Source organism: Hetaerina americana, unplaced genomic scaffold (genome assembly GCF_022747635.1).
Source record: "Hetaerina americana unplaced genomic scaffold, ioHetAmer1.1.p SCAF_113, whole genome shotgun sequence".
Lineage (NCBI taxonomy): Eukaryota > Metazoa > Arthropoda > Insecta > Odonata > Calopterygidae > Hetaerina > Hetaerina americana.
Genome location: NW_027286215.1, coordinates 351,044 through 639,401, shown reverse-complemented (window position 1 = coordinate 639,401; position 288,358 = coordinate 351,044). Strand labels below are relative to the sequence as shown.

Below are 288,358 nucleotides of genomic sequence, written 5' to 3'. Positions count from 1 at the left end.
CAAAAGAAGCATGGTGGAAGACGCAGTGCGAGGATATGGAAAGTCTGCAGAGGAAGGGTGTAATCATTGCACCGTACAGCAAAGTCAAATCTTCATCGAAAAGTAAGAAAGGGAGATCAACGATAGCAGTTAGAGATAAGGCGGGTAAGGTAATACTTGACGCAGGAAAGATCCAAGAGAGATGGAAGGAATATATAGAAGAACTGTACAGTAAAGACCTTAGACCAACAAAGTTAAACATAGAAAAGGAACATGACGTAGAGGAAGACAGCTTAGGTTCAGGCATACTAGACAATGAGATAGAAAGCGCATTAAGGGAGGTGAAACTAAATAAGGCCGTGGGGGTGGATAACATTCCCGCGGAACTTTTAAAATGCTTAGGAAAAGGTGGGAGGAAGAGGCTATATGGGCTGATCCGTAGTATTTATGAGGAAAGAATCTGGCCGGAAGACTTTGTGAGATCAGTTTTAGTTCCTATTTCGAAAAAGGTAAAGGGTACGTCATGTGGGGACTATAGGACAATTAATTTGATATCCCACGCAGCTAAAGTTGTTCTCAGGATAATAAGCAAAAGGATACAGAGTAGGGCAAATGAGTACTTAGGGGATGATCAGTTTGGGTTTAGGAAGGGGAGAGGTATGCGTGATGCCATTGCAGTAATGAGATTATTAATCGAGATGAATATAGAACACAAGCAGGAGATATTTGCCTGTTTCGTAGATTTCGGAAAAGCGTTCGACAGAGTGAATTGGGAAAAACTAATGAATATATTGTAGAAAATAGGAATATATTGGAGGGAAAGGAGGCTAATCCGCAACCTGTACATATCTCAGACTGCTCAGGTGCGGGTGGGAAACGGGGAGTCCCGCTGGGCAATGTTAGGAAGAGGTGTAAGGCAGGGTTGCCCATATCATCGTTGTTGTTCAACCTGTATGCAAAGGAGGAGATTAAAGAGGAGGCATGGGAAGAACTGGAGGTAGGAATGAAAGTGGGCGGGGAATTCGTAAATTCAGTTAGGTTTGCTGATGACCAAGCTTTAGTTTGTCAGTCATCCAAGGGGTTGCAAGCATTGCTGAGTGAATTGGAAATTCAATGCGACAGGTATGGGATGAGAATCAATATTAATAAAACAAAGGTTATGCGATTTTCTAGAAAGAAAAAGGCCAAACTTAACATTAAAATAGGAGGGCAAAAACTAGAGCAGGTAGAGCAGTTTACGTATCTCGGTAGTGTTTTGGACCAACACGGTCAAAGTAGTAGGGACGTAAGGAGAAGAATTGCGCTAGGCAAAGAGGCTTTCACAAAGAGAAGGGAGTTAATGAGAGGGACGTTGAGTAAGGATGTTAAGAAAAGACTCGTAAAAACTTTGATACGGAGCGTAGCTATGTACGGCGCGGAAACGTGGTCATTGAAGCAGGAGGATAGACGTAGACTTGAGGCTTTTGAAATGTGGGTGTGGAGAAGAATGGAGAAGGTGAAATGGACAGAGAAGAAAACAAACGAGGAAGTCCTAGGTATGGTGGGTGAAGAGAGGGGTTTGTTGGGAGAAATGCTGTGGAGGCAGGAAAAGTGGCTGAAGGGGGTATTAACCGGCAGCGGGATGTTGAAGACTGTAATTGAGGGGAGAATATTAGGCAAACGAGGAAAGGGAAGGAACAGGATAGGGATGTTGGACGGGAGGAAGGGAGGAAGAAAGTACTCAGAGCTGAAGAAGGAGCTGATGTAGAGTAGGATGTTTTGTTTTGCTAGGGGCCACAAATTATTTAATTAGTAATTACGTCCATCCAAAAACATACCTTAACCGGTAGATTACCTAATAATAATAATGAATAAATATTATATATGTATATATATATATATATTTATTCATTCACACATTGATATAGATATATAAGGAAAACGGATAGTAACACATAAAGGACGAATCTATTGTGTTCGTCTTTTATATGTGTTCCTATCCGTTTTCCTTTATATCTATATGTACACACACACACACACACACAAATTTTTCACTTGTCATCTGCCTGATTCCGCCTTCCCCAATTCTACTGTGTTTGTCCTGGATGTGCATTCCTACCTCTTTTTCTTATATCTGTTCCCATATAAATGAGTATTTGTTCGCCGCTTGGGGGGATTTCGTGTTTGAATGTATATATATATATATATATATATATATATATATATATATATATATATATATATATATATATATATATATATTATTTTTTAAATTCTTTTGGTTGCATACTTACGTTAAAAAACCAAAGCAGAATTTTGAACCGATTTTTTACCGCTCCCAACGATGTGGATATTCGTGACATCTCAAGACTTAAGGTTCACGGGGAAATAGTTTGAATGATGCAACGCTAAGAAAAACAACAGGTCATATCGTGCGGGCTCACATCCCAAATTAGCACAAATTATTTGTGCTAAATCGGAGCGTGTTCGTTGGAGCACAAATTATTTGTGCTCCAACGAACACATGTATCGAACAGAAAGCAAAAATAAAACTATTTGAGCGCAAATACATGTAGAACGCTATTTTCCACATGCAACATGTGACGGTTGCTTTTGAAGTTCTCCAATTCTAATCTAATGTCTTCTATCCGTTTTCCGTCACCTCACTTCCTACTCTTCATTGTTGTTTTAATCCCTTCATCCACTTCTGTCAGCTGTGAGGGAATCATAACCCCCTATAAACTCTTCTTACTCAAAAATTAGGTCACATGAAATATTTCCGCATTATATAGCATTTTACTAACAGACAAAGTGCCAGTTCTGTGAACTTATCTTGGTCGATCTACCATCTACAACGCTCTCTTTCAGTTCCTTTTCCAGTGATGTACGAGGTTTCTCAATAAATGCCAGTGCCCCGAACAAATCACACTGTCTGCATCTCAAACGGGAGGACCACGCATGGTCAGTCTATCCATTAGGCTACACTGGTCTTTTGCTGTTTATCTCAGCTCAAAATATTCAGTTGTGGACGAAATTAACTATGAAACATAGTCAATTACAAGAATGCATGAATTCCCGAGCACACTGGGCATTCAGGGAGAGAATATAATTTAATGACAAATGCTCGCTCCGGCAATTTCCAAATTTATAGTCCACGCATACGAAAAATGAATTATTGAGCGTTTTCTATAATACACTACGATAAATATCGTGTAAAATGAAACCGGGAGGTTTTTGGGAGGCAAGAGAAAATTCCTCGCCGCATTTATCTCGAATCAGATGGCAGAGAGGGGTTATATGTCAATATTGTCCGTTGCTGGGTGTGCACCAATGGTGCGTGCGACCACGACGTTTGCACAGGGACCGTTGAGCAACCACGCTGTCTACCTTTTCCTTCCAGAGATCGCCATATTATTCAGCCACGAGATAAACCTAGGGGCCTTGCTCCCCTTCTGACCCCGACCCCCTGCCCTAACCCTTTCCTCCGCCCCCCCCCCCCACTTATCTTCCCTCCCGCCCCATCCCTTGACGACCCACATCCGAAATACGCCCTGATTGATGGCGAGGACAGGTGTGTGAGAGGGGCGGGAGGGGTCGTCAAAGCGAGGGGCCGGGAGAGGGGGATGGCATTCCTTCCCCACCGACGGGAGAGGGGGCGGAGGGTTGCGGGAAGGGTTGTTGTAGTGTTGAGTGGGCGGGAATGAAAAAGGCTTTCATTTATTTCTCGTTCTTGTCTGTGTACGCAAGAGTACTCCAAAACGATGCTCATGCGACACGTGGCCATATTCTCGGGGACTTCAGAGGCTGAGAAAGAATCCTGCAGGCCGTGAAAGATATGCGAGGGTGGGCTGTAAACTAATGCACACATGGTTGTAGACCACAAACAAAATGACCTGCTGAAGAAGCACTCCTGGTGGCATGTGGAAGTAACATTCCCCCCCCTTAACACGCATGGGCAGGTTTGAGGACGTTGCATTTACCCAGTGTATTTCGAGAGGCGGAAGTATGGAGACGTGTTCCAGTCAACGCCAGTTAAACAGCGTGCTGTTATCGAATTTTTAACTGCTGAAAAAGTGATTCCTTCTGAGATTCATCGTCGTCGTTTAAAGGCTGTTTATTGTGACGATGCTGTCGATACGGTCTCCTGCAAATCGATGGGTAGTAAACTTTCGTGGTTGGAAAGCCTGGAAAAGCCATAATTGTTGATGAAACACGCAGCGGACGTCCGATCACTGCCACAGACCATAAACATCGCAAACTCGTCGAAGATTTGACTTGAAAGCATATCGCAAACCATATTGGAATATCCAAGGAAGAATTTTGTGGTGTTAAAGGCAGTCTGGCGCAAATAATCTTGCAACATGACGACGCTCGTCCACACTCCTCGCGCGCGACTGGAGAGGCTCTGCGAAACCTGAAATTTGAACCGATTCCACACCCTCCTAATTCCCCCGATTTTTTTCCTAAACTCAAGAGACACCTCAAGGGTAATCATTACACCTCAGATGGTGAGGTGAAGGCAGCCGTCAAGTCCTGGATTCGAGAAAAGTCGGAAGATTTTTTCATTGACGGAATGAAAAAACTTGTAACACATTGGGAGGAATGTGTTTGCCTTAGCAACGGTGACTATGTTGAAAAATAAGTATATAATTATATGAAACTTTAGAATTTTCCTCAAACGTACTTTTTGCTCGATCTTGCTATTTGTGTTTGCTGGCGCTGTACAAGCATGTGTGCATCACTTTTGAGCCTCCCATCGCACGAGTGCTAAATATGATGGCGAGCTCAGTTTTATCAAATGCCATGGCAATATAATATCAAGGGAAATGTTTAGATTCTCGAGTCGGGATTCAATCGGTAACCAAAGCATGTGACATGCGGACAACTTGCTAATGATGAATCCCAAGCAAAACTTAAGGGTAGTCCCATTTTATTGTGTGCAGATATGCTCCTTGGGAAGAAATATCTGGAATATTAACCCCATTTTATTCATACGGCTTCCATTCTATCACTCATATGCGTCAATTACATGCATTTTTAGGGGAGATTTCTGTTACCATGCATTCTGGAAGATTGGAAGGCAATGAACGCGTGCTTTAGATGCATCATGAAGAATTAAAGGAAGGTGGGAATCACTCCTTTGAAGTGAATAAATGAAGAAGGAAAACAATTAGCATACGAAGACATTTTTCAATCTTCGAGCTTCAACTCAGCCTGGCTAAAATGTATATAATATATGTGTAAAGGTGTACACACAATCCTGCATACAGGGTTCGTCCGGAAAATAAGTGCACTGACTCCCGGGCTGGGCGCGCTGCCCCAGGCGCGCCCAGCACCGCTCTGACGGGCTGCGATTGGAGGGGGGTATGTTGGCAAGCGACGCTGAAAAAGGCAGTCGGCTCTGAGCTGTGGTGTAGTGAGGAGCTCTGTTAACGCGAACCTCCACGCTCGACCCACGTCACGGAACGCGATGCCGAAGTTTTTGGAGCAGCGTTATTCCATCAAATTTGTGGTAAAGCTTGGGAAATCGTCCACCGAAACTGTCGGTATGATTAACCAGGCTTACGGGGAGTCAGCCATGTCTAGAAACATGATCTTTCGGTGGCACAAGATGTTCGTGGAGGGCAGAGAAGAGGTCGACGACGAGTCTTCGAAAGGTTCCCGATGATGCCTTCGCGGGAGCGTTCCAGGAATGGGAACGCCGCTGGAACAAGTGTATCGACTCACAAGGGTCCTATTTTGAGGAATATTAGCTTAAGATATGTAAAAGTGCAATAAATTTTTTTTCCTGAGCCCAGTACACTTATTTTCCGGACGAACCCTGTATGAAAAATATTATTAAAAGCATTTCGTTAAGGGTTAAAAGCATGGTAAAAAGATAGATTAGCAAAAGCGCGAACTCTATTGGTTGAATAATTTCATTGCAATTTATGTAGGTTCTTGCGTGGACGACTCTCAAACAGTGATGGTATTATATGCATATATTTAAGATGGTTTTCCGGATTGCTTGACTGCTGATGACTGAGATTATAACCAGAGAAGTCCGAATGCGATTATAAATTATTAATAAACGCTTGCATAACTTTTTGCCTTGAGCGATTACTTTGGGGGAGTGGGAACTGAGAGCCTGGGATGTTCAAACAGCGCCTCATACTCTCGGACGTCCGAGTAGACGCGCCGCTGGATTGCAGGGGTCTGAGGGAGGGAGGCGAATGGAAACCAAGGGGCTAGATATGTTCGGGGGGTGGGGGGGATAAGAGGATCCCCCCACTTTGGTCTCTCTTTTCAAGGGTAATTTGGTGAGATTTATCGGCGACGTTCCTCGGGCGTTGGGAATGCGTCGGGGCGTATGGGGCGTCGTTTTGCGGAGGGAGAGCGGCGAATAATAATTTTCTCTGGAATGCAGGAAGGAGGAAAATAATGTTTCATCAAGGGTGCATGGCAGCGGTGGGCCTTGTGCTTATGGGTTCGAGCGACGTTGACATTTTTCCAAGAGCACCCAAGTGCCTTTGGTTGAATCAAATCTGAGAGATGACACCTTCGGATACCTACGAATTTGATGATAGTTGATTCGGACAATATCTCTTCAAACTGCTGAATGCTGCTGCGTGATGACGTCTTCGTTGCAAATTTTACAATTTCATCTCGGAAATTAAGCTTCAAAAAATGGCACATTTCATTTGTCATAGCTAATATCTGCGAAAGTAAGGAAGTCTTTCAGCCTACACTTAATGCATCCTTACAAGGTGTGATCAAAAAAAGGCAGTCCTGATTTTATAACATGTTTATTTCGACGGATACAGCTTAATCGAACTTGTCACCTTCAAAGTCTTCACAGCCTTGGCTGACCTTTGCCCACGTTTCTTTCAGCTCTTGAACCCTGCCTGGTAAGCCACCTTGGGGATCCTCTCCAGGTCCGCCGTACAATTAATTTTAATGTCCGCAATAGAGTCGAATCGGCGCCCTTTCAAGGTTGATTTTAACTTTGAAACCAAAAAAAAGTCTGATGGAGCCATCAGTCAGCACCCACGGGACGAATTTTGATGCGACGCGCGTCATGCCCAAAATTGTCTGACAGGTTCCAAAACTAATATTCACTTCCTCGGCTATCTCCCTAAAAGTTAAACGACGATTTGCTCGCAATAAATCGTTCATCAATTTCACATGGTTTGGGTCTGTCGAAGTGGAAGGCCGATTCGCGAATCTTCATCTGTTGAGGTTCTGCCCGATTTAGAACGACTGTGCCACTCAAAACACTGACTTCGACTCATAGCTTAATTAACAAAGGCTTGCTGAACCATTCCGAATGTCTCCGTAGCATTTTTGCCAAGTTAGAAACAAAATTTCACGCACACACGCCGTTCCTCTAGTTCCTTCATTGCTGCCGTTGAACAAGCTAAGACACGTACGTCTAAGACAAAGCCTCGATGCTCACCAGACTACTGCATGGTGACTACTTAAACTGACGTTGTCAGTTTAAGTAGTCACCATGCAGTGGTCTGGTGGGCATCGAGGATTTGTCTTAGAAATGTTTTTTTAAGAACAGTAATAGTGCGGTGGCGACGCCGAGGGCGCTGTGGTCTCGCGATGAAGCGCATTTTCACCACTCCGGCTCAGTAAAGAAGCAACACTTTCGTTACTGGGCGACCCTCGCAAACTTCACCCAAGACCTCTCCATAGCCCCCAAGTGAGAGTTTGGTGCGCTGTGTCCTCCATAGGCATTATTGGGCCTTACCTTTTTTAATCTGGAGGTTCAACTGCCACTGTGATCTTTGTGCGCTATCGTGAGATGCTGGAGAACTTTTTACTCCCCAAAATGGAAGAGTATGGCGAGGAATGGGACACAGAAGCCTTTTGGTTTCAACAGGATGGCTCATACCGCCCGTCGTCCACGCCCAATCCCGCAAGAACAATTTCCCAACCCCTTGATCTCCTCACGGGGGGATGTTCCATTCTCCCCGGATTTGAGCCCATGTGATTGTTTTCTTTGGAGATATCTCAAAGCTGAGGTTTACAAAGTTCGACCAAGGACCTTGGAAGTTCTTAGGGAGGCAATTACAGAGATGTCATCGCTGGAATAATAACACGCAAGATATCCCGAGGAGAGTTTTCGAAATCGCCATCATGTGTGTGTATATATATATATACACACACACGAGGGTCATCCGGAAAGTAGTACCCGTTCGTGAAATAAAGACACAAAAGTAAATATTAACAAACATAAAAAATTTTATTTGAAAGAGGATACTTTAAACTACTTCTCAACATAATCTCCAAGCAAATTAAGGCATTTGTCATAACGTGTGACAAGTTTCTGTATTCCTGCTGCATAGTCCTTCGCCGCCAGCTCATTGAGATACGCGAGGGACCCATCTTGCACAAATTTTTGCATAATGCAGATGGTGTTTAACAATTTCATGAACAATTGTTCGAGAAACATTGGGAAAATGCTCACAGATGTCATCAATTGTGACGCGCCGATCGTTCCTCACGAATTCGTCAACTGAGCTCACCAGTTGGTCTGTAATGACAGACGGTCTCTCCGAACGCTCATCGTCGTGTGTGTTCCCCCTCCCCATGTTGAAGTTGCGACACCACCGCCGAACAGACGACTCGTCCATTACATTGTCTCCATACACCTCCTTTAATTGGCGATGAATATCACATGGGCGAACGTTTCTTGCATTGAGGAATTTAATCACTGCCCTCACTTCACAACTGGCGGCGTTCTCAATTTTTTTAAACATTGTAAACAATCACAGAAACAACACAGGCAATGCTAGCGTCACACAACTTGGCTCAAAGAAGGCAGACAAGCCACTGAAGCTATCTGACCTCGTCCAGCGGCTACTCGCGTCGTCAGCACTTCATGCGGCACGAACGGGTACTACTTTCCGGATGACCCTCGTATATATATAGATGCAGATTTTTAGAATATAGAAACAAAAAGAAAGGACACTCACAATATGTTATTTGACGTTTCGACAGAAGACCTTCCTTCTTAGTCTTCCTTCTGAAGACGGAAGCCGGACAGCCGAGCTGTCGAAACGTCAAATAACATATTGTGAGTGTCCTTTCTTTGTGTTTCTATATTCTGAAAATCTGCATCTGTGTTTTTATATATTTGTGCGTCGCCAAAGAGCGTTCCATTTCGAAGATATCCACCCCGTAGGTTTCCTTTTCACCAATGCCTCTGGGAGACCTGTGTACACCGAAATATGATATATTTTTCTTTATTTTTTCATATTTCTTTCCATATGAATGCATCTCTTGCTCATCCGACGCTCGCGGGATTCATTCGCCACTTTCACGTGTCGACCGGTGCATCCGAAAGTCAATTTCTTCTCTGCTGAGTTTCCCTTTGTTTTCACTCACCTGATGGACATCCTCATTAATCACCGCCCCGAAATCGGCAAGGTGGGCCTCTCCAATCATTTCTCTTTCACCTGCCGACCTATTCACCCCTTTCTATTCCTATTCCCTTCCAAACAAATGTAAACATGCTTCATTTGTTCCCACCTCAAATTCCTGGATGGCACTCATGCTGACCTCGGTCACACTGCAAAAAATCCATCCGGATATCGCTGCTGCTCACTGACGTTCGTCCAAACGAAAGGATCACGTTGCTCTCTCCTAATTCCCATGTTCAATTTTCCCTCCGTTATCAATTAAGCTCACCCCTTTGATCTCCCGCGAGACACAATGTTTACTCCCACAGCAGTTGGGGGGGACGCGATACACATGTATGTTTCCATAAATGCGTGCCCGTAAAACGATATCCCCGGCTGAAAGAACCTTGTTTGACAGGCGGGGATGACACATTAATCCTCCCGAGGAAGACCCGCGGGGGGAGAGGGGAGCGTAAATGTAAACACCGCCGCCAACTCTCACAGCATCCCCCGACCGGACATATTTCATCAAAGGACCAACAACCCCTTCGTCCTCTCTCCGTCCTTCCTCCCTCTCGGCACGGCGTCTCAATCCGGCGTGTTTACCCGAGCGCACCAATCAACCGCTCTTCTTTCCCGTGTTTTACGTTCCCTCTTCCCCCTTCTCAATGCTCCGAACGTGCATCACTCTTCCTCTCCCAGGCGCGGCCACCTCGACCCTCGCACCCGGTGGCACTTCATCGCGAGACGCAGCAACGGCGAGGTAGGCGACGGACGCGTCGGAAATAAACGGCGAGCCATGCGGCGCGAATCAATTCATATTGGATATTTTTATTATTTTTATATCCGTCAAACAATTTTGTCCTCGTTTACCCACATATTTATACGTCTTAACTCGTGAACATTCTTAATCTATCTGCTTATTTAGCTACATTTAATAAACGGTGTATTTTGCATCTTTTTTAAAGACATTATTCGACAAAATAAAATGGGTGTGTTGTAGGTTTCGGCGGAATGGGGCTACTTAATGGTCAGTCCTTTCGGAGCTACATTTTGTCCTGCCCGTGGTCACATGACCGGAGGTCAAAAATTGGGACCTGACGAGGAAGACTGGAAAGTTGGTGATGTTCGAGTCCGGAAAGCAAATAACCGAGACGGAAGGAGACGCAGGAGCCAATTTTACAATTCACGAAATACTTAACACAAAGAAGAAGGAACTATATAGTATATTAGGTATTCGCTAAACTTTTGAACACCCTTATTTTTCACGTAATAGTAGTCGGTTGGCAATCGGTGTAACCATTAAATTCGTGAGTTATCATAATCATTCTCTCCCTCCCTCTCAACTATGCTTCCTTGGAAATACGTATATCTCCCATAAATATTCTGCCTCTCAGATTCTTCAGATTTGGCCAATTGGTTCATATATTGGTTCATTGGTTCATTTGCGAGAATATGAAATGTTTGGCCATTGGCCAAACATTTCATATTATCGCAAATTTCTAGAGCTAATTACTGCTCTAGACCAATATCACTTCTGTGAGACGGACATGAATATTTTAATCAAGTTGTCCACGCATAGAATAGTGGTTGGAAAGAAATAATTTTCACGAGATAATACTGAGAGATGCTCAGACAATTCAGGGGCGAAATATTATATTGCAAGCTTCCTTTGAAATACGCCACTTGTCCCTTTGACTTGGGTTGCACAAGAGAAATGGCTCGCATGAGAGCGTTCCAATCTTTCCTGGCATTTGATCGAGGTTAGGTGTCACCGGGCGTTGTTGTTTTCGGGCGTTAAGTTAACGAGTGGACGTCGGCTCAAGGGGCGTCGGGAAATGCCGGATACAAATTGTCGGATTCCTGCGAGACATCTCCTCTCTCTCTCTGACCGTCACCCTCCTCCCTTCAGCCCTTGCCTCGGGCTCGCTGTTCGGGATCGGCTGTCACAGCCAGACCGGCGGAGACCGGCGCGACAGTATTTAGACTCGAGGCAATTGCAGCGGGTGGACCGAGGGGTAGTCTCTCTCTCTCCCTGGGTTGCCCCGGCTCCTCCCGGGCGGGAGGCCGGAGATCACTCCACGCGAGGATTTGAATGCATGTAAGCGCGGCCAACTCCTCCCCCCCTTCACCATCTTCCCTACGTATTTTTATACCTCGCGCTACCCTCTCCCTTTGGATCATATCTCTCGTGCTCTAGAATGTATATGGATAAAAAGTTACAACAAACAACTGCGCACGGAAACGAGAGATTTTCTGATTTATTTATTATCATTACCGAATCCGACGCACGATCAAGCTGAAAATTAGTGTAAAAAAGCTTTGAGGTATGAGTGATGCATATGAATACCGAGTCACTTAAACTGAGCAACTCGTACCGTGCAAAACGTTTCCATCTTCACATCCCCGCTAATTCGGTTGTATATTTACTCACTCCTCCATAAAAATAGCCGAACACAACACTAAAATTATACTTTATACTGAATTTTTTTCGAGCCTACGCCATCAACCTTGCTTAGTATTCACCAATCTTTTGAAAATTCTATCTACCAACTGAATTCGTGCTTCGGGCACTGCGCGGTGCACAATGAGAATTATTTGTCGTTCCGAATGTCGAAAGTGCAGGTTTAGATATTTCAAAGAAAGAGGCGCACCTCATGCTCACAAAGGGGACATCCCTTCACCTCTTGCACGGTTCTGCTTTTTTTTCTTTCAGTTAAATTCATGGACAGATTGCGGCGACAATAACGGGGCGACTTCGTAAATTAATTATTGAAATATGACTGTTTAATTTTTTGAGCATTATAAGTACTCCAAATAGTCAAATACTTGAAACATTATTTAAATAAAATATCAGAATTCAGCAATCGCTTCCAGTATTTCCCATGGGGCGGGTGAACGTGCGGACGGAAGAGAGAAAACCTGCCGTGTCGCCCGGGAGTGGTGATTCGGGGATGCGGCGTGGGGAATGCTGTCGCTGTAAATCATTCTCTTGGAGGGAGGACGTTTCTCATTTCGCTGCTTTTGAGATCCGCGAGGGCGTCGCGACCTGCCTCGTCATTCATCCTCTCCACTTGGACCTTGCGACATCCTCCAAGGTGGAAATCATCTCGCATATGAGTTCTCCCTGAAAAATCGGGATTACACGAGATGTCAGTTTAAAAAAAACTACCTGCGGCGTAGAAATGGTTAAAACCAGACCAAAACCATAATACAGAGACTATATGGCTGAAAGATGTGGTCCATCACAAAAACAGACGAGAGGAAAATAGAATGACATGGTTCTGGGGATTCAAGTGAAGATTAAATGACCGGGAAGGTGGAGAGAGTGGCCAGGAGAGGTGGATGCGAGGAGAGACTACGGCGCGATACTGGGAAGAAGCATAGATTGGGCGCACTTGGATTTGCTAGGAGTTTAAAATAACCCCACGAGATAGGAAGTCGGAAAATATTTATGGAGAAATAAAGTGAGATGCAGGGAAGATTAATTAGAAAGGGAATCACAAAAGGCTAGGGGTCGAAAGGCTAATGGGTGGATATACGTGACGCACCCAAAACGTGGAAAAGACATCGCGGAACTTGAGCTTCTCATTTGGGTTCAACATTGTTTCCTGGTATACCACAAAATATTTACGGCGAGTTTGATTCCTTTTAAAAGGGATTTTATCTCGCATCCAACCAGGAAGGGGTGTGACAAGGTTGGACTGTATCTAGTGGACCGGGAGAGGAGAGGACCTCAGCAAGTCGATATCACACTAAAAGTGGCGGATTTTTTACATGAAAAACCTGTCACTTTAATACTCCAGTATGAGAAATGATTGATATGCGTAGGTGAATATGTTCTAAGTGTTATTGGAAAAACTTTCCGTGATATTCATTTTTCGATTCAATGAATAGTTCTTCGGTCTCACATCCTTATTTTGAAGTGATCACTGCCACATAACTCTCCCAAAATTTCTAAACGAACGATAAAAAAAAAACAATTATCTTTCTGAATACAATATTTTCCAAATGCCCAAAAGTTCAAATATTTAGATGTGAGAACTAAACAAAAATAACGAAAATATGTGATGGTAGTATGCGTAGCTCGAGAGTTAATTAAGCTAGTAATCTACTTAAATTGCCACGACAGTGGTAAGAATTTTATAGACTTTGAAATTTTGACGAGAGTGCTTCACTTGTGGCGATATATCCCCAGTGGAAAATGGAGTGCAGCGAACAAATGAGTGAACGGAATTGGTCGAGGGAGAAGTTGGTCTACTCCCGACCTTAGCGCATGAATCATAACGCCCAAGACGAGCAAGGCCATCCATTCACGGATTTGGGTTATGAAGAGGAAGTGATCAAACGGAGTTGGAAATTTGGATTTTCTTATGCTACAATTACGCACTGTCAATATTGAAATAAGAACATCGTGGCCCTTTGGTCAAGAAATTTAAATAACGCGTCGACTCCACTCACACGGGTCAAAACATCTGCGGGGTTTAATAACGGAGGGATGTTTCACGCGATGGTCCGTTTTCTACCGACTACGTCGTCGCTACAAACTGACAGCAGCGCGGAGGAAATAAATCACCATAGTAATCAATCCGAGGGTTGGCCATAATACGTTAAGAGGTCACCTCGAACTATGACCTGCGGATTTGTGAATTTTACTTATATATTCGGGTTGGGAAGGGGAGATTCTATCCTTGTGCTCCTCGGAATGGAAAAACCGTCATCCACAGTCAATAACAGGCTACGGTAACATTTGGATATTTTGATGAGAAGGATCCAAACCAAGATAAATTATCCCCAGATAATAGAGCAGTGAGTGGGCGTCACAGACCCCTCGCTGGAACGCAAGTCCCTGCTTAGTACTCCAGGATAATTTGGATAATTGCTACATTTGGATGAAAATGGTGGCGCACTTCCCTTACCGTAACCCCGATGATGTACGCATTGATCTGAAACTATGTTGAACGCCGTTCATGGCTGTGGCCAATCTCTGGGCCGAAGCATCCCGTGCTCTTTAAAACATAGCATGAAAATGAAGCATAGCTCTTTAAAACACGTAGGTTAAAGAGTTTCCGATATTTGAAAAATAATTTAGGTCGATTTATTCATATCTCCCTCACACAACACGATTGGGGATATGGTCGACTTTGTTCAACTTCGCCTTTTTTCATTGGATTACGGACGGCTTCTTTGAGTGATTGGAATTAATCTTCCTTGAAAATTGCATTACAGAGCATGAGAAAAATACCCAACCTAGATACAACCTTGTCCGGTTGTTAGAGGCATTTCAGTTCGGTGCGAACGATGGACATTAAATTAAAGATGAATTACCCATAAATCATACATCCAGTTCGTAGCAATCCTCATTTGAAGCGTTACATCTCCATAATTACTTGCACACATTTAAAAATGTTCCCAATATCATATAACCCACTGTTTTTTTGTTACGCTTTCTAACGTACGGAACCAAATTTGGAGCACTTTTTGACGGCTAATGAAGGGAAAATTTTTAATTGCCAGTCTCTAAGAAACTACTGACCCCAGAAGAAAAGCGACTCTTGTTAAATCTGGCATCAAGAGCATTTAACTAGAATTTGCAGTGAATTCAAACAATATTTTGATAGATTAGAGGTGGAACGGGTAATCTTTGGATAAAGCTGTCTATCTTTATCACGAATTAAAGAGTGGTTGAATTAGCTATCAAAAAAGGGAACAGTACCGTTTAATAGAATCACACCGCTAAAGATTTGTCTTTTAAAAATACTAAATTACCATTAATTAGGTGAAAGTTCGATTGATTGCAGTTGAAGTATCAACTTTCAATGCAAACTCTAAGCTAACTCCGCTCTTTCTCTCGCGATCACAAACAGGCATGAAAGCATCCTTCGCCACTCGTCGATGCGATGGACCATCTTCCGCGCTGTGAACACCATGGCATGGGAATGGAGAAAAAAGCGACCAATCATGAGCCCTCTGGCTTAATTGCGGAATCGTGCGCATTTTCTTTCATTATTAATTCGTACCAAGTGCTCCATTAGTGGATGCCAGATGGTATGTTGCCACGGATCACTAACGAACGGGTGACCAACGAAATCCATTTTAACCCTATTCCAGTTGTTTTGCAGAAAACATTGGATGCATCGTAATATTCCCGTTGTTGTGGGTGACATTAACAGGTCAAACAAACTCCATTATTTTCCTCATCATTTCTGCTCTCGCCCGTGGCTCCCAAAATATATCCACTCTCACCCTCCCGCCCTCGTGCCCGCTTCCCTCGGAATCTCCCGCCTCAAACCCCACCACCGCACACCGATCCTAACATCCCCTGCACCCATATTCCTAAGTAATACATCGTTTCAATGTGAAAACATCGACTGAGGTTTTCTTTACAGCTCTTTTTAAAGAGTCCCGTTCGCAAGTCCAACTCCCGCTGCAAAATAATTTTCTTTTACGCGATGCTTCGAAAAATATTAGCAGTGTAAGCCCTTGAGCCACGCACATTTAACTCGGTTGATATTGAAGGCCAATTGGATAATAAACTCTAACGTGCTTACACAAAAGATTCACATTCCTTTTAGTTGAAATTACCGTTGTCGATACGATTTAATTGATATTTGCTCGCTGACCATCCCCCTGAGGTCACAAAACAATGATTAGAAATGTCAGTAGCAATCACTCACGGAGCCAAGGTTAAATTACAGACCGCATCCTTTGCGCGCATTGGGAGGATGTCTCACAATGGCGCGCATTGGGAGGAATCACAGTCAAATTAATATTTCTGAAACTTTGCTTGGAAATAAACTAATTTTAATCAAAGGTCTGAACGGGATTTCAGTTAATAGTCATAAGGGAATACGATGAAGTAAGGGTCTAATCAACTTCGCAATTGGATGGACAATATCTTAATTAGAAGAAAATCTATAGGGGTATCTAAATTTTTATAAAACTTTCAGAAATCCTAAGGATTATTCAGGCATTTGTTTTGAGGTTGAAATTCGTCAAGAATCAGAAGCGTTTGAAGTAGAATTAGCCAAAAATAGGTAAAAAAAGTAGGACACTGATGATGTGAAGGACTTTGCCATCCCTTACATTTTTAATCCAAGATTTATTGGTGGCCTTCCCTACACTCCCTACACTCCCTATTTCCCAACTCTAATTAACTCGCGGCTTTTTTCCTGACATTTCAATTTAATTGGTCCACGAAATTGCCCCAATAATATGACATCAAGAAAGGATTGGTGAAGGAGTTAAACGTGCTCAGGGCGTACGTGGTTCCCGATGTCCAGAAATGTGGACCTGTGAGGGCTATTTTGGTTTGGAGTGGCTGGGGACAGAAATTCCATCGGCGAGGAAGCCTGTGAAAGAGGGATGAATGGTGCGGTGGAAGCGAGATGAAGTCAAAGGGCAGAAGTCCTTGAGGGGAGAGTCGATAGAGCCAGTGAGACATGTTATTTCCTTCAGTCAGTACTTGAAATTGCCGTGCTTTCCCATGTGCTTTCCATTAGTGCTTTCGAAAACTTTTCCATAGTAACGCCCTCAGGCCATTTAAATTTTCGTGTTGATTCCAATACCAGAACAACGGATAAACATTAAAAAATAAACTAAGCGGCCTCGTAGTATGTATGTACAATGAAACAGTGTGCTTCTTATTTATTACACGTAGCAGACTGTGAAATTGTATTGGAGTAAAGTATTTTGATCCTACATAAATCAAAGGATAATTATTCCCTTTTATTATGATCGCCGGATATGCGATAATCCATAGGGTGCCAATTAAAACCTCAAAATGCCCGAGAAATCAATGCAAGAAATGGATATTAAAGAAGTTTTTGATTCCTGCCGCGTAGTTGCTCTTGATATTGCGTCTGGTTAGCTCCTCAAAGGTCGCTGCATTGTGAAAGAAATTGTTATAAAATTTATTTTATTTATTTATTTATTTATCGACTTAATTGGGCGAAGTTGAGACTATTAGTCCCTTCTTCCACCTAACCCCACATTACAGACATTTTATTGCAGACAATCACATACAACCAAGCCCTAGATGGAGGGAAATCCACCTAGGCGGGAATCGAACCCGCGACCTTTGTGTTGGTAGGCGAGGAGTGTTACCCCACCGCCACCGAGGCCGGCCAATAATGTCACACAAGCAGTAACGCTCAACAGTCACTCTACCAACATCAAAATGTTGTGAAAACCTAAAAAAGAATTTAACCAATTCGATTCAATGGACATTGAATATCCAGAATTATGGATACTGTTTCCTTTACCTTCATCAGCTTCAGTATTTCATTCCTATGACTGATTCACTGCTGCCATCCATTTTTCTCTATTCAGTGTTTATTCCATCAGCTCCTGATAGCTTTTCTGTTTTACCCACACCTCATTTCTTCTTCTTTACTCCAAATTAATTTGGAAAAAAACAAATAACTGGGATTGATTGGAAAAAACAAATAACTGGGATTGATTGATGGGAACAAGGATTGATTGACAAAGCATCGTTTTGACTGAGTGCTCACATCTACTGAGAGCGTGTTTGGAAATGTTAAAAATTGACAGCGGTGGGATTTGTACCCACGCCCTTTCGGACTAGTGCCTGGTACCAGCGCCTTAGACCGCTCGGCCACGCTGCCTTTAGTGACCTCAAATATTTTCCAATACACTGCTTAAAAGGGGAATTTCGCCAGAGATTTGATTGCAGTCATGCGGAGGAAAGGGGAGGACTGTGACACTTTTAGAAGATGGGCAAAAGAGAATAGCAATTATAATCACCTCGAGACTCGAGGCAAGATCGAGCAGCCATCATTGCGAATCAATAACCATACCGTTTAGCAAATGATTCACCCAAATACTATGGTTTTAAACTGCATTTTGTAAGCATTATAAATTTCTAAACAAAAATAATTTTCCGAAAGTTTTTCTTTTGCATGGCATTGCTTATTTTAAAAGCCCCCCCCCGCCCAATGCATCCCTCCCCATATATACGCCACCGCCTCCCCAAAGGTCGCCGTCGCCCCATGGATGCAATGGTAGTCTGTATTTTATTCATCCTTTCTAGATGTCACTCACTCTTTTGTTTGAGACTCCCTCTAAGACTCCACTCTCTACACCTCAAGCATATTCATTGAGGAAATACATCGCCTTGAAATCGAAACACAAGTTATTGGCACATTTGGTCAAACACATAGCCTAGGACTGCTAAGCAAAAAAAATTGTTATTTTCCAGCGATTACCTAGTACCTAGGACTCCTAGGAATAGAATACCTAGGATTGCACTTATTTCTCCTTGTCCGAAAGGCTGACTGAGACGCCAATTAGCGTAACGTAGCTTAACGTAGGTTAACGAGGAATGCGGGTGTTGTACGTAAACCCGCCGTTCGCCATGAATATTGAAGTTATCGCGTGAGATCTGCGTTGACCATCGGATCAACGAAGAAGCGCAGATTCCAACGGAGAGGAACTTAAAAATAAGGAAACACGAAATCCAATTAGATCGGATATAAGAATAGGGATATGCTGCTAAAAGTGGAGAAGGAAAGAAGAAAGGAGTTGGAGAGAGTGTGTCGATGGGCCGAATCAAGAGCCTGCAACTTCTGAAGCGCTGCTCTATGAAAGGCCAGAGTGCATATATTGGACGAAGGCGGCGGTGCGCAGCAGCGTGTCGCCCGTGCATAATGAACGAGAAGTGAATTGTGCACAGCTGCACAGACACGAATTAAAACGCAGGAAAATCAGTAGATTGGACAACATAAACAGAGAAATCGCTCGGAAGTCGAGCTCAAAATGAATCGTCTTTAAAAAACCATAGGCAGGTTTCAAAAAATGCATGGTTGCCGGAGAATTTCAGATGTGTATATTGTACGAGTAGTAGTATTTAGGGGAGGCGACCGACTGCTGAAGTCATTTGCGCCATAAGGGATGGACAGGACATGATGACAGGTGGAGAGAAACCCGGTGTCGGCATTAGCCTTCTCTTTACGAAAGGCGCCAAGGGGTCCGCAGCTTAACGTCCCATCCAACGGACGGCGTACTCACTCAAAGTGCTCTCCACAAAGCACCTCGATGAGGGATCGAGATACCTCCGGGATTTGAACCCGGGCCCTCTTTGAGGGAAGCCAGTACGTTAGCCCCCGCACCATCTCGACCCCTAATATAATAGTGGAGAAAGCAAGAGGGGAAAGATTGGAGATCCGCCGCCTCTTGAATTCTTTGGTACGTTCGTCCAAATATGCTGATAGAATGGCCGAGAATAAAAGAGAAATTCGAATGCAACCACTATGAAAGCCAACTCGGATTAAAAAAGAGCGGAGGTAAAAAGTAGGTAATACTTTTGAGGAAGGGAAAATAAAATAAACTTCGACAGGAAATATGCGGCATTCGTGGATTTGGATAAACCCTCCGATAACGTCCAAGCTAAAAATGTTGAAATTGCTCAAAAAATGTCCACCTGTCAACCTTACACGCCCAATGTGGCAAAATGCGAATGCAAGAAGATGCAAGAACAAAAATGAACCAAGAAGGCAAGAAGTTATAATGCAGGTTCTCCATGGCACTATTCGAAAAGTGTCTGAAAGAGAAGTAAATCGAAAAGCGCAATGAGTAACAAAGGAATGAATAGGAAGGATTAGAAATTGACTTTCTTTTGCAGACTCCGTCGAAGTTTCGGCACGAACGGCGGTACAACAGCCAGAGAATCAAAGAGATATGTATGTTTACCTGAACCTGACGGACTTGATATTTCAAGTATACAAAAACGAAATCAGTGAGAAGAATAAATGAACTTTTAACGTTTGCGGTTGCAAGAGACAATGAAGAGAGGCATTGGGCTCTGAGGAAATATCAGGATGAAGAGGTGGTTGCCGACTATCTTGTGAGGTTCGTAACATGAGATCAGAGAAGCTCCAAGAACATTGTGAACACTTTCGATTGGGGTTTTATCAAGTTTTACCCCCGTGAAGAGGCAGGTGCTGTTTTCTAAGAAAAGACATTACAAACTAGGAAAGGATACGTTAATTATTCGTGTCAAGCCCGGTTCTCTTTGGATAAGAAACATGGACTAATAGAAAACCATGCCAGAGAAGAATACGAGCCCTCGAAACGTTGACACTGGAGGGGGATGATGAGGTCAAATGGGCAAATAAATGGACGTACAAAGCAGATTGAGAGAGCAAAAGGTAAAAAGGCGCACCGGACGGGGGTGCGAATCATCCAATACCTCTTGTGATACAATCAATTTTAAAGGAATATTTTATAGGAAAAATAGAATGGAAGGGCTCACTGGAAAGATTGGAGAAGAGATGGGTAACCAAAGAGCGATTGTAAGATTGAGTACCGTCTCTAAATGTGTGAGATTACTATAATAAAATATATTTTCAATTTTAATCGTGAAAGATATTTTCAAATTTTCATTTGTTCATCTAACTGATATCATATTAAATGATTATCCCTTAGATATTTCCTACGCATAAAGAGCATGGTGTAAGGAAGCAAGGCTATTTTCACTGGGTAGGACAATATAGAATGTATAGTCATCAGGGTAATCGAAATGAAAGGCTAATTGCACAACAAACAACCTGCATTACTAGATCACCTACTCAACACTTTGAAACATGGATGGACATAGAAACCTCTTCCACCCAAAAAGACTCACTTGGTTTACACAGGAGCCCATGGACTTACGAAATTAGTTTCAGATTTACCAAAAATTTCGCAATGTTGGATTTTTACCGCACCGTCTCTGAATGTAAGCGGAGCATCGTCATTACCTCAACTCCAATTACTAACTACTCCCAACGTCCCTCGTGAATGCTTACGGATGCCAGTTTCGAAAAGAGATCGGGGCAGCCTCCTTGAAATGCTCCTTTGAAGAGGAGACTCTGAGAAACAAGGCTCGGGGAAAAATATCTTTCCTCTCTCCTCCTCGAGAAAGCAATGGGGCTGGAATCCTCCCAATGCAGCCCGGCCCAACTTATCAACGGAGAAGAAAAATGCGGAATGTTGAGGCGAGAGTCCTCGCTTGCTTTCCGAATAAATTCAGCTTATCCGGTTATTTGCCAGACTAATGAATCGGCCCGATTTATACATCTCCCGTCCTCCCCTTCCAACCTCTACAAACTCCCCTCCCCTCTCCCCCCCCCCCTCCTTCCGTTCGCTCCTCCCCTCCATTGCCACCGCGGCATGACGAGATACGGAAATAAAACTCGGGAGCAAAAATATACTCGGCGCTAAAGAATACATATTTACACGTATATAAAATAAAAAAACCTCCATCCATTTCTTCCTTCGTGCAATTGCTTTGGAGGTTCCCACATCCATTACACACTCTTGCTTCCCTAACCGGAAATCATCTTGAATTTTGTGAAGTTGTTCTTTAGGAAATATTAATGTGCATTGAAGAGATGAAGTTTACAAAAGTATGTCTTTCTTTGTACATTCAATGTTCATTTAATTAAAATCCAAATGACGTTTTTAATCATTATTGTCTTACCCTACGGATCTAATCTGTATTTTAAAGCCAATAAAAAGTCAGGTTGATGACGTGACTCTTGGATCAAAAAGAAAAATAAAAAAAAGGAATTTTTGGTGTTTTAAGCACCGCGTTGGCGAAAAATATGGCTGAAAAGCCATCGGCCGAATATATGTATGAGAGAATAAGGTACTAGAGTAAGACATTCGCATTCAACAACTGGTGCGCTGAAGAGAACTGAAATTGTACACATATCAGGATCGAAAGATATTCACTACATTGCTACAATTATCAAAGTGTAGAAATCATTCGCCTTGCTAGGGGTTCGAACCCGGATCCCCCAATGATCGGCCATGTGCTTTAGCCATTTGAGCCACCTAGGTGGACCGCTACCGAGAATCCGGGTTCGAATCCCGGTCAAGGCTAATGGTTTTTACACTTTGAAATTACTGCATTGAAATGCGCACATTAGCGGATGGCTCCGTTAAGAGTTGCGGTCGCGGCATCTCTCGCAGTTTCTTGGAATTTGAAATTTATGTTTTTCTCTTTTAAGATTTGATGGCAGTTTGGTGAGCGATAGTTCGTTCGCCTGCGAGCATTCCCGAGGATTGCACGGCCATTTGCATGTACATGGGACGAGGGGCGGCCGTGGAGAAAGTCAGGGAGATGGAGCGGAGGAAATAAATCACGAGTTTGATTTAAAGGGTCTCTTTATCGTCCGTCCGGCTCATTTGGGGCATCCTGCCGCAGAGGGCACCTGCTCACCCGTCCCCCTTCCCAATTACCACCCCCGACCGCCCCCAACGCCTCCCTCCACCCCATTCAACCCTCCCTCCCTTCCTTTCTTACACCATCCCCTGATTTCAACCGCACTGCTGCATGCTTCGGGATCGCTTTTCTGGCACTGACGCAACAAACTTCTCGAGAGGTGGGTATGCACAAGACACATGTATTTCGTTCGAACTAATTGTTCGTCCTTCGCTCCTCCGGGGGATGGAACGGGAGCACACAGAGCAGCCGAAACTAAGGCGATGATTCAGCGAGACAATACGAGGCGAACGATTTCAGCGAACACGTGGACAATGAGTGAGACTTTCAAGAGGAAATGATACCAACTCATAGAGCAGTGAAAATTAAAATAAAGAAATATATTGAATGCATAAGTTGTTGTGCAAGAGGACTTGAGTGACGACTGAGGGATAAGTGGCTGCAGGAATTCATGTCAGCAGGAGGGATTTTTCGAGTGAAATATTTGAAGACAATCAGAGGAAAATATGATTCAAGCGACGAATAAAAAAACTACATTGTTGATTCTTGGCCTCAATTCATGCCATGCATGATAATTGAGGATCGAAATAAACGAAGCCAATACTTGCATTGAAGTATTCTTTTACGTCTTCATGCTCATTCGTTATGAATGACTTCCCCTAGAATTGCAATATTTCGGTCTTACTGCAAAAATAAGAAACTAAAATCAGTTTGAGAAAGGAGTAGACAATAATTCAACAAAAGAATTACGTCGTCAATTTTGTGAAAATATAAGCGCAATGAATAGCGCGTGAAAATGAAATGACATAAGTTCTGAGCTAACTTCGCGGGAAACTATTTCGTAAAAAGAATTAAACGTAGATTCTCAGAACTTAATGAAAGAAGACGTTTTTCATTTCTACATGGATATTTTTTATTACGCCCATAAGTGTCGTTACTGCGCGACATATTCAACCTGAAGATGTTGTCACGAAACCTATGTCGTGATAAAAAAAAATTCCATGTGGAAAAGTTAAGTGTCTTCTTCCATCGTGAAGGATTCAACCATGTCACGCCTGAAACTGTCTTTTCTCAGAAATGTTTTACACAATATTTCTCCATGTTAATCGTATGGCGCAAGTAACATACTTACCAACAACCCTGTGGCATAATAAACGTCCTCGTATATAATTGGAAATAAAGAATCTTAGTTCCACATTCTCAAGTGCCCATGTTAAAACGGTGTGGAGTTCATATTTAAGTCATTATTATTAATAAGATTAGTCAAGGCCATGGTGGATCCACTATCTAAGCGTTGCCTCATTTTTAAGCTAAACCTAACACGGCTTTAAATACATGCTCTAAAACCGGGATTAGAATGAGCTAAACCTAACCCGGCATTAAATACATGCTCTAAAACCGGGATTAGAATGAGCCACTTATTAACTCTGCACACTTCCAACCTCCATTGCACATTCCCCTCCCTCCGCTTACTCTATTCGCCCAAAATGCCTCCCTCTATCACAGCCTTCAACACCCTTATTGACTCGATACACTCTCCAGCCACGTTTCTGGTCTTCTTTGAACCCCTCCCGATAACCTTCACCCCGCCATTATATGCCTATAACTTCCTTTCTTGTTTGTTCCATAAATTTCGCTCTTTTTCCTCCTTTACACCAGTGTCTCAAAATCCACGCCAATGACTAATATATATCTGCCAATTTGATGAAATTTCGTCCTAGTAGGTTCACACTGGACATATGAATGAGCCTTGAAGCTCCTATCCTGATAAAATGGAAGACAACATTTTTAAGGTGGCTTAAATATTGCACCTATTTAAATGCTGGAATACGTAATTACTAGTCATCTGGTATATTTAAAAAATAAAGAAGGCGTTTTTAACTATAATTACCAATTTGTTTTATCCAAAAAAAATGAATTTAGAGAAGATAATTTAATTTAAAAGAGTCATAGCGAAGGTCTTTCAAGTGTTCAGTAATTGCATGAGCGCCAGCTTAAAGAAATACGCCGTGTGAACATGCCCCGAGGAAAGGTATAGCGATGACCCTCGAGAGTCGATGGAGGAACGCAGAATGTGCGTGCGTGAAGACGTAATTAGTCATGGTGACCGACGATTATTTCTCAATGACAAGTTCAAGTTCACTGCTGAGGAAATCTGTGTTTTTGAAAGTAAACGCGTACGCACTCATTCACCGGATGCAGTCACCGTTGGATGGCGCCACCGGAGAGGCGCCCGCGATTGCAGCCTAGACGGGATTCTTCCGGCAAGAAACTAAAAGAGGAAAAGCAGAGAATGTCCCTGAGGTTAGTCGCGAAGTGGTCCAGCCGGAGGATCCGAACTGAGGCCTCAAAATCTTTTTTCCCGCTTTCGAACGTTTCCTCCTCCCGCGTTTGAATCGAGGATTGAACAAAGCAGTGACACCGGCGGACAACTGAGGAGGCAGACTAGAGGGAGGGAGGGGGGAAGTAATGATTGAGGAGAGAGGAAGAAGGGGGGAGAAGAAGATTGAGTTGCTTGGCCGGCGATGGGAGAGGGTGAGAGTGAGAAGGTTGAAAGAAGCAGCGACAGGGTGATGGAAGGAGACTTATTGGTCCAGGCCCGACCATCTCCGTGCGGAGGAGGGAGGGCGGGGGTGTTTTAACGGACGGTTTTGCCCGAGATTCCTTCGAACGATTCGAAAATAAAAGCCCGGCGAGAAAGACGGAGTAGCTGCGGGTGAGGTGGTGTTCCGGGAAGAAGAAAGTCGCGTGGGGGAGGGGGGAGAGGGTGTCCCGTCCCCGGCGCTGCCCCCTCGGCACAGCCCACGCCCTCCTCCGGTATTCTTCGGGTCCAGTCACTCACGGTTCGGGGTGAAGATGGGGAATTGTGAGGTTCGGTATTTTTAAAAATACCGCTTCTTCTTAAATCACCCCCATTACATAAACCAATAAGCCAGAGCGTGCCAAGAGACACGAGGGAAGGGGCGAGAGAACCACCACTTCGACACTCCTGTCTCGAAAACACCAGACCGCAGACGAGACGGAGATTGCCAAGTCTCCCGGACGGGCCCGCAGCCTCCCGGGAGTTGACAAACACATTCCGGAAAGACTCCCGAGTCGAGATTTTAGACTCGTAATGCAGTCTCTCCCCTCAACCCGGCATAACGATAGTCTGTCTCCCTGGGACATACGTTATCGGAAACCGAACCCATCGAGTCGATGAGTGTGGAGGCAGGAGTGCGGCTGGAGTGCTAAGGAACTCCTGGGTCATCAACTGATTGATTTTTTTAATTTTCACGCAAGCATGCTCATTCCGTTTGAATGGTCATTGATGCTTAATTTTTCTGAACGGCAAGCATCAACGGCTCACTCATAAGATAGTTTCCATTCGTAGACTGCTTTTGTGAATTCCCCAGGGAAAATACCGGTCATGAACTCTGCCCGACTATTCAGGAGTTAGCGATCGTATTGGTGGTCACTCGAGGATTGATTATCTGGGAAAGTTTGCGCGAGGCATTTATTTAGTAATGGTGGAGTGACGGATTCTTCCCGGGAATTCCTGGAAGTAGTCCTAAAATAAAAGAATATTCCACGAGGGAGAAGATGAACGCGTAATTGCAGCGCGGTCAACATATTTCTAATTCATATTTCGTTATTATAATGGTTCATGGCAAGCACACAGGGAAGAGCATTCTCGCACATGCCACGGCCCAATAATTCTTCTCAGGGTTCAAACCACCCGACTATTTTGGTACTTTTCCTTCCTTGATGCAACTGTCCTTCATCATAATCCATTATCATCTTGAGGAGGCCTTCTCCTCCGAGGAAGAGGACGGCGCGGGCCGCCGCGCGTCCTGTGCACCATCCCACCCGGCCCCACTGCATACATGCACACACATAGTCCCGGTTCCGGGGCGAAAGATCCACGATCTTAGAAACATTTACGATATCCTATTGAACCCTTTCCCTGCAGTAGATCATAGGTCACATCCCACCGCATTCCCTGGAAACTGATTGGCCAGAGAAGAGTCTGAACCAGTTGAATGGAACTAGTTTTAAAATAATGGTTTCTGCCTCTCAAAGGAATACATATGTATGACATGAAATGAGAATTTACCAATGAGAAACAGTTTTGGTTTCAAGTGTAATAGGCCACGGCGTGCAATGGGCGATGGCGACCTAGGTCACTGTCCATCCCTTTCATTCCCACGATGTTTGTCCAGAGGGTAACTTACGCGTCGGCCCAGCGTGGAGGTAGGGAGGTAGGGCCAGAGACACCATCCTTGTGTCAACTTGTCCCCTACACTCAGTCCACGCCTCCCGCTGTGGTAGTGGTGTGCAGACTGTGGTTCTTCTTCCACTTTGCTTTCTCTGCGAACAGTCAAAATGTGCGCTGCAATAGAATAAATCGTCAGTTGTGAACTGCGATCCGTGATTAGGCTTTCACTGGCAAAATACTAACATCAGCCAATTGAAATATTGATGGGCAACTTTGTGGAGTGTGTACGGAGACGGAATAATGAATGAATGAAGGCGGAGTGAGGCAGTGGTGCATTCTCGGTTTAAAAATGGCTCCAGCACCAATGCTAACGACGAGGACCACAGAGGACGGCCCAGCCTAGTGACAGATGAACTGACGGATGGATAATTCATGGACACCATAGACATAGTCCGTTAACTCTTAAACTAACAACTACCCCACTGAAGCACAACCCTACCACTCATCACTTAGTCGGCACATACTATAGTACAAATTTCCCGACGATGAATGCCGGCAGCTTTGAAGTTTATTGCCAGTAAAAGCCTTATCACAAAACGAATTTTACATCCGGTGGGATTTCCAATTGCATTGTTCAATTTGACTTGCCACTGTAAACAAACGACAAGTGTCGTGGAATTCCAAACATTGCATCTCGAGGCGTACTGCCAAAGTGTGTGTGTGTGTGGGTGGGTGGGTGTGTATATCTCAATAAAGCAAACATTCGGCTCCCTTCCACTGCTTTGCTCTCGTTAAACGCAAATGGAGGTTACTTTCAGGGCAGTCCTCGTATTTACTGTTAATCTTATTGGAGGAGTTGGAACCCCTCCTGGAGAGATATGAGCATCTGCAGCTCCACTGCGTTTCCCACTGGGAGGAAGGTGCGGCCCGCTGTGGGCCGCACTCCTCGCCTCTACGTGGTTTGCACTCTGGTTGCCCGGGGCGTTTCGGTGCTGGTCCTCAGACGCTTCGGCCGTATACGGGATTAATAACGAGGGCTCCAGGAGACCCTCTGATTACCTCTTTCGTGGGATCTTCGGGTCGGGCAATATCCCAAATTAGAGTCACAGGGGTATCGTTCACCTCTCGTCCAGGTTGCTCTGACTAGCCACGGACTAACACACACATATCATTATAAAACTCTGGGGTTCAGTTTTATCAGCGCCCGGGGCAAAAGCGTATCTGACAAGGACATAAAGGACATTTTCATTTATGAATGTAAATGCTTTTATAAACTTTGTTCCTGCAAAAGTATTGAGAACTAACTAGTCGTACTAATTTACAGGCCACAACGTACCCTGCAGTAAATGTTTATTTTATTTTATTTATATATACCCAGCAAGCCACCGCCAGTGTGTGTGGCAGGGGGTGAATACACACCAGAATAACTTTAACCGAAAGTAACTCTACCGCGGTCGGACAATGTCATTATTATCCCCTATCGTTCGTGGAAAATATGCCCATCCCAAATCTATCTGATCTACACTTTATCTGTATCTAATTTTATTAACATCGTCCCTCCTACCGTGGTACGATGGGGGTAATTATACATTTTCAACATCACTACTAAAGGGACCTCCTTCCAATATATGCCACAGATTCAATCTGCAATTAAACCTCCGCTCCATTAAGTGATTCCCAGCCTAGCTGCTCTGATATTTTGGATACACTAATAAGTTAATCATAGAAACGTTTTGCAAATCTAGCTCCTCGACGCTGCACGCGATCCGATTCGGTAATTAATTAAACTTTGTGAGGATCCCATATAGTGCTTGCAGAATATTCTAAATGAGGCCTAACCAACGACAGATAAAATTCTCTTTCAACTTTTCATCACATTTACCAATCACCCTTCTAAAAAATCCTAATTTTTTGTTAGCTGGCCCACATATACCCCGCATGTGTTTCACCCAGGAGAGATCGTGAGTGAGGGTAATGCCTAAGCATTTTATCGAGTTTACGCATTATATTTCGATGCTCCGAAATCAGTAGGCTTTCACAAGGAAGAGGGAGTTGATGACAGGTACGTTGAGTAAGGATGTTAAGAAAAGACTCGTAAAAACTTTGATATGGAGCGTAGCTATGTACGGCGCGGAAACGTGGTCATTGAAGGAGGAGGATAGACGTAGACTGGAGGCTTTTGAAATGTGGGTGTGGAGAAGAATGGAGAAGGTGAAATGGATAGAGAAGAAAACAAATGAGGAAGTACTTGGTATGGTGGGCGAAGAGAGGGGTTTGTCGGGAGAAAGCCTTCGGAGGCAGGAAAAGTGGATGAGGGGGGTGTTTACCGGCAGTGGGATGTTGAAGACTGTGATAGAGGGTAGATTGTCCGGCAATCGAGGAAAGGGAAGGAACAGGATAGGGATGTTGGACGAGATGAATGGAGGAAGAAAGTACTCAGAGATGAAGAGGGACCTGATATAGACTAGGTAGCTGAATTGTTTATTTTTCTTTTTAGGATGAATAAGAAATACTTAGTTTTTCCACACAAACTAAGTTTTCCACACAAACAGTTTGTGTGGAAAAACTAAGTATTTCTTATTCATTATGAATCGTTTCCACAAAGTGACGGCGGATACTATACAGTTTCTTTTTAGGAGTCAAAAATTATTTATTTGGTAGTTGTGTCCATCCGAAACCTATCTTAACCGGAAGATTACTTAATAATTTTTTTTCAAATCATTAACTGAACATGAATGAGATTTAACAAGATGAGAGAGTCTTATTTGGCAACACGTTAAGGTATAGCATACTATCGAAATCTCCCTTGCACATTTTGGCAAGGTAAAATGAAGAGTATGACGGAAGGTAAAGTGGATCCATTGGCAGTGTGATTAAACCAAAAATTAATTCTGGAGGCCGTGTTGCAGGGCGTTTGGTTACCGGCCGCAAGACCCCTCGTCCCATACTCGGGCGATGTCCTTAGAGAGCTCCTCCATCTCAATACTCAAAGGGTTCACTCCTTTGCTCGCAACAATAAGCCATTGCGGGAAATGAGCCGCCATTCCCCCCCGGGTGTGGGAACTCGAAATTCGGAAGTACGCGCCAGAGGGCGACGTTTGAGATTAAACCCCACGAATGAAAAAACTTCATTTTGATTACTGCAGTTATTGTAAATGGGAAAAGCCCACGACGAAAAAGCGCGGGAAAAGAACTCCCCTATTTAAATTAATTCAAATTAATGCATTTGGCTATCGAGTACTTCAAGAAATAATCAAAATATGATTAGTAACTCTAATTGTAGAAATTACTATGAACGAATGGACAAAATCCTGAAGTATCTTTTAAATAGATGAGGGAAATACCATTTTAGTGATGATAAAATATATTCTTGAGATAGTTGACGTAAGCGCCCCTATCATGGCTAGTTTTTAATAATACCAAGGCGCAGTCCTGGACGACCGTGGCGCCAGCGTCATCACCCAATATCCTTAACTCGCCTCTTTCTCTCATCTCGCAGCAATGACTCAGCAGAATCACTATCATTTACCCAACGTCTTCTCAAGGGGGATGATTTTTTCAGCTTCATCAATCATGAACGTAAACTATCACATAAGAAAATTGCATTGGAAAACGGACTTTCTGATTGCACGGCCCTCGACTCTATTGGATCTATAAATTCATTCAATGCCACAAAATAATCTCTTATCATAAACTGTCAACGCTGTGTTCCTCGAATTCAAGGAACATCCCCCTCACTATCAGCGTTTAGCATACGCCAAAATCTCCGTTTTTAATCGCCACTTGTTTAAGGAGAAAGGAGAGTCTAATCTTTTAATTTCGAACATTATAGCTGAAGAGTTTGATATGTTATAGTGATAGTGAAATATTTTCCGGGCTGATTATTTCTACAGGTAGTAGTAGTTTTGAGGGGAGGCGACCGACAGCTGAGGTCATTTGCGCCATAGGGTAAGGACAGGAAAGGATGAAGGGTGGAGAGAAACCCGGCGTCGGCATTAGCCTACTCTTTACGAAAGGCGCCAAGGGGTCCGCGGCTTAACGTCCCATCCGACGGACGGCGTACTCACTCTAGGTGCCCTCCACAAAGCCCCTCAAGTAGGGATCGAGATACCTCTGAAAAATATTCAACACCGCCGGGATTTGAACCCGCGCCCTCAGGGTGGGAAGCCAGTACGTTAGCCCCCGCACCATCTCGATCCCCTTATTTCTACAATTATATGGCGTTGGCACATGAGGGGGTGGTTGGGAAATCTTGGAATGACGGGGGATGAAGAGGGTCAGCGGAGAAAAGGAGGGAATTTCGTCAGGGAGGGGTCGGGAGGGGTCTAATGAAAGTGAAAAATCAAGGAGATGGAAGTGAAATGTTTTCCAAGAGTATCCGTGCCATCAATATGAAACATTTCCTTGCACAGACAGCGACTGCAGCTAACAATTCGTAAATGCATGAGCTGAAAGAGCGATGGCTCCAGAGAGATCGTGGCGAATTACTACGACGATAGACTAGATCTCGGGCTGAAACTCAGCGAAGCAGATTTCGGGAGCAATGGAAAGCGACAGCGATTCCTAAGATAACTCTCCAATGGAAGAGAATGAATAAAATGTCGAATTATAACAAAACATCTCTTCCCATGAACAATATTCCCTCGTGCATATCTGCTCTCCTCAGTGACACTTCTTCCTTTTGGTGACCAAGCGGGTCACTCACTTCGCGGTGGCACGAGCAATGCCACATGCGAAAACACAGCAGCGTAACTTTACGGCCGTAAGCCGGTGCCTTCCCCAACTCATATTTCTGCTAATTTCTCATGGTGATTCCGATGATGGAGCAAAGGGCTCCAATGCCACGAGACGCCTCCACCAAAGCGCGTAACGAACGAGGAGGGGAGAGGAGCTTTCGTCGCGAGTCCACCGAGTTCCCATCTTCCCTCCCGCTTCCCGTGTTTGCGCGCTGAGAGAGATACGGCGGTGACAAGAGGTATCCTGGTGGGGGGGAGAGAGAGAGGAGGAGGGAGAGGAGGCGTTTCGGACGCATTGCCGAGGAGGTTGGAGAGGAGAGGCTAACAAATGGAGCCGCTGATGTCGGTGACGGGGGTGAAGAAGGCTGGAATGGAAGAGGGCCTGTCGCCGTGGCATCCGCGGGCTTGGAGCGGTGGGAGGACGGGGGACCCTTTGCAACGGGTGGTCCTCAGTCTCTCGGGGAAAGGGGTAAGGAAATGAGAGCGAATGTACGGACGGGGGCAGAGGGGGACGAGGAATAATTCCCTCCCTCCCTTCGCGTGCGACTTCTCCCCATTTGCCTAAAATCACTTTAAACCCGATGGGGCGTCACGAGAAGAGAATGCTTTCGGGAAAAAGGTGAAAATTGGTTGAACGCAGGAAAAATTGAAAATTGTACTGATCGGGACACCCAGAGAGGTTATTACGCTCGCAAAAGTTGAGGTTCCGCGATCATGATTAATAATCATTCGTGCGTCTCTCTACTTTCACCACGTCGTTAATTTTTTCCATGAACTATGGGCTCACAGACTTCGCATCGCGTATTGCACGGCTACAGCTGAACGATAGCCTCAATTCGCACTTGACAATCGAATGTGTGTTGTTGATTTCTGGGTGCCAAAAAGAATGGGAAGTTTGTCCTGGTCTGCATGCCTACCCTTCATCACTCCGCGCATTTGTACGTCACAATAACACCGATTACTTCCTCCACGATAACTTTCATGCCATTAACGATCGATAGTATTGACTATGCTCACCGAGAGCTCGTGACGAAAATCTTGCTTCGATAGGTATCGAATGCAACGGCAACCACCGTCGCCATGTCTCCCAGTAAACACTGATATGCTCCTTCAACTATGAACTTCAAAGAATAAAATTCAACCGCGTGTTCTTTGGGGTCACAAAGTTAATTTGCGACAGGTTCTTTAAAAAGAAGGAGACCTTGATAAAATATCCAATTATTACCCAATTATTGGGTATTTTATTGTGGAATGAGATTTTCGGATTCCAAACGTTACTTGACCATTCCAAAAGTTATGACTGTAGTCAATTTATGATCTGCCAATTTTATGCCAGACAAATTAATGGCGATATGCCGAAGAACGACCCATGGAGCTGTATACCGACAGCAATAGATATATTTTCAGGTTTTTCTTTCTAAAGAAAGATAACTAATTAATTTTTAAGAGCTTTCAAGATTATTTTGTTGGTGAAAAAATTGGGATTTCCAAATTTAACCTAAATTCGTTCGTTTTCATTCCTCATCTCCTTTGCAACTGAATTGAACACCACATGCTCATAAGTTCGGATGACTTAAAACCTTTTCTTAAAACGCTCAATCACTGAATCCTAGTGACAAGGCACGGATCGCATGTGATCGATTGAAGAAGAAGGGAGTGTTTTGTCTCAAGCGAATGAATATCGCTCAATCAACAATACACACAGCATGGCTTGAACGTGAGTAAATAGGGGCCAAAAGCTAGAGGTTACAAGCAGTTTGAGATCTATTTTAACAACGAGCCAAGCGGATTTACAGGCTTACGTTTTGCTGAAGGAACGCGGGCTAAATATAGCATTGAAATCAGCCATTCTGAACTTCTATGTGCCCTTTTTACGAATATATCTGAATCATACGATCAATGCGAGTTGCCTGTGAATAACTTCATTTATTTTTAAAATGCTTTCATCAAAGATGTATTCTATTCGTCAGAGGCTAAACTTTTAAGTTGAAAACCAGAGTTATACTATATAGCATTCAAAACTTTACTAACCTGTTGTAAACTCGATACAGTTTTACATTAAATTGCCAGCGTTTTCTGGGCATCGATTTGATTGCGTATCATTACTCATGGGGATTTTGCAGTCCTTGATGAAACAGTTACTTGTGACCAAAGTTTTTCATGCAGTTTAACTTGAAGTTGCCCTGGTTAAATGGTCCGAAAATAATACTATATGCAATGATATCATCTAATCTGAAAGCATTGTAGTTCTCAATTTTTATTGCCCCCATACCTCCGTACAATGAAACTCCATATTTCGATGACGATGGGAATCCCATTTAGACCTTTAGGGCATTTATGCTCGCGATTGGAGGGCATTGATATCTTCCTCTTTTCATGGCCTATTGTGACGTTTTATCATAATTTGAGTAACTAGCCGCTCAAGCTACTTACGCGTTGCTATATTGCTTTTTGGTTAATCTCGTTGTGTATTGAAATGAAATGAAATGATTTACTTTGTAATTCCACACATATTCACACAAAAGTATGTGGAATTACAAAGTAAATTATTTCATTTAATTTCAGTATGTTACACAAATTCCCTAAAGTTCCGCCTGAGACAACAATTTTTTTAAAATCTCATTATGTATTTACTTCACCTCATGCATTCCCTATCACGTGGCAGTGCAATGGAATGTCAGAAAACCTGTCTTTGACGATGTATTTTTGGAGAGCCGGCGATTTATATTTGTTCTTGCATTAGAGGAAGACTTTGAGAATGGTTTGTGCATCAAGCTCTTTCCGATCACGATTCTTTTATAGAAAAATAAGCACATGAACCTTTATAATCCCAGGATGTATTCGGCTCTCTAGAGCACACTAGACAATCTTCCAAGAAATGCGTAGTCTTAATTATTTCTTCACTGGCAGATATGCTTGAATTTGAATACCATCTTAAATCTCTCATTCTGGCTAGCCCTTTTTGATTGATCTTTGGCGTTTACTGGATTTACAGTTTATTATATTTAACCATTCGTTAAGAATTTCTGTCATGGGCTCAAAAACACACATTATTTTCTTTGTAGTCATTCTCAATTTTTGAGCCTCGTGAGGTTGAATGTGGGGTGGAAATGATGCAGACTCGATGGCCATGGTGATGGCCAGGCGGCGTTTGCGGAAGCGTGTTAATCGCCCTGGAGGCCTCTTCCGTGAGGCTATCTATCTCTTGAGCTAGAAGAGAGAACCCACACTTTGATCTGAGGCTGAAGTACATAATAATTGAAATCAATATGGGAAAAACATCCTGACTTAACGGATTAAATAAAAATATCACCTGTTTCCATTTAAGTTAGCAAAGCAAAGGACGCATAAAAGATTGATTTTTCTTGAATTATTATTTTTACTTTGACTGACTTTTAGATTTAACTATTACCGGCAGCCGTTATTTCTCAGTTAGCTGTGTAACTGTTTGGGCGCAGAGGTGGAAGTTATGATAACTTCAACTAATGCCGCGAATGAATATTTTGGATTATACTGCGTATCAAAAGAATAAATGCAGATGATAATACTCCAGGAATGTAAAAACAATGCTCATTGGAGCTACAATCTGGGTAAAATCTGAAGTCACTCATTTGATAAAGTCGTGTTCTAGAAAATAAAAATAAGAAAATAATAATTTAAAAATCTAACACCAACTCTACAATACATAGCTTTTATTTTATATTTCATCAACTTACCATCGAACTAAAATGCATTTAGCTATCACATTCTCTATTAAGCTAATCAGATGTTTTAATGTAAGTCCATTTTTGTTCTTATTCACTCGCTAATTGTTAAATGGACTATTTCATAATCATATATAGAGCAGCTACTGATTGGTCAAGATGGGCTCAGTATCCAGACCATATAAATATACTTAAAAATGAATCGTAAAAAATTAAACAAAAGTTCAAAGCTAAAAAGCAAAGTTGCTGCATTATCGTGATGTGATTTGTCGCATCGCGTGCGTTTAATCTCTGCACCTGTTCACACATTTGGAACAGCGAAGCAGAGCATGTCCAAAACATTCTTCAATAAGAAATGTTTGTTGAATGGTAAAGACATAAGTGATCGCACATTAATAAACAATGATACTTGCGATGCGTCAAATCGGTTTAAGTCGCGCACAGGTACTTCCACCGGGTTGCAGAGTCATTCTTCAGACCTTGGCTTCGCTAGTGACGAAATTATTCTTCATGCGACACATGGCTGATTCCCATAGATACGAACCAAAATTATATAAGCACACTTACAGAAAAACAAATACCACCTGTCCATAAAGCCATCCCGAGAACCTTCTCTATCTTTTTCGAATGCTCAGCACTTATTCATTCACGGCCAGTGTCTTTAGCAGACCCTGCCACACTCCCACAGCCCCTGCGCGCACGCCTGTGGCGCATCCGTGCAGATGGGGACAACTCACCAGCGACGCGGTGACAGGGAACGTGGGCTTTTCCTGGATCATCTTCAAGGAGCCAACTTCCCCCACCCCCCTCCCGATTGCGCCCTTTCATCTCGGCGGGTTTTTTCGAGGATGGGGCGAAAGAGGGGCGGGAGGGGGGGGGGTTAGGGGCAAAGGGGGGTTAGGGGGGGGGTTAGGGGGGGGGAGTTAGGGGGGGAGGTTTCAGGAAGGAAGCGGCCACCCGACCCGAGGGTGGAGGGGGCGGCGCGGGGGACGCTTAAAAAACCGGGGCGGAGGGGAGGGGAGAAAAAAATTGAAGGCGACCTGGCGTTAATAGAATTTGAAAAGCTGTGTGGTTAAGACCGCTAAGAGGAGGGAGGGGGGTCCTTGGGAGCGGACGCTGAGAACACGTGTTTGTCTTTTCCTGCCGGGGCGGAGGGAAAGGCAAAGGGGGAAGGACGGACGCGTGATTTATTGCGCGCAAAGGACTCACCGAAAGCAGGCGAGTCCCTCCCAATCTGTGCGAACGAAAGAGCCCGCTCCGGGATCGGGACGGTGGGCGGGTGCCCTGGAAAGGTCCCCCGGGTCAACAAATCGTTCGAATTGATCCGGGAGACCCGGGTGGACCAGTGACTTGCGAAATGTCCAGCGGAAAGAAGTCCCATCGGCTCCGAAGCATCGCGACTCCTTTGGGTGGCGAATCCCTCAGCTCGAAAATCCACGCACGCTTCGTCAAACCGAAATTATTATCGTAATTCCAAATTATAGGATTAATAAATTCAGTCTATGGTTTGATTCGCTTTTCAATCAGATGGGCGTAGAGTATAAATGAAAGAAAACGAAGACCTTTCCTGCCTTGCTAACATTAGAAATTGATGATTTTGTGAAGATCCAGGTTATGTAAGAGCCTCAGTGCTAATAAGCCCGTCATCTATACGGCGGTATGAATTCGGCCGCTCTGAACGGTTCCTCGGCCCTGAGGTAAACACTGACATCGCCCAACTATTACTCTTAAAGCATAAACAAATGCTTGTATCGACATGTGGATTCGTTTTCTTATAAATAGGGAGTTGATGTCAACTTGCGTTGAGTATGTTGTAGGGACGGATAAAATCATTTCTAAACTTATAATATTGAATGATGATCATTAATTACAACTTCAGTGTGGAAAAAATATTTCGGCACTTATCCATACTGGTTGACTTTACGACATAGAGAAAGTACATTGCGAGAATTTTCCGTTGAAAATTAATGCTTAACTGTACTTGCCCAAATTTCTCGCGTGAAAAACGCCATTCCACGGTAAACTTCTTGAGAATTCGACGAATGTTCTCCTTTGGGTTCCGAAAAAATTCTGAAAATAAAAGAATAGAAACAGTATTAATCTATCAATATTTTACTAGAATCTTCCTTGAATAATCCGAGGACAATGACGTGTTCTCATCTCTTATTAGTATTAATTTTATACAATGTGTGGTTACTGCGAATCCAAGAAAACCAAATTGCCTTACGACTCCGAATCCCTTTCAGGTTCCATTCTTACGGATGAAACACTTGTCGTGTATGTCACGGTTTAGGAAAAGGACACATGAGACCCTGGAGAATATTTTGCTGAAGCCAAGAGGGAGACGAGAACGGGTTCCGCACCTGCCACGCCTGCGATGGATGTTATTAAGAGTGGCACAACCCAGTTCGTCGGAACAAAATTAGCCGGTGCAAATATCGCCATCGAGGAGAGGTTTCTTATGAACTTCTACTTCGTGCTCAAGATGGACAAACGTTGAATAAAGGATCGCGACAAGTACACATCCAGGCTAATGTACACGTCATCTTGGGAGGTCACATTTCAGGATGCTTGGATTCCCAAAATAAAAGTTTCTGTCTAGTGGAAAATGAAAACAAAAATATCTCTGAGGAGTTCTTTGAAAGAAGTGGTTGCTATGATCTAGAAGAGGGCTTAATAACATTGTAGGCCTTCCGGTGCTCCACCCTGTCTCAACTCTTTCACCTTCGCTCCGGAGCAAATCATATTTTTTTGGCATATACCTTGCAAGACACCTCCAGGGTGTGTGGCAGGGGGTGAATACACATCAGAATAATTTTCGAACAATGTTATTATGATCCCCTATCGTTCGTGGAAAATATGACATCCCAAATCTATCTGTTCTACACTTTATCTCTCTACTTTTATTGACATGATCTCTCCTACCGCAGTACGAAGGGGGTAATAATACATTTTCAGCATCACTGCTAAAGAGACATTTCAATTTATGCAAGAGCTTCAACCTGTAATTCAACCTTCGCTCCGTAAATGATTCCCAGCCAAGCTGCTCTAATATTTTGGATACGCTACCATGTTTATCATAACAACGTTTTACGAATCTAGCTCCTCTACGCTGCACGCGATCCAATTCGACAATCAATCCAACTTCGTGAGGATCCCATTGTATACTTGCAGTGCATTCTAAAAGAGGCCTAGCCAACGACAGATAACATTTCTCTTTGACCTTTTCATCACATTTACCCAGTACTCTTCCAATAAATCCTGATTTTTTTGTCAGCCTGTCCACATATTCTCCGTATGTATTTCACCCAGGAGAGATCGTGAGTGAGGGTAACGTCTAGGTATTTAATTGAGTCTACATTTTCCAATTCGGTATTCTCCCGGAGGAAAATACGCTTTCTTGAACTTCTTTGAAAGAATCGAACTTGTTTTAGTTTAATTCTAATTGCCAAGTTTCGCACCAGCGTTGTATAGCATTAAGGTTATCGGACAAAGGTGCTATCCCCAGGATCACGGTAAACCACTGAATCGTCGGTAAATAAACGTATCTCACCACTCACTACATAGTCAATGTCTTTTACGTAAAGAAGGAATAAAAGAGGCCCGATGACACTTCCCTGGGGAACACCTGAAGTAACTTCTACTGCATTTGAGCTAACTCCATCTATCACTACTCATTGAACCCGACCATTCAAAACGTCTTTAGTCCAACCCCGGATGTTTTTCTCTATGCCATATGTTTCTGCCAGCTTCTTGTAGCTTTGCGAGTAGTTTACTATGAGGTACTTTGTCGAACGCTTTCTTAAAATCTAGAAAAATCGCGTCCACTGGAACATTTCCCTCTCTCGAAATAAGAATATCATGAACAAAAAGCGCAAGTTGTATCTAGCAGGGTCTGCCTATTCGGACACCGCGCTGATTTTTCATTAATAACTTTTGATTAACGAGGTGTCTCACGATCGAATTAGCAACTACTCGTAAACGTTCAATAACCTTGAATGAAATGGGTGTTAGGGAAATAGGTCTGTAATTGCTCGGTTCCTCCTTGTCTCCATTTTTAAATATTGCTGTTACGTTAACCGTTTTTCAATCTCTGGGAAACTTGTGATCTACAAGCGGCTTCATAAATATTATTTCTAGATATGGCGCAATTTCCGAAGCTAGATTCTTAAATATACAAGCGGGTATTTCAACGGTTCAATATTTAATGGTAATTTAAACACGGCATCTGATTTTAATTCATTTTTAAATACGAGAAATGCCAGAAATCTCACAGTGGATAAAATCATTCATAGCACATTCGCCAGTCTGGCCAATGATTTCTACACTGTGACTTCTTTCGTGTCTACATCAAAGGGAGTTAAACAATAAATTGAGGCGGGCAACAAATAAAGCAAAAGAAGCATGGTGGAAGACGCTGTATGAGGATATGGAAAGTTTGCAGAGGAAGGGTGAAATAGGTGCGCTGTACAGTAAAGTTAAATCGTTATCGGGAAGTAAGAAAGGAAGATCTATAGTATACTAACAGTTAGAGATAAGGCGGGTAAGATAATATTTGACACTGGAAAGATCCAAGAGAGATGGAAGGAGTATATAGAAGAACTGTATGGTAAAGAACTTAGGCCAACAAGGTTAAACATAGAAAAGGAACGTGACGTAGAGGAAGATAGCTTAGGTCCCGGCATACTGGACGATGAGATAGAAGGGGTATTACGGGAGATGAATGCAAGTAAGGCCATGGGGGTGGAACAACAGAAAGATCACTCGCCAGTCGATAAATTGTCCCATTTGAGAGTGTCGCTTGTTCGAGGGTACTACGAGGCCGCCGATGGAGGCAAACAACAAAATAACATTTTTTAGACTGAAGCCAGCATTTTTTGATGTCTTAGATCTAGTATTTAAATAGTTTTCCGTCTGGTTTATTGAGATTCTTTTCATTTTAAAAACCGCCGAGTCGTATTAAATCCATGGGTGCAGCAGCCTCTGGCAACGAGGAAGATTCCGTGATGTGTACGAACTCGTTGCACATTTCATGTCGGACTATCATTAAACCCCCAACGTTGATTCGCAATTCATCGGTTTAGATACTGAACGATTTTCTTCTTTTTGCACTTAATTTTAGTAAATATATCTATAACCGTGCTACAGGTTGCAAATCATGCAATCGCAGGCTTCCCCTGTGGAAACTTTCCATTTTGAAAGATCAATCGGCAAAATTGGCACTTGCAATTTCGACTAAAATGTCAATACTATGACAAGGGTTAGTTACCTGAAGATGACTCAGGAAGCCGAAACCTCTGGACGTAACGATAACATTTTGGTGGAAATTAAAAGTGCATTGCTTATTCTTTTTCCCACATTCTAGTTTTTATCCAATTTATTTCCAATATCAGCGATGGTTAGGGTTAGCAGCGGAGGCATAGATTAGTATTCATTTTATTTGAAATACCATGTGAAGGAATCATAATTTGTACCAAAAAAATAAAGAGGCGCCAGGAATTCATTAATTTCCTCCTGAAGTGTAAAGGTTAAGGGGAGCGCACTTATCAGAACAAACACAAATTGTACATGCTTGGATTGCAAAAATATGAGAGGAAGAGGCAATGTTCTATAACCGGAGAGTTAAAATAATTTTCCCAGAGTACAAAAAGGGAGATACATCAAAATGGGACAATTATCAAGTGATTATCAATAGCTCTAATAGTACAAATTTTTACAATTAGAGATAGCTTGCGTAAAACCTCATGATGATATCTATGGCTACGTAATGTAGCCCTACATTTCAAACGAACATGTTACTCGCTTATTGGAAGGAAATTAAATCTAATATTACTTGATCAAATAATTCCACGCTTAATAATGAGATTACTCAAATGAACGACGGACGACGACGCTGTAGCAGCGGCTTTTATCCGAAAAAAACAATCGATACCTTAAAAATGTCGAAGGGCCCGAAGCAAGTAGATGGAGCGGCTCGTACCTTAATTGCCTTAGCTTTGGTTCAAGCACGCAATAAGGCAGATGAGCACCGGAAAGGAAGACAGATTAACCAAGGAAACAACGCAATCGGCTGCCTATGAAAACGATATCATTATTGTGAGCCGAAGAGTGGAATGGACACACTTCACGGCTATTCACGAATAAAAATGCTTGCTTTGGGCATGGATCTCGAGCGGAGAATTCCATTAAAACAAAACTACTCTCACAGAAAAGAGCCAAGAGAGTCTCACAGCTAATTAAAAAAAACCCTTTGACATCATTCGATCGATGTATGTACCTGAATTAACCGCAGATGGCGCAGAAGAAGATGAAGAAGAATAACCCTAGCCAACAAAGCCGCAGTGTCACTTGTTATTTGATCGAAAAGGGTCGGCCGTAAAAGCAACTGAAGGGTATACAAAACCCTCGAACCACCCTCCCTGGAGAAACTCGAGAAGGGTGTCAGAAATGACAATAATGTTTGGTCACCTCGAGAAGAAAGTACTGCCGGGACATTTAAGAAAAGATAATATCTGGAGAATCAGATTCAACAACGCACCGTGAGGTCTTTCAAAAGAACTTCCTCCATCCTAGCTCATCTGACTGCGACGACTGAGGTGGACTAGGCATGGGGCTAGATTGGAAGCCGCCAAAGAGGAGATTAGAGAAAGCCGAATGAATGGTAAAGGACCAGTAGGAAGATCGCGGAAGTGCAGGGAAGATGGAAAACAGGTTGGCGACTCCGGATGAGAGCGGCGACAGATAGGCGAGCGAAGAAGAGGAGACAACGGAAGGCGAAGGTGAAAACTGGTCTGCATTGCCGAGAGAGAGAGAGATCGGAAGGTGGGGATTGGGAAGGAGGAGTAAGGGCAATCTGGGCGCCTCGGGCGGGGGTGGAAATCGTGAAGAAGTTCGTGGAGTAAGACTATAATTACTTGTCTCGCTCTTATATATCACTCCAAGTATTGAGAGTTCGCGTTTTTAACAAGAAACTGTTATCCTCACCATCTCGCACAACCTTTTTTCACATAAAACTCAAAGAAAAGCGTCAAAGTGCAGTTTTCCTGGTATCCTGTTGTAACCCTAGAGTGATCTATAGCAACATTACATCTGACGCCATCATGAAAGAGCACCCGATACGGATAAATTGTGGAATGAAGTACGCGCAAATATACCAATTAGGCTGCAGGACCGGGTCTCGTAGCATGACGTAAATGTGAATGCCTTGAGCTTCACTCTTAAACCACTTTTTAGACTTGGCTTTCAGTATCAAGAGTAAGCTATCGCATTAAGGGCGAAGGGGAATGAAATCAAGGCGGCCGCGTACTCATCAAATGGGCCGAACACAACGGCACCGGACGAGGGGAGTCTGTTTTCCATATTTAGGACGCCCTGAGATGAAAAAATCCCAATGATGTAGCTTTCAGGGGTTAAATTGCATGGGAAAGAGCAGGGGGCATGAGGAAAGGGTGACGTGACCATAGGCGAGTTTCACAAGCTATTGGTGATTTGTTCGAGGTGACCCATCAAAATTGGCATTCAGTTTGATGAGTGCAGCCGGTGATGTAGGCTGAGTGAAATTCAATCGCACATCACCCTCCGTTCTTCAATAAATGATGCAATAATGTTTAATGAATAAAAACATTATGCCTGTGTAAGGCGGAAAATGGTTTCCATGATAGAATAGTCGAGAGTGAATGTTAAACGATGGCACGGAGAAAAGAGTATATGAAGACACGCTTAACTACTGCCATAATAATCCATAGTAGCATTAATTAGGGAAAGCGACCGACGGCTGAGATCATTTGCGCCTCTAGGGATGGACAGGAAAGGATGGAGGGTGGAGGGAAACCCGGCGTCGTCATTAGCATACTCTTAACAAAAGGCGCCAAGGTATCCGCATGACAACGTCCTATCCGACGGACGGTGCGACTCACTCCAATTGCCCTCCACAAAGTACCTCAAGGAGGGATACCACTGAAAAATATTCGACGCCGCCGGGATTTTAACTCAGACCCTCAGGGTGGGAAGCCAGTACGTTAGCCACCTTACCATCCCAATCCCCCAATAATGATTCATATGGTAACTTGCAACTTTTGGTATGCTTAGGAATATGTACGTTTCTAATTGGTATTGTGTACAATATTAATTAGAAAATTTGCTAGGCTTCGAATTTCAATGTGACAATGAGGGACAATAATCCTAATGCCGCTTTTCATTTTTTCTGGATGCCTCCATATGCTATTGGCGCTGGGGTGCAAAATCGGAATTAGCATTGTACACAACATACTAACCCAGAATTCCAGCGCGCCTACTCTTTTTTGGAATAAATGCGTCTCTTATGTACTTGAAATATTTAAAAAATACCTATCAGATGCAAAACTAATGGAGTCGGAGGGAGTTCAAACTAATTTCACCACTTTCGTGGCCCGTTAACTTGAGAGACATGGCAAACATTCGCATTAATTACGAAAAACTTCTACGTAGATCGATCATTAATATTTTTCAGCATAAACGATCCATGGCACGATCTCTTAAAATAGTACTCGAATGATACAGCTTCGGGGAATAGAGAGATCGGGTGTGTGTGTGAGAGAGAAAGAGAAAGAGAGAGAGAGAGAGAGAGTTCCTGGGTGGGCCGAGCAATGTAAAAAACTTTAAAAAATGAACGAGAGATCGGGGAAGAAAACAAGTGGCAGGAGAGGGGGGTTGGGTGGTTGGGGTGGAGGACAGGTCTTCTCCTTCTTCGTCGTGTTCTTACGTCTGCAGCGGATACGAGTGACTCGCGCGAAGACAAATGGCTTGATGGATAGCTGCCCCCCCCCCTCTCCCTCCACTCCCTTGACTTATTACACCAATATGTCTGCCCCGGAACAACTCTAAACATAGAACAATGGCGTATTGTCACTAAATATTCCGCCTCTTTGCCTCGATCGCCGTCGACAACTTCACGGGCCTCACAGAAGAGAACGAGAGGGAAGGGCTTTTAAAGAGCCCTCGCAGAGAAAGAGACTTCCCAGCCGGAATATTCTTAGAATACAAAGAGGCCCCCATCTTGGATTGCGAACGATGACGAACTTGCACGAAAAATGTTCGTCTCTGCAGAGATATGTTATTTTTCGTTCTCGGGAGTGGGAATGCCAGATGGGCAAAGCGAATCGATCATTACCTACGATGCGCGATGGACTGCTGAGATTCTCGGCTTAGATTCAGACTCGGGATACTCACTCACCATCGAGTTGTGATGCGGCTTTTTATCTTTAGGGATTTAATTCCTCGGCACCGTGGAGTACCGTCAACTTTGAATAATGATGAAATGATATTTATCCGAAGGCACACTAGAATGGGATCAATTGCCAGATGCGTCGCTTGAAGTGCGCCACGTGCCACGAAACAACGCGCGCTATCACTCCAGGTTCTTCAGAGGATTGATTGATGCAGCAATATTTGTCAAGCTGATCATGTCAAGCTGGAAAGGGTTCATAAAGCCCAGAAACACGATCCCTCGGCGCAGAAACACCATGTTGATTATTATTATTATTATTTGCTAGAATAGCGATTGAGGGAAGTTCTGGGTGAGGGTGCCCTGAACAATGAAATATTTATTTGCCACTCCTAACAAATCACAACCCGATCCAGAGCCATTTTGACGAACCAAGTCGAACATTTAACTAATTGAAAAGGTGATTAGTGATATCGAAGTGTCATGGGCATTTGTAGCGGGTGTACCTGACTCAAAAAATGACGGATAACCATTATCTTTTTACGTACCTCGATATTTTGTTCTTGGACCACGCCGATCCTAATTCGAGCGTTAGTTCCGACCAAGTTAATTTGACGATGGCACATTTTTTACGAGTACAATCGGCCGCATTAAAAAACGAGACCTGGTTATTTAATGTTACTCCGTTTGGAATAAAATGATTTACATGGAATTCATGTCTTCTTTATGCAAATTACTCCGTTCATTCAACATTTGCAACTACTTTCCTTTATTTCAATTTATTCATTGAATTTGGCGAGTGATACCAACCATCATCTCGACTGAGAGCGGTTAAACTTTAGTGAAAATGATTTCCCGAGTTCGCGCCTCTATGCTCGAAACGGAAAACTTCGAAATTATTTCCATCAGGGAGAAATGTAATCTAAATTTTATTATTTCAGCATGGCATTCATTTGCCAGAACTAATATTCACCATGCGAACGAAACTATATCTTTCAATTAAGGTATTCGATATTTTTGTTCAAAGCGATCAAAACACAAAATGGCTGCGGTTGAAAAATTCTTTCTTCGTCGGGAGAGGAGGAAATTAACGAATTCTAAAAATATCTAAACAGAAAGGGTATCAGCAAATGTACTCAACTTTAAGGGGATACGTTATTTGAAATACAATAACAGGATCTAAAAATCGAACTGACTTAGGTTTCGCTGCAACGAGCTCAGAAGCATCGCGTGAAATAGCACCGACTGTATTCCATTCATGATACGAGCAAAAAAATATGGCGATTTAAGAGCGAAAATAAACACAGCCTACCTCATTATTTCTGCAATATTGCATTAATTATATAATACCACAGATAATACCTTCATCATTGGGCAAAAATTGATTGTATCGTAAAATTAATGGATGGGAAACGAACAGCTTCTCAAGTCAGGATATATTGGTGTGGTTAATAATGCTAAAATTTAATTGAACTTACAATTGGAGGTGAATTTGACTGCATTATTATGCTAGCGACATATTTTTGCTCCGGTGTCTTGCTATTTCTCAGCTCAAGCAAAATTGATGCCACTCTTTTGGCAGATCGGTTCCCCAAAGAAAACAATGCCTTCCCTACGTCTAGAGGCGCAGTTTACCCCAGTTTAGCCCTCCCTGCGTCTGAATCTCATTGCCCGCCGTTTAAGGTGTAGCTGGAGGCAGTTTGAGCATTGTGTGCAATGTCCCGTGTCGCTTGAATGTCATCGTCGAGATCTTTCCGTATTGGCTTTACCGACATCCGCCCTCGCAGATTGCGGGAAGCCTACACTCAAAAGTTTTATCCGCTGCATTTCCGTAAACACAATTCAAAGCCAAGTAAAGCGAATCCGCCAAAAATAAACAGTTTGATGTAGAACCATATACACAGTTTTTTATACTAAAGGAGAAGTGTGTCCGGACCCCAACTCGGGCGGTTCTCGTAAAACCCGGGAGGATTTGTATAATATGATTCCTTTTCTAAGGATTTTACGACATTATGAAAAAAATCGGAGGGATGATATATTTCCTAAGAGGAGGAAAATTAGTTATCTATTCCCTTTCAACATCAAAAGACAGGAAACGACTGATAAAGGCTGTGAAAAAAACCAATTCCCCAAGTGGGTCGACGGGGACGCAGCTATTAAAATGGAGAGAAATAGAGAGAGGCTGCGAGACCCGAGGATTGCAAATGCCTTGCGCCCATGACACACCCCTGATAACGAACTTCGCCCCTCCTCGACCCCCGAAACGTGTCTCGACCCTGCAGCTGTAAAATGAATCACTCATTGCATTTGCCATGGTCGCGGCCCAGACGAAGAGAGGTGGAATACTTGAGGAAACATCTCCGATGATAACACTCGTTTCTACGTGTTCGGTACGACAAATTAGTTTTTTATTCTCGCTAAAAAATAGCAAATCACAAAACGACTGAAGCCAAAAATGTAGCTTCCGAGGACAGCACATAATTATGAACGCATTAATGAAATTCGTATATTTAAACTAAACAAGGATAAAACTATTCATTTTTTATTTTTTAGAGATATTTGAGGCCGATATTTTGTGCAATCCCAGAGTACTGCACGAGGAAGAATCAAAACATTAATTATTCCACAAGGAACGATTCCAGATAATACTACAGTGTAGCGAACCTAGGCGACAGCAATAAATACTATCCCGTGGAAACGCTAAGTGTTTTTACTCTTCCTCGTTCACAACATTCCCAAATTATCTTCTCTATTATACTCAAATTGAGTAGCTTCAGGCGTGATGTGGTGGAAGTCGAACATAATGTATAACTGATCGAAGCACTTTTCCACTAGATGACATTTTTTTTATTTTACGACCGGGTTTCGATGTATTACATGATGTAATTACATGATGTGACCTTATGATGATGTAATACATCGAAACCCGGACGTAAAATAAAAAAATGTTATCTAGTGGAAAACTGCTTCGATCAGTTATTCATTACCTCGATGCTATTCTATGAGGATGCCGTAAGAGTGGATGAGGATCAGATATTTCGAAATTAGGCACTCTCTCTCTCTCTCTCTCTCTCTCTCTCTCTCTCTCTCTCTCTCTCTCTCTCTCTCTCTCTCTCTCTCACGAGGCAGTCAATTTGAGTCGAGGCAATCCAACTGGATTTAATTTGGCTCACTACATTTGAGTATAGAGAAGGAACATGTTAATCAATATTCTATCCCATCGTCTTCGCCCGGTGGTTTCCTCTTATTTATTTAAAATTTTGTCTCGATTCCTTCTATCATACAGGTATTTTTTCGAGAAATTTTTACGTCTTTTCAGTCATATGAAAAATGGTAGACCATCGCTTCCAATACGATGCTCATACGTATGTCACGGTTAATCGTTGAGTTTCCCGCCGAATTATCATTTCTTGACATTGTAATGATACCGAGCCAAATGTAGCTCTATAAGTAATATTTGGAACAGCAAATACAGGCTGTATTAGCTTCACACAAATAATTCACAACTTTAATTTGAAACTTATTTTTCTCGATAAATTATCAACTTTAGGCATACTATTTGCTCACTACTTAAATGAATGAGTGTCCAGTGATGGGTACTTGATCGTCAACGCCATTGGCCAAAGGCTTGGGCTTCGTCAGAGAGTCCATGCGGTTACGGAGAGAATCAAAGCAAAGGGAGAGATAGGGGACGCCGAGAATGGGGCGAGTAATGGAGGAGTAAACGGGGGGGGGAGAAAGGGAGGGGGTGGTCGTGTTTGCACGGGGGTGAAGTCGCAGGGCGGAGAGGGGGGGTGGGGTATGGAGCGAGAGGGAGGGAGGGGTAGCCAATCACGGGAACGGCCACAACTTATGAGGAGGATCGCTCGGAGGGAAAGCGGAGGGCTTAAGGGGGGAGGGAGGGCTTACCGGCCGTCTCCTTCACCTCAAAGGGAGGGAAGGAAGCTGGACGCCCGAGTGAATTATGGGGACGCGAGAGGGAGGAGTGGGAGAGGGAGCCTCGGGAAGGGAAGAACGGGAAGAGGGGCTGGAAGTGGGAAAGGGGGACTGGGAACGTTGATTTCGGGAGTGGCGGGCTGTTGGGGAGAAGTAAAGGGAAGAGGGCTTTAAAAAAGGGGACATGCGGGAGATATGTGCGTGGGGGGAGGGAGATGCAACCCCCACCCCCCTTACCTCCCCTCCGCCCCCAAAACTAACGCTGTCGTTGTCTCGTCGGTGACTTGAAAGGGAAGGGGACGTGGAGGCGGAGGACTTTTCCCTCGGAGAGCAGTTGAGGAGAATAATCCCAATGCCGCCCCCTTCTGCCGTCGCGCCACCTCCTTCCCCCCTCCCTCCACTCCCCTCCCTCCCCTCCCACCGCCTCGAGGTGAACGAGTGTATCGCAGAAGCGATAAACACGTATTTCCGGAATCCTTCCAGTCGAGCACTTTACTTTCTCCGAACTTGTGACATCTCCATATAAAAAACTATTAACATTCAATTAATGAGTGGCATTTACATATTATTTCACTTTTAATGACATCAGCGTAATGAAATTAGTTCGCTAATTGCTAAGCAAATAATTTTGTCCACGAGGAATCACCATTATTTCTTCGTACTGGACAACTTCCTTAGCGATTGCCTCGATATAGTCATGCTTTTCATAATGCCCTCCTCCTCAGTAATACCACGGTCGTCTCTTCAACAAGGTTACATTCATAAGCTAAGAAAAAAAGGGCGAGATTACTTCTAGCCTGGTAGGCTGGTATGACCTCATTTGGCAGCGATCGAAAGTGGCTTGAGGGAAAGGGGAGAGAGTGCGAATCTCCCGTTGCCAATTCACCTCGCCGATTTTCCATTCCACAGTTTAGTGCAATTCGCAGACCTAGGAAGCCCTTCAACGAAAACCCTTAATCTAATAAATGCGTCCACAGTCCCAGAGGTATCTAATTACCGGGTCCCTAATGGTTCAAATGCCCTCTGGCGGCGCACCTCTCCTACACGCACAGATGACCAAGTATGATAGAACCACCGTTAGCGGAAACACTCTTTTTGTTGTCCCCTTTTCCACACTTCTTTATGCCGATCACACATTCCATCTTTTTTGAAAATTTCAAAGATTCTTATGGCATTCCACACTTACTCCACCACCCGTCACCGCGATCTCTCCATCCACTATCTTCGCCAACGATTTATTCTCTTTCTTGGCCAATTATAACAATTTGGCTTCTTCTCTTATCGCTTTGATTCCTCGAGTATTGTGCTTATCCACGTTTCAAAATGTTTCTTAGCTTCGCTCCTCCTTCACGCCCTTTTCTTCAAAGATCAGCCCTCAAAACCATACAACTCTGCCCTCCATATTTGAAGTGTTACCCAATATAATGTCAACTTGTTTCCCAAAAAGTGGAATTTATATTGAAAATCTAATGTAAACGACTATCCCAGAAAGGGAAGTCTTCCTTTTGATTTGATTTCGTCGTTTCGCATTCTTTCGTCGCATATATTTACTTTATTTTCACGCCCACATACTTTAAATTTTGACTCAGCTTTCCCACTTTTTGAAAACCTCTGCAATTTCATTTTCTTTTAATTTAACTGCATCCCTTTCTTCTCAGAATGATCCAGCACTGATAATTACAAATATCAAAATAATTTTACTGCCTAAATAAACCTTAATAACCGGCAAATATGTCTTAAATCCGTTCCACGCTCGCCTTCATTCCGACGGCAAGCGGAACACTTGATTCCAACTGTCAATAATATTTGTCCCGCACCACTTACGATGCGAAGATTACACAAATCATCAACCCATGCGTATGCAGAGCAAAAAGACGCTGCGCGTGTCGCCGTTAATATTGACTGTTCAAATACAAATAACAATTTGGGGAATTCCAAATATCCGTGCCATAGGCATCAAAATTTCGACGAACATTTTGGAGAGCTAAATGGTTCTCGTAATAAGCTTTTTGTTCTCAAATTATTTTTCTTCATTTATTTAGTCTTCGGCGAAGAATCAAAATTTTGAGTGTGATGTGAGATAGGTTGGGCGTAGCACTCGAAGGCGGAATGCGAAAACATGGGAATAATTGAAGGACGAGGCAAAATGGAGGTGAATAAAAATCCGATGCTCTTGTCATGCAACCCCACGACTATAATAAGCCCGAAAGCACGCCTTCACTTCCTCTTCCTGCCTCCCCCTCCATCAACAAATATCCCATTTCCCTTGCCTCCTCCCCCATTTGCGGCAACATCACTTCCCCCTCCCTTCCTCCCGCCCCGCAGGCCGGAAAAGAAAGAATACGACACGCCCAGACTCCCTCATCTTCCGCAGATGACACTTCTCCTCCCCCTCATCCTCCTCCATGGGATTCCACCCGCACTCTGTGAGAAGGAACGCCGAGCGTCTCCGAAATACCGCGTGGAGACGAAGGCCCTCCCATCCAACGACGCCCCCGCGACGACGCATCCCCTGGGAAGCAAACGACACGGGCGGCTACTTAGACCGCGATATTATTTGGTGAACGACTCGAGAACCGCAATTTGAAGAGGCCATTCCGGAAGGAGATTGGCGTGTACGCATACATATTTTTATTTTTAATTGTTTACTTCGAGTACCCTACAAGCCACCTCTAGGGTGTGTGGCAGGGGGCGAAAACACACCAGAATAATTGCAGTTAACTTAGTGGTTAATTAATTAACACCAGATGTAGATGTACATGTACACAAAGGTAACGTACACTGTTTAGGATCATCAGCAAAATGGTCGAGATTATAACAAAAGATAACGAACAAATAGGTAAAAGTCACTTCAGATTGCGAAAGGGGAGAGGAACTCTATGGATAATGAGAGAATATAGCAAAGATATTTTGTTTTCGCCGAGGCTGGCGGGGAACCGATTGCGTTGTTAGTGTCAACTGCAGATGATGGTGCGTTAGTTACGCCGTATTAGTCAGCATGAAGTGAACGCAGAAAATGATGAAAAAGGTAAAATTGAGCGCAAATCAAATAAATAAATGCTTGAAGTTCTAGGAAACAGAAGGAGATTTTGAAGAGAAAATCTAAGAAATCAGGAAGTAAAAAGGGGATAGAGGATATATGATGATGGAATCGGATGTTGAAGACATTAAACCATGCGAGGGACAAAACGAAGGTGGAAGGGCATTTCCCGGGAAAGGTAGACCAAGTACATTGCGCATGAAAGAATTTAGAAAATACGCCGATTTGGAGAATAAATAGAGCAACTTATTTGGTTTTATTAATCCTTGGAAGAGCTACGCTTCTTATAAAATCAGGGAATGTTGAACTTTTCAGATTCCATGTAAAAACCCATCATTTAACGACTTTCAATTATCAATTTAGAAATTCAGCTGAGGAACTTAGACTGGTGAAAATCAGTAAATGACGCCCATTCATCAGCTCTTCAAGCAAGTACGGAGGTGTTTAAATGTATTGAGCGATAAGATATAGCTTCAAACGATGGCTCCCTTAGGCATCGATCAACTGCCAGAAATCGCCGGAACGACTCTCTTGGTGCAGCCTGATACCAATGCCACCAATGTCCAATCCAGTGTGGACTAATATCACTCTTTGAAAGAAACTGATTTCTCCAGCCGAGGGCACTGATAGAAGATCAACCTTTTGTGCGAAGTGAAGTCAGAAAATGTGTCACATCCTGTTTTTTGGACAGCTGCAAATTGCAACAAGAGGTCAATGAAAGTTTAATAATCGAAAGAATATTTATTCAACTTTATGATTCTCAGTTATTCTGAACGATACTGCTGTAACATTATACACACTTGCTATATATTCTGAAAACATAGATTCGTGAATCAGAAAGTCTAAATGCATTATTGAAGCTTATTGCAACACTATACATATATCATGCTGGTGTAATTCCAATGCCCTGCGAATAATCAAGCGCCATTTAACTTTTAATAAGCAAATAGGGATTTCTCCCGCCGCGCAGTTCTCGGTCACGACGTAAGGAATAAGAAAATCATGGAATCGTGCAACGCGCCTCTATGCTGCCACAAAATGAAAACAAGAGTACCACGAACCTTTCCAAACCCCGAACAGCAGTAATTAGTCGTAAATTATAGCGAAAAATTTCCATCTGATGACTCCGTTTGAGGGTGCAGTCCAAATCGGGTAGAACGAGATGACCCAAGGATCCGAAGACAATCACTAGCCGTTAATCATTTATAAATGCAACAATATGCTGCGTACATCTTCGCATTGCTCCTCTCTCTCTCTCTCTCTCCCTCTCACACACACCCACACGTCCGTGGAAGCACGCTCCAATATTTCCACTTAATAGGAGGTGAAAAAAAAGCAATAATGGCAAGTTATGGATTCTGCTCAAATTCACGGTGAACATATTAAAAATATCCTTAAAATGGATTTTAATTGCTATTGCCAGGGATATGAAGAGAAATATGGAAGTAAGGATGAGCTATGGAGACTGGAAAGGTCCTACCAAAGGATATTAGTCCTTGTCGATGCGACGATTCATTCTCGGCTTTCAGTTGTTTTTTCCGAAAAGATTTGCTCGCTCCACGCGCAATGGTTTCTCAAGCACCATTATCCATTTAATAGTGCCATGGTTGTAAATAAATGCATATTTTATCTCCAATTCCTTTCCCTTGTTGCCTAGATTCGTTAGAAGCATGCCCATCATTAAAGGATTTGACCCTGGTTCACCCGCGTTCAGGCAATCCCTGCCAGGTCTCTCTCTCTCTCCCGCTTCCCCCATCCCTCCTCTCCGTTTGTCTCGCCCTCGCCATCCCTCCACTCCACGGAACAGAGCACCACGGCGCACGCACCCTCCGCTGCCATCTAACCTTCCTTCCCTGTGCGGTCGTGCACATTTCCCCCTCCCTCCCTAACACCGCCAACTGCCGCACCACCCCCTGTGGCACCCACGCCCTCTCCCCTTTGCACCAATCCGGTTCCCTTTGGTGTGCCGACGAGTGGGGAGGAGCGAGGGAGAGTTCCCTAAGACGGAGGGGTTACGTTTTTTTCCTTCCGGCCAAGGGAGCACATCTCCGCTCGCGAGCGGGGAAGGGACCCACCCACTTCCCCTCCCTCCTTTCTTTTTAACTCCTCCGCATTTCATTCACGGGGGAGGGACACAAATACGGGAAATTATAATCTCGCGTGTATTACGCATTTATATTTCAATGGGGAAACGAAATTCTTTGGAATTTTGGACCGTTTTCGTGACATTGAACCCAAAGAAAACTTTTAAATGGCGGGACATAAAGTTTTCTAGTGAGCCAATGGTGCTCTGTTGTCATGTCGCACCATCTGACCTCCATTAACCAATTCTAGGACAAAGAAGAAACTCATCATCCACTCGACTGCCATGACCGACTACACGTAGATGAAAAGTGGATAACTCAAAGGGGTTTCTGCGGAATGATGAATACGATAAATCTATTTATTCAAATAATTATTAGTGGAGACCGGATTCTTATGTTTACACCCGTCCCCAGTTGATAACCAATTAGATTTTGGATTACTATCGCCACCGGTCATGTGAAATGTAAATACTTTATTCAAGACCATTGGAATATCCCGTATTTTCGAATTACTGATATTCCGTAATGTGGAAAAAATTCGCTTTTTTCATGATCGGGATATTTCTTTTGTATTATAGAAATTTTTAAAAATTTCCCATGAAACTTGAATTATATATTTGAAATGGCATAGCTTTTCATCAAACGAATGAAGAAAATAAATAGCTACCTATCTTGCAAAACGCTCGTTTTGCACTCCAGATATCCTGAACATACTAAACCTTTGTGTAACGCAAAAAAGAAAGAGCGTTAAAAATTATCGGGTGAATTTCTTTTTCGTACAGGGCTGTGGATATCGATAGAGGAAGGAAGGAAGGAAGAAGTGTTTCACCGTGTGTGGTCTGCGTCCAGCATATTTGACGAAGTGCTCTAGGAAAACGCAGGTTTAGATACCCTGCCAGGAGCATTTTCAGGTCTCGCAAGGACAATACGAAAAGGGACCAAATGAAATTATGGAGAAAATTATCCTCCATCGAGTTTCATCTCACATTTAAGCGTCAAATACATCTGAACGCCCAGCTCGTCCGGAGGGGTTGAACGTTCCTTTTCTGCCCATCAAAACTTTCTCACGGATCGCAGAACAAATTTTGCCATGGAGAATATTAAAATTCCCATTCTGTCACGTCATGGCACTGATCACTGAGTGTAAGTTACAATTTAGGCTTCATTGAAAAAATGTGTTCTCAAAATTATCTGATTACACTTCATAAATTTGAGATGTCCTTTGTCGTCTTTCTTCCTACTTTAAAATAAAATCAGCGATAAAAATCAGGTACATTGCATAAAAATCCACACTCCAAATATTTTTAAGCCTCCTAAACGAAATAACACCGAAGAACTTGAAGAAACGAAGAACGATGTTGGAAGGAAATTTCTAGTGACGCATCCATGATGTCATCTCCTACAATTACTCGCCTATCCGAGGTTTCTTATGGCCCCTGTGGCCCTGGGATACCGATAAACCTTCGCGTGCCATCACCCCCCTCCCCCCTTCACAACCCCCACCCACAAGGGACGGTAAAATTGCACACGGCGAGTCTGTAACCCGTGATGTAACGGAGATCAGCAAGAGAACGCGTTCCCGTCCGTTCCCGTGCATTTAATGAACGCCTTTGGATCAGAAGCATTTCACCGAGTTACATAAGCATTTGGCATGTGCAAATAAGATAAGGTGGACTTGACGTTTTTACGCCATATTTAAAAAAATTTATATTTTTTCTATGGCATAGAGAAAAGCTGCTCGTTTGGTGAAAAATCGTTATGAATTTACAGAAATCGTCAAAATATTATCATAAATCCTGGATTGGGAGGCATTGTCACCATGGATATTGCATCCGAGACAAATAAAAGATAAATAGAGATCGTGCGAGTTTGGCGCTGACTCTGGTGGAACGATTGTACCACAAGCATTATATTTGTAAAAAAGACCACCAGTACTTCTGGAAAACTGACGGCCCGAGAGGGAACATTCCAAGAATCCTGTTTCCATCGCACGCATCGTAATTACAACAGCTTAAATCGTCTCGTGCGTAGCTTCGAATCATCCGTAAATAAAACAATGCCGCACGCCATTAATTTATCCCATGCAAACGGGATGTAGAATGCAACGCAGAAACGTGAGCGCATTGCGTAATGCATTTGACGCGGCGCCAATTACTGAGAGAGAGATCTACGGCGGCCGTCGTAAAAGGTTTTAAAACATTAGAAAAATATCAAATAGAGATATCTAATAGTTAATAAAATCATTAAACAGTGACTAAACTCCCAGTAAGTTGTCAACTAGGAAAAAATAATAATATTCTTGAGCAAGTGAACAAAGTTACTCGCTTTACTTGGAAGTGAAAAAAACGAATTATGATAATATACAATGCTATGAGCAACGAATTATGCTTCAGCAAAGGTGAAAGCCTAAATAGACAATGCCGACAGAGTCTCAGTCCCCCTAAATGGACGGTTGTATACGGAGAAATAAATATACAAAAGAAACAAGAGCTTGAATGCATAAATATCAATGCTTGTGGCATCGAAACTATATGACAAACAACAGACACAGATAGATAGCCTTAAAGAAACTATCGAACAGAAGGACATTGGGAAAACTCTAGGTGGAAGACAGCGAATCGGCAGTGCTAATAGAAGAGAGGGATGAACCATAATACTACCAATAAAAAATTGTGCGAAAATTTGAAGGGAGATGTGGAGTTATCTTGTAAACAAAATGGAAGATGATAAATAGAACAGTGACGATTTCTAAAAAACAGCACGAAAGGAAAAAGGGTGACCTAGGAAGAGATGGAAAGATTGCATGGGATGACTGTGATGGGGTAAAGAACGAGCCGAAAAACCCACAAGAAGAAAAAGCAGAAGCGAATGAATAATCGCCGATTACACAGATGGCTGTCAATCAAACTCTTCCTATCACATGCTGCGCAACACATGGATACACTCACAAATACTAATGCAAAAGTTCTTCAGAATATACCCGCACATATATTGTAAATATTTACATATTTCTCGTGGAATTCATTAGCCATCGTTTCTCCCTGCACAACCTTTGACCGCTGATTGAATTGACGGTGTTGTTCCAAATATTAACATTAGGGTAGTAGCGCGATCTGTCAAAATGGAATATTCTCTCTCTCCTTCCTTTCCAAGGGTCACTTAGGACCAAGGGGAATTAGCATTTTGGCTTTCCTGTCGTACAAATTCAGTCGAAACTAGTGGGAATATTTAGTGATTATTTTAATTTTATGTAAAAAAGATGGTTAAACTCTTTGTTTGCCCCGCTCTTGAGCACAAGAGTAACTGATTCATTGCAAAGCTGAGCACAGCGTTTTATTCGCCCCGCGACAATACGTGTATAGTGGTCTCGAGACTTCTCTCCCGTCGTTCATCTTCGCCCCTCGCCCAGAGGTTTCCTGGCACGCTCCCAGAAAGTTCCGCTGATTGTGTTTACTCTGTTTGATCGTAGTGCGTGCGCGTTGCCCTGTGAGGGAGAGGGAGGGGGAGGGAAACAAGAAAGACGCACTGGCGCGTTCGGTTATTCTTAGTAGGTGTGCTTCAGACTCGACGGAATTTTTCAATTAACAGGCAAATACCACCGGGTTGTGTTCCATATTCCTCACGATTAATAATCTCATTACTGCAATGGCATCACGCGTACCTCTCCCATTCCTAAACCCAAACTGATCATCTCCTAAGTAATCATTTGCCCTACTCTCAATCCTATTGTTTATGATCCTGAGAACAACTTTAGCTGCGTGGGATATCAAATTTATTGTCCTGTAGTCCCCAAATGATGTAGCCTTTACCTTTTGCGGAATAGGAACTAAAACTGATCTCAAAAAGTATTCCGGCCAGATTCCTTCCTCATAAATACTACGAATGAGCCCATACAGACTCTTCCTCCCACATTTTCCCAAATATTTCAATAGTTCTTCCTCTACGTCCTGTTCCTTTTTCATGTCTAACTTTGTTGGTCGAAGTTCTTTACTATACAGTTCTTCTATATACTCCTTCCATCTCTCTTGGATCTTTCCTGTGTCAACTATTACCTTACCCGCCTTATCTCTAACTGTTAGCATAGATCTAACTGTCTTACTTCCCGATAAAGATTTAACTTTGCTGTACAGCGCACCAATTTCACCCTTCCTCTGTAGACTTTCAATATCCTCGCACTGCGTCTTCCACCATGCTTCTTTTGCTTTAGTTGCGTGACCGCCTCAATTTAATGTTTATTTCTGTGTACTTCATTTATCCTATCTCTGTATTTACATTCTTCCATTTTCTCCGCTCATCCATCTTTATATCATCTCATCCGTGATGTTTTCCTAGTCCTTTTAGCGTTAACGGTTCCAATAGTGTCTTTTGCGCCTTTAGACACCCCTTTCTTGATACTTTCCCATTTTTCTTCGATAGTATTTGGCTCTTAACCATCCTCCATGATTTCCTCTACCACCTGTTTGTATTCCTTCCTTTTCAAACCATTTAATGCTTCTACATTCCATGTACTAACTCGCCGCCCCTGCCTTATCTTTTTTAAACGGACGCTACATATCATAACAACTAAATTGTGGTCAGAGTCCGCATCCGCTCCCGGGAAGCAGTGTGAATTTATCACACTGTTCCTAAACCGGTGTTTAACCAGGATATAATCTAGATGATTCCTTTCTGAGTCACCTGGCATTTTACATCTATACCTGCGTCATTTGTGGTATCTAAACCAAGTGTTAGTGATGACTAACCCCTGTCTCTTCAGAACTCAACTGCTTTCTCCCCGCGGTCATTCTTCGTGCCTTAACCGTATTCCCCCACCTCATCACAATCTCTTCCTTCGCCTACCGTCGCATTCCAATACCCCATCACTATCAAATGTTTCCCTGCAGGAACACACGTGATTATGTCCTTCAACTGATCGTATATCCTATCGACATCTTCCCCCATATGGTTGCTCGGTGGCATGTATACCTGAATAATAACCAAGTTCGTCGGTTCTGCTTTTATCTCTACTTGTAATAATCTTTCCGTCACCTGCTCTATGTTGACTATGCTTCTTCCTACCTCTTCATTTAATACTATGGCATCCCCTCGTTTGCTCTCGTCCCCGGTGCTGTATATTATTCTATACTGATCCCTCCAATAATCCCCGCTATGCTTCCATCTCACCTCGCATAGACTTAAAATATCTATATTTCCCCTTTGCATCTCTCGCTTAGCATTCTCTAATTTCCCGGTCCTCATCATTGTCCTAACATTCCATGTTACATATATATGTATATATATTATTGCTATTAACTAATCTACCGGTTAACTAAATTGATCGCACCCTGTGTGTCTATATATTATTATTATTATTATTATTATTAGGTAATCTACCGGTTAAGGTAGGTTTTTGGATGGACATTATTACTAATTCAACAATTTGTAACCCCCAGCAAAACACAACGTCCCACTCTCTACATCAGGTCCCTCTTCATCTCTGAGTACCTTCTTCCTCCCTTCAACCCGTCCAACATTCCTATCCTGTTCCTTCCCTTCCTCGTTTGCCTAATATTCTCCCCTTAATTACAGTCTTCAACATCCCACTGCTGGTCATTACCCCTTTCATCTACTTTTCCTGCTTCCATAGGATTTCTCCCAAGAAGACCCTCTCTTCGCCCACCATACCTAACACTTCGTCGTTTGTTTTCTTCTCTGTCTATTTCACCTTCTTCATTCTTATCTACACCCACATTTCAAATGTCTCCAGTCTACGTCTATCCTCCTGCTTCAATGACCACGTTTCCGCACCGTACACAGCTACGCTCCATATCAAAATTTTTACGAGTCTTTTCTTAATATCCTTACTCAAAGTCCCTCTCCTTGTAAAATCAACTCCCTCCTCCTTGTGAAAGCCTCTTTGCCCAGCGCAATTCTTCTCCTTACGTTCCTACTACTTTGACCGGATTGGTCCAAAACACTTCAGTCAATACGTAAACTGTTCTACCTGCTCTAGTTTTTGCCCTCCTATTTTAATGTTTAGCTTAACCTTTTTCTTTCTAGAAAATCGCATATCCTTTGTTTTATTAATATTGATTCTCATCCCATACGTGTCGCACTGCATTTCCAATTCACTAAGCAATGCTTGCAACCCCTTGGCTGACTGACAAACAAAAGCTTGTTCATTAGCAAACCTAACTGATTTTTAACCTAACTGAATTCCCCGCCTATTTTCATTATTACCTCCAGTTTTTCCCGTGCCTCTTTAATCATTTCCTGTTCATACAGGTTGAACAGCAACGGGGTAACCCTTCCTTACACCTCATCCTAACACTGCCCAACCGGACTCCCCGTTCTCCACTCGCACTTGAGAAGCCTGAGACATATACAGGTTGCGGATTAGCCTCCTGTCCCTTCAATCTATTCCTATTTCCTGCTAGAGCTAAGTACCATCGAAGAAAAATGGGAAAGTTTCAAGAAAGGGGTGTCTAAAGGTGCAAAAGACACCATTGGAACCGTTAACGCTAAAAGGACTAGGAAACCATGGATCACGGATGAGATGATTACAAAGATGGATGAGCGGAGAAAATGGAAGAATGTAAATACTGAGTTAGGCCAAAATGAAGTACAAAGAATTAAACATTAAACTGTGGCGGTCACGCAAATAAAGCAAAAGAAACATGGTGGAAGACGCAGTGCGAAGATATTGAAAGTCTGCAGAGGAAGGGTGAAATCGGTGCGCTGTCTACATCTACATCTACTCAATACCCCGCAAGCCGCCGCAAGGGCGTGTGGCGGGGGGTGCTAGGACACCACCCATAATTTAGAAAAGAAAAAGAAAAAAAAACCGCATGCAATAACGACAAAATCATATATAAAAAAAAACATGGCATACATTCATGCATGAACACTTACACCCCACACACATGCAAACACTCAAACTACCAACTAACATACACATGCACCTGAAAGTATACCTAACATCTCTATAGTGTTTAATTTTGTTCCGACTTGTAAATTCAACGTTTTTAATATTTCTAAAGTGACTTCGGTTTCTTGCTATTATGATTACTGATTGTTCGGGGAAAGAATGAGTATTTGTACCTATCTGTCTTGGAATCTATCTCCCTTAGTTTATCTTTGTGGTCTGATCTACCTAAGTAGTGTGGGGCCATTATAATTCCTTCAGTGTCATATTTAAACTCGTTTGTTCTGAACTTTTCTAAAAGTCTAAGCCTCGCTTGTTCTCTCCGCACTTCAAGTGGTTCCCAGCCTAAATCCCCTAAGAGACCTGTCACACTTGTGCTTTTATCATAACAATTTTTAACGAATCTAGCGGATTTTCTCTGGACTTTATCTAATTCTTTTTGCCAAATTTTCTCCCACGGATCCCAAATACTTGCGGCATATTCCAAATGAGGTCTAACTAGAGCAAAATAACACCTCTCTTTAACTTTTTCATTACATTTCCCCACCACCCGTTTTATGAAGCCAAGTTTCTTTAAAGCTGATCCGCATATTGTCCTGATATGTGCTCCCCATGAAAGGCGTGGTGTTAGAGCAACCCCCAAATATTTAACTTGATTTGCCGTAGTCAATACTGAACCCTCTATTTTGTAGTTTATATCCTGTTCCTCGCTTCCTTTATTCCAAAATTTCAAAACTGCACATTTATCTATATTAAGTGTTAATCCCCATTTATTGCACCATTCCGAGATATTGTCTAAGTCTCTAGAGAGTAGCTCGCGATCTAGTTGGCTCCTTATTTCCCTGTATATCACCGTGTCGTCAGCAAATAACCTCAGATTGCTACCAACGTGTGTGCTTAAGTCATTTATGTATATTAAGAACAGAAGAGGCCCTATTACACTTCCCTGGGGGACGCCCGAAGTTACATCTCTCTCCGTTGAGCACAACCCATCTATGACTACTATTTGTTTGCGGTTTGACAAGAAGTCTCTAATCCAATTAATTATTTTCTCATTGATCCCATAGTATTTAAGTTTATGTAACAATTTATTGTGTGGGACTTTGTCGAAGGCTTTTTTGAAATCCAGGAATACTGCATCGACTTGTGTGTTCTTTTCTCCCGATCTAAGTATATCGTGAATGAAGAGTCCAAGTTGTGTTTCGCAAGATCTGCTTTTCCTAAATCCGTGCTGGTTGTGGATTAGTATTTTCCTACTATCAAGAAATTTCATAATGTTAGTGACAATAATGTGTTCCAATATTTTACAAGAGATCGATGTTAAAGAAATGGGTCGGTAATTGGTTGGTTTATCCCTATCGCCGCCTTTATAGATGGGAGTTATATGGGCTAGCTTCCAGTCGCGAGGCACTGAGCCTTCTTCTATCGATTTTAGAAAACAATATGTAAAAATGGGGCAATGTCGTCAGCTAATTCCTTTAATATTCTAGCCGGTATTTCTTCCGGACCAGGTGCCTTGTGTGCTTTGATACTACGGAGCAGATGTACTATTCCCTGCTTGGTCAGTGTAAGATCGCTCATGTGTTCCCCGGGTGGGTGTGGAGGATCGTTTGGTGCTTTTGTGTTTTTGTTGTAGACGCTCTGGAAAAAATGGTTTAAAATATTTGCCTTTTTCACGCTATCTGTAATGATTTCTCCATTTTCCGTCTTCAAAGAGTGAACAGTGGGACGTTTACCCTGTATTTCCCTAACATAGGACCAGAATGACTTTGGATTTTCCTCAAGATATTCGCTTAGCATTTTAGATTTAAAAGAGTGTAGTGCTGTGCGCATAATACTTTTCGTCTTACTACGACATTCTTTTAGTAGCTGTTTGGTTGTATTCACATAAATTATATCGTCACTTTTTAAACTCTTTTTGAAATTTGCCTGTAGCTTTCTTTGCCTTCTTAATGCCGATCTGACTTCCCCGTTGAACCATCTAGGTTCCTTACTGTCGCATTTGAGTTTGGACGGGATGTACGTCTTCATTCCTTCGCGTAAAATATTTAAGAAATAATTCCAAGTGTTCTCTGTATTTGTTGTCAGTGTTTTTGTCTTGTATTCTGGTAATTTTATCTTTAAATATTCTCTTAGTCCGTTAAAATTTGCCTTGTTGTATAGGTATATTTTACGCTTTTCTTTGTTTATTTTGACGAACTTCGTTTTTAACTCCACAAGAATAGCCTTATGGTCACTGATTCCGTCTATTATTTCAATGTTAGTAATGATTTCGGGCATAGAAGTCGCAAAGATGTCTAGTATGCTTTGGCTCCGTGTTGGTGATTTAACTATTTGTTCTAAGGAGTGTTTTGTGAATATATGAAGGAGTTCTTGGCATGAATCTCTGTTTTTGGCAGATTTTCCTACGCAGTAGTTGTCCCAGTCAATTGACGGTAGATTTGTGTCGCCAGCGATTATAGTAATACTGTTGCTTTGTCTGCTGCTGATAGTGGATATTTGTTCGTCGAGCTTGTGTAGGACATCTGTGTTAGAATCTGGGGGTCTATAAAATGAACACACGTATAGGCTTCTGCCGTTGTAGTCCTTAATGTTGCACCAAACGCTTTCTATGTCATCTACGTCGCATTCATATCGTTGGCTACTAAGATGTGACTTTACTGCAATAAATACTCCCCCACCCAACCTATTTGGTCTGTCCCTTCTGTAAATTGTGAAACCGTTTGGAAAAACCTCATTGTTTGCTATATCTCCCGTGAGCCAACTTTCTGTTCCAACTACTATGTCTGCGTTTGTACTGACAAAAATATGTTCAATATCCGATATTTTGTTTCTAATGCTACGGCAGTTTAATGTTATAATTTTAATATGGCTAATAACTTCTTGTTTTTCGGTTTTATGTACGCTAACAAAACTGTTTTGAGACGATTCGTGGTGAACAGAGACAAAAGAATTACATTCACTTGCATTGCTATCTGTTATGTATGTAGAGGCACCAATTTTATTAAATTTACGTGGGTTATATGTTGTTTTAACGCAAGTGCTTGTTTGTTCAATTTTTTTGGGGATATGAGAGGCATTACCTGAACTGAATTGACAAAAAGCGCTGGATTCTACTTCATTTTTCCCAATATATGACCTACGCTCTCTCCTACCAGCTATGCTAAACCCTCGAAACGTGTTCGTGTAACCTACGCGCTACCAACTGCGATGCCTCGGCAGTATAATGGACCCCGGAGCGATTAAGGGGTACCCGACACGATGAGAGGACGGGCCTCAGATCAACGAAGTCCGCTCCGATTCCCCGGCAAAATCCCAGCAATCTCTGATTTAAACCCTCAATGCGGCTCCAAACGAGCCTTCCGCGGTCTACACGCGGCACAATACTACATATACTTAATTTAATTGGGACCTTCAACTCTGCCTCGACTCGTTTCACCTCCGAGTGCATCTCCTTAAAGGAGCGCAGGATCTCTTCAGATCCACGTTCCGAGGCGTCGTTTGTCCCGACATGAGCCACAATGCGTAGCTTGGAGCAGCCCGTATTACTGACGGCCGCCTTCACCGCCAGCGTCGCCTGGGGTACCCCGCCGCCCGGTATACACCAGGACGACAAGAATCCAACACCTCCCTCCTGTTGGACTCTGCGGCGCAGCGGGTTCATTATACGCCGGACATTTGAACTACCTAATATAACGGTTCCCTCCCTCCCCGACCGCTGATGCCTTACCCTAGGCAGTGCCCTCGGAGTAGGGATAGGGGCTGCAGGTACGGTGGTGCTGTCATCCGACAGCACCTGGTACCTGTTGGAGACGGGGATGGTATCTAGCAAATATTAATCGTTATCGGGAAATAAAGATAGGGAGATCTATGCTAATAGTTAGAGATAAGGCGGGTAAGGTAATACTTGACGCAGGAATGATCCAAGAGAGATGGAAGGAGTGTATAGAAGAACTGTATAGTAAAGAACTTAGACCAACAAAGGTAGACATTGAAAAAGAACATGACGTAGAGGAAGACAACTTAGGTCCAGGCATACTAGACAATGATATAGAAAGCGCATTAACGGAGATGAAACTAAATAAGGCCGTGGGGGTGGATAACATTCCCGCGGAACTTTTAAAATGTTTAGGAAAATGTGGGAGGAAGAGGCTATATGGGCTTATTTGTAGTACTTATGAGGAAGAAATCTGGCCGGAAGACTTTGTGAGATAAGTTTTAGTTCCTATTCCGAAAAAGGTAAAGGCTACATCATGTGAATTCTACAGGACGATAAGTTTGATATCCCACGCAGCTAAATTTGTTCTCAGGATCATAAACAAAAGGATAGACAGTAGGGCAAATGGGTACTTAGGGTATGATCAGTTTGGGTTTAGGAAGGGGAGAGGTAAGCGTGATGCCATTACAGTAATGAGATTATTAATGGAGAGGAATATGGAACACAACGAGGAGGTATTTGCCTGTTTCGTAGATTTCGAAAAAGTGTTTGATAGAGTGAATTGGGAAAAACTAATGAGTATATTGCAGAAAATAGGAATAGATTGGAGGGAAAGGAGGCTAATCGGCAACCTGTACATGTCTCAGACTGAACAGGTGCGGGTGGGGAACGGTGAGTCCGGATGGGCAGTGTTAGGAAGAGGTGTAAGGCAGGGGCGGTGAGTGTGGATTCATGCGACCCTTCCAATACAATAATCAGTCTAAAATTAATACATAATCATAAAGTAGGCTGAGGAAATGGAAAACCATGTCTCACCTCTAATCGCATGGTACTAATAATAAGTCAACCAGAGTCGTCGGTGGTTTAATTGGTGACGTTCATGCAAATGGACCGCGCGAAGATAAATAAGAGCAGAAGGGATTGGAATGGGAAAGTATGACGAGTAAGTGTACGCAGCAACAAGGCAAGTGTTAATGCAGCCTTTGAATGAAGTGATAGCGTCAACCGAATCCGTCAAGCAAAAAAAAAATGAAGAGGGGCGTTCGCATCGCCGCCCTCGGTTGTTCCGAGAGGGAGGCGTTTAACGAGCGTGTTCCAAGAGGCTTGCGCTCCATCGCCCGATCCGATCCGCGCCTTCCTCCTCCCGTTTTTCCACTTGAAGGGATCGTTTCGCATTTTCCCCGTCGCACGCTCCGCGACTTGGGCGTGCATGCGTGCGAGGGGCGATGCGGGCGAGGGCCGGCAAGGGGGGATGAGGGGGGGGGTGAGGGAAGGGATGTCGTTAAAGGAAGGGAGGAGGAGGAGGCAGCTTCGAAAAAACACGCTCATCGTCCTCATCCCCGTCTTCCCCGCTCGCTCCACGCTTCCTTCGCGCGCCTTTGGCTCCAAACGAGGCGACCGCGCGGTGCGGGACGGCCTCCTCTCGGGCGGACAACACGCCCCCACCCCACGGGAGGGAGGCCGTGGAGATGGTCTCCATGGACCAGTGCTGCATAGAGGGAGATTCCAAGGACGTCCAAAGCGCGGTCTAATACTGTCCCCTTGGACTGAAGCCCGACCGGAATCTCCGGTCAAAGCCTAAATTCATTATGTATTACATTCGACAGCCAATTGTGTACCGTCCATTGAGAAAGCTCATCAACTCAAATGCGGGGGCACGAATGTTAGGAAATTCATGTTTACTAACGAGCAGCCTTATTTATTATTGAAATAAAATCGAACTAGTGAGTTATCTCCACATTCAGTTGACGTCCACGTTAGCTTACGGTTGTTCAATTTATCGAAATTACAAAATCGGTCTTTTCCTCAGATTGGTCACGTTTTACTGAATTAATTCATGAATTAGTAATCGTGATGGCTGGGTAGTATTTTCTGAATTGCAATGGGCGGCGGTGGTTTTTCTCCTGCCGAAAACGCAACCTTATGTCATACCTTGTGTGACATTTCTTAAATTTCATATTATTGTGAGGATGACGATGATATAAAATGAATAAAAAAGAAATAGAAACTAATTAAATTAAATAAATCACAAAAATTTGACAAAATTATGGTGGAAAAAAAGAAAAAATCAATCCTTCAACCTTAAGGTCTGGTTGTTGTGTGGAGGTCACCAATAATGAGACCGACTACATACACACCAATGAATACATCCCAACTGAACACCATCGATTGGCACATTTTAAGATACCTTATTTGGATTGAGGTGATCCTTTGCGAATCCTGAGGTTGTCCAGAAAGATAACCAGACAATTGAACAACCAGACATTATTTAGACATTAACAGCAATCAGAATGGTTACCAGACAATTAAACAACTTATTATTGAATAGGGATGTGACAAAGCATCACTCGACTCTGTTTGAGTGAGTTGTCTCCCAGGACAACGTACTCAAACACAGTGAAAAATGAGCAAAGACGGTCAACTCCTAAGAATAGCCGCTAGTGGCTCACCCTCCAGAAACAAAGAAGCAGAGGGATGAGAGAAAGAGCTAATATTGGCGTAATATGCGATTTTATGGAAAGAGCATCTTAAATTTTGGCGCGTCATTGACTGGGGAAACAACTGGACGGCTATGTCAGCTCAGCTGTTTGGAAGACGGGGGTTTTGTTTCAAGGTCATGGCCGTAGGCCCATGACTCCTGTTATGATCTGTTTTAGAAAACCTGGGTCAGCGTTTGCACCCTGGAGCGAGTCCCTTGCAACTGTACCACGGAATCGTTGGCGTTGGGATGAAGGAGAATGCAGGCACGAGGCAGCTTTGATGACCGCCATTCCAATAAGAAGAACATTGCCGACTCCAGAGAGAAGTGCGATATGATGACGCCGGGTATCGCATCAAAATCCGTTTGAAAGGATCCGCCACTACTGGGTTTTTTTATCGCGGGAAGTGTTCCAAATGTTTCTTACCTTATGACACCACGTACAGCCGTGGAATCAAAGGTCCCGAGCTGCTAATGGAAAATGTGGTTAGCCACCTCAAACTGGCAAACGATATAAACAATTGAACACCGTGGCTTCATTAAAATATGATCACCCATTCCATCCTTTGCATGCGCGTACTAAATGGCGCATTTAGTTTTATTTCATAAAGACTGAACTTGAGATACATCCAATTTATTTGGGATGAATTTTGACGAATCGTCATCAATTGCTCCAACTACCCTTACTTTTCAATCATCTAAGCAAAGTTATTGAAGCGTGCTATGGTTTCCCGTTGCTATAGCGACACGGTGTACGCACGAGGCATGGTGTAGGTGCGCATGCGCCACCAACCCCGCCTTCTCGCGTTTAAGATGGAGGCCCGGAATCTGAAATTGTATAAGGCAAACATATCTGGATTATTTCGTGCCGGGAACTTATTGGAACTTCTTCGCGTGGACGCAAGAGTTTTTGGCTGCCGTCGACCTTAAACCTAGCGGAGCGCCCTTCGCTAAAGCTCTCCCGCTGAGATTTTTTCCATAAAGAGCATTTCATGTAACTAAAATTTATAAACACCGAAATCCTGTATAAATGCTCTTAGGCAGGTTTTATGATGCTCGTTAAACTGCTTTAACCTTCGGTGGAGGGCCAAACTCAGTTTTATGACCGCTAGTCAAGCTCAAAACCGACCGTCAGACTGTTTAATAATTGACAGACAATGTTGCGACGGTTTACATGTACACATTCAATAATATGTAATCCTATTTGTTGATATTTCGGTAATCTCAATGTTAATTTAGCGTTCAAGTCAACTAACTATTGACATAATGAAACCGGACTTGAGGCCCGGATCGCTTGGTCCAACCCAATCGTTTGTAAACGTGGGCCTTAACGAAACATGGGAGTTCACCCGTTTGGGGCTTCACAAAAGATATCAAACTAGTCGTCCCCTTAATAAGTGATAATTGAAATCGTAAATATAAAACAAGCTAATCAGATATCTGTGGACCCACACCAGCATAATATCAACACGGAAATCAGACTATCTAGGACATGATTTGCAGACACCTCACGAATTTCAGGGGTGGCAGTGGCAAGGAGATTTTCGCTGGACTTCGGTTAAGCTGTCAAAACAAACAATTTTCCAATACAGGCAAACGAACCATCTAAATATTAACAGTCGGGAACCGGTTGCTATCGGAGGCCATCTCTAGCACTGAGGTCCCTCAGGTTATCTTTGATCAAAACCTCATAATAAATCCTTATTCGTTTCAAATTTTAATTTGGTTTTGATGCGTCGGCGATGACGCGGGTTTCTTATTGATTTGATCACTCACTTCTACTTTCTCTATTTCTTCAACCGACTAGAACAGAAGCTAGGCTGCAAATACGACCGTATTATACTACAAGCATAAGATCATGCTCTCGATAACTCACTAACCGTAGTAACTCCATGATCAGTTCACAAGTACTCAAACGGACGGTTTGGATTCAGTATTTGCGATTGTAAAACTGATTTTTGGCATTCACGGGAGTTTAATGCACAGATTACCTATGCATTATAAAAGTAGACCTTAGAATGATGAGGCCAAGTTTGGAATGCCATGTAATTCGCAATTCAAAACTCGTAATATACGAGGCAAAATGCCTACAAATATTACGATAATTACATGGTTAGAATCTAATCCTTTGCCTACACAAAGAGGACAAGAAAAAAATGAAAAAGAGGGCAGGCAAAGGCATGCAATTCAGACGCTTATCACCGGTTAGTATTCTACGGATCCTGGACGGACAATTCACAAATGCAATAGACTTAACACACATTCGCCTTCACCCCACCCGGCTCAAGGGCACACGGCGGGGGGCGTTAGTACGCCAGACTTGGAGAGTGTTGGGTGGGAATTGAATCTTTTGTACCCCTATTTTGGACGGCGTGTACTTGTTATTTTGTTGGGTGTTCCCCCTTTTATTGATGTCGCGAATATTGCGCTGGAAAAACGAATAATTGAATTTATCAGTTCGACAATCTCTCTAATTTTGTGACACTTGTCGCTCCTGCCAATGTAATTATATTTATGACGTCGGATGCATAACCACACGCTTTTAATATCTTTGTAATAAGTTTCATCTAGCCCTGAGTCTTCGAATATCTTAAGGTTTCCACCCCCAGATCCTGTATTAAATGTGTGACGCTTTGCGTCCTTTTGTACGAGTTTTTCACGAACCTAGAGGCCTTTCTCCGCACCCTATTCGATTCTGTAATTGATGCTTTTTAAATGGATCCCAAACGCTCGCCGCATACATCACTGTTAATGAGCCATTCATAATGCTCACTTCTGAAACTAACAAACGGGATTTTTCAATGACTCATGGATTATCTTCGCAAACAGATGAACAAGTGTGTTATTTCTCAATAATTAGGCACACTTCTGTGTTCACGAACGCAAGCCCACTGATATGTAAAACGAGGGTTGAATGCATCATCACTGCAACATAGAACACAGCGAGCATGGACACACACTACAAGATATGACTAGCGCCGCGGAAGGATTTTGTGCGATAAAAGGCAAAATTGTTGTCACTGTTCACAAGCGAGAGACGCCTTGTCTTGTAGCACAGAGCCAGAGTAACGAGGCATCGGCGGACGGGCGGGGTCGGAAGTATTGCAGAAACAGGAGGGCGAGCCGTGAAACACAAATTTGGAAACTCTAAACCCTAACTGTCTCGGCAAAAATTAAAAAGCCGGAGAAACGTTTGAGCAATGGTTGGATGGGTGGAATGGGTTGGCTGCCCGGGGCGCTCCTCGCCGACAGACGCCCTCCAAAAGGGGCCGGAGGGAGAGCGTGAAAGAACTTCGCAACCAAGCGACTTTTCCCTCCCGCTTCTCGTCGTCTGCGCTTCGGAGCGAGGCCGCGGGAGGGCGTATGGGGAGGCGGCGTGTCTGCACATCGCATCGCGCGGCGAACGGGGAATCCGTTTTACGACGAACTCGTGACATTTAAATCTTCCGCGAGACCACCGAGGCAACAGGGGTGACGTGTTCCAAAGGCATTCATTAACTCCAGAGAGAGAGAGATAAAATAGGCCGAAGAGACGGACGCCTGGAGCACAGGGACACCCCTCTGTTCCGCGGAACAACCTCTAAACGTTTCACGCTCATGTGACTAGAATGTACACACACACACACACTTGCGAGTTTTCCTCATTCGCCTATGCTGGACGTCTCTCTTTGTCCCGGGTTATTAAATGCACACCGAAATTAATTTTCAATAAAATTACATCATTAGGTAATCCACAATATTTTACGACAAGTTATGCGTTTTTCAAAACGAAGAAAATTCCGATACAAATTATCACCGAGCCGGTAAGTACGTATTAATAAAATTCATCAAAGGATCCCATATGTTAAACTTCCATCTCCGTTTAAGTAATCCTGTCTAACTTGTAGGGATCACATATATTATTGATAAAAATGTTGCCTTAAATTAACAGATCAGAATCTCTGAATTGTGCACATCTGGAAAATTATCCACAACTCAATTAAGTTCACGCAAATGTCTATTACTCTAAAAAAATCCCATTTCACTTCAACTAAGCAATTAATTCCAACCCACTGAACCACATGCGACCTCAGTGGAGGATCTTGATACCTGAACCGATAGCAAACTAATTTCCTCTGACGATATCCAGGCTATTAAAACAAAACCGTGCATCTCCTAGGCCTCTGATCTAGGCTGATGGGCCTCTAATTCGGCTTCGTAAAAATAATAGATCCTGTGCATTTTAAATCGTGACTTTCAACTGTTGTTCTTCCAATCACTTCCTGTTTGTATCTCTTGACGTCGATTCCTACATCTAATCTCAAAACTCTTCGAAGTGTAACACATTTTCCACTAAAATACTGATGCACGGGGTCCTCCATTTTCGCAACATGTCCACTGGTTCCATTCCGCCGTCAATCTCAATGCGCAATGTTTCCGATCACATTCTTTTTCCAGCTTTTAAGCCCATTCATGGCACTATTAACTATTCATGGACAGCACTAAATTTCTTTCCCTGATCACTTTGAGAGTACCATTTCGACCAACTTGAAACCAATCCCTACGCCCATTCCTGATTTATTGATTATCACTCACTAAAAGCTCGCTTTCTTCCGCCTCTCAGCTCCACCACTAAATTCACTGTCGGACCGTTTTGGAAGTTGGGAAAAGAGTGCATCTTCTGACAAGAAAACGAAACAGAAATATGCACAAATCTCCGAATTGATGAAGTTAAAGCGTTAATATTTATAGACGCGTTTAATGGCGTACAATGCAAATTTTAGTTCACTCAGTATAATGCACCCGATCTTGACACATTCAAGTTGCCCAACATCCGTTAATTTTTCTGATGGCATGCATCGAAACAAGTAGGGAATACGAGCAAGCTGAAGAGGAATGCTTTCACCCACAAGAAAAAATGCTAGCTGCAGAAACAAGGTCATGGATGAGTGTAAGTGAGCGATCATTTAAACTCGTGGGGATCGGGAAGGTGCGGTGGCTAGCGTACGGGCTTCCCACCGTGAGGGCCCGAGAGTGGCGGATTTTTCCCCGGTGATATCCCGATCCCTCCTTGAGGTGCTTCTGGGGAGAGCATTTTGAGCGAGTGGGACGTTCGTCGGATGGGACGTTAAATTGCGGACCTCTTGGCGCCTTTCCTTTAGAGTAGGCTAATGCCGACGCCGGGTTTCTCTCCGCCCTTCATCGTTTCTTCCATCCATCCTAAACGGCGCCAATGACCTCGGCTGCCGGTCGCCTCCCTTAAAACCGCTGCTGCTGCTTCAAACTCATGCGTGGCGTCCATTTTCCTGAGAGTGTGCGACGTGGAAGGTAGAAAGATCGGAGGGGAGAGGATTGAAGGCGATGGAAATGAGGTGCTGCTTCAGCCGGAAGGAAATAAAATGGAAAGAGGGTGTGATGAATGAGTACTTGGGAGAGGGATATAGTGGAGGAAGAGAGATGAGGTGCACTCTTAACAAGAAGATGGGAACTAATGGGAGATGCTGGAAAACCACGCCAGCCCACGGAGCTTTGGAAGAATGAAGAGTTTGGCAAGGGAATAGGATAGCGCGGAGATCTGCGACGGATCATTCCTCGGATTGATAAACGATGGAAAAGATAATTCCGTTGGCTATCTATCACCTACATTAATGTAAATCCACCCAACTTCACCTCACGGCCCATTGAAGCAAATCTCTCTTTTCCTCGCACCCACTTCACACCACGAACCGCCATTTTCAATCGCTCCCCTCCGCAATCACATCTTTTAACTTACCTAACTATTAAATACGTTGCGATATTCAATCAAGCGAGGGTCATTTAGAATTACTATTGTGATGAAACCCCTCCAACCTGCTGAGGTCGCCAAGAGTTGAATCCTGTCTTGCAAGGTCGTCTCCTGTTCAAACTGAGTTTCGAAGGGGCATAGAGACTAGGCACCACTAAATTTCAAAGCCTTACATGACCCAACGTCACACCCTACTCCAACAAGAATCCCTCTTCAATCCTGCATGCTTCCTACGTCCCTTCATTCCGTCGAACGAGCGCTTATTTCTTCCCTTCAACTGCCTCGTTTGCTCGGCATTCTCTCCTCCTCTTCCACAGTCTTCATCGTCTCATTGCCAATCAAAATGCTCTGCATACAAATTGATTTGCCTCCCCTGGAGTTCCCCAAGTAACAACCCTCTCTCTATCTTCCACCACATCAGACGTAGTGCTTCTTCGTTTGTTTACCTTTCCGTCCATTTTACCTCTCCCATCATTCTCCAAACCCTCCTCTCAAAAGCCTCCAATCTACGCCCACCACTTCCTAGTCAACGCCTCCTACAACACTTCTCCCCATATCACATCTCTCAACAATCTTATTTTTAAAATCCTTACTCTAGGACCGTAATCAACTCCCTTCTCTTTGCAAAAGCTTCTTCGTCAAACGCAATTCCTCTTCCCAAATACCGACTTTGACAATCTCCGAATAAAACACTTCCTATAGAGATGAACTCTCCCTCCTTCTCTACTTTAGTCGCGCACTATTGTCGACAAAATGGCAGTTATAAGTTTGTACTTATTGGCGAAGAACACGGATGGTTGACAAACTATCCTCGATTTACCTTCTGAAATCTTGGCTGGATGGCCTTCAGGTGTAAGTCGCAGAGGCGGACGCGAACTCAGAGGTGGCAACGGACGACACCGACGATGCTGCGCGCTATGGACTCCATTAGTAAATGTACCGCTCACCATCCGTGGAAATATACGACTCGCCAGTGAATAGCAATAATATAACTTTGTGCGGGAGCGATGGACGTTATGGACCATTGATCGTGCGTGTTACGCGCGTCGCAAAGGAAAACATTTAATTACAGATTTTGAGGGAATAACTATTTCTCTCCCAGAAAGAGCCACCGACGCGCGCACGGCAGTGCTTCACCCTCGGGTGGAAATCGGGCAGCCATTTATCCCCCCCCACCCCACCTAATGCAATAAACTCCTCCCTCCCCCCTATAACTCCCCCGAGCACACCCTGCTACCTCCGGAGCGGCAAAGAAGACGCCCACTCGGCTGCCTGGCAGCGTGGCCCCCGCCCCCACCTGGGGGCTTTCATCTCGGACTCCGGTCCCGTAAATGTTCGCCCGCCCGTGACCACGAAACCCTCCCCCTGCCTCTCGTCCAATCATCAATCCTCAAGACTCCACCTCTCCCTTTCAACGCAGACATCCAGTCCCAGCGAAAAAATTAGCTTTCATCAAGCAACATTGACATAAGGCAGCAGCTGATGCAGACGAAATTCTTCGCGTTAAATGTATGAACGCGCGACCTAAAACTCACCTTGAAAAATTTCCTCGACCGGATCGAGAGCCTGCGTTTCCCAACTGCTTGGCGTGGTCTAGTTTGCCAGTCGCACCGTCAAATCACTCCGGCAGATGTATCTAACTCATGTCTAGTCCATACTAATACGTAGCTTCTAAAGCTATCGTAAAATTTGACAAATGACTGTTGGTTAGCACTGATCGCGGAAAGAAATGTGCGGAGGAGACGTTCTTTTTGCAGGGGATTCTCATTCTCCGAGGATCGTTGTCATAATGGTTTTGGAACTGAGTGCTTAAACTCGTCAGATCGAGTCATTCATGTGTAAAGAGTCCCGCGCAAAAACGCATAGACATGACTATATTTTCTCTCAATCTTAGGAAGATGACACTCTAAACAAGACAAAAAAATTTAAAACATACTCACGGTCATTAGTGAGTGTGATAATATTTATGCACGTAAATTGATGCGTTTCTAAATTCATGAATATCATTTTTACATGACAGAAAATGGAGAATGGGATATAATCAACTCGAAACGAAGAGTTAACTTAAGGCTTAAATGTTAATTTTCCTCCGTACTTCATCAATCCAAATATTAAAATTCTCCAATTCTTTACTTACAAATTCCCATTTCTTTTATGCTGGAGCTTTCTGATGTTATTCAACGTACTTTTTGATAGGAATTTCTAAAGATATCCTGCTTCATAGAGACTACATAGGTATTGAAACATAAACTCATTTGTCGGATTTTTCCTTCTACGGTGGGATTTTTGCATCGGCACTTGCGAGTGCTCCTGTGTGAATAAAAATCAGTCCGCTTCTGGAGCACAAATGAATTTCTCCGGACGGCTCCCATTCTTCTCCCATTCATTTCTCTCTTCGTCCCTTTGCTATGAAATCCAGGGAAATCCCGGGTCTCCCACGCCGGCAACCAGTCTCAGTGTCCCTCCCACCCGCGGTCGACGAGGAGTGAGGGTCTGCGGGTCGGCGTTAAATAGCCATTCGCTCCGCCCCGAATCCGTGACACGAGAAAGCTTCCCAGGGGAAACGGACTCGTGGTTTCGCCGAGACGTTATCTTAGCTAAACACGACCATGACGAGTGTAATCCTACACCATGTAGTGGCATGGAGAATCACGGAAATAGATAATCAAGGAATTTCAATCTTGGGAACGAACCCCTTTAAATCATGTGGAATCTCGTTACACGTGAATATATGAATGGAATGAGCAGCATATGATAGCATTAAGGATAAAATGAGAGCATAAGAGACGATAATTGGCGAAATTCAAAAAAAGGCCAACGCGTACGGTATTCGAGATGAATGAATTACACAATCAAAAACGATGCCTCCGGGAAAGGATGGCAAGCGCGGGAAAACCCGTGGAGACGGCGCTCGAAAACAAATGGAGGAAAGGGATTTGAATTAAAGGCAGGGAGCAAAGACTGCTGGCGATCGGAAAGAACAGATGGTCGCCACAAATAACGACGATAACCTTCGCCGCCCTTCCTTGGTTTATTCCCATTAAATATCTTTCCCACGCCGGAGAGAATTATTCTTTGGAGGTCGCGTCTGGAAATATTTTCCAATTTTTCGAGTGCTATTATTTCCTTAAGCTGCTGGCTCAGCCAGAGGCAAACGAGAGAAGAGCAATGGAACGCTAAACTGCTCCAAATATTATAAAATTAACATTCAATGAGAAAACTACCTCTTAGAATACCTCTTATGCTTCTCGGAAAAGAGATAGTTACTTTGTATTCTCATACTCGTCCTCACCTCCGAAGCAATCACCCAGATCCTCTCACATCGCAGCATTGAGATCTTATACACATGGGCAAAATTCATGAAATTTCATCTCAAAGTGATCCGTGCCTTCCTCTGTGGGTCATGTGATTTCGCAAAGAGTTCTGATATCTAGGAAATCACACCGCTATGTCTGCTACTGCCAGTGTCCAGAGTCAACATCCGGAATTGAACCCTGGACCAACCGGTCAGTAGCCAAGCGCTCCATCCTTTTATATTCACATGGTCAAATATTTACAAGAAGTATAACATTATGTGCATGGGTATAAATCGTGCACAGAATACAAACCGCAAGTGGACTAAAAATCGCCGTGAGGCACACATGAAAACACTTATTTTCTTCCTTTCTTTCTAAATAATAATAATTATATATATATGTACATATATATACATATATGTACAAATATATATATATATATATATACTCACAACTCAACTCGTATATATATATATATATATATATATATATATATATATATACTCATACTCACAACTCAATGGTCTCTAATCCACATCCATCTTTTTCCACCCAGACTCCTGCATCATACATCGCTAGACTTGAAATGAAGGTGTCCTGTAACGCAATGGTTTCCATGGATCACGAAATTTGTTTCCCTAATTTTCTCACCAATGTGAGTACGCATATCAATTATTCAGTGCTATCATGTACTGCTCCGAGTTAGTTATAGAGTAGAGATTTTTGCTTTCGAGCATGTAAAAATATGGTGTAACTTTATTCATTAGTGCTATTAATTCAGTCAACGTGCAGTTTCCTCCCCACCTTCCCGTTGCGCCACTCAATCAATTCATTGATTGCAGGCCTAAACATTGCATACGCTAATTGAAAATATATCGCCATTTCATATCATGGGCCATTATTATTCATAAGCTGGATTCATTGCTTACCTCACTACTTTACCAGATCTTCAATATTTTTTGCTGAAATGCTCATATTTAAAGGTATTCTATCATGATGGAAACTCATTCACCTTTTTGCAATTTGTCTTTGTCATTATATTATTGAAATAGAAATTTTATTTTCTGCCGAAAGAAGAAAAAATTACAGATAACATTATTTTTCATGTACATTGAGATTGATAGGCACAATAAATGGCGTTTTCATACCATATATCAGCATTAATTAGCTTCGGTAACTAGTTGTTAATCTGCATGTATTTTATAAACAACTCTTTAGATTTAGTTTTTGATATTGTGGAACAGAATCAAAGTTCGTTAGTGCTCTCTGCAATGTGAGTTTCATTCCTTGCAATTAAAATTCATTTGAACACAAAATGCGCGTCACGGAAATGACTCGTTTCTTGTAGCTATCCTTGTTTTTGTGTAAGGTTTTTTGTGTTCGTCGGGGGCGGTTTTTTTTCACGGGCTGCGCGGCAATACAAAGCACAAGGGAAAGAGGGTGGGCGGGTGAGGGGGAGGAAGAGGAAATGATTTGTCACGCGGTACCTTTAAATCTTCCCCGGAACATCTCCTCTCATTCCAATGGACGTACGCAGGCATCCCCCCCCTGTGACCTGCGTCACCCCCCCCCCCTTTCCTCCCTCAACCCTCCTCACGAATTTTCATCCCTGAGGAGATATATATATATATATATATATATATATATATATATATATATATATATATATATATATATATACACAACGATTGTACGGAAAAACTCACACGAGCGGCACAATAATAGGCTGGCACAACATAACACAAATAGAATAGAATAGCAACATTTAAAAGGACACTCACACGGTAAGTTGTTCGAACTTTCGGCCCTCTCAGAGGCCTTCTTTAAGAGAGACTGAAAATATGCTGTTGCTGTGGAGAGGGGAAATAGGTATGGACGCGGACGGGAGGTGTGGAGGGAATGCTGGGAGGGAAATTAGATATGGCGGTTAAGGGTGGGAATTTTGAAAGAACGGAAAGCTAATATGTAGGCGGATTCACGAGTTCTCACCTCTATATTGGTGGCTGAATCAGGTAGGGATTCTAGGATGCTGAGAGCAAAACACTGGTCGAATGAAAGGTTGTGGGAATTGGCGTGTGAAGGGATAGGAAGAGAAGAGAGTGAGGCAGAATTGCAGGAGTACCGGTGATTATTCATTCGAATAGATAAGGGGGTAATGCATTCGCCTATGTAAAAGGAAGTGCAATGTTTGCATGATAAAACTTAAATGATATTTTTTGAGAGGCAATTAGCGTGGGAACGAGGTGAGGGGGCAATCGCCTATGTAAAAGGTTTCCCAATATTTCCCCAACTTGCAACCGCCCCCGATGTAAAACCTGTCTTCTTATTATGCCTAATCCCCTTTCCCTACATCCCCTCATTGCCCCCTTTGTCTCATTGTCCCCACCTTCCCCTTCCCCTTCCATCCATCGCTCCAGCCATCGTATTCCCTTCAGTTCTGTCCCTCTCTTCCTTGATAAAGGTGGTATATATATGCATATAAACCATAAACACAGTATTCAACCCGAAGGTCGGTTTAGTAGGTGATGGTAGAGATCACCCAGTACTAAGCCCTATTCGGCGTGTAAAAATTCACACATCAGGGTAGGGGGGCCAGTTATGGTTTCCAAGGAAGACCTGGTACCCGAAAAACCAAATTAGCTTGGGTGGAGCTGCAGATGCCCAGAGTGCCTCGCCCGGGAATCGAACCCGGAACCCTCCGGTCAGCAGTCCAACGCCCTACCCACTGGACTACCGCGACCCATATATTAATATATATATATAATGTATATATATATATATATATATACATACATATATACATACATATATACTATATATATATACATATATACATACATACATACATACATACATACATACTATACATACATACATACATATATATATATATAGATGATTTCGTCGACGTAACATGACTTCGATGGCACATGACTTCTCCATCTTCCGATGAAGACGGAGCAGAATTCCGTCGAAATGATCAAGAAATAACGTGTGAGTGATCTTTTTATGTGTTTCTATATTGTTTGTTGCTGTCCAATTTATATATATATATATATATATATATATATATATATATATATATCGAACGGATCACAAGAGTAAAAATATTTCCCTGACCGGGAGTCGAACAGTCTCCGTTTGGCGGGATTTTGTGTTTGAATGTGTGTTTGGCCAATGTGGCTCATCTCTTTCTTCTGGCTATCCGTGCCACGAAACGCACTGTTCCTTTCCTGTATGATGTTGTATGAATTCTAACCCACTGTCCTTTCCTCTGTTGTGGTGTGTATTTCTCCTTTGGTGGGTGAAACAGCCCCCTGACGCCATCTCTTGGCTAAAAAATCGGGGCGCCTGGCAACATATTAGACCCACGGATCTCAGGGTAAATTACGTTTCCTCGATAGCTCAAGTGGTTAAGAGCATCCGCCCGGCAAGTGGAAAGATCCGGTATTCGACTCGCGGTCAAGGAAATATTTTAACTCTTCTGATCCGTTCGATTCCGCCTTCCCCACCTCTATTGTGTTCGTCCTTTATGTGTGTTCCTATCCCTTTTCCTTTTATCTGTTTCTATATAAATGAGTGTATATATATATATATATGTATATATATATATATATATATATATATATACAGCTGTATGTACTACGGTAGGAGAGATCACCTCAATAAACTTGAATACATTTAGTGTAGAACAGATAGATTTCAGATGTCACTTTTTTCCCACGAACGATAATGGATACGAACAACGTTGTCCAACCGTGAAAGGGGGAAAAGTATTTTGTGACAAGTGTCCGGAGAAGTCGCCCGGAAACGAAATTGGGTCCTCCGTTCAGTAGGCCAGCGTTCCACCCACTGGACTTCCATGCTTTCATAATATACATGTATATTGTTCGAAGAAACTGCACCATGAACCCAAATGTAAACACATTTAAAAGGAAGAAAAAAAACTAACTTAAGGCAATATTTTGGTGGTCCTACCAATCTTCATCGGAGTATAAGGGGTTGCTGACGAGAAGTGAGAGGAGAAAGGTGACGTCAGGGCGAGGATAAAAGGTACGTTCGCGATGGTTGGTGATTGTCATTGCCAATATTGAGGCGCGTGGTTCCTCGGCCAAAATATAAGAGGTTGGGCAGATTTGACATCGTAGGAGATAAGGTGCATTTTTGAAATTCAAGGAGTCTACAGGAACTACATGAATAAAACTAATTTCATAGTGAAATATTTTCGTAAATATAACAAAGAGAGAACGCGAGCTCCGCAGCTCGAGGGAGCATTCATTTGTCGAATAGGACGAAGTTTAATCTTTTCGATTCTAAAATGCTCACCAAGGATGCGGTTTCCTCGCTCGCCCCACATCCGATAAGTTTCGATGCGTGTTTCAAGTGCATCCAAAGCGAAACCAAAATCCGTGACGGGCACGAGATGTGGGCCTTTTCACGCCGGAATCACTCACGGCCTTCTGTTGGAACGTGAGCGCTTTACACGTGCGTTGACTACCAAGAAAAAGTGGAGGAAATTAAAGACGGAAGAGTAATGACGCGATCGAAGGGGAAAAAAATCAGATGAAAGATGGAGCGGAATGATTTATTTTTGCACCGCCCGTGCGAATCGCCATTTTTGGGCCCCGTACTTTTTACGCGAACACGTTCCCATTGGTTGACCGAGTGACTCGTTAGCCTGGAATGAAAGCTGGTCACTGAAACGCGTCGGAGAACGTTGGTACTCTTCATATCCTCCGGACCAAGCCGCGCTCGAAGAGTGCGCTCTCCATTAATGAATGGCATTGGCTTACATATATACCCAATAATCCACCGATTAACCCGTTAGTATTATTGTTTTCCAAGCGTCACCAGTGCCACATACTTTAAGATTTAAGGCAAAGAAGATTAAGAGCCAAAATTATGAAAGATAAAGAAAACCAAATTTGGATTAAATCATGGCTTTCGTGCATTCCAATCAACCCCAAATTCTATTTTTATAAAAATCTGAATGATGCAACTTTTGGAATCGTGTAGTTTTTACCGCCACAACGCATCATTTGCTTGGACACGAAACTTGCAATCGAGTCTCGAATTATTATGCTACCATACTAAAAATCGTGTCTGTATACCGCTTCCTATGGTTACCGAGGAGATGGGGTTTACAGATATCCTCTTATCAATTTTCAGCTGCAACTTAATCCCAATTCACGGATTTTGAGAGATAGAAATGGCACATGACCGCAATAAGAAATGAAATTTCTGAATGACCAGCATCAGTGTTTATTTTTCAGAATAATCGTATGATAAATTAAACAGATGCGAAATCAAAAAAAATTACAAATAAAAATAAATGAGTTTACAATTGATTCCAGCACATCGTTCACGCCATTCCCTTGCTGTCAAGAAGCCGTGTTAGTTTTTGGGGTCTCTAATAGAGGCAATTTTTTTATAAAGGGGAGAGGGGGGTCATGGGAATAATTGTATGATATGGAAGCTGGGTGGCGCAGAATTCTAATCGGCGTTAAGTGGAAATGAGCCAACTCTGTGATGATCTCATGTAAAGGAAACAAAATATGTTTCAAATATTTGCGACAGATGGAGTGACATTTATCTAATTAATATTGATTACCATCGTTATTTATTTTTCAATACTTTTCAAGTAATCTTTCATGCAACTAAGTACAGCGAAAATCGTTCATTGCAACTGGCCATTAGCGGAGAAGCACGACTCTCCCTCAGGTTTCCTCCGCTTGCACTGCCTGCTGACGCGGGTGACCGTCGACAGGCGAGCACGTGCCAAATGCTCAAGCGATGAGAGCGTCCGATCATCGGACAGACACACGCACGCTTGATTCAAGCGCACGCACCGAAAGAAAAAGAGGCCCCTTGCCTTCCCAGAATCCTTTGCATCTAGCAATTGAGAATCTCTATGCTCGGTTCACGTTTTCACGTCCCCCGCCTTCTCCGCAACTCACCCGTGGAGATGGGGAGAGATGAGCGCCCGTGTCCCAACGACGACCTCTTCCGGAATCAACAAGGAGGGTACCCCCCCTCCCGCCACTTTTAATATCAATATAATTTTTTGTCGTATTTTCTTTCATTGCCGAAGTGCCGGCCATTTCAACCCACCCTGACCGAGGACTATATCAGGATAGGCGTGGGGTGGGTTCGGGGGCGCTGGGGAAGGACTTGAGAGTATGAGTCGGGAGGGTGGGATGGATGGCAGGATCATCGGACCTCGGTTCCACGAAAGCCCACCAGAGCGGAGGAGAAAAGGATGGCATCTGGACGTGAGGATGCTAAGAAGGCCTTCCCTAAACCACCCCACACCACCAACCCACCAGCACTTTTTACGTACGTCTTCCCCGACAAACCGCTCAAAATATTAGGAGGGCGCTCCAAGAACCCACGACCACCAGATATTCCTTTCCCGAAAACTTGCCCGAGATCAATAGGACACTCCCGCTCTTCCACCCGCGGCGCCATTCCACTTGGTCGCGTCCCATGCCACGCGGTACAGCCCGCATTGGGTGGCCGCATTTTTTAGGAAAAAACAATAACATTTTGCACCGATCAGCTATGCAGACGATGAAGTGTCTCTCCTCTTTGCGTCCAACGTGCGGAAGAAGAAGAATAGGTTTCAATTCGATTCAAACGGTCAAACCTGGCCGATGCTCTTTTTTGCCATCGCAATGTAACCAGCTGACGAAGAAAGGAAAACACCTAATTTCTATAAGTGATTCAATCGAAGATAAGTGGAATTATGACTCTATTTGGATATTATGGGCAGATAATAGGTTGGGAAAATGTGCCAAATAGGAGAGCGTTAGATAAGAAAATAGGAGGCGGATGGACATGATGCATTGTGCTAGAATGACGAACTGAATGAAAAATGTGACAAAATAAAAGAGTGTGAGGTAAACGTATATTTTCTCAAGATTATTTATACGAACAGGACAAATGAAAAGTTATTCAAACAGCATAAAACAAAGTTGGTGGAAATTACTATCTACATAAATGCATAGGTTAAATGAACGGTAAATATACCATATTATTTATACATATTCGATTGTTGATCTTTTGAAATATGAGGGGATGGATTCCTTCGCAAAAGTTAAGCTTTTTTATTTCACGTTCATTTAACTACGTGGCATCAGGGGCGTAGATATAGGGGAGGGGGTCGAGGGGGTCTGAACCCTGAGACCAAAAATATACGCCCATTGGAAGTAATCAGATAGACAGTAAGCAATGTATACAGCCCTAATTGTTCAATAATATCCGGTTGGCCTCCATTACTCCATGATTTAGGGTTTTCAGGGAGATCTAATAATGGTCGACGAGGCCCATTCGTCCCGTGCAAAATGCAGAGGGAAAGAGCGGCGTTATTAGTGAACAGTTAAAATGAAGGCGGTGCGCACAAAAGAAGTCAATCGCCGAAGCCAGTCACGAATCCTATGTCAGTCACATTTGCCATTCGCATATGTAAAAGTCGCCCATATTCCGATTCTATCAAGGGGGAGCCCAATTCTCAGTTTTCAAGGCATGTGCACGATAGCATTTCGAAATAAGGTAGAATCTCATAAATCCCGCATCCTCGCGACCAGCAAACTGTTTGAAAGCCTCGATTCTTATAAGTCGTTGCATATTGCATTCAGGGGAAAAGTACGCAAATATTCACCGTGAGGTAAATACGCAGTGTAGAAATATGTCCTTACGTTACGCATAAGGAGCAAAAATATGTCACATATTTCAAAATTTAAGCATTGTTACAACTCCAAGTCAAGGGCTATTTCAAGATCAAGCTTGGCTAAATGGATTACGGTTAACATAACATTCCGTCAAGATAAAGAGATGCTGAAGATTTTCTTAAGCTGAAGGAGAGTTGAACGCCTTCCCCAGGGAAAGAAATCATCTAAGCCTGTGGAGCTCTCTTCATACGACTAAGGTAAGTGTACCTGAGGTAATTGGAATCACCGTTCAAACTATAGATTTTTTTGGTTAAATGTCATCCAAGAAAAGGAAAACAGTGGGATGCCCGAGTACCCAATGCCCGTTCACCTAAGGTAGTGCGTTGTTTTTATATACTTTCATTTCGCAATGCCACGATTTTTTGTGCTGTTTACAAAGGTGGCTTCCGATCATAATGATAGAAAGGACCATTTGGTCCTAATTTTGCCCAAATAAAGACCTCTATCTATCTATCTATCATAAACGAGGGCCATCAACTTGTTGTTATTTTGTGCAGGTAATGGAGAAAGGGTGGTGGGGAAACCCGAAGAGGGAACATCAGCTTACTCCTAAAGATGACTGCCGAGGGGTCCACAATCTTACGTCCCATCCGACGGACGACGTTTTCTTCTGGCAGCAGCAGGCTCCACACAGCACGGCGCTGAGAAAGCCTGCCACCTCCGGGTTCCGAACCCGGATTCTCGCGGTGGAAAGCCCATAACTTAGCACTAGCCTCCCTGCGCGTCTCCCCCCTCCACGTCTTCATTCCGCGACGACATAACCCCTTGGACCATTAAAACCGACGACTTCTTCAATCTGAACGCATATTGACAGTGCGTCATTACATTATAACAAATCAGTCCCCATATCTACGAATTGGTGATTAAAGAAATGTTGAGAACCTTTAGAACTTCATTCGCATATTCATATGCTATGGATACTGAGCAATATTGTGAGCTGGAATTTTCACTTAGCTCACCGGACTTTCAATCTTGAGATACGTTCAGATGAGATGAGTGAACTTTAATGAATTTATTGCGCATTTATTACATTCATATGAATCTGATGAAATAACGGCGAGTAACTTAATGTGTTAAAGCGGGATCGACTCCCGCGCCGAAACCTCAAAAAGGAAATCATTTGGCTTTAATGTGCACACAATAATTTCGAGTAAACCACTCGTTACTTATCTACATCTACATCTACTTAATACCCCGCAAGCCGCCGCAAGGGCGTGTGGCGGGGGGTGTTAGGGCACCACCCGTAATTTAGAAAAAAAAACCGCATGCAATAGCCACAAAATCAGTCTTGGAGTCAGATGAAAGCGAAAATTTGAGGAAGAGAGATGACGGAGCAACGACGAGCGTCTCAAGGATAAGAAGTTCCGTGTTCCCGACTCGATACTCCTCCACGGAGAGATTAGCCATAAGCTAATGGCCTCTCTTGCCCTTCTGTGAATCCATCGTGTAAAAATAAATATCAAAATAATATCTCTGACAATGAATTAGGGATACGAAACAGTTGAGAACGATAAGAGCAAGTATATCATGAATGTTAATCACAGAATTTCACATTTTACCAAACGCAGAGTGCTCGACAAAATCTAAATGAACGTATTCTCAAATGAAGAGGCACTGTGGTCGTAATAAAAATGGCGATTTGTCCTTAAAAGTATCTCTGGCTGTAAGTAATCGGTACAATTGCTTTAGTACTCTTTAAATGCAGAAATACTCACAAATGGTTAAATTCCAAGTTGATGTGTGTTTCAACAAGATGTCGGAGAGAATGGATTGGCAATTGTGATTTCCAATATACTATTTGTATTCACACGACTCGAGATTCAAAACTTGGTATTCTTCAACATGAAGATGACGAAGTGCTGGAACCCGGGTCGTGTGGGTAAAAATATTATTGGGGGAACCAAAATTCTTAATTGTCATTTCTCTGTGGTATGGACAGACACCCCCGACGCTAAGCCTGAAACTACACGGTTCAAACAGATGTGTTTATCATAAACATTTTCTTGTGAACACTCGTGAAATAACTGTCAAATTGGGCAGTAATTGATATTGATCGTGAAAATAGTTAATTTTTGTGCAATTTAGATTACAAAACTAAGTCTTTTTTGTTTCTAATATTGCCAAAGAACGGGCATAAAAATGATTAGGTAATATTCGCATAGAGAGGGCAGGAAGTGTCCCGCCAACTGTAATGTAGATCGCGTTACATTGGCCAACCAAGGGTGACCAATATTGTTTTTATTTAAACTGTTTCCATCTAAATGTTTAAAAAATATATTTATACCAGAAAAAGTAACAGCAAGACGTCCCTGGACGTGAAATCTTATGCAGTAAAAATGCCATCATCATTAATTAGAGCTACTAGGAGTTGTTCCTTTAGACGTAAACCTACAAAATTTCACTTCGGTTCAAAAGCGGAATAGAAATAGGAAATGAACCATTGCGTAGAATTCAGCGATGCTTTCCAAACATTTGACTAACCGCCGTAGAACAGACGACGTCGATGAACTTCATGCCAATATCAGTCTTCCCCGCGTTGATTAACTTTATCGAATTCTACTTTGTTCTCTATCGATGTTAAGCACCTTAAATAGAAGTCTTCAATTCCCACAATACACTCAACACTTTTCCATTTTTCTATATAAACAAAAGTTTGTTAATTCATTCTACTATGGAAATGAAACCACGATATGGATATCGTTGAAAATTAACAGCGGTCTGGTGAGAGGTGAACGAGGCTCACTAAAAGCAAGCCATATACGACACGACCAGCGTCATCTCTTGGATTACGTAAGGAGTTATTGAAGGACTTTCGTAGCCGGGTCTTCCAAGATAATTCTTTAGCAATAGATATAAAGTCTACGAGGAATGCGACAATTCCAACAAGAAAGCCTTCAAAGAAAAATGTGCGTCTGTTTTTCAGCTTTCATTTCCACTCTATTCTAATCTTAACGTAACCTACATTCTTCCATTTCCTCCCCATCTCACTTCAACACACACACAAATATACACACACACACACATATATATATATATATATAATACATATATATATATATATATATATATATATATATATATATATATATATATAACGATTGTCCGGAAAAACTCATACGAGCGGCACAATAATGGGCTGACACAACATAACACAAATAGAAAAAATAGACACATATAAAAGAACACTTACACGGTAAATTGTTCGAGCTTTCGGCCCTCTCAGGGGCCTTCTTCAAGAGAGTCTCTCCGAAAGCTCGAACAATTTACCGTGTAAGTGTTCTTTTATATGTGTCTATTCTTTTCTATTTGTGTTATGTTGTGTCAGCCCATTATATATATATATATATATATATATATATATATATATATATATATATATATATATATATATATATATATAATGCAAGTATCTTAACTTGCATATATATATATATATATATATATAATGCAAGTATCTTAACTTGCATATATATATATATATATATATGCAAGTATCAATAGTCTAGTGGGTAGAGGGTTGGACTGTTGATCGAAGGGCCCGGGTTCGATTCCCGGGAAATTCACTCTGGGCAACTGCAGCTCCACCCAAGCTAAAGTGATTTTTCGGGCACCAGATCTTCCTGTGAAACCATAACCGGCACAGGGAACTGGCCCCCCTACCCAGATGTGTGAATTTCACACGCCGTATTGAGTACGCCGGGCTTAGTACTGGGTGAACTCTACCAACACCTACCAAACCGACTTTCATATTAATTCCTGTGTTTATGGTTTGTATATAAATATATATATATAATTATTATTAGGTAATCTACCGGTTAAGGTAGGTTTTTGGATGGCCTAATTAAATAATTTGTGACTCCTAACAAAACACAACTTCCTACTCTACATCAGGTCCCTCTTCATCTCTGAGTACTTTCTTCCTCCCTTCATCCCGTCCAACATCCCTATCCTGTTCATTCCCTTTCCTCGTTTGCCAAACTTTCTCCCCTCAATTACAGTCTTCAACATCCCACTGCCGGTCAATACCCCCTTCATCCAATTTTCCTGCCTCTATTGGATTTCTCCCAACAAACCCCTCTCTTCGCACACCATACCAAACACTTCCTCATTTGTTTTCTTCTCTGTCCATTTCACCTTCTCCATTTTTCTCCACACTCACATTTCAAAAGCCAGGTTGAACAGCAACGGTGATAATGGGCACCCCTGCCTTACACCTCTTCCTAACACTGCCCATCCGGACTCCCCGTTTCCCACCCGCACCTGAGTAGTCTGAGACATGTACAGGTTGCGGATTAGCCTCCTTTCCCTCCAATCTATTCCTATTTTCTGCAATATACTCATTAGTTTTTCCCAGTTCACCATATCAAAAGCTTTTTCGAAATCTACGAAACAGGCAAATGCCTCTTGGTTGTGCTCTATTTTCCTCTCGATTAATAATCTCATTAATGCAATGTCATCATGCATACCTCTCCCCTTCCTAAACCCAAACTGATCATCCCCTAAGTAATCATTTGCCCTACTCTCTATCCTTTTGTTTATGATCCTGAGAACAACTTTAGCTGCGTGGGATATCAAACTTATCGTCCTGTAGAATTCACATGATGTAGCCTTTACCTTTTTCGGAATAGGAACTAAAACTGATCTCACAAAGTCTTCCGGTCAGATTCCTTCCTCATAAGTACTACGAATCAGCCCATATAGCCTCTTCCTCCCACATTTTCCTAAATATTTCAATAGTTCCGCGGGAATGTTATCCAACCCCACAGCCTTATTCTAGTTCTTGCCTAGTTCTTCTATATACTCCTTCCATCTCTCTTGGATCTTTCCTTTGTCAACTATTACCTAACCCGCATTATCTCTAACTGTTAGCATAGATCTCCCTTTCTTACTTTCCGATAAAGATTTAACTTTGCTATGCAGCGCACCGATTTCACCCTTCCTCTGCAGACTTTCCATATCCTCGCACTGCGTCTTCCACCATGTTTCTTTTGCTTTATTTGTTGCCTGCCTCAATTTATTGTTTAGTTCTTTGTACTTCATTTTGCCTATCTCAGTATTTACATTCTTCCATTTTCGCTGCTAATCCATCTTTGTAATCATCTAATCCGTGATCCATAGTTTCCAATAGCGTCTTTTGCGACTTTATACAACCCTTTCTTGATTCTTTCCCATTTCTCTTCGATGGTACTTGGCTCTTAACCATCCTCCATGATTTCCTCTACCGCCTGTTTTAATTCCTTCCTTTTCAAAGCATTTAATGCTTCTACATTCCATTTCCTAACTCGCCGCCCCTGCCTCACCATTTTGAAACGGACGCTACATTTCATAACAACTAAATTGTGGCCAGAGTCCGCATCCGCTCCTGGGAAGATGTGTGAATTTATCACACTGTGCCGAAACCTGTGTATAACCAGAATATAATCTAGCTGATACCTCTCTGAATCACCTGGCATTTTTCATGTATACCTTTGCAAATGTTTCCCTGCGGGAACACATGCGATTATGTCCTCTAACTGATCGTATATGCTATCGACCTCTTCTTCCTTATGGTTGCTCGGTGGCATGTATACCTGAATAATAACCAAGTTCGTCGGTTCTGCTTTTATCTCTACTAGTAATAATCTATCCGTTACTTGCTCTATGTCGACTACGCTTCTTCCTACCTCTTCGTTTGATACTATGGCAACCCCTCGTTGGCTCTCGTCCCCGCCGCTGTTCTATAATTATCACTCCAGTAATCCCCGCTATCCTTCCATCTCACCTCGCATAAACCTAAAATATCTATATTGGCTCTTTCCATCTCTCACTTAATATTCTCCAGTTTCCCTGTCCTCATCATTGCCCTAACATTCCACGCTCCTATTCTAACTAATTTGGTCTTCTTCTCCTGTGCCTTCAGTCCCGCTGCTGCCTGTTTTTCCTTGCAAGGGTTTCGTGGGATGACGACCGCGGAAGCCTTGCCTCCCCCGCTGCCGGGCACGACACACGGCCGATTGGGCCGAGCCCCGTAGTTACCAGGACTCTGGTTTGAGTCCAGGACTGAGCTGGTTTCCCGTTGCCTTCCTCAATAGTGTTTTTAACGTGACACCATCACTTACTGGCCGCCCCACTGGGGTCAGACGCCATTGCAGCCGCCTCACTGAGGAACAGACGCTGCGTGGACTACCTTTCGTCTGGCTCCTAACCTTCGACCTATCTGGCATGGGTGACCCCTACCAGGGGCAATTATTATTACTCCCGCCAGCACAGCTCTAGGGGTCATCGGAACGCACAAGCCCTTCCACCACGTCAAGTTTGTAGTCCGGGGAGGGTTGCGGGGTATTATGTAGGGATTTTCTGTGTATGTATGTATGTGTATATATATATAGAAACGCAAGGGCTCTTTTTCCGTCTCTCGCCGTCTCCCTCATTCCACCCGTTGCCACACCACCCTCGTCCCTCCCCCCCTAACCGGAGCATTCCTTAATCATTTACGCCACATCCATCCTCCTATTCTCTCTCTCTTTCTATTTCCCTGCACTAAAGTGGCCCCCTTTTCCCTTTTTTCTTCCCCCGACGAGGAAGTAGAAACCCCTTCTATCCCTCCCACTCACAGCTCCCTCCCCCGACCCTCGCCATATAAAATCATCCCGCCTCCCTCCACCCCAATCCCTGGCTTGCTCACTTCTTTCCCACAGCCCCCACATCTCTGCTCTTCCTACGAGTTTTTCAACGTGTCAGTTGTTGTAACTATGTCGTAATCAAAAGAAAAATTATGGGTTGCGTGTTTGAATACGTGCGGAGGTCTCCAAGTGCAGAACTGAAAGATTCCGCTGGACGTCGCGCTCTTAAACGGAGCAATGAACACTTTTAGCTGAGCTTCCCAGTGTCCAAAACTACACTCATGGAAATGCCTAACGCCCAGCCGCAAAAGGGGGATGAAAGTGGTCCCATGCCATGTGCGCGCGCATCCTACACTCGGTAGGACTTCATTAGTGTCTGGAGAGTACGAATCTAACTCAACGCAATGTAATCAAAAGAGCATAATGTTTGCCCAGCAGTATATTTTCCTCAATACTGTTATACTTATCGTCCTGCCTTATTCATGATCGTCTTATATTCTCCAGAATGAATTTTTTCCTCGAATATTTACAAGACAAAGGCGGACTGAACGAAGCCAAAGGCTCAAAGGCATGATGAAGGGAAAAATTGAAGGTTAAAAGAGGCAGAATCGAACGCTTGAAACAAAGATTAAGAAAGGGAATAAATGCTCTCTTTGTTTACAATTATGACATACTTAGATCGGGAGAAAACAACACCCAAGTCGATGCAGTATTCCTGGATTTCAAAAAAGCCTTCGACAAAGTCCCACACAATAAATTGTTACACAAACTTAAATACTATGGGATCAATGAGAAAATAATTAATTGGATTAGGGACTTCTTGTCAAACCGCAAACAAATAGTAGTCATAGATGGGTTGTGCTCAACGGAGAGAGATGTTACTTCGGGCGTCCCCCAGGGAAGTGTAATAGGGCCTCTTCTGTTCTTAATATACATAAATGACTTAAGCACACACGTTAGTAGCAATCTAAGGTTATTTGCTGACGACACGGTGATATACAGGGAAATAAGGAGCCAACTAGATCGCGAGCTACTCTCTAGAGACTTAGACAATATCTCGGGATGGTGCAATAAATGGGGATTAACACTTAATATAGATAAATGTGCAGTTTTGAAATTTTGGAATAAAGGAAGCGAGGAACAGGATATAAACTACAAAATAGAGGGTTCAGTATTGACTACGGCAAATCAAGTTAAATATTTGGGGGTTGTTCTAACACCACGCCTTTCATGGGGAGCACATATCAGGACAGTATGCGGATCAGCTTTAAAGAAACTTGGCTTCATAAAACGGGTGGTGGGGAAATGTAATGAAAAAGTTAAAGAGAGGTGTTATTTTGCTCTAGTTAGACCTCATTTGGAATATGCCGCAAGTATTTGGGATCCGTGGGAGAAAATTTGGCAAAAAGAATTAGATAAAGTCCAGAGAAAATCAGCTAGATTTGTTAAAAATTGTTATGATAAAAACACAAGTGTGACAGGTCTCTTAGGGGATTTAGGCTGGGAACCACTTGAAGTGCGGAGAGAACAAGCAAGGCTTAGACTTTTACAAAGGTTCAGAACAAACGAGTTTAAATATGACACTGAAGGAATTATAATGGCCCCACACTACTTAGGTAGATCAGACCACAAAGATAAACTAAGGGAGATAGATTCCAAGACAGATAGGTACAAATACTCATTCTTTCCCCGAACAATCAGTAATCATAATAGCAAGAAACCGAAGTCACTTTAGAAATATTAAAAACGTTGAATTTACAAGTCGGAACAAAATTAAACACTATAGAGATGTTAGGTATACTTTCAGGTGCATGTGTATGTTAGTTGGTAGTTTGAGTGTTTGCATGTGTGTGGGGTGTAAGTGTTCATGCATGAATGTATGCCATGTTTTTTTTTATATATGATTTTGTCGTTATTGCATGCGATTTTTTTTTTTTTAATTATTTTTCTTTTCTTAATTATGGGTGGTGTCCTAGCACCCACCGCCACACGCCCTTGCGGCGGCTTGCGGGGTATTGAGTAGATGTAGATGAGTAGATGACTTCTCTTATTCCCGTAAGACTTAGTTGCTTTGAGTTGACATACGTATGGGCATTCACAGAGCCATTGAATGGTAAATGGGGGTCTGTTTTTGTGAATTATTTCTTTAATGAAACTTAATCAAATGAAAGTGCTGACATCTTAAAAATTCTTTTCTTATTTTCTCTTTCATATGTAGTTACATTATCATTAACAGCTGAGTAAAAACGGCCATACCGCATGTTTCAGCACCGAGGTCTCGCAAATTATTCGTACTCCTACATACAGGGTCCGTCCGGAAAATAAGTGTACTGAGCTCAGGAAAAAAAATTTATTACACTTTTACATATCTTAAGCTAATATTCCTCAAAATAGGACCCTTGTGAGTCGATACACTTGTTCCAGCGGCGTTCCCATTCCTGGAACGCTCCCGCGAAGGCATCATCGGGAACCTCTCGAAGACTCGTCGTCGACCTCTTCTCTGCCCTCCACGAACATCTTGTGCCACCGAAAGATCATGTTTCTGGACATGGCTGACTCCTCGTAAGCCTGGTTAATCATACCGACAATTTCGGTAGACGATTTCCCAAGCTTTACCGCAAATTTGATGGAATAACGCTGCTTCGGCATCGCGTTCCGTGACGTGGGTCGAGCGTGGAGGTTTGCGTTAACAGAGCTCCTCACTACACCACAGCTCAGAGCCGACTGCCTTTTTCAACGTCGCTTGTCAACACACCCCCCTCCAATCGCAGACCGTCAGAGCGGTGCTGGGCGCGCCTGGAGTGGCGCGCCCGGCCCAGGAGTCAGTACACTTATTTTCCGGACGAACCCTGTACATTGGTCGCTTGGATCATGCATATAAAATTCGGGAAATAGATGCCAGAACTAGCCGACGCAAGGACTCCTTCTTCCCACGGACAATACGGGATAGCAACTGCAGGGTTATAGATAGCAAAAATTCCACTTGCCAACCTCAGCGCCTAAAACATAATTAGTTCTACTTAAATGCATGCTCTTCCAATAACCATATATGTATTGTTATAATAACCCACTCTTTCCGAATGACCTCATTCATGTTCTGTTCATCGGTTTTTAAGTCTCCCTTTCAATCCCTCGTCCCACTCCGCGGGGGGAAATTCCTGCTACCTGCAACATTGGGTCGCATTCCCTGCCTTTTACAGTCTCTTTGGGGGGTAGAGTGTTTTGTGTTGCATGTTCATGTGGTAGTGATTTTTCACATTCTTGCTTGTTGTGTCCTGGCTTGCGTGTTGTAGGATGGCTTTCGTGCCGCATCCTGGGGTGCAGTTTTTAGTTGTTTTGCGGTATATGTGTTTGCATGGGTGTTGGATGAAGGGATTTTTGCATAAGTGTGTACGCTGTTGTGGGTGTAAATTTCCATGTTGTTTTTTTGCATGTGGTATTTTTCCTTTTTACGGTTGGTGACCTAACACCCCCCGCCACACGCCCTTGCGGCGGCTTGCGGGGTATAATGTAGATGTAGATGTATCCTGCTGAGGCAATATGTACGGCAGATTATGCGTTGACAACGCACGAACACGAATTCAACATGGCTTAACGACGTTTGCATTTTACCGCGCTCTATATATTCTGCTACTATTATTTATGATGCTGGGCGTAGAGAAGAGAATCAACACGAAAACTCGTGAAAAAGTGAAGAAACTAGCAAAAGAGTGAGTGATATAAGCGATGTGCCGATAAACAGCCTCGACTCGGGAATTTCCGATGCGATTGCTCATGAGAAAACCCTTGCCACCACGCATTCCATCCAAAATGACAAAATGCAAAATGACACTTCCTTTTGCAACAGTAATCAGGACAAGAGGTCATTACATGTCATATTTACACTTCTATTTCTGGGTTTCCCTATTCACTAGGCAGATGTTACAGGACCAACACCTGGCATTGAGGTTGAATGCTATTCGAAGACGTAACCCATCATAGAAAAATGCAGGGTCACACCCAAAAGTGGTAGGACTAGTTTTTTTTACAATAATTTTATTACGATATACTTACATCGACTTAATAATCTTCAAAGTATGCTCCTTGAGCTGCTACACACTTAGTATAACGTTGCTCCCATTCCCCGTACCCCCGCTGGAAATTTTCTTTGGGGATGCCGTTGATGACTCTCGTCGAAGCCTCTTGAACGGCCTTTATCGAGTCAAAACGTCGTCCCTTGAGCTGCCTTTTCATCAGAGGGAAGAAGAAGTCCGGTGGTGCCTGATCGGGAGAATAGGGCGGGTGCGGCAACGTGGCAACGCCGTATTTGGCCAGGAGCTGTCTGACGACGAGCGCGCCATGGCACGGCGCGTTGTCATGATGAAGCACCCAGCAGTTTGCGATGGCCGGTCGGATCTTTTCACGCGTTCTCGGAGGCGGGTGAGCACCTGCACGTAAAAGTTCGCATTCACAGTCTCCCCTGGTGGTCTGTGTTCAGCAGTGTCCTCCCTCTGTCCACATTCGTGTCAGTTCTTGCCGTCGACGGCCGTCCGGAGTGATTGTCGTCTTCAACGAGCTGCCTACCCTCTTTAAACAACTTGTGCCACTCAAATACTGTGGAACGGCTTAAGGCAGTGTCCCAATAAGCCTGCTTGATCATATCGAGGATCTCAGTGGCCGTCTTCCCGTGTTTCGCACAAAACTTCACGGGAAAACGTTGCTCTAAATTCAGATTCATTTTGTTTTTCGACGCGGACAAAAAACTTGCTTTACTAAAAACGGTATCCTCACTCAACGACAGTCCGCAGGCGACTGAGGTATATGTCGGTCTGTTGCTAAGAGCCCCCTCCACCTTACCCTGCCAGGCAGACCCCCCTCCATCGCTCCGTTCGCGCCAGAGAAAATCAGTCCTACCACTTTTGGGTGCGACCCGGTAATTCAACCAACATATGTCTTAATTACGTTGATAAACGTATTGAAAATGTATCAATTACGAAAAATTGTCAAAAGTATCGGTTTCTATGCGTCCATTTCGTACACTCGTCTTGTCGAAGAATTAGACAAGAGGACGATATTTTCCAAAGCATTCAAATATTCCTGAATTACTGCAATCCATGTTTTTGGGAATTCATAGCACTAAAATAGTTAAATGAATAATCAGTAATACACATTAAATTTAAGCGACAGTTCTCTTTCGGACTTGCGTCAGAATATTACTCACAGTTTGGGTTAAAGGAGGGTTGTTTGTTCAGGTTTTTTTAGTGCTGTTTGGTTTGATTTCTACCGGAAATCAGTTAATGCACTGTGGCTTAGATGCCCAGGAAAAAATGATTTCCCAAAAACTCCAAAATTAGCTCTCGATCTCTTTAAAAATTACAAAAATATAAAATAATAAACATGAATTTTTGACAGAATACGAACTAGATTGGTACATAGTGTTGCAGAGTTGAGCGTTTTCTCTTCCGGGGAGTGGTAACTCGGCGAGCAAGTAGAATCTTAGGCTACGGATCGGAATCTCCCGGTTCGATTCGAGGTTACAGCCTCAGCTTCGTCAAATCTGTGACTACTCGGAGAGCAAACATCTTGAGGATTCGCAGACGACAAAGGGAAAGAAACTCCCCTCCCCCAAACCTCCATCCCGATGAGGGAATTTCAAACGACGCTCCGTAGTGGTTAATTCATCGGTAGGTATTTGGTGCAATCCACCTTCGCCTGTCAAAACCAACTCTGGGTGTTTTAGTGTAGTTTGTCACGCTTTTTATTTGAAAAGAGTCATTCAATGTTTTTTACAAATTCTAACAAAATGCTGCTTCGATTCCTAACTGTGACATACGCATTTACCTACAGCACAACGCATTGCATTGGCATCCTAGAATTACACAGTTATCTATCGGAGGATCTACATTCAAGGTATTCCACACCTCTTCGAGGTAGATTTCGGACGGTCCCCGACGACTGTCATCTTCTGCGTGTCCTGAGAGCTTCTTCATGCTTGACTTGCGTGAAAACCTTCCATACTGTTTAGAAAATCTATTCTCTTCCTTCCTCGAAGCGGGTCACCCAACAGTTCCCCCTCTACGCAATATGACCGCCTTCCAATATTTCCTCCACCCACTGCTCCTGCCTTTTCTGGAATTTCCTCCATCAGCTTTTACCAAGCTTTACGAAATATTAAATTTTCATTTCGCTACTATGTAGGTCCTTCGATAAGTTGTTGATCGGTGTGATTTGGTCAATTTATATCGGCTGTGGTGCGAAGTTCACTACAGATTGACTCTACTTGTATAAAAAAATATCACCCTTTGGGTACTGAAAAAAAAGACGCAATCTCTCCCCTCACTACCCCTCCTCCCTTCGGTTCAATCTTCAACGCCACATCCATCCTGAGACCGCGAGGCCTCGTCTCTCCCTCCCCCAGGAAACCTTCATCCCCCTTGGCACGGCATCCACCCCCTCCCCCGCACCCACTCCCACGTCCCTCGTCTGTTTTTCTTCATTTCAAACGTTCCATCCCGACCTCCCACATTCAGAGCGCACCCTCGCCCCCGCACACCTCCCGAACAACCCCCTTTGGGGGCATCTTCCCATCGCAACTGAGGAGCACCCCAAGGGAATAATGTACGTGCGTCCCGGTGAACTTGAACAAGACATCCACGCTAATATTTACTTGCCAATGGAATTCATCCCGTGGTATTACAGGAGGGAGGGACTCTCGGTATTAACTCTCAGTGTGTGTGAAAGGCATTCAGGACCCGGAAATCAATTCGTGTTTTATCTCGGTGCCAAGAGAAGTGCTGGGGACCTCAATTTGCATCGGTGTACGTAGTCAAGGGAGGCAAACTGCCGAACAACTACTCTCTCTCTCTCTCTCCACTCGGGGGCACTCGGGGTCAGCGGTCATAAAATACACGCCTTTGTATTCAAACAAAAAAAGAACAAGTGACATTCTAAAGCAGGAATAATATACCAGCATATATATTATTCTATCTAATCGAGGATTATTAAATGTTGCTGAACACATTACAAACCCAGAATGATAGTTATGGAATGAGAATCAATAAAACGAAAACAAAGATAATAGGTTTTCAAAAATAGCAAGGATGTGTTGAGGGTTGTAGTTGGGGAACACCAAGCGGAACAGGGAGGACACAACACACTGGTTTGTTGAGTCTTCTGGAAGAAAATGGACGAAGTAGTAATGACGTTTAAGAAATGATTTCGTCAGGTAAGGAAGCTTTTAAGAAGAGGAGGGTATTGATTGCATGAACCTTCAGCAACGATGTAAGGAGAGGGCGGGTGCATTCCCCGACGAGGGAAGTAGTTCTGTGTGTCTGAAAAACGTGGCCGTTGAGGCAAGAGGGCGACCGTAGAAGACGGGAGGCTTCTGAGGTGTGGGTGTGGAGAAGAAGGGAGAAATTAAATGGGAAGAGAGGAAACAGACGAAGTGATCGACGGGGAAGAGAGAAGACGCGCTGGGAAAAATTCAACGAAGGCGGGAAAAAAGGATGTATGTGATATTTACAGGAATTCCAGTGCTGAACATGACGACAAAAGCATAAAAGTTCGGAAAAAATTAGAGCTGCTGGGAAGAATGCAGGGAGGTTATGTGTGTGGATTTAAAAAAATGTTTATTTTAATGCATTGTTTTAGGGTATTTAGTATCATGTTAGAGAGGGCTTAGAAGTGTAGCGGTCCTTAGTCATTGACTCTCTCAAACACCTGATTTTATCGGTAATTTACTGTCGAACAATCAAATTACATGTAAGAACTATGTAAATTTCCATTTTTTTGTAAATAATTACTGTTTTAGTCGTTTTTGCATAACTAATTCTTTTCTTGAGTAAAATGATTAATGGTTTAGAAAATTCATTCATCTACATCTACACAATATCCCGCAAGCATTCATTGCTTTGAAAGAATGGCTCACATTTGAATACAGCCTTCAAAATTAAATGTTTTTATCATTACAACGAGGAGTATACGTCTAGTAAGCAAGTAAAATAATATTTTTTCCCTATTCGCGCATTTCAATTCCATCAGCTCATTTGCTATCCTGTTACAACGCAGTCGGAGAAGCAGCACACAATTCACCTCGAGAGTTTGCAAATCTCTTCAGTAGCAGTAGCTCGCCTCGCGAAAATATATCATCATCACAAATCAGTTTCAACATGTCCGCCGTAGTTGATACTTCTTCCTCTTTGGCTGACTAAATGCTTCCGTCGCAGTAGAAATCCCTTTCTCTATGACAAAGCATTCAAACTAATGATCTTAGGGACACTTCTCCATTCCAGTGAACCAAAATGAAGCGATAAAAATACATCGAGGCCACACGTCGCAAATTCAAATTGAAGAACGAACAAATCAGCGAAGAGATACAGAACAGTTGAAAGGGACAAATGTACGCCAAAGAGACGGCAATTCAAAAGGAGACGGGAATCCATTTAAAATGAGCCAAGAACATAAAAAATACATAAGTGAATTCATTAATAATGTCATTCATGCCCAATGTTTTCGATTTATTTTATCCAATATGACAACATCAAAAAGAACGCTTCTTTCGTCCTCACTCCATTACCATCATGCTCACCCTCATTCTCTATATCCCGAAACGCTATTTTAATTCAAAACTCAAAAAACCTGATCATTAAAGAAGGCGCTTGTTAAACGATCAGGAGTTGGAAGGCACTACTTTAATGATCAGGTTTTGAAAAGAGGGAAACTGCCGTGCAATGCAATGCCGCAAGGCACTCCATACACTGTATCATTGCGGGGGAGTTTCCATTTCTTTAGAATTTGGCCGAGACACAACCTTTAGAGAATTGACAATTAAAGATTCAAAGAAAACCCACTTTAATCCTCAATACATTATTATTATTGCATGGTTTAATTGTGCATATGTCACCCTTCCGAAAAATTATTTCCTCATTTTCACCATCGATTATCCAATATTCCGCTACTTCGCATAATTGCTGCAAGTTGAATCAACCGCAGGGCAGCTTCTAATGGTGCCGTTTATGAACATCCCCACAGTCCTGTCTTTTACTTTATTTCCGTATGTGCACATATATTTTTAAGGTAATCTACCGGTTAAGGTAGGTTTTTGGATGGACACAAAAAACAAACAAACATTTTATTACTCCTAATAAAACACAAAATCCATCATCCTACTCTATATCAGGTCGGGTTTTAAATGGCCTAATTAAATAATTTGTGACTCCTAACAAAACACAACTTCCTACTCTACATCAGGTCCCTCTTCATCTCTGAGTACTTTCTTCCTCCCTTCATCCCGTCCAACATCCCTATCCTGTTCATTCCCTTTCCTCTTTTGCCAAACATTCTACCCTCTATCACAGTCTTCAACATCCCACTGCCGGTCAACACCCCCTTCATCCACTTTTCCTGCCTCCATAGGATTTCTCCAAACAAACCCCTCTCTTCCATCCATCATCCTCCATCCATCTTTGTAATCATTTCATCCGTGATCCATGGTTTCCTAGTCATTTTAGCCTTAACGGTTCCAATAGTGTCTTTTGCGGCTTTATACAAACCTTCCTTAATCCTTTCCCATTTTTCTTCGATAGTACTTAGCTCTTTACCATCCTCCATGATTTCCTCTACTGCCTGCTTGTATTCCTTCCTTTTCAAAGCATTTAATGCTTCTACATTCCATTTTCTAACTTGCCGCCCCTGCCTTATCTTTTTGAAACGGACGCTACATTTCATAACAACTAAATTGTGGTCAGAGTCCGCATCCGCTCCCGGGAAGCTGTGCGAATTAATCACACCTTTCCTAAACCTTTGTCCAACCAGGATATAACCTAGCCGATGCCTTCCTGATCACCTGCCATTTTCCATGTATGCCTGCGTCTTTTGTGGGGTCTAAACCAAGTGTTGGTGATGACTAACCCCTGTCTCTTCAGAACTCAACTGCTTTCTCCCCGCGGTCATTCTTCGTGCCTTAACCGTATTCCCCCACCTCATCACAATCTCTTCCTTCGCCTACCGTTGCATTCCAATCCCCCATCACTATCAAATGATTCCCTGCAGGAACACACGCGATGATTATGTCCTCTAACTGATCGCATATGCTATCGACCTCTTCTTCCATATGGATGACGACCGCGGAAGCCTTGCCTCCCCCACTGCCGGGCACGACACACGGCCGTTTGGGGCGAGCCCCGTAGTTGCCAGGACTCAAAATATCTCTATTGTCCATCATTTAAGTCTTGGGAATGATAATTGAGGTAGTTTCCCGTTGCCTTCCTCAATAGTGTTTTTAACGTGACACTATCACTTACTGGCCGCCCCGCTGGGGTCAGACGCCATTGCAGCCGCCTCACTGAGGAACAGACGCTGTGTGGACTACCTTTCGTCTTGCTCCTAACCTTCGACCTATCTGGCATGGGTGACCCTACCAGGAGCAATTATTATTACTTCCACCAGCACAGCTCTAGGGGTCATCGGAACGCACAAGCCCTTCCACCACGTCAAGGTTGTAGTCCAGGGAGGGGATATATATATATATATATATATATATATATATATATATATATATATATATATATATATATATATATTTGTATATGTGTATGTATATGTATATGCTTGTATATATGGCTATGTGTATGTGTATATGTATGTAATTGTGTATGTATATTTATTTATATATATATTATATATATATATATATATATATATATATATATATATATATATTCCTTTCGATGTGCTAATCTGTGCCAAATGAATTTGTCTGACTATATGTATGTATGTGTACATATGAATGTAATTATAAGTTTAATGCATAATATAATATGAATACGACGATGGGTTAAATGGAAGAAGGGACCGCTAGGTCTCAATTTCGCAAAAATAAAGACCTCTATGTATCTATCTATCTAATATTGCTGTGTCTCTCCCACACGCTGGGTCTTCACTCTCTCTTTCTCATTTATTAGGAAACCCTCTCTTTTGATTTGGGTTTTTTATTCTATTACCCTTTACTTTACTGAACGTTAGCCAATCAGCGAAATACCCTTCTTTCATTTTTGCCAACCATAGGATCATCCATACTATACATCGTCCATTATGAAAGTAATGCGCATGACTTTATTGTGACGCGACTATAAATGGCTGCGCGGTAAAACTGGCCCGAAAATGTGATGAGAGGGCTGCTCTTCCGACGTAGCCGGTCACCAGTTTGCTCCGAGCATTCTGAGCGGAAGCCGTGCCTCCGCGTGAAGTGCGTTCATCGGCATTGTTACACCGAGCGTTCGCTTGCACACCGATACGCCATCAAGCTTTGCGTGCAGCTTGGAAAGAATGCAACCGAAACATTCCGGATGCATCAAGAGGCATTCGAAGACGACTGCATTTCAAGGTCACAGCCCGGGAGGTGGCACAAGACGTTCAAGGAGGGCCGGGAGGATGTCGCCGACGAACCACGTTCTATAAGCCCAACGACGGCCAGAACCGACGAAAACGTGAATCGTGTGCGCGAAGTTTTGAGTTCCGACCGTCGATTGAGCATTCAACTAATTGCTGACACCCTCCACATTTCCACATTTGTGGTAAATGGGATTGTGACCGAACATCTGGAATTACGAAATGTCTGTGCGAAGCTTGTACGGAAAGTGTTGACGGAAGAACAGAAAGAATTTCGAGTTTCGTGCAGTCAAGGATCGTTTGATTTGATTCAAAATGAGCCGGACATTCTTAAATCTGTTGTACGCGGAGACGAATCCAGGATTTTCGCTAACGACCCAGAATCGAAAAGGCAGAGCAGCGATCGGCACACAAAATCATCCCCCAAGAAAGTGCGGATGAGCAACTATCGCATCAAAACGAAGCTCATCGTGTTCTTTGTCGTCCGAGGAATCGTCCATTTTGAGTTTGCACCGCAGGGAGAAATTGTCAACTCACCCTTTTACCTGGAGGTGCTTAACAGATTGAAACGCCGGGTCGCGCGCGTGAGGGCTGACGTCAAAGACACGGTAAAGATCCACCATGACAATGCCACCAGCCACACGCCCTTCATCGTTACCAACGTCCTGGCCAAGCCCCCTTACAGTCCCTATTTGGCCCCGTTTTTGATTCCCCGACCGAAGAGAGAGCTGAAAGGAAAGCATTGGGAGACCGTGGAAAACATCCTAAAGCATACAAGTATTGCAGCGTTCCCGAGTGACATTCCTGTAGAGTGGAGTTTTAGGGCGCCTATAGGTGCCTAGTACGATCAATAAATCTATTTTTCCCGGAGAAAGCGCATTTATTTTATGGTGGATCCCGTATCATTTCATTGCCCATTCATGCCCTGCCGCATCTCCCCTATTTCTACACTCACCGCATTCATTTCTTATACATAGTTAGTACGATACGAGAAATAATGGAATCCCGTTTTCAAATGGACATTTAAAGTCGGTCACTTTAGAGCAGTTCAAAGCTCCGCAGTCCACCCTCCCTTCGCCAGCATCCCCCTTTCTAGTCCAACCCTCCTTCCGCCCTACGCCCTCACCAATTAAGGGCGAGGGCTTGGGAGAGGGGGACGTGCGTGCGTGGGGCAGGGGGGGCACCATGGGACCGCACCGCATTTGAGGCCCGTCAGCACCTCCTTCTGGCCCTCCCCTTCATGCCTGTGGGGCGGGGGTGGGGAATCAAGGGAGAAGGGATCCGGGGCGACAGGCGGACCGGGGTGCGGAGATGAGACGAAGGCAAAAGCGAGTGTTGTGAGATGGCGTCCGGGGGGAGAAGAGGAGGGATGGGATGAGCGCAGGAGTGGGGGCGGGTTATTAAGGCGCAATTCCGTGCGGCGGGCCGATCGCCGCATTCACGGGGCTATTAAACTAAAAAGCGAGAAGCGAAATAAGAACAAGCTCTACGCACGAGTACTGCCGCGGACGCAGATTGAAAGCCACGCACAAGGTGTTCCCTCACTTCAAAAGAGAAAATTCCAAAAAAAAACAATCCAGGGAAACAAATATAAGGCAGTCAAAACTTTGCTATAATATTGAATTTTAAGTGAAACCTCGCATTTCACGTGGTGGACTATTATTCTCTATTCTATCCAAATCACATCACTCAACTCCTTGAACACTTGTAGAGGTTGTATTCTTAACTTTGAGAACAATTGCAATGAAACATCAGGCAGGTAATGACGACGATTATTATTATTATTATTATTAAATTAATAAAAACATCTAATAATACTATGACCAAAAGCTGATGAATTTCTTAAAATATCTGCGAGAATGCGTTTAACTTACCATATTATGCGAGTTTTCACGGTAGATAGACGGTAAAAAAAGATCTTAGGACATCAGAGGGCGTCAATCTGTAATTTTACGTCAAGAATTTAGTTAATTGAGTAATTAAGAAAAGTGCTAATTAAAACAAATAATATCGTACTAAGATATTAGGCTTGTATAACTTTTTCTGCTTTGATAGATTGATTGGACCCATCGATATGACATGTATTTTTAGTTCAACTTCATAAGATAATTCCGACATATTTGCGGCACATTGTCGGCCAGAGGCAATCAGCCTCTGGCCGCTTGTCATAGATTGATTGATTCGACTGTTGATTTCTCCAGCAACGGAAATCGGTGGTTTTCCGATGTCAGCTGCAGTAATGATGAACGAAAATATAAAAAAAGTGCAGACCAAACAGCGCCAAACGTTAAACCGAAGAACAGTCGGTGGTGGGTCTAAATGTGCTCCGAGTAATTTGAAATGCATTATGATTTAATGGACCTCACCTTCCATAAAAGTAAGGAAGGAAACACTCTTGAACACCGAATGGAGATCGATAGGCAGAGAGACTAGGAGATTACTTGAAGGAGAGGAATCGCGCCAACTTAGCTTGTCATGTTGTTTTCCCTAACGGACACCTAACTCCAAAGAGAGTTAACTTGCATCGATTTGAAAGACATCTCCGCCGCACATCCCATCTCTCCGCTTTCTTGCTTAACAGGGATCACAAATTAGGACATCTGTCCGCGGGGAGCAGGAAGCAATTCCCGAAGAACTCAGAAACGTAAACGATTTTTATCAACGCAGACATTCCGCCCGGTTCATTATCTTGTCAGCGGGATACATGGGAGTCTTATCTTTTTTTTCAACCCTTCCACGCTCCTCTCCCCCTCCACCCTCCCTCTCCCTCCCTCGCGCCCATATGGGTGAGCGACCTGCGACGATTTCGGGAAAGGAAAAAATTTAAAAAATGATGCAGTCAATAAAAAATATTAAGTGATGAGGAAAAGTGGAAGAAAAAAAAGTGTCTCCCGAAAGGTTCGTTGGAATTGACAGTAGCGCTTGATGAATGTGCGTGACATAATTACTATTCCGTGGAGGGAGAGGGTTGGAAAGGGGAGGAGAGGGTTGGGACGGCAAGCAGCGGATTGACGGCATCTGAGGTGGGGTTCGCGGGCACAGGCACATGGGCATCCACGACTACGCCAGTTTTAATTCGTAATCCACCCAAACCATTCTTGGAATCCTTGAATAAACTCAAGTAATTAAAAAAGATTTTCTGATAAAACTTCAAACTTTTTATGTCCACGTCACACATTTCAGAGGTATATCTCATTGGTGAAAGTGATAAAGCAACTTGGTCGTTCGACTTTGACGAGTGAAATTGCGCTTATCACGATCTCTCAAGTGCGCATTACAATTCTCATTTGCAACACAAAGCGTGTTCCCACGACTGCATGAGTAATTTTTCCCTAATTTCATTTAATTTCCAAATTATTTTTGAAACTATTTTTACATCACCTTTTTTAACTGGTGTGGCAGTTCAATCGTATTTGCTCTATATTCTATGGCGTTATATTTATGTGACTGCTTGTTTTGCATTAATTACACTGTGTTGAACTTAAGAAGATATCACATGCTACCAAGGATGTTACCACATGTACTGATGGAAAATATAAGCCATTCGTGTCATTTTACTATCGCTTATCTCAACTTTATCTTCCGATTAAATCGATTATCAACGATCGAAATTCGATCTCGCAGAATAGATAGCTATAATAATAAAATTGTTCTCTCCAAAGCGGTTGGTTTAGCGTACAAAAGAGCACGCTGTCGACGGAAAAATATTTCGTCGCTTTCACAAATTGTCGTTGCTTCAACTCACCGTCTTCCTACTCTTTATAATTCCCATAAATGTGACGAGGTTTTCATCAAGACGTAGCCGCAGCGTCGGTCTATTCCAAAACGTATTTTTGCCTCGGTGTTGGTCAAATATTTTTTCCCATTAGGATGGAGGTACGAAAGGGTGGGGAAAGTGGGAAAGACGTCTCTTCGCCCTGCTCTCGTCCCATTCAAGGGCTTCTAGTTTACGGGGTTGGTCCGCGGGAGACCCTCACGTCGCGCGTGACACTTCACCGACAGCAGCGACCCCCGCATCCCCAGGCTGAGATGCCGGTCGGTGCGTAAGTGACGTGGCAGATGGGAGGGCTGATGGCGGTGATGGGAGCTGACGGGGGGGAGGGGAAGAATGGGGTGGGGTGGGGGGGAGGAACGGGTGGAAATTGAGCCAGTGGATGGCGAGTTGCTTGTAAGCGGAGTAAAGAGGAATGCCTCCTATGAGAAAAAAGAGAAATCGAGCGAAATAACGGACATGGCGAAATATAGAATGAAAATAAATGTTACCGAAATCATCAACCATGAAGAGGAGGATATGCGCATCGAAGTTTCAATTTGGCGTCGTGGATTAAGCAAGTCCGGTTAGCCATCAAGGGCGGGTCCCCGACCTAATTACCTGATTGAAAGCATTCTCATCTGAATGACCTTCTCACGTGACGACAGTTAAAATGCGAAGACTCGAATGTTCGAATTATAATAATTACAATTCGCGGCTGTTTTTTTTGTCTTTCATATTGATTGTTTCATTCGATTATGGAACCTCTTAATATTGAAATAAATTAATTGAATTCATTTTACTAAATGGCGCTTTTTATAGAACGGATATATTTATTTGTCAAATGGATTTTAAGTACCGCGGGGAAATCTGTTTCTGAGGAACCATTAATGCAATTTACCTTTGGAGGCATTCCGCTGGGGGTCACAACAAGGACGATCTTTATTTATCTTTCATAGCACGACAGTGTGTTCGCTGAGCGTGGCTTTGGAGATGGGGGGGTGCGTGTGGCGGAGGAAGGAGAAAATAAGGTGGCCAGAGAGGAGGGAAAACAATGAAGTTTTAAATACTAGATTGGGCGAAAAGAGAAAGCCGCTGGGGGCGAATCCGAAAAAGGCAGAGGAAGTGGATGGAGGACATGTTGAATGGTATCGGGATGTTGAAGTCCGTGATGCAGACGGGAGAATGAGCGGGGTAAAGGAAGGAAGAAATCAGGCCCTCCAAACATACTTGGAGCAGAGGTTGCGATGGAATGAAGAAAGAAGTAATGCGGGTGACTAACGATGCTTGGGTGGTCGATAGTAACCGCCAAAAATCTAACTTTAAACAGGTGGAATTCCTAGAGTGATAAAGTGTGTTTGTATTATAAGCACTCATAAAATCAAACAAAAATAAGCCCAACGCCGCCCTTTTTCCAATTCGATGAGAACGGTAGCAATTATTGCGACTATTCATCCCAATATCTTGTCATAAAAGTCATTTGCTGCACTCCTATTGCAGGTGCAATAGCAAGTTCCATTAGTTTGGACGTGCCGTAAAGTCGATAAATCGACTTTTGATGAATTCGAACGCCTCTCAAATGGCGTTCCAACTTCGAAGGGATGAATGTGCGGCTCTTTGGGTACTCGATGTGCTGCTTCGAAGGCCAGGGCTCCCTCCGTGCATTTGATCTTGCAAGTATTTGTACGCACGCCCATGCATAGTTGGCATGGCATTGGAATATTAGCCAATGGAAGGGGCTTCGAACAAGGTTAAGCATACGGAGGACTAGTCCTCGCTTCCCCTATAGCCCTATGGCCCTTCGTGTGTCTAAATGAAATATATCACTTATTTGACACATTTGATCGCATACGATTACGAAACATTTTCTAAGATTCTGGATTTAAGAAGTCGTTCATTCATTTTCCAAACCAGCAGCAGTTAGTACCTCCATGACGGCCTAAGTTTAACCTTATATTTACTCTCAGAAAAAAACACAAGGAAAAATTAATATTGTTCGGGGGCATTTTCACCTGTATGACTGTTCGTTTGCTGCTTACCTTCTTTCTTTCGCCCAAAATATCGCGTCACTCCCTTCAAAAGACCTTTCAAAATCTTCCCAACCAAACATTCACATGTGTCAGTCTTTTCATCCTGACAAAATCCATTTCAAAATACCCCTTACACTAACTAAACCCAATGATATTTCTCGTCAATCCATCCACCCAAACCATACCTCCTTCCACTTGGAAACCCAAACCCCTCGAAAAGCGGCACTGGTCTGAAACACGTCCTCCTCCTTCGTAATCCTCGCTTCATAGAGCCACAAGATTCTATGTTTTAAGCTACTTGTTCTCTATCTCTCGACTCAAGACCCTGGCATAACTTTTTAAAGTGAAAAGATTATTTTTTCTAAGCCACAAAACCACGACACGGCACAAAAAAACTATCCTTCCTTACCACTCTAATTAAGTATTCCTCCCGCACGCATTAATCGCTTTATTGTAATTTGCAATTGCCAAATGAGCAATTCAAACTCCGAGCCAACCTCCGGCTTCTTTTTTTACGGAAAGGATGCTTTGTGACCCAAGGGCAAGCCTCACCCTGGGATCCATCTTCGCAAATAAGAGTACAGGAAGGCCAGACGGGGCTGCCGGCAAGCGCCAAATGCTCGCGCGGTCCTAAAATCCTTTCCGTAGAGAGGGAGGAAAAAGAAGGACCCCCGAAGGGCCTCTTGATTTGGGGGTGGCAAATTTAGACACTGGTTCTCCTCCACCACCGGCACTTTCTCCCTCCTCCACACTCTCACGTGGAGAAAGCGGGAGGGGGGGCGGGAAGGAAGGGGGGGGTGCGGGAAGTGAGGAGGATGGAGGATGGCGTCCCGGGGAGGAGGGCGGCGGAGGCAGGAGATTGAAAAGAGATGGGACGAGACGGTAATTGAAATGCGGAGACGAGGGGGCGAGGAAAGGGGAAGGGGGGAAGGAGGGCAAAAGGAAGCCAACGTCACCCCCGAGGAGACGAAATAAAACGAATCGGAAAACAGATGAAGAACATTAGTGCCATTCTAAAAATGGTGTCCGCACACAACATTTTAATGGAAAAAGATCCCCATCTACTCCTCCGGAGGTGATTCCGGAACACGGGTGGCCCCGTCCGTCGTGTCCGAATGAAAAGCGCTCTTTCACGGGCGCCTGCCCTCCCCCGCCCCCCACCCACCTACCCCTACCCCCCCGTCCTCTTCGTTTTCCGGGGCTAACCCCCCCACTCCCGCCACTTGACTACGCCACCCACTCCGAAATATCTCTGCCTTCAAATCTCTCCATTCCTCCCCATTTCATTCAAAGGAAAAAACCCGCCCCCTTGGTGCCCCACCTCGAGGCCATTCTGGTGCCCTACCGCGATGCCCAAACCGTGCTCCATTCGAGGGAAGCCTGTGCCTTTGTGACCAACTCAATGTTCAAAGCGTACTTGCCCCATAATCACTGCGATCGCACCGCTTTGACTGTCGTTTGGTGCACTAAAATATAAGTGTATTTGAAATGATTTAGTCGGCGGAGGCATTCTATTTTTTCAATCCAGACTCATGTTACCATCAGGCTTTTGATTCTTTGTTTCTAATAATTTGATAGAGAATAAAAACTTCGAAGAAGCAACAAAAGATACTCTTCTCGAGCTTGTGACGTATGCTCACGGAAAAATGTGCACCATTGAAAAGAAGTTAGTCATTATTTTTGAAATTCTCGGTATGATGTCTTTGCAAAAATCGCGATGTTTAACGAGCACCCCGTATGGAATGTGTGCTGCTTTAATTATTCTTTGGTACACTAAAATGCTTATCATAAATTGCACACGCCGAGGAAGTATTTGTTTTTTTACTCCTGATATATAATATTTTATATAAAGAGTTGATAATTCGTTAATTATTATAATTCATGATGAGATGATTTGACATGATTGACCGAGCATTTTAATAATTTATTTGTCAACAAGAATAACAGCAAGAATGAATAACTCCTATGGCAGTGAGGAAAAGATTCATTCCAATCATGTAGCAAGTAAGAGGAGAGACTCAATCATTACCTTTACATTAGAAATATGCACGGTGAGGTGTGATGGAGAAACGTGTGATGGCGTTTAATGCTAAAGTCTACGCCTATGGGAATAATGCTTTCACGATGAAGCTAGTGTCCTTCCAGAAATTTTCGCTGAAAACAAATACACACTAAGGGACAATTTTGTGCCATCAACTTTGGTATGATATGACCCAAACGCATGTAAAATTGGTTCTCTAAACTAAATAAGACACGTGGATTTCAATTTATGATGCGGGCGATGACAGCGGAAAATCAAGCGGATGGCTAAAATAGGGGAGAGAGGGCGAAAGAATAAATGTCTCGTGGAATGACGCACACAGAAAAAAGAAGTGAAGACCTTTGCGATTATTCCTTTATCCTCTCTCACTCATTTTAGCCATCGACTTGAGTTTCCGCATTCAGAAGTTTAATGAAAGCGAAGATGGAGAGAAAGCAATGTGGCAAGCCTCATTGGATTAGTAATTTAAGGGAAATCTAAAGTGAGAGAAATTATGAAGCAACAAAGGACTTCACAAGGAGCGATCAAGAATGGGAATTCGCGGTTTCTTGTCTTTAATAACTAATGGAGACGATGAAGACAAGAAATAATGATTTTCTCTTTCCGTTTCGGTCTCTTTTTCTTACGTCGCTTCTAATTTAGTTATTTCCTACTTCGAAGAGAATTTGGTATGCATTATTCATTTTATCGCAATACTGAAATTATTATTCGCCAGATTTATAAATGATTGTTCCTTGCTCTTTCTAAGTCTAGTTCACTTAAATTCTCATTCCCCTGGACCTGGATATGCGAGGCCATAAAAACAAGATCGCATACTTGTGACGCAATTACAGGAATTCGTTTTTCCGGAAATGCTAGTGTTCAATAATCTCCAATGTTACACTTACGTGAGGAGATACCAAAGCAATTCCACCTAAGTCACTTGCGAAGTCAAACATTTTATAATAAAAATATTTCCACGGATAAGGCCGCCATCTGGGTTTATCACATCATTTTCAAATCAACAGCTGAGCAAATTCCAAAGAAACTGCGGGAGATGCCGCAACAGAAACTTTTAACGGAGTCATCCGCTAATGTGCATTTCAATGCAACAATTTCAGAGTGTAAAAATCATTCGCCTTGACTGGGATCCCAGTCAAGGCGAATGATTTTTACACTCTGAAATTGTTGCATTGATCAACAGCTGAGCGTTTACATCAAAATTTACCCCAAAATAAAATTACTTTCTTGATTAAGTAAGCTCAACAATTTTAAGCCAATAAAAAGGAATGCAATTCTAGATTTTTACAGATGTTATGTTAAACACTAACGGTAGATCCTCTGAAGCATTTCAGTTTGGAGCTGGCACTTAATCTAAAGAAAAAAATAATGAAAACGATTAGGAGTGTGTTTTTGTAGGGCTCGGAAACTCGGTGCGGATAAGCGAGGATTGGTGACTTTGGAGATGAAGAGCGAGTGTGGAGGAGAATGGTGAAAAACAATTGAGAGGGAAATAAACGAAGAAGTAGCACGCGTGGCAAGAGATGAGAGATGAGAGATTATTGAGAGGTATCAGGAGGCAGGTTTGCAGAGCGGGGGGTAAACGGACACTGAAGACGGTGATGGGCAGTGGTGGGTGAGAGAGGGAGGGGGAGGAAAAGACCAGGGCGTATTACGACGGGGGCAAAAAAATTAAGTGCGGTTCAAAATGGTTGATTTCAGTGAAGTGTGACACTGAATCAGTTTGATGCTAGGGAAGGTTACGTGCGAAGCAATAAAAAGTCTCTGTGGGCATAAAAAACTGACCTTAGTGGACTATGGAGACAAAAAATAGGCGATTTAAAATATTACATGTTTCATAAATCGTGTTAATATTTATTTCATTGTAAAATTTTGAGCACTTTTGAATCCCAAGCTGGGCGAGTCACTGTTCACAGCACTATCTGTCACTTCGGCTCATTTGGAGAGGAAGGCCGTCGGCGAGGATTTACTTTCCTAAATTGCAACAAATCAATTTCTCTACGCACACCCTGTGAGCCAAAACGAGGACGTTGGGCAGGGAGTGCTGCGATACCAGTCTTCCACTGTGCAATTTTGGTTGAAATTTATGTGTTCCACAGAAATAATAACACGTTTCAAAAGTTAATGGGATGCTTAGAGCGCTTAGAAGCTGTATACATCTACAAACCGCCACAAGGGCGTGTGGCGGGGGATGTTAGGTGACCACCCGTAAAAGGGAACAAAGCCGCATGCAAAATCAACACTAACATGCAAACCTATGCCCACGGTGGCGTATGCATTCATGCAAAAATCCTTTCATTCTACTTGAATGCAATTAAGTATACTATCATCTAACAAACAATGGCACCCTGGGATGCAGTTAAAAAATATCCAATAACTTGCAGGCTGGAATTTGAAAAGTAAGAAGGCGGAATTCCACTATTACATGGTCGTGCAGCATACAACGGTCTCCCCCCCAAGGACACAGGTAGGGAATGTGACCCAACGCGGGAGGGTGCCCCAAACAGAGAGAGACGAGGCATGGAGGGGGAAATTGAAAAACGGACAAAGCAGGCCAATACTGCAGTAGCAATAGCAACATGCAATATAATATACGACATACAATATAGCTATATGCAATAGCAATAAGCAAATACAGCAATACTGGTAAGATTACTACATTATTTGTTAGTATATGTATTCGCATGCGTGTAAAATGAAAGGATTTTTGCATGAATGTTTACGCCACTGTGGGTAAAGGTTTGCATGGATGTGTTCATTTTGCATGTTTTTAAGATTTGGTCGACTTATGAGTGAAGCTTCGGAAACGACCAAAATTTACCAACCTCTCCTAAGATCGAGCGCGACAACTTTGTTGACGGTTTTCAGAGTTGCTTGAAATTATCTACGAAGCATTAAGGCAAAGTTGGCTCAGTTACTGCGATCAACATTTGGAGGCATCGACACCGACAAACGAAACCATAATTATTTTATGTCTCGAACATTGATTCCAGTGACGATTCTACATATTAATCAGTGGAAGGAGACAAAGCAGTCTCCACTTTCTAGAACTACCGCTTTCATTCCAATTTTTCTCCCCTTCCGTAGCTTCAATGGTTCGAATTCTATTGTTTCGGAATACGTGCGAGTTGAGCAGCATTAGCTACGTAACTAATACCGATATTTTGTTGACATATCATACGTTCACTTAAGAAATTAGCTATGACAAAATATTATCTTAACATTACACTTTAAGCCGCAGATAGTCCCGGGTAGCAACAAATTCGTTCAGACGTCAGACACGAAGGGAAAATTCGCCGTGACCCTGAAATTTAATTTCGTTCATTTTGATTTACACGTAGTTTGGAGAGGAGTTCTCATTCCTTTTACTTTTGTTTTCACTGTTAGTGAATTGGTGAGCGCAATAGTCGACGTATGCCCCTTAACTTCCGCCCATTGTTAATTCGCCCGCCGAATAAAAAGAGGCAATATTATTTACCTCAGAATACCATTTCATATGTTTTTCATTACCTTGTATATTTTCAGGCCTAGATCCTAGGTTCCTAATCATCACTTGACGCTTTCTGCTCTTTCGTGACAATTTCAACGAATCGATTGGATTGTCTTCGCATTTTGATTTATTCCGAAGGATGAGTGCGACAGATCGAGACGCCTACGTCATGTTTTCTAGAGCGGTCTCGACCCCCAAGGTCAGAGAAAAGAGCTCCCCGCCGGCGACACGTAATAGTTCCTTAAGCCTGCTTAATCTGGCCAAGGTTCCACGGGGTCAATCGCTTAGCTTTAACCAGTCAAAAGAAAAAGGCGCGAGGCACTGCTGGAGACCCCATCAGCGTAAACCGCGGCGTACTTAAAGAAATGCGGAGAGCTCGCTTCTTTTTTCCCCCTGCTTCTTAATTGATGAGATGTCTCGTCCACTGCTGGGATTGAGTCGCGTTGCCATGGGCATAATTGACCCGCGGAAGCGAGCAACACAGAGACGTGGTGTCGAGGTCCTTCATCCCATTCGGACGCACCGAATGCTTCAGTAGAGCCACTATTCTCTCGCCAACCCTTCAATCTGTAATCCAACTGCCATTCGCAAACGGGAGACTGAGAAATCGATTCAGCACAATTACAGTTAGACGAAGAAAAAGCAAAAGGATGCTTTGGTTCTATTCAGTCAACGCTCCTAAAGTATTAAATAAATTGAGACGGTATACTCAAATCTTACCGGGCGCGGTTATCCAGGGGGTAGAGCGTTGGGCTACAGACCGGAGGGCCCGGGTACGATTCCCGGGCAAGCCTCTCCGGACACCCTCAGCTCCTTCCAAGCTGTGCGATTTTTCGAGTACCAGATCTTCCTGGGAAGACATAGCTGGCCTGGAACTGGCCTCTCTGCTACGCTACTGTTGAGTGAATTTTACACGACATGATTGGGTCAATTCTACTATCACCTAACAAACCTACCTTCGGTTTGAATAACTTTTTATATAATCTTAGCCCTGATTCTCCTGATACTATTATTTTCACCCCTCGTGACATCAGTCATCAGTTTTGGTGGTTTATTTATTGAACGCTTTACTGTGTAGGATATGAGAAAATAGTGTGTAAAACGTGTGCTTTTCTGACGCCTGCGGTGGCATATGACCTCTTAGGATACTTATAAGTAAGCATTTGGCTTGTCACCGGGTTTCTTAGAGGCCGAACAACCAGAGTCGACTCAATATCCAAGCACCTGTGCGGTGGGGCCTGTGACTTTTGGGTTCGCAGGTCAGCAGCGCGTTCCCCACCTGGCCAAACCGTCCATCAGGAATGTAATGCCATGGATCCCAAGAAGTTGATACTGGTGGCAGTGCGCGTTTTATTTTAGGGGGGCGACGGAGAAAACACGAGTGGCTCGGCATTTCCAGTCATGTTTATCCTCATATTTATTTGCGAGAGAGAGCATGCAATTTTACACTTATCCTTTCCCAAACTATCCTAATAGGAAAGTCATAATTTAATAGGCAATACCAAAAATAATAATAATAAGTAACAATTAGAAATAAGCTGGATAGAACTAATGGATAATGAATCTCTGTAGGTCAAGGCCATAGTCACGGGTAATCTACATCGTAATTATCATATTAACAGTGGCAAAATGAGGCATCCCTCGCCCGCTGGAGAATTGTAAAAATTGATGGGTCAGTCTTTGCGAACATTTGTATTTTCTAGAGCTATTTCACTAAAAAAATATATTCAAGAGATAAAATATTCCAGTCGCTATAAGGTGAGCAGTTGAAAATAGATATATTTTTTCAATTCGATCTACCTTAAGCACATATAAGTCCGCATTGGATGGCGATGCATACGAGCTTCTTGGGAAACTATAACCGGCACAGGGAAAGGAACTGCCCCCCCTACCCTGCTTATGCTGCTGGTGCTGTACCCCCTGCCACACACCTTTTTGGTGGCTCGCAGAGAATTGATGTAGATGTAGATGTATGTGTGAATTCCACACGCCGTCGGGCTTACATATACATCAATACCCTGCAAGCCACCAAAAAGGTGTGTGGCAGGGGGTGCAGCACCAGAAGGAAAGGGTAAGGGATGAGGGGGTTAGGGTTTTTCAAATGGATGGAGAAAGGTAAGGGGAACCTGCAAAAAAAAAAAAAATATATATATATATATATATATATATATATATATATATATATATATATATATATATAAATATAATCGTATAACCCTGCGCAGTCGCTACCTTGTATGTTAATACTTGTTATGTCGAGCCGGCTCCTGGGGGATTTCGATTACAAGAATTCTGGTCTCTTATTGTTCTCGGTAAAAATGACCATTTAAATCTGTCTGTCCTGCAGTCAATCTCTCTAATCTTACATTCGTGATCCCTCCGCCCGTAATACGTTGGGGTTCGTATTATGTTCTTAATGTCATCGGAAAAGGACCCATCTTTAAATGTTTTTAATAAGTTTAATCTATATTGTAAACGCCGCTGTGTAAGGGAATCCCAGCCTAAATTTTCTAGCAAAGTAGTTACGCTACTGCGTTGGTCATAGCAATTTTTGACAAATCCCCCCCTCCGCTGAACTCGATCCAATGCCGAAATCAAATTTATGTCTTGAGGACCCCATATACTGGCAGCATACACTAGGTGGGGCCTGACTAGGGCAAGAAAACATCGTTCCTTCACTTTTTCGACATACTTACCCAGCACTCTTTTTACAAATCCCAATTTTTTATGAGCGCCACCGCATATTTCCCGTATGTGCTTTCACCAGGACAGATCGTGAGTAATTGTTACACCCAAGTATTTAAAGGAATCTACCCTCGCGATTTGTTTGTTTCACTCTGTAACTAAATGTGAGGGAATTACTCCTTTCCCAAAAATGTATTACCACGCATTTCTTCAAATTTAATTCCTAATGCCATGTATCGCACCAAGTCTGGATTGCGTTTAGGTCGTTAGCTAACGTGACTCTGTCATCGCGACTTCGAATGTCCCCATAAATCACCGCATCGTCAGCAAAAAGACAGAGCCTGCTATTAACCACGGCGCTGAGGTCATTTATGTAAATAAGAAACAAGAGGGGGCCTATGACACATCCCTGTGGTACATCCGACGCGACCTTGACAATATCGGATGATACACCGTCCAGGACGACTGTTTGAACGCGATTTTTTAAAAATTATCTTATCCAGCATATAACACTCCCGTGTATTCCATAACTTTCCAACTTAGCGAGTAACTTGCAATGAGGGACTTTATCAAAAGCTTTTTTAAAATCTAGAAATATCGCATCAACTGGAATATTACTTTCACCGGAATGCATTATATCATGAACAAATAGTGCGAGTTGAGTTTCGCAGGATCTACCTTTACGGAACCCGTGTTGTTTATTTATCAATAAATCTTGGCTATCGAGGTACCTCATTATGGAACTAACAATGATGTGCTCAAAAATCTTACAGGAGATGGAGGTGAGCGATATTGGCCTACAATTACTGGGGTCCTCCCGGTCTCCATTTTTAAATATGGGTGTCACAGAAGCTATCTTCCAGCCGCTTGGCACGCTTTCTTCTGCTAATGATTTCTTAAATATTATATTAAGATAAGGGCCAATTTCAGACGAAAGTTCTTTATACACACAAGCCGGTATCTTATTAGGTCCCGGAGATCTGTTGGGATCGATATTTTTAAGGAGTAACTCTATTCCGCGGGTGGAAAAGTCGATTGCATGCATTGGCTGTAGAAATGTTTTCAGAAGGTTCTCTGGTATATTCGGGGAGCATTTGTTGAAAACACTGTGGAAGAATGAGTTTAATATGTTGGCTTTATCTAAACTACTTGTTACTTTATCCCCTTTTTCGTTGTTCAATGAGTTTACAGTGGACTTTTTTCCCTGCACATCCCTGACGTAGGACCAAAACATCTTTGGGTTATCGTTTAAATGTTCACCTAATTTTTTCCTTTTGAATTCCGCTAGCGCCTTCCGGAATGCCTTCTTGGCAGTGGACCTAGATGCTTTGTAATTCTGTAAGGTTTCGTTGATTTTATCAGGTTTTACCGCGTTTTTCATTCTGGCATGGCACGCCCTTTGCCGTCTTAGTGATTTCCGAACTTCAGAGTTGTACCAACGGGGTTCCTTATTCTCTCTTATATATTTACTAGGTATGAATCTCTGTATTGCTGAACGTGTTATCGCAAGAAAATTATTCAGGGTATCCTCGACACTCCTAGTTTTGCTTAATTCGTCAAATCTAAGGAAGGAACAGTTTAACTCACGTTTTAGGCCTCACGGTCAGCTTTATTGAATAAATAAATTTTTCTCTTAGGTTTGTTAACTTTTTCTACGCTTAGGGAAAATTTAGCGTTTACAGCCCTGTGATCACTGATTCCATCAATAACTCCTACATTTAAGACTCTTTCGGGTATATTAGTAGCTAATAGATCAAGAATGTTCTTTCCCCTTGTTGGTGAAGTGACTAATCGATGTAGGGAATTTGAGGTGAACGTCAAAATGAGGGACTCGCATAAATCCTTGTCTTTACCTCCATTTATAAAACTGTACGAATCCCAATCTACTGTGGGAACATTAAAATCGCCACCGATTATTAATCTATGCTCATTGTTGTGGGATGTAAAGCTTTTTATCTGCCTTTCTAGATCTAGTATTGAGTTAACGCCAGCATGGGGTGGTCTATAATACGCACAGACATATATTCTTTTCGCACTGGGTATTTTTACTGAGCACCAGACACTTTCTATACAGTTATCAGGAAATAACTCGGCTATACTGATGGTAGAGTTTTTAACCGCGATAAACACTCCTCCTCCGGCTCTATTCTGTCTGTCGGTTCTATAAACTGTGAAGGACTTGGGGAATATTTCGCTGTCTGCGATATCATATGTTAACCAACTTTCAGTTCCTATAATTATATCTGGTTCTGTGCTATGAATGAGGTGGTGAAATTCCGGTATCTTATTTTTTTAAACTTCGGCAGTTAACTACTACTACGGAAATTATTTCTTCGTCTAGAACCTTCTTTGTGTTCGTTGCGGTCTGCTTTCTGGTGATGTTATTTTTAAGTCTTTTGGGTGTCTTAATACACGATCGGTCCATATCCTGATAAGTGATTCTTTCTTTTGTCTCATTAGCACTGTACGTAACTCGAGAAATTTCTTTAGGTAACCTAGTATTGTGAGACTCACTAATTGACCTACACTTTATAATATCGTTATCAGGGAAATTTATCTTTAAATTTAAATTTATCCCACTACCTAACCTACTCATTTGCCTAAAAAATATCTACAGTGCTCGAAGATCCTATGAGCCACCCGAACCGACGCCCCAGGGGTGTAGTGGCTTAGTACTGGGTGAACTCTACTGTCACCTACCAAACCGACCTTCGGGTCGATTACTGTGTTTATAGTTTCTATATATAAGTGCGAAAAGCTTCGGCAGCGTGTAAACTAATGAAAGTTGAACAGTTTTCAGGTGTCTATCACAATTACGAGTAACGTTCATTGTTTATAATTCTTTACTCTACATAAACTTAAATTAAATTGCCTATGACCGGAAGACACCAGGTGAAATTCAGGATGAACTATCACAAACTAATAGCAAAAAACCGATCAGGAGCACGAGAATACCTTAGCCTTCATCCACTTACTGAATAATTGTCGGAATTCTCGTCATGGAACTCATCTGAAGAAATATTTTGATTTTTTTTCTTTTTCGCCATCCCGGAGTCTTGTCAAAAAAAGATAGCATTTTGAGTGCCATGGCGACGGAAGATTTTTAATCTCCCTCTCTTCACCCGCGTTCCAGAAAGGCGTGCAAACGGGAGCATGATTACTGTCGCTTTGACATGGACGAGACGGGTGGGCGGTTGAGATGGGCAGTTAAGGAGGTTAAAGGGTTGTTAAATGGGTCTCGGAGCAAGACTGAGAGAGAATGAATGCGAGGAGCATTCGACCGCGCTTGTGCCGTTGGCTCGAGCGAGGGAAGAGCTGGTTGGTCGGTTGGTTGAGTTGAGCGAGTGAGGAGGTGGGCGTGGTGGGAGAGGCCTGGAGGGAGGAAGGGGGGGCGTGCAATGGATGGATGGGGAGGGGGTAGAAAGCTGGTTAGCGCCGTCAATCGTGTGGATCCGTGCGCTCCTGCATATTGGCCGTGGAAGAGGCTGGGAGGGAGGCGGATGTTGTTCGGATGGTTTAAAATGGCGTTTTCAAGAGACCTGGAGGAAGGGGGACCCCTGCTGGGTGCTTAACGAGTTGGATGGAAGCGGGATCGGGGGGGGGGGAAGCAGTCGACGACGGATTAAAGTGAATGGGATAAGGGCCAGCCCTGTGCCTTCTCCCCTTCCTCGACCCTTATTCAAGGAAGAAGCGACTCAACCGCCTCTTCCTTTCGCCGCGAAATTTCACCACCCCCTCCCCCCCGCTGCCACGCACCAATGTTAACCCCAAAAACACACGCTCGGCGTTCCCCCTGCTTTTTCTCCTCCCACCCCAATCCACTTCCTCCCCGCAGTCAGCATTACGCCAATGGCTCGAAGAAAAAAATTGAGGTGTCATTACCACTCGACTCATCCTTATTTTGCCACTCTATTAATCTCAAATCACAGCTGGGATCCACCCGTAAGAATTTAAAACAATCAAGTGCGCCTATTTACCAGTGTTTTCTAAAGTACCTACCGGAAAACGACCGTTAAAACGCGCAAACAAGCTCGAAGTTTGTTTTTTTTGGTCCAATAAAAGGCGGGCGGCGTTAATTCAAAACTGCCGTGAATGCAGCCACGGAAGACGATATCAAACTATAAGTACAAACGATCGTAGTGAGTGAGTGTAATTCAAGAATATTTCATTTTCTGACTTCGATCATGACCACATATGTTAGTGGAATTGCCATCGGCGGACTCGAAAAAATCTTAAAATTAAGTATGTAGACCCTTATTGAGATAAAATTATATTTATCCTACTTAAATTTTTTTGTTAACTGACGACGGTTTCGAAGTTAACCTTATCGTTGCAAGGGTTCAGGAGTCGACCTAGACGATGATGGGGTGAGTGCGTCGAGGCTGGGGAATAGTAGTAAGAAAACTAAGTGGACTATTCGGGGATGTTTTCATTGTGAAAGAGAACATTACATTTCAAACAAAATGACGTCGAAATATCATAAAGTGGGTCGGGATTCTTGGTCTTTGCATTATCTTTATATTTGATTCTCACTTGATTATATCCACCCATGAATTTCATAGAGTCTACATTTTACATTCGGCCTCTGTAACTTTGATAGTTTTCCTACATGTTGCATTTAGTTTTCTCGTAATGTATGCTCAAACTTGCCAAATCACCCTTAAGTAATGAGGTGAATCATTAAAAGAGGGATTAAGGTATTTTTAGCCATAAAAGTTAAAGTACATCCCAGGAATTCAGGGCAGGGGATCCGATAAAAACTTCGTTAAAATATGCACATGGCAAAATAAAATTTCGCGGACTAAAAGAAATAAAGATTCAAGAACCGAAAACTGAAACTGACCCGATTCAGTTGTACCACAGAAAACGAAGAGACCATCCGCCCAGCCAACATGGGCTGCGGTCCAAGGCAAAGGGACTGTTTCGAGGCTTGGAACGGAATAAGGTACCATGTTCTAAATTTTCCAATGACAAAGGAGAATCTAGCACCGCACTTCTACATCTACATCTACTTAATACCCCGCAAGCCGCCGCAAGGGCGTGTGGCGGGGGGTGTTAGCACACCACCCGTAATTTAGAAAAGAAAAAGAAAAAAAACCGTATGCAACAACCACAAAATCACATATCGACAAAAAAACATGGCATACATTCATGAATGAACACTTACACCCCACACACATGCAAACACTCAATCTACATCTTACATACACATGCACCTGATAGTATACCTAACAGCTTTGCAGTGTTTAACTTTGCTCCGACTTGTAAATTCAATGTTTTCAATATTTCTAAAGTTACTTCGGTTTCTTACTATTATGATTTCTGATTGTTCGGGGAAAGAATGAGTATTTGTACCTATCTGTCCTGGAATCTATCTCCCTTAGTTTATCTTTGTGGTCTGCTCTACCTAAGTAGTGTGGGGCCATTATAATTCCTTCAGTGTCATAGTTAAACACGTTTGTTCTGAACCTTTCTAAAAGTCTAAGCCTCGCTTGTTCTCTCCGTACTTCAAGTGGCTCCCAGCCTAAATCCCCTAAGAGACCTGTCACACTTGTGTTCTTATCATAACAATTTTTAACGAATCTAGCGGATTTTCTCTGGACTTTATCTAATTCTTTTTTCCAAATTTTCTCCCAAGGATCCCAAATACTTGCGGCATATTCCAAATGAGGTCTAACTAGAGCAAAATAACACCTCTCTTTAACTTTTTCATTACATTTCCCCACCACCCGTTTTATGAAGCCGAGTTTCTTTAAAGCTGATCCGCAAATTGTCCTGATATGTGCTCCCCATGAAAGGCGTGGTGTTAGAACAACCTCCAAATATTTAACTTGATCGGCCGTAGTCAATACTGAACCCTCTATTTCGTTGTTTTAATCCTGTTCCTCGCTTCCTTTGATCCAAAATTTCAAAACTGAACATTTATCTAAATTAAGTGTTAATCCCAATTTATTGCACCATTACGAGATATTGTCTAAGTCTCTAGAGAGTAGCTCGCGATCTAGTTGGCTCCTTATTTCCCTATATACCACCGTGTCGTCAGCAAATAACCTCAGATTGCTACCAACGTGTGTGCTTAAGTCATTAATGTATATTAAGAACAGATAAGGCCTTATTACACTTCCCTGGGGGACGCCCTAAGTTAAATCTCTATCCGTTGAGCACAACCTATCTATGACTACTATTTGTTTGCGGTTTGACAAGAAGTCTCTAATCTTCTTCTAATCACTTGATTTGTTGTAGAGGGCGCTCACTAAGAATCCCATCAGGAGCACCAGAAAACAGGGATTCGACCGTGTTCCTATTCAAATATTTTGAATACGAATCTCCATACAATTTTTTAATATATATAGCTCAAAATAATGTCATAGCTAAAAGTAATGTTATTAAAAAGCTACAGAAATTGATTCTGCTATCATTATAGCAGAATCCTTTCACTGCTGTTTATGTTTTACGTGACTGAAAACGGATGTGGAGCACATTTCTGTGTGCTATCAGTTGGCTTTGATAAAGATCAAGCTTCAGCCTTTCAGTCAGCCAAGGGTTTTCAAGCTCTGCTGAGTGTATTGGAAAGTCGGTGCGATAGTTATGGAATGAGAATCTATTTTTAAAAAACAGAGGTGATGAGATTTCCGAAAAGAAGAAGAAAGCGTATTTAAATTTTTAAAAAGGCATTCGTAAACTAAATCAGGTGGAGCAGTTTACCCATCTCGGAAGTGTCTTGGACCAAGATGATCAGTGTAGTGGGGATATAAGAAGAAGAATTTTGGTGTGCAAAGAAGCTTTCACAATAAGGAGGGAATCAATGACAGGGACGTAAAGAAAGGAAGTTTAGAAGATGCTGGTTTCATCCACATAATGCCACGCAAGGGGTGTGGTGGGGAGTGGTAAATCACCAGCCAGGCATGCACAATCAAACGTGACGCACAGATTTCAAAGTTAAAACGTTCATATGGAGCGTGGTTGTGTACGGCTCGTAAACTTGGCTGTTGAAGCAAAATGATGGACGTAGATTAGAGTGCTTGGATATAAGGGCGTGGCGAAGGATCTTAAAGGCAAAAAAGGATGGAGAGAAGAAGATGGTGAGGGAGGAGAGAGGCATTTCACAGCGATCCAATGGACCCCAAAGATGGAATCAGAACATTTTAAATGGCGATGGTATGATGTCTTCCTGATTGAATCTCGCCTAATTCACCGTGTCAACGAAAAGTAATCCACTTCCAGGTATTGGTAAACAGATGTTTTCCACCCTTCCTGGTAAATTTAACTTATTGAAATCAATTTTGTAATTTATTTTAGGTGACAAGAGTCTTTATTTTTATGTAAAATTAATTTTTTGTTATAACCAATTTTCTGTGGATTAAATATTCATTCTTTTCATGTCTTTCTGAAGCATTGTTTTAAGAGTTGCCACATTCATTTACATTTACATAATACCCCGCAAGCCGCTGCAAGGGCGTGTGGCGGGGGGTGTTAAGTCACCAACAGTAAAAAGGAACAATACCACATTCAAAAAAACAACATGGAAAATTACACCCACAGCAGCGCACACACTCATGCAAAAATCCCTTCATCCAACACTCATGCAAACACATATACCGCAAAACAACTAAAAAACTGCACCCCATGATGCAGCACGAAAGCCATCCTAAAACACGCAAGCCAGGACACAACAAGCAAGAATGTGAAACACCACTACCACATGAACATGCACCACGAAACACTCTACCCCCGAGGAGACTGTAAAAGGCAGGGAATGCGGCCCAACGTTGCAGGTAGCAGGAATTTCCCCCCGCCGAGAGGGACGAGGGACTGAAAGGGAAACTTAAAAACAGATGAACAGAACACGAATGAGGTCATTCGGAAAGAAAGGGTTATTATAGCAAAACACATAAGGTTAGTGGAAGAGCATGCATTTAAATAGAACTAATTATTTTTTAGACGCTGAGGGTGGCAAGTGGAATTTTTGCTATCTATAACCCTGCAGTTGCTATCCCGTATTGTCCGTGGGAAGAAGGAGTCCTTGAGTCGGCTAGTTCTGGCATCTATTTCCCGAATTTTATATGCATGATCCAAGCGACCAATGTATGTAGGAGTACGAATAATTTGCGAGACCTCGGTGCTGAAACATGCGGATCTGAATTTATTTAATAATTTCAATATTGCATTGAATCGTCTCTCTTCCAATAATTCCCACCCCAACTCCAACATACTATGACCAGAAAGCTTTGGGGTCAGTGTCCAAGTGCTAGCAAAGTACTTTGCGTTTAAAGTCCAGTAAGGCGGTACGTAATTGTGTTTTGGTTTCAATTTTAGAGGATCTATATGTGTCCCATAATTGTTTATTCTCAGGGTATGATGTGTTCACGCCTGCCCTCTTTACCCTAGAGTGTAGCATTCTCTGGTTTCGAAGGGCTTTTCTAACGTCTCTATTGTACCACCTGGGGTCGCAATTTGCTTTAACGTATTTTATGGGTATGAAATCTACGATTCCTTTTTGCATGATATTGACAAATTCTGTCCAAGTTTCTTCCACGTTGACATGACTTAAGCGGGTTTTGAACTCGGGTAGTGAAGAGTTTAATTGATTGGTAAAAGTTTCAAAGTCTGCTTTATGGTAATTATAAATTTTTCCTTTTGGTTTAACAATCTTTTTTATTTTTATGTCCAAGTGGACATTAACTGCTTTATGGATTATCTGCACATTAGATTATCCAAGTATATTTTAGGTTTCGCAAATCGGTTTACCAATTATTTCTTTCAAATATTCAAGTACGACTACATTTTTCGGCTTCGGCTGGATACTAGAGGCATATCTTCAATAAACGTAGCCCTATGTGCCCATTCGTTTCTTTCAAGCGACCCACAGATATGCGCGGCATATCATGACCCCCATTCCACCCCACAGCACCCCTTCCTCCTCATTATTCACCCCACAACAGCATAAGAATACATTCTGAACCCTTTCAGTGAAGGAAAGGTTAGGCAATGGTGTGGAGACTTCAACATTGGCCGCATAATGAAGATTGAAGTGGCAGGCCAACCAGTGTCCACACCGATGAAATCTTACAACAAGTGATGCAACAACTGCGATTTGATCGAAGATTCACGATTAGGGCTCTAGCCGACAAATTTCATCTTTTTGGGCACTGTTTACAAGATTTTTGCGCAAAAGTTCGGATACCACAAATTTTGTGTATGGTTAGTGCCGAAAATGCTAACTGAAAAACGCGAAGAATATTTGGCGGGCGAGCGTTTTTGAACCGCAAACTTATAGTCAATGGTAAAGGTGTCGAGGGGCGAGCTGTTGGAGATGGGAAACAATCGCAATCAGATGCTCTCAGAACTCCAGTCTACACTCCCTCCCCGCTACAATACCCGGCGGTAACAAAAAAACGGAGCTTGAGATCTACACCAGGAGTTAAGGAGAGACTTAAACCAGAAACCAAATGAAAGTAAGGCCTTCCTGGCAGAATAAAGTCGACAGTCAAACCTCTGTCTAGAAGAACTAATCTAGAAGAACTAATGCGGTCAACCGCCATAAAATAACACCATCGGAACCTCGATCTGCGAGAGAGTCCGGCAGTGCCACTCTTCAAATCCCGGCAGTCAAGACCAGGGTCGCCGGCAAAAACAGACAGTCGGTGAAAGCAGGCACGTCCTAGCTACCGAGGAAACGTAATTTACACTGACACCTGCGGCGGGTCCATGTAACCAAGTGTGTGCCTATCCCCTTTTCTTATATCGGTAACCATGTAAATATATAATTTACTGGAGGTTTATAGATTACTGAATATAAAGATTACTGGAGTGATACTTATAGAATAACATAGAGCGGCGCGGACGAGAGCCAACAAGGAGAAGCTATAGTATAGTATAGATAAAGAGGTAGAAAAAAGCGTAGTCAACATAGAAAGAGAGAGATACTAATAGAGATAAAATCTGAACCTACCAACTTCTTTATTATTCAGGTCTGCATGCCACCGAGCGACCAAACGGAGAAAGAGGCCGATAGGATATACAAACAGTTAGAGGACAATATCGAGTGTGTTGCTGCAGGGGAACATTTGATAGTGATAGGGGATTGAAATTCAACGGTAGGCGAAGAAAAAGATGGTGATGAGGTGGGGGACTACGGTTAACGCCGCAAGGAAGGACCGCGGGGAGAAAGAAGTTGAGTTCTGCTGGAGACGGGTTAGCCATCACCAACACTTGGTTAAGACACCACAAAAGACACAGGTATACATGGAAAATGCCAGGTGACTCAGAAAGGGGTCAGTTATTATTCCGTCAGACTATATTATGGTTAGGCACAGGTGATAAATTCACACAGCTTCCCGGGAGTGGATATGGACCCTGACCACAAGTTAGTTGTTATGAAATATTGCGTCCGCTTCGAAAAAATAAGTCAGGGGCGGTGGGTTAAAAAATGGAATGCAGAAGCGTTAAATGGATTGACAAGGAAGGAGTATAAACAGGCTGTAGATAAAACCATGGAGGATGGAAAAGAACTAAGTACTAACAAGGAAAAATGGAAATCTATCAAGAAAGGGTTGCCGAAAGCCGCGAAAGACACTTATGGAACCGTTAACGCTAAAAGGACGAGGAAACCATGGATCACGGATGAGATGATTACAAAGATGGATGAGAGGAGAAAATGGAAGAATGTAAATACAGAGATAGGCAAAATGAAGCACAAAGAGTTCAACAATAAATTGAGGCGGGCAACAAATAAGGCAAGGGAACCATGGTGGAAGACGAAGAGTGAGCATTTGGAAAGTTTGCAGAGGAAGGGTGAAATTGGTGCGGGCAAGGTTAAATTACTATCGGGAAGTAAGAAGGGAAAATCTATGCCAATAGTTAGACATATGGCGGGTAAGACCAGCCAACGAGGGAAGGATCCAAGAGAGATGGAAGGAATGTGTAGAAGAACTGCATAGTAAAGAACTTAGACCAAAAAAGTTAGACATAGAATAGGAAAAAGACGTAGAGGAAGTTAGCTTAGGTCCAGGCATACTCGACGATTAGATAGATAGGGCATTAAGGTAGATGATCATAAATAAGGTCATGGGGGTAGACAACCTTCGTGCGGAAATACTAAAAGGTATAGGATAATGTGGGAGGAAAGGTTTATAGGGACTGATTTTTAATATCTATGAGGAAGTAATCTGGCCAGAAGAGTTTGTGAGATCAGTGTTAGTTCGTATCTCCAAAAAAATAAAGGCTACCTCATGTAAGCATTACAGAACGATAAGCTTGATATCCAACCCAGCTAAACTTGTCCTTAGGATAATAAACAAAAGGATAGAGAGTAGGGCAAATGATTACTTAGGGGATGATCAGTTTTAGTTTAGGAAGGAGAGAGGTACTCGTGATAACATCGCAGTAATGAGATTATTAATCGAGAAAAATATAGAAGACAATCAGGAGGTATTTGCCTGTCTCCCATATTTCTAAAAAGTATTTGATAGAGTGAATTGGGAAAAACTAATGAGTATATTGCAGAAAATAGGAATGGATTGGAGGGATAGGAGGCTAATCCGCAACCTGTGCATGTCTCAGCTTTCTCAGGTGCGAATGGGGAACGGGGAGTCCGGATGGGCAGTTTTAGGAATAGGTGCAAGGCAGGGTTGTCGTACTGAATTTCCAATTCACTCAGCAATGCCTGCAACCCCTTGGCTGACCGACAAATTAAAGCTTGGTCATCCGCGAACCTAACTGATTTTACGATTTCCCCGCCCTCTTTCATTCCTACCTCCAGCTCTTCCCATGCCTCTTTAATCATTTCCTCTGTATACATGTTGATCGGCAACGGTGATAATGGGCAACCCTGCCTTACACCTCTTCCTAACACTGCCCAACCGGACTCCCCGTTCCCCACTCGCACCTGTACAGTCTGAGACATGTACAGGTTGCGGATTAGCCTCCTTTACCTCCAATCTATTCCTATTTTCTGCAATATACTCGTTAGTTTTCCCAATTCACTCTATCAAACGCTTTTTCGAAATCTACGAAACAGGAAAATACCTCCTGGTTGTGTTCTATATCATAAATCATAAATATAAATGTATATCTTCGAAATGGAACGCTCCTCGGCGACGCACAAATACATAAAAACACAGATGTAGAATTTTTAAAGCATAGAAACACAAAGGATAGACACCTACATATGTTGTTTTGACGTTTTGACGTTTCGATTTCATCATCTACATCTACATCAATACTCTGCGTGCCACCAAAAAGGTGTGTGGCAGGGGGTGCAGCACCAGGAGGAAAGGGTAAGGGATGAGGGGGTTAGGGTTTTTCAAAGGGAAGGGGAAAGTTGGGGGGAACCTGCAAATATTTATAAATATACTAGTGTAACCATGCGCAGTCGCTACATTGTAGGTTAATACTTATTATGCCAAGCCGACTCCTGGGGGATTTCGATTACAAGCATTCTGGTCTCTTATTGTTTTTGGAAAAAATTACCATTCAAACCTGTCATTCTTGCAGTCTATCTCTGTAATCTTATATTCGTGATCCCTCCGCCCGTAATACGTTGGGGTTAGTATTATGCTCTTGATTTCATTGGAAAAGGACCCATCTTTAAATATTTTAAGAAGTTAAATCTGTATTGTAAACGCCGATGTTTAAGTGAATCCCAGCCTAAATTTTGTTGCAAAGTAGTAGTAAATTTTGTAGTAAAGTTAGGCTGAGGCTTTGGTCATAACAATTTTTGACAAATCTACCACCCCCCCGCTGAACTCGATCTAATTCCGAAATCAAATTTATCTCTTGAGGATCCCATATACTGGCACCATACTCTAGATGAGGCCTGACTAGAGCAAGAAAACACCGTTCCTTCACTTTTTCGACATACTTACCCAGCACTCTTTTTACAAATCCCAATTTTTTATGAGCGCCACCGCATATTTCCCGTATGTGCTTTCACCAGGACAGATCGTGAGTAATTGTTACACCCAAGTATTTAAAGGAATCTACCCTCGCGATTTGTTTGTTTCACTCTGTAACTAAATGTGAGGGAATTACTCCTTTCCCAAAAATGTATTACTACGCATTTCTTCAAATTTAATTCCTAATGCCATGTATCGCACCAAGTCTGGATTGCGTTTAGGTCGTTAGCTAACGTGACTCTGTCATCGCGACTTCGAATGTCCCCATAAATCACCGCATCGTCAGCAAAAAGACAGAGCCTGCTATTAACCACGGCGCTGAGGTCATTTATGTAAATAAGAAACAAGAGGGGGCCTATGACACATCCCTGTGGTACACCCGACGTTACCTTAACAGTATCGGATGATACACCGTCCAGGACGACTGTTTGAACGCGATTTTTTAAAAATTATCTTATCCAGCATATAACTCTCCCGTGTATTCCATAACTTTCCAACTTAGCGAGTAACTTGCAATGAGGGACTTTATCAAAAGCTTTTTTAAAATATAGGAGTATCGCATCAAATGGAATATTACTTTCACCGGAATGCATTATATCATGAACAATAATGCGAGTTGAGTTTTGCAGGATCTACCTTTACGGAACCCGTGTTGGTTATTTATCAATAAATCTTGGCTATCGAGGTACCTCATTATGGAACTAACAATGATGTGCTCAAAAATCTTACAGGAGATGGAGGTGAGCGATATTGGCCTATAATTACTGGGGTCCTCCCGGTCGCCATTTTTAAATATGGGTGTTACAGAAGGTATCTTTTAGCAGCTTGGGACGCTTCCTTCTGCTAATGATTTCTTGAATATTATATTAGGATAAGGAGCAATTTCAGACGACAGTTCTTTATACACACAAGCCGGTATCTCATCAGGTCCCGGAGATCTGTTGGGGTCGATATTTTTAAGGAGTAACTCTATTCCGCGGGTGGAAAGTCGATTGCATGCATTGGCTGTAGAAATGTTTTCGAAAGGTTATCTGGTATATTCTGGGAGCATTAAATTCTTCAGAATGTTTAAAAATTCTACATCTGTGTGTGTGTGTGTGTGTGTGTGTGTGTATATATATATATATATATATATATATATATATATATATATATATATATATATATAAATATATAAAAAACACAGATGTAGATTTTTAGAATATAGAGACACAAAGAAAGGACACTCACAATTTGTTATTTTACGTTTCGACAGCACGGCTGTCGTCTTCAGAATCTGAAGACGACAGCCGTGCTGTCGAAACGTAAAATAACAAATTGTGAGTGTCCTTTCTTTGTGTCTCTATATTCTAAAAATCTACATCTGTGTTTTTTATATATTTGTGTGTCGCCGAAGAGCGTTCCATTTCGAAGATATTTTATATATATATATATATATATATATATATATATATATATATGCTTTCGTAGACGTAACACGGAAGTGCCGAATAGTACAATACACAGTAACACACAATATAGAAACACAAAAAAAAGAAGAACACTCACACGTATTTTCTTGATATTTCGACGGAAACAATCCGTCTTCATCTGAAGATATAGAAGTTATCATATATATATATATATATATATATATATATATATATATATATATATATATATATATACATATATATACATATATATATATACATATATACATATATACATATATACATATATATACATATATATATATATATATACATATATACATATATATACATATATACTACCATATTCCATATAGTATACACACCCAGTACTAAGCCCTATACGGTGTGTGAAAATTCACACATCAGGGTAGGGGGGCCATGGTTCCCCAGGAAGACCTGGTACCCGAAAGATCACTTTAGCTTGGGTGGAGCTGCTGGTGGCCAGAGTGCCTTGCCCGGAAATCGAACCCGGGACCCTCCGGTCAGCAGTCCAACGCTCTACTGGACTACCGCAACCCACACACATATATATATATATATATAAACAATAATATATATATACAATAATATATATATACAATAATATATATAAATATATACACATATTTATATGTATATTTATTCGCAAGGAAATAGTTATGAGGGCAAATATCTCTTAAGAAATATCTATTTCCTTGTAAAGGAATATTTATTTTATAAGAAAAATTTTTTAAACAACTAAATCTAGCTGTTTTCTCGAGACATTGAAGTATCATGGACATAATGGAAATGTTGATCGGTGTTCCGACTAAATCCCCTCCGCTCGGAGTGTGCTTTTAAGAAACTTGTTGTTCTGGAAACTCGATGGTTGAATTGCGACTGATGCGAGTGGAGTACCGCATTTGCCCTTCCTGTGCAACGCGTCTGCTTCGCGTTTAACGGCTTCCGTATTCTTGGCTTCACTCTCCCGCCCCACCCCTCCCTCAATCTCCCTTCGCCCAACGGCCAACCCAAGGGGCGGCCGTGGGGCGGCCGAGGATCAAACATCACTTCCTCCGGAACTGCGCGCAAAAGATCGTCTGGGAATTCCGAGCCCTAGTTTACCTTATTTTTCAAGAAAGAGCAATTGCAACTCAGCAGCTGCCGGAAGTATAAAAACAGAGAGCCATTTAGCGATGGTAGCAGCTAATGGGGTGCAAATGTTCACATCCTCTCACGAATTACCGTTGGGCACGTGGATGGGAAGGGGAGGGGCCTCCCTCGTGTTCATCGGGAAATCAATGACGTGATAAGTGACTCTTCTACGGACGGAGTGACCCTGTTGGATATCATCCAGCGCCGAAGCTCAGATAGCGTTAGGGCGCCCCCTATATCCGTGTCCAATTCTTTTTGCCACTGTTGGGGAGCGTATTTCTGGAGCTCTTGTCCCAGGATAATTTTTTTTAGGGACGACACTTGGGCGTGGAAACCCTCCGGCGCCACATCCTTACGCAGGAGCTCTTCCAGCGCTCGGCGGTAGAAGGAGATGGTGTAGTTCTTTTCCCTACGCCACTCGAAAGTTTGCCTTTTGATGTGGGTGACAATGCGGGGTTTGAAAACCTCGTCCCACCATAGAGCGAGGTTTGCACCGGGACGGAGTGCCGCGATCAGTGCACACACCCGGGTGCGGATAGAATCACGACGAGTCGCGTCCTCCAACACGCGGAGGTCCATGCGCCCGCCACACGGAGCCGCAGCGGTGGACGTGCGCGCCCGGGGTTGTGTCCGGGCACGTAACTCTCATGATCACTGCGCAGTGATCAGAGAAGGACACCGGGAGGGTGTCCACTGTCTGGACATCATTCTTTAGGGATGTCGAGATGAAGAGGTAGTCAATCCGCGTCCGAGAGTTAGGCCCTGATCGCGTGAAGGGGGCGGGACCGGCGCAATAAGAACGCACTGCGTCAATCGCTCCAATGGAGTCAAGCATCAGTGAGAGTGCCCAGCTTGGATAGTATGTTTGAGGCACTATCTTCTCGGCGGTAGATAGTGTTAAAATCTCCGCCCAATATGGCCTTCCCCCAGAAGGAATACAGGTAGGGGAGGAGAAGTTCATTGAAATATGTTTCGCGCTCTGGCCTCGCGCGCTCACCGGAGGGAGCGTAAAGGTTTGTGATAACGGACGTTATTCGGCCCGAGGGGTGGCGGCGAACATGAGAGAACGGAATGCCATTTCGGAATAGGGTGGTGGTGTCAGAATGACTTTCGGCGAAATTGCCGATAGCCTGAAAGATGTTCGCATCCCAGACTATGTCCTCCTTTACCTCTTGAAGGAGGATTACATCAGCCCCAAGGTCGCGGAGAAAACGTTGGAGGACTGCAATTTTTAAAGCGCTATAAACGCCAGCAATGTTAAGCGAAATAATATTCATTGGTGGAATGAGAGGACAGCTATGGGCACCGGACATCACTTACCAGAGTCCTGGTCATGGCTTACGTCGCTTCGGTCGCGGCTCGAACCCGGGCGACGAGTGCTTCGCCGCTTCCCGGGACGCATCGTCCGACGGGTCGACGATCGAGGTCTCGAGTCGTCACCGCATACCTCCCCTCCAACCTCGTCCGAAGAGGAAGACCCAGCCGTGGTCTCTACGAAGAGCGGGTTACTCGGCGGCATTCCACGGGGGGCTCTCTTTGAACGAGCAGAGCTGTGGGCCGTCCCAGCCCAGGAGGTGGCCTCAGTGGGGGGGGCGGGGTGGTGGACTGGTGGTCCTCTGTCGAAAGGGCCCCGTCGGGAGAAATTAGAGGAGATCGGTCGAATTGGTCCGCCTCTAGAGGAGCCCTGGGAAGATCGTCGACACCTTGGCTGTCCTCAAAGGAGAAGGACGATGGGTGATACTTTCTTGAGTTTCCGTGATAACGGAATCGAGGGGCCCGCCGTTGAGGAAGGGGGACAGTCGCAATCGGATACATCCTCCCCCGCTGTCACCCGTGATTCTCGGGGAGTTGGAAGCCCGTGAAGCGAGGATTGCGGGGAGAACGCGTCGTTGGCGTGGCCAGAGGAAGGATGGACGCAGGATGATATGTCCTCTTTTGACGGGGTCACGGAGATAGGGGTCGGTGGTCGTGAGTGTGTATCCGAGCTGGTAGGGACCGCAGCTTGATCGATGTTCGAAATCAGCAGTGCAGTGTCGTCCGTCCTCTTCTTCTTCGGATCCCTTTCTTTCGTTGACGACTTTCGCTCCCTCTGAAATTTCCCTCCAAGTGGAGGGGGATGCGGGGGTTCGGCGGGAATAGCTGGGGGCACACCCTCGATAAGTATCAGGGACCGCGCCCTCTCCTCCACAGCCATCTCGGGCTCATCCATCTCTTCGGCGGTGTTCCGATTGGAGGCCATAAACATTGCCTCCGCATAGCTCTTCCCTCCCTGGTTCCGAGGGCAGGTCTTGCGGTCGTGGCCTTCTTGGTTGCAACGGGCGCAGGTGCGGCGCTGACCCTCGTAGATGATGATGGCCCGGTTGCCGCCGATGTGGAGGTACGAGGGGATGTTTCTTTCGACCGTCATCCGCACCACTCTCGTACCTGTCAACACGCGCGCCATTTTGTCGCCCTCCCATCTGTTCTCCCACGAGCGATGGGTTTTTCCAAAACGTTGAAGCTCGCCTGTTATATCTTCCGATGGAGTCTCCACGGGGAGACATAGAACCCTGACATTACAAGGGCTACCGGAGGTCTCGTCAATAGTAATCGTCGTCCTCGGATCATTTTTGGATGGAAACGGTAGTTTTCGTGGGATATTATCTAGAATCCTCTTCGTAGTAGCTTCAGTTGCCAACTTCAGGAATACCAAATGGCGGTTATATCCAAATTGGATCGCCACAATCTCTTCGGGTGTGAGGCACAGCGACTCTAGTGTAAAGAGGTGGACCTCCAACGGAGTAGGGGGATTCGCCTTCTCATCAACTTGCAAGGCGAGCGTGTTTACGCGACGTACGACCATTTTGAAAGAAATCAAATGGAGCACGCCAGCGCGAAAAAAAGAAGAAGAGCGCACTGAAAGCACTCCAAGAAAGAAAGAAAAAAAACACCCGTGTGCACTCCCTCCCCGCTACACGCACCGGGCGGTAGCAAGTAAAAAGGAGCCTAAGCTCTACACCAGGAGTCAAGGTCAGTCTTGATCCAGTAAACAAAACAAAAGCACGGCCTTCCCGGCGGAAGAAGTCGAGAGTCAAACTGCACGCTTCTTGATGAATAGGCGGTCAACCGCCGCTCGAAAAAAAACACGATCGGAACCTCGATTTCCGAGAGAGTCCGGCAGTGCCGCTCTCCAAACCCCGGCGGCCGAAGCCTCGGACGCCGGCGAATTTTAGACACTCGGTGAACACAGGCACGTCCTGCTATCGAGGCGTCCTCTTAAACTCTGAAATTTTGTGGCTTTTAAAGGAACTAGATGTTGTGACGAAATGCCGTACATACAATGTCACAGGCATTCGTATTCGTGCGCGACGCGCCACAGTCCACGAGGTTAAAGCCAACTTTATTACTAAGACATTGTATGTACGGCATTTCGACACAACATCTTGTTCCATTAAAAGCCCCAAAATTTCACAGTTTAAGAGGACGCCTCGGTAGCTTAAGTGGCTAAAGCACTCGACCGGATGTTGAGGGATCTGGGTTCGAATCCCAGTCAAGGCGAGTGATTTTTACACTCTGAAACTGTTGCATTGAAATGCACATTAGCGGATGACTCCGTTTAAAGTTACTGTTGCGGCATCTCCCGCAGTTTCTTTGGAATTTGATCGTGACAATGTAGAAAAATGGCTAAATGCTCAGCCTTTCCAACGATGTACACAGTATTGAGAATAAATTTGATTTTTCGTGAAATAAATTGGAGACTAACTTTTCACATTTGAAAAATTCCTTTTCGAATCGCCATCGTATGTTATTTTGTGTTCTATTATGCCGTCCAAATGTTATATAGAGGAACTGGCCCCCCTACCCTGATGTGTGAATTCCACACGCCGTTGGCCTTAGTATATTAAGTGAACTCTACCAAACGACCTTCGGGTTGATTACTGTGTTTATGGTTTTTTCCCACACTAATATTCCCCTGGATTTAAATCCTTCGCCAACCATTTTCAGTTGTTCACTCAATGAAAGTGATTGATAGACATGCGAACGAGTACCTTCAAATTTCAAAGTTAGCTCTTTGTTGACATTGGAGTTAAATAACAGCGGCTCACAAATTTTCCCAAATGCCCTTCACTTCTACCATCGACCTTTCGCCATGCCAGTTCCAAACGATTTAATCCCAAATCTATCGTTTCGGATTTCAAAAATACCTAACTTTAAGGTATTTTCCACATAGTCTAGTTACATGTCAGACCATGGCTTTGAAATAATCAGACTAAGGTATTTAATTATCAGATTTAGTGGCTCAAGAAACGCTTTTAGCAACTCTTTTCGCATGCTAAACCACACAAGTCGCCTTTGGGAAGTCGATTGGATCAGGATGTAATATTTTTATAAGTAGTTATGAATCCTCTCAAATACGAGTATTTTGAGTGATCTAGCGATCTAGCTAGCGACCAACATTCACAAATAGTGTTTTATAAGTACTCCATGCTTCAAAATGAAAATGCTACAGGAAAAAGATAGTACTTTCAATCCTGATGAGATACACTAGTCATAATGTTACCATGGTAACTCTAAAGGGTAAGTAACTCATGCGTACGCTTCATTTACAATGTGAAAATTGTGGATCACATAACGGGATATTTAAACAAACTGAACTGGTTATTTCTGGAATCTCGCGGGAAACTCCACGTGCTCTCCTGACTCCTTCGAATACTAAATTATGAAACCCCTTAGCATTTTACCAATGACTTCAATAGCCTTGACAGAATTCATGAAGTAAATACGAGGGGTAATCATAAACTTGTGATCCTTAATCACAGAACAACTACGTACAACCGGTCAATTGCAGTCGCAGCATGTCGTCATTCGAATGACGATTCCATTCATCCGTTTTAACTCATGTACCACAATCTCTCCCATCATTCAAGTGCGCACTCTTTCTTCCGAACTCACTTTCGCTCCCACCTTTTTCTTTGGCAGGAGCATCATATTTTGTATTGGCATTTGTAAATATAACCAGGAATATTGCTATGCAAGTATTTTATGCATGTATATGTAGTAGTATGTGTATGAAAAATATGCATATTAATTGTATGAGTGTATGTTGTATATATTGTATTATAGGTTTTAATTAACTAGGCAACTAATGTATTGCGTTGCTTTATGTTAGTCCTAAGATATTTTATGTATTAATTTTATTGCTATTTATGTGTAGTCTGTTAAATTTATCTTTAAGCTTAATCTTGTAAATGTTTGACAACGGGTTAGGCGGTAGAGGAGACGCCTTAGTCTCCATCTTCCCCGAAAAACGAAGACGACTATCAATCCATCTCTCTATCTATCTGTCTGTGCGATGAAGATAGAAACTTGAAAATGTGTGCCATTTTTCAAAAGTTCCATTTTATTTCCGAAAGAGCTTTTCGCATTTTTTTGTATTTTTTCTCATTGCCATTCATTTCCATATTAAGTTTGCATGACATTCAACAAGTACAATCCAGAGTGTTATGGAACATTTTGAAGAAAGAAAATGATCGGTAACGAAAATTTTATGATTTCACAAAATGAATACTCGATTACAAATTATAATGCCCGTTTTCAAATTCCCTGAATATGGGATAATTAGCCTTGACGTATCTACCACTATAAAATCCACTCCCGTTATGTGAATAGCTGCAGGAGAGGAGGGAGCGAGATTTACCTCATTTCCGGAGATGAGTTCGGGGTTTTAAAACAATAAAAGTTGACACTTTGTGAAAGACTAACAGTCTTTTTTACACACCATCCATTGTCTTCCCAAGCGCAGCATATTTACCAATAACCATCAGTCAATTAATCAAAACGGTATCGCCATTTAGAAAATGGCTAGATTCGTTCTCGCTTCCTTAAGCCAATCAGATATTTGGGAATTTCAATTTGCGATCCTGGAATGGTCACTGAAAACTGATAAGTAGACCGAGTTGGAAAGTGCAGGGAAAAGGAAGAGAACTTCAACGCCGTCTCACTTCAAAGAGACGCCCCTTTCATTCATTTTCTAAAATACGCAGATCTGAAGGGATGAATTCACGAATTATTCTCATGATCATTTGGGGGCGTAAAAAAGCCTAATTCCTTGCTCAGATTCATCCCTAGTTAGTGTAGCTATCAAACAAACAAATAACCAACTATGCTATGATAATTTAAAGGAAATTATAGTTTTGAAATTAAGTGTTTACGATGGCAGATTGATGACATGAGGTTTCGTACGACCCCAAGATCATGATGGCCCCACAAAAGTCCGACACGTCTTCGATTTCCGGGAGTTAAATGACGTCATCGGCTGCCCTTGACCCCCGAAGAGGAGGAAGGGCCATCGTGGTAATTCTTCGAGATGTGCGTCAATTTTTTAAGTGACCGAAAAATTCCTAAGCGCACTCGATGTCAAGAAATAATTCTAAAAACGAAGGAGAGTCTTAACTCTCACCCATATAGGAAGTGCTTTGGACGAAGGTGCGGAAAGTAATCAAGATAATAAAAGAAGTACTCCATAGAATAGGATAGCTTTGACAAAGAAGGGGGATGAAGTTAACAGTTTCAGGCTTAACTTTGTGGAATTCCTTCATGATGAGGGTAAAAATAAGAGAAACTTTACACTACCAAACACTTTAATGTCCTAAGACCATGGTTTCGATGCTGCCCTCTCTTCTGTTGCTGACCACCTTCCCTTCACCCACTAATGAGAGCTGCAACTGCACTACCCCCCCCTCTCCCTTACTTCTCTTACCTTACTCCCCTCTTTGCACCTGACTATATAAGTTGACAAATGCCTTTTTATAGTAACTGATGATGATGCGCAACCATGGTCGTGGGAAATTAAAAGTGAGTGGAAGTGTAAAGTTTCTGTTATTTTTACCCTCATCAAAGAAGGGGGAGTTGATGGCAAGGGCATTAATTAAGCAAAGATGCAAAGAATTGCATAAAATTAATATAGAGCGTGGTTTTGCACGGTTACTCAGTTTCTCTGTCACCTGGTCGTTGAGTTAATGGCAAAGCGGAGGTTGTTTTAAAGATCTAAGCGAGTAGTCGGAGGGTGCGCAGAGTGAAATGGAGGGAAAGGAAGACAAACGAAGAAGTTCGCGGCGGGGGAGGACCGGAGGCCGATCGGAAAACTTTGTAGAAACCAGGAGAAATGGATGCAGGATCTACTGACTGCCAATAGTTTGCTCAAGACTGATAGAGGGAAGCATGCCGGGTAAGCAAGGCGGAGGCAGGATAATAACAGGTACGTTGAAGGGAGTTTGAAGTAATACAGAATCAAAAATGGCCATTCACCTATTCTTCTCTCATATACCTGTTTAAATTATTATCCATTCTCTCTAAATGACCAAAAAGCGAGGCACACTCTCGTAGCGTATGATAATAGTGCTTATATACGAGGTGTGTACAAAAAGTAAGGTTACTTTTCAAATTTTGCGGACAATATACATTCGATTTTCCACTTTTTATGTTTTGTTGAGTTGGTACACATGTTCCAAACATTTTTTTACAGTTTCAACGATATAGTATATATGTTTTATTTATATATTATATTTATATATATTATATATATATTTATATATACAAATGTTAGACGTATTTTGTTGTGCTCGGCGATTTTCTGCCAAAAAAATGGATCAAAGAATTTGCATCAAATTTTGCGTAAAAAATTGAATTAAGTGCTCCAAAACACTTGAAATGTAGACAGCGGCACACGGTGGGTCTGCTCAGAGTAAAAAAATATTTATTTGTGGTACAAGCTCTTCCAAGATGGCCGAGAAGATGCCACTGACGAGCCTCGCTCTGGACGCCCCGGCACTTAAACAACAGATGAATACGTCGAAGCAGTGAAGAAAATTGTTTTGAGAAATCGTCTAGTCACTATTATGTAAGTTGCTGAGGGTGTTGGAATATCGGTTGACTCGTGCCATGCAATTGTTTCGGATGTTTTGGTCATCAGACGTGTGTCAGCGAAGCTCGTTCCGAAACTGCTTAATTTTGACCAGAAGAACCGTCGCATGAGCATCGCTCAGGAGCTGTGGAATGACGTCCATGACGATCCTAATTTGCTCAAAAGGATTATAACTGGTGGTAAATCATGGGCAGTATGAGGTCATTACATCGAAACCAAAGCCCAATCGTCCCAATGGAAGAACCCAGGAGAACCAAGACCGAAAAAAGTACGCCAAGTTCGATGAAATTTCAAGGTTTTGCTCACTGTTTTCTTCGATTACCGGGGAGTAGTGCATCAGGAGTTCTTAACACAAGGTTGCACGGTCAATAAGGTGTATTACCTTGAAGTTATGCGCAGTTTACAAGAAGCAATACTAAAAAAAACGTCCGGAATGGTGGAAAAACAATTCATGGCTTTGGCATCACGATAATGCACCTGTTCACGCATCGTTGCTTGTGAGAGATCTTTTGGCCAAAAACAACAACACCACAATAATGCCTCAGCCACCACATCCACCGGACTTGGCCCACTGCGACTATTTCTCTGTTCCCAAAACTGAAGTGATCTATGAAAGGACGGAGATTTGCAACGATTGAGGAGATAAAGCCTGCATCGCTGGAAGAGCTCAAGGCTATACGAAAAAGTGGCCATCATAATTGCTTCGAGGATTAGAAAAAGCGGTGTAACAAGTGTATTATATCTGGGGTGGGGGGATTACTTTGAAGGGGACAACTTGAATATTGAAGAATTAATAAATATTTTTTCATGAATATTTAAATTCACCTTACTTATTGAACACCCCTCGTTGTTTCAAACATCAGGACCGAGGCCGGAATATATTAAAAAGGCGTTCAACGATTAACGGGAACCGCGTACTCATCTGCCCGGTACACTATCAATAATGCATTCAATGAAATTCAAGCAAACAATTCTATATCCATAGTGCATAGTAAGATGAAGGTCACTTAACGGAAAGAAAAAATAATTTATGAAGCTTGAAGGTACTCGATCGTTGCTTGAAGGTATCCATTATCTTCAGCCAAGAAAGTATGTTCACGAGGTGCTTCTTATTTTTTCAATTTTTATGGAAAATTAAGTTAACTTTAAATACTTATGAATTCATTCGTACTACTGTGTAAGTGGTAAATTTCCGTTCAGCCACAGACTGAAAAAATCATTCGCGTTTTCGCATAATGATTGTTGCCTGTGCGTTTCTTATGCATTCCTCGACGCGATTGAACAAAATAAATAAATCCCTACCATTCGCAATTCAACATAAGCGTGTTCATTATGTTTTAATGGACCTGTTTTGGGAGAAGCGGTAGGGACTTGGTGGTTTTGAATCGATCTGCCTCCACTCCGCTCTCTTTGAAGGAAGCACCGCCTCCTTATCCATCATCTCCACCTCTGCCACAAAACCACGAGGCATCATGATGGTCGGAGCGAAAGGGGAGCGACTCCCGTTTGAAGATCGCCGACCGCTAATTAGTGCGCCATGGAGACGAACTCTTCTTCTGGACGAACTTCCCACCCACCCCCACTGCTCCCTCCCTCTCCATGGCGCCCGTCCCCATAACCACCCTCCTTCCTTCCCTCTTCCTTCGGTGGGAAACCGCCAGGGATCAGCCCATGAAGGGTGTCGTCCTCCTCCTTTAAAGCGCGGGCCCATGAACAACCGAGATGGTGTTATTAATAAGAATCCGAGTAAGGAGTCGCTTCGTCTCCTTTCTCCTGTGGAACGAAAGGATCATGTGAAAATTTGGTTTGATGTCGATGTTTCAGGGTGGCCGAAAATTGGGCAGTTTCTTATTTCACGTTTTTAAGGATGAACACTAATTGTTACAGGTTTTGAGCCACCATTTCCATTACTTTGCACCCCTGAAGTAATCCGAAAAGCACTTAAATTAGCACAAGGAAATATTTAAGTGTTTTCTCCTGTAACATAGACGTTTATGGGCAGTTAATGATTAGGAAAAATGTTTTCTTTAAATGTGATGACTTCTTTTGCTAAAATCCAACCAAGGGATTAATATCAATACTTTCTGTACATTGAAATGTTCAGCACTTTGTTCACTGCTTTGCTCTTCATCCGTACCATTTTGTTACATCCATTAGCTTTGTCAGGATACGTTTTCCTAAAGTTTTGAATTGTACCTTCAGAAGTACTCTCAAATGAGACCAACTGTGGTTTATTTCCTTTAGAGCTTTCAGACTGCAGAGGCATCATGATCTTAGGGCAGCAAGTTTAAGAAGTCCCTCTGAATATCTTCGATTTAACTTATAATTTTGAATGATGTCTCATTCAAGAAGATAGGCTAGTTTTTTGAAAAATATATAGCCTTAATTTTTATCTCCGTATCCGAGATTGTCAGAGATGAATGATAGATATCCAAAATTCAGGAATTCAAGGCATATATTCTTAAATGCCATTGCACCGCAAGTACAAGCATCTCGCGAAATCAGATAAAATATTATTTTGCAGTCGGTCAGTTGATTTAGGCTGCTCAGATGCTCTAGTCACAGGTCTTTTCAGGAGTTGGACTTAAACCTCCATGGTTTTTTACTTGTCATGATTACCATACCTTGAGGCACCTTTGGTTTCCTGTGTTGTTCAATCAAAGCAATAAGAGTGACACTGTCAATAATTCCGTCTTTTTTGTTCATAGCTGATATTAAATTCAAAGTATTCACTGGTTTTGATTGGTAAAACAGTGTAACGATTAATTCAAGTGATAACATTTTCTATACAGTAAAAACTGAAGGTGGAGAAATAAAACTGCGCAGGATTGCCATCAGTGCATAGTTGCTCATCGCAAAACTTTCACATGGAAAATTGTAAGCACTAGATTGTTTTCCTCTGACACCACATCATGATTTTGCTTCTCTGCTAATTGTCGTTTCCCCAATGCCATGAATCACAAAGTTTTCCGCTTCTCAAAATTACACTGGATGTATATAAAGACCTCAAACCTGCCCATGCGTGTTGAGGGGCGGGAAGTTACTTCCACATGCCACCAGGAGCGCTTCATTGAAGTTCATTTTGCTTATGGCCTACCAGCATGTGTGTGGATTGGTTTTCAGCCTACCCTCGTTTTTGTCTTGATAACATCTTTTTTGTCTTGTCCGACATCTTCGATAAGAAAGTGTATTTACCGCAGCCTACGGAAGTGATCCAAGTGTTCACCGACGCAACCCTCACCCAAGGGGGGGTTGCTATTCCACGATGGAACATCTCAAGAGCCTTCGCAATTCCTCAAGGTTGGCACATAAACGAAGCTGAAACATTTTCAGCCTTATATGGCTTACAAGAAACTTTGTTACTTTTAAACGACTTGAACTTGAACAATGTATGTGTTAATATTAATGTAGATAATTCTGTTTGTTATTACACCTTACGGCGCGGGTCAGGAATTGTCTTCCGGACGCGACCGATTCTGTTCCAAATGTATTTTAATTGCATTAAAGAAATACACTGCTGTTCTGACAGCAGAGAGAAATGACTGCTCCTGGGTGTCGATGTGCACGCCCAGGTAAATTAGTCTTTGGGTCGAGACCATGGTTGACTTGGGGAAATTTATGGTGATTCCAAGGGTATTCTCGAGATAATTACCTATCTGGTAGCCGCATAATTTCTGTTGACTATAAAGGAGCCAATCGTCCAGATAGATTACAGAGTCAATGTTAAATTTTCTTTTGACGAGGAGCATAACGTCCTCAGCCCATCGTTGGAGGATGGCGGGACTGAGGGGATGACCCATAGGCAGGCGGGTGAATGCAAAGGACTCGCCGCGGTACCGGATGCCGTAGTACTTCCAGTGGTGAACGTTGACCTGGATCTGATAAAAGGCACTGGCAAGGTCTATCTTTATCATGTAACTATTTCTGGGTATGAGGGCGATTGCCCTGGCTGGTCCCAGTAGCGAGAATTTCGGTTTCTTAACGTGGGGGGTCCACGGGCTGAGGTCCTGAATGAAGCGCGAATTCCCATCCGGTTTGGGCACTGTGAAACATCTGAAGGCACATTTTATCGGCCACTTAATTATAATACCAGCACTGAGGAACTCGTGGATAAACTTATCCATAACAGCACTGGGTCTGGTCCGGGAGCTGAGGAACGGAGCGTCCCGGGGTTTGGGGAGGCTGGCGCCCACCCTTGAGATGATTTCATTTACCTTTTTATTGTAGCGGAAAGGCAAGATTTTCAGCCTACCTCAACCTGCCTCTGTCCCTTCCATGTCCCCTTCACAGCTAACCCTTCTCTATGACACCCTCCTTCCTCTCTATAATAACCACAACAGCTTATCCCTGTTTACCTCTCCATTTCTTTGGTTTCTCTGTTGCCTTTGGGTTCTCCATCTTTTTCCCCTCTTTGTCCCCGCCTACCTCAATCCTCACTCTTCTCCTCCGCCACCCCTTCCTCAAGCAGGTCTATATATACATATTATTATAAGGCAATCGTTATGTTAAGGTAGGTTTTTGGATAGACACAGCTCCTAAATAAATATTCTGTGACCCCTAGCAAAACACAAGATCCTACTCTACATCAGGTCACTCTTCAGCTGTGAGTGCCGTCTTCCTCCCTTCATCCCGTCCAACGTCCCTATCCCTTTCATCGTTTGCCTAACATTCTCCCCCCTATTACAGTCTTCAACATCCCGCTGCCGGTCAAAACCGCCTTCATCCACTTTCTATTATTAGGCAATCAATCAGTTAAGATAGGTTTTTGGATGGACACAGCTACCTATTAAAACATTTTGTGAATCCTAACAAAACACAAAATCCAGGATCCTACTCTATATCAGGTCTCTCTTCATCTCTGAGTACTTTCTTCCTCCCTTCATCCCGTCCAACGTCCCTATCCCGTTCCTTTAAATGTTGCTAATCTATTCTATTTGTGTTTTATTGTGTCAGCCCATTATTGTGCCGCTCGTGTGAGTTTTTCCGTACAATCGTGATATTAAGCTACCCAGCTACTGTTCCTGTCTCTTCTGTGTTCCTCGTGGGATCCAGCACCAGGTTTTGCGCCGCGGATTCTGCTCTATTTTGAATGTGCTATCCTTTCCCTCACCACTGTCTTCCTTCGTTTCCTATTTCTTTTCCACAACCTTCTCAATCGCCTAAACATGGACCACTCTTATCCCATTCCGTTTTGGATCCGAAAGTTTCGCCATCACGCCTATAAGCTCGCCAAATACACAAGCCACACCGAGTTTCTCACCTCCTGCCTGTCCTTAGGAATCGTTCCCAACGGTCTAGTCATTTCCCTACCACTATCTGCTACTCTTCCCGATATCCACCCCAAACTTAATGCATTTTCTTACCAAAAATCTTTAGAATACACCCACCTTATCCTTATGCAATACCAATGCATTCGTGAACAACACATATCAAATCTATTTTCCCTCTTTAAAATAATCTCCAGGGCTGCTGCTCACCTAATTCCACAACTCAACGCCATAATTTCGTCTGCCCTACGTTCCCTCCAACAAAAACGTCAAACTCTCCTTAAAAAGCTCTCCAACTTGTGTATTTCCTCCTTCCGAGTAGGTCTCAAAATTCCACACTCTCACCCTTTCCCGCCACCTCATCCTCAACCACCCCCACTCTTTCAATATAAGCCCGCCTTCTGGAAATCACAAAGTAAACCTTTCAGTAACTTATAAATCAATCCCGCACTTGACAAATTCCGCCCGGCTTCAACCCCTGAGCCAAAACCCCTTCCTAGTAACCATCCTGTCGAAATTTTTATACGTCTCCTTATCGAAAAATTTTCCCATCAATCCTTCAGAAAACATCTCAGACCAAAAAATAACCCCTCCATGAACGAACGTCATGGCCTAAAAACCCTAGTCCAATACCAAAATCGTTGTTACCTCCGCCGATAAAGGCTCCTCTGTTGTAATTCTAAACACCAATGATTATATTTCCAAAGCCCTCGCTCACCTGAACGATACATCCACTCTAACCAAAAACCCAACACAAACTTTCCAAACCGAAATTCGGTCTTTTCTCCTCCACTCCGGACCAGAAGAAGGCCTCACCTCCCAAGACATGTCCCTACTTTCACCCCCAAACCCCAGAACACCCCATTTTTATCTCCTCCCAAAAATACACAAACCCAACATCCCCTGTCGTCCTATAGTTTCCAGTTACAATTCTCCCACCGAAAGAATCTCCTCATTCCTTAACCACCACCTACAACCACTTGTACTATCCTTGCCCTCCTTCACGAAAGACACATACCACTTCCTCAACCGTCTAAATTCTGTCTCTATTCCCTCCATACCCAACCTACTTATGGTCACCATCGATGTTACCTCACTTTATACTTCTATTCCCCATGCAGAAGGTTTATCCTCCCTCCGGCATTATCTATCTCTACGTCCCCTACCCCAGCGCCCCTCGACGGAATTTCTCCGCAATCTTGCCACTTTCGTCCTAACAAAAAATGCATTCACTTTCCAAAATTGTTTTTACCTACAGACAAAAGGCACAGCGATGGGAACGAGGATGGCACCATCATACGCCAATCTCTTCATGGGCCATCTCGAAGAGACTTTCCTGTCACAGCAACTCTTCCAACCTCTTTTCCGCTACATAGGCGATATTTTTATTCTCTGGACGCATGGCTCTGATTCTCTCAACAATTTGTTACCCGCCTTAAATTCATCTTTCACTGTTAAATTCACCTCTTCCATTTCAGACTCCACCATCACCTTTCTTGACACAGACATCTCACTTCAAAACAACAAAATCATTACTTCAGTACACATCAAAGCCACTAACCATCAGCAATACCTACACCACACAAGCTGTCATCCTCAACACACGAAACGCTCGATTCCTAACTCTCTCTCCATCCGCGGACACCGAATTTGCAACACCACAGCCACTCTCAACAAATACCTTGACAATCTACATCTTGCACTCCTCAAACGTGGTTACCCAGAAAAGTTACTTCAAAATAAAATCCACCGCTCCACCCGACCACACACACCACACAATATTAAGCCCACATCTGACGCAGGACTCAACCTTTGCACCGCCTATTTCCCCGGATCACACAGAATGGAAACCCTCCTTGTGAACTGTTTCCAATTTTTCATGACAATGACGCGACCTCATCCTTACTACCCCAATGCCCATCTATCACATACAGACGGCCCGCCAATCACAAAAACCTTCTGAGATCCACCAACCCTTTGGCGCCCCTCCGTGACAAATGTCCTAATATTTTCCCAACTTGCAACCGCCCCCGATGTAAAACCTGTCCTCTTATTATGCCTACTCCCCTCTCCCTACATCCCTTCATTGCCCCCTCACCTCGTTCCCACGCTAATTGCCTCTCAAAAAATATTATTTAACTTTTATCATGCAAACATTGCACTTCATTTTACATAGGCGAATGCATTACCCCCTTATCCATCCGAATGAATAATCACCGGTACTCCTGCAATTCTGCCTCCTAACAAAACACAAAATCCATCATCCTACTCTATATCAGGTCCCTCTTCATCTCTGAGTACTTTCTTCCTCCCTTCATCCCGTCCAACATCCCTATCCTGTTCCTTCCCTTTCCTCTTTTGCCCAACATTCTACCCTCTATCACAGTCTTCAACATCCCACAGCCGGTCAACACCCCCTTCATCCACTTTTCCTGCCTCCATAGAATTGCTCCCAGCAAACCCCTCTCTTCGCCCACCATACCAAGTACTTCCTCATTTGTTTTCTTCTCTGTCCATTTCACCTTCTCCATTCTTCTCCATACCCACATTTCAAAACCCTCAAATCTACGTCTATCCTCCTGCTTCAATGACCACGTTTCCGCACCGTACATAACAAAGCTCCATATCAAAGTTTTTACGAGTCTTTTCTTAATATCCTTACTCAACGTCCCTCTCATCAACTCCCTCCTCCTTGTGAAAGCCTCTTTGCCTAGCGCAATTCTTCTCCTTACGTCCCTACTACTTTGACCGTGTTGGTCCAAAACACTACCGAGATACGTAAACTGTTCTACCTGCTCTAATTTTTGCCCTCCTATTTTAATGTTAAGCTTGGCCTTTTTCTTTCTAGAAAATCGCATAACCTTTGTTTTATTTATATTGATTCTCATCCCATATCTATTGCACTGAATTTCCAATTCACTAAGAAATGCTTGCAGCCCCTTGGCTGAATGACAAACTAAAGCTTGGTCATCAGCAAACCTAACTGATTTTACAAATTCCCCGCCCACTTTCATTCCTACCTCGAGTTCTTCCCATGCCTCTTTGATCATTTCCTCTACATACAGGTTGAACAGCAACGGTAATAATGGACAACCCTGCCTTACACCCCTTCCTAACACTGCCCATCCTGACTCCCTGTTTCCCACCCGCACCTGAGCAGTCTGAGACATGTACAGGTTCCGGATTAGCCTCCTGTCCCTCCAATCTATTCCTATTTTCTACAATATACTCATTAGTTTTCCCAATTCACTCTATCAAACGCTTTTTCGAAATCTACGAAACAGGTAAATACCTCCTGGTTGTGTTCTATATTCCTCTTGATTAATAATCTCATTACTGCAATGGCATCACGCGTACCTTTCCCCTTCCTAAACCCAAACTGGTCATCCCCTAAGTAATCATTTGCCCTACTCTCTATCCTTTTCTTTATGATCCTGAGAATAACTTCATCTGCGTGGGATATCAAACTTATTGCCCTGTAGTCCTCACATGATGTAGCCTTTACCTTTTTCGGAATAGGAACTAACACTGATTTCACAAAGTCTTCCGGCCAGATTCCCTCCTCATAGATACTACGGATCAGCCCATATAGCCTCTTCCTCCCACATTTTCCTAAGCATTTTAAAAGTTCCACGGGAATGTTATCTATCCCCACGGCCTTTTTTAGTTTCATCTCCCTTAATGCCCTTTCTATCTCAATATATAAAACGATTGTACGGAAAAACTCACACGAGCGGTACAATAATGGGCTGACACAACATAACACAAATAGAATAGAATAGCAACATTTAAAAGGCCCTCTCACAGGCCTTTTTCAAGTGAGACTGAAAAAAAGAAAAAATTATATATATTATATATATATATATGTGTGTATATGTATATATATATGTATGTGTATATGTATATATATATGCAAGTATATACATATATATATATATATGTTTATATGTATATATACATATATGTATGTATATATATATATATATATATATATATATATATATATATATATATATATATATATATGCATGTATATACATATATATATATGTTTATATGTATATATACATATATATATATATGTTTATATGTATATATACATATATGTATGTATATATATATATATATATATATATATATATATGCATGTATATACATATATATATATATGTTTATATGTATATATACATATATATATATATGTTTATATGTATATATACATATATGTATGTATATATATATATATATATATATATATATATATGCATGTATATACATATATATATATGTTTATATGTATATATACATATATGTGTGTATATATATATATATATATATATATATATATATATATATATATATATATATATATATAGTGTGGAAAAGTGCAAATTTCTTTTTCTCATGATCTTCCAGCTAAATAAATCATAATTATGAGCACTTGAAACCCTGACACTTCTCTCCTCCTCCAGCCTCCCTCTAAGGGCAACCCACCACTTGCCACTCAAGTGGTTCGAATAAGGGCAATACTCCAAGAATGTAACTCCCTAAGTAATGACAAAGTCATTCAATGAATCCTTTCTCATTTATTATTCAACACAGTTCCTACATTCAATTTACACAAAAAAAAGAACAACATTAAGAGAAAGCAATAACAATGACATTTTTAAAACATCGCCCTTTCCTACAATGCAATAAAATATATGAATGTGCGCCCTCTCAAAAACGTAACATAAATCACAATTATGTCCCTTAGAGGAAACTCCTAATTATCATTGCAACAAAATGGTATTCTTCCTAATATTTCATCGAGTGTGCACACAAAGATTTCGGGATTCAAGTAAACAAACACAGTCATATTTTCACTGAAACAGAACAGAGAACACAGCAAAAGCCATTCATTTCTTCATGATAATCACAATTAAATCGTCTCTTCTCCCAGTCGATAAATAGACAACACATTCACCCACTCTTTCCGACAAAACAATAATCATCAGCAATAAAAGTCACGTCGATTAAATAATAATAATAATAATAATAATAAGTCCACCAATGCCAACAGATCAGCTGTTCCCCATCAGTCTTATTGTTCAGCCTTTAGTTTGAAGAAAGAGCACCAGAGTAACGATGACCCCAACACATAAGTGCCCACTTTGTTTGCCCTTTCAGTCTCTGAGAAATGAAATCATGGCTCACCATTTGAAAAATTCTGAACACCTTAATAATACACGCAAGGGTTAAACACTAGTTATCCCCAAGGTACAAACACCTATCCTCACCGCACCAACTACCATCTCGAAAAATGCTCACCACCCGACTACCCTTCGAAGGATGAACGAACCGTAGCAAAGCAGACTTGCAATCCAAAGTGGATCGCCTTGGACTAAGAGAAGAAGTGCAATCATCACCACACCACTGATTACGGCACCGGGAAATGCGCATGGCAAGCAGCTTATTGGATCATCAAAGGTGTACGCCGCAACACACGATATGCATATCCTCATCTCTGCATTGAAGGAAATGACTAAAACTAAAGAGGGACAACTCGCCAGAACGAGCAACCCGGAGACTATAAACGTCCACAAGAAAGGTGCGCTGCTCTGTGTGCAGCCGAGGGAGAGGCCCTCGGGACGCTGGATCTCCCAGTGTGCATGGAAACCCACGCCAAAAGAAGAGAATATTTTATTAGAGGCCCTTGGTTGGAAAAAGCAAATGGCGGTGGTGCACTGAGATTCAAAAAAAAAACTACTTTGCAACACGTGAAAAGAGCACTGCTTTGGCCGACGCTGCTGTTTCTTAAGAGCCCTCGGACTTCTCAGTACGGTTGGCGGCCAAGTCGGTTTCATCCTCCTCGTCATCTCCGTCCCCCTCCTCCCCCTCCTCCTCGTATTCCATCTCATTGGGCGGCTGCGTGCCGTCGGCCCCCGTCCTCATCCCACCTCCTCCCGCTCCGCCGCTCCCGGCCACGGGGGCCTGCGCTCCACCCCTCCTACGCAACAGCACCCCCCCTGCCCCACCCCCGACCTCCCCCACCCGCCCCCTCCTCTCGAGGCCCCTTCCGCCCCTGGGCAACCTGCGCCTCAGCACCCCGCCCTCCCTTCCCAGGGGTCCCAGGGCACCTCTCTTGCCCACGCGCCCTTCAAGGCCTTTTATCGATCCCAGAACCAACAGCAGCGACTCCTTCAGCTGGGTGGCCAGCTCAGGAACTTCCCTCTCGGGACAGCTCACCACAAAGGCATCTGAAAAAATGAGGCGAAAAAATCAAGAAGGAAATGGACCCAATTTCTGTATTCATTCTGGAAAATTTCTCTGTTGAAGAAAACACCACAAGGTTTGTACAAAATGCATTGGGTAAAGTTTCTGAAAAATAAATTCATTTCAGATATTGCTGCAATGCCTCAAAATCCTTCCGAGTACATCCCTTGAGCATCAACACACTTCCGTCCATGACTCAAAGGCTCCCTCCCTGGTGGGCGGATCCTGGAAGGTCCTTGGGGGCATTTTTTTTTTTAATAATAATAATAATAAGGAAAGGTGATGAAGGAGTTTCCTCAATCACAACTTTCCTTTTTTTTATTGCGGAAGCAAATACAAAAAAGAATAGCATACAGAAATATAGCATGATATGTTGAGGGGGTTCCTGCTCTCGCTTAATCCCCCTTTTGTGTTCTGATATAATTAACATCAATTACACAATATGAGAAAAAGAAATATCAAACAAGATGATACAGTAGTATTAAAATACAGAAGTAATGTACAACCCAAATTTAGTACAATTAGAGATAATAATTATTACAAGAAATAAATATATTATTCTATGATAACACTTCAGTTTACAGAGTCATACAAGATTTTTTTTTCCTGATCGTACACGAGGCAAAATAGTACACGTTAACTTAAAATAGCAATTACATACAATTTTATTTACACAATAAACGAGCAATACAATTACTAGTTTTATCAAGCATTTAATTTACCAACTTCAAATGTCACTATAATTATCAAATTTCATTGCACCATTTTAAATAATTGGTCGTTGTTATGCTTAAGGCAAAATAGCACAATCTCACGCATCTTGGTTTTCTTACAAGTCATGCTGTGCCAAATTTCATGCCTGGGTTTTTCATACTGTAGGCACTCCTCTATTCTATGCTTAGCGGTGTCTTCTGTCAGGCAGGTACTACATGCATAGATTAGCCCTTGATTTTCCTATTCTATTGAGGTGGTGTCCAAAATTTCCATGCCCTGATAGGAGTTGCGTCGCTTTCTTAGTTAGCTTGAATTTTATATTTAGCCTTTCAATGACGTCTGGGAATATTTCTTTAGTGTGAATACCCTTATCGGAATTCAGCCTGTCTTTATTCCACTGATGAATTGTTTGTTCCCTGAGTATTTCTTTTAATTGTTTTTTGCTTAGGGCGTGATTGTGTTCGATTTTGGAGTGCAAGTATTTTGTGCCTTGGCCCGATTTGACTTCGGTTATGCTAATTCTCTCCATAACCTCATATTTTAGAGGTGGTTGTCCGGTAATTAAACATAGTGCGTCCGTGCTGATTGTCGAGTAACCTTTGCTAATTGCTAAGAGGCAGGGTCTTTGTGCTTCTCTAAGTTTCCTTTCGATTCTGCTGTAGTTAACCTTGTGACCCCAAATGGAGCAGCCGTAGGTAACAATGGGTATTGCTACAGCTTTGTATATCAATTGAAGGGAGTCCGTTCCAAAATTAGTTTTGCAATACCTACGGGCAGCTTGAAAAATTTTTTTGGTTTTGCTGGCTATGAAATTAATGTGGGCCTGATAAGTTAATTTTTCGTCTAAAACGATGCCCAAATACTTAAAAGATGGTGTGCGTCGGATATTGCTATTGTAGATTTTGACAGTGGGGTTCCTAGACATTTTATTTCCGAAGACCATGTATTCTGTCTTGGTTGTTGAAATTACCAATTTATTAACTATTGCCCATTGTTCTATTTGTCCAATACAACTTTTTGTCAGCTGCTCCATTTTAGCTCTTGAGTTAGCTTCAATAGACAAAGCCATATCATCATCAAAAGCTATTAATCTACATCCTATGGGGAATTCTTTCCTTAAGATCTGGTTAGTAATAAGGTTCCACATTAACGGACCCAAAACAGATCCTTGTGGGCAGCCCCTGGTGAGGATTTTCTTTGTTGAGATAGTTTTCATTTTGTATACGACCTGTCTATTTGTAAAGTAATTTGAAAAGAGTCTGGTTAGGTTCGAAGGAATTTTTAGTGTTTTCAGCTCCTGAAGGACAGAAGGCCACCAAACAGAGTCAAATGCACCTTTTATGTCAATGAAAACTACTAATGTATATTTGCTTTGATTATTTAAGTTATTTAAGAGGGCCTTGATTGCGTCTGATGTACTTCGGTTTTTCCTGAAGCCATATTGATTAGGATGATATAGCGTGTCCTCGTGAATTATTTGTATTCTCTCTTTAATTAATCTTTCAAATATTTTCCCTAGGTCAGGTAGGAGTGTGATAGGACGAAAAGAGCTTGAATCTGCGTGGTCTTTTTCTTTTGATTTTAAAATTGCATGTAGGGTCCCTGATTTCCAAGTGTCGGGGAAGTATGATAGCAGCAGACAGTCGTTGTAAACATTTGCTAGAAAACTTGTTATGTTGTTAACAAGTTTTTTGATAACAAGGCCGTGGATTTGGTCATGTCCAGGTGCTTTTTTCGGTTTAATCTGACCAATTGCATGGAGAACTTCTTCTTCCGTGAATGGATCAAGTTTTTCAGACTCGGGGATCATTTTAGATTCCTTCCTGATTTGCTCGTGCTCCTTGTTGTCGAATGTGTCATCCGGAAGCAGAGAGTCAAGGGATAGCTTGATTTTTTCCTCCAACAAAGGGATGCTTCCGTCGTCCCTGAGGGTAGTCCCTTGGATGGTTGGTAGCTTCATTTTTTCCGAGAACAATTTATAAATGAATCCCCAGGCATTTTCTTCGAGGTTTCGGGAGCTGAACTTCTCCCAGGATTTGTTTTTAGACTCTTTCACTTTAAGTTTATATTCCTTTAGTTTGGCCTTGCATCTACTTCTTAGGATATTTTTGTCTTCCGTAATACCTTTCTGGTATTCGGAACGAAGTTTATTGACCTTCGCTTTCAAGTGTTCCAGCTTCACGGTCCACCAGGGGTGTTGGTTTTCCGTTTTAGTGTATTTTGGTATGATTTCATTCATGGTTTCTTTTATTGCTGTAGTTAATCTGTCTATGCGGAGGTCAATATGCTCAGTTGTTGGGGTCCATAGTAATTCTCTATCGATGATGGTTAATTTATTTAGAAATTTTCCATTGAATTTTTCCCAATTTGTGCTTCCAAAGTTGAATCTAATTTGTGGAAGTGGTGTGTTTTTATTGTTTCTAATGTTAAAGGTGATTAGTCTGTGGTCACTCGTGATCTAGTCTTCTATGACCTTCCATGTTCTGACTTTTCCCAGGAATGATGCGCTGATCAGAGTTAAGTCGATGTTAGAGGATCCGTTCAAGCTATGGAATGTCTGCGGTTCGCCGGGTTCATTTAATATAAATAAGTTGGATGATGAAATGAGGTCTTCGAGTTGGTTCCTTTGGAGTCTGTTGCTGGGTTGAACCAAGTTTCGCTCTTCGCATTCGAGTCCATGGATATAATAATTTGTTTGTGCTTAAATTTTTCAACTATAGCTTGGAGTTGGAATAGAAAAGGTAGGATATCTTGGCTTGGTGGGAAGTAGGCACTTACTAGGATAAAGGATTCTGAGGTTGATCTTAATTCTGCTACCGCTATGTACTCATCAGTGAAGCTACTTATTTCCAAAAGATCCAGGTCTTCGTTGAACACAATTATTGCGGCCAAGGGTCTTGATACGGGTCTTGTAGGGATGATTCTCGTCTTCAGCCCTTGTCCCGGAAGGATCCAGTGGTTCTTGGGTGGTTTGCACGTATACGGTTCTTGGACCAGGAATATGTCAACGGCTAGTTGCTCCCTTACCATTCTGATTTCATCAGTTGGTGTTTTAGCCCGTTGAAGATTTATTTGAGCTATATTCAAGCAGTTTTTATTCGGTTCCATAGTCGATGGTCTCAATTAGATTCCGAAGTCGCCTCTGGTAGACGCTGCATGCATGGTCGTTTGCTTTGTGGGATATATCTTCTATTTTCGCTAACTGGCAATTGGCACAAGCTGGAGCTTTATCTAAATGTGTGCAGTCCTTTGGGGCATGCAGGCAAGCAGTCCCTTGGGGGCATGCAGGCAAGCTTCTTTTCTGGCACTTAGGGTCCCACGGTAGTTCCTTTAAGTGAGAATTCCACTTTTTCAAATAGAAAATAGTCTGCTGGTATCAAGTCTGGACTGTGAGGGGGTTGGGGAATTATCGCGATGCCGTTTTCCGTCAGGTAGTCGGTTAACTTACAGCCTCAAGGACCTTTGGGATGGCCTTTCGCATCACCAAATTTTCAGCGATAATGGTGTTCAATGTCATCTCATCAATGCCAATATGACCTGCAATCATATAGATGCATTGCAGTTGGTTCTTGAAGTCGAAGGCTGTCCATTGCGGGGCTCATCTTCCACACTCTCTCGGCCACCTTTGAAGAGTTGTGCCACTTAAAAACTGCATTATGTGACATGCTTTCATCCTTGAACACTTGGCGAATTATGCCCAACGTCTCCGTACCCGATTCCCCAGTCCAACACAAAATTTGATGGCATACTGTCATTCACTCATTTGCTGCATTTTGCTTCTCATTTCTACTCAGACATAGTGTGTATAGGAAGCCAACGCACACGGGGCTGTACCTCAATGGAAACAGCCACCACCACCCAACCCAAATGTGAGCAGTGCTGAACACACTCTTCCAACGATCCAGGGTCATCGCCGACAAAAATAGCTCACCGGAGGAGATTAACCACCTGGAAACCACCTTCCTCCAGAATGGGTATGGTACACGCGAAATCTCCTTGGCCCTAAATAGGTCCTTTGACCCGCAACCATGCACAGCGGAGGAAAAAGAAAAGCCATTAGCCAGGGCCTGCTTGCCGTACGTCGCCTCGATCCCCGGGAAAATATCCAGGGTACTGGCGAGGCATTAAATCGAGGCAATCCATGAACCAATGGGGAAAATCAGAAACTCGGTGATCAGAGCGAAGGACCCAATCGGCTTAAAGACCCCGGGCATAAACCAAGTCCCGTGTGCCTGCGGGGAGGTCTACATTGGAGAGACAGGGCGGACCATCGAGGCGAGGTTAAAGGAACATGAAAGACATGTACGACTAGGGCAGGTGGAAAAATCAGCCATCGCTGAGCACAGCAACGGGAAGGACCACGCAATTGATTTCAACGGGACCAAGCTACTTGCCCGCGCCAGTGGTCACTGGGACCGCATTATCAAGGAATTCATTGAAATTAGAATGGCAGGACGGAATTTCAACAGGGATTCCGGCTATTCCCTCAGCCACACGTGGAAACCTGTGCTATTGGAGGCGAGACGAGAAAGGAGTAAAGCACTACGACCCGGCGACCAATCAGGAGGCTCCCCTTGGTCGTCGGACCAATCAGAAGTCACCTGAATCGGAGCGTGCCAAATGTATATAAGGCGGCCACAAACCGAGTGGCAATCATCATCCCTGATGCACGAGTCGGGCATCGAAACGTCGGCCAACATGGAACCCCTTCCACCCGGTGGAAGACCCAAAGAGAAAACTTCATCAAAGGAAACAATAATACTCAACCTTTTATGAGAGTAGTTTACTTCCTGGTGCATACTTGCACTTGTCAACATTTTCCCGGCGGTGACACGCTCAAATGAAGACATTTATCGGATGCAGTGAAATCCTTTACAAATTTTCAATATCTTGAAGGTAATAATGTCCATAATAGTATTCTCACAATACAAAAAAAAACAAAAAATAGCTAGCAGAGATTAAAAATTGATAATTTTACTGAAAGTTTCAAAACATTGAATTGTAATTACTGAAATAATTCCATTGGTGTTATTTGATGACCTCAGAAAAATTGAATATTCCCACTTCCAAAAATTCGTATATATGCTCACCTCGCTTTTCTCGAACTAGACGCAAAGCATAAACATTGAGAGCAAGAGAAACATCATCTTCTGCAAAACATTCATCGGACCAGATGTCCCTGAAAGAAGAAAAGAAAAGATAATTGCAACAAACAAGAATATGAAATCAGAATCACAAACATTGACTTGAAGGTACTTCACACAAACAACGAAATTAAAAACTCCTGAAAATTAACTTTAGCTATTAAGAACTAAATTCAACATGGATTCCACTTTGACGAGCGAACTTTCAAAGGAATGCTCCACAGAGACCGTCTTTCCTTCCTTCCACGCGCAACAATGAAACATGCACTGCACATTTGATTTTTTGGTGGAGTACCTGTGCCTGTGGACGTGCACCAGGGCCAAGCGCCACTTGCCGGCCCTGATGAGCCTGGCGAGGGCCCTGGCCTCCTCCTCGTCTTCCTCCGGGGGCTCGAGTGGCTCCACCTCCTCATCCCCCATGCTCACGCTCTCGCTCTCCTCCTCCTCAAAGTCCTCCTCCTCCTCCTCGTAGTCCTCCTCCTCCCCCCCTCCCTCCTCCATCTCCTCGCCCGCCTTCCCCAGCCGCGCCTTCACCACCGCCAGCTCTCCAGACATGTCCTGCAGCTGCGCAGAGAGAGAACAAGAGCACACTGACCATTCAAGGACGCGTTGGGTGGACACAAGCGGCAAATTCAAGTAGGATGCCTCCCTCCCTCCCACCAACAACAACACTCATACCTTTGCATCACATCAAGTAGACAACATACATTAAAACCGTTGAATTTCACAGAAATACTTTAACTACCGCGAGCATTTATTGAACATTAGTAAGTACCCAAAACTTGATGCCTGGATATTGACACATTTTATAAAAAATAGAAATCCATTAACGCAAATCCATTTACAGCCAAACGCATATTTGCATCATTGGAATTCACGTGTTCCTGCCATTTACACCCTTTTTCTTACACCCCATGCAATTTTCTAGACATCGTGACCAAAAGGCACAAGTCATACCTCGCAGGGAAAACCTACCCTTTGGGCAACCATGTTGACTTTTCATCAATAAATTCTGACTATCGAGGAGTCTCTCGATTGAACTAGCGACTATACTTGCGTGTTCCATGACCTTGCATGAAATGGATGAGACGGAAATAGGCCTGTGATTGCTCCATTCTTCCTTGTCTCTGTTTTCATACATTGGTGCTACGTCAGCCATTTTCCATTCTCTGGGAACCTTGAGATCCACTGGTGACTTCTTCAATATGATTCCTAGACGCGGCGTAATTTACAATGCTAGTTCCTGAGCAGGTATTTGATCAGGTCCGGAGGATTTATTAGTCTCAATACTTTTCAGCAGACATTCTGTTCCACAAAATGAGATTCCAATCATTGCCATCCGTTGGTGAGCATCATTTCGTAAGCTATCGGACATATTTGGTGATGCATTGGTGAAGATGATTTGAAAGAAGGAATTTAATAAGTTAACCTTTTCTAAACTGCTGGTTACTATTTTGCCTTCATCATTTTTGATTGAATAAACAGTTGACTTATTTCCCTGAACCTCTCTGATGTACCATCAAAATGCTTTTGAATTCTCTTTCAAATTTTCTGCTCATCTTTTAAATTTGCAAAATACTTTCTGAAATTCCTTTTCGACATTTCTCCCAAATATCTAGTGATCATAAGTGATCTCATTCCCTTTTGTCATCACAGATATCATTCCTAATATTTTTTTCATCTTGGCGTGACATAGCCTTTGACGTAGCAATGACTTCCTATCTTCTAATTTCTATTTTACCGGTTATCATTCCCAGAATTCCAGCCCCTTAAAATCATGCTTCGCAGTCCATTGTACATGATTAGAACCACATAAAAAATCATAGCCAACAAAAATATTTGGACACTGAATCTTCGAATGATTTTGATGACTGGGCACATCCATTGAACTCTGACAAACTAGACAAGATTAACTCAGCAAAATCTGCACCTTCAATGAGTCCCATATCCTGAGTACCTTACGCTGTTGACAACAACAAATTAAACTCGTACAAAGTTTTAAATGACTTTCATGAAAATTTTACCTTTCATCCTCCAAATGCACCAAAAAATAGATCAACAAACAGTGAAAGTACTTGACGAAAAATATAAAATCAATTTATTCAGGATTATAAGTGGATGAAATGTGCACCATTTATTGGTGACTTTCCTTCAGTTTAACTTAATTGGTGCACACTTCCAACTGTTGGTTTTGACAAGGAAATTGGAAGTCCCCAGCTTCATCAACGTTTCTTTCGCGCAATCTTCCCACACGCTCCCTGAAGCATACCTGGAATCTTCCAGCAGTTGAAATGAGAGTGGCTATGGACTTCCATGATGCCTCAACGAGAAGTAAAAGTTGGAAGAGAAGCTTGTACAGAACTTTCCCCAACTCCACCCTCCAAGCTTCCGAAGCTTCCCCATCAGCAACAGCCGTTGCATCCAAAGACCTGTGCGATCTGCACACTGCCTTGGCAGCACGGAGACCCTGATGGAGGAAAACAATCACCAAATAAAACAGAGGAAGTGGATTTCACAGATTTTCCAACACATTCAGGAACATTTTAGCGAGGAATGCCTCAAGAAAATAGAAGCATGATTGAAAGATTATTGTGTGCAGGAAAGTTGTGAATGCTGCCCGAAATATAAACGAGTAATTGATCACGAGGCACTGGCATTAACGGCACTGATGATAGGAATGCACATATGTGATCAGGGTCACTTCATTGCGTAAGTTTTTCCAAAAGAAGAAATATGCAATACACCAAATTTACCTAGATCATAGAAACTATTGCTGACAAACAATCACAAGAAAACATCACATACATGCTAATTATAAGGGTCTCAATTCAAAGGCAAAAGTAGAATTATTAAGTTTTTTAAATGCATAACCTTTTCCATGCCCCAATAATAGTACCTAAAAATACTTTTATATAGCCAGCAGTAGTCTCAAAATCAGCTTATTCGTAGCCTAGGTCTCCTGTTCTGTTTCATTAGAATTAAAAATAGTAACTCAGCCAAGGGAAAACACTTTTTCAATTCTGTTAAAAACTCAGAAAAATTAACATTTCTTCATTTATATCCTTTTGCATTGGTAGATAGCAAAACAAAATTCATACATTCAAATAAAAAACATCATAAACAGTGAGAAGTGCTCACAATACTTTTAAAAAATCCATTCCACTGTATCCACATGAAATCAGTTAAATTTAGTCCCCAAAATCCTTTCCGATTGTCACTTTCAAGAGACTTTGTGAGAATAAGTGATTGATTTTCCTCATTTTCATTAATAATGCAGCCAAAAATTAGTCAACAGCAACAAAGTAAACTGACAATCAGAACATCAGGACAACTCACCTGTACGGCTTGAACCTTTCGATCAGAGAATGTATCCAAATGCTCTTGGACCTCCAGAAGGGCAAAGCGCAGACCGTCACCTAGGGCAGTGGCAAACTCCGCTCCAGTGGCAGACGAAGGTATTCCAAACCATGCAGACGGAGGGTCCCTGCTCAGGGCAGCCACGGCATTGATGGCCGATGAGAGGGATGACGACATGGTGGCCAGGTCATCCGAGACCCCAATGCCACAACCCAGGCGCCTCTTGCCCTCCCTCGCCAAAGCCTCGCCCCGCTCACAAGAGTCCTGCACAAACGAGCCACCAATCGTCATCCAAATGCCGCTCTCCACCTGCTCACCCTAATTATGGGGGTGGCCAACACTTGGCTCAAGACTGGCACACTGTGCATGCGCTCAGATATTGCAAACACTGCTACATGCATGAAGTTATGGAAATAAAACACAGATGGAGGAAGATTTTCTTTCAATTTCAGAAGAGGAAGCAATGGTGGCTATTTGAATATGCATGGGACGTGCATGTCACGCTGGAAGACGCTAAAAGGAAGCACGAAAGTGCTGGCTCAACGGAGGGAGAATGCCCTTCTATGAGCGATGACGAAAGAGAGTCTCATCACATCTCAAGAAGCAGATCAATCAACCCACTAGGCCCACTTCAATGAAAGGGAGAACAGCAAAAGACAACTCAATAAGCACTCCACTCCGATACCTGCTGCTACAATAACAATGGTTGAGCTGATTTTGAGGGCTCTATGTCAACGGACGGAAGTCCACAATTTGCAGATTCAGGAATGGATATATTCATTCTCACTGCTTAAGCAAATTCTCAAGACAGCAAGTGATCCTCCCTACACATGTTCAGTGAATATACGAGGGTCATCCGGAAAGTAGTACCCGTTCGTGAAATAAAGACACAAAAGTAAATATTAACAAACATAAAAAATTTTATTTGAAAGAGGATACTTTAAACTACTTCTCAACATAATCTCCAAGCAAATTAAGGCATTTGTCATAACGTGTGACAAGTTTCTGTATTCCTGCTGCATAGTCCTTCGCCGCCAGCTCATTGAGATACGCGAGGGACCCATCTTGCACAAATTTTTGCATAATGCAGATGGTGTTTAACAATTTCATGAACAATTGTTCGAGAAACATTGGGAAAATGCTCACAGATGTCATCAATTGTGACGCGCCGATCGTTCCTCACGAATTCGTCAACTGAGCTCACCAGTTGGTCTGTAATGACAGACGGTCTCCCCGAACGCTCATCGTCGTGTGTATTCCCCCTCCCCATGTTGAAGTTGCGACACCACCGCCGAACAGACGACTCGTCCATTACATTGTCTCCATACACCTCCTTTAATTGGCGATGAATATCACATGGGCGAACGTTTCTTGCATTGAGGAATTTAATCACTGCCCTCACTTCACAACTGGCGGCGTTCTCAATTTTTTTAAACATTGTAAACAATCACAGAAACAACACAGGCAATGCTAGCGTCACGCAACTTGGCTCAGAGAAGGCAGACAAGCCACTGAAGCTATCTGACCTCATCCAGCGGCTACTCGCGTCGTCAGCACTTCATGCGGCACGAACGGGTACTACTTTCCGGATGACCCTCGTAGTAAATTAAAAAAAACCGCCATGTCAATTTGCCTAGTACTTGAAGTTCAGATAAAATGGCATCGCAATACTCTGGCGATTAGGAATTTGTTTTAAAACTTTCCTTATATCAAACCCAAATATTTTTAGGTCTAATTTTTTGGGTCCCTATAATTTTTAAATAATGCAATATTTACAGTCAATCAAATTATAGTAAATAGATCAACTAAGTGTCACAGCATTGAGAGAATTATAATTACGGATTTAATCAAGGATAATTAAGTTAGGATATTAATCATCTTACACTTCTCCTCAAGACTTGCGCAGCATGCAAAACAAGGCATTCATGCCACAAATGCTGGGCATCAGCAGTGTGTTTAATGGCATATTCAACACATTCAGTGCACCTCCAAGCAACTGTTTTTTAACATGTTAAATACCAAATGTATCAAACTGTTTTTTACCAAGATCAAGAATTGTTTAAAGGATAAATGAATATGTAAATCTCAACAGTTTGGGTGTGTGATTTCCCTCCTCCACTGGAGTGGGAAGTGGACAGCACTCTCACCTTGAGGATTCCCCGGAGAAGTGTGAACGGGGCGAGTAGCGACCTGTGGAGTGCCAGTCGGGACCTCGGGGGGTAGTTGGCAAGGGGGAGGTCTTCGAGGATCGCCTGGACCCTCCTCCTCCACCACACATCCCTCTCCTCCTCCTCCTCCTCCTCCTCATCGTCCTCATCCACTCCCTCATCGCCGTACATCTCCCCTCCGCCCCTCCCCTCCACCCCCGGCTCGGGGGACAACACCTCACCAGCGGCTGCAGAGAGGGACCTTCCCTCCTCCACCTCCCCCATCGTCCTCTCTCCCCCGCCCTCCGACCCCACCCCCCCGCCCACTCCAGCAGCCGAGGCAGAGGAGGTCGAGCCGCCCACGCCCCTCTCCTCATCCGGCAACATGCCACCCCCTCCCGAGGATGACTCCCTCTCGGGAACGAGACTCGACGATGCTTTGCCCCCCATCACCTCACTCGGGTCACCAATGCTCGAGCCCCTAGGCAACGGAAATGGGGAGGATATGAGGAGAGGCGTCAGTGGACCAAGGGTGCTACATTGCACACTCTACATCACAGATCATCATGGCATTGCCATCACCCTTCCACCGACGAGACATTTGTTACAATGTTGAGCAATCAAACGATCATATTCTAATAAAATAAGGCAAATACAAGCAACACCTTTCATTAGTGGTCATTCACAATTCGATATCACATGACATTATCTCACAATTAGCATAGACATGATAAATTCCCTGGTATAACAAACAATTATGGACAATGGGATGAAATTGCTATGTCACTCATTGAATTTTAAAAACTGGAAAAATGCTAATAATGGCCTGAACAATATCAAGGCAATTGTTTACGTTATTTCTCCCATTCATTTTGAAAAAAGACAACTTTCCAGAACACATATATGCCGACCAATGCAACCACTTTCCATAGTTTCAACTTCTCTTCTTTCCGAGGCTCCCATGGCAAGCGAGGGCTAGATGAGCTCAGTGCGCTTTTTGGGCTTACGCCATCTTCGTTTACTTGGACTGATAACAGTCTTGCCGGCAATGGTTGCGCTGGCGAAAATGTTGTCGGTCCGAGTCAACAAAAATGATGAAAACGTGAGAAGCATGCAGAGCTCATCTGTTTCAACTGTTGTCGTGGAGCCAAAGTGAACTGTCGTCAGATCTCAGAGAAAGGGGGTGGTGGTCATGTCACTTATAATTAATAAGTAATTGTTACTTAAAACCATTTAACTATCGATTGCACACAAATGGGGTTGTGTAAACTGAACCCGTAATGGATGGAATAAGTACGCTCACTTTATAGGCACTAAATCACACACAATAACAAAAATATATGGCCTATCAAAATCAAAAAGTTTGTGAATTATATTCTGAAGTAAGTTTCGGCTAAATATTCCTTATAAACAAGCAACTGAAGCAATTTAAGATGAATTTGTGCAATTTTGACCACGTATCTAAGAAATATATAAACACTATACAGCAGAGCACGCTCATTTGTCTGCAGTATATAAGGGTTTCAAGTGGATTCATAACTATTTGGTTAATTTTCCACTCGTTTATCTAAACTATGCCATTATTGGCCACTTACTATGAATTGCAAGCAGAATGATTCCAAACTTATGCCACGTATGCCAAATATATTCGGGTGGTCTGAAAGGTATCCGACCTTTGGCTGGAAAAATAATATTACTTGTATGCGATTTGGGAACATAATCTCCTTCAAAGTAGACCCACCCCTTGTGCCTCCCTCCATTCACTCAGCCCACCCCTGCCGTCTCTTCCCTTCTCTCTAAATGGGAAGGATCCTTTCCCTCGCATCTTCAATTTTGGAAACAACCAGAAGTCGCAAGGAGCCATGTTTGGAGAGTAGGGAGGTTGGTGGAGGACTGGAATCCCATGTTTCACCAAAAATATCCGGATCAGGGCGTGAAGAATGAGCTGGAGCATTCTCAAGATGCAACTGACAGTTCTCTCTGCCCGTGTGTTTGGTCTTGGTGCCAAACTGCATCAAATTCCGGCGGAGAACTTGTTGAGAGCACTCCATCGCCATCGTTTGTCCTATTGATGCACGATTCCACAGACATCAAAGAACAAAGCATCACCATGATTTTGCTTTACACCCGTCGCACATTTTTTGGCCTTGAGGACTCAGGACACTTCAATTGTGATGATTATGCTTTTGTTTACGTTTCATACCCATTCGACCATTAACTCATCTCCAGTTATCGAGGGGATCAGGATAGTGCGGTGGCTAACATACAGGCAGGCTTCTTACCGAGGGGCCCAGGTTCAAATCCTGGGGACGACAGTGGTATCCCGATCCCTACTTGAGGTGCTTCATGGAGAGCACTCAGAGTGAGTACGGTATCCGTCGGATGTTGCATTAAACTGTGGACCCCTTGGTGCCTTTTGTTCTTAGAGCAGTCTAATGCCAACACTGGGTTTCTCTCCACCCTTCATCCTTTCCCATTCGTTCGAATGGTGCAAATGACCTCAGCTGTCGGTCGCCTCCCCCTAAATGCTACAACTCCAGTTATCACAGCGATAAGAAACTCAAGATCAGCGTTGGTAGTGTCTAGTAAGTCTAGTGCAACCTCAAGACGGAGTCACTTCTGTTCCACTGACAGCAGCTCGGGCACAAATTTTGCAGTAACTTAGCGCCAGTTCAAATCTTCATGCAAATTCACACATGCAAAATCTTAACTTATCCCATCCCCTTCGGCAACCTCTCATGGGGTCAAATGATGATATCTTACTACCAGATTTTCCACCCTCTCAAGAACAGCAGTAATCTGAGTGGTCAGTGGCCTCCGAAGTTTCCACCACTGGGCGGCCGGCCATTTTGGAATCGGTCCAACCATCCCTCAATTTGCACTTCCCTTCAGCATCGTCCCCTAACACCTGCTTAATCTTATTAATTGCTTTGTTTTGAGAATCACCAAGATTTTGACAAAATTTGATGCAGTATGTTTGCTCAACTCGTTCAGGAGAGATCTTCTCGAGAGAAATGAAAAGCAATGAACACGTTTGACGGCACCGGGGCGGCCAGCAGGCAACAACTGGCTCACTCAAAGGCAAAGCAAAAATCCAAGCACGCCCCCTGAGCCGTCTGCCTACTGCAATCGCATGCAGTGTTGCAGTGTTGCCACCCTAGCATCACTATGGTGCGCAGGGAAATTCAAGGTAGGATACTTTTTCGACAGATCTCAGTCAGCCAGATATGAACGAGGAATTCATTCACCAATGGTCGGTTACTGAGTGTAAAGTATCCAGAATTTTGGATGGTGCCAGGAGTGCTTTCCAATGTCCTTGAACTCTCCATGAAGTTTTGCATCTAAGAGGATATCATGGTCTCCATCTCGCACAAGAGCACAGTAAGAATGCAGACACATATTTTTCACTCTTTAAAGTGGTAAATAGAGATAGCAATGGTAAAACAGGATTTGCTGGTATTGGTTAAGGTCATTTGCGTTCTTCCTTCAATATGCCAGGACTATTTCAACCGGGTCGGTCCTGAACCTTTCTCATACATCAAAAGACTCAACAAGTATCAATAATGCATTAAGCAACTCTCTATAACATGACAGTGAACTGAAATGAGCACCATCAAAATAAAATGCATGCCTGCAGACATTGACATGAAAATGTGACAATGCAGGAGCAAAAGAGGCAGCCCAGTGCGTGTGTGGTATCTGGCGATCAACAAGAGCGCAAAGGGTTTAAAAGACAAGGATGAGGGCACAAAGCAATGAATGCTCACGAGGTGTCCGATCTTGGCCCTGAATCATTGCGGTTCCTCCTCCGCCTCCTCCACTCCCGCAGCCCAATGGACATGGGTGACACCAAGAGGGAGTTGGCGCCTTGTGACACCCCCTCGGGGGTTGACCCACCCCCCCTGCCCCCACTGTTGGCACTGCACGTGCAGTGGTGCAGGGGCGTGGAGGCCGAGGTGGGTGAGCAGACTGCAGGCGTTTGGCCGAGGCTGCTGGTCGCCGTCTCGTCCAGAGGAGACTCTGACCCCACCTCCTCATCGGAGGAGTCCTCTGGTGCCAGTCGCTGGAATTCAAAACAAAATTAGATCACGCTGAATGCAAAACCATAGAGTCCAAGGCCTGCTCCAATCTATCTTTGCATCTTTACATTTTTAGGCAATTTATAAATCATTATATTAAGTAAATAAAGCATTAGGCCAAGACAAAACTTAAAGAGTAGCAAACTGCCTGGCCTAACCAGTCTTTAAAGATGGCAGAAATGTGAAATTAAAGCATCCATTTTTTGACCTTTTATGCATTAAGACTAAGATATTGAGCATAATTAAGAAACTAAACACAAGAGCACTGCTTTCACCGATTTTTGTTTGGTTAGCAATATTGAAGGGGCAGACTGAATAGGGGGCAAGAAGGGATCAACTTGACAACTCCAAAAGACATAAGCACAGAGAGAGTCAGTATTATTTGCAAATACCTTCGTGGCTGAATCTTATAGCATACTGCCTTTGCTCTTGTTAGAGAGTGGGAAGACACTTCTGCGAGGGAAGAGTGAAATTTGACATTGTGTCTCCTACCCTGCAAAAACCCACTTCATGCGAGTCTTTCACGAACATTCCACAGACTTAGGAATTCTATTATGGCGTCAACGGCATCTCCAAACTAAGTACTCAACATTCCAAGCGCCACCACACAGATAGCAGGGCAAAAAGTCAAGAGCCATTGCTCATGTAACAAACCCGATTCAACATTGATTACCCCCTCTGCCACACCATTATTTGACCTCCACTGATACCTACCTACCATCCTTTTCATCACATTTGCTGTGGGTCAGAGGAACTTTTTCACTGATGGAATGGAGTGAAAACAGTAGATGCAATACAACACTGCTTCACAGATTACACAACAACATGAGTGGAGAATCCTTGAAATTTCATGACTTATGTGCTGCAAAACTAAAGTAGCAGAGTGAAATAACCAAAGAAGAGATAGAAAAATTATGGAAGAAAACAGGAAGATGTCTTATTAGTCATACATGGTTTGGATAAAAAGTATTGGAAAAAATTTTTCCCTGATGTGACGGTACGTAGCAGCACGCTGGCTCAGTGATGAGGGGTCCAACCTTCAACATCCACCGAGTGTCCATTGCCAGTGCGGGTTCATTCAGGCTAGATCGACCTCTGCTGAGTGGCTCGGTGCAAGCCCAATATGCAGCAAATAATTGAACAGCATCATGCCATCAAATTTTTTATTAGACTGGGGAACAGTCTAATAAAAAATGTTCGTTGGGCATGATTTTCCAAGTGTTCAAGGATAAAAGCATGCCACAAACTGCAGTTTTTAAGTAGCAAAAGCTCTTCAAGGGCGGCTGAGAGAGCGTGGAGGACGAGCCCCATGCCTGATGGCCCTCAACGTCAAAAACCAGCGACTACGTGTGCATGAAGTGCTGAATTCAGACTGTCCATTAAGTGTGGGCATGATTGACGATTCCATTGACATTGATAAGATGACAGTACACACCATCATTACTGAAAATTTGGCGACACAAAAGATAAGTAGTAAACTTGTCCCTAAGGTCTGGACGAACAACCAAGGGCCAAGTCTAGCGTCTGCTTGTGCAGACACTCGTCTCAAATCACCTACAATGGCATCGCGATGATTCCCCAACCCCCTTTAAGTCCCAACTTGGCACCATCTGGCTATTTCCTATTCCCAAAAGTGAATTCCTTCCTCGAAGGACACCACCATGGGACCCTAAGTGCCGTCAAAGAAGCTTGCACGCATACCCTTAAGGACTTTCCGGAATCCACACATACGAGGGAGAGTTTGAGTCATGGAAAAGCCGCTGACTAAAGTGCGTCGAGGCTCAAGGGATGTTCTTTGAAGAATTTTGAGATATTACCGCAATGTCTGAATAAATCTATTTTTCCACAACTTTTTCCGATACTTTGTATACAAACCTTGTATAATGGAAGGGGTGAACATATAAAAAATGCAAAGGAACGAAAACTTAGCAAAGGAGGAGATGTAAATGGAAACGTGCCAGACCGCACACTTACGCTTCTCTTGGCCATCAGGGGCACTGCTTCCGTGCCCAGGAGTCGAGCCACTTCCTCGTCCCTCGCTCCGAGACTAGTCATGCGTGCCAGGGTTCGACCCAATTCCATGGGGCCCTCAAGGCTCATGGCCCTCATGCCACTTGGTGCCACAGGGTCAAATTCCGATTCTCCACCATCACTGAGAGGTCTCCTACGTACACCCCAATTGAAGTTATCTGTGCTCTCCCCCTGGGAGGCGTGGAACGGCAAAAGACACATTGATTAGAATACGCTACAGAGAGAAGAAAAGACATTTTAAAGAAAAGATGAACATGAGTTGGCCACATCAATACCACAACTAGATCGACCACTTTACACAATAAGCTCCTCCACCTGCTTGCGAGGTGCTCTGACTGTATAAATAAAAAGAGAGTAAAACAAGACTCGGGGGACGCATGGGGTTCAGTTCCTCCCGAACAAATTGCGCGATTTGTTTTTTCCCCTCAATGGTGTTCCCCGTGAGGAAAGCACTCACTGGTGAGTGTCTGGGGGCGTGTGATTGAGAGAAGGAGGAGTTCATTCTACATTAAAACCATTGCAGACAATGTGTTTGAACCCCGAGCACGGGTTAATTAATCCCGAATTGATAGTGCATGTGAAATTAATGAGTATATCAGTCTGGACTGTTTGCATTTCTCACAGTGAGATCCCTGTCTTGAGACCACAATGCATACAAATCTTTACTTTAAGGTCTCAATATATATGTCATCGTTTTCATTCTAGTACGCACGGTGCTTTAAATACTTGTATTTATGGTTTCTAAGTCAAATTAATCACAACTATTTAGACTGCATAGGTCCCATCTCATTCTTGACAAAGTGAGTAGACTTAATTAACTAGTCAGGCTAAACAGGATTGGATCTAGCAAATTGATGCCACAAAAGAAAATTGCTCTATTTTTGTTTTCCTTGGAAATAAATAATGTCTAATATTTTACTCTTCACAAGCTTTCCTTAACCATTATTATGTGAATTTATCCATGCACATATTCCAAGTTAATTATTTGAACATAAAAAACTTCATTCCAAAAAATAGCCATTTCCTCATCCCTGTCCGAGGAGTTTAACTGGTTCACATAATATTGCCACATTAGTCAACTTTCATCAAAATGACAAGCTTTTGCACAGTGTTGGTCAAATCACGACACTTACCTCCAAGCTCTCACTCTCATACTCGAGAAAGTCAAAGTCCCGGAACACACCAAACTGCTCGGTTCCACCGGCATTGACAGAGGAGGTGGATGCCGAAGCACTACCAGAGCTCCCTCCTCCCCCTCCCCCACCAACGTTGGCTCCCACCGATGGCCCACTGCCGGCGATTGCCCCCGCTGACGGCGATGGGGACGCCGATGTGGTGGAGGGTGGCGCATTGCTGGGGTTGACCACGGTAGACGAGCCTGTCGAAGACACCGTCGTCGATGAAGATCCGGAAGATGATGACGTTGACGAGGAAACCGAGATGCTGCCAGCGCCCATCGCCTGGGCGCCGCCTCCCTGCGAGGTGGCAGGCGCAGCAACAATGCTCCCCGCCCCCACCACTCCACCCACGCCGGCCCCAATGCCACCCGGCACATTCGGGCTGCCCTCAGTCGCCATGTCATTGGTAGGTGTGGCTGACACTTCCTCCGACGATGACGCCATGCTAGATTGGCGCTCCAGGAGATCCGAACTCTGGCTGAATATCACCTGGGATGGGAAAGTGGAACGGTCACAGAATGCGGACGACCACTTTGCATTGAGCAATCCAAGTTCAATGAAATAATGGACACTGAAACGGGGAAGAGCAAACTTCCTTGGCTAGATTACTACTAAACTGATGAATTTGTACTTTCCCAATACACGCATGGCAAAACCCCTGCACAGTGAACCCTTTATGATGAAGAAAAAGAACTACATTATACAGAGTGTCTCGAACAGAACTAGCAAAACCTATTATGGAGCCCAATTTTTTTATGCACTTAGAATTGAAGGTGTAACCTTTCTTCTGACCAACTTGTTTCCGCAGTAATGATGGTAAAATGGGTATTGCGGGTGATCAGTCCCACGCTTTTTATGTATGATTACTTTAAAGAGTATCAATTTGATAGTTGGACTACAGAGGCCACAATTACACAAGTAATTGAGGAAAGAAACATGAAGGTTGTGATGGAGTGAGAACACTATATTCTTTCAGCAAAAATGTATAACATAACTCCGCTTAACATGCACATTGATTTACGGCAGTTAAATTAGTGTTTAATATTATAAATGCTCCTCACTTTAATTTGTTAAAACTTCAATTGAGATAGAGGAAATATACTGATGAATTCATAATTTTAATGGAATTATATAATTGAATTTGCACTACGGTAAAAGTCTCAACTGATACATACGAGTACTTTGGACTTGAAATTAAATTTACAAAAAGAAAAATGATTTAATGGAGAGAATATTTAATGCAGAAATTAGTTTTCAATAAACATGTAGGATTCGGATTCAAAACATGGTAAAATGTTGCACCTGATCCATCTCAAATTTTAAGGATTGAAACTCTTTCTTTCGAACCTCTCCAACTAAATGCCTCCTTTGTAATCAGTTGGCTACATATTTTAAGTTGGCACATCGCATTTGAATACTTCACTTCGTAAAAGATTTGAACTCTGTACGTTTAATTTTCAAAAATCTATACTTGAGTCCATGACTATTGCCTTCACCGTTAAAACATTCTTAACTGAGCAGATTAATTACAGGCATTCAGACCATTCTCCTCATCTATACTGAACTTAAATTAAGTGAATCTCTAACAGATGCCACACAGAAAACCAGTATTAATTTTGAAGGTCAAATACAATTTCAACAAAAAAATGAGAATATTTCATATTGCAATAAAACATTACATACATACGTAAATATAATTTTATGAAGGATTAAAAAACAATATACTACCTTGATCAAAAATTTCCCGGAATTTATTCAGAAAATTAAAAATACAAGTTTATTCATCTAAATCTATATTGTCCCCTTCAAAGTAATCCCCATCGACTGCAACACACTTATGCCAGCGCTTGATCCAATCCTCGAAACATTTTTTATATTCGGTTTTCGGTATGTCCATCAGTGCTTCCTGCGATTTTTCCATTACTTCCTCTCGGCTGCTAAAACGCGTTCCCCGTAATGGTTTTTTAACTCGATTGAACAGAAAGAAGTCACAGGGAGCCAAATCAGGTGAATTCGGTGGCTGTTGGATGGTATTTGTTGCATTTTTCGTCAAAAAATTACGAATAATGATAGCACTGTGCGACGGTGCGTTATCATGGTGCAAAATCCACGAGTTTTCTGCCCACATTTCTGGTCTCTTTCGGCGAATTGCTTCACGCAAACGTCTCATAACGCCCAAATAATACTCTTTGTTTACTGTCTGGCCTTCTGGCAAAAATTCATGATGCACTACACCGTTGTAATCCATGAAAACCGTCAGCATTGCCTTCTTTTTTGACTGAAAACGACGTGGTTTTTTTGGTCTCGGCTCATTTGGTGAACGCCATTCACTTGCCTGACGTCTGGATTGCGTGTCGTACTCATAAACCCACGTCTCGTCTCCAGTAATGATCCTTTTGATGAATGTGGGATCGGATTCAGCCTCGCAAATCATGTCTTTTGCGACGTCAACACGGTCTCTTTTTTGCATGAAATTGAGGTCTTTTGGCACCAACTTTGCTGCTACACGACGGAAACCCAAATCATTAACCACAATGTCTTGGGCGGATCCATAGGCAATGTTCAAGTCCTCCGCTATTTCTCTGATGGTTAATTTGCGGTTATTGGCCAACATTTCTTTTACTTTATCAATTTTTTCACCGACTTTCGATGTCGATGGTCTGCCACTGCGTTCATCATCTTCGATTGACTCACGACCACTTCTGAACCGCTCGTGCCACTGGTAAACGACCGTTTTTTTTAGAGAATCGTTGCCGAAACACTTTTCCAACATTTCCAACGTCCGTGCGCCACTAAATCCGTTTTTTACGCAAAATTTAATACAAGTTCGTTGTTGCAAATTTAAATCCATTTCTGCAATTGTAAAAAATCGCCAACACACACAGAGATAGATGTACTCTTGGCGACGTAACTTTTGCAAATGTCAAGTTATGACACTAAGATTTAAAGGGAATATCAACAACAGATGTACCAATTTAACAAAAAAAACAGAACTCAAATCGGAACGATGGGAGCGCCACACGGTGGTTATTCCGGGAACTTTTTGATCAAGGTAGTATATTCAAGGTAATACCCAGGATACTTTGAGAGGAGTCAAATGGCGGACCTTTAGCAGGGTGATCACTCAATCAATGGATGACTGAAAGTTGTCATTTTATAGGTTAGCTTGGTGTCATCTAAATTGTCTTTCTGATTTAGAATGTTTCTTAGGAGCATGACTATCTGAATTTTAATGTAGTAAAATATAAGTTAAAGACATCGACATTTTATGTCCTTTTTCATTCTGACCAAAGGTACAAATTAATGCACTTTCTGTCTTTAGGGACATTTATTTTTTATTTAGTTTTTCTTGGAATCAGGAGCCCATGAACATGAACCTCATCAAGTTTGGACGCTCACAAATGCATGTCTATAGATCAAGATTGAATGCACTTTAAACTAGAACGGTTTACACTAAATACCAACATTATTGAAAAATGAGGGAGTCTGACTCATAAGCAGTGTACGAATATGAAACAGTCAGTTGTGGTTTGACGGCAAAACATACGTTGAACGGCACATATACTGATGCAAAAATGAGGCATCATACAACATTACTGCATTTTCCAAAGAAACTGCGGGAGATGCTTCAACAGTAACTTTTAACGGAGTCATCCGCTAATGTGCATTTCAATGCAACATTACTGCATTTATTTTATTGCGTGTCTTCACAAGGATAAGTTGAAATTCCATTGCACTACCTTTCAACAAGATAAAATAAAACATCACAATAAAATTTCCTCCTCGGTAAAATAAACGAAATTTTATAATTTTAAAAACTCGTGTTGGATTTTTATAGCCCAAAACTTCATGACTGAGTGCCAACCCTTTTCCACTCATGAAATGATACCTCTATCAATGAAAATTGAAACATGCAGGGAAATTGCTAGAGGGCCAATTTTTAAAGAGCTCCTAAACCATAGGGATGGCATATTTTGAATAAGAGAGTAAATGACTACTTCATGACATAGAGAAGCTTTTTTTCCTGAAATAGCCACACCGACAGGGCAAATACGTACTCATATGGTTTACATAATGAACGCTTCATTTTTGAGAATCAATATTAGTTAATGGTGTATCAAGTAAAATTTTTCATTATACTGTTCCAATAATTCTTTTTCTAACTCTTTAGAGAAAATGTTAATATCATATTGTCCATCCAATATGGCAAATATTCAATTAATAATACATTAACTACTTTTTCATTACAGCAGACTGACTGGAAAGACCATTAAAATTAATAAAATAGAACTGTGTCTGAAGGGTCATTTCCAAATTTAGTTATTTTTGCAAAGAAAAAATTAATCTTTCTTAGGTAAAAAAATATTACTATAGATGCTACCTTTCTTACACATTTAACTAGGATTGAGTTTGTGCACAAGTCAGAACATTCCTCAAAGTTATGTCAGCACTCATACCAGTTCTATACCAGAATACAGGAAATCCCTCTGAAATATGTCCTTCACTTGTCCAAATCCACAAATTACAATTTTGTATGAATCGTCAAATTTAAACAGAAGAAGAAAATGCCAGAAGCATAATTAGGCCGCAATGAAGCTTCAAGATTTGATTTGAGTTCAAAGCAGGTTGAATGATTTCATTTCAAGCTCGAAAAGTCAATATGCTTGATTCTAACATCACCCATGTCTGTTTTGCACTGTTTTCAACGCCACCAGCAATTACAAACATATGAATATTTAAGTGCTTATTTTGTACCATGCACTTTTGCATAAAGGGCATAATTAAGTAAAAATCGCTTACACTTAATTGTCACCCGTGAAAATAGGCAAGTGAAAATGATCATTTGTCATTGCTTCATGCTGAGGTACATCAAAATATGGCAAAAATCAATCAGCATTCAAGTTCAAGCGATTGAAATCAGGGCCAAAGGGTCAGTTGAAATTACTGAGATCTCGCTTATGGAAGAGAAAATTGTTTTTCTATATTAACAGAATCTATTAACTGAACATTAACCCGGGAGGGTTTAACTATATGTTTTACTTGATTCATTTCGATATCAAGATGGCTGATTCAATTTGAGATTGGATTAAAAGGAGAATGAGTGATTCGGGTCAATTAATGCGGATCAGATGTTACTGTGGATGGTGAGCCGTAACATGCCAAGAGATGGAAGCTTTTTATGTCACATGGATGGAATATCTCAAAAGCTGCCATGTTATTCTTTATAAGTCAGTTCAAATTTTCTGGAATAAAAAGTAAACCCAAAGAGAGACAGGAACAATTCATAGCACAACTCGTTACTCAGGCATTATTTAGTTTACGAGAATAATGAATTTGTCTTGAGATGCATAAATCAAGCTTTTTAGTATTGAAAGGGGATTAAAAAAACAGATTCCCAAAATAAATCAAATGCTAAAAAGGTTAAGTTTTTAGTTCCATCAATTCAAAGGAATTAATGAAAAAAGATTTAAGAAATGAACTGGGAAATTTTACAAACCATAAGTGCATCTTTGTGTGCCACTGGGAATCAATGGTGAGAAGAAATCTACTTCTCGAGTAAGATACATGCATCCAAGGAGAAATCCAATATTATCACATGCGATTATTCCCATTAGCCTCCACATTTATCAAAACTGCGTAAATATTTAAGACAACATTAGAAGAATATAAAATATTGCTCAAAATGATGTTAAACAAGGTTTCAAAGTACCAGCATTGGTTTATGAACACCAATTGAGTGCCATGATCCCACAAAAATTTTTTTAAAAAAAGTTAGACAATTCATTTAATGCAATTAAAAATTCTTCAGGTACAATATAGATTGGACTTTTTTGCAACAAGATCATCAAGCACATAAGTAGGGCTATTATGAAACTTTCAGAGGCGAGTGGTAATCCAAAATTGGCATTGGTTATGGTCATCAGACAACTTTATGAACCACGCGTCCATGTATGGTCAGTACTTCACTACCACGTGAAAAACGTTTGTCCGGACAGCCTAAGCTATCACCAACTGCGTATCATGTCATTATCAGGGCAGTATCTTAACCCAAAACTCAAATCATTACTTCTTTGCTTTTCAATGCAACATAAGAATGACCTAGATTATGTAATGTGTCTTATTTGCCTAATTGACTGATCTTTGGATATGAGATTGCACTACGTATGATTAGTGATGGATGAAGGATTACAAATTCAGGAAAGTTTTTGCATTAGTTATTTTACTACACCAAACAGCTTTAGTGCCAGGAATGGAAAGTAACTCATCATCAAATACAAAAAATTCAATGTTCTACCCTGAAGTATTCCACTGCATACTATCATAGTTACAGCATTTCTACATTAAGGGCATAACTTTATTATATTTTAGCTATTTCAATGGATTTACCTTTGTTTGTTTTGTCTTTATTTTTACTTAACCTATTACGATGTTAAAGGCTGGGACCCCTAAGGGATTGGTTTGGAAAAACTTTTGGAAAAAATCCATTTGGCCATAGTTTTCAAGATATTTCTATTTGACAATTGAGGTAAATTAGCTAACCACCGGAAGTAGGTTACCCAGGACAACTATACCAACACTAGTATTAGCAAAGTAATAAAGTTCCTGAATTCAGCCTATTTCAAGCATTTGAGTCTTACCCCTCCAATTTGTTTCCTCCGCATATAATCAATTTTTTTGCTCTTTCAATTAACTGTCGCATAAAAGGGATTGTTCGATAAAATTTATTTTTTATGCATTTCAATACTTGTTGACCTAAGTTCATTTGTACCAACATACTTGCATATTAATGTACTTTTTCTTTGCCAATAAACATAATTTCACACAACATTGATCTTCTTCCACTGAGTCACATCGATGAAAATATAGTTTTAGGGAAAATTGGAGGTCCGACTAACCACTTATTCTCTTGCACCAATGCTGACATCACTTCTTCCTCACCCTCCAGGAGAGGAGGACCGAGGAGAGTGCTAAGAGAGACCATTGCTCCCCATTTGTCAAGCAACTTACACTCAAATGTTTTTTGGGGAGGAGAAATCAGTCAATCACATCCGCAGTGCCAGTGGAGCACGCTATATCTTTCCACATGTGAAATTGCTGCCAAGCAACGCAGGCTCTGAGTGGTACGGACCACCCCATGAATATCAGAGAGTTCACTCTGGAATGATCCCGGGTTTTTGCTCTTCATTAATGCAGCTCTACATTAAAATAGGCTCAATGTTGTATGAAAAATACATTTATAGGCATAAGAAGTTAAGTTCATGTATTTTGCTTAAAATGAAAGAAAATAGAAAAACGAAAAAGGAAACCATTTATAAACAAAAATATATCTTATTTAAAAATTTAAGTAACAAAGAAAAAAATGCCATTTAAAGGGCATCAAGAAGTGATCAAGGGATATTCTTTCAGGAGTATGAGTTTCATGTTTCAACTCATTTTCCTTTAAACAATAAAAAATGTTATCATAGCATCATTCAGATAGAATGAGGAAGGTGGGTCCTGTGACAATTATATTCATTAAATTGCAAAAAATTACAAATTTATGCTCATATACGCTAGCATGTAATCATGAAGCTAACAAATAATTAATCACCTTGCTCCTATCATAAAATTTAATGCAACAATAATGTCTCCAACTTATTTATAAGGATAAGTATTTTACTGTATTACCTTTACTCAGTTGTAAGCAAATTCAACAAACAATTGTGAGTCATCAATAATCCTTAAAAGTTTGCAAATGGTAAAGAAGTTAGGTTTACACATTTCAGCAAACTTAATCAGAGCAATTCAATGCATTGCAATGTAGTTAGTTTCAAATACTATGAACTATGCTTATGTTTGTCTGTTTTTTTCATCACTTGTACTCCTAGAAGGCTATTTCATTAACTTCTGTCCATAGGGGTGGTTGGGCATCAGAAAATAATAGTTTATACCTCACTACAGATTATCACAGCAGAAAATATCAAAACAAATAACTTCCTACAATTTCAATTTTAGAAGATTAAGGTAGTTAAAGGCTTAAACCATTTAAAAAAACATTTTGAGCCCTTGGAAACATTTCTCGGCCAACAAAGTTCCCTGGTAGTGAAGTATACTTGACCAATCAAAACAAAATTTTGCCCGGAGTGAAACTGATGATCAGATGACAAATAAAAGGAGGATTTCATAACCATAGCTGGAACGGAGACAAAATTTAGGTGGATTATAAGTAACGTTTTACATAATAGCCCAAAAAAAGAAATAGGTACTGGCAAACACTATGGAGAAAAAAATGAAAAAGTGACAATAAAATTGTATATCTTACCAAAAAGTGTTTCCATCCAATTTAATTTTAGAAGCAGCTACTAACGTAGTGAGTTCATATTCAGTCAATCATGCTATTAATCAGACTACTGCAGCAAAGTTCACAAACGCCTAGGAAGAAGCTACTTACTCAATGGCATCCCCATAAACCATTAGTCCAAACCAAAATGGTGCTACATATCTCACAATGCTACACAACACTGTACTGGAGAAAGGGATTAGGAGTGATCTTCTCAAAACTGGCAAAATTAATAGAATTGTACTAGATATCACAAAGAATATTACCTACAAATTAAGAAGGTGAACCATTGTAGTGTTACATACTTTGCAAGCATCAATCAGATCCTGCTGCCATTAGCCTGAGACAGATAGACAAACAATGAGACTCAAACATGCAAAGATAAACAATGTTATCATTTCATTTTCTATTTTAATTCAAATGTAAAAATAATGGCATGCATTCACATTTCCTCATGCAATTTCAAGCAATTAATAAGTGCTTTACATCAATGGCTCAAGTACTTCAGTTAATAGTCATTATAGTCTTTAATTCTTCACTGCTCAAAAATCAATTTCAGAAACAAACATGTATGTACAGCAGAATTAATGTTTGTTAATAGCCATTATCCTTTGATAGTGAATGTGTAATTAGTATTAACAAAAATGCTATTTACACAGTTTAGCTTTGAAATATTACCTTGGAAACAGAGTTAATAAACCCGTCCTAGGATTGAGATACACAACCACCATCAGATATATGGAAAACAAGAAATAAAGTCAGGATTAATGCAAACAACCATTTCAAAATGTATCAATTCATTCAAAAAGCTTGCAACATTTCCAATATATTGCATGAACATCATTCTTCATTAGAGAGCTGAGAAAGACAGAAAATAGAGAAAAAAATACAGTTCAAATGTCATCGTATGGAATATAAAAATCCTTTGATACTTGTAAAAAAAAGGGAGAAAAAAACCATACAAGGGCACACCCATAACTGAACAGCAGGAGAAAAAATTATTTCAAGTTTGAAAACTAGAATTTCACTATGCATCACATTGGCAATTATAAGACCATACTTGAGTGTTTGACACACCATTGTACTTTGACTAAAATCATTCCTCAAATATCCCACATGACAATCCATAACAATAAATAAAAAATTCAGTGTGCAACTGAGTGCTGCAGCAGTTTCAACATAAATGCACAATGCTTCACAAATTATTCCACAGGGAATGATTTCCTATTCATCACCACATTGGACTGAGCATGCTATTCCACGCAACTTCTTAAGAGAGCACCAGGTCACTTGATTAGTCCCAAATCATCGAGATTAATAATATAGAATTAGGGAGGATATTAGAACAGAAAGGAGCATGAGATCAGGGTTAATTCAAGACACGGACGATGCTCAAAATAGTTAAGAGCAAGTTGCTCTTAACTAGAACAAATGAAATACTGAGTGCAAAATAATTTAAACTCTACACAAAATATTCATGCTCTAATTATATATAAAGTATAGTACACAAAATTCTACGGACAACATTTAATTCCATCACAATTACATAAAAATACCATTCAAAAAGTCCCAATTAAAAAAGAAACAAGAATTTAACACTTTGAAAAGTAGAATAAATATCACACTTCAAATGAAGAAACACTTATAGCCCGCTCTTTGGAGACTAATATTAGCAGAGGAGGAGGGGGGGGACGAATGTCAGTGGGACCTTCTTCCTCACTATCATAATCCCAACTTACAGAAGGGCTCTTTGGCAGTCCAACTCTTTGTCCGCATGTGTTCAGGAGACTCACCAAACACTCTCTAACTCGGCTCTGAAATGAAAAAAAAAAGAGTCGATTTTGCCACGCACCGCGCAATCAAAACACACACACACTCATGAGTCCACTAGGATAGAGTTAGAAACAGAAAAGAGAGATTAATTATCTCTTGTCACGTAAAGCCCTATTATAAATCTTACAAAAAGATTTGAAGGTAGAAACTATAATATTTCAAGTACTTCTCCAAGCTAAGAACTTCCAATTAATTGTTTATGACCTTCGTCCCAATCCGGGATGAATGAAAGCCCATTCTAGGTCACTGACCAATAAAAGAAGACTCTCTTTCCTTGCTTCTCACTAGCTATGTACATACAATTCAGTTGCTGTGAGTACATAGGGCAATGGGATGTATTCGATTGTTTCTGGCTCAACTTTGTGGAAGTTCATGTTTATTAAATGAAGAACACAATATATTTGCCCACTGTTCTTCATTTCGGTACTACTAGTTTCAACACTTAGGCATCATCATTTCATTCATGAATACTAAAAAAGATGAAGTGGAAAAACAAAATAAAAGTGGCATCTATAAGTTAACTTGTAAGGACTGTAGTGCTATCTACATAGGCCAAAGGGGAGATCATTTAAAACGCGAGCTGAGGAACATAAACGCTGTTATAGGAAATGTGACTGCGCACAATTTCACTTTGCCAATCATCTGTGGTAAGAAAATGATGGGAGCGATTTCAACCCGGAACTGATGCACCAAATGGACAAAGGAAGGAAGAGGGACGAGAGGGAAGAGCTGGAAATCAGAAAGAATTTGAAAAAGAGTCCTTTGGTCAACGATTTATTGTTTTAATACCTCTCCCCGATCCTGGAAGCATCCCTTTCCTTCACGGAAAGACCTAACTACCCCTCCCCCTCCCTTGTGAACCCACCAATCGCCTTTCCTGACGCTTCCAACACCCCTCTCCTCCTTCCCATCAATGCTGATCACAACCCCTCCTCTCCTTCCCTCCCTCCCTCCCTCTCTCACCCACCCCATCCTCCCACATGAAAGGTATATAAATGGACCGCAACTAGACTAATTTGATGATGACGGCTTAGCATTGAAACTAGCAGTACCAAAATAAAGAACAGTGGAAAAATACATTGTGTTCTTCATTTAAAGGACAATAGGATTATAAACTAATGAATCATTAATGCTAAAATTCAGAATGCATTACAGAAAAAGCTTCTGAGATAAAACAACGAAAAAATTTGATGCGGTCAAATGATTCATTTACTTTATGCATAGGCTCTTGGGGAAAAAATTAAATAGTTCAAACAGATTTCGAATGAATATTTGGGCCCTCTGGCTGACAAGCCAATCTCAGAGATTTCATTAAACCCGTGAATGGAATTCTAACTTCAAGGTTAGTAATATTTTAATACGTTAAACCGCACTTAAGAGATAAACTTCCTGTGATTTGATGCAGGACATTATAAATGATGAAGTTATCACTGAAAAGGAGGAGGACTGATATGTATAAAACAATGGAAGAGCAAGTGCATATGATTAAATTACACTTGAAATGTACACTGAAAATCAATTGCACAAGACAATTTACACAAAAAAATCATTCACCAAGATCAAGTTGTGCCCGTAAGACTACTTGATCAATGACACTGACCAATAATTATTTCTGTACACAGCCATCAGTAGGTCATCGAGCTTTTCCAAGCACCTCTTGCAGAACACTTGACTGCCCCTGTAACTAAACAAATTAAGAACGCTTCCTATTCCTTCTTCTTCTTTCATATAAATGTTGGCTTCAATCAAGAGGAAACGTAAAGTTTACCTTGCCAACAATTATTTACAAACACATGTTTATGCATTTTCTGAGAATGTCCCATCAAACTCTTAATCTTGAATGATTCTAATTTGCTTATCCCCATCCACATTACTCCAAAACACAGACTCAGTGGATAGGAGAAACACTACCTGAAAATTGAGAATTTCACAGTAAATAAATCATTTGCCTGGATCAGGATTCAAACCTGGGGCCAAGCACTTAAGCCAGTTGAGTTACTGAGGTATCCTTTAACACAGCAAATTCCCAAATGTTTAAAAGAAAGACGATTATCTGTTGCATTTCCATTCATACAACGTCACCATATAATCATGGTCACGTGCTCTTTGTGCCACAGTCAATAAGCGTTTAAACATGTTTCAAGGGCATACCTTGGTAAATTAACTGGCTCAAGCTCTCACCAGCTAAATGAGGGATTAGGGTTCAGATCCAAACCTACATGAACATAAAATCTCTGAATGTGTGAGCACACCACGAGGAAACCCTGCTTAAGTTGCAGTTTTAAAATAGCCCACAGTTTTTTCGAACTGTGACGACTGTCTATCAATGGAAAAAAAGCGAGTGGACGGAGATATTGAGGGGAAGGCACGAACCTGGCACAGCCAGGGCCTCTTCCATCCACCAGAGGAATCCGCTTGCGTGAGAGAAGCAGATCGTCTGGGCGAGGACGTGGACGATGAAGACGAACAAGAAGTGGGCTGGTGTGGCAGGTTCAGTGGCGCCGACGAAGACTGCGCTCCCTTCTCACCTTGCTCCCCACCTCGGTGCAAGTAACAACGCCTTCCAATGACGGGCGTTTGGGACAAGTCAAAGGTGAAGTCCATGGTGCGTCCTGACAGAATTCAAGAGTCACACGCAACAATCACATCATTAATTCCAAAGAAAGTGCGGGAGAGGCCACAACGGTGGCTTTCAACGGAGGCATCTGCTAATATGTATTCCAATGCAACAATTTCAGTGTTACTGAAATTACTGCATTGGAATCACATTATAGTCAAAAAGTACACAAATTGTTAATGGGATAATCAAAATTGTGGTCCATCGATAGTAAACGAATGAAAAATGAAAGGGATGATGAGTTCCATCATATGAACTCATGTAAAAGAACATTTTGGCTCCAAGCACTCCTCCAAAATTCGAGGTACACCAATAGTGGGTCACCAAATTTTCAAAATTGGCACTACTGATCAAGAGCACACATTACAGATTACAGCTTCTTTTAGGTCTCACTCTTGGATTGAGAAACGAGAGAAAGGGATTGTAGCAGCACAGGAGCAGTCAACATTTTCTCTCCTTTATCTCGGAATAGATATCTACAACCCCACAGCCATCCAATTCGAGATCCCACGCCCGTTTTTATTAGGAAGTATTTTGGACAATCACCACTAACCGGGTAGTTCTTTCTTCGAGAAGATCTCCGTTTCTCCAAAGGACGTGGCCCCAGGTCCCGCACTGGACCCCAGACCAGTGTTTACGGACGAGAGGAATGAAGCGGCCGTGGCCGAGCTGAGCGTGGCAGCGGCAGATGAAGAGGACGAGGAGTACGTGGCGTGAGACGAGGAATATGCCGAGGAGATGGTGGATGCAGTCATGGCTGAAGAAGTCATGGAGGTCGGGGGATCACCCCAGTGATGGTGCTGGTGGTGCAGGAGAAGCGAGGCTGATGAGGAATAGTGGTGGTGGTGATGGTGCAGGCTGGCAGGGGGTGCCACAAGAGTCGAAGACCTCGTCACGACCAACTTCAGGATCTTCAGCGCCTCCTTCCAGTGAACACCCTGTGCCAAAATAAAACACACACAAAACAAAATATAGCGATTGAAGATGAAAAAAAAAGAAAACTCCAAGGTGAGCTGCTGATAAGAGTTTACTCAGGGAGATGAGTTTCATATTCTGCTCAGAATAAGAAGAGGATGCAATTGAAGCAATGGACTAGGGGGCGTGGGCCCAATCAAAAACATGCACTAAACGGTAGATTACCATCAATAATAACAATTGCACACAACTTTGACGAAGGTTATGGAATGGATTCTTTCGCAATTCTTTGAAGTCTTCAATCACCAATGTCTTTTCTCGTCTATTATCGTGGCTTTCCCAATGACTATAAATTTAAATAACAATTGAATAAGTCCTATTATGGTTTTATTCTCTTCATTTGTACCTCAATAAACATTTTTTTTATTATTTCCCACAAATTATCATAAATAATATATTTACAGACATTTTGCACAAAGGCTGAATCTCTTTTGGATTTGGTCCAGCAATTTTCACGCTAAGTTAAGCAATTACGGCTGGCTCTAAAAAAGTTAAATGAAATCTTAATAAAATTAAACCGTCCTGGCTCCTATCCTCATTAGCACTTGCCTTCCCTCCCCCCTGTCCCCCCCCCTCCCTTCCCCTATCCTCGTCACTGGCCCAAAGCAACATGTCAGCAATGAAATGAGTGAAACATATTCACCCTTTTAAATGTTGAACTAAAACCATTACCAAGTGTCAAAGTACCAATATTTATAAAATATCGTATAAGCTAAGGAATCGCATTATCCTGATAATACTTACATCAACATACTTAGCAATGACACGCAGAAGATCTGCATTAATGGGCTGAGCAGCGGTTGATGCTAAATCAACATAATGCAGCATGCAGTGTATGATGCTCAGGATAGGAACTTGAACATTGCAAGGCCCTTTCTCTAAAACCTAGAGCAGAACATCAAAAATAGTAGTTCAGTGAATAATTCCAAACTCTAGATCTGGAATCTAGACGTTCATCTGCATGAATCAGGAAAAAATATGCAGTAATTCAAGAGCAATTTAACCCTCAGTAAATAATTGGGTCCAAATCTAGCATTTGCATAAGTGCATATTTAATTACAGGATTCTTCCACCATGGATAAAAAATGATTCATACATTTAGCGACTAACGGGCACTGATTGACAACTGAACAGGGCAAAAAATTGCGTTGAAATGTCTGAAATTGAACTTATTGAAATGAGTGAAGCCCATGCTGTGGTGAAATTTACTGATAAGTATTCACCTAGAATACAGTAAAAATAATTAACACGCACTTCACTTAAAGAATCTATTGAATACGCTATTGACTGTCAACAGTCGTGAATGAATTCCTTATTTAGTCATTCAAGATTCATATCCAGGGTAAGAGAAGCATACCTCGACTAGAAAGGCCAACATGTGAAGGCTTAGGTGAGAATATGAATCGTACAGGTACTTGACAACACATTTTGTCCACTGGAAGCTCTCCTTGCTGAATGTACGGCGGCTGTAGAGAGTCATTACAGTGCCCAGGTTTTCCAGTTTCTTGCTCTTCTCCACGCTCACCTGTAAAAAAAAAGGAATGCATACACCAACCACAAACAATTTGGTCAATCCATTAAGCACGTCTTTGGGACTTGAAAGGGGTTTCTATCTGATAATTATTATCACCATTCCCATAAAAATACTTTGATCATATATCCACAGTTTTCAAGCCAAAGTTTGGTTTGATAGGCGAGGATCGCCCAACACTAAACCCTACACGGGGTGCGAAATTCACAGATAAGGGTAAGGGGACCAGTTCCTTTCCCTAGGCTGCCTGTGGTTTCCCAGGAAGTTCTAGTGCTAAAAAAAAAAAATCACACATCTTCGGTGAAGCCAGGAGTGCCCAGAGGTATCCCTGGGATTCAAACCAGCGCCCTCTTTTCAGGAGACCAGCACTCTACCCATTGGACTACCATGATCATTTGAACATGCTAAACACTTCTGGTAACAAAAATTTATTTTTAACTACTTGCTACAGTAGCAAGTTACTTATTGGCTTAATTTATGATTTCATCAGGTGATCAAGAACTTCTCTGTGATTCTTGGCCAAAATACACATTTCTGTACTCTCAGAAACAGCGATCATTAGCAAGTGAACACTGTAATTTAACAAGATAAATTTTACTGGTAAATTGCATTCAATAGATAATGAAGTTGACATTGCTAATGCACATTTCAAGTAATTATACTTTGACATTTCTCCAAAATATTGTTCTTGGTGCCTTATCTCTTATCTGCCAGGACGAAGAGGAGGCAAACAAGTGCCCTTTAACAGTGTTCTTATTTTATAAAATGTTTAAAGTTTATTCATAATCTTATGATCACCTTCATGAGTGAAAGGAAATGACGCAAATTATCGGGTCTGTACAATAAGTATCGTGACTGGTTCGCTGTAGCCTCAACGGAGTGGTGGATGGGGGTCTAAACCGGTGGGCTCAGTAGAGGGGTCCCCCACCACTCAGGCACACTTTAGTTCAGTCGCCTCCGGCCATGCGTTGAGGCAGGAGGTGGATTTTTGTGATGTGGGATTGTTTGTGGTGTCGTCGCGCCAGCTTATGGAGCGCACCGTCGAGCAACGCTACACAGTGAAGTTTTGCATTAAACTCAGGAAATCCATGTTGGAGACCCTTGAACTCATTAAACAGGCTTATGGGGATGATGCCTTAAGCCGCACAAGAGTTTTTGAGTGGCACAAAGTGTTTAAGGAAGACCGGGAGCTCGTCGAAGACGACCGCTCGAACCGATGCCAGGTGGTCTAAGTGAAAAAGGTTTTGGACCCTGATAGGCGTTTAACCATCGCCCTTACCAGTGAGGAGACCGGTCTTTCAGTCGCGATCGTCCACACCATTGTCACAGAGGATCTTGCGATGAGGAAAGTGTGTGCGAAGCTGGTGCCGGAAGTCTTGAGCAAGGAACAAAAACTTTCGCAAGAAATATTAGACTGCATCCAGGAAGATGAAGATTTTCTCAACAGCGTTATTACCTCAAAGGATAGCTCAAAAGGAGCTCAAAGGATATCGGTTCGACTACATCGAGGCAGTTCAAGCGACAACGACAAAGGCTCTCAACAATATTCCGAAAACCGACTTCCAGCAGGCTTTCTACGAGTCTCAGATGCCCCGAACTAAGTGCATCGATGCAGGAGGAATGTATATTGAAGATTATTAAGTAATTGTAATGATAACTGCAACAAATTTTGATTTTTGGAACACAGCCCCGACACTTATTGTACGGACCCTGTATTTCACAAATAGTTTTTCCAGCATGAGTGTTCCAGGTCAATATTTTTAGACTGGAGCTAATTTTTTGGCAGATTTACGATCAAACCGTAGGAGCAACAAAATAAAAATTTTCAAGGAAAACGTAACTTCTACCAATTTTCAGTAGAAAGAAAAGTTGCTTCAGATGCTGAAAATGAGTAATTCTCACATTTGCTCTTCAACTTCCTTTCTACATCAAAGTTGCGTTGTGACAAGACACTGCAAAATTATTCAGGCGAAAGTAAAGCAACTACTACAGTAAGTACTGCAAGTAAGTCGTAAATTAATGTATACATAGCTGTTTATCCCATACTTTCCCAAATATTCTTCCTGAATAAGGCATTCATTGGGTTGTGGATTGAAATTAATTAAGTTTGCATTGTACAAGATTAGCACTTGTCCCTTTGTTAACTAACAAACCTGTCTCATCCAAAAGACAAGAATACATCCTTAATGTAGGACTTGAAACATTCCCTCCCTTCAGTGAGAGTCAACTCTCTCCATCTTATACCTGGGCAATGTTCTCAGCACTCCTTATGCAAAGTGCATTGTCAGCATCCTCAAAGTGGAGAAGCAGGTAAGGTAACAGAGCAACCACATTCATGGGGAATGCCGTCGATGACATTGAAGAGGTGGAGGAGGAAGAAGCTGGGATCCCAGGTGCACTCGTCGAAGCCTGGCTGGACGGGGGCGGAGGGGCAGAGGGTGGCGCTGAGGCCACCGTGGGGTCAATAACTGGGTGGTCCAGCAGGAGCGTGCACTGTGAGAGGAGGGCTACCGTGGCCTCGTATGTCCCCGGGTGAGTACACCCCTTCAACACCAGGGCATGGACACCTGGGAAGGACCCACGGGAAGAGGTGGACGTTGCCGAGGCGGCAGCAGCTGACGCGTCAACCACGCTGGGGCTTCCGGGGCCGCCATTGTTGCCCGGGATGGGAGGCCAGCGCAGCTGGAGCCGGACCCTTTCCATTCGCTCCCGGCACTCGGGGTGGTCCAGGGGCAGTCTGTCCAGCAAGCGGCCCAGCAGGCGGAGGGCCAGGAGGAATTCGTGCTCAAAGTCTGACTCGAGCAAACAGACGGAGAGCCAGAAGAGCGTCGTGAGGATGGTGGGGCTGTCCTCGGCCTCGGGCATTCCAGTGGTGATCGATGCTCCCTTGAGGGACTGAGCCGAACGGGAGCGGGACAGGTTGCCGGCAGAGGATGCCTTGATGCTCCCAATCGAGGAAGCAGCACCTGAGGAAGGGGCACGGGGGGCGGGGTTTTGGTTTTGACCTGCATTCGGGGGATCTGAATGAAACATGCAGAAATTCAAAAATCTAATGAAACATTCAATTCAAAACACAACGGGCAACATGCTAACATAACAAACAAACCTAAATAAGGAGCAATGAACCAGAAATAATGACATTGAAAGAAGCAACAATTACTCTCACTCATAACACTACAAACTGAAATGGCTTAACATTTACAGAAAAATAAGGGTAAAATGATGAATTTAAAGTGCAAAAATTTACTCATTCTGTTGAAATTAGCAACAGGCAATTTCATCTCATGCATTTTTGAAAAAAAATAGTGCCACATGCACTACAATTTGACTGCATCTCATTTTTCGAACATAACTAACCTAATTTAATTAGTGCTTCACTGTGATAATGAAACATCAGCTATCATCATGTTTCAAATGGCAAAAAATTGGGAATATTGCGGGCCATGTCAAATAAATAAATTGTCAGTTCCTTTCATGCAACCAAATTAAACTACTTTTTATTTCATGGAGGCTATGAACTTCAAACTCCTTAACAAAACGAAGTGCACTTTTCCAAAAATAATATTCAAAGATATAACTGGTTTTGTGATACTTTGGTATCTTACGTACACTAAATAAAGGTACATTTTCTGAAACTATGTAGCAGTATATTATTTAAATAATCTGTAGAAAAGGAAGGAAAGCTTTGTGATCCTTACATGCTGGCAATGAGAAAGTACATGTCATGATGCAAATAGAGTGTGGAAATATCATGGGGTTTTTCAATCGATCAAACATCAGTGGAGATAATTAAAGAGTTAAGTAGAAAAACTCAAATCACATTTGAAATATCCATTTATCTCTATTTCTCAAGGTACTGTTTTGTTCATTGTATTTGTCTTTTTATTTGAGAATTTATTGGACATATTAACATTAATATTTATATTTGATTCATTTTATAAGTATCATGATGCAATTTCATGTCCATTCTTGAGATCTACAACACATAATTAACTAAAAGACAAAAACTACATTTCCAAAGGTGTGCATTAAGTCTTATGTGACAATGAACTACATTTTCCAAAGTTACTGTCTATTCTATTATTTCTTCACTGGATAAATAACTGGGGGCCATGATTTTTATATTCAATGCTCCCTTCTACAGCACTACATTATAGATTCATTCCATACATGCAAATCAACTACACCTCATCATGTTCATATTAATGCTGATGAAAAGGACGAGACAGCAAGTGTTCGGAATTGTCAATTAAACTTTTATTTCGCAATTTGGGGCTTTGAATTTGAGCAAAATGAAACAGCATAATGCATGTATTTTCAAACAAAATTAAATTGATAAAATTATATTAAGAATGAAATAACAATATTAATATGGTATTTGGAACTCAAATACATTTGCCATCCATATTCCAGTAGTTAATCAAGTTTTTGAGTCAAGCAACTATTTTTGCACAATTTTGTCGCATAATTTTGTACTGCACAAGTAACTTTGTTCTAAGAAGCTCCCATGATTCACCCAGGTGCAATAAGTTAAATGATAATGTGTAGTTTTGGTGCTTTCAAATATTAAGGTATACACAGCATAGCACTTAGTATGAACGGTAATTTTGAGAAGGGCACCAGCAGATAATCAAAAATGACTCACTTATGCCGATAAGTTCGGCCATTTTCCAGTTAATTGTTGACAGCTGCTTTGCTTGGACGCGTTTTGGCTTGTCTTCGATTTTTGCACGTTTCAAAAAATGGAACAAAGAATCTGTATCAAATTTTGAGTGAAAAACGAAATTAAGTGCGTGGACGCATTCCGAATGTTGACTGTGGCACATGGAGAAGCTACCTTGGACCGAAGCAATGTTTATCGGTGGTAAAATATGTTCTCAGAGGGCCGAGAAGTTGTGAACCACGAAGAGCGTGTCGGACGCCCAAGCAAGTCAACAACGGACGAGAACATTGATGAAGTGAAGAAAATAGCATTGTTCAATCGTCGAATCACCATTAGAGTAGTTGCTGAGGACCTAAACATGACGATTGCCATTTGATTTTTACCACTGATTTGGGCATGACATGGGTTACCGTGAAATTTGTACCAAAATTGCTTAATATTGCCAAATTTAAACAAAAATCACTGGAATAGTCATGCACATTACATTTATAAGAAGAAAAAGCCTTCTATTTTCTGTTTAATTAACAGTAATTCTCAAAAATTGTTTTAATTTGGTTTACTTAGCTGGGAATATTTAAAGTATTTTCTCAGGCACTATTTTTCCAGGATTCAATGATGGCTAACCATCCTGTGTGCACAATTCATCCCATTTCCCATTATTTTGCATATTCTGCTCATTGCATTGACTTTATTCAGCACAGTATGGGATAGTTTCTCTCCTCACCCACTGATTGGGCCGAGGCCAATTATATCCCTCCCGCACCCCACAGCGATACCTTCCACCACTGAGGTGGGAGTGGGAGAGGAAATACTCCTTGCGAGGGACTACAGACAATTCACCCATTGAGCACCACACAATCCAGACCAAATAACGATCAGTTGGTGCTATACTGTTTACGTTGAAATACCGTCGATGAAAGCTGAAGATGACCGATACCACAGGGAGCCGAATGAAGTTTACCTTTGGAATCGGCCGCATGAGAACCCCCACGCTTCGAGGCATATGGAACCGAGAAACTTGTGCTTCGGGCGTGGCCGAGTTGAGCGTTCAAGGCAGAAGATGAGGATGTGCCATGGCCTGCACGGCGACATCCGGTTGAGCCGCTGTTATTCTGCACGGTGCTGGCGAGAGTGGAGGTAGACGAGGAGGCGGAGGAGCAGGAGGGAGAAGGGCACGGGGATGAGCAGGGAGAGGTGGTCGTCGTGCTGCAGCTGTTGTTGAGGTTGGGCGTTGACTTGAACAGGTCACGGGCATGGTCGAGGGGCCGCGGGTCCCACTCGCCCAAGCACTCCACCGATGCCTCCAGGGTGAGCAGCAGCTCCGTCACATATCCCTTGGGCATCAATTAACACTAAGGATTAGAACTGCTCTGGCGTAGGCTACTTGGGACATCACAACAGCTTTGAACCCCTCCCAAATGAAGAATGTGCTCATCAGCAACCGTCAATCCCACCACAGCACAAGAGCGGCCAAATCGTCATCTAATAAACCCCTTCACTATGGACAACTTCAGTCACGGACCACATGGTAAGGAATCCATCTTGGCGAGTGCCATGATGTATTCCCAACAAATGGGTAACAAACACTTGTGAAAGACTTCTGATACATTAAAAACTACCAGTAAAAAATTCTACCATTAAGCACCTCCACTCAGTGGGTCATCAGAGAGACCTTCCTAGGAAACTGGGCCGAGGTCACCTCAAAATATCCATTCATCATAAGTGTATATTTGAATGTATGCTTTAAAGTATGACAAGACAAGACATCATTTTTCAAGCATATTCACAGTGACACCTGTATTTTGTAGTTCTTTGTATTTGATGACCCTTCTGCCTACATTATCTATTGTCAATTGGCAATAAAATATTATTATTATACCATGGTTTCCATAAATTAAGCATTAGAAATTTTTGTTGAAAGAAAAATGTTTAACAAAGGCTAGCACATGCCTAGCATAATAATAAATAACATAATAAAAATGATAAATAAAACAAAATAACATTGCCATCCACATGATTATGCAGAGCTCTGTACTTCAAGTTAAAAACTGTTTCAGGATTTATACTTCCAGATTCACAACAGATGGTTTCACAGACAATATTATATCGAATTTTGAAATGGTCCATCCAGCCATTAAGATGCTTTGAAATCGTCAAGTCAGAGTTTTGCTGCAATTGCAGCGCCTATTCTTTAACAAAACTCTACTCATCAGCATGCTTGCAACTCTGAAAGATTTACTATGCCTTCAATATTTCCACAAGTTCACAATACTCGAGAGTATTTGATGTATTTATGCCTTTTAACAACAAGTGTGCAATCATCCTCACCTTTTTCTGGATTATATTATAATGTTATACACTGAATTAATTTTAAATTGAATTACATTCAATTGAAGGTAATCAATACATCCAATCCATTCCTTGACCCACAACACACATGACTGCTGTTCAGTCACCTCCTTGCAAAATATCGACTTTATCTCTGCATGACAATTATTTCTCACAACCCTGTTCCTGATTTTAAAATATATTTCCTCAATAAGTCATAATTTTACACTTACTATGTAAAAAGTGAATTTACTAAAAATGTGAGACGAACTGCAAAATTGCATTACGTCAAGAAATAATTTTGGAGAAAGACAGCTGCAAAATGTATTAACTGAAATTTAAACCTCATAGCCTTTATGACACAAAGAAGGTGTGATAAGTAACATGTACTTAATTATTTATATAGTATCTGCCGAATTTGATGAGGGCATGTACCATTCTTTGAGATTGTTGCTTTTGACAATGATTCAAATCGCAATCATTACAATGTTTGGCATGTATATTTTTCATGCGATGATAGTCATGTGCATTACCACCAAACAAATAAAAATTATTTTAAGGCCATGAGGTATTTAGGAAGGAAGAAGCCTATGCTATACTATAAAATTGGAAGGCAAAAACTTGGGCAGGAAGAACAGTTTACCTATCTGTTGATTGTTTTGGACCAAAATGGACAAAATAGTTTAGACATGAGAAGAAGAATCACAGTAGACAAAGACACTCTCGCAAGGGTTGATGATAGGAATGCTGAGTGAGGATGTTGAGACAAGATTACTAAAAACTTTGATATGGAGTTGGAGATTTGTACAGCAGATAAACTTGGCAGCTGAAGCAAGAGGAAAAGCAAGTTTTGGAGGCTTTCCAGATGTGTGGCTGAGGAGAAACAAATGAATAGGTAATGCCAAAAGGAGAGAGGGTTCTTGGAATGAATCCAAAGGAAAAAGGAACGAGGGTTGCAGAGAGTTTTGATAGGTGAGGGAATGTTGTAGACCGTGATGGAGGGAGAACATTGGGCGAGCAATGGTGCAGCAGGAAAAGGATGGATAGGCATATTAGACATAAAGAAGGGGAGTGGAAGTTATGCAGAATTGAAGAAAGGTTTATCGTAGTATGGGATGTCAGGTTGTGTCTTGTTCGCCAAAACTAAGAAATTTAAGAGTATATTCAACAGATTCAGGCGAGATGCAGTGGTAGTTCATGATTATGATAAAGCATTGTACGTTACAAATATATCTGTAGGAAAGTACAAATTCGTTTTTCTCATAAATTTAGGAATGTTAAGTTTGTGTCCATCCAAAACCTACCTTAAACATTAACTACAAAATAATAAAAATAAACAATCATTCATACTTCATGCTAAAGCTTTAAGTATTATCCATTTGATCATAGTCACACTCATTATTTGCTAAGTGCAAGCCTACCAGCCTTCATCTTGCTTCCAGTCAATTGTTGTCAATTGCAGTACATTTCAAAATTGAAAAACATACATAGCAGGATAAGATTACATCACAAGGATACGAAAGTTCTAGGGACCATGAATAAATGTTTTGCATCATGGCAAAACATAAAATCCTGGGGTATAAAAGTGAGGTTTCACTGAATACATATTACATTTTATGGGCACTACTTATAGATGGGGACGTAGGTTTGGAATAGGGTGGCATTGGAACCCAGCAGATGACACAAGGATTAGGGTGGCAGATATTTTATAATAATACTGTTTTAGGCAGACAAGGAAGGGGATAATGCACAGAAAATGATGCTTAATAACTCAAAATGAAGATGAAAATCTCATTCTCAGAAGGCTTTTCAAACGGAAATAGTACCTTCCAAAATCTTTATGAAGCCATTGCTTTATTTTAAAAAATCAATATGGGAAAATCCAAACCACAAATAACAAAGGTCATGTGGGACAGGACATAAAGAGTTGAATATGAATTTCAATTGTCCCCACTAAGGATCAGATACCATAGCAGTCTCTCACAGAGATATACAACGCATACATTTATGTCACAGATGAATCAAATTCATGGAAAATATAAAGCTATGGCATAAGAAATGAAAAAAGAACCTATTCCATTGCTTTGGAAGATGCCATAATACCTTTTCAGCTCAAAAACCTTCTGGACTTGAGAATATTAAACAGGAGAAATCTAATGTAGGGCACTAAGAGTAATTACCTGCATGTCTTCTGCTTGCTCTGCTACTGTTTCCACCAAACGAGACAATATATCTGTTAACATTCTAAGGTTTATAGGTACCCTTAATGCTCGGAAAACCTGCAAAGATCACATAAATATGTAATAAGATAAGAAATTGGATCGAAAAATGCTCCTTAAAATATAAAATTGGGGAAAGCATTCAAATGCAGTTAGTCAATACTCGAAATGAGTTCAAAAGATGAATGGCAAGACATCACCGACCTGTAATGATCTCCCCGCATAATGTCTTGAGCTACACGACAGGCCCAGGTGTAAAGCCGTGTTTGCCCACTGATAGGCCAGAGACTGCATTGGCTGCCCGGGTGGTGGCAGGGCCAGGGATGCTGAAAATATCCGCAACACATGCTGCAGGAAACAGTCCAATTGTTCAGCACTGTGCACATTCCATACTTTGGCAGTGATATCCTCATAGTTCCACAATGGTTGGTGCTCCCTGAGGACGAAGCAGGCATCACATAGTGACTCTGTCAATAACATCATGGCGTCCTATGCTGCTGGATTCAACTCCCAACTTGGAGAATTATTACCAGCAGATAATTAATTCACAGATTTGGAAATTGTTCTTTAAATAAAGGCTACCATGAAAATTGAACCCACAATTTGATTTGCAAGTTATATCAAACACCAGCCATATCAATAAATATATGCCATTTCCAAAGTACAAATCGGGGATGGCGTAAGATGTTTAACGCAGGTGTCACTCCATGTATTTGAATTTCATTTAGTTGGATAAATATGCCATTCCTTTGGAATTTGAAATTTATTTTCCCTTTAATTGCCATCATAACTATTTTTACACAAGTTAAACATGAGGAGTCAATCACACACAACATCCAAACAGCAGGAAGTGTTACAGGAAGATTAAGTAGAGAAGCACAGCACTGTTGACTGCAGTTATGCACTGGGACAAAATGTGCAAAAAGTACATTCATTTCACTTGTCCATTTTCTCTGGAGGAGGTTGGTCCATTCATTCATCCAGCCTTTCCTCTGATATGCTGCCACATCTCTCCCCTCTCAGTGAGGAACCAACGTCCTCTTGCTCATCAGAAGTTGGCCTCAACAAAGGGTCAAATGACAAGAGCCAAGGGTTCACCAAAACCAGGGCCATTAAGAGAAATAATCCATGTGCCTTCAGGCATTTCAGGAGATTATTTTCTCCTTTTCAAAGAGAATCCAAGGAATAAAATGCTTTGACATTTCAAAAAGCAAACTAGTGCATTCCATGTTTTGAGCTTAGAGGAAAATTATTAGAAAAGAGCATAAATGGGTTTTTACGCATGATCATACGCATGTAAAATGTTTTCTTTCTTTCGATCAAAGATTTTATTGCAGAGAAATAGCAAGTGGAAATTATGTTGATTCTCCGAGGTTTGGGGGCAGTCAGCAGTATTCCACAAGAGGTGTTTGAATGGCTTGCTTGACCTGCAATCTGCATATAGCTATGATATACCATCAACACCATTGACAATGTATTCTAAAATTTATCTTTGTCTGTGTGAATGATTTAAAAAATGTAAAATGCCTTCCATCATGGTATTTCATGACAGCTATTAAATATGATTTTATTTTCATAAAAAAGTACTTGATCAATTTATCAATTTTAGTGGAACCTTAATCATTTATGACACTTTGAATTTAAAGGCTTACAGTAAATTTATGACAAAAAAAACACAGTAATCAACCCAAAGGTTGTTTTGATAGGTGAGGGTGGAGCTCACCCAGATACTAAGCCCTATGGCTCATAAATTCATGCATCAGGGAAGGGGATTCTGTTCCTTTTCCTGTGCTGCCTGTGGTTTCCCAGGAATATTTGGTGCCCAAAGTATCAAACATTGAATGACCAAAGGCATCCTCTGAAATCGAACCAAGGTCTTCTTTTAAGGGGTCCAGCCCCCCACTGACGGGGTTACCAAGCCCCTTCAGTTTCATACCTGCAATCAAATTGCAAAGCATAACTAACCTGGACGCAAGAAATGCAATCATGGATTTAATGACATCAGAGATTGGCATATTAGGTCCAGGCTTGGGCAGGTTGGGTTGCTGCATCTGGTTGCCATCACCAAGTCTCTCTCTGCCAACATTTCGTCCACCGTCTTCACTGGTCACTATCACTGGGGGTGGATGACTTGGAGATACAGTAGCTCCATTTTCTAAAACAATAATTAACACCAGATGAGAAAACAATTTAAATCTGAAAGTTCATTTTCAAAGGAGGTACTTCACTGAACACAGAGGTACTCCAGCTACGGCAATGAGTGACAAGAAGACAGCGATCACGGCAGCAATGTTAATATACAACTGAATGCATTATTCACTTTGGTTCACAAAATCAATGAAGCTATTGCTTATGAGTTCATTAGAATGAGACATATAAAAAAGTACTGTCATGGCCAATACAATTAATTGATCGGAAGATAATTCAGATTTCTATTTTATATTGCACTTGCTGAAATTTATAGCAGTGATTTTTCATAAATAAAATTGGAGATGAAAAATATGACCCATATTTTCTAGAGGAAATCAAGGGTGAGATAAACATTACATGGGGAGAGGGGCTTTGAAAAGTGGAGGTGTACCATGAAAGAGGTGGCTTAAGAGAGGACATAAACATTATTTCATTTGCAAATACTACATTAGGGTCTTTTATTTTCTCTCATCGAAGTAGTCTCTCATCAGCCATGCACAGTAGTGCCATTGCTATATCTATGATTATATCGACAAAATCACATAATAAATTGAGAGGGTACTTTAAATGTCTGTGAAAATCAAAGACGTTTTACAATACCTTCATTTTGTTGCAAAACTGAATCACTTGCTATTGGCCCATGCATATAACTGTCAAATAGAGGCTCTGGTTCTGAAAAATAAACAAAAGATATAAAATCAATATCAACAGAATACAACGAAACATATCTAATATGATACTTACAATGATTCCATCTCAAATTAACATTTATACTCTTGAATATGTCAACATTTAAACACAAAATTTCAATGAAAAGAATCAAGAGTCGACCTACATACAAGATTATATATTTAATTAGCTACAAGACACATCATTTGAGATGTGAGTTAAACTTCTACAAAGTGACACACAGAAATCAAATGTCATGACCGCAATTTAATATGCATAGTCACGGTCGTGATTTCTCTTGACCCAAAAACCAACCACCTTCGCTAATGCTGCTGTCTTGTTAGAGCACAGTGGTGAAAGCAAACAATTTCAGCAGTATCATTTGGGCAGGACTCGCAGAACTGGTGGTGACTTTACGGTGGCGGTGTGTTCGCAAACTACTGCCAGCGGGTTTTCCATGCCTCATACAGGGTTCGTCCGGAAAATAAGTGTACTGAGCTCAGGAAAAAAAATTTATTACACTTTTACATATCTTAAGCTAATATTCCTCAAAATAGGACCCTTGTGAGTCGATAAACTTGTTCCAGCGGCGTTCCCATTCCTGGAACGCTCCCGCGAAGGCATCATCGGGAACCTCTTGAAGACATGTCGTCACGGCCTCTTCGACGGCGTCCAAAGTCCCGTATCGCGTTCCTTTCAAACTCCTCTTTATCTTCGGGAACAGAAAGAAGTCCGGTGGTAACAAGTCCATTTTTGCAGTGATCCGCAAGTTGTGTCGCGATTTCCAAACGATTGAGTCTTTGATCATCACCGAGCACTTTCGGCACCAACTTTGCACAAAATTTTCGCATCTGTAATTGCTCCCTAATAATCTCGTGCACTATTGTTTTTGGCACATTACACTGCTCTGCTATCATCCGAACACTAAGACGACGATCAGAGTTCAGTACATCGCGAACTTTTCGCACATTTTCGTCGGTGAGTGTCGTTGATGGGCGTCCAGGCCGTGGTTCGTCGTCGACCTCTTCTCTGCCCTCCACGAACATCTTGTGCCACCGAAAGATCATGTTTCTGGACATGGCTGACTCCCCGTAAGCCTGGTTAATCATACCGACAGTTTCGGTAGACGATTTCCCAAGCTTTACCGCAAAATTGATGGAATAACGCTGCTCCAAAAACTTCGGCATCGCGTTCCGTGACGTGGGTCGAGCGTGGAGGTTCGCGTTAACAGAGCTCCTCACTACATCACAGCTCAGAGCTGACTGCCTTTTTCAGCGTCGCTTGCCAACATACCCCCCCTCCAATCGCAGCCCGTCAGAGCGGTGCTGGGCGCGCCTGGAGCGGCGGGAAAAAATCAGTAGTCAGTACACTTATTTTCCGGACGAACCCTGTATGCCTTCTGGAAGGCGGCACCCGGAACACTACTAATCTACCTCATCACGTGCCGTTGTAATGCTTCCATGGTGATGCCCTTTCAGGATGGATTTGAGGCGGGTGAATAGGAAGAAGTCTGGTGGGGCATTATCTGAAAAATTTGGATCCTCACTCCCATGGTTCGACATGCTCTTGGGAGGCCCGAGTGCGAGTTTCCTTTCGTTCATCCCAGGACACTCACAGCACCAACTTCACGCACACCTTTCTCATGCCCACGTTTTCAGTCACAAGCCGCTACACATCACTTTTAGGGAGGCCAATGTTCTTCAGAAACTGTACAAACACTCAATCTGCTATCCATGTCTAACAAAGCCTCCACTCTTGCAAGATTTTCGCCACATTTTGAGGTCGAAGGGCGTTCTGAATGTTCGGAGTCTTCAACACCTTCTCTACCCTCCCAAAACAACTTGCGTCACTCAAAAACACCTGATCCATCCATGGCGCCATCACCATTAGCTGCCTTTAGCATGTCAGGAGTCTCATACCTCGTTTTTCCCAGTTTCAAGCAAAATTTGAAGGCATTGCGCTCTTCCAATAACTGGTTCACGACAGAGCACAATGAGGTCACGTCATAGAGGTTTCGCAAATGATCAATTTGCACTCTGCAAAGGCTGGCAGCAAACTGCCCCCGGCCTCGAGCCTTTCCTGAGACTGCCCTCCCTCGAACCCAGCCAGAGAAACCACAGCCCATCTGCCTATCAATCCAACAAAAAATAAGTAATACTAATTTTTGAAGAGACCTTGTATATGATATGTACCATGGCTGAATGGTGTGAGATTTATCATTAAAACATCATTTAAGCAGTAAGAAAGTACTGTATTTGCTAGCTATTCATCCAGCCGACACTCCCCCAAATAACTCCTGAATAGACTATGCTCTGAAACCCCAATTAAAAGATATACTCGAATTTCCAAGTAATAGCTTAAATTATTGACAGGAATGTTGAAAATAACTTGCTTAGAAGAGTTGCATACACTTCTGTCACTCACCAGTGAAGTTGTGCGAGACAACAAGCAGTGGGGGAGGAGCGGGGGGCATGGCATGCCGATGGTAATGGGTGGTCGAGGCGGCAGTGGCCCCAAAGAGAGAGGTGGTGTGGGGAGAGGTCAAAGGGTGAGTGTGGGAGGAGAGGGCCGAGGCAAAGTGGGCCTGTGGCATGGACGAGAAGATGGAGGAAGAGGTGTGGGGGGAGACACAGGTCATGGGGCTGGGAGGTGGGGAGGAGGAGGAGGGGGGGGGCTGCTGCCCGCTCGAGGCGGTGGGCGTGGGGAAGGGGCTGGAGGAGGGGAGGGCGGTGGAGGAGAGGAGGAGGACCCTGGCAACCGTCAGGTGGTCCCCGTGGGAAGAGAGCACGATGAGCAGTCGCAGGAGGAGCCGTCGGCAGTGGGAGTGGACGAGGGGGCGAGCGTGGTCCATCCCGAGGAAGAGGATGTGGAGGATGAGGGGCAGGTGGGGGGTCCAGTCGATCCCAGGAAGGCCCTCCACCACCACGTCCGACAGGAGCATCACAGCAACGTTGCACCTGCCAGTCAAACAAACACGCTCCACTCATCATCCCTCTCTTTTCAAGGCCTCCTCCAACAATTAAATGAGAAGGCCCTCTTCACACCGCCGCCCCTGCATTTCAAATGCAACTTCTCACGCACAAAGAACAGATTCAAAGCAAATTCAGATGCACCTGGATTTCCTGGGGCGTTAGATGAACCCTGATTTTTCAGATCAGAATTTAAGAAAAATACTTGTCAGGCAGTGAAGGTCAAGTTATTTTTACATTAACAATATTTGCTTGCAAAACAGTGATATTATCGAGATTTGTAATCACGGCAACCATTTTTTAGGCCTGATGAGAGAAAAAATACATGATAGTAAGTACTTTTCCGCTGAATCGGCTGGCACTTATAGGTCAAACTCATACCTTCCTACCCCCGGTAAATAAGATGCCAGCTGTTTCTAGGGCCCTTTTTAAGTAAAAAAGTGCATCCAATGGACCAGGAAATATTAAATAAGAAAGGCAACACTCGTCATATTTTTTGACACAAAACACAGTATTCATAGATTTCCGTGCCTCGGGGGCAGCATGGGCACAGTAAGTTTTGCATGGAGATCTTCAAAAGACTGGAAAAGAGCCGTACGGCTCCCTCGACTTCTCTCTGCTCCCAAAAATAAAAAGGAGCTTGAAAGGCAATCATTTTGGGAATGCTGGATAGAACCACAGAGCCTGTGATGGGGTGCCTGCCTCGACAAGGCTCCCATCCACGCCTTCCAAGAAGTGCACCGCAACTGGAAGAGGTGCTGGCATCGGCGTGTCAATGCACAAGGGTGCTCTTTTGAAATATTTTACTAATTTGCACCTTGAGTAGCTTCAAGCGTGATGTGGTGGAAGTCGAACATAATGAATAACTGATCAAAGCACTTGTAATACATCACAACCCGGTCATAAAATTTAAAAAAATTTTATCAAATGGAAAAGTGCTTCGATGAGTTATTCATTATTCAATTTGCACCTTGATGTGCAATACATTTTTGGGACGGATCCTGTTACGATGGTTTACATGTCATTGAGAGCATCACCTTCACTGTAACAAATCTATGACGATTTATTAGATGACTAATATCTTTTAAGACTAACCATTTATAAGTCTGATGAAAAAGCAACATTGAGTAAAACGCAGTGTTTCCGATTATTGCATGGAGAGTCCTCTACATCACTGTACTCCGATTTGAAGTATGAATATTCAGCTTCCCAGCCAAGTTCTCTACATTCACATTTACGTCTTACGGAATCCCCAGCTTCCGATAGATATTCAATGAACTTTAATAAAACATTTTTAAATCTATAATAATCAATGCTAAAATCAAATAATAAGTTTAACTAAGGTCAATAGACAGCTGTGATGTTATTTTATGGAGATTTTTAGAAAGCCACTCCCATTAGAAAAATCAAGAAGTTTCCCACAGTCCAAATTATCATGATGGCAGATCACTAATGACCATTTAAGAAATTGATTAGTACACACACCTTAAGACCTTATGCAATAGTTCCAACTGTAATTTTAATGAACCAACACGCATAGAAAACTTAACTAGTGAACTATTGAACCGGATAAAAAAATGCCATTAAAATCAGCTCATTATCTTAGTAGGGCAGTGCATATTTTTGTTAATTCTATGTTTATATACATATATTTTAGGTTACGACAGCATTAATTTACATCGAGATCAACATTCTCTAAAATGGGATATTGGATAGGATTCCCACCTGTGGAAGCCACTAATGGGCTGTGAGGCATCAGGCAGGTACTCTGTGAGGGGCGCAAAGAAGCCTCCATATTCAGGCATGGGAAGGGGATGGGGCTGCGGGGGAGGGGGAAGGTCCATCCCACCCTGCTGCCCAGATACTGATCCCTGAGCCTGGCCGGAAGAACCAACAGTTGCCTGACCAGATGCACCCGATTGCTTCGAGTCAGACTGAGCAGCTTGATGTGTCGACGGCTGTTGTGAAGGGAACTGCATGTTTCCTTCTTCCGTTGGTGTCAACTAGAAAACATATATATATATATATATATAACAGAGCCATTGCTGAAAGATGTTGCTTGAGCAGAGCAGAAAAGTTTTAAAAAAGTATGCAGCATTGGATCAAAAATTAAATTAAAGTTGCATCAAAAGTAACAACTAAATTGTCAGGTACCGTAATAATTTGAGACGCTGCTTAAATTGGCAAATAAACAGAACAAACATTCATTTTATCTTTGGCAGAGTTTCAACTTTATTTAAATTCCACAAGTTTATCGTGTTTCAACAAACCACATCAACAAAATATCAATACCTCATGAAAGTGATTTATTTTGTTATTATAATTTTCATAAAAGAGAAATCAAACATCAGTACTATGCACAATGAATGGTTATATTATGGAAAACATATTCTGTTCCATTGCATTGCTATTACTTCACTGTATTTGGAGATGTAACCTAGAGAGAGGCTAATTGAGTCCCTTCAAGGACCTTGTTCTGTACATATGTACAGGGGCAACCCTTACCTCAGGGTCCATGGGGGATACAGGTCTTCCGGCGGAAGCTTCGTCGATCACTATGGCGGCAGGCCCACTGGCAGTCCTGCTCTTGGTGTTTGCTGGGGACATGGGAGGTGGAGGGGGAGGAGGGGGTGCTGACGAGGGTGTTGATAACGAGGATGGAGTGGAGGACAGGGTGGTGGTCGATGTTGAGGGAGATGATGATGTTGGCACGCCGCTAGCTCCCGAGGATGCAGCAGCAATGGACCCAGAGGAGAACAACAAGGGCCCGGCTAGACCAGCTAACGCTCGGAGGGCTGAGTCGGACTTGGAAGCTCTGAATACAAATCAGGCACATAGAAATCAAATGAAACATGTGGATCACTGTAGCAGCAAAGGGAGGAAATCCACACCCTTCGTAGACTATAAAATTCATATGACGAGTATCTAATGGAGAGCTGAGGAAATTACCCAAAAAGTATCTACGTTCCACCTTCGTCAGTTTCAAATTTTCAGATGCAACAATATAATATGAAAAGAAAAATTGTTCTTAGATCTCCTAAAAATGTTGCAAATTGGGTCTTTCGCCTTTTTTTACTGCAGGCCTTGATATGAGCCATCAATTACCATTCCACACATTTGCAGTTTTATGCCGTAGGCCAAAGATTGTTTGCACTATTTTTATTGCTCGAGAGAACTGACGAGAGCAAAAATGGAGACAAATGGCATAAATGATAAATGGTTGGGACAAATAGTTAGGTTGATAAACGTTGGGATTAAGAACTAAAACAACTCTTTAATTGGCATTAAATAAAGGACAATAAATGAGTTATAATATTATATTGAAAAAAACTAGCAAAAAATAACCTTAAAAAAAGAAAATTATTTAACCCTTAAGCAGAAAATTCAATTATACTATAAGAATCTTTCAGGTTTAAGAGAGAAGAAACCATTTTCCGCCTATTTCATGAAAATATTCATTTCAAACATTCAAATCCTGCATAAGTCAACACTTTATGAATCTTTCCAGTGGGTTCCAGTGCAACTAGGTATAATTTTGCAAAAAAATAATAGAAAAAGAACCCTCATTCCAATTCAAGCATATATAATTATCTCCTCACCGCATCAAAGGATTACCGTTACGGAGTTTCAAGCACAATTTAAGCTACTTTTCCAACAACACTTGATGTAAAAGAATTTTATTGTGGTAACAATTTATTCCCTTCTGAACATGGGTACCAAATAGCAAATATTCTGTGATTATTACTCATGTTACTCAACATTTGTTCATGTTGTCTTATTTCTTAATTAGTAATGCCCTCTTGCCAGTTGATGTACTGCATTTCCTAGAACTCATGAACGAATAAAGAATACCACTACTATACAGTTTTCTAAAAATATTTCCCGAGTATTCTCTCCTCACTTACCCTGATTTGGAATGCTCCTCCGCTGAATGTCTTTTCGTGTGTATCATCCCCTTCTCTTCTGGCCCATGACTACGAATATTGACACCAGCACTTGCCTTATCACCACCAGAACCTCCTGATGCACTTGTAGTAGCATTGGCATGTGCAGATGCTCCTACAAGAAACGGTCAGTTTCACCTCATCACAACGCAAAATAAATTAGAGACAACGGAAACACATCTTTTCTCAAGAATTTCCCTTTGCGAGATTACACTTTGGGGAACATTCACAATGGCACAGTTGACCCTGTGGCACACAACGGGGTTAGTCACCAAAAAAATGAGAAGAGATTCATCAAGAAAATAAATACCATTGGACTTGGCTGGTATTCAAATGCACCCAATTGCTAGTTATGCCCACGGCAAGGGCTATTTGCTTGCCTTTTGGTGTTTTCTTTCTTAAAGAGAGTGACAAAACAAGGCTGATTGCTGTTCAAACGAAGCCTCAAGCATACCTCCTCTCCCACTGCTTGCACCGCCACCCGAGGCAGCCATTCCGGATGATGGGTGCAGACTACCATGGTGGGTGCTTGACTGGGCTGTGGCAGATACGATGTTCCCGCCGTGCTCCGACTGCGAAGACGACGCCTTGCGAGCCAGTGAGGTGAGGCGGTAGAAGGGAGGCGTCTGCGTCCTCTCAATCAACCAACTCAGGGTTTCCACTGCCTGCAGCTCCCCCAGGAGCTCCTCGAGGAGTCGATCGGGGCGTGCATGTGCCAGGGACACCACGACGCGCTTGGCCTGCAGTCGGGACAAACAACCAATCGATGAGTGGGTCCGGGAAGGGAGACATCTTCAACTATCCACTGGTGCTCCACAACTCTACCTACTCTCCAACTCTCAATACGCAACTTTGACTCTTCTCTGCTAAAACTTGCAGCACTTAAACTTGTACTGATTCCTCAAACAAAATTTCTAATGAAAATATACAAACATACTAAAATGTTTAGAAAATATAAATGTACAGCACATGTACAATTATTACTAGGTCTACCAATTATAAGTGAGTATTTGATTGACAATGGAACCTATTACAAGTCTTTTGACCTTCCACAGAACACTGTGAGCAAAAGCTACCACTACTCATAGCATTTTATGTTTCTGTTTTGTATTAAAACAATTCTGTATCCAATAAACACTTTTCATGGTCATTATACCAGCACAACATTTAATAATATAATCCTAAATATTAAATTGAAAAATTCTACGCGAAGGAATACCATCTATTGACCTTTTTAAGAGGGAACTAAAAGTCAGTAGCACATTCCATCAGCATTTACACCAATTTCGGCTGGGTCAGTCTTCAATGAAAGAGTCAACTTATTCATGAGCTCAAAGGAAGAGGGCGCACACAGTGTACCACAAAAAAGGGGTAGAAGGATCTTCGCGTCAGCTTCACAATTACATTGGAATCGGATCGGAAATAATTATGCAACGAGCAATTATACTCTCAACCCTCCCCTCTCCTTTCTGAAAAACTGACCTTGAGGATAAACAAATCCAACAGTTCAATGTACCCGTTCGTCCCTACCCCTCACATGCCGCCCTTGACCTCACCCTTACTCTTCCAACACTCCCTCTCCCTGCTATATAGCCACCCCCTCCCCCCTGTCCTAAGGGTATATATTCACCTGCTGTATCTGAACGAAATTCACAGCCAATGATGCCGCAAGTCAGTGAAACACATTGCATCTTAAAATAAAGTCTGTGGAAAGTTACAAACTCCTTCAATGCAATTAGAACATTTTTATGGATTGAATCATTCAGATAAGTACCGTACTTTAGGGAACCACAGGCGCCAATATTCTTAACAAATATCTAATTTTAAAACATTTATAATTCTCATTTTTCTCCCTAAGTACCACATCTTATTACATTGCTCATCCAAAATTTGAAAGGTCCCAATGTCCTATTTCATTAAAGTAACTCCCAACCATTCCTCAGTGGTAATGTAATGATCTTGAGAAGACTACTTTTGGCAAAAAAACACTGTAAACAGCATCAAATCAGCATGATTGCATTACTTTGCAAGGATATGGTTGTGTAACAAATGAGCACAGGAGGGAGGCACATGGCTTTTGTAGCATTCCACATTACTTACATATGGCAGCAGCTGGTGGGGGGCCATGCCAGACACAATCAGAAGGTAACGAATTATGACTTTCAAATTATTTGGCCATGCTGTACACAGTGTTGCCCAAACTTCTTCTATTTCCTTTGGATGCTCGTCTCCAAACTGGAAAGTAAATGCTTTATTTAATCTTATATCCTTCTTGTAATCAAATTCCACGCAATCGGTTTGTTCATTAAGATGTTTCCAGGATTCAAAACGGCATGGGGGCACAACGCACCTTGGCAGTTATGTAGAACAAGTTGTTCAGGACCATTTCCGTGGCTTCTGCTGATCCCCAACCTTCTCGTCTGCTGCTGCCACTGCCGCCACAGTGCTGTGGAAATGAAATCAGGAATTATGACTGGTCTAAGTAAAATGAAACAATGCAACCTTCTCCATTAAGTCACCGAGTCAAATTGAAGAAACCAATTGAAAGTAACATGCAGAAGTACAGCATCTTTTATCAACATTCAATCACAGATTCTCATTCATTTAAAGTAATCATCATATGCACTCATAATCTAAGGGCAACATTTTCACTTTAAACAATTAAAGAATACCAAAAGAAATAGTGACCAATTAAGTTTATTGCAACAAATGCACAGGTGCAAGTTACACCTGTGTATGAGATAGACAATCCTCAGTGTCGCAAGTATGCGACATGGTTCTCCCTTCCTGGCTCCTCCAAATACCCACCCCAAGCAATCAACGACGCATTGTTGCAGGTGTGCAGCATGGTATTCCCTCCCTGGTTTTCCCCAAAACTCCCACATGACCAACGACAATGTTTCCAAGCGATCAACAACAATGGTATTCCCTCCCTGGTTTTCCCCAAAACTCCCACGTGACCAGCGACAATGCTCCTGAATTGGGTATAAAAGCCCTGATCGCGGGGCGAAAAGCAGTCAGTTGGTTATCTGGCGGTGACCGGTAGAGCACGATGCTTCGGCTATGTTGCGCTTGTCGCGACAGCGTGCCCTATTTCTGACTCAACGACGGACGAGGGCCCTGCCTAGGTTATGCTTGTCGTGACCGCGTCCGCCCTGCCATACTCCCTTCCTTCCCGGTGGACGAGGGCTCTGCCTAGGTTATGCTTGTCGTGACCGCGTCCGCCCTGCCATACTCCCTTCCTTCCCGACGGACGAGGGCTCTGCCTAGGTTATGCTTGTCGTGACCGCGTCCGCCCTGCCATACTCCCTTCCCGACGGACGCGCGTTGGTGTACTGAGGGTCTAGCCATCCATAAGTTGCGTATATCTTTGTAAATGGTGCATTTTAACTGTATTTTGTATAATAAACGATTGTTTGGGTAACACTCGGTGTAGTAATTCTGACTTTCCCCGATACCCTTTGTGTCGCACCATTTAGGAACGCCCCTTGCGACATCAGTTATACTTGGGAATATCAGGGAAGGGAGGGGGGGGGGCAAAATTGAGGTACCTTTAGTGATAAATCCATAATACGAGGGTCATCCGGAAAGTAGTACCCGTTCGTGCCGCATGAAGTGCTGACGACGCGAGTAGCCGCTGGACGAGGTCAGATAGCTTCAGTGGCTTGTCTGCCTTCTCTGAGCCAAGTTGCGTGACGCTAGCATTGCCTGTGTTGTTTCTGTGATTGTTTACAATGTTTAAAAAAATTGAGAACGCCGCCAGTTGTGAAGTGAGGGCAGTGATTAAATTCCTCAATGCAAGAAACGTTCGCCCATGTGATATTCATCGCCAATTAAAGGAGGTGTATGGAGACAATGTAATGGACGAGTCGTCTGTTCGGCGGTGGTGTCGCAACTTCAACATGGGGAGGGGGAACACACACGATGATGAGCGTTCGGGGAGACCGTCTGTCATTACAGACCAACTGGTGAGCTCAGTTGACGAATTCGTGAGGAACGATCGGCGCGTCACAATTGATGACATCTGTGAGCATTTTCCCAATGTTTCTCGAACAATTGTTCATGAAATTGTTAAACACCATCTGCATTATGCAAAAATTTGTGCAAGATGGGTCCCTCGCGTATCTCAATGAGCTGGCGGCGAAGGACTATGCAGCAGGAATACAGAAACTTGTCACACGTTATGACAAATGCCTTAATTTGCTTGGAGATTATGTTGAGAAGTAGTTTAAAGTATCCTCTTTCAAATAAAATTTTTTATGTTTGTTAATATTTACTTTTGTGTCTTTATTTCACGAACGGGTACTACTTTCCGGATGACCCTCGTGTATATATATATATGCTGCAGCCTACAATTTTTCTGCACATCAATAATTTCCTAGAAGCCCGAAAGACATTTAACTGTGTCAATATTGGGAGTCCCACCAGCCTGTTTTAATACTTCTCTCAATGACTTATGCTCTTAGATACCTGAATATATAATCCCTCAAAAAAGAAATTTTCCATTAATCAAATTCTCCTGAAGCAGCACATTTTTCCCCAAAGGCATCAGTCAGCACTAGAGTCAGTGCTGAAAGGTAAAGATGCTTGCTTAGCGCTGCAAAGGTTGCTTATGGGTTCTACTCTAATCATAAGAGGCCTTTGATGCAGAGCATGAGCGATCTCACATTACCCTGTATCCTTCATACCAACAGATATGCACAGGGCATATTATACCACAATAGTTTTCCACAAAGAAGAAACAATAAGGACAAGTACAAGGAAAGTATGGGAACAAAAATTTCAGCTGGAGGCATCATGTATTGAAACTCTATGGAGAAGTAGAGTAAAATATTCTCGACTGAATGAGATGATCACAATCTGATTTGCAGTTTCATTCACATATTTATACACAAAATTCCAACAAAACCAATGGACAACTGAAAACTATTAAAAAGCACTAACGTACCTGCAAGTATGCAAGGGGGTTTGCAGGTGGAACGTGAGGATCCACCAATTCCATGTTATGCAGCCAAGGCAAGAGATACTGCAGTAGAAGTTGCCTCACTTCAGGCCTTGCTGTCTGGAACCTGTGCGTAATCTCTGTAACGAGGTGTTATGGAAATCATGACACATAATTTACTACACTTCAATTAACCATTTCACATCTGAATGATATGACTTAAATTTTGCTAAATGGGTCTAATTATCAAAGGGATGATATTACAAAACCAGGAAAAATCATGCACAAGTACGACAGACTGATTGAGCGAAAGTAACCGGATCTCTTTGTTCTCGAAATAAATAAATTAAAACATGATGCTCTCTCATAAATTACTGCACCTCAATCCAAGGAATACAAGTTGCCATTGCATAAAAAATACCAGATGGTATCCATAATCCTTGCAAAATAAAACTAATTTCAAATACATTGTGATTTCCGGGAACACCTCACTGCACAAATAAATTCTTCCTCATCACATTTTCGTAGAATTTTGCATGCCCTCAAATAATTATACCTGAAAACATGGGCATGGTGAGCTCTGGATGAAGATGTGACAACTGCCTGGAGAGGTACATCTGAGAACGACAGTAAGTGGTTGAAAGGAGAACGTCCAAAGTACTGCGGCACTTCTCACCGTCCAGCTCCACTGAAAATACAAATGAAGCACAACATTTTACTTTTTCCTAATGTACCATTGGATTTTCCCTAAATATATTATATTTTAAGCACTTAAAAACTTCATTCTAATTAATGTATTTAACTGATGAATACTGCTTAATAGCATAATTGAGGACCTATACATAAACTAAATAGACTAAATACTTCAATGCTCAATCACAGAGATATCTCCAAAAAATATCAACTCTGAAAAGTTATGCCGAGTTCAAAAATTGTGGTGGCACCAATTAATGTTTCTTTTTTTGTGGCCGATGGAGGGCTTAGAAAAGACCAGAGATATTATTTCATTTAAAATATCTGCCTATTTGCATTCGTTTCCTCCAAATTCTTCTCAAGTTTCCCACCAAGTATCCTTGTTTACCAGTATTTAAAGTAAGTAAAAACAGTATTAAGCCCCTAACTATTTGAAGGCTAAATCTGCCATTGTCGTCCAGTTGCTGAGTGACTCAACGGCCTGAGGATGACGGCAGAGTCAGTCTCCAAAGCATCAACAGCAAAATGCCTAGCCTGGTGGCATATCTAAGAAGACTTCATGCACAGCATAAGACAGGGAAACTCCAAATCCTTCATTCCATTCCTCTCTTTAGAGAAAATATTGCCAATGGACAAAGAACTTCACAAACGATACATGCATATGAATCCCAAGGCCAATTTATCAAACTGAAATTCTATCTGAATTTTACAAAACCAATCAAATCATGAGTACAATTTTTATGGTCCCCAGCAGTAATGGGAATTCAAAAAGCATGTAGAGAAATTTTATTCCTTCTTTCTAGGGACCATTAATCCTACAGTGCGAAAAGGAAATCAAGTCTATACTTTTAATATGCATTAACACAATAAGTCATATATTGAGCACAGTACATACAATGAGTACGAGAACAGCTCTTTCGATTCATCACTCATGCATTTCAAATTCCTAAATGGGAACTCACCTTCAGCACCAGGAATCGTCAAGCTTGTGCCAGGCCCTGGGGCCGGGGCAGTGTCGGACAATGTAATTGTCGAGGTCCCAGCGGTAGATGATGTAGTTGCAGACCCACAGGAAGAGGCCGATGGGATTGGTGGGGTGAGGTCACCAAAGAACCTCTGGTCAAGCAGCTGAAGCAGCTGGAGAGCAGTTTCGTGGACAGGGGCACGTGGGCAGCCCGTGCTCAGGAGAGTTACATTGATGATTCCAGTGTAATGGTCACACGGGTATTCCCTAATGATAGGATACATATGTTTAGAACGACTAATGTTCAGCACTTGAAAATCATATTACCAGAGCTTTCTAATCATCATTTTCAAGTTAATTCTTGTTTGCCCATGAAATATGATCTTAAATTTGGGATAATATTAAATGGGAGAACATTAAATTGAGACTCCACTGTATTAGGTTTTCAGAACCATGGATCAAAAAATGATATTTTCTGTTATTTCTGGTTCTAAGTTCTCTTGATATAATATTATAAGGTAGCCTACTATTTAAGCTAGGTTTTGGATGAACACGGACTGCACAACAATATAATTTCTTTTCCCTCCTTAAAGAACACAACCGGACACCCAACACTGCAACAGACCCTTCTTCAACACTGCATTCTTCCTTCTTCACTTCATTCTGTCCATCGTGCCTCCTCTTTTCCTATCGCTTCTTCATTTGCCTCACATTATCATCCCCACTATCACCCTCCTTCAATAGCCTGCAGTAAAAAGGGCACAGATGACTGCCTTGATTCAAAAATATTATTTAGATAATAGTGTAAAGATACTTCAAGGAATTGACAAGTCGGGGCCTTACTGTACCTCGGCTTTGAAACAGCCTACGTTACATGAAAAACCTAATTTATACACTGTATTTGCTGGTGTATAGACGGCACTTTTTTCTCTCCTCAAAATATGGCTAAATATGCAGCAGCAATCAAAATTATGAAATGAAATTTTGTCCAAACTTTTGGTTTACATTAACATACATCTTTAATTATTCAATCGGATTGTCTCTTTGCAAAAGAGTGGTTTTGAATGAATCATTTCATAATTTTTTTGTTCTGTAAAAATCTAAAGTTGCATGATCTATGAAATTAATTCAAGAAAAACAGAACATTTTGAACTTTCACTAATAAGAAACATGAAGAAGACCCCACCGACGTTCGAAGTGCCTTCAAAGAAAACATTAGATTGCAATGGGGCATCAGGCGTAATTGCGAAAACTTCTGCTGCCAAGAAAAAAACACACGACATATTCGTGCTGTATTTCTGGGGTAAAGGAACGAAATTGCCACCTCTTTTGATCTTAAAATCCTAGCCAAGGAAAAGCAAGACACAAGCACGTTGGTTCACTTTTATTCCAAGGGTTGCACGGATGAAAGGGGAATGAAGTCGTGGATAGACAATGAGCAGTGTTCCTCATCAGTCGAAAAACCTGCCTCGCTACGATGGAATCAGTTTCGCAGGAGAGAAGCTGTGAAAAATAAAATCAACCAACTTAAAACTCAAATGGCTGGAATTCCAGGTGGCCTCATGAGCCAGCTACAACCTTTATACGCTTGCATTGATAAACAATTTTAAGGATTAATGAAGAGGAAATGGAAGTCAGATACAGTCCACAGATTCTGAAGTGACACTTGCAGGAAGGAGAAAGAGGCTTCGCATTTTGCAAATTTTCGAATGGGTCTACATTTCATGGAATGATGTGAAATGTGAGAGAGTTATAAAATTATTTCAGAAATATGGAATTATATATGTACCAGGAGACATACAGGAGGATTTGTTATATGAAGACTCAATTGCTGAAGAAGAGGTTTCAAGTGATTTTTATTGAGCTCTCGAGATGAATTTCTACATTAGGAGACTGACGATGAAGAGACACCTAGCAACAATGCTTCCGAGCCACATTTTTGTAGACATAAATAACAAATTAGTACAATCAATCATCACGGAAATTAATGGAAACTATTAGAAATTTTTCTACAAAAATGTGTATAAAAAGGGGAGGCACAAATGGACATCCCATAAACTGGCAAATATGGTAATTGCACTGTCATTTTGAAGATATTCATTTATTCATCTATATCATGGTTTTTACAGTCTCCATGACTCTGCCTTAATTTTAGGGGTACAGTTGAAATTTGCATGATTCAAGTTTCACTGTACTTCACCTCATTCAGCTTACTTTATGCCTGTCATAAATACAAAGATAATAGAAACAAATAAAATTTTTACACAATAAATTCTTCCTGAAATAAGTCAATAAAGTAACATAAATAAATGATATCATGAATTTTTATGCCCTATTGAATTTGTGATGTCTGATTGCACATCTCGTTCATATTGTTGCTCTCGCAAGTGCACTCGTCACATTTACCTGAGACTGAATATGGTTGCAAGTGCAAGAAAGCATGCATCTGCCACTCTCGGGGGAGCCGTGTAGCACCTGTCAACGGCCCAGTCCAGCAATGCCCCCATGTCTGGATTGCACTCCAAGAGCAACACCACCGTCTCACAACCAACACCATACACCTAGAATGACAGAGATTTTATCATTTATTCAACAATTAAATCTGTCATTTTCACATCATTACAAAGCCTATTCAGAATAAATCATATTCATGCTGGAAACTGAGGTATTAATAGTGATTTTCCTTTCCTCTGTTTCTTCCATTACATGCATGAGAGAGCAATCTGGTAGATCACCAATCAAGACAACTTCGCACCATCACACCTCCCGCCTTCAGTTCTTTTTTTCAACTCCTCCACTTCAGACAAGCCCTACATCAGCAACTTCGTTCACATTCCCTGCAAGTTGAAGGTCCCCTCTCTCACACATGAGCAGATTGTTGGTCAAGTGAATCTCTTCCAGTCAAATAACGTTTGCTTTCATCACTCTCACACCACGGAATCATTTCATCAATAATAATACGTAACTCCATTAAGAATGGAGCAGATTAAATCACGCCAGCTCTTAGGATTGACTTCTTCCCAAAATTTTCATTCCGAACATTTCGATCATTTTCTCCCCAAGTACAAACCTCATTTTATCAAATCAGAGGTCATTTTAGTCAATCCAAATGAACTTATCTAAGAGCGTACGGCTGATTACCTCGATCCTCCTCATGATCAATCCAAAGATTGCACCAGGACTCCCCTCTCCTCCCCCCTTCTCACCTTTTCATCCCGAGAGTGAAGGAGCAAGTCCAGCCAAGGGTAGAAGTGCCCGCCCTCCTCCGCCAGCCCCTTGGGGTCAAAGCAAGGGCCACAGCAGAGCAGAGCGCTCATCGCTTGCAGTGCCGACAGCTGCAACTCTGTGCAACTCTCGGAGGCCGAACCATGAGAAGATGAGGTACCGTGAGATCCCGAGCCGATACCTCCGGACCCACTGGCCCCAACCCCAGACGAGGAAGCAGTCGAAGAAGAGAGCAGGTGGGAGGAGCCCTCGGACCCAGCAGCACTCGAGGAGGACGGCCCGAACCCATAGCCATAGAGGGACATGGACATTCCTGCAGAGTAGCCGCCGGCGGCAGAGCCGGACATGGCGCACCCATATCGCCCGCTCCAGGCGGAGAAGAGGGTGAAGAGGTTGCGCCGCAAATCCCTCTTGAGTAGAGTGTGACGGCGCTCCACTGCGCCAGCCGGAGAATTCAAAAAGGCCTTCTCGTGAATATTTTACTCAACAATGAACAATCAACAATAATGATTTTTGAAACAATCATAGGACTTGGGGAAATATCTTACACATGCAGCATATAGTATTTCCATCAATGCCTAAAATTGATATAATTTGAAATGCAAAAATTCAATTAATTAACAATATATCATAGTTTGCACATCTGATATCATAGTTTTATTATCACAGCCATAAACTTTAACATTGGTTTTGATTGATAAGGGCAGAGGTCATCCTGAACTAAGCCATGATGCATGCACAAATCAGAGATTCAGGGCACGTGGCTCCTTCCCCTGCGTAACCATTCCGTTTTCCACAAATTTCTCCTAGCCCATAGAAAGTCACACCCAATGGATTCAAGATGGGATTTTCCAAAGGCATCGTTCAATTTTTATTGGAATATCAATCCAGGAACCTCTTTTTAGCAGCAAGCTAAAATCTACCCGTTGAGTTATCACACCACCAAGTTATTTATTATCATTACTAGACAGAGAAATATGATAAATTTCATTTTTTGACAAGAATTTTGATAGCAGTTTTGTTTATCGTTTTAAAGAAATGTTATCGACTATATAAATAGTGGTAGTCAACACAGAACAAGTAATGGATAGAATATTACTAGTAGAGAAAAATGCAGACTTGACGAACTTGGCGACCAAGCAACCATACGGAGGAAGAGGTCGATAGGATATACGATCAGTTAGAGGTCATAATCGGGTGTGTTCCCACAGGGAAACATTTGATAGTAATGGGGGATTGGAATTCGACGGTAGGCAAAGGAAGAGATGGTGATGAGGTGGGGGACTACGGTTTAGGCACGAGGGATGTCCGTGGAGAGAAAGCAGTGGAGTTCTGCAGGAGACAGGGGTTAGTCATCACCAACACTTGGTTTAGACACCACAAATTTCGAAGGTATACATGGAAAATGCCAGGTGACTCAGAAAGGTATCAGCTAGATTATATCCTGGTTAGACACAGGTTTAGAAAGTGTGATAAATTCGCACAGCTTCCCGGGAGCGGATGCAGACTCTGACCACAATTTAGTTGTAATGAAATGTAGCGTCCGTTTCAAAGAGATAAGGCAGGGGCCGCGAGTTAGAGAATGGAATGTAGAAGCATTAAATGGTTTGAAAAGGAAGGAATACAAACAGGCGGTAGAGGAAATCATGGAGGATGGTAAGGAGCTAAGTACTATCGAAGAAAAATGGGAAAGTACCAAGAAAGGGTTGTATGGAAGTATATTGGAGGCATTTGGAATGTGGGTGCGGAGAAGAATGGAGAAGGTGAAATGGACCGAAAGGAAAACAAATGAGGAAGTACTTGGTAGGGTGGGGGAAGAGACGGGTTTGTTGGGAGAAATCCTATGGAGGCAGGAAAAATGGATGAAGGGGGATTGATCGGTAATGGGATGTTGAAGACTGTAATTGAAGGGAGAATGTTAGGCAAATGAGGAAAGGGAAGGAACAGGATAGGGATGTTGGACGGGATGAAGTGAGGAAGGAAGTACTCAGACATGAAGAAGGACCTGATGTAGAGTAGGATGTTATTTTTTGCTGGGGGTCAGAAAATATTCATTTAGGAGCTGTCCATCCAAAAGCCTACCTTAACCAGTAGATTACCTTATAATAATAATAATAATATAAATAGTGTTGGGGAAATAACAAAGAATCTATGTTTAAAAAAGCATTATACTTCAAATGAATAATATATAAAAAATTCAACTTTTCCAAAATGACAAATACATACTACAATAGTTTTTTTATAATTTAGCAAAATTCTAAGCAGGCTCAATTTCAAATTGAGAAATTAATGCTTTATACCTGAACAATGTGAATTTCAAAATGAAGAGACAGCTAGTTGATAATGCACAGTGCAAAGGAGTATCCATTCATAATACTTACGTGGAAAACTTCTGATCATCTTCCTCACAAAGTTGCAGAAGTGCAGCCTGAGGAGGGATGAAGAGGACGAGGAGTAGGAGGAGAGGGATGCGGAGGAAGAGGTGGAGAAGGTGGCCGAGACGGCAGCCGCGGCCCCTCCCACCATCCCGGCAACCGATGACCCACTCGTCCCACCTCCGCTCCCACCACCCCCGCCACTCGTGCCTCCGCCACCCGTGCCCCCTGTCCCTCCCCCACCACCCCCCATCATCCCTCCACCCCCTCCGCCTCCCCCTCCTCCTCCACTGCCTCCCCCTCCACCGCCACCCCCACCCCCCTCCTTCACCTCCTCCGCCTCCAGGAACAGCCTCGCCCCCTCCACGTACTCCACAAACGTCGGGTGGAGTGAGTGGGTGTCCCGATCCAGGACGCACGGACTGCACCAATCAGGAAGAACAAATGACACAAGCACGTGAGAAAAGTCACAACGGCGACAAATACCACCTGTTCCACGTCTCCACCAAATACATCGACCATTCGCAAAGTACCTCTATTTTCCACAAAACCATCCCTAAAAATTAAGTGAGTCGTAAGCACAATAACATTCATTCCTATATTATTATAAGGTAATCTAACGGTTAGTAGGTTTTTGGATGGACAAAATTACTATTTCAACAATTTGTGACCCCCAGCAAAACATAACATCCTACTCTACATAAGGTCCTTCTTCATGTCTGAGTACTTCCTTCCTCCCTTCATCCCGTCCAACATCCCAATCCTGTTCATTCCCTTTCCTCGTTTGCCTAATATTCTCCCCTCAATCACAGTCTTCAACATCCCACTACCGATCAATACCCCTTCATCCATTTTTCCTGCCTCCATAGGATTTCTCCCAACAAACCCCTCTCTTCGCCCACCATACCAAGTACTTCCTCATTTGTTTTCCTTTCGGTCCATTTCACCTTCTCCATTCTTCTCCACACCCACATTTCAAATGCCTCCAATATACTTCCATACAACCCTTTCTTGATACTTTCCCATCAGGTGGTGATGACTTTGTAAGTCGAAACCTAGTTCGTGTCTGATTAAATATATGTGAAATAACTGAATATTTCTAAATAAAACTTATTCTTATAAAATCTCAAAACCCACTGGGTGTATATGCCCTAGCTGATGTATTGATGAGGGTGGAGATAAGTCTCTGATCAACTACAGGTCTGCAGATGCCCTTCCAAATGCTGTACCACGAGAACATTAAGGTGCCTGTTGATTCTCCACGAAAAATAGACAGAAAAGTTTGAAAAAATCAATCACTCTTTCTCCATGATCTAATTTTTGCAGTGGAAGAACACCATTTGGAGGTTTTAAGAAACCTTGGAACCTGCTGATAAGGTGATTATTAACAAAAGTACAAATTTCATGAAAGCATCTATGATACTACTCCATATTTTTAGGCATAAGATCTTATGAATCTTGAAATTGTTAGGAACAATTTGTCCTTATGCCAAGTACATAAAACTTCAAGACGTGATGCCAATTTGCAATAAAATATCTAGGCATTTAATTCGTTGAGTAGTACATAAACACCATTATCATATTTCCATAACCTATTTCAATATTACAAAAGGAGTCACTAAAGCCATATTTTAACATGGCATCTTATGGTGGTTGCAACTGCCAAATACATCAACCATAAATTAATTAAAACTTAATAATGAATAGAATAAATGTAAATACATAACTTCTTTTTTCATGAGGGATGTTTTTATTAATAAGTTAGCAAGATTGCTCATTGAAAATGAACTGAAGACCATAAAAACCTTTAATTTTCTGGAAATATTCGAATATGATCCACCTTCATGCCATGTGTGTATGCATGTGTGAATTGGCGTTTTCCTCAGAGGGTTGGCCCCTGGCGTTTGGTTCGATGGCCTTGCTAACTACTTTGTGAAGATTACGGGAATGTAGTAAGTTGGTCTAGTTGAATTATTTCCACACTAATTGTTTATGGCCCGAGGAGTTTTTCATTTTCGTTAGTTGTGTGGCTCTGGGCACGCACCTAACTGCTCAACAGCATTCGCCAATAATAATCAGAAGAGGGTTCCAAATATTTATACTTGTCGCAGGTAACTTTCTACGAAGTCAGAGCCTAAAATCTCAATCACTTTTAACATTTAGTTCCATCGGGTAGCTAATCTGGAAAAATGGGAACTAATGAACCTAAAATATTAAAACATTTTCCAACTGCTAAGTTATCCAGTTTCACCTTGCAACCTACATGTGGGTCAAATTTCAACTCTATAAAGAACTCCACATGCCCTGCGGTAGGTCATATTTGAGGGTAAAGTGAAAAGTTCCCAGGCTGACAGTGAAAGACTGCAATTTTCTGTCAAAAAATCATTTAACTTTTCTACATAATCTCCCTCAACTTGGACACATTTGGTCCAGTGTTTCTCCAACATCAGTATTCCTTCCCGGAAGTGAGAGTCTGGAAGGCTGAGAAAATATCCATCCACGGCCCTCTCAACTCTTTCACTGGACATGGAGAGCTTCGCAGAAATAAATTTCTCTAAGTTTGGGAACAGACAGGAGTCTGAGGGTGCTAAATCAGGAGAACAGGGTGGATGAGCGAGCAAATCGCACCCCAAACCCCCGTTGTTTTCCAATCACCAACGCACCTCTGTGAGCAGGTGCATTGTTCTGGTGAAAGATCATTTTTTTCTTCTTCGAATCCTCCTCTTGCAAATTTAGGCATCCAGCTGGTCGAGAAGGCTGGAATAATATTTGCCTGTTATTCTTCTGCCTTTTTCAAGGTGATCAATTAACAGGATCTCTTCCGCATCCCAAAACACACTGGCCATGACCTTTCCGGCAGATGCCATCGCCTTTGCTTTCTTTGGTGCTGAACCACCGGCCTCCACCCACTGCTCCTTCGACTGCTGCTGTTTCGTTTCTGGCGTGTAGTGGTGGACCCATGTGGTCTCATCCATCGTGAATAACTGCTGCACAAAATCAGTCGGTTCCCTCTTCAATCAGTCCGAACATTTTCGCAAAAATCATTTGCACGTTTGCTTTTGTTCGGCATTTAGCAAATGTGGCACCCACCTTGCGCTGAGCTCTCGCATCCCTAATTCTTTGCGCAAGATGTCTCGCACCCTTTCTTCATATATATATCCCCCCCACAGCCTTGGCCATCGTCTCACTCACCTTCGCTTGCCCATCGTCCAACACGATATTGAGCACCTTTTCCATGGTTTCCGGTTAGTCGCGGTATTTGGCTTTCCTTTGTGTGGGCCATCTTCGTAGATGTACCGCCATGTTTAAATTCAGCTGCCCACTTTTTAATGGTTGAAACTGAAGGAGCAGAGTTTCCGTACGATTTTGTCAACTTTGGATGAATTTCCTTACGTGGGGTTAATCCACCCAAAAGAAGATTTTTATCACCACATAATATTCAAGTTTTCCCATTGTAACAAAAAACACGAATGACGTCTACTGCATAAATACTTGTACACAAACTACTCAAGAGAACAAGTTGAAACTTGTCTTACGAACCAATGACACGTGCACCTGGGCAGGAATCATAAATTGTTTTTAAAATTAAAATGCCATTTCTGTGTCAGGCCGAGAACTTTTCACCTCTCCCTCGTACGTAGCACTCAAGACAAATGAAAGAGTACACAGAGTTACTGGCTTTTGTCTACAGCTTCCAGGAGTCTTTCCTCATATTCCAAATTAAGTATGTAAAATCTACATAACATGTAAAAAACTAATCCATAAAAGCATATTTTCACTTGCAAATCAGCAGATAATCTGCACGCAATCTGCTTTCAATAAAGAATAAGACATGAACCTTTTGGTTCAACTGCTACATTTTAAGTGAAATAATGCAACTATAAAAGGCTATATTTTTAAAAGAAGCAGCCAAATTTTAATTATTTTTTATTGAGAGCTGCACCAACAAATATTCTCATAAGGAAACTTTTCATTTCTGGAAGCACCTACACACTTACATAATGACTATGGTTTTAAATCTAATTAAATTCAGCCTATTCACACTATTTAAATTAAATACCAATAAATATAACACTAACAATTATCCAGATTAGTATTTTCTAAAGACTTGAATAATTGATATTTTCATAACCCTCCTACGGAATGCCACAGATTCCAGGATAGCTATATGCAATAGATTTTCGACAAGGTATAAAAGGAATTGTCCACACGTGAAACATCAACATACCCTTGTCATGCAAAGCAATTAATTACCTGAGGCCAAAGGTTGCGTTTTCAGCAATCAGTTCAAGGACACGAACAAGTTGCAACCGCAGAGCATCCCTCCGCCTTCTCCTGCGCATGTTCTCTTGTTTTCGATCCACAACCTCCCTTATGCAGGGCACTAACTCTTCCATGACATCCCTGGGGAAAACAAACTCTCAATTTTAAAAATTATTGACTTTTGAAAAATGTAACACTATTTGGCAGGTTCAGTTATCTGAAATTTCAATAGAACTTAACCTAATCATCATTTTTTCAAAAATATTATTACCAATTTGTCATCACATTGCATCTGGAGCTTAAATATCAATAAAAGCAGCAAAATTAGGTCACAGACATTCTAATTCGATAGAAATATGGAAAAACACTCAGAAGAGTAGAGTTTGTGGTTACAAGTAAAAATCCTTGAACTGGTGTCACTGCAGGCACCAAAACATTTAAACTAGGTAATATTGAAAACTTACTTTTTGATCATTAACTAGACTATTCGGACCATTGATAAGCACTGGGGTGTCAATAAAATATAAATCATTAAAAACAATTTATAACAGACCCTGTACATGGTGGAAATTTGTCTATTAGAGAAAGGTTACTAGGCCTGGATCTGCAGCATTGGAATTTCCATGTTTTTGAGCTTGTATTTCACAGAACCTGCCGAATACCGCAACGGAACTTTGTTTGATCAACAAAATGACTTTGTCACCGGTGTAATATGGAATTTTAAACTTCATTCACTTCACAAGTACTAATACAGAGTGTCACGTGTAGTCTTCCTGGAATGGCATTTCCAGGCATGCCTTCAAGGGGAGGAGTGTGTGATGGGAGTTGAATGGAAGGGAATGCCGCCACCTGTCAGTGAAAGGCGGGACGACCCCCTTCCCCCCTCACATTCACAAAAATACTTCCTCCCTCCTCCTCCTCACTCTCCCACTATTTTCTGCTCGATTGCGGCCCGACAGGATACCCAGGAAAGCACCCAGAGAGAGCAAGGCCCTCGGACAGGGGCTCCCTCCCCACTGCTATTGCCTCAATTATTATGACTCATCTTACTCACGACTCAATCATTTCCAAGATCCTTGTTTTCTTCCCCACAATATTCCTCTCCCATCAAGCCCTTTCTGATTGGCCAAATGGAATAAGACACGCACACAAGCCCTTACCCTTACTCTCACATTTTCCACTAAATTGAATCAAATAAATTCACACCTGTCACTCTTAAGTTTGGCATATTGTTTCTGTTTCTTGGTGTCCTCATTGAATGCTTCAAGTGGCGTAGTAAAATGTCTTAAAGAAGCGCATTGAGTTTGCAGAATAAATTGGACATCATAGACCTCATTGAAAGAAACCAGTGAAACAAAAAAGAGGGGCACATGAAATTCAGGCGTAAAAAAACACAAGGGTACCACAACCATGCAGGGCTGTTAACTTTTGTCAAATTATCCTATGAAAAAGCATTTGGGGGAGAGGGACAAGTTATACGCCTATAATTGGTGTTTATTTTGAATGAAATACAATAAATAATTTGATTTGTTGAATAATAAACTCTTGAAGGCCAGAAACATGTATGTACAATTAAACCCACAGTGAATATGTAGAAAGCACATGAAAACATTTTACTTATTATCTAATATTCTATTTTTAATCTTATAAGTAGCAAAATATTAATTTATTCCCTGGAATATCTCGGGACAATATTGTCTGTGATATTGTTGTGTATTATTAATATGTCATTAAAAAGCTCAAACAATTGCTTTTTCTAAAGAATATATTGTCCATTAAACCTGCATATTACAGAAACCTGTCCATAGAGGGAAGTCATTCCAGCACTGTGTGATTCCACCATGGACAGTTTTCACTGCGTTTAAGTATTGATCTACATTACACAGCACTTCATGAAAAAATGTCTCCGCTACGAACTAACTAAGAGCAAAATTTTTACTTGATAGAATTACATACATTATGTAGATATTTCCAATTACACAAAGTTTTAAAACTCATTTCATTTTTTAAAATAAAGTAGTTATTTAGAAAATTACATGTTTAGATATATGAATTATTTGTGGACTTAAAAACAATCTGGGATGAGAGTTTAAAAGAATTTCCAGCCATGACTTTTTGAAAAAGCAATAGGGCCATCAAAAAATAAGTCCTATTACATATTCATTTGTATACTTTCCATGAAAAATAGCTGCTTGTGGAATTCAAAAGAAAAGGACAATTTAGCCAACGTAGCAAGAAAAGAACACGAAATTGAACTTCTCAATAATCTTGGAACTGAAATCATAGAAATTACCGACATTATTTCATCCAATTATTATGAACTGTGAAATGATACCCCAGTGGTTCATCTTCTTTCACCAAAAATGTTAAATTAAGAGCGTAAAAACCAGTTCACTAACTTCAAAGCTTCGGGGTTGACTCTTCCAATGGCATTCACGGCAGCATCTCGAACGTCAGTGGCCTCATAGCGAAGCAATGGTATCACTAGCTTGTAGAGAGAGGAGGGTGGCGATGTGGCACCCATTATGGATGAAGGCGTGAGCCCAGGTGCTGAGGAGGAAGTAGCAACACCAAACCCAAATCCCGTGACCACATTAATGGTGGCTGCTGCCACGCTGCTACTTCGGTCCACACTGGACGATGCCACGGCTGGTGACTTGCTATCCCCTCGATCTGAGGTCAAGCTGTCAGGGGATGAACTGGTGGGCAGAGGGAGAATTAACCTTGCATCCCATCATGCACTGCCCTCACAAATGCCAATGACTACACACGGTCAATCCCCATATTTACATCATCGGAATTAAAGTTTTCCCAAAATGTACGACAATTTTATCAGGTCACATATTCTATTACTCTAATGCATTTTTGGAACCCATGCATTTTCAGTTTTCCCCCAATTTGCATCACAATGTGCTGGATTAAAAACAAAACTCATATTCTAAAACAGTTCCTCAAGTACATCAATCTTTGTTTTTTTAACTTTTTTGACTTTGTGCATATGCATGTGTGTTTCGTATACAGACGCCTCAAAATGACAGGAGAGAGCAGTAATTTGAATGGTTTTAACGAAGAATTTTAATATGGCAGACACTACTGATGGAAATCTGAACTTCTAGAACTTGTAATCTCAGTCTTGCAGGAAAATATTCGTGCAATGAAATGAATACTTTTTTCCACTAGAAGTTATCTACGTAATTTATACATCGTAAGAACACCTGAGGGAGACTACTCATAACGCACATGAGTTTAAATTATGAGGAATTTAAATGAGTTTGACCCAAATGTCATGAAGCATGGAAAATGCAAAAACTGATGACTATTGGCACTAAGTTAGTAACATTAGTAAATAGAAAATAAGCAATTAGAACAAATTCCAAAGAAACTGCGGGAGATGCCGCAACAGTAACTTTTAACGGAGCCATCCGCTAATGTGCATTTCAATGCAACAATTTCAGAGTGTAAAAATCATTCGCCTTGACTGGGATTCGAACCCAGATCAGAAATTTCGGAGTTTAAGAGGACGCCTCGGTAGCTTAAGTGGCTAAAGCACTCGACCGGATATTGAGGGATCTGGGTTCGAATCCCAGTCAAGGCGAATGATTTTTACACTCTGAAATTGTTGCATTGAATTAGAACAATTTTTTTACCTACCCCAACACGAAAGTAACCTCCATTTCACAAATGTTGGTGGTTCCTTCCCGATGATGAACTTTAGGTTTTACTGTACATAAATTTACAGATTATATGCTTGCAAGTTGGCATTAACAGGTAAAAACATATCATTTATGAAAATTATAATAAGTTACAACTTAGGAATTTCTAATTAAAATTACCAATATAATTCAATATAATCTTTGTTTTCTGGTTCATGTTTTTTGGATTATTCCAATCCCCTTCAAATTATTCCAATTTCCATTGTATTTAGAAATAACTTATTACATTCAATCCATAATGTTGTATCACATTAATTCTCAAAATATCACGCGGTGTTCCATATGGCTTAATCCTGGGGCCACTACTATCCTCGTTTTACAATAATGGCATTTCTTAATCTCTTCAATAGACCAAATATCAACTGTATGCACTAGACCTCCAGATATATCTAAATACCACAATCAATTCCTCTAGCTATACAAAAAATTAATGCTCACCTCAATAACATAACAAGATGGAGCACGCAAAACTTAGTTAGCCTAAATTTACATAAAACGCAAGCTATAGTGATTGGATATCTTAAACTGCTAAAATCTAATGCTGTATTTCAACCACTCAACTTGTATCTTTAAGGCACATTCATTCCATTCAAGAATGTTGCCACAGATTCAGGTCTCCTTATAGATTGACTTTCAGAACTGTCAATCAGTCCGTCCACTCCCTTGGGAAATATCAGTATGTTATGCCCACCACATGAAAAAATCAGATAGTTTCTTCTCTCATTATTCCTCACTTTGATTATGGTGACAGAGTGTATCAAGACCTTTCAAACAAGCTGTCGGTAAAACTAAAAAGGCATTTAACTCATGGGTATGCTTCATTTACAATTTGAAAATTTCTGATCACATGACAGAAGATTTTAACAAACTAAACTAGCTATTTCTGGAATCTTGCAGGAAACTCCACATGCTGTCCTTTCATCAAATACTTAATTATGAAACCACTTGGCGTTTTACCAATGCCTTCCATAGCCTTGACAGAATTCATAGAGTAAATACCAGGGGTCATCAAAAACCCATTATCATTAATCACAGAACAACTGCATACAACCGGTCATTTGCATTTAAAGCATGTTGTCAGTGAAATGAGCTTTCATCCATCAGGACTGGTGCACTGCAATCTCTCCCATCATTCAAGTGTGCTTTTTTCTTCCGAACCAACTTTCACTCCCTCCTTTTCCTTTGGCAGGAGCACCATTCTTTGTGTCGGCATTTGTAAATATAACTAGGAATATTGTTTTACAAGTACTGCTTGCATGCATTAGTATGTGCATGTACAACATGTGTACATAAAGCATGTGTATGCATTAATTTTATTGCCATTTATGAATAATCTGTTGAATTTATCCGTAAGTTTAATATTGTAAATGTGTGATGAGAGGTAAACGAGACTCCATTGCCTCAATCTCGCCTACGTATCTATGAATGGCGATCACTCAAGGGTGCCCATCTGAATTGTGAATTCTTAATGTGGACTGTGAGGATTTCCGAGCATGAAATGGCTTGACTTGCCTCAGGCTGAGGTCTGGAGAGGCTGAGCGCATGGCTGCAGCCGTGGCGGCAGCACTTGGCTGTGGGGGCACGACTCGGAAGGCAAAAGCGGCAAGGTAACGCCACGCAATCATGTGCACATCTCGTTCCGATGCCGGCTTCTTCACAGCCGCAGAGCTCCTCAGGAGCGATGCCCGGTTGTCACTCACGGGGCTGGAACCACAAGGATTGAAAGAAACAATCTAAACTTGTGACACTCAAACATGTTAATACAAAATAATTCAGGTTTCCAAGGCAGTCCTGGTAATATCAAAGAATTAATTCAACCAAGAAAAACCCAGTGGATTATAGCTCATCGACGAACAGGGAAAGATTTGAAAGTGACACGCTCAAATTGGCAAGTGAGCCTGCATGTACTCGCTGGAAAATGAAGAGACCAATCACTTGTAATTTCACTGAAAATATATTATCACCAGCAATCGCACATTCAGTTGAAAATAATTCATTGGTAGTAATAATACAGTTCAAGTGGAAATTACAGGTGTTTTTTCAATTCTTTTTTACAAAATGGAAAGCTTCCACAAATTTAAACCTGTATCTGTACTAATTGTACACCCTTGATTATTTAAATGATCAAAAGTAAAAATGTGGACTAAATAGATTTTCATCTTATTAACCAATCATTTGGTATCAAACTTTATTACCAAATTTCGGTACAACGTAGACACATACATTTCCTTTAAACACTCCATATTAAACCAAAATTATGCACAGAATAACAATCTTAAACCAGGAGTTATACTAAGCACCTCCAAGAATCTTTATTCTTACTTCTCAATAATGAATATTCATTTTCATAAACTTGGAGATCTAAAATCAAGCACAAAAATGCTGTGACAAACATCATTATCTCAAACAACACACCTTTTATCAATAAATCCACCCAAAATTATTCTCTCATTCAGAGAAGAGTATTAATAACTTAGCTTTCATCAGATTAAGCCAGAGAAATTTAAGAGGGTATATCTTGCTCCTTAAAGGTTTTATCTACTCACGATGGATCTATCACGGTGAACAATGAATGAAGACGGGAAAATGCGACTGGCCAGGAATAGTTGACAGCTGATGGACACTGCCAAATGAGCCCTCCAACACCAGTTGGCGAAACACCGACCCCCCGCGATACCAGGAATCCCATGAGGCAAGCAAACCAAGGATCGCTGTTCACATCCATTTGGCTGCCTGTCGTCCCACTGCCTGCTACTTTCGGTTGCCCCTCCTCTTGGATCCCTGCAACCAATTGGAGAGATTCTCTTTGTAACTCATAAAAACCAACAGTTTGCATTCACCTAATTATAATTAGTACTTTAAATCCTCATAATTTGAGATCACTTGCCTTTTCTCCTATGTTTTTTATCAAACGATCTATTGTCAATTTATTAAAACAAAATATATGAAAATGGAAGTTAAAAACGTACATTTTTTATAATTATTATTTAATTTACAAACGTTGGTCAAAAATATATTGTTTGGATACAACTTTTAATACAATGACGAGCTCAATAAATATTAATCACTTAAATGCACCCTTTTATCATACAGGGATCGTCCGGAAAATAAGTGTACTGACTCCTGGGCTGGGTGCGCCGCTCCAGGCGCGCCCAGCACCGCTCTGACGGGCTGCGATTGGAGGGGGGTATGTTGGCAAGCGACGCTGAAAAAGGCAGTCGGCTCTGAGCTGTGATGTAGTGAGGAGCTCTGTTAACGCGGACCTCCACGCTCGACCCACGTCACGGAACGCGATGCCGAAGTTTTTGGAGCAGCGTTATTTCATCAAATTTGCGGTAAAGCTTGGGAAATCGTCTACCGAAACTGTCGGTATGATTAACCAGGCTTACGGGGATTCAGCCATGTCCAGAAACATGATCTTTCGGTGGCACAAGATGTTCGTGGAGGGCAGAGAAGAGGTCGACGACGAACCACGGCCTGGACGCCCATCAACGACACTCACCGACGAAAATGTGCGAAAAGTTCGCGATGTACTGAACTCTGATCGTCGTCTTAGTGTTCGGATGATAGCAGAGCAGTGTAATGTGCCAAAAACAATAGTGCACGAGATTATTAGGCACCAATTACAGATGCGAAAAATTTGTGCAAAGTTGGTGCCGAAAGTGCTCGGTGATGATCAAAGACTCAATCGTTTGGAAATCGCGACACAACTTGCGGATCACTGCAAAAATGATCCACATTTTTTAGAGAACGTTGTTTCGGGTGACGAGACGTGGATCTTTGAGTACGACCCGGAGTCGAAGAGACAAAGTGCGGAGTGGCACACCGCATCATCACCCCGTCAAAAGAAAGCTCGCATGAGCAAATCTCGGATCAAGGCGATGCTCATTGTCTTTTTTGACAAAAGGGGAGTCGTCCACTACGAATTTGTGCCTGAACGACAAACTGTAAATGCTGCATTTTACGTCCAAGTGCTCGACAGGCTTCGAAAACGAGTCGCCCGCGTCCGGCCAGCGATCAGAAACATCTGGCGGCTGCATCACGACAATGCGCCGTCTCACACCGTGCTTGTCGTGTCGGACTTCTTGGCCAAGCACGGCGTGGCAACGCTGCCGCACCCGCCCTACAGCCCGGACTTGGCACCACCGGACTTCTTTCTGTTCCCGAAGATAAAGAGGAGTTTGAAAGGAACGCGATACGGGACTTTGGACGCCGTCAAAGAGGCCATGACGACGTGTCTTCGAGAGGTTCCCGATGATGCCTTCGCGGGAGCGTTCCAGGAATGGGAACGCCGCTGGAACAAGTGTATCGACTCACAAGGGTCCTATTTTGAGGAATATTAGCTTAAGATATGTAAAAGTGTAATAAATTTTTTTCCTGAGCTCAGTACACTTATTTTCTGGACGAACCCTGTATCAGAATCATAACCAAAATCATTATTTATCAGATAGTTACATGCCACAATAGATATTGTCAAACATAGTAAAAACAGAATACCTATACATGTTGCTATAGATGTTTTACTTTAATACCAAGTCACTTGTGCCAGCATCAAAAAATTCATTGACAGAGTAAAAATGCATGTTTGATGGTCAATATTAAAGTTTAGTTTTGGATGGTGAAACAGTGTAATATGCAAAAGATGATGGTTTAATAAATAATGCTAAGCCCATGCAGTTCACAGAGCCTTGGTAATAGTTGCAGTTTTGAGGGGAGGCAACCGACAGCTGAGGTCAATAGCAGATGGAGGGGAAAGGAGGAAGGGTGGATGGGCATTAGCCTACTCTTCACGAAAAGTGCCATAGGGTCCACAGCTTAACGTCCCACCCATTGGACAGCGTGCTCACTCAAGATGCTCTTCACAAAGCATCTCAAGTAAGGATCGCGATACCACTGACAAATATCTGCCGCCTCCGAGATTCGAACCCGGGCCTCTGGGTGGGAAGTCAGCAGGTAAGCTACCAACGCCAACCCATTCCCCCAGCATGGCCAATGTTCCTGGTGGGTTATTCCACCAGGACCACCAAGGAGTCTTGGGTCTTTAGTTCATGCCTGTTTATTGCTTCATAATCATATTTATTGGATCTTGTCAAGAGTGTAATAGCATTACATTTAACATTCAATAAGATAGCACAAGTATATAGGCCGTACATCTACCGAATAAGTAAATTGAACATGATTACGGCATTTCTGTTTATACATTTTTAAAACTAAGAATTTCATTAACATTTTTATTCAAGGAAGCAACATGAATCTAAATGACATGGCCTTCCAAGTTTTCCCAACCAAAATTAAAATTCATCCAGGTTGTTTATCTGTAATTTATAACAATCATTATAATAATAAAACATATATATTGAGGTGAGATTAAGACTAGATGGTCTACAGACACACTAGATAGTAATTTATAATGTAAAATAACTCACGAAACACAACAATTAAAGTGCTATCTTTCATTAAACATAAGTCTAGATTTTACTGAGAACCAATTTCTTCGAAAAAAGGTGTAACATTCACCTGTATACATATAGAAAAGATTCTATACAATGAAAAACATTTATGTGATGGAAAAAATAGAAAATAAGATATCTTTGAGTAAGTCCACAAACATTGCCAGAGTTGCCTTCACACATATTAAATGGGGTAAACAGGAGGGAAGCGACATCTGCAATAAAGCTGCAATCACAGCTACTTAATTAATAAGTAAACAAAAACATATTGTCTACCTAATAACACAAAATCGCAGGACATTTTCATAATTTTCCAAAATATTTATACGTTTTACAGCTTTTATAGATGAAAAACCACCCTGTCATTGTAAAGTTCATAAATTTTATTTGCTTGCAAAGGGACAACATTTTTCTAAATATTCCAATTGCACGCATGATAGTGGATATCAAATGGTGCTAAGTAATATTATTATTACATACATTGTGGTACTATCACACTTGGTACCAAGTATAACTCGTATCAACTTATCATTAGTCTACATCTTTAACTTTATTTCATTGCATTTGACATATTCCATTAATTATTTGTTTGAAGTAAAAGTGGCAACAGTGTAGGAGATTATCAATGTATCACAGTTTTTTTCTTTAGTAAATAGCCTGTTAGGTAATATGAAACAATATATCAGTATGAGGAATGCACTTAACTTTTCTGTATTTTCTTGTTTATTAAGTATAAACATATTGGCTAATGAAATGTTATGTTTTTGTTCGAAATTGGTGGCAACTGGTAGCAACTAAAAGAGCATGTCAAAATATGCAGCAAATAAATTAATGTATGAAATAAGAACGTAAATGATAAACAATGCAATTGAGGAGTTTTAACATCTAAACCAAAACATAAATGGAAGAATTTGAATGGGTACTGCAAATGTTATACACAAAATTTAATGCAGCGGTGTAAAGATCAATGTTCCTTGTCATGATGTAAAAATGCTTTCATAGCTAGAAATTGCAACTTATCAGCTATCCAAAATTCACAGGATACCTAGATGAAAGAACTTTCACTGCACAGAAGTTTATCAATTAACCTCACTTAGAACATCACATGCAGATTTTACGGCATATCAACTCTATTTATAAAATCTTACACACGGACATCTGACAGATGTAGGCCAACTCTAAGGGACATTTTCTGAAAAATGTGAGTCAATAAAAAATTGAGAAAAAACAAATTTCAAACTCAATTTTTCTTCGTACCATTTGAGGTTTTGATTAATTTCCAGCACTTGTAAGTCAGGTGTATAATAGTGAAATCATTAAAAAGGTTTCAACTTGGAGCTAAGTAATAAATTTATGAAGTGTGTGTTTCAGTGGAAGAAAGGCTGATCCTAACTGATTATTTAAGGTATCCAAATCTGCCCTGCAATATTACAACCGATTCACCAAACTTGCTTCTGAAAAATAATAATAATTAAAAATAAATATAACTCAATTTAAACTCAGAAAAATATTACTGTAGAGACAAGCATCAAGGACAAATAACCAATGGATTATGGACTGATATCCTAATTGAATGTATGGGATAGCACACAGACATTTCTTCCACAAGTACACATCCATCACTTCCTTTCTTTTATATACCTTCTGGCTTGTTGGCATATTCCCAGCTGATTCTTCGATTTTATTGTCATAGGAGACCTTATCAATGAGAAAGCACACCTCAAGCATAAAACACTGGATGATTATTAAAAGAGACGTCATGAAAAACCACTAAATCTGGACGATGAAACCCATTCAACAAATAAACGGATATATCTGAAGTTCCAAGAACCCATCAAATACTGATGGAGCTTACCAGCTGTCCAAACGCTGGAACTTCGTTCTGTTAACCACTGAAGATCAACGCAAGGGGCTGAGAGCGCAGCCGTCTTCTCAGCAGGAGGAAGCAGACTCAGAATTGATTCCACCAACTTTGGACAACAGCGATCAATGGCATCAATTACAGCCTCCTCATCTAAGCTGCAGCCTGAGGACAAATGTTTATTAGCAAAAGAGATGTAATTAGAAATAAATTTCAACAGTCACCACTGTTGCAGATGTATATGTCACAAATGTGTCCACCAAAATTAGTGCATTGCATGAGTGACTGTTTTCATGTCTGTGCCTTTCTTTCAGAACCATCTCACAAATATGGCTAGCAGTCGATCAATTCATCATAATCTCCCATTTACATAACCAACCAAAACTTTTTGACACAATGAATCATCTCATGATGATTCAGCTTTAGAAAAAATATAGAACCACCACTCATACAATTTAGAAATGACAGGTAATAGTGTAGAATAGCATTATTCAAACAAACTGAAAACAACATGTTGTTTTTCAGGTTTCCGCAGCATTTCAATTGAAGTGATCGACTTCCAGGTGTGCCATCACACATTGATATCCATTAGTGACAACAATTTTTGCAGCCACCTGCTGGCATTGATAGGTCAGAGGACCTGAACCACTAGTAAGTGCCACTAGGATCAAGGAGAAACTGCTATCACCAATGAACAATGCGATGCAGATGAAGAGTTGAGAGCTGATATGCTTTGAATAATATTCACTAGCAAGTCGTAATCGAACCAGCCCCCAGCCTACCCGTTATTTTGAGCAGAGCCTTGACTTCCCTCAAGATGGGCACCACCAATCGACGAGGAGTGGCTCTGCATTGGCACAGCATCACCAGAGCAAAACCTTCAACAAAGTGGAAGACACCACAGCCAACAGCTGGAGTTTCCGGCTTCATGGGCACCTGGTCCAAACGGGCCTGCTTCTGTTGGCAGGCAAGAGGATGGAACAACACAGCCACGTTGAACATTAATGGGCGACCCACAAGATAAGACTCTCAAGCAAAAAGTGCTTTCAAAATTCGTTCAAATGAATCCAATTACATTATTAGACCACAGAAATGAACCAGCGGGTCAGTTTGGCGGGTGATGAATATTGGGTTCACCCAATACTAAGCCCAGCAATGTGGGAAATTCAGCCATCAGAGTGGGGCGGCCAGTTCCTTCCCCTGTGCAACCTCTTGTTTAAACTTGGGTGAAGCCGCGGGTGCTCAGTGGCATCACCGGGAATCAAACCCAGGGCCTCCAGTCAGTAGCCCGGTGCCTCTCACCACTGGACTACCACACCCACAATAACATTATGGCTTCAGGCATTTCATGCCTTTAAAAACAATGCACATAGATCTTAACTTAATCAGTCCATCAAGTACAACTTACAGACACATCTCTCTGCATTCCTCTGGGGCCAGAGTTATGTTGTTGAGAGGCTGAAACTGTTGCACCAATCAAGGCATTCTTCCAGCAAACTAGCAACTGCAAAAGCATCCTAATTCCATTATCTAAAAGCTGGGGAAAAGTATCTTGGACATCCCTCACTAGGAACTGAATAAACCCTGGAAATAAAAATACATTACTTGATGAGATGATGACAAAATAATGTATACTACTACTTATACTACTACCTGTTCTCATAAAAATGCAATCAAGAAATAAAAATGATGTCACAAGAGGAATCTTCAGGACAAAAATTAATAAACCCATTGAAATTATTTTTAAAATGATTCTTTTAAAGAAATTTTTTTAACTTGCAAAGGACCTAAATTTTTCTACAGACCATTTCCCAGTTATCTACATTAGAATACAAAAATTTTGGAGTGCATTTTAAACAGCTAAATCGGAAATGGAAATAGAGACATTATCAAATAGTCACGCATAGACTTTAGATAATAGACCTAACATAGACTAAAAATTCAATCACAACCATTAATTAGAGGCCACGAGAGTGAAACAATCTCAAAATTTCCCATGTGAAAATGTTTTTCGACAAGAAAATGAATATGCTAAGCAACGAGCTCTTAAGATGGAATGCCATAATTGCTGTGATAGCGATTTGAGCGAGTCAATTCTTGCCCACCCGCCCTGCAACAGGCAGAAAGTTGGAGGAGGAGGCAAAGCGAGACTGACCACATATGACATGATGGCGCCAATCTGGGAAATCCATGACGAGTGTCTGAAGGCTGTGAAATGCAAGGGAAGCAAGCTCTGCATCCAGGTGAGTCGTGAGACGGGAGAGGAGATCCACTAGGTCTGGACTGCTCATGCCATCCGGTATGAGGCGAGGTACTGCGGCCACACAGGTGCGAAACAGGTCAATGCGAGGTTTGCGCTCCCCACTCATCATCTCGTCTGGCTCCTGTGGGCAACCAAGGACTCCATCACCAAACACCTCACCAGACCCTTACCCTTCCCCGAGAGCTACACCCAGAGTGACACACACAAGTGGCATAGAAATTGACTGGAAAACAAGATCATCGGGTGACTACTCATCCCTGGTGAAATTCAAGTTGAACAATAATTAGGAAACATTATCAGTCGTGCTGTTTCCACCACATTGGCACATACCCATCATACTGGCTGATTGTTTTAACCACGGAAAAGGAAGTGATTCTAGATCCCATAACCCTTTTAAAAAACCCTGAGTTACCCATAACCCTATAAAAGGAGCCTCGACCCCTCTTAAAGAGTTGTGGGCAACTCAGATCTGTGAAATGACAAATGCTCACATGTTTAGAATCTGGTGAGGAAAATAATTCACCATAAAACTTTTAAAGATGTTACCTTTTAGAACTGAGAGGCTTCATGATGAGGGTAAAAAATGAAACTTTGCACTTCCACAATAAAGATTTAATATTTCATGGCACATAGTTTTGATGCTGAGCATCACCACCTGATGACGTGCAGCATCTTAGAAACCATGGTCGTGTGGAGCATTAAATCTTTATTGTGGAAGTGCAAAGTTTCTTTTTTTACCCTCGTCATGAAGGTATCCCACAAAGTTAACCCTGAAACTGTCATGTTTTTCTGAGAGGCTTCATTGCCTCCTTTTTGTCTTTTTTGTCAAAGTGGTTGACTTTGAAATGCAGGGCTACAATAAAAAAGGAGGAGACATTGTTTCTGCTTGACTTTAAAAATGGATTTCTCAACTAGACAAATTTATCACATAGTAGGATAGACCAATAAATCTCCAATTCCTACATCCTTCATAAGTCTACTAACAATTATTCCTTTAATGTCAGGGTTTTCTGGAACCTGACGCCAGCAATTGAAGATGGACGATAAGAAACAGTTATGCTCTAAAAATGAAGACAATTAAATGAACAATAAAATTGAAATAACTATAACTCTTTAATGAAAAATGGGTCATTTATTTTGTTATCACATATTTAGCATTGGTAGTCTTGGATGCAAACAACTCCTGAAGTAATGAATTCAAATGTTATTTCATGTGATTCATAGAGAGATAATAAATAAACTATTAGTTTCTTAAAGGTGAACTCATTTGACTTAACAACAGCCAAACTCTTTCAATACACCATGAGCCACAAACATCAAAGTAATAAAACTAGGATGGCTGCTCAACTATTGTGTTTGGAATAATTAATCTACATAATAACTCATACTTTGTATTGCACCAATATGAGTTCGAAAAACTCATCTCAATTATTCTCAACAAAGAGATATTTATGTACTTCATGGTGACAGGAAAGAGGTTCCTCCCCAAATAATAACGCCACCTTCAACGCTCAAACCCCCAATATTCTGAGACAAAAATGAAGCACCAAAAATTAAATTGAAACCACACCCACCTTGTTAACGTTCTGAGTGTTGGTCATCATCAAAGGACGTCCATACTGCAAGTCCAACGCCCTGAGAATATCATCAAAAATTCGACGGACGTATGGAAAATATGGAGACATTCCAATGCTTCTGGCTGTTTCTTCAGTCAGCATCTAAAAGAGTAAAAACAGCATTTAAGTAGGAGCATCAAAAGAATTCCATCGAATAGTGCACTTGTGTTGTCAGGTTAGGTTTTGTTAGTAAAGGCTACAAAATGAATCATTGCACCGTTGTACAAGTTTTGAAAATTTTGAAAAACCTATCAAGTGGTCAAAGAAGGTTGCCTTACAACAACTTAATCCATACAACAGAGCCACAAAACTTAATTCTTGCCACAGTAATGTTTCCCTTTGTGTTCACAGAGTGGCAAATGATGAAATGCCGATTCTCTTCTGATGATGACTCCTCTTCTCAGCCGCTAGAGAGGTAAGGAAGTACATGAGATGTTTGCTAACTCATATTTCACTCTCTCTGCCTCTAAACTTTGCTTCTTCATACTGATGATTCTACTTGAAACTACGCAGTGTTTAGAAAAGAGTTACTGATACACAGGCAACATTTCCAAATGGAGTGATCATACATACATAAGTATATCGTGCCCATCCAGACCCTACCTTAAAACCAGTGGCATGCCAATAGTAACAATAGTAATGAGGGAGGGAGAAGGCGGTCCGAGGAAAAAATTAGCTTTACAATTTTAGGCTCAAGGTGTACCTACTTCTGTAATATGTTTTGGATAATTGTTCACATTCAAACCAGTTTCCCAATCAGACTTATTATGGGTCCAGTTTGATGCAAAAGGGGGCTTATCCTCAAACAATAAATAATATGAACACACCTTCCTCTACCACAACAAATATTTTTTAACGTTATAAACCATAAATTGGTGTTCGCCAAAAGAACTCTTTCATTCCTGTCAATAATAACACATGAGAACTTGAAGAATGTGCTAATAATATATGAGCTCATATACAGAGCCTGGAAATGATTCTTTGAATTTTATCGAAGAGGGGCCAACAGAGATTTGGTGCCAGACAGTCACCAGGAACCAGTTTCTACTTCTGCACCTCATAGATTATCAGCAAAGGATATGTTTTCAGCCAGAGAAAAAATGACACGACCTTATGGAAAAATAAATTGGACTTGGGCAGATGGAAATCATCAAAAATACAGGAAAATCAATGCAATTATTTCAAAAAAGAAGAGTTTTAGTTTTCTTACTAGTTAGTTTAATTTGCAAGACAATGGTTTTGCAAGAATTCCAGCTGGTTTCTTCAGTTCAGCAGCGCTGGTGATGTGGTCCTGACAGCCTCTCTTCCTTCCACCGCGCTCTCTTAAAATCTGGTTATATCGATTCCTTGAAAACCCATTTCCAAGAGCTGTCTATGAAGCACTTTTATGATTTCAATTATTTCTGTTTGGCCTGGGATAATGTGAAATTAGCACTATTTATGTATTTTGATTAATTAATCAAACATAAGCTGGAAACTAAATGTATGCACCCATAGCTGTCCCCAAAGGAAGGAGCATTAAGTCAATTGTCAAAGCTGAATTCACATTTATTTTTATTTCCACCCTCTACAAGGATAATTGGAAGGGTCAGAGCAAAGTCAAAGAGAAGGCATTACTGCTGCATAACAAGTTATATTCAGTTATTAGCATCCATTGAGGGAACACACACCAACCTTCTTCAACAGGATCAGCCTATTGATCTGTGTTTCATGTCCCTTAGACTCAAGCAGAGGGAGTGATTTAAAAAAATATGGATGACGGAGAATTCCATGTATTGATTAAACATTATTCTATGAAAGGCAAATCACCCCATCATATTAAATAGGAACCTGATTAATACTACTATGGTGAAGCTACACCCACAGGCCAGCTCGCTCCTCAACAGTTGTGGCTTCAGAATCAATGATTCTTAACTCATTCCCCATTCCTCCCAATCCTCCATTTGAGGCTCCCTTAGACTACCATCTGCTCTTCAAAATGAAGAAGTGGCCGGTGGGAAGACGAAGATGAGATCATGGAAAAAATGCCCACATCGCAGAGTTGAAACACATTACTTGGAAGGGATCAACAAATTGGAACAGCAATGGGCCAAACGTATTCGCCTTAAGAGACAACACGCTGAAAACTATAAAATGGTTTCTCTCGAAAAATCAAACATCTATTTTTGATTTGTGCAGGAATTTTATAAGCCACCCTTGCAGTTGCCACCACGTGAGGCGATCTTCCAAATCAGTTCTCCGATTCGCAATCGGGAATCAGAACCTTCAATGGCTAATGGCCTGATTAATGCATATTAACAAGCACACAGGCATTTCTTTTTTCATTCGATGATGCCACACCACATAAAACACTCATGAAATACTAAATAAGAGTTGTGAGAAAAATTAACTGATGTCTAATATTGAAACATTTCTATCAAAAGTCTTCGAACACCACTAAATTGAACAGATTTGATGATAAAATGCAAAAAATCCTTACCTTACTAAGAAATGTCTTTTTAATCCTGAGGGTGTTCCCTGATGGCAATACTCCGAGTGATCGTGGCATTGGTGGCTCCCCTTCTTTCTGCTGCAGTGAGTCTGCGACCACTAAGAAGGCTCTCAGGCCGACACTCATGCGCTCTGGGGCCATTATCACTTTGACCGGACGACCAACGCACAGCAGATCAAGAACTATTTCCCTCATTGCAAAGTCAAGCCTCTCCTAGAGCCACCAAGAGAAAGGCATCAACAATAAACAATTAGAACCAGCCACAATCTGTAACCACAGCCACGCACAGGTCTTATCTCATCTCTGCATAAAAATCTACACAAAATATCCACCAAAAATACTGTTTACACGACTTCTAAGGAAGACAGTGATCATACCAAGTGATATAACTAAGAAATGAACGTTTACCCATAACTGAACAGTATAAATCCGAGATAAATTTCAAGATTTACATAAAGCATTAATAAATGGTATAAAGTTATATTAATTTCAAGAGTTAAACTCTTTCACAGAACATTTCAAGTATTAACACACGATAAAAATAGCCAACGTTTTAATAACTCACCAGAGAAATAAGAGTAAACATATGAGATGACATAAATCAAGCTCAACTTTAACTGAAAGTCTCCAAAGTAATTATTTCTTTTCATTCCAACATTCTGAATAGAGTGCAGAGAATATGATTAAAATATGTTTGGAAAAAGTTTTAATGACTTGCTAACTTACTTAGAAATGTGATTAGAATAACATAAATCTTTGGAAACTCACCTGAGCAATGAACTGAATTATCTTCACGAAGATATTCAGGGGGGTTTCCCTGGGAACTACTGCCTTGGATCCTTTCGGGAACAGGGAATGCACAATGCTGTGCAATCGAGATTGAGTGGCAGAATTGCTTTCGCATTTTATCCTGATCATGTACACCCACAGCAAACGATACAGGGATTCTATCAAACATAAAATACACAATAATTTAAACTGGATGTTTGAGGTGACTAGGTAATTGACTCAATAACCACCATTCACAACAAAAGAAGTCTCCCAAGTTATTGCGAACAACAGATCCATATCCCGACACCAACTACATACAAGGTCTGTCCTAAAAGCAGTAAGAATGAGTCGATTAAAAACAATTTGTTGCCTGAATTGATGCATTCATTCGAAAGTCTTTGAAGTGGCACCCTTGTGCATCCAGACACCGCTGCCAGCAGGTTTCTCACGCCTCATATGCCTTCAGGAAGGAGAAACATGGCATGCTACTACGCTCCCTCATCACGGCCCGTTGGAGCACTTTCACTGAGCTATGGTGACGTCCTTTCAGCACGGATTTGAGGCCAGGGATGAGGAATAAGTCTGGTGGGGCAGCATCAGGGCCGTGAGGGCGGCGACGTTCGAGAAGACCTTGGCAGATCCATGCGCGAGTTTCTTTTTGATCGTCTGAGAGCACTCGCGCTATCCCAACTGCGAACACACCTTTCTCATGCCCATGTTTTTGGGCACACGTTCATTTGCATCACTTCCAGGGATGCCAAGTGCATCAGAAACCATGCAAACACTTAATCCGAAATCCCTGTCCAACAAAATCTAGCAAGATTTGTCACTTTTTGAGGTCAAAGGCCATCCTGAATGTTAGGCGTCTTCAACATCTTCTCTACCCTTCCAAAACAACTTGTACCTCTCAAAAACACCACATTTACCCATGGCGCTGTCACCATATGCTGTATTGAGCATGCCTTGAGTCTCTTTCCAGTTTTGCCCAGTTTCATGCAAATTTTAATGGTGCAGAGCTGATCTGATAAACCAGTTCATGACGTAGCACAAGGAGGTCACATTATAGAGGTTTGGCAAATGAATGATACACACTCCGCAAAGGGTGGGAGCCAACTGCCGCCTGCATCCAGAGACTCCCCTCCCTTGAACCCAGCCAGAGAAACTGCCACTTGCCTGTCCGCCTATCCGGAAAAAAACAACTCCTACTACTTTTGGGTCAGACCTTGTATTTCCAACAGATTGACGCTCTTGGAATAAATCCACCAAGTGGCATGAAGTCACAATTTATCTCTCTTTTTAAACCCCAAAGCTTTATCATAATCAAAATGGAACAAGTAATTAAAGGCATTCACATAATTATGTTACATTAATTTTTCCAAAATTTTCACTTAAGAGCAATAACTTGACTTAGAAACAAATGAACGCTTCTGAAAAGCCTTCTTGGCCTCACCTAAGGCAACTCTCGACATCTTGGGGTCCCTGTTCTTCAGGTGTGAAAGGCAGACCGCAAGGAATACATGCCAGTTCTGCAGGAATGATGCCTTTTGAGACACGCAGAGGAGGCAAGTGACCAGTGGGAAGAGTGCCAAACGATGCTTGGATTTGGTGCACATGTCCAGGGTAGTGACGTACAACATCTCCACGAAATTCTTAAGGCACGGCACGTTCACTTCATTTTTCACAGCCTGAAAAAATACACTGCGCTCAATTTCTAGGAGACGGAGGATACTCAAATCTTTACATCACTTGAATACCAAACATCACCATTTTTCTAGGGACAAAACAAAATAGGTGGTTTTCTTTTGCATTTATTAACGCACAATACTCTTTTGAAACACAAGCAAACTCCTCATTCAAATTATCTCTTAATGTTCCAATGAACCAAAATCATGGCAATATTTTTACGAAATAACTATGCAAACTCCTAAGGCCATAAAACATTTACATAAAAATAAGCAAATTGATATGAAATTAAAATATTTCAAAAACCTTACCGCTGCTACTGGCACCAAGATTTCCACAAAGAGTCCTGCCAGTGCATGTTTTATGTCCTTATCTTTCACTTCTAAGAAGTACTGAGCACATTCTTGCATGAACTGAAAGGATGCCTCAAATTCTTCGATTGGTGCCATCTGGGATCAAATGAAACAAAGAATCATGCATTAGAAAATATAATTACGATTACTATACTTCAGCATTGTTATTATTATCAAAAGGTATTCTACCAGTTAAGGTAGGTTTTGGGAGGACACAACGACCAAATAAATATTTGTGGCTCCTAATAAAACACAATCCAGCAACCTACTATACTTCGAGTCCTTCTTCATCTCTGTTTACTTCCTTCCTCCCTTCATCCCGTCCAACATCCCTATCCTGTTCCTCCTTTATCCTCGTTTGCCTAACATTCTCCCCTCTATTACAGTCTTCAACATCCCACTGCCGGTCAATACCCCCTTCATCCACTTTTCCTGCTTCCATAGGATTTCTCCCAAGAAGACCCTCTCTTCGCCCACCATACCTAACACTTCCTCATTTGTTTTCTTCTCTGTCCATTTCACCTTCTCCATTCTTCCCCACACCCACATTTCAAAAGCCTCCAGTCTACGTCTATCCTCCTGCTTCAATGACCAAGTTTCCGCACCCTAAATAGCTACCCTCCGTATCAAAGTTTTCACTAGCCTTTTCTTAACATCCTTACTCAACGTCCCCGTCATCAACTCCCTCCTCGTTGTGAAAGCCTCTTTGCCTAGCGAAATTCTTCTCCTTACGTCCCTAGTGCTTGGACCGTTTTGGTCCAAAACACTTCTGAGATACATAAACTGTTATACCTGCTCTAGTTTTTACCCTCCTATTTTAATGTTTAGCTTAGCCTTTTTCTTTCTAGAAAATCGCATAACCTTTGTTTTATTTATATTGATTCTAATCCCATATCTATTGCACTGTATTCCCAATTCACTCAGCAATGCTTGAAAACCCTTGGCTGACTGACAAACTGACCATGCCTTTTGAAATATCATATTTTACCATTTTGATTGCTTATTTTTCTTAAAATTTAAACCAGTAGTAAGATTTTTTGTTCTCATATTCCTCTCCATTTGTGATCTCATTTCTGCAATGGCATCATGAGTACCTCTCCACTTCCTACACCTAAACTGATCATCCCCTTAGTAGGGGATGGGATGGGCATCCCCTAAGTAGGGGATAGTGGTGGTCCCTCTGCGGGGGGAATTTCCTACTGACTGCAACGTTGGGTTGCATTCCCTGCCTTTTACAGTCTCTTCGGGGGGTAGAGTGTTTCGTGTTGCATGTTCATGTGGTGGTGGAGTTTTGCATTCTTCCTTGTTGTCTCCTGGCTTGCGTGTTGCTGGATGGCTTTCGTGCTGTATCCTGGGGTGCAGTTGTTAGTTGGTTTATGGTATATGTGTTTGCATTAGTGTTGGATGAAGGGATTTTTGCATGAGTGTGTGCACTGCTGTGGGTGTAATTTTCCGTGTTGTTGTTTTACATATGGTGTTGTTCTTTTACGGTTGGTGACCCCCCCACCCCCTGCCACATGCCCTTGCGGCGGCTTGCGGGGTATTATGTAGATGTAGGGCAAATGATTACTTAGGGGATGATCAGTTTGGGTTTAAGAAGGGGAGAGGTACTCGTGATGCCATTGCAGTACTGAGATCACTAATCGAGAGGAATATAGAATACAATCAGGAAGTATTTGCCTGTTTCGTAGATTTCGAAAAAGCGTTTGATAGAGTAGATTGGGAAAAACTAATGAGTATACTGAAGAATATAGGGATAGATTGGAGGGAAAGGAGGCTAATCCGCAACCTGTACATGTCTCGGACTGCTCAGGTGCGAGTGGGGAACGGGGAGTCCGGTTGGGCAGTGTTAGGAAGAGGTGTAAGGCAGGGTTGCCCATTATCACCGTTGCTGTTCAACCTGTATGCAGAGGAAATGATTGAAGAGGCATGGAAAGAACTGGAGGCAGAAATGAAAGTGGGCGAGGAATTCGTAAAATCAGTTAGGTTTGCTGTTGACCAAGATTGGAGACATAGATTGGAGGCTTTTGAAATGTGGGTGTGGAGAAGAATGGAGAAGGTGAAATGGACTGAGAAGAAAACAAATGAGGAAGTACTTGGTATGGTGGGTGAAGAGAGGGGTTTGTTGGGAGAAATCCTATGGAACTATAATAGAGGGGAGAATGTTAGGCAAATGAGGAAAGGGTAGGAACAGGATGGGGATGTTGGACAGGATGAAGGGAAGAAGGAAGTATACAGAGATGAAGAGGGACCTTGTATAGAATAGGTTGCTGGATTGTGTTTTGCTAGGAGTCACAAAATATTTTTTTGGTGGTTGTGTCCATCCAAAACCTACCTTAACTGGTAGATTACTTCATAATAATAATTACAGTACTCCTCAATAATTTGTTTCTGCTTAATTTGAAGTGGCATACAATTTAAAGCTAAGAACAGTTCCTGACCAAAGGCACAAGACTTTGTGTGCTTTTTAGCATGGATACATTAACACACATCTAAAATCAAATCTGAAGTCATGTCGTTTCTGTGACTTGTAAGCATTTCATTTATTTTAAAAGATAATATTTAAATCATTTTATGTTTGAGATGCAGATGGTAAAAGCGCAATATTTAAAATAAACTCATTGTGTGTGCTGTGTATCTCACACTGTGCGAAAATTACTTGCATAACTTATCTAAATTGTATGCATTCATGACAGATTTTTATGTCCACAGACACTAAGAAAAACCTAGGATATTTACCTAGGAAATGCTTCATTAATATTTCATATTAAGAAGGATTTACCTTCACACGGAAGAACTTCATCCCCATTAGGAGGGATATAATCGACTGTGTGGTGTGCGGTCCAGGCTCCCTGGCTCGAAGCTCCCCAAGTTCAGTCATGAATCGCTTCCTCACGGAGTTGAAGCGTGACTGGGCCAGACCCCCAATCACTTCAGCATAAAGATCCGCAATCATGTGAATGTTGCCAGCGTTAGGCCCACTTTGCAAGCTGCAAAGAATATCCCGACATTCTCATCAGTGAGTGCATATCAACATGGAAATTTCCACAGAATTTTATAACTAATGATACAGAACATCCTTCAATGCCACTCGATGCCTAGTTTCCACTCATTCCAGTCTCTCCATTGATCTCTCAAGTTAGTTCACACAAAATGATGCCAAGGAAAAGAAAGAGAAATTTGAAACTGACCATTATTGCAAAAATGGCCACACAGGTTGCACTAATCTCATGCATGAAAGTCACCTGAAGCTTGTGTTATGCAATCTGGCAAAGTATAAAACATTTTGAATTGCTGCTACACCTTCGTGAGGGTGAGTGGTGCTGTGTGAATGGTAAAAAAATGGAACCCAAAGGAAAACAATATTTAAACTATTAAACAGCAAGTCAAACGTTGAATACCCCAGTAGCCAACATGTAGGCTAGTTTTTCTTTATATGCGACAGTAGAACTCTCACCAAACTGAGCCACAAATCCCATGAAATTCGCGAACCCAGGATGAGAGAGAAAGTGCCTTTTCCTGTCCACCATACATTGAAGCACGGAAGTATGGTCACCAGGATCACATTGTTTGTCCTAGTATTGTCCAAGGCATCACTAAGGCCCATTGTGCCAGGAGTCAAGTGCTCTCACGGAGAAGAGCAATCAACAAGCTTCACACAAAGTCACTGCAGTCCCCCTTTTTCACTCAATGCCATTATTAGACAGTGCTACGTGAACCCTAGTAAAAAAACCACTGCTTCTACATTACTCAATGCCCCTGAAAAAATTCTGTTCGAAGACAGGAAGGGCTTGAAGAAGAGTCAGGGAACTTGAAAATGTATGCTGTTTTATGAAAAAGGAAGAATCAAATTCATAATTTAGGATTTCCACTGAACACAATTGTTGCTTATTTTTATTATCCCAGAAGTAACGACCCAAAAAAGAAAACACAAAAATATTGGAAAAAAATTTATTTATTTTTCATCATAAACTCCTTTCAGCTCTATACACTTTTCCCAACGATGTTCAATAAGTTCAATACCCTTTTTTTTAATAAGAAACTGAATAATTTAGATAATTTAATTTAATAAGAAAATAAAAAATACTGTCTTGCTCATCAAGTTTGGAAAATCTTAGACCACCGAGCCATTTCTTCAAATTTGCGAACAGAAAATAATACGAAGGGGCTAAATCTGGCAAATAGGGTGCATGAGGTAGCAATTCAAACTTAAATTCATGAATTTTGGCCATTGCAATAACGGATTGGTGATCTGGTGCATTGTCTTGATGAAACAACACTTTCTTCTAAGCAAAATGCGGCCTCTTTAGCTCGATTTCTTCGCTCAAACGTTGCCATTAGTTTGCATAATACTCACCGTTGATAGTTTTTCCTTTTTCAAGATAGTCAATGAAATTTATCCCACCCGCATCCCAAAAAGTCGACGCCATGACCTTGCCTGCAGATGAAACGGTCTTAGCCTTCTTTGGAGGCGGTTCTCCTTTTGAATCCATTGTTTTGATTCTTCATTTGTCTTAATGGTGTGAAGTAATGGACCCATGTTTCATCCATGGTTATGAAACAGCGCAAAAATTCTGCTTTGTTGCTTTGAAACTTTGCTCAACACTCAATTGAAACATCTTCACGACACTCGTTTTGCTCGAGTGTGACCACCCATCTCACACACAGCTTTCTCATATCCAAATTTTCAGTTAATCTGCAATGTACCGCACTTTTTGAAATGCCTACTTTGTCCGTTAGCTCGTGCACTTTCAGTTGACGATCATCTTTGTGGATTTTCTACACCGCTTCTGGAGTCGTCATTTGGTCAGCCAATGCGATGCTCATCTTGAGAGCCCATACGGCCTCGTTTAAACTCCGCTGCCCAATATTTTACTGTTGTAAATGAAGGAGCAGACTCACCCAGAGTAGAACCCAGTTCAGCTTTAATGTTGGTTGGGCTGAGGCCTTCCAAAGAAATGTATTGGAGCACATAACAATGACCAATTTTCTCCATTTTCACAAATTCACTGAAAACACTCACTATTAATAGCAACCAAACAAATACCACACAACGTGGCGTCTTCAAACTCGAAACATATACTTTATAGATTGCGTACTTTCTAATACAGTGATATTTTTCAAACAACTACCGCCATCTCTAGGTGAGGCTGGGTACTTCTGGGACCACCCTCGTGCCTAACAAAATTCTACATAGAGGTGGGCCAGCCATGATTGAATCTCTTCTCTTCTACAACCATCTTTGTCAGAGCTAATACTTACTTCCTGGGGCAGTGAATACCTCAAAAATGGTACCTGTTTTTAAATATAAAGGTACTAAAAATGGTATTATTAACTATCCACATATTACCGACATCACTTTGCATAATTACTTTTATGTTTTTGCAGCAGACTGGCATATATTACAGATAAAAATAATAACTTCTATAATTACTAATTTGGTTTTAGAAAGACAAGTATACAATCGCAGATTTCTTAATAACTTCTGAATATATATTATGAAAATAATAAATGCAATGAAACAGGGGGATTACTCTTTGATCCTAGTAAGGTATTTAATTCATTGATCATACCCTACTTTTAAATAAATGTTGGAGCATGAGAATTATATGAGCTTCACATAAATGGCTAGTTTCTTATTTATTATAGAAAAAGGACACAAATTATTTGCATTACTAGCGATGGGGTAAAAGCAAACTCGAATCCAGGTAGCATTTAATGGGGTAGTCCTTACGGCTCAACTGTAGGTCCCATCCTATTCTCAGTCTTTGTGAAAGACCTACAAGCTTGTAACCCAAAACCAGTGCAACTACTAAGTATGCAGAGGATATTCATATTTCATCCAACAATAATAATTCTGTAATTGTGGAACAATATTGCATTAATACATTCCAAGTAAAGCACTCACGTCATTCTGATAAAGGCAATGCAATGAATTGCCAAAATCACAACTCACAGACTTTGCCAAGTCCACACAAAACAAATAATTCTGTCTTAACATTTAAAAATAATAAGTTTGAATTTAGAAATGATTTCATACACCTTTGTACAACTGTTGACCCTCAACTTAAATAGGTTTCACACTATGATTATCCCTATAATAAATTAAATAATTGAGCATACAATTAAGTACAGAAGTTGCATTAATGTTATACCATTCTCACTTTTACTTTAGCTATGGCGCTGATCTTCAAAAGTGAATGACATCTTATTAATGGAAAGAAAATATTGATTGTGGACAAAGCTCTTAACACAGAGCTCCCTGTAAGCCATTATTTAGAATTTAAGGGTCTCCATATTTCTAATGCTTTATTATATATTCAGAATATAATTGGTGATTTTGACCAAAATGATATTTATTGTGCATACAATACCAAAGGCAAAAATTATCTCCATGTAAATTATTATTCATCAAAAATATGTTAAAGGAGCTTCCACACCATGGGTGTGAAACTAGACGGCAACGTGTAAAAAAGTAAAAGTTGTGCAAAAATTTCCAATCACTTATAAAAAGTTGAACAAATATTTGGTATAACTGTGTTATTGTGACATTAAGAAGTTCTAAGAGGGTTTATTTTCACTTATTTCATGTATGCATTTGGTGATTTTTGGCCCATCTTAGACTTACACTTAAGACGCTCGGATTAATAAAGTATCATTTTTTTACTATCATTATAACACATTTTTAGAATTTTATAGACTACATAAACTCTATATAATTGCTTTATTATCATTATTAATGCTACCATATATGTATTTCCTGTTCAAAGAAACACAAATTACTAAAAAATTTCACTTGACAATGTTTTCAGGACCATATCACAACCAGAATTCACGGACCAGCCCCACGCTTACCTTTATCCAAATACATATTACTTAACACTTCATGCACATTTACTCCAGCACGTTTTGGCTTGGGAAACAATGCCCCAATAGAATATTTATTAGTGAATTGATAATAACATACCCCTCCCTGTACTTGAAGTGAGCGAAACTCAGGTTTTCAATGTGAGCCACAAGGTCGTCCTGGCCTGGATGGAAGGGCAGTTGTTTGAGAACTTCGATGAGAGCCAGGCAGAAGAGGAACTCAACAGCAAGGGTGCGCCTCTGCTCATCCTCCACCCCACCGTGGGCCGCGGCACCACCAGCCGAACCAACCGACGCCATATTGGTATTTGTGGAACTTGAGCTCCCCCCAGATCCACCAGAGTCCCCTTTGTCCCCCAGGCTCTTGTCCGAGACACTTCCGACCACCCCAACCAGGGCACCGACACCACCAACACCAGAAACACCACTCCCCAACCCCTTATCACCCATGGATGAATCTCCAAGCGTGACGACGGAGAGGCCTCCAATGACGCTGGAGCCAGGGCTGTTGAGTGCAACCAAAACGGCAAACAGATCAGCCACCAATGTGGAACACTTATGGCAGATTAAACCTCTCCTCTTCAATGAGAATCCAACTCAATTTAACAAGTTCTAATTTCTCAATCAAAGCCAGCCATAATTACAACCCAGACATCCCCTTTCATCATCAAATACTATGTGTGATCAGGTCACATGAATTTATGACAAATACTTTCCATGCCACAGCATTGCATTAGGGATTACATTGACAACAACCTGCACTTAAGTTACTGTCACAGTACTTCCTGTAATTTGTTCAAGACTGGTACACAGCGCTAAGGATGTCATAATTATGTATCAAAGCATGAATTTGTAAAAAAAATACTTCACAGGCATATAGACCTTTAATGCATGTATACATCAGAAAATAATCAATTATTTAGGGGAATGGCCATTAAAAGTAACATGGTATAATATGGGCAAACTAAGTGAAGCCAAATTGAAGATGAATGGGATGTGATGTACCTTCATCACCACAATTACACTTTACTTATGTTACATAAATAAATTAACACATTAAGCACAGCCATTAAGTATGTCCAATTTATATTTAGACTAAAATTTAACTTAAATATTTCAAAATTGTGGTAGAACAACTATGCTCACATATAATACAACAAGGAACACCAGAGTTATTCATTCCATTACACTTCAAAATAATTCATTGCTCATTAAGTTATTGAAAAAGCATGACATAACTAGTATGGAATCTCAGAATAATGAGCAATGTCAAATGCTCTCATTCACTGTCATGTGATTTACGAGACATTTAAATAAATAGTAAATGCAAGGCATAGGAATAACTTTCACTATGGCCAATCGATATTATGAATGATTTAAAATCTGCATAAAAATCAACAAAATAGAAGGCCAAACTAAAAAATAGATAAGGGAAAAGAAGACTGTCATATGAACAGTCAAAACGACTGGTTTTATCATGCACAAGTACGGCTGCGACATAGGGTTACACTACATTTGACCAATCCTAAATAAATAGCCCTATTCTTATGCTTCAGGCTTAACACTATGGAAACTCATGATTACTATATCACTAAAACGTTGTAATTTAAACAACGTAAGCTTTCATTCAAGAATGATCAGTTTCATAGCCAAGTTGACATAATTGGGGAGCACAGTAGGTCCTAGCAGGGAGGGGAAAGTGCGGGTGGTGGACGGGAAGGTGAGGGGGGATCCGAGAAAGTGCGAAGAGGAGGAAGAATAAGGGAAGGTTTGGTGGGAGGGCATGACTGAAGGGACTCACAGAGGGGGGCAAGGGAGGAGGGGGATGGGGGAGGTCGATGCACAAAACTAGGCCCATATGGAAGCTATCTGAACAGTGAAGAACAGTGTGACCTCCAAAAGTGGCGGTTACTCCTCAAAAATATCACACTTTTTCTTACTGCCAGTCATTCTAAAGAGCACTCCCTCCATCCATTTTCCTGGAGTTGTAGAGTCATTTACGTGTTCATTTTCCCACAAATGCTTAGCAAAATGGAACTGACTGGTCTCCCTACTCTGTATATTTGTTTTTTAATTCTTTTGACTGTACCTTCTATGATCTCCCTATTTTCCCAATGTACGTGACAATCCCCACACTTCAACTCATAAATGTCGGCCGGCCCCAGTGCGGTAATGCCCTCGTTTGCCAACACAAAGGTTGTGGGTTCGTTTCCCGTTTCCTGCCAAGGTGGTTTTTCCTCCACCTAGGGCTTGGGTGTATGTAATTGTCAAATTGCAATATCATTAATCAAAGTCTGATTCAAATGCCCATGAACTGTTTTCGGACTAATGCAAAATAAAAATTTTTTATATGTCACCTTTTTCCAATTTCTCAATTTTATCCTTTGTCTTCTTCAATAAGGTCCATATATATATATATTTTTAACTGTTCACTATTCTAAATTTCTTTTCCAGAAAAATGCTGTCAACTTTTTGTGCAATTTGTCATGATACATTAGTTTGCATGATTAGCACTCACTTTCTCACAATTAACTGAAATACACATCAGATTCCGCACCCTGATCGATGGAGTATTTTTCCAACTGTTTCCACACTGTACACATTGTTCAGAGTTTTATTTTCATTGAATTCAGTTCCCCAATAAAATTGGATTTTCAGAGTTGGATGCTTAGCAGTTTATTCAATAAAATATTAAAGGCTTCTGTGGTGTTCTGAGGTGGATGGATGGAGGAGGGAGAGCAGGAAGGGTCCATCCCTGGTAGTCTCTTTTCAGCGAATGGATAACTGATGAACTTCATTGGCTGTTGAACCAAGAATGTCAAGGATATTCAAAGTTCCACTGCCTCCCTTTTCAAAGTTATATTCTAAATTTTTAAACTGCCCACTCAAATGGCTAAAAGGATGTCTCGCTACCATCCTTTGACTTTCCAAAACGGAAAAAACATCACACACATGCTTATACCAACACTTGATGAAACAGATACCATTTAACTTTCATTAAACAATTTGTTTTCAAAGTCGCTCACACAGTGCTCCACCATAAGTGGTGATCCTGACTACATTTCACTAAGTTTAGCTGCAAGTATAAAAGTGCCTTCATTTATAATTAATAACCATTAATTTCTTCTAAAATCTCTTTGCAGTGGCAAAATTTGAACATAAGGATAATCTTTTATGAGTTTGGTGCTTCTACAGCCCTAGACTGCCAATAATGCATTAAAGCTCAAGGCCAATCTTTCAATAATTTTAAAAGTCGACCATGCCTGCATATTCTATTAGCTAAGCAATGGAATGAAGAACAGAGACACTGCGGAATATTAATTTACCCGTAAAGGTGGCATAGAAACATGCTCAAAGAATCTATTAATATCTTATTAACTTATTTTTACTCAATAGGGCACATCACTGTTCTGTAAAAGAATATACCAACCCAAGAATACAAATCATGAACATTGTTCTGTTGCGGGAATAATTACAAGTTCCAAGAAGAACTCGGTAATGAAAACTATTTTGCCATTAGAGCATCCCGCACATCACCTGGGACACATTGGCCACCGGTCCTCCCATTTTCCGCGGTTGTGCCCCTGTTCATCAAGGGGCATTCCTCAGTAAAAAAAAGATTTTTCTAAAGGAGACCAGTTATCAAGTGACTCACATCCTTCCGCCCTTTTTCAGAACGCCAGTTTCCTGCTGATGGTGTGGCCCCGGACTAGAGGATGCCACAGGTGTGGATGAAGACGACGTTCCGGATGCAGTGCCAGAATTCGATCCCGTGCCTGTTGCACCAGGGATGGGCGAACCTAAACTAGAGGCTGAAGTCATGCCGGAACCTCCACATGCCGCAGAGGAGGTGGAGATCGGCAGGGACGAGAGAATGGCGGATGCTGGTGTCCTGTGATGGTGCTGGTGAGATCGAAACTGCTGGAACTCCAAGGGTGTCCCAATCTGTCAAAGCCAAAACAGTCAGTAGCGTATTGCTTTGAATTTATTTCGTGACTAGTTGGAGCACTGAAACAATTGTTCTTTGCATTGACCATCCTATTGTCCAATAATAATATTCAACACAGCCAAGGAAATGCTTAATTCAGTCCGGGACCAACTATGCACTTGATCATAGCACTTCTCCACTTGATATCAAGTGGAAAAAATATCCAGGAAAAAATATCAAGTTGAAAAAATATCAAGTTGAAATAATATCCAACATGGCCGCCACACTGAAGTCACGCGTTCCTCTCTCTCTCTCTTGTGTGTTTCTACCTCTTAGGGTTAAGTTTGACCCTTTTTGTGCTTTTTCCTGTCCGTGTGGGTGTGAGTTTATATAACGAATTTCCCCAGTTAAAAGTGGACCCTGTTCCCATCAGCTGTTTCAGCTACAGAGAATTTAGGTTTTCCGGCTTCGCCTCGTGTGGTTTGTTGCCCGTCAGCCTGCAGTACCCCGTCACCTCGCCGACAAGGCCCCGGCGATCTGCCGGCCTCTCCCCGGCAACCCCGCCGCCGAACCCTGGGAACGGTCTAATCCTGCTACTCCTGGTGATCCTCTCAGGTGATGTGAGTGTTAACCCCGGGCCCTCCGGCTCTTCCTTGAGCATGTATTACCAAAATGTCCGGAGCATAAACAACAAAATTTCTACATGCAACTCCCACGACCAAGAGCTGTCCAAATTTGATATTGTAGCTCTCTCCGAGACTTGGCTGGCACCATCTTTCAGTGACAGTGAGTTGTTCTTCTCGCGCTCTCACTCAATTTATGGACGAGATCGCCCCTCTAGAGGAGGCGGAGTGTTACTCGCAATTAAATCGCTGTTTCTTTCGAAACGAAGAAAAGACCTAGACCAACTGTGGAGCGAATTATCATTACCCCATGTAAAGGCCTCAAAGGCCAACAAACTATTCGTTGGCTGTTTTTACCGTCCTCCCGCAAGTGACTTGAGTGTACTTGAAAGTTGCCTGGACTCAGTGTTTCGGGCCATAAATCTGGGACCTGTAATTCTTGTGGGAGATTTTAATTTATCTATTCACTGGGAATCTCCCACGAACGGCCACCCGCTCAATGCCCATGACAATTTTTTTATAGAACACTATGTATATGCACTCCAACTCCCACGACACTGTCTCAAGAGCACCCGTGATACGGCAACCCTGGACTACCAGCTCTTGACCGCTGTGCCCGAGGCAATCACCCCCGGCAGAAACATTTTCTACTCAGACCACCAGTCCATTGATGCCCATTTCTTCTTCCGCGGCTCCTGGAAATACCGCGGGGCTCCTCCCACTCCATCTGAGCCCTTTCTTGCCTGGTCGAAGGTTCGCTGGGAGGACGTCAACCGCTCCCTCGACCTTATTCCCTGGAGCGTCCTTTCCTCATTATCCCCTGAAGAAGGAGTGGACTTCTTTCGCGCTGTCCTCGAGGCCGTCATAAAAGACTTTGTTCCTCGAGTTAAGCCCAAGACAAAAAAATTCCCTTCATGGTTTAAACAGGATACCATACATGTCCTGGGTAACAAAAATCACGCTTGGTATCTCCCTAAGGCCGTCCCTAATGTGGAAACGCGCCGATCATATGTTGATCTCCGCCGATATTCCAAATTCCTCATTCGCCGTGACTATGAAAACTACGCTCAGACTGTTTCCTCCAATATTTCCTCCAGCCCCAAAAAATTCTGGGCCTTTATCAATCAGCGCCGTAATCGTCCTCAAATTCCCGAAGCACTCTCCTATGGCACCAAAAATGCCGCAGGATCAGAGAGACCCAACCTCTTTCTAATTTTTTTTCCGATTGCCTGCAGCCTGCTTCTAACCTCAGTATTACCTCTGTCCATTCCCTCCTTCCTAAAATAAACCATTCCCTCTCCCACTTACAGACAGACTCCCGGGAATTTTTTCAATACCTATGCAAAACACCGCTCACCTGGCCTAGATGCTCTCAGCCCTAAATTTATTCGAAATTGCCCTTCATCCCTCTCACAACCTTTAGCCCTCTTGTTCAATCGCTGTTCTTCAATGGGAACCTTCCCTCCTCAATGGAAATGCGCTAATATCATTCCGATACATAAAACAGGTCCAAAGAATGATGTTTCAAACTATCGCCCTATATCATTGCTTCCAATCCTGTCTTCCGTTTGTGAACGCATTATTCTCAACAGGATTTATTATTTCACCTCTCCCTTTTTATCTCCTCAGCAGCATGGTGTCCTCCCAGGCAGATCATGCCTGCAAATCTCGCTGTCTTTCAGCACCACGCCGTCATGGCAATAGACAAATCAAGTCAACTTGATGCCATCTACCTTGACTTCTCCAAGGCTTTCGATGCACTGCATCATCAACTCTTCCATCATAACCTCAGCCAACAGTTCGGCATTCATGGTATGTTCCTAAGCCTTCTCTCTAGCTTTCTCACCCACAGAGCCCAGCGTGTGATACTCTTGGATGCTTCTTCCTCTTGGTCACCTGTCACGTCTGGGGTTTCCCAGGGCAGTGTCCTTGGGCCATATCTTTTCAAATTATTCGTCAATGATCTTCCTTCCCAACTCCTCTCCTCCCAGATCCATACACTACTCTACGCTGATGATTGCAAGATCTACAAGCAAATTAATAACATTTCTGACTGTACTCACCTTCAACTTGCCTTAGATAAAATTTCCCTATGGTGTGATACCTGGAGGCTTAACTTAAACCCTGGAAAATGCAACATCATGACTCTTGCTCTGAAAAAACCCCCTGATGCTCAACTACTCAATTAATTCAACTCCCTTAAATAGAGTAACAACCATTAAAGACCTTGGCGTTTTAATTGACCAGAAACTAAATTACTCTGACCACATACAGACTTTAAAAAATAAAGCAATGTCCCTACTAGGCCTTCTTTACCGCTTCACAGAAATTAAAGATCCAATTGCACTCCATTCATACTTCTCAATAATTGTCCTTCCCATCATATCATATTGCTCCCCCATTCGGTCCAACTTATCCCAAACTAATCTTAAATCCCTCAATTGCATCTCTCACTTCTTTGCCAAAATAGTCAAACACCGAGTCCCACATTACCGCAATATGTCCTCAAATGCTGTTCTGTCTTCCTTATCCATTTCTAGTCCCCAAAGCTGCAGACTTGAAGCTGATTTAAAACTCCTCCACAAGACTCTAAACTCGACTATTGATTGCCCTGAACTGCTCTCTCTCTTTCTTCAACTTCAGGATACCAACCCGATCCACCCGCACCCACTCCCTACTCCATCTGCCTATTCCTAGAATATCTCTCACCAAGCGCTCACTGTTATTTCGCCTCTCCTCCCTTCCATATTCACTCCCTCACACTGTCGACCCCTTTAACCTATCATGCAAAAACTTCACCACCCAAGCTCCCATCCCACCTTTCAGTGAATTAAAATTTTCCCCGGTCCATGCTCAGTTCTCGTTGTTATTGTTATGTTGTTATTGTCTTTTGTCCTCTTTCATGTTTGTTATATTTTTCACAGTAAAATGGTGCTACTGCTGCATGTGAACAATGTTTTAAAATAAATAAATAAATAAAATAAAAAATAAAACTGCTACAATCAGTTATTCATAATCTTCAACTTCCACCACATCACACCTGAAGATAGTCAACCATACTCTTCTTTGCTCTGTGATATAGCTCACTTAGCCTAGCTCAACTCATTACTGTCTTCAAACTTCTAAAGGAAGCCGGCCAGAAATTCTAGCTAGAAAATTAATTCAAGTGCCCAATATTGCAGGTAATTTAGTTTGAGATAAAACAAAAGCCTTAGTCATCACTTAACGAGTAAAACACGCCACTCCATTCATTTCCACATTTTAGATAAGATGTAATATTTTCAGCTACCATTAACAAAGACTTGCAACGATTTTACTTCAACACAGATGGTCCACGGATGGCAAAGATATCGATCACATGACAAATCATTGTCACCATTCAAAAATCAATACTTTACAATGAGGATAATAAATTTCTTACTTTCTTCATAATAAATTGAAAACAAGTAGAAAACTATGATAAACATGTGACTTAACTTATCCAATGGTCTCCAATATTACCAACGTACCTTGCAATAAAAAATTTTTGCAATAACCTGTGACTCAAAAATAATGTTATAATTGGTGATTAAAACTTAATAATAATAATAATAATAATCTTTATTTGCCCAGAAGACACTGACACAGTGTAATAGATACATCAGATAAGTGTATAGGACACGTCATATGTACATATAGATGTTAAACAATGATGAAATTCAGAAAAGCATGACACAATAATAATTTTTTGCATAAAATATGTTCCATATTCAGTATGGTTATTTTTTCTCCGTGAATTCCATTACAGAATAAAACTGTTTTTTCCTTAAAAATGATATTAATTTCTTTTTGAACAGGACTGGATCCTTTACGTACTTAAAATCGTAAGGGAGCCTGTTCAGTGCAAGGAGGCCCATTGATTTAGGCCCCAGGGAAGTATTTAAAGTCCTGAAATAAGTTTGATGCAGGTCTCTGCAGGCTCTGGTTTGGTGACAATGAAAGTTGTCATTTGTCATGTAATTGGATATATTACTTTTAGCGAAAATGCATACAACATAAATGTAAATACATGGAACAGTCAGAATATTTAACCTTTTGAAGAAGGAAAGACAAGGTGCATTGTAGGGAGCATTGCATATTAATCGTATTAAACATTTTTGAGCTTTAAAAATTGAATCAGAATGAGGGGAAGAACCCCAGAACAGAATACTATAGATAATTAAAGAATAAAATTCTCCGTAATAAATTGAAAGTAAGATATCAAGGCTTACAGATTTCCTAATACTTCTAATGAGAAAGCAAATGGAATTTAACCTGCTACGAAGATTGCATATGTGTTCATCCCATGATACATTTTTATTTATAACAACTCCCAAAAACTTGGAACTAGAAATTTGGGGTACACACGTTCCCCCTAGGTCAATGGCCAATGAAGCAGGGGCTTTATTTTTATTAGAGAAGTATATGAGTCCAGACTTGTCAGGGTTGAGTTTCAGAGAATTTTGTGAACACCATTCACAAAGAAGTTCGGAAACTCTAGCTGCTGTCAAGGTCAAGTTGTTTAACGATGGTGCTGATACAATTACGTTAGTGTCATCAGCATATAAAATTGGCTCGGCTCCTGGAACTGACTGCAGAACTTTTGGTAAGTCATTAATGTAAAGTAAAAATAGGATAGGGCCCAAGACAGAGCCTTGGGGTACACCTAATGTAACTTCTTTACTAGGAGAAGTAAAATTAGTACCGTTCTTTGACAAAATAACCTGTTGGTGCCTTGCGCTGAGGTAAGATTTGATCCAGTTATAAGGGATACCTCTGATGCCATAGTGTCCTAATTTGGACAAGAGTAACTGATGATTAACTAGGTCAAAAGCCTTGGAAAAATCGAAGAATAGTCCCAAGGTTTCAATTCTATTATCAAGATTTGAAAGTATTAGGTTTACGAGGTGATAGGTGGCTGTAGATGTAGATCTGCATTTCCTAAAACCATTCTGTGAGCCAGACAAGAGATTAAAAGATTCAAGAAATGATGTAAGTCGATTATGGAAGACCTTTTCAAATAGTTTCCCTATCTGGTTTAATAAAGATATTGGACAGTAAGAATTCATATCCTGCTCACTACCTTTCCCTTTATAAAGTGGTACAACTTTGGCAATTTTAATGGCATCAGGAAAAACACCAAGTTGTAGGGATTTATTAATTAGGAAGAGTATCTGTTCCTTAATAGAATTAATTGATTTTTTTATCACAATCCCTGGGATACCATCTGTACCAGGACTACTTTTGTTAGGGAATTTTTTAATGATGTTCATCAGTTCCAGTTCAGTACAAGGAAGCAGGTACAATGAATTAGACAGGCTTGGGATTAGAGGATAATTAACAGGAATTGGAGTATTTGTAGTAGTCTGGTGGGACAAGTAGAAGTCATTTAAGTTGGATGCCATTTGAGAGTAATCAGAAATAACATTACCGGTGGAGTCCTGTAATTTGAAATCATGATGATTATTGATAGAACACTTAGCTTCCTTTATAATCTTCCAAATTTCTTTAGATTTGTTATCGGCATTGAGAATTCTACAGTTGTTAAATGTTTTTTTAGCCAGTTGTAACTTTTGACGGTACGTTTTTTTCAGTGTTCTATACTCCAAGCAGTCTATCGAGTTACATTTATTTTTATAAGAGATAGCTAACTCCTTCATTTTTTTCGAGAGGCATCGTATTTCATCGGTGACCCAATGGTTTCTAGTATTTAAGGACAAGTTTCTAGTTTTGTGGGAGACCAATGGAAAACAAATGTCAAAGTAATATTGATATGAAGAATAAAAATACTCAAATGAGTCATTGTAGGATCTGAGTTGGTATAAATCAGACCAATCATGGGACTTCAACATATAATTGAAGATAATAAAGTTTTGCTCTGTAAACTGCCTTTTATAAATTTTTTTGCAGTGACTAGGAGAAGAAATTAAAATCTTGCATAGAAGAGGATAGTGATCTGATATGTGGGATTTGATTACTTCAGTATTTACTTTTCCCAAATCAATGTTTGTTAAGATATTGTCTATAATAGTAGAGGAAAGGCCGTTTACCCTAGTGGGTTCGGTATTAGTAACACAAATGTTGAAAGAGGTGAGGATATCTAAGAATTCCTGTTTGGCTTTGGAATTACTAGCGAAATCACAATTAAAGTCCCCAGTTTTAATTAAATTAGGTTTTGGTATAGCATCATGAATTAGCTCTAATAGTTTGGCAAGTTTGTTAAGAAAAACACTAAAATCACTCGAGGGAGAACGATAGATAGATAATAAATGATATGCGACATTATTTACACTGAGACCCACGACACAGGACTCGAAGGACAACTCTTCATTGAGAAACTCCTGTGAGAAACAGGTCGGGAAAAGGCGCACACACTGTGAAACTAGAACCAATACACCTCCATTTCTATGCTTTGAACGGCAAAATACATCGGCGATGGAATATCCAGGTAGATTTAAAAATTTCAAATCACTTAATTTCAACCAGTGTTCATTAATACAAAGGACATGAGGTTTATATTCACTCATCAGGACCTCAAGATCCAGCAACTTGTTACTAAGACATTGAATGTTAATGTGCAGGACCTTGAGGTACTTCGCTACCCTGTCGATGTTGTCGGGCGTGTCTTCCAAAAAGAATAATTTCCGACGTGCACATATTTGGGCCAAAATGAAGGCTTTATGAGGGTTTCCCGTAGCTCACTATTCACTGAAATGCGGAAGGAGGCATGGTTGGCGCGGGTCACTTCGAGCTTGACAACTTCCATGACCGATGAAGTATCCAGATCAGGAATTTCCTCTCGAACATATTCCTGAATAGCTTCCACAGTTGTGCTGGAGTTGAGATTCCATACATGAAGATGCGATCGTCGTGGAATACCTGTGAGGGAGCACATCTTCTCCGACGATCCTATCGCCAGAGGAGTACGGCGTCTTCGTTTATTGGTCGCAGGGATGAATCCATCATCAGATGCATTAAGAGGATGACGAGGTTTAAGAGTCATAACAGATTCAGGTTCAGAGGAGTCACACAATTCGACATTGCGGGCACTTTGGGCAGATTTGCTCAAAGTGGCAGCAGTGAATGTATCACATTTCTCGGAAACTGTACATATTTGCTCTGGGGCTCCTTCTTTAGAGATCGCAGTCTTAGATTGACGCGTGACTGGTTTCTCGTACTTGGGAGTAAGAATTTTTGGTTGAACTGGTTCCACAGCTGCTTTCACAACATTTGCGTACAAAGGGTTTCCCTTCTGTTTGTCCTGAGTCAATTCACGGACACTTTTAAGGTTGTTTACGTCGTGCTTGATAGCTTCTAGGTCGGCCGCCATCTTAGCGATCGAGAACTTGTTAGTACGGCATGAAAAACATCTCCAGAAAATATCCCGGCAGCTTGCTAGCGCTTTACATGCTATCTCGTCTAAGCCGGAGCATTTATAATGAAAAAGAAGTGGACAGAGTTCACAAGTAATAAACTTTTCGCCTAGATTCAAGGAATTATTGCAGCCACTACAGGCTCGTACAATATTACTTGCCGCCATGATACATCCGGGTCAAATAAATAAAATAAATCCGGGTCAAAATAAAAATAGTATCTCTTCAGTGAGCAATGATAAATTATTTGATGAAGCTACTATCTATTTTGAGACATGGACCTCATACAGTATTGTTTTTCTCAACGTTGACCAATGCATGCCACAGAAAATGTTGCCATGGACAGAGGAATAGGAGGTTAAAACTTCAATCCAGTGAGGACTGCGATGAATAAAAATTGCCAAAGGTTGATGCAGCGTCATAAAAAACATCCTCAGTAAAGAAAAGTATGAATACAGTACAGCAAAAAACTGAGTGAGTTCACTTCAAGACCACAAGGCTAACATTAGAAACATTTTTTTATGCCTTTTCATAAAGAGAGCAATGGTTGACTCATTTGACCTCTTAGAATCCAATGGCTCCTTAAGACATTGCCACAGGTGGTCATGCAATCAGACAAACCCAATGAAAGTCAGTAGAAACACTGACTTTACCTATAAAACAATTTTGTTCAACTGCATAGAATTGAATGGAAACTCTTAAAATGAAATCCAACGTGTTCTTATTGTTTACACAGTACTTGCAGAAGGTTTAATGGTGAACCTCACAGATACATGAAACAAAATTTCCTTACCTGTCGGTCGTACCAAGCAAACAGAGCACGTAGCAGTGATGGAAGGCAGTGTTCAGCCACTGATCCAAACGCGCACAGCAACTGATCGAATTGGGGGTCTTCCCCACGCTGCAAAGACTTTGATATGGGGCGCTCCTGTGAAAATATGAAAGTAGACACACATAACAAATGCCTTATGACGTGCAGTTTTTAGCAACTACAGAGTGCAAGGCTTACTTTTGGCATGCAGTGCACGGCACGAACATAAATTCCGAGGGAGTATTAGGCACGCAGATCTCTTCAATAGAGATAAAATAACTTTCGACTAATTATTTGTGACATAAATAAAAAAGGGGGTAAAGAGAATCATGGATCTTTACAGGCTGTTCACTCATTATCATTATTTACAAGATGGATACTGAATATTTAATCAAGATCCTCTGATTTTTAAATGCAATTCTAACCATATACCAATCAAATTTCTGGCACTACCATGAATCATAGCAGGCCTCAAGATCCAGGATGAAAGACTATGCACCATGGATGAAGTTTATTTATTGACGGGAAATACCCTTTCACAAAAAGAAAGGCAAAAAACACAAATCAGTTCCACAATTATAAAAAAACATTTGCACACAGATACAAATCACATGAAACTACATCCTTGTTATTGAGAACTTAAATATAATTTAGAATTTCAAAAGAAACTTGATTTGGAATGCATGAGTAACATTTTCAGATGCTATACAGGTATGCATACACCCAAGTTAGATTAATTAATGTAGACAAAATACCAATATTAAATAATATTCCAAATTTAAAAAAGTGAACAGAACATGTGAAATATAGCACTTGTCACAGGCCTGGTGATGGTACAAAATGATAAATGTTGGTATTTGTCATTAAATAGACCTTGTGGCATCGGTTGAGAAAATTTACCCAATGGGCATAAGGAACAACGTATTGACATGCACAGATATCCACACAGCAATTATGGGCATTCTAAAATTCTTCAGGTATTTTTAATAACAATTTCTAAAGGAATCCTGGTGAGATAGAAAATAAGTCAATACGATCACATAATCTGGCCTACAGTAGGCTAGTAGTAAGCGTAATTTTGTGCATTGCATTTAATGCCATAGAGCGCTTCATGCCCAGTTAAGTTAATACAGGCAACAGCATTAACATGCAACAACGTTTCTGACACTACCATAAACTGTAGAAGGGCCTCAAGATCCAGGATGGAGGACTATGAACCACGGAAGAAGTTAACACGGACAACAGTAATAACATCCAACAAAATGATCCAAAATTGCATCCCTGGGCATGTTTACGTTTTTCATACGCAAATCCGCATGAACAAATGTGTCATTTGGAAAGGTGGAACTCACCGGTGGTTCACCCATCACAGCCTCGATCTTCCTCTCGGCCTGCACAGTGAACTCGGCAAACAAAGTGCGCATGACGAATTCTCCAGGCCGGGCATCCATGTCTGTCGGCCCCAGGAGACCCGCACCTGGTCCGGCAGCACCACGATCCTTGCGTGCCCCCCAAGGCAAATATAATGGCCCTCCACCAGCAACACCACCGCCACCTATGCCACCGGAACTAGATGAACTGTTGCTTATATTTCTTGCCTGAGAATCTGAAATTGACAAGTTGGATCGCGTAAGAACACTGGATTCCATCAAGCAAGAAGACGAGGAGAAAGTGGGAAAATGTGTCTTCTCTAGAACGACAATGGGGCAAGAATGTAAGCAGGCACAGTTCAATGCTGAGGGAAGAGGGGAAATCTCGCAAGCAAGGAGGGCCTTCAACTAGGATGTGCAAAATGTCCATTAGTCCTCATCTTTGGCTCAAGAAGCACAAAGGCTGCACAATGCCTCATGGTGAACAAGACGAAGGAGGTTATGACCACCAAGTCAACCTGGGGTCCATCATCATTACTGGAGGCCAATGATGAAGATGTGAAGGAACTGATGCAAGACCAAAGGTGATCATTAATTATGCCAAGGAGATCCATAGACAAGAGTTGGCAGTGGTGGTGTTCAGATGTAAGGTCGATCATATTTAGGTTACTTATAGAAATACAATAAATATACTACAGAATATGAGTTGTTGACAGTTAAACCGTCACCCAACTCACTCACTGAAAGCATTTGTATATTTACAAGAAACAATTTTGGTTTGAACTTTCTAATAGTTTTCCCTCCATGTAAACATTTAAACATAAATGGGACTCCTTATAATTTCCAACAAGTGTCTCAGTTTCTTAGGCATTGATGTTTGAGGGTTGGATCACAAGAATGCAATCAGCCGACCATAGAGGGATAAGGGTGGTTGTGGCAGGCAGTCCTCCAAGGCATCACTACCACTGTGCTCAGGCAAGTTAGCAATTATTGCGCGTAGCATTTATCAGAACAGAGGGAGATGAAAACACTGTGGATCATTTAGTGCAGCATATGTTCAGTGCCTAGTTCAGGCAAATCACACCACGAAAGGTCACCACCTCCATCTGAAGTGGCAGCAGTACTTTTGGCTATTTAATCTAATCTCTTCAGCTAACTACGTAAGGTGATCACTTTAGACTTCACACTCAGAACATTTTGTCACAGTTAATACTCGAAGGTTATTTTACAAGGGTGATCCCAGAAGTACCTGATTTAACAAAGAAAACACAAAACTTTAGGAAAAAAAATGTATTTATTTTTCAACATAATCTCCTTTCAGCTCAATACACTTTTCCCAGCGTTGTTCAATAAGGTCGATACCATTTTTATAATAAGAACTGTCTTCCTCCTCAAAATAGACATGAACTGCCGGTATCACTTCTTCACAGTTGGAAAATCTTAGACCACCGAGCCATTTCTTCAAATTTGCGAACAGAAAATAATACGAAGGGGCTAAATCTGGCAAATAGGGTGCATGAGGTAGCAATTCAAACTTAAATTCATGAATTTTGGCCATTGCAATAACGGATTGGTGATCTGGTGCATTGTCTTGATGAAACAACACTTTCTTCTAAGCAAAATGCGGCCTCTTTAGCTCGATTTCTTCGCTCAAACGTTGCCATTAGTTTGCATAATACTCACCGTTGATAGTTTTTCCTTTTTCAAGATAGTCAATGAAATTTATCCCACCCGCATCCCAAAAAGTCGACGCCATGACCTTGCCTGCAGATGAAACGGTCTTAGCCTTCTTTGGAGGCGGTTCTCCTTTTGAATCCATTGTTTTGATTCTTCATTTGTCTTAATGGTGTGAAGTAATGGACCCATGTTTCATCCATGGTTATGAAACAGCGCAAAAATTCTGCTTTGTTGCTTTGAAACTTTGCTCAACACTCAATTGAAACATCTTCACGACACTCGTTTTGCTCGAGTGTGACCACCCATCTCACACACAGCTTTCTCATATCCAAATTTTCAGTTAATCTGCAATGTACCGCACTTTTTGAAATGCCTACTTTGTCCGTTAGCTCGTGCACTTTCAGTTGACGATCATCTTTGTGGATTTTCTACACCGCTTCTGGAGTCGTCATTTGGTCAGCCAATGCGATGCTCATCTTGAGAGCCCATACGGCCTCGTTTAAACTCTGCTGCCCAATATTTTACTGTTGTAAATGAAGGAGCAGACTCACCCAGAGTAGAACCCAGTTCAGCTTTAATGTTGGTTGGGCTGAGGCCTTTCAAAGAAATGTATTGGAGCACATAACAATGACCAATTTTCTCCACTTTTACAAATTCACTGAAAACATTCACTATTAATAGCAACCAAACAAATACCACACAACGTGGCGTCTTCAAACTCGAAACATATACTTTATAGATTGCGTACTTTCTAATACAGTAATATTTTTCAAACAACTACCGCCATCTCTAGGTGAGGCTGGGTACTTCTGGGACCACCCTCATATTACTGTCTATGTTTTCATAGCAATTAACATACAATCAAGAGATAGGACTACAGGGGGTAACAGAAGACCTACAGAGGTGGGGTTTACCTCCACTCAAGAGTCAAACATTAATTCTACAGCTTATAGTTGTTAATCCGTTTTTTCATTAAAAAAGTAATAACAGTTCCAAGTCAGATATTATTAAGGTTTATAAGTGGATAATCATTTGCGTTGATACCTTAGATTTCATTTTCAGGGTGTTTCAAGAATGTGTTGACTAACGGGATTTGTTTAAGCTAAAAACGTTAAGATATTATCAGGTCATTATTGACTAGCTATTCAGTGAGCAGTATGTCATCTACTATGGACTATTTTCTCTTAAACTTTTGACTAATGTGTAATATATAACTCAATACATACACAAGTCTATGTAGAACCAAATAGATCATTCATAATGAACACTGTTGCACATTGGGGTACTTTTGGATGTGTCCCATGACGTGGATATTTATCACAAAGAGAGCACCCAATATACATAGACAACCTAAATGATTCAGATTAATCCAGCAGGTTTAAACAGAGTTCGAGGCTATGATGTTAAGTAAGCATAAGACAATGAAAACTTGGCTTTGCAATAGAAAAGGCATTGTAGGAAATGAAATTTAGCAATGCCCTAGGGTTAGATGCTTAGTATATTCTCAGTTTTCAGACACCCTACCCAAACACAAAACAGACCTTGTTCTCTTAACCCAGGGTAAATCAAAATCCAGATTGATGAAACATGGACGTTAGGATACCATTATTTTCTTAATGGTGTTAACACACACATTGGCATGCCCGGCACCGGGGGTAATTGAATGCTCACCTGAGGTACCACCGGCCCTCCCACCAGTAGAATGCGTCCCCAACAAAGAAGGCTCCCCGATGGATGTCCCAACATCACTGGTGTCCTGTAGACTGCTGCCCAGCCCCTCTCCTTTGCCGTCCTCATCTGATGGCTCATGACCCTCAAGTGATGACTCCCCTCCCCCTGAAGTAGAATGACCTTCACCTTCCTCTTGCCTCCCCTCTAAGTCCAATGCCGATGCTCCACCACCTGTATCTGCAAACGGAATACTCTCGTTACCACAAAAACAACAGAGAATGGTGGCCGGCTGCTATTCATGTCACACCCACAGAATCCATATTCTGCCCCAGGAAAAGCATTCATGGAAAATAAATGAAAGATCAACTTATATTTGGGCTTCAGACGTCTCCAGAATGTAGAAAACTGCAGATTCTCCCTGAATATTACATAACAATAATTATATATAACATTATTTATTAATAAATTAATGATTCTATATAATATTATCTATTTATTAATTACCAGATTATCAGTCTTTGCAAATTCTGACCTGTTCCAATTTTTTTACTTTTATCTAAGAGCCAAGAGTCTTAATTATGCAACTTAAAACCATTAAATATACTTGGGGTAAATACACTTCCCTGATTACTAATGATCTGCATTAAATAGAAATAGATAAATGCAAATGTAACAGCAGGTTTGACCAATGATTTTCGGGAATGCACATTTAAATAGATTGAAATCCAGCTGAATTCTTTATCAGACCGTTCGGACTCCCAGTTCATCCTAATTACGGGTTTTTAGTGAGGCAAGTTAGCTCTAAGTTGTCATGATAGCAAAAATATTATTTTAGGAATGAATATTACAGAATCTGCTATTCAATCTGGGAGTTTCCTTGGCTTTCCAAGTATTAATTTCATTTTCCCAAAGCAGATTTGAGGACTTCCCCAAAACAATGCACATGAGCAAGAATGCCATCATTTTTACTAATGAAAAAACATTAACAATTTGTTAGAATAACGAATCAACAGAAAGCCATAAATTTTTACAGAAAAGAAAAGAATTTATAAACAACTATGGTTCCGAGAAAAGAAGTACAAAGTTCCTCTAAATTACAAAAATCACTCTCGGGTATCAACTGTAAAATAAAACTGCTAGAATATATAATAAAAATAAATCATTGCCATGAAAATAACACTAATTCACAATCCAGGGGATGGTTAATGAGCTAAGAATTGCTTAAGAACTTCTAAAAGAAGTCTTCCTCCATACAGAAATGCACAAAAACCAATTTTTCAAGAAGACTGCTATAATCCCAGAGTTTTCCAGACTGTACTAATTACCAGACATCTTTAATAAGATAATAATTGAGTTTTTAATGTTGTCCTAATTACAGCTTCAGACCAAATACAGGTAATAACTCTTTAAAAAACTGCCCCTCAAGTAGTCATTGCTCTGTTAAATACAAGATATAGTATGAAACTTAGAATAGGCATATGTATTTACATTGTGTATTATTGTATATATTGACGTGTCCTATACTATGTACATTTTTTTGTATGATGGTCTCTGGACAAATAAAAATTATTATTATTATTAGTAATTCCAATCCCAATTCCCCAGGTGGGTAGTGTGAAATTTCTTGGGCTACACCTCAATGCTTCATTGACTTGGGAATCGCATATTAATAACCTGTCTGACAAGCTAAGTGCCAAATGCTTCTTAATTTGATCCTTAAGATCCACGGTAACTCAAGATGTGCCGTTGACTTTGTATTATGGGCAGTTTTATTCCCACTTCACATATGGTATCTTGTTCTGGGGTTAATCACCCCATGCATCCAGAATTTTTAAAATGCAAAAAAGAGCAGCGAGGCTATTAACTAATTCCCATTATCTTGCCCCTTGTAAACCCATTTTTAGAAAGCTGGGCCTGTTACCGTTTCCTTGTTTATATTTTATGTGTGTCTTTGTATACTTACAATAATTTTACCAAATTTTATAAAAACAGTGCTGTACAAAGCCACTTCACAAGAAGTTCCAATGACCTTCATATCCCATATGTACGCACTACAAGTTCTTTGTGTGGTCCAAACTCAATGGGTTGAAAACTTTACCATGACTTAAAGGGTATCAATAGTTTTTCCATTTTTAAATCCAAAAATAAAGCAATATTACTCCATAAAATGTAATACAAGGTTGTGGATTTCATTAATGATTGAGTGTAATATTGTTATAGTGTGCTCTGTTCTAGTAATTTGTATATTATTCTACAATTTTCTGACGTCCTATATCATGTACTTGATCGCTGGACCAATAAAATTATTATTATTATTAGTGTCAGTTATCCCAAATCTAAAGTACTAAAAAAAGAAGAATGGGCTAAGATGCCCACCCACTATTTATTTCAAAGGATTTGGCCTACAATCCTCCAATGACTACCTTACAAATGGTTTTGGGAATCATTCACAATTGAACTATAACAGTTACTTAACCTTTACTATTTTAACTAAACAGCGATGTGTGGGCACTGACAAGGTAAGTTATTCTTAATAAACAATTCTAATTCCTGATGTGAGAAAACCTGAATGAAGGGTATCCCCAAGATTTTTAAATACCCAATGCAGAGACATTCTGAGTGCTTTGAGCCATTTTTTTGAGGTGATCACCAGGGGTCCATTTCTCAAAGCTACTATTCGGGAAACAAATACTTGTAATTTTAGTCTCTGGAGTCCAGAGGACTCAATTATTGGCATACAGCTTTTGAGCACAGATCCAGGGTTAAGGGGGTATCAAAATGTATACTATTTGCATAAAAACTACATTGCTATTAGGATTATTACAACCAATGTGAACTGCACACGCTTATTTAGTATCCCAATAATTTCTGTCTTCAAAAAAGACACAACATACCGAGTTCTTCATTTTTCTAAACACAACCTATTTTTCTTAAAATAATCAGAAAGTTGATTTAAACACCAGTTTTGTGGCTTCGTACAAACAGAACAGTCCTTCACCTTCCAGGCTTAAACATATGCGAAGCGTATTGAAATTCCCTTACATCACAACTCTCACAAGTTTCCCCGACTCTTTCCTTATTCAAGGTTCTTAGTGATGAGGTTAAGATGCACGACACTTTGGAAGAGTGTTCTACATGGTGGGATCCTCCACATCTTCATCTGGGGAAATATTTCAAAATGGCACATTTTCCACATGATGGAATAAAATAAGAATGGGAAAGATGAGCACATTTGGTCACTCCCAAGTTTGAATTATATCTGTCACATGAGTATACACAAGAAATTCTTAATTTAAGAGGAACAGCTTTTCTCCCAATTGATTTTCAAGTACCCAAAACTTCTATGGGGGCAGCACTTGGTAAGTTTTGTCAAGTAAATGACTTGTGATATAAAATGATCTAGTATTCAGGTGCCTCATAGCCATTTTTGGAGATTTTTTGAAATAAATTAGATACTTGGAAAGTTATTTTCATTCTTGATGTCATTACACAAACTTATTTTAACCTGGTAAATCTATCCATGCCCACGGTTGGTGAGTACCTAGATAATTAGGACCAGATAAGTTCAATATTTCTACATTACTGAACTTAGTCTGAGATGAATCATTATTGAGTATCAACAAGCTCAGGATTTTGCTTCCTTAGATACGTCAGTAATCACAGAATCTTTTCTAAAGCATACTTACCATTGATGTTTCCATGCTCTTAAGGTGTAAATCAAACTATGAGAAACACTGCCGTGGACAACAATGTAGGCATCACATTTTAGAAACACCTAAAATTTTAAATTTCATTCAACCAGAACCTTATTTTTATGTTATTATTTAACAACAACATAAAATTAAAGGGTCGATTTATATTGCCAATTTTAATCTGCCAATGCCTTTTTTTTAATTATGAAAAATGTCAACACACACACACTAGAAATGAACAACCACAGGATCAACTACACTGCACTGATGTCATTCTAAGTGCTTCTGAAAATTAACACCACTGCTTATTTCCTGTAGTCAAACAAATAAATTCAGCATTCTTCCCACTATGCTACAGCAAGTGTTTTTCAATGTAGTTTTACAAGCGCAAGTACAAATCCCTTCAACTCATCAATCCTTTAACGGATCCCTTTCAATTTATTCTCAAGTCATATCAAGAGCACATTATTAGAATTTGCAACTCAAGAATTTATTTCCAGCTGCATGGTAGGGATCCTCCACACACACACAGAGCAAGAGACATTATACACCACTGCCAATGGTCAAAATCCCGAGCAGATAGAAACCAGAGTCATCCACAGGCAGGAAATGCCAGAGTGGGGGGGGGTGAGGGGGAGGGGGCTGGTGGTTGGCCAGGAGGGCGGAGAGGTTAACACAGAGAATGCGGAAGGGGATGAAGGCAGAGGTGGGCGATTAGAAAGGCAAGGGTGAACAAAGGGGGGGGGGGGGGAAGGAACTCAGAACAAAGGGATGTTGTGGAGTAGAGGAGGAAACACTGAGGGTGAAGAAAAAACACAGCCCATCGATGTTTCAAGTGCAATCACAAGGACTGAATGAATGAGAAGCAGGAGAGGATTAAATGTTGTGTCAATGCACAACATTTAAGTAGAAAAGTATACATGTTTACTGAAAGGTAAGCCACAATGAGGAATGTTACACTTAAGATAAGGAAATGTTAAGAAAACAATTCCTTATCTCTTCCTTGAAAGAATTCCAAGCACAAATAAACACCATCAACATTAGCTCTGGGGGTGAGAACTCAGCTTTGTCGTAGGTAAAAATGGAGCGAATAATTTTTTAGGAAAAAATAAATGGAAAAAGAATTGGCTCAATGGGTTGGGCGAATAAAAGAAAAAAGAAAGCTGACAAGTGTTGGGAGTCAGGTGAGGGATAAAGAAGGGGCAAGGGTGTAAGGAGACAAGGGGGAAGGAACCAAAGTGGGGTGGGAAGGGAGGAAGCATTGTGAAGTAAGGATGGGAAGCCATAGAAATGGTTGGTTGCGCCAAAATCTCCAAGCTATTCCTTGCTTCAAGTATGGGTGTTGGCTGGTTTATTATGTAATGTAGTTCTCAAGTCAAAGATCCAAAACGTAACTCCAAATAGTAACTGTTAACGAATATCCGACAGTTTCTCGCAGATTTTTAGCATTTCGAATGCTGCACGCACTCTCTAGAGCCATATGTTGTTAGTGACGGAACCTTATTTTAACATACAGATGATATTTAGACTGCAATGGAAAAGTTCTGAAGACATTTTGATTTGGTAAAGTAACGGTGGCGCAATTACGCTTTCAAGTTATTACCCTGAACTGAATCCGTTTCTCCAGGGCTCAAAGATGGATTTCCATTGTTCGATCCAGTTCCACCGGCACCTAAAACGGCTGGGCTCTCTAAACACAAGAAAAGGAAATCATTACCACGCCCACTGTATTTAATGACAGCTGACAAATGATGGAAATAGACGCACTTTCACCCATTTCTTCAGCGTTTTCTCCTCCTTGATTTTCTTCAAGGTGCATTGTTGCAAAAATGTTAACTTAGCATTAAATCAACGAACAATTTTCGGAATCCCCAGTCCTGAAATATAATTAACCATTCCATGAATTTCAATGTAACGGTTGAAGCGTACTCTTAAATTTTATTCAAAGGCCAATTATGGAAGTATTTACGCTGCACCGACAAAAGTGCTACAACAGCTAACTACTGTTATATTATTATTTTATGGCACAGAACTTGGGGGTTCGACCGATATATTACTCGAACATCGATAGCAGAAGTACAAACTAATTCAGTTCATTGTCATGAAAGTTCCAACATAGTTAACAAATCACAATTTACTCAGAAGATTTCCCTTAGAGATCATATTAACATATGCAATGTTTGATCAGGTAAGATATGAACCAAAAGTTAACGTTCGGATTTTACATGTCTTGTGTGCTGAAGTTTTTCGAGATACTACTTTGTTGATTAGCTACTATTTGTATATCACTTGGTGTAATAAAACTTATTCAACTAATTTGCTGTTTTTACTTACAGCCCATTGTTACCAATAACTAAGACGAGATACAAATACTTCCAACAACATGTCAAATAAATTTGGGTGCCTTATATGAGACACTATTAGAGACGTCACATTGTATGAAACAGATTTCTGTTAGACGGTTACCGTTATGCTACTGATTCCACTCGATTGCGAATTCATTCCCCTAACACGGGAGGGCGCAATACCAGTTTATACAGACGACCAATCACAGCCTCAGTTGTGTTTTGATTTCAAAATATGAAAATAAACCGTATTCGCATATCCAGAGCCTTTGACCGACGTAATTGCCAATATTATTTTTACTCTTTCATTCTACGATGTCTATTATAACTTACTGCTTATAAAACATTGTAAATAATAAGTGCCTGTGTTTTTTCCATCCATAAACTGTTTGTTATTGTGATTCCTACGTATCTTTGTGTAATTGACAATTCTGGCGCTCTGTTGTCACTATGCCTGAGAGGATAGAAGATTATGAAGTCCTAGGAGTAATAGGAACAGGATCATTTGGGACATGCTACAAAGTGCGGAAAAAGAACACTCCTTTTATTTTTGTGTGGAAAGCAGTGGATTATGGAAGCATGTCCGAAGAAAGGAAAAAGGTGTTGCATCAATTTAGTTTTAATCTCCTTTGTAAATATGTTTCTTGTGCCTAAAATTTATTCTGTTTTCAACCTGTTCTCATTTTCAGCTGCTAGTATCAGAAGTCAACCTCCTTCGTGAACTTCGTCATCCGAACATTGTGCGATATTATGATAGGATTCTTCACAAAGAAAGCACCACTATCTACATTATAATGGAGTGGTGTGAGGGTGGTGATTTATCAACCTTAATAAATAAATGTCAAAGGTAAGCAATTGTGAGATCGCGTGTTACTACGATGAAATTTGAAATAACTGTCGAATGACCACCCTTTCAATAGCATGTATATTATTATTAGGTAATCTAACGGTTAAGGTAGGTTTTTGGATGGACAAAATTACTAATTCAACAATTTGTGACCTCCAGCAAAACACAACATCCCACTTTACATCAGGTCCCTCTTCATCTCTGAGTACTTTCTTCCTCCCTTCATCCCGTCCGACATCCTTACCCTCGTTTGCCCAACATTGTCCCCTCAATCACAGTCTTCAACATTCCACTGCCGGTCAATACACCCTTCATCCACTTTTCCTGCCTCCATAGGATTTCTCCCAACAAACCCCTCTCTTCGCCCACCATACCAAGTACTTGCTCATTTGTTTTCTTCTCTGTCCATTTCACCTTCTCCATTCTTCTCCATACCCACATTTCAAAAGGTCTACGTCTATCCTCTTGCTTCAATGACCACGTTTCCACGCCGTACATAGCTACGCTCCATATCAAAGTTTTTACGAGCCTTTTCTTAACATCCTTACTCAACATCCCTATCATCAACTCCCTCCTCCTTGTGAAAGCCTCTTTGCCTAGCTCAATTCTTCTCCTTACGTCCCTATTACCTTGACCGTGTTGGTCCAAAACACTTCCAAGATACGTAAACTGTTCTACTTGCTCTAGTTTTTGCCCTCCTACTTTAATGTTAAGCTTAGCCTTTTTCTTTTTAGAAAATAGCATAACCTTTGTTCTATTAATATTAATTTTCATCCCATACCTGTCGCACTGTATTTCCAATTCACTCAGCAATACTTGCAACCCCTTGGCTGACTGACAGACTAGAGCTTGGTCATCAGCAAACCAAACTGATTTTACGAATTCCACGCCCACTTTCATTCCTACCTCCAGTTCTTTCCATGCCTCTTTAATCATTTCCTCCACATATATGTTGAACAGCACCGGTGACCATGGACAACCCTGCCTTACAACTCTTTATAGCACTGCCCATTCAGACTCTCCGTTCCCCGCTCATGCCTGAGCAGTCTGAGACATGTACAGGTAGCGGATTAGCCTCCTCTCCCTCCAATATGTTCCTATTTTCTGCAATATACTCGTTAGTTTTTCCCAATGCACTCTATCAAACGCTTTTTCGAAATCTACGAAACAGGCAAATACCTCCTGATTGTATTCTATATTCTTCTCGATTAGTGATCTCATTACTGCAATGGCATCACAAGTGCTTCTACCCTTCCTTAACCCAAGCTGATCATCCCCTAAGTAATCATTTGCCCTATTCTCTATCCTTTGGTTGATGATCCTGAGAACAACTTTAGCTGCGTGGGATATTAAACTTATCATCCTGCAGTCCTCACATGATGTAGCCCTTACCTTTTTCGGAATAGGAACTAAAACTGATTTCACAAAGTCTTCCGGCCAGATTCCTTCCTCATAAATATTACAAATCCGCCCATATAGCTTCTTCCTCCCACATTTTCCTAAACATTTCAATAGTTCTGCGGGAATGTTATCCACCCCCATGGCCTTATTTAGTTTCATCTCCCTTAATGCCTTTTCTATCTCATTGTCTAGTATGCCTGGACCTAATCTCTCTTCCTCTACGTCATTTTCTTGTTCAATGTCTAACTTTGTTGGTCTGAGTTCTTTACTTTACAGTTCTTCTATATACTCCTTCCATCTCTCTTGGATCTTTCCTGCGTCAACTATTACCGTACCCGCCTTATCTCTAACTGTTAGCATAGCTCTTCCTTTCTTACTTCCCGATAACGATTTAACTTTGCTGTACAGCGCACCGATTTCACCCTTCCTCTGCAGACTTTCCATATCCTCGCACTGCGTCTTCCACCATGCTTCTTTTGCTTTATTTGTTCAATTCTTTGTACTTCATTTTGCCTAATTCTGTATTTATATTCTTCCATTTTCGCCGCTCATCCATCTTTGTAATCATCTCATCCGTGATCCATGGTTTCCTAGTCCTTTTAGCATTAACGGTTCCAATAGTGTCTTTTGCGGCTTTATACAACCCTTTCTTAATCATTTCCCATTTTTCTTCGATAGTACTAAGCCCTTTACCATCCTCCATGATTTTCTCTACCGCCTGTTTGTATTCCTTCCTTTTCAACCCATTTAATGCTTCTACATTCCATTTTCTAACTCGCCGCCCCTGCCTTATCTTTTTGAAACGTACGCTACATTTCATAACAACTAAATTGTGGTCTGAGTCCGCATCCGCTCCCGGGAAGCTGTGGGAATTTATCACACTGTTCCTAAACCTGTGTCTAACCAGGATATAATCTAGCTGATAACTTTCTGAGTTACCTGGCATTTTCCATGTATACCTGCATCTTTTGTGGTGTCTAAACCAAGTGTTGGTGATGACTAACCCCTGTCTCCTGCAGAACTCAACTGCTTTCTCCCCGCGGTCATTCCTCGTGCCTAAACCGTAGTCCCCCACCTCATCACCATCTCTTCCTTCGCCTACCGTCGCATTCCAATCCCCCATCACTATCAAATGTTTCCCTGCAGGAACAAACCCCGATTATGTCCTCTAACTGATCATATAATATCCTATCGACCTCTTCTTCCTTATGGTTGCTCGGTGGCGTGTATACCTGAATAATAACCAAGTTCGTCGGTTCTGCTTTTATCTCTACTAGTAAAAATCTATCTGTTACATGCTCTATTTTGACTATGCTTCTTCCTACCTCTTTATTTAATACTATGGCAACCCATCGTTGGCTCTCGTCCCTGCCGCTGTATATTATTCTATAATTATCGCTCCAGTAATCCCCGCTATCTTTCCATCTCACCTCGCATAGACCTAAAATATCTATTTTTCCCCTTTCCATCTCTCGCTTAACATTCTCCAATTTCCTTGTCATCATCATTGTCCTAACATTCCACGTTCCAGTGTGTATATTTGTACATATTTGAGCATATATATTTAAATACTCTGATGAATTTAATTTTAATATACATTAAACCCCTTTAAGTAGTTCATGTTAAACCTAGTCTTGACTGGAGGAGCATTGGTGGTATTAAGTCGTAAATTATATCCTCCTAAAATTTTGATCGTTGGTCAATAAAGTTAGAACTATGCTAAGTTAGGTTAGGACGCGGGTCTAGGAAATAGTCACCATGAAATTGGAGGGTGCCTAATGTTAATACTCTTAACCTTATTTGTCAGATGTTCACTAAATCCCATATTGCTCTTTAAGAAAAGTATGTGCGTTGCAGCAAAACTGATCTCTCTTTTAATAAAAGAAATGGTATTTTCTCATCATTTTTTAAATGCTGCAACTTACTGAAATAAACTTTTCTGTTCACGTTAGCCACTCAATAAAAATAGTAATTTTCATGTTTTGTTCTTTCATTGGGAATACAATTTAACATGAGTTGTGGAAAAGCTATAAATTATTGTACTCACCAAAATTGTTAACCCAAATGATTTCTTACCAAACAAGGTGATTACCATGTGTTCATTTATAATTTCATTTTCTCGCCAATCAAGGACTCACACCTACGTAGACGAACCATTTGTGTGGAAAACACTTTATCAAACATCACGTGCACTCCAAGCATGTCATGGACCTGGCCGCCCGGTGCTTCATCGGGACATTAAACCAGCTAACCTCTTTCTTGATGGGCAATTTAATATAAAACTTGGTGATTTCGGATTAGCTCGAGTATTGAGCAATGTTGAATTGAAAAGAGATAACAATGGAGAATGCTATGCAGAGACAGTTGTGGGAACTCCATTTTACATGAGTCCAGTAAGTATTTGATTCCAAAATAAAATCATAATTTCCCTTTCACAGCTGTATGTCAACCACATTGGTGAGTATGTTAATGCAGCATAATAGTCCAAGAAAAATTAAAGTAAAACCCTTCTCAACCAGCTACCAAAGTACATATTTTCCCCATTGGGTATTGCATTAATACTTCTTCATGAGGGGTTAAGGTAAAGTTGTGAATATTTATTCTCATCATATATTCATTGAGTTTTATATGGTGTAGAGTGCCTATTTATAAGGAGAACACAAAATAACTATATCGAAAACTTTTCCAATTGTCAACTTTTAATTAGCTTTAGGCTTATTGTATATTATTATGCCTGACATTTTGAAATATTTACATAATGGTAATGTTATGCTTAAATTCAGCGGATATAGTCAGACGTTTCAAAATAAATGTATTTGCTGCTCTTTCTCATGCTGTGGCAATTTCCTCTATTCTATTTCTTATAAATTAAAGAATCCAAACCTTGGTCTTAATTAACTATCTTTATAATGATGACTGTCCAGTAATTGTAGTTTTACAATTTCATATTTTACTCAAATTGATAATATCTTTGTTTCAATAGGTTTGCCTCACCTTCAGAAACTTGTAGGTGACAGATGAAGTTCAAATGGTGGCCAATTTTTATTATTAATCATTTTTTGATTTCCATTCTCACCATATTGTGCCTAAAACTTTGTAATTGTTATGTTTGTAACTTTTTCTATTTTATCTCTTTTTCAAATAGATTTTCCTCTAAATTATTTTAAATTGTCTCGATTTTCAATGGAGGCAGTGTTAACCTTGCCTGAGATTCATCTCTAAGGGACTTGTAGAGCTGATTGTTCGTTGTAGAATATCCTTGATATCACATGACCTAAAGCAATCATGGAATCGGGTTCATAAAATGTACAAACATGTTCTGTACATTTTTCCCAAAATGAGCAATCATTTTGTGTCTAGATAAATATTGCGTAATAGACTTAGAAAGAGAATATGATGTAGGTGAAGGTAGCTGGGGTCCAGGCTTACCTGAGAGTGGGATAGAAAGGGCATTAAGGGAATTGAAATCTAATAAGGCTGTGGGGGTGGACAACATTCCTGTTGAACTACTGAAAGGTTTAGGAAAATGTGGGAGGAAAAGTCTATAGGCTGCGAGTTTTTATGGGCTAATTTGTAACATTTATGAGAAAGTAATTTGTCCAGAAGAATTAGTCAGTGTTAGTTCCTCCGCCCAAAAAGGTAAAGGCTACATCATATGAGGACTACAGAATAATAAGTTTGATTTACCTTGCAGCTAAAATAGTTCTCAAAAAGAGTATGGAGAGCTGGGCAAATGATTACCTAGGGGATGATCAGTTTGGGTTCGGGAACATGTCACAGACTGCCAGGGTACGCGTGGGGAACGGAGAGTCCGGATGGGCAATGTTAGGAAGAGAGGTAATACAGGGTTGTCCATTATCACCTGCAATGTTCAATGTATATGCTGAAGAAATAATGCATGGGAAGAACTAGAGGTAGGAATGATAGTCATTGGACAATTTGTGAAGTTTTCTGATGACCAAGCTCTAGTTTTTCAGTTAGCCCAGAGGTTGTGCAAGCATTGATGCGTGAATTGGAAATCCAGTGTAATAGATATGGGATGAGTATAAATGTAAATAAAACACAGGTAATGTGGTTTTCTAGAAAGAGATAGGCCAAGCTTAACATTAAAATAGTAGGGCGAAAACCAGAGCAGGTGGAACAGTTAACGTATCTCGGACGTGTTGTTTTGACCAACATGGTCAAAGTAGTAGGGACGTAAGGGGAAGAATTGCGCTAGGCAAAGAGGCTTTCACAAGGAGGAGGGAGTTGGTGGTAGGGACGTAAGGGGAAGAATTGCGCTAGGCAAAGAGGCTTTCACAAGGAGGAGGGAGTTGGTGGTAGGGACGTTGAGTAAGGATATTAAGAAAAGGCTTGTAAAAACTTTGATATGGAGCATATTCATGTACGGCGCAGAAACATGGTCACTGAAGCATGATGATAGATGTAAATTTAAGGCTTTTGCAATGTGGGTGTGGAGAAGGTGAAATGGACCGAGAAGAGAACAAATGAGTAAGTGCTAGGTATGATGGTCGAGGAGAGGGGATTGTTGGGAGAAATCATATGGAGGCAGGAAAAATGGATGAAGGGCGCATTAATCAGCAGTGGGATGTTGAAGACTGTAATTGAGGGGGGAATGTTGGGCAAACAAGGAAAGGGCAGGAAAGGGATATTGGACAGGATGAAGGGAGGAAGGAGGTATGTGCAGATGAAGAGGGGCTTGTTGCAGAGGAGAATGTTGGGTTGTAGTTTCTTATGAGGGACAAGGGAATTATTTGGTAGCTTGTGTCCATATGAAACCTACCTTCCCTGGTGGACTACCTATAATAATATAAGCACTAATTCTTAAATGTGATAATGGCCGTCAAAGAAATTCATCGGTTGAGTAAAGCAGATTTGGAAGTAGCCTAGTATATTCCCTATTCTTGGAATTCAGAATACAGTCCGATTCAACTGAGTGGGCAGCCCGCTATAAAAACGAATGTTCACATTATGAAATGAGTTATATATCAAGGACAGTCAACAGTAATTACAATGAACTTGAATTAAAGTATCTAAGTTTAAAGTTGCAAGTTCAAACTTCCCAAATTTCATCACAATCCTTTCATTGGAGTCTTTCTCAAACTCTGAATACAAACAAACATGGTGTTACAAATCGATCAAAAGCAATGTACAGTAATGTAGGTTACATTAGCTGTGTCATACAGTGTGATTTGGAACAGCAATATGGTTTTCAAAAAGTCACGACCAAATACATTCTCCTTCCCCTTTACTCTGTATGCCATTCGGACAGCTTCGGACAGCTCAAGCACCAGAACCCAATGAAATCTCCCAGTCTTTGGTTTTGTAAAAATATTTCCATTTTTTTTGTTTCTCTCAAATTGTGCTTCGTCAAAATTATTTGTAAATTAACCTCCTTGGTATTGTTTTGTAATGTGTATGATTATCACAAAATTGTTGGGAATCAAGTGATGGATTGAGCCTGCTGACTGATATCAATTATAGCTCTGTTTTTAATTCAAAAGCCAATTCCCTATCGTCCCCTTGATGAAGCACTTTCCCAGAACAAGGAATCAAATTGCTAATTTATACTCCACTTCCTGAAACGGTTTACCAACTGAGTCTTAGTGTACGTATATGTACTTTAATTGGAAATACCTGAATAGATGCTGTAAGTTTGGTGAAGCCCTCCTTTATTTAAATGACACAGTTTCAGGTGTAGCATGGTGGAAATCCTTCATGATGAAAGAAAACACTGGTTTTCCAGGTAGAATTTTTTTATATATTACGACCTAGGTTTCGTAACAGTGTATCATCTTCAGGTGGAGATGTTTTGGTTTAGCAACACCTAGGTTGTAATTAAAACATTCTATGTGGAAAGGCAAAGTGTCTGCGTTCATCCTCCTTTATTTGCTCAGTTGTGATATGGGAACAATAAAACAAACCAATAAAAGTTAATGTGTCCCCCTCACCCGATCACAAGATAAACTAATATTTTGAAGACTTTTCCATTTCTTTCGAAAGAACCCTAACCACAGTACCAACTGCCTTGATGTCCTCCTTCAGGTGTTAATGAACTCCATTGCAATCACTCTGGATTGGTGTGTTTTGTGGAACCAGATGAATCTCCAAGGCCAACCGATAAAAATGCCAACGCTTTTATTCTCAGTTTTTCATGTCATAAGTATTTTTGTGAACTTGTTTATAATTTATGCTGGCATTCCTTCATTTGTAGGAACACTTGGAAAAGCTCAGCATTCTGGAAAGATATGTAAAGGTGTAAATTTTGTTCCCGAAAGCACTCCAATGCTGCTTTGATAATAATGATAATAATTTTTTTTGCACAGGATTGACTCAGTTTAGAAAAATCAAATTTTATCAATCAAATGCATACACTTTTATCGAGTACAGACTCACTAAAGACTGTGTCAGTATACCCTCCTTCACTCCGGGTCACATTGCATCCCCATGACATACTCGTAAATCTGTGGTGTTTTTAATTAACCTCCTAACCCACCTTAAAAATTGTTCCATCAATTCCACTGGCAGTTAATTGTCTATAACTTAGCCATTTACCTTGTTACAAAATAGACTGCTCTCTGTGATTTGAAACAACGGCAACCATTATAATAACATTTTAATTCCAAACTATCATGTTATTGCAGTATTTTTATTGTTGTAACAACTTTTGTACATTTTTTATTTCATCGCGTCCTGAACAAATTCCATATAAGGGTTAAATTACTCATTACAGGTATGTACCTATTTGCCCGTTCGAGATATGTATCAGCTGCAATGCAGGTGTTATAGTGCTCTAGGAACATAGGATATGGACTGGACAATTTGCACCATAATTATCCCACAGTGGACCGAGCATCCTCACATCCCTCATTAAATTTCTGGATTCCTTGCTCCCTCGTGTTGCCAACCTTCCCCTCAATGTCCTGGTGTTTCCCTCTCATTCACCGATAATATATCTGTCAGTCTGGACCCTCACTTGAAGCCAACCACCTGCCTGCTGAACTAGCTGAAAATCCAAGATTGCTCCTTCCTCCCTCCCACAAGCGCCCATCGGAGAGCATGCATTAGGTGTAGCTGAGTGACTGCGCACCTGCCTTAAATAGAGTTTTAGTAAAAACATGCGGTGGAAGGTTGCAAGTTTACATCTTACCATCATAGAACATTTTCACTAAATCATAACTAACAGGAAATTAGGAGAATATCTTTGTTAATTTTCAACACTTGTATCTATCATAGCATAGTATGTTTAATGCAATTGGTGGTTCAGTCATTAACTTTAATTTTTAATAAGAATATCAAAGGCATGAAGACTTCAGTGCCATCCACTTTTAACATTTTTTTAAATTAAAAACAATGTTTACGCTTGAAAATCATCCTGCCCCAGAAAAAGTCATGTTCACTTTTTGGATCACAAATCATTTTTATAAAACCAGCAATCATTGAATATGTTCCAAAAATCAACTTTATATTTTGAATAAAAAAATATTGATTGTCCTCAAAACTACCACCGTCTTTTTCTCAGATTTTTTAATAATTTCATATATTAATGCAATTGAAGTTGAATTTTCCATGGCCTCTGTAATATTAAGTTAGCATGCCGTTTGATGACCAGCATTATAATGACTATATTTATAAAAGAATGGCCTTGACTTGATTGCAGGAAGTGGTGAAAGGAAGTAAATATAATCGTAAATCAGACATCTGGTCCCTTGGCTGCGTCATTTATGAGCTTTGCTCCCTTCACCCACCATTTTCATACCAGAACGTTAAGGCCTTGGCCCAGAGGATCAAAGATGGGAAGTGAGTACATGCATCGGTATTTTTCCATGCTGTGATCAACTCAATGAATTCCAAATAATGCATTCATTCTTTTCATTAGGTTTTCAAGGATACCATCACATTACTCTGAAGAACTTCATAATATCATAGTTTTCATGCTAGCCGTGGACCATGACGTAAGACCAAGCGTGGACACAATACTCCATCATCCAAGTGTTGTAACTCGTATACCTCTGTGGTCTCAGAGTAAGTCAAACCACTGTAACTTGAGAGTTCTGAATGAACAAATTAAGTCCATCCAATTCCGAGAGACCCTGGATGAGACCTTCTGTAGTTGCGAAAATGATTGCTGTTCAGCAGAACCATCACCTGTTTATGCTGAAATTGGGAATCCTAGCGGCAAAGTTGAAGAAAATGCAACTTCCCTGGGTCACTTACACCACCAGTCAACAACCTCAGTAAATACTTCTGGTTTGATTGGGTCACTATGCAGAAAACCCGTTCGTCATCCAAACAAACCTAAAGTGACGGCACGCTCGGAGAACATGACAAAGGCAGGAGCAGATGATCATGAATGTCATAGCGAGGTGGAAAGGGAGAAATTGATTGTAGCAGAAAAACTTGAAATCTTAAAGCAAAGAGAGGCCAAACTTCGAATGAAGGAGCTGACTCTTCATGAAAGAGAGCGTGTTGTGCAGAGGAAAGAGAAGGAGGCTGCGCTGGCTTCCCGCCTTGCTCGTGAAACAATGGGGCGTGCTTGTGTTTATCTGAAGACCTGCAAGGGTGGAAAGGGCAGTAGTGCTAGCACAGTTACCAAGGTTACTCTAAGATCCAGGAGTCCAAGTGAGAAGGCTGCTTCACTTCCAGATGCAGATTCTTCTCTTGATCTGGAGCATGGCGAGACGAGCACCATTGCAAAAACATCCACCAGACTTGACCCGAAAATAATATGCAAGCCAACGTGGTCAATGGCACGAAAAGTCAAGTTTGACCTGAAAACTTCACCCCAGATGATTGATGGGTTTCCTCATGATCCTTCCATTGTAGACAACACGAGAAATGCTGGCATACTATCGGCTTCCAATGGCAAGACATGCAATTATGTGAGACCAAGCTCCTGGTCGGACAGCTATTATTGGCTTGAGTCAAAGAAACAGCCTTTCAAAGAGAAGAACTTAGGAAAGGAAAATAAATTAAATGCTCAAGCAGTAATTAGGAAGGCATCAAAGAATAATTTGCTTATGCCTCAATCGAATAATTTTCCCCCATCTGGAATTGTACACAGTCAGTTACTGTAACTCTCTCAACTTTGGCAAATCGTGGTTTTTCTTTACTCTGATACTAACCTCCTAAGCTGTCTGGGACCCTCAACTAAATATTTCTGTGGGTATGGCTCTCTGCAATGAGAATATCAATTTTTTTGCTTGCTGGAACACCAATTTACATGTCAAGTACTTCAAACTGACTGTTCACTGGTTGACCAGGGGCCACAATCCCACTGAATTCTGGATTTAATTGCCATAATCTCATTATTAGGTTTGGTGCTAATGGTTGTGACTAATATACTGCAGTTTTCAAAAAAATATGTAACATGATGTGCAAATTGCAGTAATGTGATGTAGTTATGTGTTTCACAATATATACCTCAAGAAAATATTTTCCTATAATAAATCAAATTTTTCAGAACAACTCTGTGTTAATGTTGCTATCTATTATAGTTGCTTTTTCCTCTTTAAAAAATCGACTGGTTTCTTTCATATACTTCCATATTGCTCAGTCCTCTGAAAATTCATTATGTATCCAACTATGTTAGACTCTCAGATTAGTTTCAGAAATGCATGGATTCTGTGATGCAAAAAAGTTTTGAAAACTTGATCCTTGCATAACATAGTGTGCTGGAATCAAATTGAAGCATTTTGAAATGTCCATGCCCCTGTTTCAAGTTAGAATACGCTTATTCCTAGCCCTTAAACTAATCTACCTACATAGTTAGTAACCCTCACATCACGAGTGGGTACAAGTTGTGTTCAAAAAAGATGAGACTGGTCAAATTTATACTTGATTTTATTAGCTACCCTTTAATCATGCTTATCACCTTCAAAACACAGCCCTTGGCTGCCAACATAACGCTCCGAATGTTTTTCCAGCTTTTAAATGCCACCTGCAATGCCTCTTTTGGGATAGCCTTTAATTCTTTGGTGTAATTTGGTTGGATTTCTTCAATAGTTTCAAATCGGCATTCTTTCAGGGTGGATTCCAACGTAGACAGTTGGAAAAAAGTCCGCTGGAGTAAGATCTGGAGAGTAGGGTGGCTGACGTATCACTGGTTTGCTGTTTTTCGCCAAAAACTTTGTAATGATCAATGATAAGTGCACCAGTGCAGTGATGAAAGCACTGAATTTTTTTCCACATTTGTGGTCCTTTCTGCAAAATAGCGTATCTTAATCTTCTCATTACCTGGGCTCCTCATTCACCGTTTGTCCTTTGGGTCATGTATGCATAATACCTTCCCAATAGAGCAATGTCACGGTCATGTTCGATGGCAACATCCATGTGTTTCTGGGTCATGGGGGAGATGGCCCCTTCCACTGCGAAGACGGGGATTTGCTGGAGCATCATTCGTATAAACCCAGGGTTCGTCGCCTGTGACAAATGTTTTTAGAAGTTTTTGTAATTGTTTGAATGATCGAGCTGTTCCCATCTGATGTCAAGGTATTTTTGCCTCTGTTCATCCGTTAACACTCACGGCACAAATTTGGATGTGATGCGCTGATGTCCAAAGTTTATGCACAAATATAGAAACACATCCCAACCTTAATGTCAATGTCTTTGAAATCTTCCTGACAGTTAACCAGTGGTTTGCACACCCTAAATTGTTCATACTTCTAACATGGCATCGTTTCTTGATGTCGATGGTTGTCCACCTCTCGGTTCTATGTCAGTCGAGGTTCGTCCTGAGTGGAAGCGGTTGTACCAACGAAAGCACATTGCCCGACTCATCGATTCGTTGCTAATGCTTCTTGAATCATTTTATAAGATTCAGTTGCACTTTTCCTGAGCTTGAAACCAGATTCGATGCACGTGTGCTGCTTCTCCAACACCTTCATTCTCCCTGACACAAGAATTTGCACAGCAACCGTGCTCAAGCTCGGGCAAGAATCGCTGTTGTGCGGAGACAAGTCGAGGTAGGGTCATGAGCAAGGCGGTGTTTTACTTCTCACAGATACCACTCTAAGGCAAAACCTTGCTGCTTTTGATCTGTCAGGCGGTTCAAGCATAGAAAAATCAGTCCCATCTTTTGTTGTATGTACTGCTTTGGTGCCTCTTTACCATGGCAAGAGCTTAATAGCAGCTCCTGTGTGTCAAGTAGCCAAGAAGGATGATGAATATGTTTTTCAGTTGAAGGGTTTGTATCGAAATTTGTTAATGTGACTGTACTTTTCGACCTCTTGGCATTTGGTATTTAGAGTCTGTTAGATCTAAAAGTTTATTCATTTCAATTAAATATATCATTTAGAATGATTGTTGGGGTTTATGCTTGAATTTGAGATTTTTTGTGAGGCAAAATTTGTTAGTGAAGAAGATTACATGTAATAAATTCTTATTATATTATTAGCTTAAGAGGATAATTGGGTTATTTAATAAAAAAGCAGAAATTATCACTCTTAAATCTTTCATGTTTTCTTTACATGAGATACTATTGAATAGGCGAGCGCTAACCAGTAACCTTCCTCAGCATTATTCATTTTTTTTGATTGAAAGATGTTCCAAGAGTCATGTGAGGATTGCTTACTTTGTAATGCACTGCTTTAATATTGATCATTAAACACACGTGTGCTAAAACAATTTATGGGACTAATTCATGTGTACACGAGTGGTCATTTCTTGCAAGTTGGCATTGAAATGGCAAACATGAGTTTCATAAAAGTGTTGGCATTTGTTTATAACTTATTTGGTAAATAAATTGGCGAAAAAAAGCAAGTCAGGACTTGCATTTTTCAAATGAACTTGCCACAAATTTTCCATTGGAAATGACAATTTTTTTTTTATAGTGTAAAGTAAAATTGAAAATATCTGATTTGGTATTACTGTCTCAGTGATGGAGAAAATAGAATTACATTAATTTCTGGGCCGTTAGATCTTAAATGCGGGCCATTTTAATTTTAACGTGCATAAAAGCCAGAATATTTGTAGCAATTACATAAGCTTTCTTATGCATAGATAAAATAAACTATACGAGCCTATAAATAAATATCATAAGTTCTAAACATTAATTGGATAAAATTGAAATACTGGAGCTTGAATGTTAGTCGAAGAAACAGTAGGAGATGTCACAATAGTAACTTTTGATGTAGTCATCTGCTAATGTGCATTACAAAACAATTTCAAAGTGTAAAAATCAGGTTTCTTAAATGTTATACCTGCCAATTATGACCATTAAATCATTTGACTAAACAAAAAATTATAATATGAAATAGTGCTTTCCTGGCATATCATCTTCTTGAAATTTTCTCAGGTATTCCACCAGGTCAAGGGTTCCACGTCGGCCGACATTTCCTCATTCATCTGCCCTGAGGACAATGCTCGAGTCAAGCTTGGAAACGTCAGCCAAACCCTGACCCAGGGGAAGACACAAGAAAACTTCATTAAAAAGTTATAATTTGAAGTGGCTCATCAGATATGTGATTACGTAGAATAATCATTATTTATTCATCCCATGTCAACATTTGCAAGAAGAGTATGACAAGTAAAAAAATACAAATACATGTAGAAACATATGCAATGGTCATTGCAATATACGAGGGTCATCCGGAAAGTAGTACCCGTTCGTGCCGCATGAAGTGCTGACGACGCGAGTAGCCGCTGGACGAGGTCAGATAGCTTCAGTGGCTTGTCTGCCTTCTCTGAGCCAAGTTGCGTGACGCTAGCATTGCCTGTGTTGTTTCTGTGATTGTTTACAATGTTTAAAAAAATTGAGAACGCCGCCAGTTGTGAAGTGAGGGCAGTGATTAAATTCCTCAATGCAAGAAACGTTCGCCCATGTGATATTCATCGCCAATTAAAGGAGGTGTATGGAGACAATGTAATGGACGAGTCGTCTGTTCGGCGGTGGTGTCGCAACTTCAACATGGGGAGGGGGAACACACACGACGATGAGCGTTCGGGGAGACCGTCTGTCATTACAGACCAACTGGTGAGCTCAGTTGACGAATTCGTGAGGAACGATCGGCGCGTCACAATTGATAACATCTGTGAGCATTTTCCCAATGTTTCTCGAACAATTGTTCATGAAATTGTTAAACACCATCTGCATTATGCAAAAATTTGTGCAAGATGGGTCCCTCGCGTATCTCAATGAGCTGGCGGCGAAGGACTATGCAGCAGGAATACAGAAACTTGTCACACGTTATGACAAATGCCTTAATTTGCTTGGAGATTATGTTGAGAAGTAGTTTAAAGTATCCTCTTTCAAATAAAATTTTTTATGTTTGTTAATATTTACTTTTGTGTCTTTATTTCACGAACGGGTACTACTTTCCAGATGACCCTCGTAGTATCAATAAGAAAATAATAACTGTTTCCCCAGGAAGCATTGTCATGTTGCACTTCAGGGATGTAATACTGCTCCCTCGACAGACTTGGGAAACAGCCTCATGCCCATCTCTTTCAGTTGATCGACGGTCTCTTTTTATGTTATTTGCAAAGAGGTGCAATCCATTTTTCCTTCACGATGAGTAATAAATAATAGTATAATTTTGAGAAGGTGTGCTGCGGTTTTCCCAGGCAAGCACTGCTGTACATAAATAATTGATGTCGTCATCCGCTCATGTGCATTACAAAACAACAATTAGATCAATCGCAAGCAATGGCATGGAAACTTGGAAACACGGAATAAAGATGGGCAGTTTTGGTTTTTTACTACTTTGGTGGCACAACCACTTTACTCAATGCTTAGGAGAGACAAGGAGCCCCTTGAGGTTATTGTGTCCAGTTGCTACGTCTTTCATCCAAGAATCATTTCACCCAATCAAGTGCTTGTCCCCTTCGAGTGTTTTCAGTGAGATTCTATGAGCAACAATTTATGAGCTTTGGAAAAATCTAAGAATGGTCCCACTTTCTCCTCATGTGCCCAGGATATAGTATACAAGAATATTTTAGCTTGGACTTATCAGGACTGAATGTTTTATGAATTCTGCTATGTTGAATTTGTTTAGTGTACTTCGTTGTGCACTATAATGTCCCATGCTTGAGTACTACATACATGATTGTGTACCATACTTGACTACATCCATTCCTAAAAATGTTTACCTAATCATCAGTGAACATTATTTTTATTCCATGATCAAGTGACATTAATAATTAATTAATTTATGACAGTATACATGGCAGATTTAGTACATCCGTTGGCTCTAAAACCATGTTTACCATGGCTAGAATATTCTTGCCTTCAAGAGAGTTAAGCAAAATATGAAATGAACAAATTTGCACAACGTTCTCAAAAATCTTTGAAGATTTGTCCAATTAAAGATTTAATGAGTTTATCTTAACATCCTTACTCAACGTACCTATCATCAACTCTCTCCTGCTGGTGAAAGCCTCTTTGCCTGGTGAAATGCTTCTCCTTACATCCCCTACTACTTTGACCATGTTGGTCCAAAACACTTCCGAGATACGGTACCTGTTCTAGTGTTTGCCCTCCTCTATTAATGTTTAGCTTAGCCTTTCTCTTTCTGGAAAATCACATTATCTTTCTTTTATTCATATTGATTCTCATCCCATACCTGTCGCACTGTATTTCCAATTCACTCAGCAATATTTGCAATCCCTTGGCTGACTGACAAACTAGAGCTTGGTCATCAGCAAACCTAACTGACTTTATGAATTCCCCTCCGGCTTTCATTCTTACCTCCAGTTCTTCCCATGCCTCTTTGATCATTTCCTCTGCATACAGGTTGAACAGCAACGGTGATAATGGGCAACCCTGCCCTACACCTCTTCCTAACACTGCCCATCCGGACTCCTCACCCGCACCTGAGCAGTCTGAGACATGTACAGGTTGCGGATTAGCCTCCTGTCCCTCCAATCTATTCCTATTTTCTTTATTATACCAATAGTTTTTCCAAATTCACTCTATCAAACGCTTTTTCAAAAATCAACGAAACAGGCATACTACCTTGAACAAAAAGTTCCCGGAATAACCACCGTGTGGCGCTCCCATCGTTCCGATTTGAGTTCTGTTTTTTTTTGTTAAATTGGTACATCTGTTGTTGATATTCCCTTTAAATCTTAGTGTCATAACTTGACATTTGCAAAAGTTACGTAGCCAAGAGTACATCTATCTCTGTGTGTGTTGGCGATTTTTTACAATTGCAGAAATGGATTTAAATTTGCAACAACGAACTTGTATTAAATTTTGCGTAAAAAACGGATTTAGTGGCGCACGGACGTTGGAAATGTTGGAAAAGTGTTTCGGCAACGATTCTCTAAAAAAACGGTCGTTTACCAGTGGCACGAGCGGTTCAGAAGTGGTCGTGAGTCAATCGAAGATGATGAACGCAGTGGCAGACCATCGACATCGAAAGTCGGTGAAAAAATTGATAAAGTAAAAGAAATGTTGGTCAATAACCGCAAATTAACCATCAGAGAAATAGCGGAGGACTTGAACATTGCCTATGGATCCGCCCAAGACATTGTGGTTAATGATTTGGGTTTCCGTCGTGTAGCAGCAAAGTTGGTGCCAAAAGACCTCAATTTCATGCAAAAAAGAGACCGTGTTAACGTCGCAAAAGACATGATTTGCGAGGCTGAATCCGATCCCACATTCATCAAAAGGATCATTACTGGAGACGAGACGTGGGTTTATGAGTACGACACGCAATCCAGACATCAGGCAAGTGAATGGCGTTCACCAAATGAGCCGAGAC

At 41.5% G+C, this 288,358-nt stretch overlaps 2 protein-coding genes across 3 annotated transcripts; one reads left to right on the top strand and one right to left on the bottom strand.

Annotated features, from left to right (window-relative positions):
• Positions 1–150,001: 150,001 nt before the first annotated feature.
• On the bottom strand, positions 150,002–270,505 carry fry (Protein furry). The gene is made up of 57 exons (XM_071582478.1): positions 270,396–270,505; positions 269,829–269,938; positions 269,665–269,751; positions 264,370–264,606; positions 261,004–261,257; positions 259,634–259,768; positions 250,554–250,843; positions 246,999–247,403; positions 242,814–243,021; positions 239,990–240,127; positions 239,446–239,680; positions 237,993–238,171; positions 237,213–237,437; positions 234,692–234,835; positions 233,010–233,238; positions 232,263–232,438; positions 231,637–231,811; positions 230,849–231,019; positions 226,090–226,324; positions 225,056–225,247; positions 222,230–222,529; positions 219,822–219,971; positions 215,889–215,989; positions 215,574–215,642; positions 213,174–213,628; positions 212,374–212,528; positions 209,966–210,234; positions 208,867–208,998; positions 208,317–208,450; positions 205,719–205,814; positions 205,469–205,603; positions 203,823–204,108; positions 203,330–203,483; positions 201,930–202,239; positions 201,150–201,427; positions 198,880–199,412; positions 196,387–196,458; positions 195,562–195,751; positions 193,801–194,032; positions 193,558–193,656; positions 190,011–190,383; positions 186,631–187,406; positions 184,213–184,380; positions 183,600–183,740; positions 182,434–182,818; positions 181,637–181,875; positions 179,170–179,244; positions 169,066–169,599; positions 167,876–168,103; positions 165,590–165,885; positions 162,150–162,303; positions 161,823–161,954; positions 159,655–159,939; positions 158,588–158,785; positions 156,614–156,882; positions 156,265–156,353; positions 150,002–150,444 (listed from the first exon to the last, which is right to left on the bottom strand). Exons 2-57 carry the CDS (start codon positions 269,878–269,880, stop codon positions 150,002–150,004), a joined length of 12,702 nt encoding a protein of 4,233 aa, XP_071438579.1. The 5' UTR covers positions 269,881–269,938; positions 270,396–270,505.
• A 73-nt stretch (positions 270,506–270,578) lies between these two features.
• Positions 270,579–282,112, top strand: Nek2. Of its 2 annotated transcripts, XM_071582475.1 has the most exons (6): positions 270,579–270,684; positions 270,873–271,006; positions 271,096–271,253; positions 274,786–275,047; positions 280,315–280,454; positions 280,534–282,112. In XM_071582475.1, the coding sequence occupies exons 1-6, from the start codon at positions 270,642–270,644 to the stop codon at positions 281,729–281,731; spliced, it is 1,935 nt and encodes a 644-aa protein (XP_071438576.1). In that variant the 5' UTR covers positions 270,579–270,641; the 3' UTR covers positions 281,732–282,112. The 2 variants fall into 2 exon arrangements, with proteins under 2 accessions (XP_071438576.1, XP_071438577.1); XM_071582476.1 differs by having other exon boundaries at positions 270,621–271,006.
• Positions 282,113–288,358: the final 6,246 nt, after the last annotated feature.

What these genes read in the sequence shown, in the direction of transcription:
- fry (XM_071582478.1), bottom strand. Translation starts at nt 269,880, where the DNA reads ATGCACCTTGAAGAAAATCAAGGAGGAGAAAACGCTGAAGAAATGGGT. An exon ending in ACACTCAGAACGTTAACAAG is followed by an intron (nt 233,239 to 234,691) that starts GTGGGTGTGGTT and finishes GGTTGCCCACAG; the next exon opens with GAGCCAGACGAGATGATGAG. An exon ending in GACTGCCAAAGAGCCCTTCT is followed by an intron (nt 169,600 to 179,169) that starts GTAAGTTGGGAT and finishes TTCCCATCCCAG; the next exon opens with GTGATATTCAGCCAGAGTTC.
- Nek2 (XM_071582475.1), top strand. Translation starts at nt 270,642, where the DNA reads ATGAAAATAAACCGTATTCGCATATCCAGAGCCTTTGACCGAC. An exon ending in TGTCCGAAGAAAGGAAAAAG is followed by an intron (nt 271,007 to 271,095) that starts GTGTTGCATCAA and finishes TCTCATTTTCAG; the next exon opens with CTGCTAGTATCAGAAGTCAA. An exon ending in CAGAGGATCAAAGATGGGAA is followed by an intron (nt 280,455 to 280,533) that starts GTGAGTACATGC and finishes TCTTTTCATTAG; the next exon opens with GTTTTCAAGGATACCATCAC.